Genomic DNA, 288358 nt, shown 5'->3' with positions numbered 1-288358 from the left:
TCACATAGCAGGTTAAAGGTAGAGCTGGGATTTGAACCCAGGTGAGCCTAACTCCAGACCAGACACTATCTTTATATTAGGCTATGAAGGAAATAAGACCCATGTATCATTCTAGGCTACCTGTCACTGAAAAAAAAATTATTTTGCAAGCAAACCATGGACAAAAACAATCTTGAGGACTGACTTCTCGTGGGTTCAGCTGACCTGTGGCTGTGCTGGCAACAGTTCTCTGAGACTTTGTGCCAACTCTGAATAGGTTAAAACCTCATAGGATGTGCTGGCCATGTTTTGGCCCCTCTAGCAATGCCAGAGAATTAGAAAGTGCACTGAATCTGGAGTCTGAAGGCTTGTGTTCAAGTTCTAGCTCCACCTGTCACTGGCCGCAGGAACCCTGGACGAATCACTTAAATTGTTAAGTGTGGATAAAATGGACAATAGTAACACTTCTGTCCACTTCACAGGACTGCCATATGATGAAGTGAGAACACTTCTTCGTAAATGAAGAGCTAAGAGCTCTTCCGCAGTTGACGGAGACTGAAAGAAAAAGTCCCATGGCATCGCAATTCTGAGACCTTATAAATTTTAGATTAAAGGAAGCTAGAACCCATGTCTTCCCTAGACATCTTTGGACTGAACTTAAAACTATGTTTGACTCATTGGAACTAAAGAGAAAAGTGGGCTTTGGATTGTAAGTTCCTTTTCAGTACAATCCTAGTGTTCAGAATGAGGACATTCGGACACGGGTGGTAGTGTCCAGCGCACCCCGACGTGCCTGGCAGTGCTTGCAGCTACTTGAAGTTGTGATTCTATAATCACACCTTAGCAGTGGCCGCGGTGTATTTTTATACCCCTCCTTTGCAAAACAGCATCTCAAAACATTTCCTTCTAAACACAGCTTTAGTACATCCCACAAGCTTTGATATATTGTATTTTTATTACCATCCAATGAAAATATTTTCTAATTTTCACCAATTTCTTATTTAACCCATCAGTTATTTAGAAACATAGTGTTTCAGTGCAAAACACTGAGGAATTTTCTAGTCATCTTTTTGTTATTGATTTTGGGCTAATTTCACTGTGATCAGAGAACCTATTTGGTATGATTTTAATTCTTTAAAATAGGCTGAGGCACTCTTTGTTGGCTTGAAATTAAGAATCTGCTGTTGCTTTTAATTTTGACAGTTTTACTCTATCTTTTAGTACCCCTGCTGGAAAAGTTATGGTGTACGTCGCTGACAAGTTCCTTAATCTCTTGGGGCCTCAGTTTCCTCGTCTATAAAATGGAGACACCAACCACAACAATTAGACAACACTATGTCTAATCATAGTGTCTTCCTCAAAGAGGCCTTGTGAGCATTAAATTTGGTAATATGTTAAATTTTTCAAACAGTACTTGTCACAGAGTAAGTACTTAGTAAACGTTAGCTATTATTCATTAATCAATATTACTTATTATTATTTTGGATTTAACATACATCGCCTTGCCTGTCTACTCTCATTTGCTTCTAAACTGTAAGGCATGTGTCTTTAATATCATTTCCAGGTCTCACAGCATTCCTTCCCCAGAGGTGGGCACTTTTATTCTCTGTGGCTTACAAATAAGAGGACTAAGGTACCAACTGGGTAAGAGACTTAAGTGGAAGGCTCTGTTTCTCCACATAGCAGCAATAGCATTTCCTCTAGATCCTTTTATAGCCCTAGCTCATATTTTATTCCACGCAAACACAAGAAGTGACCATTTTGCAAGCAAGCATTTTTTGTGGTTGGTGTCACTGCCAGGTGTCCCCGTGGATGTCTACATCCTCCAGGCTGGGGGAGGCCTGTCCCCCAGTGAATAGGTTAGCCTCATCTCAGCCTCTTCGTTTTCGTCTGAGAAAAGGCAGCCCCCAAAAGCTGAAAATATGTACAACTTCCCAGCCCTTCACATCCTCCAAAGACAAAATCCACCGTCGTCAGCTTGTGGGAACTCAACAAATGGTGGTTGATGGACCGTCATGGTATCAGTTCTGAAAATAAGCACAGACATTTTTGGTTACCAGCCCACCGTCCCCCAAGTCGTAAAGCAAGTGAAATAGACATTCTTTCCCACTCATTGGGCATAAATTGTTATGGCTGTTTCCAAGGATGCATGGTCCACATGGAATGGGGGGTCTTTCAGGGAAATTTGACATCAAGCTCACTGTCTTGAGAGACCAGTTTGTATTTTTAAGGAATATTAAAGACTTTAACATATTTTGTGAAGGGCATTTACAAACCCATATTGGTGCCAGTTTCTCAATGTATTATTATTATATAGAGCAGCTGTTCTCTTGCTTAGTGTGATTTCAAAGGGGCTGGTGTAATTTTTCTGAGTATCCTAAATTTTGTTGGATGCTCTGTAATGGCACAATTTTATTCCTCGACTATGTCACCTTGGTACTTTGTTTATTGGTTCTAGTGTACAACCCTTTGGGAAAGATATCATTAAGTTTCATTCATTGTTCATACTGTGGGTGAGTGAGTTTATTAGATTGGCTCTGATGAGCATGTTTTGGTTTAGGCTGAGGAGGGGCAGGGAGCGGGGGACAGTGGGCATCTGGGTGTGGAAGTGGTGGGTGCGAGAGCCCCTCAGTCTGAGACTGAGGGCGCAGGAGGCTTCACGTTTTGCCTGGGGCTCCTCTACCCATATGCTCTCTAGACACATGTCCTAAAGCCATTTAATTAGATAATTGTTGTGAGTCTTGAGCAGTAACACCACTCCGGCCATGGGACAGACTTTGGTATATTAGAAATTGTTCTTTTTCTGGGCTTTTGATTGGTTGCACACACAAATTTCTTCCTGGTCTCAGGTAGCTCCTAGGGTTGTATTTGGTGTTGATGGCAAAGCAGAGCTGAGAACAAGAAAGTAAGGTGGGATTTTAAGAATACCAGTAAGAACTCTGACAGTGGAAGATACCTAGAGCCTTTCAGCCCAGCTGTGGCTCTCTCAGCCATGACACCCCTGAGTATGCGGCCCCACGTCTCTTCCTGGCTGCCCCCCACCAAGCCCGTCTGGCAGATTAGCTGATGCTCTCCATTCTCTCTGCAAAACAAACCTGCTGGTGCCCAGCACTCCCCGAACGCTCGCAACTCTCAGACCTTCTAGCGTGCTCCCCAAGCAGCGGCTGTATTTATTTCCACACTGTCAAGGCAGTTGTACCTATTCTTGTAACTCTGTAACTTAATTAAATAACATACACATGAATAAAATATGAGCACGAAAGGGAAGATCTAATTAGAATGCTTGCAAAGACTTAATTTAGGAGAATCTCTTAGAAATGCTATCAAATTAAGTATGGCCAAGAACGGTAAGAGATTGTGAATATATTTGTGGGAATGCAGGCAGGTTCTGCACTCAGATTGCTTCTCAATGATCTTTAACATTTTGTTCTACTGTTAAAAATCTAAAACTAGAAATTGTTGACTCTACATTCAGGATATGGGGTAGGGAAGAAAGAACATGCGGAGCTCAATCAGCAGACCCCACACTCAGAAAAGGCATCCGCCCTCCACCAGGCCCCCAGAAATGCATGTGTGCTTGTATATTGTGCGTTACCAAGGTATACATAAAGTGTACACCTATTTTTTTCATTTTGGAAGTCCTTTATTATAAAGACTATCCTTTTGTGTGATGACAAATAGCAGATGCAGTGTCAGTGATTATTCCAGACCTCCACATTGGAAAAATCTGACTTCTTGAGGCACAAGTTTCCCTCTACATTTCTGAGGTTATGTTTTTACTGTTCTGCAGTGTCTTGTGGACCCCGGTGCATTAGCCAGCCTGGTGATTTACTTCCCCCTTAGAATGCTGTGAAACTGAACAAGAGTGAGCGGGTATGCCTGCTGACGTCAAAACTTTGGGTCTAGGGTTGTCTCTCCTGTTAGGGAACTGCCTTGATGGGGTATGCGGCTTGACCACCTGAACAACCCTGCTAGCCAACGCCATCTTGCTGCCCATTGTGGTCCTTCTCTCTTTATGCAATGTTTTAGTGAATCAACTCCTTTATCTCTATAGCTATGACCAAGGTTAAAAAATAGCCCTGTTGTTCTTCTTTGTGTTGAACGGAAAGGTTAGTGTTATCCTGACTATTCTTTTCTAGTTTCTCCTGAGAGTCCTGCTGCATACCCATGCTTCTAAAATTCATTAGTTTCTTTCTTAAGGCTTTTTATAGGTTTAGCTGATAGTATCAAATATGTGTATTTCCTGCTAAATGATGATAATAATGCTGCCGACATGCCAATAGCAGTGATGTTTGACGAGAGTTAACTTTGTATCTGGACACTTTAGGAAACGTTCCATGGATGTTATCTCACGGATCCTCCCAACAACCGGAAGAGTTGCCTCTGTTTACAGAGGGCTGAGGCATGGAAGGCAGAGTGGGTCGGCCTGGGACAGCCAGGTTCCAACCCCAACGGAATCCAGGCCTTGTGTTCCTAATCTTTGTGCTACTTATTTTTAAATGTCATAAGTCGTTTTAACTGCTTATTGTGTTTGTGGCTACTTTGCGGAGGCAGGGGTTCCGGGGAGCAGAGGTGACGACCTGCCAAGGCTCCTTTATGTCCAGAGGTGAGAACGCAGCACTTCCTTCAGGAGCAGCGCGATCCGCATGCACTTCCGTTCGACCCCGTGACGGGGACTGTGCGGACTGTGCAGCGTTTCCCGCTGCAGGCTCGTCATCAGCGGTGCAGGCAGACATGGCACGTGTGTGCGTGTGTGCACATGTGTGCCCATGTCTGTATCCGTCCCCGCACCCTGCTGCTCGCTAATGAGGAAGTGGCACTTTAGTGCCCTTTTGTGCCACTTGTGCTTTTAACTGCTGTTAAGATAAGGCGTCGAGGCCCCGCAGCTGTACATAATAGCGCTGTAATTCCATCAAGGGGCTTTGATAACTTCATAAACCCTGACAGGAAAGCTTGAGTGGATTTTCCTGTCACCATAACACCGAGATGGAATTACAACCTTAATTTACTGGGTGTACATGTTGGGGGGTACATTACTTAATGTTAAATCCTGTTAAAAACAAATCAGCTAATGCCATCTGGCTATGTCCATTTCACAGTGGCATCCCTGTTCCCCCTCGCCGCCCCGCCCCCCCCCCCAATTTTGGATCTTTGTTCTCCTCCTCCTCCTTCTGGTTATTATTTTCTTCATCACCGTAATGACCCATATCATCCTCAGGATGATTGTTTTGTATTCAGATAACTTTCTTTTTAGTTTGCTGAGTGTTTTCTCGTATGTGATTCTGTTAGTCTCATGAGAACTAACAGAATACCATCTTTTCTCTATCCTCTGGTACATGTGAAATTTAGTTATTTGTGTTATATGGGACAAAGGTCTGTCTGCTGTTTTGTAAGAATAGATGCAATGTATGAGCACTGAACATTTTCAGGCAGGGCAGGAAGGCATCAAGTGAAAAGTAAAGTTTCCTTTCCTTCTCTCTTCTCAAGTGCCTCTCCCCACAAGGTGATCCTGTTAATAGTTTCTTTTATATCCCTCCAGAAGTTTTTATTCCTGTCTTATGATTTATAGCGTCCCAGGATAAATTGTTATGTGCTTATTTGCCTGTTTTTTCATTTATTTCTATCCATTTCTCCTTTTTTATTTATCCACATGAAATCATCTGCCCATGTTACTTTAAAATATTTATTATGTATCCTTATTATTTATCTTTCCATATTACATCTAGTTTTCTATCATACTTTGTAATGACCACTTAACAATTTAATCATTTAGAAGTCTGTTTTCTAAATATTGTTTCAGCTCACACAAACTGTGAGGAGAGGGTACCTCAGATTGAAGACAATGGGTTTCATTAGCTGTATCTTTTCAGGGTAGACCTCAATCCAATCCATTGGTAGAAAAAGGAGATGGATTGATTTTGTTGTTGTTGTTATTTTGTAAATGATTTCCTGTATTCTGCATTTAGCAGAACAGTGGAACATTGGAAGACTGTCCAGCAATGTCACATTCCTGTGTGGCTGGTAGGAGTCGAGGCAGGAGGTGGGCATGGTGTTTAGGAAGGTTCCTGGAGGCCAGTGATGCAACTTTGACCCCATTTTGGGGGGGTTTGTGGGAGGCCCCAGTTTCTCTAGCTGCATCATAGGGCAGTTTGATATATCTAAAATAGCCTGAATGAAATGTAGGAGAGTGGGCTCGTCTTGAATTCCGACTCCATGATTCACCACATTGGGCCAGTTAACTGCTTGGAGCCCAGTTTTCTCACCTGTAAAATGGGATTAATCACCTCTACTTCATATGAGTGCTGTGGTCATTAAATGAGATGATTATTTTTGCCTTGGTACGTGGTGAGTTTTATGAGTATTCTAAGGCTGCTTCACAGTCTATAAGTGGTGAAGTAACTTCCCTCAGAGGAGGCTGAATCTTTAATGGCTACTGTCTTTTCAGAACTTAGCATTTATTGTTGTCCCACAGACTGCAAACTTCTAGTGCAATAAAATGACTTTGAAATGTGACTTACAGGAGCTGGTCCCATTGCTTTACAGGTGTGTATCATTGGTTATTTTCCCTCTCACAGCCCGGCACAGGGTGGCTGCTTTGTAATGCTATGAGCTCTGGGTGCAGTGTTACACCTGAGCTCTGGGGTGCAGGGGGCTCTCAGGGAATTTCTGACTTTGGGAGAAAAGTCTACAATCAGATGTATGTTCCAGCCCACTTTCCAAAGCTGTAACACACTCTTTTTTTAACAGAACGATACAGCCTAGGTTTCCTGGCCTGTGTGACTTTTCAATGGGACTCTTGCTCTAACAGACTTCCAGACCGTGATGGGACACAGACAACACAGAGGCTTCGGCCAGTTTGCACATTTGCATGGTACTTTGCAGTACCTTTTTCAAAAAAGCAGCAACATATTTTCCTAGGAAAACAAGTTTCTCTGGAGGATAGGTCTCCTACGATAAACTGTGCATTCTGGGGAGACATGCAGGATAATGCCCAGGCTCGCTCTGCACAGCCCTGAGCCCTCAGAACTGTCATTTGGAAGGTACACTGTCATCTGGTGAAGAGACTGACCCGCTTCCAAGCTGGAAGCAGAGGAGGAAGTGTGGGGGCGGGGCTGAAAGATCAATTGACCCCGCTGGTGTGCAGAGGCAGCAAGAGACAATATAAATCTGGGAGCTGCTCTGTGCAGTGCATGCCCCTGCAGGAGCCAGAGTAACAGACAAATTAGCATAATGTAATTGGTTGGCAGGGTCGGCCCCTCTCTGTAAGCATTAGCCACGGGGATGGTAGGAAGAGGCTGATAAAGGACTGGGGGGCAGTATTTTGTCTGCCACTGTGAAGAAGGGGTTTTCATTTCAGCACTGCATCCATCAATATTACAGTCCCAAGACAGCCCTCTTCCAGTTCTTAAAGGTTCCTTTTTTGAAAAATGTCTTCCGTCAGAAAAAAAAAATACAAAAGGTCCACTTCATTCCCCCTGCTCCTGCCAAAGCTGAAATCTGAAACAAGAAATAAAACAGTGTAAGTCTAGAAAGAATAGAAGAAGACTTTAGAAGGCTTTTCCCCCTTCTCCTCTATCTCCCGCCTCCACTGACACTTTGGGAAGTTCTCTCTGGAACTTTGATGACTGCAGTTATCTTTTGACTAGTGTGTCTCTGGGTGATTCGTTCGTACAGATTACGTCGCTCATGGCTTACTTGCTGTGCGAGCTCCACCTTACCCTTTTTCCAAATGAAGCTGAGGGGTGCTTGGTGTCCTCTGTGCTGAGCACCCCACCAGCCTACACAGAAAAGGAGGCAGAAGCACCCTGCTCTTCGTTCAGCGGTGTTGTGCCCAGTTCGTTTCTACTTCCAGAAACTCAGGCGAACGTCGTCCACTGCTGTGCTGTGTACGGGGCAGAAGTGAGGCTTGCTTGAGTGTGGTGGGTAGGATACAGGAATGTCTCCCACGTGATGAACAGCAATTTGAACATTTCAGCTAAAATGTCATACGGTGTGCTTGAATGTGATGATGTTGTGTTACAGAATTACATGCTTATGATTTTATAATAAAAAGGGGCATTATTTGTGCCAGACCCAGTATTTTTGAAAACTTCTTCCATTTTCTTTATATTTATCCCAACTTCAGGTGCTGAGTCAAGTCCATCAATGTTATGAACTAACTTCTTAGGCCAGGGTCATTGCCATCACTCGTCTGGGAAAGGCCCCGCTCTTGCTATATCCCAGGTCTCCCCTCTATCTCTATTTTCCACTCTCTTCTTCTTCCATAGTCGCCCACTCTAATATATTCATTATAGGTCCTTAAGCTGTATGTGCCCTTGTAAAAATAGAGTTGTGTGTGGGGGAGGGGCGTGCTAATTGAATAGGAATGTGCTATAAATCTTCTGCTATTGCTTTTTTTCATGCAACATTTTCGAAGATCTATTCTTGTTGCATGCTTCTGCATTGCTTCTAACTGCTATGTAGCATTTGCTAGTATGAATTCACCCATTTTATTTATCCGTCACCACAATCAATTTTAGCACATTTTCATTCCCTCTGAACGAAACCTCATGCCCATCAGCCATCACTCACCACCCTCTATCCCCCCAGTCCTAAGCAACCATAATCTATTTTCTGTCTCTACGGATTTGTCTATTCCAAACATTGGCTATAAATGGGATCATATCATATATGGTCTTTTGTGACTGCTTTCATTTAGCATAATGTTTTAAAGGCTTATCTATTTTGTAGCATATATCAATACTTTTTATGGCCAAATAATATTTCAGTGTATAGATAGATCACGTTCTGTTTGTCTGTTCGTTAGTCAATGGACATTTGGGTTGTTTCCACCTTTCAGCTATTATGAATAATGCTGGTGTGGACATCTGGGTACCCATTTTTACGTGGGCATGTGTATTTCATATCTCTTAGAAATGTATCCAGGAGTAGAATTGCTGGGTCCTATGGTAACTCTACATTTGACCTTTTGAAGAACCGTCCAACTGCACCAAAGCGGCTGCACCATTTCCCAACCCTAACAGTCCGAGGGGTTCGATGTGGGTCTATTCTTGCAAGAACAGACAGCCCCGGACATATGGGTAGCCCAGACCTGGTTATTTAGGGGGTGGGGGAACAGAGGTTGTGCCTGGAACCTGCCTCTGTGGGCTGCAATCTCTTTATGGTGATGATTTTTATCTCGGGTCATCCCGTCCCATCTTACTAAGCTTAATTTTAGGGTTATTTTACAAGCAATTCTCTGATCAACTTTTTTTCTCACTGAAAATAACTAAGCTGTGCAGGTTGGGAATCAGAAAATCTGAAGTCGAGCCCTGATTCTGCCACCCATTTTGCGATGTTGACTAAATTGTAGCTTTCTTGGTTTCCTCCTTTATCAATTCTGTGCACGCATATGGGGCCATTCTTGCTGTGGACAGAGCTGGGGATGGAAGGAAAAGAGGGACAGGTTGGGGCCCAGAGCTAGAGGTTGAGAGGCCCAAAGAGTTTAGAATTATTTATTCAAATATGAATTTACATTTTGGGTAGACATTATGAATAGGTGGTAGACATATTTGTAAGTTGATTTCTAACTTTAAATTAGTCATGTGGGATGTAGACCTCCATTTGTGCACCCCACAAAGGGAAAGGGGATAGATCATGGGCCTGATCCTTGTACCAACCTGTCTAAGGACACAACTGTACATATGTCTATGTATAGTTAGTTTCCCTGGGTTGATCCAGGTTAATTTCCAGAATGACCACAGAAATTTACACTGTGATAACAGGTGGGTCCCAGATCCCCATGTCCCTGTCAGCATCATCTCTGGTAATTATCTACCTTTGCATTTCCTGCTGTTCTTATTTTAATTTGCACTTCTCCAATTACTAATAAGTTTAAACATCTCTCCATATATGTTTTGGACATTTGAATTTTCTGTTTTAAAAATTCCTATTCATATTTTGTAGTTTGCTATCTCTTTCTTGTTAATTCTCAGAATATATGTGTGTGTGTGTATACACACACACACACACACACACACACACACATAGTGTTTATTGATGCTATGTAAGCAATTTACAGTCCCTTAATAGTGCATTCACCTCAGCATAGTGTGTGTGTGTGTGTATAGAAAAACAAGAAAAAATCAACAACTTCTAAATTGTGATGGAGCCAGAAAAAAATAGTAAGTTTCTAAAAAGGCCCGCATTACCTCAAAAAATCTACACCCATTTGTATATATATTAGAGAAACACATGGCAAATAATCTCCAACATTGATCCTCAGGAGCCTGCTCCTTATGGTCCATAGATTCAGAATGTGTCTCACTAGATTGTTAATCTTCTGTTGAGATCATATCTTTCTTCGTTTTTAGAAATAAGTTTGAGAAGGGGTTTTCTGGAAACTTGTGTGTGTGGAGAAGCTCTCCCCTACTTGCTCCCCACTTTATTCCTGCTCTTAGGAGGCAGTGTTTGCAAGAGGCAGCCAAGATACTACTGGATATGGCTGGGTGTTGCTTTGCTTGAATTTGTTGGAAGGTGTGAAGACTAAGGAAGCTGCGTGTGGCACCCGCGTCAGGAAGCTGGAGGAAGAATTTGGGCAGGGCCCTTCTCAGTGTTCGCGTGAATTCTTCTGACACTTCCAAGTTCTACGTTTGGCCAGCACAACTTCTTCAGTCTTCCTTTTTGGAATAGTATCCGTTTGAAATGTTTCTCTCAGCCATTTTATCTCCGTAGGTCAAGAGGCCACATCTTGCTTTAGATTATATTGCTTGATCTCTTACTAGTGAGTATGGCAGTGAGAAGCTCACCTTGACCCACAGCCCATATGTTCTTCAACCCCATCTTTACTTCAGCTTTCTTATTAAAAAGCTCCCTGATTGAGCCAGTCAACAATCACCTTTTTATCCTCTTGTATTAGTCAGTGTTCTCCAGAGCAGCAGAACCAATAGGAAATAATTATCTATCTATCTATCTGTCTATCTATCTATCTATCTATCTATCTATCTATCTATCTATCCATCCATTCATCCATCTATCTATCCATCCATCCAGGCTGGAAACTCAGGCAAGGTCTTATTGTTGCAGTCTTTAGATGTAGAATTGCTTCTTTAAGAAACTTCGATCTTTGTTGTTAAGGCCTTCAACTGATTGGATGAGGCTCACCATGGACTCAAATGTGAATCACATCTAAAAATCATCTTCACACAACATCAAGACCGGTCTTGTTTGATTAAAGAACCGGGCACCATTGCCTAGCCAAGCTGACATGTAAAATTAACTGTCAGACTTCTGGAGTCTTGAACCGTTAACTTGGCCTGTAATCATGTCATACTGATGGCACTTCTGGCATTGTCTTCCTTTGATGTTTAACTTTGTAAGTGTATGAGGTTCATCTTTCTAACTTTATGAAGGAAATGATCATATCTTAAGCTTCTTACAGGTTCCCTGCAGTACCTTGTGGCCTACTATACGTGCTGTGCTTAAGATATTATTGTCCAAAACCAAATGCACAGAGGTGGCCTTTTGAAAATAACATTGAAGTTAATAGTTAGAGTTAAGAGTTGAGCTTCGATATTTTGTGTTATATTCTTTTTACTCCCAAGTTACAAACCAAAAGACTTCAGCAACTTCTCCAGGTATTTTTTTAACTGAAATCTTATGAGGGTCAATTTTTGCCTATCAAACATTCCACTTCCCTTTTCAGAAATCAACTCAAGTTGAAACTCTGAAACCAGCCTATGAATTGGATGCTGTTCTCTTGGTCCTTTTCACTCCTGAAAGACCTGGCTATTAGTGGGACGTTCCGTCTCTTGAAGGTTCCTTTTGATTCATGCAGTTGCCTTCTCTAGCCCTTTTTAGCTTCCTATTCCATACCCTTGACAAATATACTGTGGCGTGATGCCACAGTGTATTTTTGGGGTGATGAATCCCAGGTTCGGTAAAATGCAATGGGCCCAAAGTCAGTGGTTTTCTTGGCCATTGGGGAAGTATCTCCTAAGGTGTTTTATACTGTCTCAGGCTTATGTAATAGGAGGGCTATTGTCGGTGACAAATGACATTCATGGTACCACCCTAAAAGTGAAGAATAATTACAGTGAGATAATTAAGTGCTATGACACTGGGGGCACCAGATGGATGCAGAATTAAACATACAGAAATTTCATATATTGGGAACTTCCCCAAGTTCTGAGCACAGACATCCCCATGATTTGAGCTGGCTCACCAGAGAGGTTCCGGAACGTCTGTCACTCTGTTGCACTTTGGGAAACACAGCAGATCCTTCTTTTAACCATGTGGCCTACTGAGGACTAATTAACCCAGACTGTGTTTTTCTTAATTACTTATTTGATAAGTATTACCACACCTTATTTTCTCTAGCAGTTTTCCCTAGGCCAGAGGCTCCCAAACTTTCTCAGATCCAGCCACTCTAGTGTTTCATGGCATGCCTTGGCCAAAAGAAATACATATCATTCTGCTTATTAAGTAGTTAGACCCAAACAATTTAGAAAGTATACAAACATCTTAGTAGCTATTTGACATAAATGATACGCTGTTATTGAAAGGAAAAAAGGGAGTATTTCCAGTTAATTCTTAAATAACCATATTACGTTCTAATGGGATGTGTGTACCTGTTGGGTCCTCTACACCTCCCCAGACTCTAGAGTCGGACTAGACACCCCCACCCTTGTTTTCTGTTCCACGTTTATTTGTGCATGGTATTCACTTTTCATCACAGCAACCACCAAAAGGCCGGCTTTGCAAAGATGTGATATAACCCAGAGGAATGCAGTATGATCTAATGTTGAAACACTGACAGCCTTGAGTTTGTGCCGTGTCCAACTGATGTCAAGTATGGCTGCATTTTCCTTGAACTTTGAAAGATCTGGAGGCAGCCCCAGGAGCCCAGTGCACCACCTTGAGGCACCTCAGCACACAGTTTGGAAACTGCAACCCTGGACATTAAACATAAACTATTAGGCCAAACATTAAAGTCTGTCAAGTCCGGGATAAGTGGGCATTTCTGATTTGTATTTAAGACCAAAATTTCTCTTGAAGGGGTCACATTCTGAAATTGAGCATCTATGTGTCTAGCTGTTTTTCGCTTCCATGGAAACTATAGGCCGATGTGCCTGAGAGCATTTCCCCCTTGTTTTATTCTCTGCTCTCTGAAAGACACACAACCTGCTGTTCAGCGTCCTAATTCCTTGTTGACAATCACACCAGCCAAAACAGAGCAGTGAACACCGTTGTTTATTTAACTGGTTGCCTGTTGATTTTTGCACGGTCAACTTCCTGTTTTATTTTGGTTATTAATTTTTATCATGTATCTTGAGCATGAGAAACCTAGTGCAGAACCTTCATGTGGGGAGAGAGAAAATGCTGTTTACTCATAGACATTACACACCCCAATACTTGTCATGTGGGGCGGTTCACTTCAAACCCTTGGCCGTTTGCGAGGCAGCAGATGTCATGCGCACTAAGACCCCAGAGCACATCAGCCACTTGGTTGGTTTCACGTGCCTGTTCTCCAGCCTTCCCAGTGGGTTTTAATGCCTTGGCCTTTGACTGCTTTTCTGAAGAAGTCTCATGACATCACCAGGCTTCAGGCTCAATGATATTTTAGCCTTATTTTATGTCTCTCTTTACTGTAATAAAGGCTTTGTTCCTGCTGCTGCTTGCTGTTGTTGCTGCTAGTGTTGTTTCTACTCCTCCTCCTTCTCCTCCTCCCTCATCTTCCTCTCCCTTCTCTACTGCCTCCTCTCCTTTCTCCTTGTTTTTTTAAAAACATGTCCACTATTTCCCTTGAAATATTCTAGCCCCAGAGAGCTGAACGCTAGGCCCACTGGTTGAGGGGCTACAACAGCTGGAGGTAAATGTGTCTCCCAGGTCCCTGGACTCAGAACATTTTTCAAAGGACAGGGAGATTGGGAATAGGGCCACTACCCAGTTGTGGAGGTGGCTTAATCAAAGTAGGAATCAAAATGGCCTGCAAAATGCTCTACACCTTAATAAATGGCTCTATCAGATGCTGACCCTGCTCCCTGCAACCCCTGCTGCCTCCCCTAACTCCCTCCCCCAGCACCCCCCCCCCCTTCCAGCTCTCTCACTGGTCTTCTACCTCTTTGACTTCTCCACTCGAATTCAGCTCTCCAGCTTTGGACTCCCGCCTGTGTGCTGGTCCTGTCGCCGTCCCCAGTCAGGTGGATGCTGCCATAACTCCGGCGTGGTATCAATAACCCACGCTAGTGAAGCCATGAGGTAATTTTCCCCGAAGCTCTAAATATAATTTAACAAGTTAAACACTGTAACGCTGAGGTGAATGCACTATTAAGGGACTGTAAATTGCTTACATAGCATCAATAAACACAGGGCCCTAAAGCGAGGGCCTGTTAAGACTTTATAATCTAAAGCAGCATTCGGAGTATCACCCCGCGGCCATAGCTTCCCGTCAGATAAAAACAAAGTGGCCGAAGCCTTCAGTTGGTGCCAAGTGTACATAAGAACACAGCAAGCTTTAGGGGGTAATTACTTTTTGAGTGCTTGATGTGGATTTGCTAAGAAACACATCTGTTACCAAATTTGCTTATGATTAATTTGATCCTTCCATTTCCACAGAAATGGGAGAAGTTGGTTACAAGTGCCAAGCCAATTGGTATACGGCCCCCACAGAGTCACATTGTATCATTTTCTTGGGATAAGGACAGAAATTTCAGAATAAGTTTCTCTCACATGTTAGGTTATACCCTGGAGAGTTACGTGCATTGAAAAAGGTTTTGTGTAATTTAACTTTGGTGTCCTTGCTGGGGTGCAGAGTTTTAAGAGTTAATGGCATCTTTTGGAAGCAAAATAATTTGTGTTTCAGGTTTTGCAGGTTCCGTACCTCCTTTCCCCTTTCATTCTCTTCCCCTGATGTCCACCCAGACCTAGTCAAACCCTTTTACAGAACATACTTCTGCAACCCCTTTCCAGGTTCGTATCCTCAGCCAACTGGTGACTAACCCCTTTTGTGTTTTAACTATTATCCAGAGTATTTGGTCCAAAGTATTTGCATTTTAGTTCTGGAAAGCTCTTAGCATTTTACAAATGTTACCTCATTAATCACCACAACCATCAGACCGACAGTGTTTGCCTTATACTAAAAGTGGTGGAAAAAAGAAAACTCCGAGTGGCTTGGAGACCTCACCAAGGATGCTTGGTGAACAGGGAGCAGGGGGAGCTTGCCATCTCAGTCACTGCTCCATCCCACAGACCTCATACTCTGTCGCCACCAAACACACAGAAAACCTGCATAGGGTGTGCGGGTCTGCAGGGTCTCAGGGTCTCCTTGAGGTTGCTGAGTATTGTGTTCTTTATTTCGGACTAGCTAGTAGCTGCATTACACTGTAAACCTGAACAAAAGCTTCTTGGTAGGATTAAAGTGTTCCTTTTCTTTAGCTACAATCAGGGCCATCCTGAGATTAAGAGGACTTTCCACCTTGTGCCTCTGGGCTCTCATACAAGATCCCAATCCCTTGATGACAGAGAGGAACTGTGAGAGAAAGATGCCTCACTGGGGATCAGAACAACAGGCAAAATGCCCTCTGTTCCTGCGCTACAGCTGCAGGCAGCAGCCCAGCTCTCAGCTGGCAGCCTTGAGTCTGCCCCTCTCTACCTTTACAGCCCCATCTGTCAGGGTGCACATCAGCTTGTCTTGGGAGTTCGTCCATCTGCTCATCAGGTTCCTGCTACCTGGGTCCATCACAGAGAGATACTAGGAAGATTATTGTAGGTGGGAGGTGAGCCAGGATTATTTCACCTGGGTCTCACAGGCCACGAGGGATGGCTTTGGTCCCTGGGGCTGGGTTGAAACTCACTGTGAAGTAGGAGCAAGACAAGATCCAGGAGATGCGTCTTGCACATGGGTTACTGAGACTGCTTCCAGCAGTCTAGGCACCTCTGCCATTCAGCCTAGCTCGCTGTTCCCGTAGGGTGGGGCAGAGGGGGTTGACAGTTGTTCGTATGGAAAAATAATACAGCAGTTAGTAAGTAACAATACAGGAGTAAACTGTGTTTCACACACTCAGAACTGTGAACGTCCATTTGCCCACCCTGTTCACATCTAACATGGAGGTTTTCTCTCCCAGTCCCTTTGCGCCAGGAGGGTGCACTCCAAGTGGGCTACTTCTGTCATGATGACGAACGATAAAACCCCCCAAATTGTCTAAACAAACAACTTCATCTTACTTCTGAGTGGCTTTAATTTCCAAATTGTATGGCACTGCTGGGCCCCCCTTCTCACCCATCCCTAATTTATTTCTTAAAACACAATCCAAATGTATCATGGGAGATGCACCATGACTCTCCTTTCTTTCACGTAATGCATTTTTGTGTAAACATGTTGTTTATGAAAGAACCTTTTACAGATGCTTTGTGTTGCCTTTGCTCAAGAAAATACATTTTAAAAGAATTCTCCCTAGCCTGGCATGTAATGTTTCATTAGCCAACATAACCTTGTTTATTTGCTTTTTAAAATTTTATTTGGGAAGGGAAATCAATTTGCACCCCTGACATGCTGCCAGGTTCCTGTTTATAAGCACACAATAGGCAGCTTGGAGGGGGCAAAAATACGTAGTTTATGATTTCAACATTAAGTGTGTCACAGTCTGCATATGACACCGTAGAGGCAGCAGGGTTTTCCTGTCCCTGCAGCCACACTCTGCAGTGTAAGCCTTTTATCGGCGCATTATCCAAGTGTGCGCAGAATAAATGGCCCTAATTGTGCTGGGCACTTAGAGTGTGAGGAAGAATGGTCAGAACAAGAGGAGCTTTTTGCTGCATTTTTTAAAAAACCTTAAGCAACTGGCTGGGACTCAGCCTGATGACTGTGCTGTGCGTCGGGGAGGATTGGAGTGCCCCTGGAATGTGATGAAGAGTGTCCTCTGGTCCTCTCCTCTCTGAGAGTCTGATGGGCTGGTGGGAGGTTGTCGGCACCTCCCAAGGACCATCTCTGTTGAAGGCCAGTGTGTCCATCATCAGAGAGTCCCTTTTCCTTCCCTCTGGACCCCTGTGGGGATGCTGATGAGGCAGTTATCCTTTGGACTTGACCATAACTCTTTGGAGTGTCTGTCTTATCCTAGCTTTTCTCATCCCCAGGAAGAAATTATTACCTTACTGGGTCAACAGTTTCAGGTCCAACATGAGATACAGTCACTCTGACCAATTCATAGAAATAAAATTCTCTGAATCCATCACAGCAGAAAGGGCACTAAATGAGGAGTCAGGAGATCTCAGTGCTGGACCCTGTCCCGCCCCACAGAGATGTGGGCTGCTGGGCTTGTCCTACCCCGCCTCTGTCTTCGATTTCTTCTCTGTAAAGTCAGGGAGTGGGATTCAAGGCTCTCCATGGTATCTTTGAAATCTTAAATTCTAGGAGCATGTACATCTCAGTTTCCTGCTAATCTTTTCCTTGGACTTGGGATTTCTTCCTCGTCTTTATGACCTGCATGCAGCCTGGGTCTCCTGTGTGGTGTTCGCCCACCTGAAGTCCTTTCTCTTTCCTGACGTGGCAGATAATTTAATGCCCGCTTTGCACTCTCCCCGTTTCCCTTTTCAGTGACTATTTTAACTTCCAGGGACCTGCTTTTTCTTTGTTTCTTCTCATGCTCCTAAGTTATCGCCCAAATGGAACCATTAAATCCTGAATATGAGAGCCAGTGCCACTCCGGTGCTAACACCTCTCTGGTGACAGACACTGTGCTTGGAGGTGGGTCAGAGCCCCATTCCACCCCACCCCTGTGCCATTCACAGGGTCCGCCTCTTCTGGAAGTCCCAAAGGGCTCTCCCAGTTTTTTTCTTTTCAAATTGACTGTTTGGCTGAGCATGCCACAAGCTCTAGATATGTTCAGTAGGTGAGTCTAGAATAGTCACATGAATGAACCAAGGAGAGAAGCCGACTTTGGGGGAAAAGTTGAATACAAGGCAAATCTTTCATTATTCACCCACTTGTAATTAGAGGGCAGGATCATGTCACAGAAATTAAGATAAAAGACCATAAGCTCTTAACCCTCCTTCTTCCTCCACTGGCTGAACTTCACCATTCCCCAGCCCCGCTTCTCCCTCAGCCTCCACTTGAATTTTGTTCATCCAGGCCAGGGCTCAGCACACTCAAGTTGTCTTAGAGTAAGTAGTGTTGTGTGTGTATGTGTGTGTGTGTGTGTGTGTGTGTGTGTAGAAAGCTTCCACAAATGTGCTAGAAAGGTAGGTTTTCTGGATTCCTTCTACATAAAGAAAAAACTAAGTCTCAAATAGGTCTTTTTCCTCTGTTGCCATTGGAACAACACTAAAAGGCCTTCAAGAAGAGCTTCTGATGGTTTTGATCCCAATAAAAGAGGTGGAGAGAGAAAAGGGAAGGAGGTATGTCCGAAACTTCTCAGAACTTTAGACACTGGTGCCCGACCACTGATCAGTGTGGGGGTGTGGAAGGATGTTCGGATGTGGAGCACCATCCAGGGAATTCGTGAGAGCCCTGAGGCTTTGGGGGTGGTCTCTTCTGATGCCAGCAGGCGAGAGACTAGATTTATTCCTCAGCATTGTCACCGTTCTGTTCAAAAGGGAATAGAGGGTTAGTTAGCTCCCCAGAGGAATCAGTATTATGTATACATGCCAAACTAACGCGTAGGCCAAGATGCTTGCAGGGTGAAGATCATACAAGAAATTCAGATTATTGTACTTTGTTTCATCTTTTGCCTTGAATATGCCTTTTATAAACCTCTAAAATGGCTTTTCAGAATAAGACTGACTTTTAAATACTTGACTTTTAAAGGCGGATTACATTTCTAAATTTATTTATAAGGGTTTGAAAACTATTTTATAAAGGGACTGTTAAGCTAATAGGTGTGGAAAGACCTTTCTTTATCCGTAGGCCTACAACTGGGTTTCTTTAAAAGTAATTGGACAGCATTCAGATATTAAAAGAGACATATCTATAGAGAAAAAGTCAACAAACACATGCATATCATCAGTTTCAGGGCGTGAGCATCTATGCCGGGGAAAGATGCCCAAGGATCCACTTCCCAAAAGTTCTGGCAACATGGGTGTGGTTCCGATGTGGGTCCCTGGCTCCCCGAAGATCTCACCGATGAGTATTTTTTAGTTTTAGAAATATTATTTCTTAGTCTATGAAACAATCAGTAACTTTTCCCCACCTGGAAGTTGTCAGTAGAGATGTGGCACCATAGGACTGAAATGAACTCAAGATAGAAAATGATAGAATGTTCATGTTGCCAGAGACCGAGGTCTGTAGATTTGGTGTCCTAACAGAAGGACAGAGAGGTTGCTGGGGAAGAGCATCTACATAAAAACATTTCATTGGCCTTGGTACTTCTACTTAGCAAGCCAACCCATAAATCCTGATTGTCAAGGTTGAAAAATGCAGCCTCTAAATGTACTTACTTTCCTCACACTCAATGACTCTAGCAGAAAGAAGAATTGAGCTCAGCCCTGTAATAGCTTTAGGGTCCACAGACACCAGGGGCCAGATTCTTTCTTCTGTGACTCCTGCATCTAAAGCCATTCTCCTTCCAGGCCCAGTTGTTTCACCAGGCAGCATGTAGATGAATGGGAAGCTGTGTCCTCAACCTGAGACCTTCCTTGTTTACAATGCATGTCGCCGGGTTCAGAGGAGCTGTGCTTGTCCGGGCTCGTCTCTCTGGGGTGGAGCCGGGTGTCTGGGGCACACCGCGGGACAGGCGTGTCTCGGCTCTGCCTCGGCTCTGCCTCGGCTCTGCCTCGGCTCTGCCTCATATTGTTTTTTATCAGACCTATTATGATTTATTACACCCATGGGTAAATGCAGAGCAAAATCAGTTGGTGACAGTTCTGCCTTTAGATGGTATAAGTGAGAGGAATGGAAATAAATATGCAGATGACATTTTTTTTTAAGTCATAGTAAGTGAGTGGAGTTAAAACTGGTCCACTGGGTCCAGAACTGGGGTTACTGATCTTTTGAGTCCCTTGGGTATGTCTGTCTGTCTGTGCACATGCACATGTTACATGTGTATATTCCATACCATTTTGTGCTGTGTGTATGTGTGTGTAGAGAATATCTGGAGAGAGATGGTAAAATATTAGTTTTTTCTGCGCATAAGGATGGTGGCAATTTAGTCTCTTTCCACCTATTTTTTTCCTCAAATAAGTTAACCCTGGTGAACAATTATGTTACAATTATAACACTTGCAGAATAAAATAATACAAGTTTAGTCAAAACATAATTGTACTGCATTTGCTCTGGTCATCTGTCCAGGCCCACCCTCCCCTGTCCCCCGACCCCCACCCCCCACCCTCTACGCTCTCTCCCCTGCAAGGCTGACCTGCACACAACGAATTACTGAGCCCCTTTAATCTGTGTGTTCCCACTGGATTTAGGCCCATGGTTACACGGGCACCAGCGCTGGGTCTCCCAGAGGAGGAGGAAAGAAAGCCTGAGCGTCTGTTTTCCCAGCTCTGTCTGCAAGCTGCCCTCTTTGCCCAGGGGTCATGGCCCCTGCCAGTTGCCCTCTCTACCCACTCTCTCCCCTCCCTTGGTCCTGCTGTCCTCCCTCGCCCCTGAATCCCCTTTTCTCTCATTTCTGTAAGCTGAGGGATGCTAACAGCTCCACTGAAACTGGCCTCAGGGTACTTACTGTACTGTGGCTTCCCTGCACTCTGCCTGCACCTTTGCAACTAGTTCCTTTATTAATCCTCCTCAAATTGCCTGTTTTGAGGGTGCCATCTGTTTCCTACTGGGACCCTAAGTGATGCAGTGGTCAAACTCTCTGATTGAAAGTGGACGTTTATCTGCAGTAGGTCTGCTCAGACTAGCTGAGGCATCCATTTCTGTTTGGCCAGAGCATTGAAACGGACATGTGTGTTGCAACAATGGAGGGAAATGAGATTTTAAATATTGAGGAATGCAAAGCTTCGAAAGATGAGTAATCATATAGGAGAATGAATTCATAAGTTTTTAAGAAGTATTTAAAAAACATGATGCCTAAGGGGAAAAAAATCATAAAAAGCACTCTTTGGTGGTGAAAACAAGCAAGCAAACAAAAAACCACAGAGCCATTAGACTTTTTTTGTATACTTTTCTTTTCTCCAATTCTTATTGTAGGAGTAGAGATCAGAAATGGCCTGGTGCTTCTGGATTGAAACATGTGAGGGAGGGATGGAGGTTATGAACGGGAAAGGGTGGGTTCAGTGAGGGACGTGTGGACTCACAGAGGCAGAGCTGTCGTTCCAAACAGAGGGGCAAGACCTCAGATGTAGGTCTCCCTGGGAGGTGATACCAGAGCAGACATTTGGAAGAGGTGAGGGAGGGAGCTGTGAGGATAATGGGTAGAAGCCATCCAGCCTGCAGGAGCAGTGAGTGCCAAGGTTAGCTAGCAGAACATCAAGGAGGTCAGCCCAAGTCTGGAGCCCAAGTGCAGGAGGTAAGGAGTAGTAGGAAACGAGGTCACAGAAATGACAGGTGATATCTGGTAGGTGGGGGAGGTACCTTGTAGGCACTGACAACATAGAAACTATCTCCCTCACCCCCAGTGCACTTTTCTGGACCCCTAAGGATGCAGAAAACCCAACTTACTGCTAGGAAAATGTTTAAAAATTTGCCCTTAATATTCAAACAAGATTTCCAGAAGCTTCTTTGGAAAATGCCCTGTGTGTTTGTGGGCAATGTCCCTCTACTACATAAAAAGTGCTGTTTGGTTTGCCATGGTCAAGTGAAAACTCTCATCTTTTTATACTAGGATTTCGTCCAGAAAGGCAGACAAACTCTCATCAATTTGCTCTGTTGCATTATAGAATTTGGTTTTTGCTCTAAGACTGAACGGATGCTGGGAGCTATGATTCAGTGTGCTTGGAAGCAATGGCCACTCAAGGGTACTGGTCCTCCAATAAACAGCCACTTCCCAGGATAGAAATATGCTGCTTAATTCATATCGATCATTAGAACAACACAGCAGTAACTCACGTTTGTGAGGTGCTGAACAATTTACAAAGGAGGGCCATTCATGCGAGCCGCCGGACGGGTTCTACCAGAAGTGGGGTGACGTGCCAGCACGCTCATTCTCCATTGTTTTAGAGAAGGAAGTCTATCTTGTAGCACATTTTCCTTCTCACTGAAGATCACATTTCTATTTTATGTTAAGAGCCTAATGTTGCCAAATATTCAGGAATGCAGATGCCTAACCAAGGCTCCAGGCAGGGGAGTTTTCAAGCAAATTCATCTTTGCGGCCAGCCCTACCCTCCAGTTTTTCTGGCCAGGAGAGAAGAGCTGAGGAAGGGAGGGCCTGGGAGAGGGAAAAGCGAAGGAAAGTCTCTTCTCAGACCTGTAGTATATCATTAGCAGCTTTTAAGAGAGTGCTATGTTTATATTTCTGGTCATTAAGTAAGTATTTGATTCTCTTTGAAATGCCGAAGAAATAGACCCTCAGCACCCCTGTGGTAGTTTTATACGCACTCTGATTTTAAGTAACTTTACATTTGCTGGTAAGGAAGGGAGAGAAATTTGTTTAGTAACCCTAGAATGGGCCATTTGCCTCTTGCACGACTATACCGGGTTCTCAGTGTGACTTCTCGGCATTGCGTTGTGTGCTTAGCCTCCCGTTCATGATATTAAAGACCGTTTTCTTCCCTGGGCAACACAGACGTGTGGTTGTGCTAATGCCGTGGGTGCCATCCACTTCCCTTCCCCATACTGGCCTCAGGACCCCAGTTCCTCGCTTGTTCTTAATCATTTTGCTTCATCTTTTCCTGTCTTGTTTTCCGGTTACTTAGGAAGTCTCATCTTTCCTCACTTCAGCCAGTGGCTCTGGTTTGAGTAGACCAAACACATGGCAACTTGAGGTGCTATATTCTAGCCTCTGTGTGTTGATACAACATAGGAAGACTTACATCAGCAAATGCTATCTCTTTGTATCTCAGGCTTTACATTTCCGTGTACCCAACTTAGACAAGAAGAAATTGTACATTGATGGTTCTTTATTCCCATGTCATCACCTCAGAAATCCTCATTCATTTATTTATTCTGTCAATGGGCATTCAGTTCCATGCCCAGCACTGAGCTAGACAGGAGTGATGGAAGATAAGACAGGCACTGTCTCCTCCTTCCTGGAATTTATAATGTAATGAATGGGAAATAATAACAATTACCTACTGGGACACAGACTGTAAAGGAAAGGATTGGGGGTGCTGAGGTAGAAAATAACATGGGGGACATCTTTAGTTTGGGAGGTGACACTGAGAAGATGAGCCTGAAATGAAGAGAAGAAGGCAGTCTTTCTGAGAGTGAGGAGATGTCAGAGAGACAGCAGGGTTGAAGGATAATACATTATGTCATCAAAGTTCTTTCCAAGCCATTACTGGGCCTTAACTCTGTGTGTCAAAGGAAGCAAGGATGTACTTTCCTGTTTTGTACTTGAACAAACACCATCCATCAACCAACAAATTTATCGCCTACAAGATAGGATTGAGCTAGGCAGAAAGGGAGAGAAGACATTCCAGGCCGAGGAAAATGTACCTGCAAAAGTGTGAAGGTGAGGATTTGAACTCCCGAGTTGTGTAGTGAGTAGAAAAGGCTGGAGGGTTTGGACAGCGGACGAGGGGAAAAGATGGGACTGAATCATAGGCCCTTCAGGCAAAGCTGTGAGTGGGCTTTAGTAAATAAAGGAGAACTCTGGGAGGTTTGGAGTTGAGGAGTGACATTAGGGCAGTGCTGATTTATAGCAATTAATTAGACAGTGGGGTCTGCAGTGGTCTGGGAGGGACCAGAAAGACTGGAATCCTGGAGAGCTGTAGGAAGCTGTTGTGTGATGGGGAAAGGAGGTGATAAAGCTCTGGAGCCTGTGGGATAGCGAAGAAAAGACAGATGTGGGAGTCATTATGAAGGCAGAATCGACAGACTGAAGACATTAAACAAGATCATGTGCTTAATGGTGGAGCTTGGGTGAAGACACCGAGCTACTGACTAGCCCTCTGCCCTTGAGACCATGGCCTAATCAGCTCTAGATGATATGTCTCTCTCTTCCTGCTTCTATCGTGTGTGTGTGTGTAAAGGTATTTTTCACATTCATTTGCTTTTCATCCCCATCTTTCCCTAAATTTCTCTATTCCGTCTGAACTGTGGGACTTATAGGAAAGCCCTTGTCTTCTTTTTCCACAACACTAGTTACACTTTCTATAGATTTACTCTGCAGACATCTGTGTGACAGGCATTGTACTAGGCCTTGAGAACAACGGCATGAAATCAAACTCTGTTCCTGTTTTCAAAGTGTTCCCAGCCAGAAAGGGAAAATTGATCTTAAAAATAGGTCAACATACCAACGTGTTGTAGGAGCTTTGAGAGCGTATGTATGAGATAGGAGGGAGGACAAAGGAGTGGTTAATTAATTCTACCTAATGGAGAGGTAGTGTTCACCTTGGTAGTAATCATGATAATAGCAATGATAATTATAATCATGACCACTAACATTTATTGGACATTTAATGTGTTCACCATTGCACTAAACTCTGTATTTATATTACTTAAGTAATCATTATAAAAATCTTACATGTTAGGGTTGTTACCATTTAAAAATAAAAAAAAAACTAGCAAAGAGAAGCTATCAGCTTGTTCAGGATCACACATTATTCACTTAAATGAATATTCACTGAATAGTTGGATTTATTGCGTATCTACGAAGTACACATCATGAAGATACTGGCTGTTCCCTGGTGAACATGGATTTTCCATGCTCCAAGTTTATTGGAGGAATCACTCATGGAAACAGGCCAGGCTCTCTGCTGAGGGGTGGGCAAGGAGTTGTGGGAACACGAGCAGGAAACAACTATGAGGAACAGAAGGAGTTGAAGGAGGCTCCACAGAGGAGGAAACCTCAGAGCTGGACCTTGATTGACTGCAGAGAAGACATATTACATGCAAAGGCCAGAAGAGGCATGAACTGGTGTGGAATAATCTACAAGCATCAAGGCCTCTATGTGTGAGCAGTGAAGGGGGTGGTGATGGGGAGAATGGGTTGCCAGAAAGTGATGTGGGAAAGATGGACTGGGGCCAGACTGTAAAAGATCGAAGTCAATGTGGAGGTATATCTAGGAGGTAATGGATGGCCAGCAAAAGTCTTCAAGTAGATTGGCTTCATGAAGGCATGCGCATTATTTTCAAAGAAGAGTCTTTTTTTCTCTCAATCATTGCTTTGTTTTTATTTTTAATTAAATCTATTGGAGTGCCATTTGTTAATAAAAGTATATGGGTTTCAAGGGAACAATCCCACAATGCATCATCTGTGTATTGCATTGTGTGTTCACCACCCAAAGTCAAATCTCCTTCCATCACCATATCTCTGCCCCTCTTTATTGTTTACCCCCACCCACCCCTCTTTCCCTTTGGTAACCACTGTACTCTCGTCTGTGTCTGTGAGTTTGTTTATTTGTTTGTCTTTATTTGTTGCTTTTAGTTTTATATCTCACATATGAGTGAAATCATATCGCTCTTGATTCTTGAGAAATGAGGAACCTTACCAGTGAGCACTGAGTGCGATATCATTTTCAGTAGCATTAGACTAGTCTCTAGTGTTCAGGACACCCACAGAAACACCAACCGCAGAGATGTGCCCAACTGCAACTCAAGTCACCTGAATGAAGTAACACCATTTCCTTCCTTTTCACTCAGATGATTATATTTAATAGAAGCAGCCAAGACAATTAAGTGATAGACAAGAGCAGAAACATGGACAGTCCAAGGCACTGAGAATCTGAACAGGAAGGAGCAGGATGTTTGAGAGACACCCAAAAATTGTTTCTCACAGTCAAGGGTGGCACCTGAGAAGACGTTTATTGTTTTGAGCATTTTACTGCAGTATTAAATGAGTAGCTATAAAATGCTTACAGGGATGGTTCCGGGCTCCACTGCTTCAAACCCAGTATTAGAAAAGATGACAGAGGTCTGGGATTGGAGGAGAGTGTAACGGCTCTGTGTCTGCAGACTCCAGTCTAGAGCACCACTGGTGTGGAGTCAGGGGCCGCTGCCTGGAAATGGGGGAGCAGGCCAAGGCCACTGAGAGTCCCATCAGTGTGTGAGCTGCCTTTCTACCCATGCAAGATAATTTGTCTTGAAAGTTGAACTTGATCCAAACATTGGAAAAATGACCTTTCTCAGGTTTTCCTTGAGCTCTTGGAACTCCTGAGGAAGGTGTACTAGCAACACAGAGTCAGCACATGAGGGTTTCTTGTTGTCTGTTTGTTTTAGCAGTTTGATAAAAAGTATTGCTTTTATCAGTGTTTGAAGTATTGCTTTCCCTCCCGATTCCTAATCTGCCCTCATTCATTGTAAACCAGTCTAGCAATGCCTATGTAGGCAACATGATCTTAAGACAAGAGTCACCAATAACTTTGAAATGAATTCACGGTGTATTCTCAGGCTTTTCTAGGCATGAAGATGGTGGTGACATTGGTCCAGATTAGTGGTATGACAGATACATTGTAATTATCAGGATCACATGCCAGCATCAATGAATAACTTCTTTCAATGTTTCTAGAAAGGATATCAGGTGCAGACATTTCTTACTATGTTACTTTCTACTAGAAAATATCTTTACAGTGAGACTACAGAGGCAGTATGGTTTAGTAGGTAAGAGCCTGCACTCTGAAGCCAAACTGCCTAGATCTGAGCTCCTCTGCTGATTGGCTGTGTGACTTTGAGCAAGTTGCTTAACCTCTCTGTTCCTCAGTTTCCACATCTTTAAAATAGGGATGATAATCATACCTCCCTCCTAGACTGATATAAAGATTAAATGTTCTGGTATATGATAATGCTGTATATGTGTTAAATATTACTAACAATATTGCTATTAATATCAGTCATGGGGAGTAGCCACCCAAAATGAACCAGTACTCTCTGAGCTTCACATTCTGAATTTTACTAAAAAAAAGTCCACATTTGCTGTCAGGCACTGTGCTGGAGCACCTGTGATCCCATGTCATGCTCGCTACAAACCTGGCTGTTAGAAGATTATCTCCACTTAAAGATAAGGAAGGTATGGCTCAGAGAACCAGCGTAACAAGCCTCAGATGATACGGAGTTAATGTGAACCTGATCCTGATTTCAGTACTCATGCTTGCTTTCTGTACCTTGGGTCCTCTTAGAATTTTCCAGGAATAATGGGAACTCTGAAAATGCAGAATTTAAATGTGTATCAAGGTTGGAGTTTTGATAGTTCCCTTCCCCTCTGGCAGGGGTTGCCTGAGGTGATTTACTATCTTATATTACCCATCTTGAGCTGTGTGACCACGCTCAGGAGAATGCTCTGGAGAGACAGGCAGCCTGCATGGCCCCTGATCTCCCCACCTGCTGTGCCTGCTCCAATACCTCACTGTCCCCTCTCTCATGGGGTGGCCTAGCCTTCATAGGATTCAAAATACCCATTCTAGTACTGCTCCAGAAAAGAGGAGTCAAAACCCTCTAGAATCCCTTCTGCACCTCCAGAGAGCCTAGTATCTCCCAAAAGGTTAGAACAGAACCTTTGTTATTCTGTGAATGTCTCAGACATCTTTTGGATGCAGTTCATGGATGTTTACATCTGAGAAGTTCTGGGAGTCTTCATAACTGCCTGGGCATCATTAAGATGCAGACAATTTCAAGATTGCACAACTCAACTTGTAAACGCGTGTTGGGATGACCCTGGGTCTTTATAGAGAAACCCATAAAGTCTCCACACCTTGGCAGTTGGATAGACCATAGATTTTAAGATAACATTTTGGGCCCTTATGGGAATCCACATCACTTTTCCTGTATGTTCCAACCTTCACGTTCATTTCTGGGCCACTTCTCTTCATCCTTCATTACCACACCCTGAAATTATAGTTATTTGTAAGAACACGGATGTATATTCATATGTATCAGGTTGTTTTTTTGCATATTGTATTCCAAGTCCATGCATGCAGAAAGACAATTACTATCTACCTCAAGCTCACTGAGTATGCAATCAAGACTCATTATTTCCCTGGTTCTCATCCCATTCACACCCTTTACGTCTCACAACAACAATGAATGGAGAGCAAGGGACATGAAGCAGGGGGAGAATTCAGAGGACATGTGGAGAAATCTGAACCAAAGCGGGAAAGACTTGGTGGGAGATAGTTTGCCTGTAGAGCTTTTACCTTTGATGCTGGAGAAGTTCTACTTTCTGCTACATCCATTTCTTGAATCCTGATCCCTTGGGTCTGGCAAAAAGCTGTAATTTTCAGAAGGTTAATTTCTGCAAAAGCTTATGGTTATGGAGGAAAAAAAATAATGTTTCTAGGCTCACAAATTAGTGTCTAAAAAGTCTCTTTGGATATGTAGTGTCTCATAAAATGTAATATAGAAAGAGACTTGTGGAGGATGAGAGCTGGAAGAGATCGTGGAGACTGTGTGGGCCACCCCCCTGTTTTGATCAGTGAGGCTATGGGGCCCGGGGAAGTTGAATGATTTATCCAGGTTACATGGCTACAGGAAGGGTAGAGCGACTGGACCAGAAGAGACCTCCTAAGGCCTAAGCCAGTATATTTTCAACATTATCACATGTTACTGATCATTTGGAAGGATTTGAGCCAGAGTATAAACCGTGTATCATAGATGAGAGAATCTTAGCAATGAAAGAGGCCTTGGAGGTCATCTGGTGCCACCTCTCCTTTGGTACAAGAATCTTCTTGGTGGCATCCTTCACAGGCTAGGCCACTAGTCTCTACTGGCTTAACTTTGATGCCAGAGGCTCAGTGCTTTACAAGGCAGCTTGTTTAGTCTTTGGACATCGCTATATATTGGTAAATTTATCCCCCCAAAAGGTCAAATTTATGTTTTTAAAGTATCAATCTGGAAGCTGTGAGGGCAGCCAGAGGTGAATAGCCTGGCATTAGTCATGGTGTGGAGTCGACTCTGTTTTATTTTTTCATCTTAAAATGAGGATAATGATGCCTACTTTGTAAGGTCATTGTAAGGATTAGAAGTGCGGTTTTTAAAGCATCTATCATAGTGGCTGCTTCAAAATAGGAACTCACATTGTAGTTATTATTGGCTTTTATCATCATGATCCCATTTTTTGAAGTTATGGCTGCTGGAGCAACAGATAGCACATTTAATCATGCAACTATTTGAAGGCATTGAGCGTGACCCTCCAAGTCTTCTCTTCTTCAGACTAAATATTCCCCAAGTCTCCTAGCATTCTTCCTGTAATGCATTTCGGATGCCTTCATTGCTTTCATTCGCTCCTATTTGTCAATTTCCCCCTTAAAATGTGGTCGCCAAATGCGGTCAGCGCCCCGTGCTCTACAGGGGAACAACTACTTCCCTTGATCTGGACAGTGCACTTCTCTTACAGCAACCTCGATTTATGTTAGCATTCTTGGAGGCCAGCTCACACAGTTGGCCCGAGTAAAGCCCTAGTCTCCTATCCAGAACATTAGCTATGCCTCCCAACATGTGTCAACTGCAGAGTTGACAAGCATGATTTTTACATCTTCATCCAAGCTGTTGATAAACATGTTGAACAAAAAGAGGCCAGAGGCTGAACTTCGAGGAACACCCCAGTCCTTCTGGGCATGTTGACATCCATCCACTGGTTTGTGACATTGTTTCACCTGCTCCAAAGCCACACACCTATACCAGAGAAATAACTCAGACAGATAGAGTCATTCTTTGTGTTTTTGAAATTGGATATTTAATTTGTCCAAAGGTAAAATGCCATTCTTTTATCAGTGAAGACAGGTTTTGTACCCATAATTGGGAAAATGTGGACTCAGAAAATAATTTCATGTTTGAGTTACTATGTAATGCTTAAAGAAAAACAATCATCTCTTCTTAATATGAAATGATAATGCTTGCCTAATTGCTTATTTTTTTTCACAATGTTTTGAAATGATCCTCTGGATATGGGGAAGGAGGCTGGAGAATTGCAGATTTCATGTGGTGGAGAAAGGACATTATTGAAGAATTGGAATAGAACTTTCAGAAGCCTTTTGTGTCTCTGGTGGAGGTCACAGACACAGAGAGATGATGTTTGTGGGGGAGTGTTAGGTATTTCCCTAGGTATCCTTTTTTATTCTTTTTAATGATTCTCAGAGAAGATTCTCAAACTATTCTTGGGGTGAAGACATACTTCTTTCTAGTATTTAATGTGCTTTACTCTGAGGAAATGAAACCCATTTATTTGTACTGCAGCGCAAACCAGCTTTTCTTGGTTTTCATGGTGGAGATAAGGAATGGTTATTTCCCTCATTTGAGCCAAAGTGCTCAGACTTGAAGCTCACCTATTGGTATTTCACTCTGAAGGCTCATTTAGTATTTTGTTAAAAGTTTACTCTCTGTGTGCTGTGTTGGTGGCTTTCTTCTTAATCCTGATAATAGCCTATTTCTCTAGCCTATAATCAAACAAGTACCTTAACATCTCAAACTGTATTATTGTGCACATACTTTGAGATTTTGAGGTAAATAGACAAGAAGTTAGCACTCTAAAAAATTACACAGGGACTAAAAGGTGGTGTTTCATCATTTTGAATGTTCTAGGAATGTTATTTTATGTTTTACTCTTTCACTCAATATTTATTAAACACTGACTGTATGCCAGGCCCTGACCAAGGCAACAGAGACACAATGGGTGGTAGAATCAGATTTAGCTCCTTCTCTCATTGTGCTTATGGTCTAGAGGAAGGAACAGATATTAATGAAATAATCAAAAACAATTGTGAAACTTATACAAGGAGAGGGAGATGGGACCCATTGTTGGAGAAGTCATGGAGAGGGTCCTCCTGAGATGCTCTTCTGATATTTGAAGTCAGGGGAAGAGCACAGGCAACGGGAAAGAGCCTCTTGCAAGGCTCTGGGATGCAATGAAGCATGGGCAGTTTGAAGGCTGGAAATTTCCAGGAAGGTGGACCAAATCACAGGAAGCAAGAGTGACAGTGGTGTGAGATGAGCTGGGAAGGGAGGATGGTCCCGCACAGCCTTTGCCGGTCATACAAAGAGTGCCATCAGTGTCTTCTAAGCCACGGGAAGCCATTGACAAAGCTGGGGTTTGGGGTGTACGGGGAGCTGTAAGAGAAATGTCGCGTTTGCACTTTGAGAAGATCACTGTGATTAAAGAATGGCGAAGAGGAAGAAGGGAAGCAAGAGTGAGCGACGGGAGGCCAGCTAGGAGACCACTGTCTGGTCCAGGAAACAAGATGGTGCTGGTCAGGTGTAGGTCAGTGGAAGGATAAACAGAAAGACAGATATAGGGTGCTTACAGTGAATTTGTAGTATTTGTGGACTGCGTGTGGGGTGACAAAAAACAGTTATCAAAGGTAACTCAAAGAGAGATTGTAGATTTTATATTCTTGTTTGTGAATTTAGACTATTACTTAAAAATTAAATCATGCAGCTTTATTGATAACCGTTGGGAGCACAGTACAACAGAAATAGTTCTAAAAACAGAGGCGGGGACCATTATAACAAAGTAGGTGACTGAGCAATCTGAACAATGGAAAAAGATAATACTTGCAATTGTTTACTTGATCAAGACCTCATTAAGACCCAGGGTAGTAAGTTTGCTAAGGTTCACTTTCAAAGCAAATAACACAGTTATTTTTTAAAATTATTTTTAGTTCAATTCTCTATATCTCTAGGTCCTGTAAAGGGAGCTCATTTGTGTCCCTGCATCGCCAGCCCCACACAAATCACCACTTCCTTTCATCTTACTTTAACCAACCACAACATTTTCCCACACCAGAAAAGCCTTCCAGTATATGAGAGGAGCTTTTGGACTCTGTGAGTGTGTGTGAGGCTGTTCGTGCCTTTGGGAGCCCACGACAACACAGTCGGCTCACAGTCTGAGCCAGGTGCCCAGTTTCCATCTGGACTCCTGACAAACTGTGTGGTCAGGAGCTGGAAATCAAACCTGGCAAAGGTGCAACGTGATGGACACAACCACCCCAAGTACCGTGTATGTTATCACCATCATTTAACACGTAGTGCAGGAAATCCTGCTCTTTACAGAAGAACTTCAAAGAACCACTTCTAGTTCTCCTGGGTAACATTTACTTTTCTCTTTGCCAACCCCAAAGTACATACAGATATATATTTTTTTCCTCCAGTAAATTACTGGTGACACTCTATTTCTTTCCTACCATCCTCAACCCAGGGTCCTGCTGACCTCTCGAATTTCTCTGCTCTCCTAGGCTGCCGCACTGTGCCTGGCCGTTCACAGAAGCCATGTGCTTCCTTTGCTGTGCCCTGCATTTCCTCTGTCTTTTCTAGGTTCTGAGTTTTTCACATTCTCACCCCACTGTGTCGATCAGCCCTCCTCAGCATCAATATGAATATTTCCTTTTCTAGAAAGAGTTGTCTTTTAAGCCAGATTTGGTTTGTGTATTTTACCTTACTTTCGAATTTTAAACAAAAAAAAGCTTCACTCAAGTCAAGGGAAATAAATAATAGGTTCCTTAAGTGACTTAGAAGTCCCATGTTTTCCCTTTACTAGTTTGTTTATGCAATACACTGTTTACTGGATGCCCAGTGCGTTCCAGTACCATGAGACGGCACCATGGGCACAGACATTCTACCTTCTAGAGGAAAAGACAGTGAACAAGCCAACAGACAGTCAGACGTTGTTCTGTATTCCATGATTTCATGAAATTATTATGGGTCGACTTTATGCAAATACAGCAGAAGCTGCCACTCCTGCTCTTGTGTCACTGGATCTCAGACACCCCTTGTCTATTCTGGTCATCCTTCCTCCGCAGGTTGCTGGGTTTGGGCCATGGGTGTACAGATTATGATTTGCAAAAGCAGCAGTTTCCTGGGGGCTGGACGGGGGGTGGGAATTAGTGGTTGGCCTCCCTTACGGGACTTAAAAAGATAAAAATAACTCAGTATGCCTGTCATTCAAAGCAACCTGCTGAATGGCTCTTCACTAACTCACAGAACTATGCACATACCACAGAAGTCATTTTCAAATGCGTATATTTCACATCGAGTCGCTAAGCATCCCTAATGTAAACCTCATATCAGGATGGCGGCAGAGTGATTAGTGAACTTTCAGGTATTTTCTTATGTGCTTTCCTCTTGGGATGAGTAGTTATTTTTCATCTTCTCATAGTTGTGTGTTATAACAAGATGAATGGTCCTATGGCTTGCCAGAAGCCATAACTCTCTATTTAGTCGACATGACTAGATCCCCAGTTTTGGCCTTTGCGAGCTTGAGGGTAGGACAAAACCTTGATTTTTTCCCCTGATCTTTCTCCTCTGTCTTCTCTGGGCAGAGTATCTCGATGCATAGCGCGGTTGGCGGGGCCATGGCAGGGCCCGGAGCTCACCAGCTCGGCGGCACCCGGATGCCCAGCCACGACACCGGCGTCGTGATTCAGCAAGCCATGCCGTCACCCCAGTCCAGCTCTGTCATCACACAGGCACCTTCCACCAATCGCCAGATCGGGTAAGGAGACCTCCTCAGCTGTCTCTGGGGCCTGACTGGAGCTCAGAGAACATTCTGGATTTTCTTCTTGTTTCTAGTGCTTGGGCTGGGTGAGACAGAAGTTGGTTTGCCTGGCTGATGTGTTATTATCGGGCTGGTGTGATGTTTCTGAGGCGAGAAGGGAGACGGAGTCTCTGCTTGGTAGATGCTGTTTGACTCTGACTTTAGGGGAATAGCAGGTCATTCGGTGTCATTGTTTCTTCAAAGAAGAGTCAGGAATAGTAAGATGACTTCAGGAAACTCCGTAAGTGTTATGGAGACTACAGCATGGTTCTCAAGACAAATACTTGAGGATGGTGGAAAGCAGTTTCTCTCCCATCTCTGCATTGGTCCATACTCATATCATGTCGTAGCTCTAGCACCTTGCTACTCAGAGTGTGGTCTGAGGACCGGCCACGTGGGCATGACTCAGGAGCTTCTCAGAAATGCAGAATTTCTGGCGCAGCTTCCTTATCTCCAGAATGAGGATGATGTCTCTTCTTTCCACTCTCACAAGAGAAGGGTGAAGAGGAAATAAAAGATTTATGAGCACACAGTTCTTAGGAAGAAAAGATGACCACATAAGCCAAAAAGCTATGATAAATTTATATTTGTTGGATGCCGAAAACTGGTTGGTCTGTGTTCCCAGAGCTCTCTGTTTAACACAGGAAAGGGGGCCTGCTGCATTTGGGATATGCACCAAAGTTTAGTCTGAATATTCAGTTAAATATTGGGTATGGTGGTTTTTAAAACATTGGAAGCTGTTCCGCGATTTGTTAGTCTGTCTTTCCCCCTTGTTTTCCATGCTTGTGAGAATTCCAGACCAGTGCGAGCCCGGGGGACAGCGCTGGCTTCCTGCTCCTTCACGTGCTCTGGAAGCGCGCCTCATCTCACATTTCTCAGCTTATCGGAAAGGGCTGTGACGTGTGAAGACCCACCTTAGCAAATGAGAGTTGAGGGTGATGACAATTTTGTGAGTTTGCTTTGGGTCCATTCGGCTTCCCATTCAAGAAACAGAAAAGTAATCTGGCCATTTGAAGGCTTGGCTTTGTTTGAAGAAGCCAACCCTAAATTACTAAGTGTCTCTGTTAAAGGTTTCTTTTCTTCTCAAATGACTCTGGGAGCAAGTGTTGCCGTCCTGTAAAGCAAGAACCTGTAATACACTAGGAGGGTGGGGTGGCCTCCTCAAGGACAGCTTCCAAATCTCAAGGGACTCCTTCACGCTAGTGGCGTGGCTTTGGGCAGACAATTCACAGTTAGGCCAGCTAATTATAATTCTTTTATTTTTCTTTCAAGGGGAAAAAAAGCATAAAATGTGCTCAAGTTTACTAGCAGTTTTACAACATTCCTTCTCCCCTGGAGTTCTCCTGCCTCTCCCTCAAGCAGCCCCCAACTACCCCCTTGCAGGCCCTTAGGATCCGGCCATTGTCAGTACAAAGCCGGTGTTTGTGCAACAGTCTCCCAAGGGTTAGCACTGAATTCTAGGATGGGTGTGGATTCTGTCAGTCATTTACCTGGTGGGCCCAGGGCTGTACAGTTGGGTGACATCTCTAGGCTGCGTCACTAGGCCTGGGTGGGTGGGGGTGTGTCTCTGGTAGTTGTGACCTCCTACCCCACTCCATTTTCCCATTTGTGCCCTGTCCTGCGGTGGTGTGTGTCTCTCCTGGTGCATTCTAGGAGATAATTGTCACTTATAGGACTCTGTCTCATTGCCAGGCTTGAGGGAGGCTTTTTATTTTCTTCCGATCCTTCCCCGTTGTGCTTACCATGTTGATTTCAACCCACACATCCTGTCATTTCCATTTTCTCCATGTGACCCATCCAAAACCTTGCCCAGACCATCATGGGGGCTCAGCAAGGAACGAGCCAACCCATCTCACCAGTGGATTCAGAATGAAACTCTAGGTGGTAACATTTGGGGATGGTTGACTCTTTTATTTCTCTCAGCAAAGAGGAAATGAGTACTTACTTTAAAACATGAGTTCCCTCTGGAGACTATGTCTTTAAATGAGCATTTGAAATTGCAGATAGTTTTTTTTTTTGAGGCTGCACAGAACCATATTGTAGTAATATTCTGATTTTTATCACAACCTCAAATATTTAAGTGTCAAAATCTGGCCAAGCCACCTGCAAATGTTTGCCATGGCAAGTGGCCAACAAAAACAGCAAACAGCAATGAAAGTCTTCATTCAGGCTCTGCACTTAAGCTGCATCCAGCCAGAGGGGCTGGGACCCACCTGTGCCCACGCACAGTGCTCTTTTGCTGTGGCCAATGGGTGTGTTCACGACTGGAACCTTGTGGAGAGGGAGGGGGCCGCCTGTCTCCCGCTCCCCGCCTTTCCTTCCCTTCTACCAGTGCTCAGCTTCTGCAGCCAACCCCACTTTGCTCTCTGTTCTGCCCCCTCCTTTCATGCCGTATTTAAGCTTAGAGGCTTGAATATATTGGGAGTGGTACTGACGGGAAGGGCTGGGAAATGGGAGCAGTGTCAGTTCTCAGAGAAGGTTTGGGGAACGGAGCATGCGTCCTTGCGAGCACTTGGTTTTCATGCTTCCTGAGCAGGCACTGAGCCGCCCTCGACTGCAATGGGTGGAAATGCAAAAATTCAAAGAAATAAGGTTAGCAGTAGAGAGATAAGCAACCCGGGCAACTTTGTTCCACTCTTTGCATGCTTTACCATGCCCTTTTCCCGGCTCTGTCAAAGTAGTGCTGTTATCCCAATAGAAACTGGATGGAGGTAAGTATAAATATCCCAAATTGCACTTGTGTGGTTAGGCAGGCTAGAAAAACACACAGCACTAGAGAGTGTGGGAGGCATCCCCAAACTAGTGACTACTTGTGCATTGTCAAACTGGCAGACGCTCTGTCGGGAAGAGTGTCTTTGGTTGATTGATGGTAGCATTTTAGGAGATACGTTTTCCAGATGGGGGAAAAAAGGAGTGAGGCATGGGCTGTGGGGGAGACAAGTGAGACAAAAACCAAGCATGTGTTAAATATAGATGAAATCGATTCAGCCTTGGACCAAATACGTGGCAGATTCCAAGATCTCTACTGTGGTCATTTTTATTAGATATCATGTAACAGGCTCATTAATTCAGGATCAAGCCTGAGGAGCCGGGGGAAGTGGTAGGTGGGCAGGCAGTGGTAGCATAAACTAATTCCCTCCCTCTCTCTCCCTTCGTATGAGGCGTTTTTGTAGGAGCCCATGATCAGTTGAGTAGGTGGCTATGATCTTGATAGGTCCCTGCTTTCCTGAAGAAGTTTATTTCTCTTTAGGAGTAAGTGCGTGGATAATTCATGATCAGGGATTCTCGAGGAGGCAGTGGAGATGACATGGAGTGTGGAGTTCTATAGGAATAGATACCAGTACTGAATTCTGACAGGTTCTGGGAGGCCCTGCCAAAGTACCCCATGCATGTTCTTCCTGTATTTAAAATGTTCTAAAAATGTAATTCTCTGGGTCGATTGAACAAATATGTAAGCTGGTTAGATTGTTGGTGAAAATTATTTGACAATAATTGTTTACATTGGGACCGCGATATGTCTAACACCAGCATATACCCATGTCCCTACTGGGACTGATATTTGGAAAGAAGAACTCTGGGCTATTGTGGAATATATTCTGGTTAATATTTCAGGAAACTTGAGAATATGATTGACAGTGTGCATATGTGAAATCGTTTATGTATGTAGCCTCCCCCTGATTTATACTAATTAGTCCTGGCACATACACGTCCATGTGATGTGTAGGCATACTAGCTATTTGGTCATAAACTCTACTTGCATGGGGCTGTAGTTAGGCCTTATAGACCTAACACGTAGCCAGAAATTTATATAAAATATCAAAGCAAATCTTATTTTGGGAATAAAAATAAAAAGGAGCTCCTGTACATCATACATTTCACCTCTCCCGCCCGTTCTGTGCTTCTCTCTCTCTTTTCTCGTCATAATCCCTGGCACTGTGTGCCATACAGAGTCTCAGGTAGGGCTCAATGGGTGTGACCAAGGACAATTGTCATAATAATGTTAATAATGAAAACCTTATTACACCTTAGAACTTGTCGATGGCAAAAACAAGGCCACCTTTCCTATCGGGGGCAGTGATGTGGCTTTGTTGTATGAGTCAGCTTTGCTTAAGGGGTCCATTGAGATGGGAATGCTCATTGATTCAAGGGTTTCTGTGTCACTGTTGCTTTGGAAAAAACAAAGCAAAACAAAACAAAAGAACAGAGAAAGCTCAGTAAATGATGCCATCACAGAAAGGCTTGGTGTAAAGAAGGCTTAAATAATAATAAGCAGTTTAGAGTTGAAGAATATGCTTGCTCTGTAAACACGCAGGTATATGAATCCATTATTAAGAGTTTTCTCCACAAACCAACTGAGCATGGTTTATAACACTGCCAACCACAGAGACCTGTCACTGCCCAGCACAAGCTAATGCAAGTAATATCCAGGCCAACCTTCTTCCTGTGGAGGCAACAGGCCAGCAGGTCCCAGGTCCTCACTGGCCCACACAGTCCTTCCCCGGGACAGCTTGAAGCCCCTTCTGAGAAATTCAGAGCAGAAGCCGTGATTTTCTGCTTTGTGTGTTGCTGAATATCATGGCTATGAACATTGCTTTGTTGTTAGAAAGTTGCTGGATCTTTCGCAGCCCTGAGAACATTTACGAGGGCCTTTCGGGGGGATACTTTCTGGGAGGGTTGATGGACTTCACCATATGGCTCCCGTTAAATCCCATGCAGAGCCTTCAGAAATTACCTCTGACACGGAGGCCAGCAGCCTTCCACTCATGGAGTTTTATGTGTGGAACGAAACATTAAGTACTGATACTTGAGGAAATATAAGGTTTCTTAACATTCAGAAGTTATAATGCCACATGGTGTTGTGGCCAGATGATGGGCAGAGCCAGAACATCAGAGCACATAGCTGTGTGTTCCAAGAAACAGAAAACGACCCCTCTCTCCTCTCTGAACCTGCCTTTCCCTCTGATTGCGCAGGTAAGCCTTGTGTGTCTGAGGGTCTCAGCTCCTCGCCCGGAACACAGCAAGGCTGGTGTCTTAGTCAGCTGAGATGGCTGTAACAAAACACCATAGGCCCCGTTGCTTTAACAACAAACATTTATTTCTCACAGCACTGAAGACTGGAAAGTCCAAGGTTAAGGTGCCGGCAGGTTCAGTTCTTGGTGAGGAGACTCTTCCTTGTAGATGGCTGCCATCTCATGTGCTCACATCACCTCTGTGTATGTGCACCTGCACGCATATGGAGAGAGAGAGAGAGAGAGAGGACATATTTGTGCTCTGGTGTCTCTTCTTCTTCTTATAAGGACACTGTGGGGGCTATACCTTCATGACCTCATCTAAACTTAATTACCTTCCAAAGTCCCCCATGTCTAATACCGTCACATGAGGTTTAGGGGCTTCAATATATGAATGAGGTGAGGCACAAGCATTCAGTCCATAAGAGCTAGTTTACTTAGGAGAGAAAGTTGAAGGTTAGTCTTCAATGGCTCAAGGTTTTGGTTTAAAAAATCCCTTGATTAGCAGGCTAATACTGAAGGAAAGGCAGGAAGCTAACATTTACCCAACATCTACTATGTGCCAGGCACTGATCCAGCTTTAGATGTTGTTTCCTGTAATTCTCCAAGAGCCCAGAGTGGTCAACATTATATACTCCAGTTCTATTGCCCAACGAGAAGTAATTTGCCTGAAGTCATTCAGCCAGGGACATGAGGTGAGTTTTGAACGTAGGTCTGTTGGACTCCAAAGCACATGTTTTCCCAGTGCTCTGCCCCTAGCAATCCCAGTGCCATGGTTCAGGGACACATGAGCCTGTCTGACCATTTGGGAGAATTATCTCCGCCCAGGAATCCGTTAATGCTCCATGTATCTGGTTACAGTGTGAAGAGCGTTTGTGCTTTCACACACCTGAGGGCTGGTCAAGGGCAGACAAGGACACTGAGTCGCCAGCAGCTGCTTCAGTCCTTCATGAGAAATGTATTGAAGTTCCCTGGCCCTCAGGGAAGGGAGATCGGGGACTGTTAGGCACATGAATATAGAGAGTGCACCTGTATGTCGGAGGTCTTCTGGCCAAATTCCCTCATTTTTAGGAAAACCAAAGTCATCACAGAGAGTGACCACCCCTTCTGCTCCACATTTAGCTTCTTGGTTTGCAGGAAGATCGTATTCCCTGCCCAGATGAAGTGTGCCTTCCAGACTAATTCTGATTCTTGCTGTGGACAAGTGACTTTGCCTGTGACCTGTTCTTGGAGGAAGATTTTATCTTACAAACATAAGCCCTGTTCACAGAATTCCAAAATCTTCCATACGCGTGTTTCTGTGCATAATCCAACCCCATTTTTAGAAGAAAGAAGCACAAATAAGGGTCTGCTTCTAGAGCAAATAGCCCATGATTATTTGCTTTGTGTCTATTGTAAATCTAGACACTAACTAAAGGCATGTGTGGAGAAATGAGCTTGATAAAGCAGAGCTGGCCCTTTGGAACCGAGAGTACGCTTTGCTCTTTTGAAGACTGAGCATGTCCAAGCAACATGCAGTGTCCAAGTGAGCATTTCTGATTATTTGTGGCTTTCATATTCTTAAATGCCACCTGTCTCATAAAGTGTAAATAACTCTCTATGGATGATTGACAAGTACAATAGGTTCTGAGTCGAGAGAAGGACTGTTTTAGAAACTTGCAGAAGGGCCATGGTGCTTATCACCCATATCCTGTATTCATGTGACGGGGTATTTTGGAAGTCAAAAGATCATTGATTCAATAGGTTTTCTCATGGGTTTTTCAATTTTATTAGGACAAATAGATTTTTGATACCATCATTTTTAATATTCTCTCTTACAAGGATTTAGTTAAAAGTTATACAAAGTCTATGGACATTTTACCTTTAGTTGGATAAGAATAGCACATACAAAACCATTTTGGTCTTGGATATTGGATATAGAGGCAATCATATTTCCATGGGGCAGTGCAAAGCCAATGACTGAGAAATGGGAAGTTATGTCTGCAGTTCTGACTCTACCACTCCAAAGCTCTAGGACTTTAAACAGGCCCCTTGACCTAACTGGGCCCTCCTATCCATCTTACAAAAAGAAAGACTCATGCTAAACTGTCTAGTAAGTACCCTTTTCTAGCTTTAGGAACAAATTAATGTTCTTATCATGACCAACATTCTACCACACACTGTAAGGTTGATCTGAATTATGGAAGAAGAAATTCCATAAAACAGATACATTCACATTTAGTGGGAAATGTAATAATCTATTTGCCAAGTATGTTGTGCTTTTGGTAAAGATCAACATAAAATTCTTGTAGAGTAATAAACATTCTTAATGGCACCAGACACATTTAAAAGAATTTGGAGTTTTATAGTTTTCCCCCCTTTGGCAAAGTGTATTTTGGCTGGTGCATAGGCCGGTAAAGTCTGTAAAATGATAGGACTCTTGTGAGTGTGGGGTAGAGACATGCCGGAATGTGCTTGGGTTGCTTTTGCAGGGGTGCAGATCTTTGCAGAGAACAGATGGCCCCACACATCTTTGAAATGCCAGAAATGACTTCCTGAATAACCATATACCCATCAGATACTGGTTCAGCTATGGCCATTCACCAGCCAAATGAACAGCACTTTACAGCTGACCTTCAATCTATTAGTTTTAGTCCACAGAACCCAGAAACATTTTCTACACAAATAATCACAGTGATGACTGCAACAACAAACACCCATCCTCAAGTCCAAGCCACTGAACGCTTGCCAAACACAAAATGTCATTCTTAGAACCCGTAGGGGCTGGAGGACAAGGCTTTGGCAGATTCTGGGATTACTGTGTAGTGTGATGTTTCCTCTGACTTTTCCCAATGTCCTGCTCAAATTGGGTACCTGGAGAGAGAAGCGATAGCGTGTTTGATTAAAGAAAAACAGAGGTGGTTTCCACTTCAGTGTTGTTTGGGCGGTGTGAGCAGAGCCATTGTGATGAACCTGCAAACGCAGTGAAACCAAGGGCTACCTCTCAAGGCCACCTTTCTATGGCCCTGTGTTGAGTCAGGCTATATTGTTAATGACAGAACTAAACAAAAATGCACATTCCAAATTATAGCCTCTCTAAAACATTGGAAGAATGAATTTTAAGAAATGATTTGAACTAAACTGTGTACTGCTAGAGGAGACTGGGGAATTTTAACATCAGCATCCAAAATGCAAATTGTCTGTGTGTGTGTGTGTACACATTTCATAATATTTTGCTTTACTAAAACATGATTTAGGTCATTTGACATATATATAATCTTATTCAAAACTCTTGAAGAGTTTTTCCAGATGTAGTCTGTGTATTCTGCATTACTTGGTTTTCATAATGCCCTGAATATCCCTTATGATCTCCCTCTTACATGACAATAAGCTGTAGCAGCACCTTGGAACCACCTCTAAAGAGCAGTCATAGTGACCAACAAACATAATAAGATTTAAAAAGAAAAACTCACGTGGATTCAGATTAGCCCCTTCCCCTAATTTTCTTAAGATTGAAACAATTCCGCATTATCTCGAAAACGGCCCTCTGGCTGATGGATGGGCCGTGTTTTCAGGAGGAGCCGCTTCATCTCCCTGGCACCTCGGCAGCACTGGTATGTGAGGAGAGATACTGAAGTGCTGATGCTGGTGTTCCTGGATCGCGGTGACAGCTCCATCCCAGAGGTGGGGAGAGAGCGTCAGCTCAGGTGGTGAGGAGGAGGGTGAACATTTCCTAGAAAATGGGCTGTGCATGGTGCTGGCCATGGGCTTGGGGCTTCACCAAGGAAGGCTTTGATCTCCTAGGAGATTTGGGTTTACAGTTGCAGTGGAATGAGGCTGGGAGGGCTCTCACCTGACTTTCCTTCCTTTGTCCCTCCTTCCCTCCCTCTTTTCTTTCCACCTCTCCTAGAAAAAAATAGTAGAGGAATGTGTCCGATTATTCATGTCTGTCATTTCGCCATGGCCGTGGCTAAAGTCTGGAATTAGAGAAAGTTAAAAATTATTAATTAAAAGGGAAATGAGATGTATGTGTGTATGTGTGTGGTGTCAATTACTAGACGAGTTCCAATCCCCCCTGGTTGTACGGATAGTTGCTATTTATTTAATTTAGCTCTGTAGTCAATCTCTTTGCAGGGAACTAGAGGGGTGAGTTTGTCCAGATTGCTTCTGGCAAGTGTGTGTGTGTGTGTGTGTGTGTGTGTGAGAGAGAGAGAGAGAGAGAGACAGGGAGAGACAGTGAGACAGAGAGAGCTTTCTTAAAAAAATGTGTGTGAAACTTTGGCCTTTCCACTGAAGCCACAGACAACCTTACATTGGGTCCACCGCATTCCATAATTATTATTGCCATTAGGAATAATTATTATTTGCTTCGTTGAGTTGGCAGTTTGGAGCCTGCCTGACACACAGGAGCCGTATCACACAAAGGACGGAGCAGTCACCCAGAAGTGCTTCAACATGTTCGGACGGCATCCTTCTCTTGGTTCACTTCTTTGGGTTTCCTACATATTGAGCTTCAAACTGAATGAAAAGTTCATCAGATACAAAACCAGCATGAATGAGCACCAGCACTTGGAAAGCTTTTTTTGATTGGATGCCGGAATTCTTGGCTTTTCTCAAGCCAGAAGATGAAAATTCTTGTTATCCTGCTGTATTCCTTTAATTACAGATAGGAACATAAATGATGAGATGGGTCTTCAGCGAGAGGCTGGGCTTGAAGTGGCAAGAGGGGGAAATGAAGAACAGGCAAAACACCCAATGGGAAAGCAGGGCGATTTTTCAGGGGGCAGAATATTTACAACCTTGACTTCATGTTTTCCTGTTTTGTCGGCCTCCCTGCACACAAACTCTCCAGGTTCCAGATTCTGCACCGTTTTCTCCTTTCTTTGTCTTGTCAATTTGAAATAACTGCCACGGGCATCCCCTGCACCCGTCTTAGAGATCGCAGGTGGAGAGGGGCCAGGTGTTTTGAACCAGTGTTGTGCTCACAGAAGAAGCTGGGCCTGGCAAAAAGGCTTCCCAAGTCAGGACAGAGGACAGAGCAGGACACAATATTCTTCCAGACATTAGTTTTCCCATAAGACTTTGTTGGTTCCTTGCCAAGATCTGTACCAGTCACTTCAAGAGAAGAGCACGCACCCTACAGTGTGGGTGTCTGTCCGCTCCCTTTAACCTCTCCCTCCCAGGGTGGCATTTGTAGCAAAAGCAGCTGAATCTGAAGAAGGAAGAAAATAAAAAAGAACAGCCTGCAGTGGGTGCATCAAACCCAAAACAACTGGGTGAATGTCAGCTTTGTCTCCACAGACACCCAAACAGTCTGTCCTCCACTGCACCCAAAGCCAACTGTGATTGCTAGACAGGGTCAGAGAAGACCAGTGTGGCGTTGCTGAGCAGAAGGGGAGGAACCATGCCTGAGTAACCAGTGTCCCTCAGTCAGTCAGGTATGGAGGCAGCTAGGTACACACCTCTTCCCAAATGTGGTGCCCGGGTGGAGTGAGGGACAAGACTCCCTGAAAAGAGACTTCTTTTATTATTACACTTTCATTAAATGGGCTCCTTGGGTGAATGCCCCTGTACAAATAAGAAGCAAATGAAAGTTTCACTGCAGTGATTTCCAGGGATTTGTGGTCCTGGGTATTATATGTAGGAACAGTTTCAAGGAAGAATGTTACAGAGCAGCCAGCCTGTCTGCGTCTGGGTTTTTAGAAAAGATGGCAACGTGGAACCATAAAGAAAAGGAACCCTGCGTTTTCTCAGTAGTAGTAAAGCCTGTCTTCAGGTTAGATTTTCGGCAGGTGTAGAATTGCTGCTTTTTTCATGTGTTCTAGGAATTTAGGGATAGAGAAAGGCCAGAGAAATGGCTCCCATTGGCATGGAGTTTAATAAAGATGGAACTTCACTTTGTTCATCTTTAGTGGTAACTCTCACAAGGAACCACATTTTTACAAAGCTGTGTGGAGTTGGTTGTTTATATCAGTCCTTAATCATCCTTGTTCCTTTTTTTATTCAGAGACTCTGTCCTACCAAGTCTTTGATAGTTCTATCCTAGGAAGCACTTGTTTCAACGGTATTTCTACAGAAAGCATTTGATCCTTCATGTTTTCATAATGGATTTCTCTGGAGAGCTGGGAGTTTTCCAAAGTCTAATTGTTATATTGGTTTTTATAGTGATGAGCCTGATGTTTCTTCTATTAAAAGCTGTCTCTCCATTAATTGACTTAATTTCAGGCCCTTTCTGATGTAAAGCAATGAAAAGAGCTTGCAAATTCTGTTAATTGTTCCAGAATGAGGAGTGTGGTGAGTTTGTGGGGGGAGCCCAGACCGAGGTAGGCAGATAGGTGGCAGGCTCTGAGGGAGAAGGCTGACCGCACCGTCTGGCATGCGACTACACTAGGAACATGGTTGTTTTCTCAGCTGCACAGAAATTTTTCCTTCAAATGAAAGCCGTGGCTGCCTGGTAGAGAAGATGAGCAGGTAACCTGATGTCCGTATGCCATGTTATAAAGACAAATTATTAGAATCAGGGTAAGTACAATCCACTAAACTGGGCTCTGCAGAGCCTGCATGGGGGCTGTCAAAAATGAGGGGACATGGAGATGGGCCAGCAGGGCCCTCCACCTCCCAGGCCACTTCCCCCAGAGCAGCTGTGTGTTTATTTCACTGAGTTTCTACATAAGCTTTAATTTGAACAAAGAGTTCTCTAGCAGGGAAAAAGTTTGGAAACTCCAGAATCAGGAGAAAAAAGTGAATTCTTGGGCAGGCTTACACAGGTACCATCCTGAAGACCAGTTTCCCGGGCAACTAGCGATACCGTTGTCACTGTGGGAGCAGACGAGATTGGAGGGACGAGATTGGAGAGATGAGCTGTGGTTTCTGAAGTGATGGGCATTTCTGGAGACTAAAACATGTCAAAAGAAGACTATACAGACGTCATGGGAATCTGTGCATTTTAATCTCCTAGGAAAAGGTAGAACAACAGCAACAAAGGGTAGTGTGTTGTTCCCATTCACTCTCTCAGACAGAACACACTGACACTGTGGTCCCCAGGTCGGAGGGTCCGAGACCCAGGTGGACCAGGGAGGCAGCACCCACAGACCGAGAACCCCGGACACCTTTGCCTTGCCCTGCGAACCTTCAGTCTGCAACCCTTCCCTCTTTCTCGGTTTCCATTCAGCTCTCCAGATTTCACTATTACCTCTTCCCCTCTTCACGACTGTACCTCTCCCTCAGCCAAGTCTGAACTGTGCCCCTCTGCACACGTACCCAGGGGAACGTACTGGCTGCTTCCTCGAAGGCCTCCTCCCCAAGGCTCAGCCCCTGGGACAACTCCTTCCTTCTTTCCTCCTCACAGGCTCAGCAGGTCCTGCCTTCTAGGTGAGACTCAGTTGTTTCCATCTCTAACTACTGTGTATGTGTTGTTGTGAATCAAATTGCACCCCCCAAGAGATATGTGGGAGTCCTAACCCCTGGTACCTCTAAATGTGACGTTGTTTGGAAATCGGATCTTGGCAGATGGCATTAAGTTAAGATGAGGTCATGCTGGATTCGAGGAGGCCTTACACCCAATGACTGGTGTCCTTACCAGAAGGCCATGTGGCGGCGGAGGCAGAGGCTGCAGTGACGCATCTTCAAGCCCAGGAGAGATGAATTTCGCCAGCCACTACCTGAAGCTAGAACAGGGTCCCCCTCAGAGCCTCCAGATGATACCAACTCTGCCTACTCCTTGATTTCAGGCTTCTAACCTCCAGAACTTTGAGAGAATAACTTTCTGTTGTTTCCCAACCACCCAGTCTATGGTAGTTAGTTACAACAGCCCCCCAAAACTAGTACATTGGGTCTTCATATAATTACGGACCTATTAGCTTTTCCAACAGAATTGTGATTTTTTAAAAATCTGTCACTTTATTCTTCTTTTATTCAACAGCAACAGTTAAGCAGATAAAAATATTAAGAGCAAAAAGCTAACTAAGAATAAAAATAAAACTACTCTCCGGAGAACCGGTGTCTTGTTGGAGTTGGGAACTGTTGGGTGGGACAGCCCTCATTTGCACAGAAAGGAAGTGAAGGGGTCTGCTCTAGATCAGCCAGTCCACCGTTAGTGCCTTCTGAGGGACGGTGTTGTAGCAGGCGCGTTTCACCTGGGCTGCACACCTGCGCTGCCATCAGAATCTTCTTCAGGTGAATGGGGGAGACTGTGGCTTTTCTCTAGCCGTGTGTACTCCGCTCCGTGGCCTCTGCTGGGTTCTGGAGTGTGCAGTTTATGTTGGTTAAGCTGCCTAACCTATAATTTACCACAAATGCAGGGTCAGCACTGCATGTAGGGGTGGGGGCTTTTAACCTCAGCCTTCCACAAGTTTTTAGCAGCTAAGGACGTTTCCTGAACATTGAAGGCTAGGGCACCAGCAACTGGTCTGAGAAAGAACAGCCCAGGATGATAGGTTTTGTTGTTTTGTTTTCCCATGCACACACATGTGTGTGTGTGTGCGTGTGTGTGTTTCTTCAGACACTGAAATTAATCACCAAGAGATTTCTTTTAGGTGGTGCCTAATTCCTTTCAACCCTACAGCCTGCGGGCTGGTGCTCATTTTCATGACTGATCAGGGTTTTAGCTGCTGTTCTCCTAATACATGTTTTTGAAAAAGGAAGGAGCTTACTTATGTGGCAGTACTGTTCTTTTGATCTGTTAACTTTTCTTAATTCTTTTTGAAGCATCCTTCTGCCTCTTTTTCTGGCTCGGAGTGATTTAAAGGGAAAATCCTGGAGTTTATATGCTCCACGAAACCTAATGCTCCAAGAAATGCAATAAAGCCCACCACCAGCATTGTGTTGGGGGGCGGGGAGCTATGAGATGACCACCCAGGGCGAGAGCCCACTCAGATGAGAGAAGCAAGGCCACCTATCCCTGCGTGAGGCTGCCACTGAACAGCGGCTTGTGGGCGGCACTTACTTGTGGAGGTGAGACTGAACTCATTGGAACATCAGAAATTTTTGCCTTTCCACTCAGGGAAGTTGGTTTGCCCCTCAGGGTAATAGATACAAAGGCTTTATACTGCCCACAACCCCACCATCTCTGCATTTTGGGGATCCATTGTGATCCCGAGGTTTTCTTGTTTTAACGAGCTCCTCAAATCATTATATTACCTTCATTCCCATCATATTTTAAATAAACCAGAGGATGGAAGCACATCCCTGGCCACATCGTTGCGTTGATGTGAGGTCATGTCTCCCGCAGCTCCTGCCATTTACGGTTTTCAGCCTTATTGGTCAGAACTCAGATTGGCTGTTCTGCATTCAGGTACCCCTCTGAGTCCTGAAGAAAGCCCCGTAGGTAAGCATGGTGGCTGCCGTGCCAGGTGGAGAGGGGAGGAAGCAGAGTTCCTCAGAACAGCTCAGAACTCGGGGAGGGAACAGAATGTTCTCATAATCTTCGTAAGATACTGAAAACTGTAAAGAATTCACCTGCTGTTCAACCCACTAAAGGCAATTAGGGTACCAGCCCTCCAACAACTCCTGCTTCTCCCCAGCTCAGACTCGATGTTGAACTTTTTACACGGCTTGCTCTACCCTGCCGTAGCTTTGCAACTTCTGGAAGAAGTGAAGAATGATGAAGACGGAGCAAAGGGGTCAGATCACCTGATCACATTTACCAACAAGCATTTTCCTTTGGTGTGATAAAACGAATCACGACTCTCAGACATTGAAACGATTAAAAAGTTCCAATCAAAATACACAACAAGTTTTAATTTAATAAGCCTTCCAAAAAGTGGCTTGTAAGCAAGTTTCAGTAATAATCACATTCTGGCTGGTAGCAACAAGTGGGAAAGAATGGGACATCCCAGGGTGGCGTCCGGGCATGTTCGTCCATCCCACAGAACTACCTTCTGGTTTGGGATCACTTTTGCCACCTGGCGACTGTCTGGCTCAGGAGGGCTGCCGGCTGGCATGCCCTGGCAGCACCCCAGGGCATTTTCAATGGCAAAAACCTGACCTGCAGTGGAGAGTGTGGTCCAGCCATTGCTTCTGGCAGTCAGCCCCTTGCTCTGGGACCAAATACCGATAACATAAGATCACCTCAAATATTGTTGTAAAAGGGGAATCGTTAAATCCACAGGAGTTGAAATAGTGCAGTTATTTATCTCTGCTTGGCTTTATTCCACAGACACACACACACACACACACACACACACACACACACACAAGGATTTTAGGAGCTGTACAGAAAGTACAATACAACAACATAAAAAAATCTACGGAAGGAAGAAAAGCCATTCTACATGAGACTGAGAGACCTGAGATGGTGCTGCTCAGGGTGTGGGTCCTTCTGCCACCTTCTTTGCAGTAAAACCCAAGTCGAGTGGCTCTTCCTGCAGGAGCTGCAGACATTTAGGGCAGACACAAAGCTTGTCTTTCGTCCTGCAGTGGATTTTTTCAGGTATATGTTCAATCTCACCTAGCCATGGACGCTGCACGTCATCAGCGGACTGTTTTGGAACATGTGTTAATGAGCACTGAAGGAGCAGGCCAATGGTACCAGGATTCTTGGGGAGTTAAAAAAATACGTTTTGTAAAACTAAGCAGGCCATTGTGGAGGTGGATTGGTGGGGGGTGGGGTGGGGGGAGAAGGGCAGACTCATATTAAAATCCTGATATAAAGTTCTAAGCGACGAATAAGAGGCTTAAATACATAAAGAGCGAGGCTAAATTTGGACCAATTTCCTGTGAAATCTCTTGTGTAATATTTTCAATTTGTGCTTGTTTAATGTGGTTTATTTTCCTAAGGTTCACAGTGTAGGTTTTAAATTCAGCCTTGACTACACACATGTGCCGAGAGGTTATAAAATGAGAGCCAGCTCAGACCAGTCTCCAACTGGGTGCCCTTCGGTGGAAAACATTACCTGCTTTTCAATACCTAACATTTCTCTGCGGGCACTGATTTAGTTATTTTCCCCATCCCGTTCCCCGACGACCTCTCTATCACCTGGTTTCCCCAGCACAAGTCCAGTGACCTGTTAGTGCGCTCAAGGGCAATACAAGGCCTCTCCACTCCAGATCAGAGCCAGGGTTCTTTTGGGCAGACCTCTGGCCCCTCTGTGAAATCTCAAGTTCGTGACCCAAGGGAATAATTCCTCCCTTCTGGTTAAAATAGAGAAACCACCTCAGGCCTTCCAGAGGGCTCCAATGGGCTGTTCAGAGTTCTAGTTATGGCCGCTGGTGTCCTGGATCTCACTGTCTCTAGGATGTGGCCATTTCCTACATATAGCACTCATGTTTCTGATGACTTGAATACAGCGTGCAAGACTTTACTATATGGTAAAGTTGGACCTTAAAACTAAAGGGAATCTCTGTCGTTCATAGCACTGACTGAATCAGACCTTGTATTATAGCTCCCAGGTGTTTGTTTCTCCCTCTAGGCTTTAAGTCCGTAAAGCGAAGATTGTGGTGGGTTCATTTGTGTGTCTCCCGCACCACTCTACACATTACATGATATGGAGGACAACATGATGAAGCTGTGCTTATATGTATGGAAATCAATGGCTCACAAAAAGAATTCATGTGTATGCAGAGTTCCTTAATTTAACCGGTAAGAGATTAATAGGAAACATAATGAGTTGCACAAGTGGTTTTTCCTTCCTTACTACCATTCGACAAAATATTCATCAATTGTTCATTCATTCATTCATTTATTCAGCAAGCATTTATCAAGGATACATTTTTTCATCCCTGAGGATACATAAGCCTTTGCAATCTAGACTGCAAAATCACAAAGGACTGTCTATGGGTCTGGCTTTTATGTTCCGTTCTGCCTGCGTGTGACACAGTATACAGTGACCTTAAAATCCCGCATCTTCTCCTTGCCTCCATTATATTTTCTTACCTGTTCTTTCAACTTTTGTTTTTTCTTAGCATGAGAGTGTATCCCAAGATGGTGGATCTGGGCTGGAAGTGGTCCAGGAGCTGCTCTTGGAACCTCTGTTTTCCCTGGAAGGGACAATGTAATTATTGGCTGGTGCTGGGTTTCTTCCGGGGGGTGTGGCTTTGCCTCATCTGCCTGCCCAGCTTTCTCATTAACTCAGTGGTCTGTCAGGAAACTAGCAGCCTAGAAATGGGAGCCTCACTTTATGGTCCCATTCCATGACCATGGTGATGTTGGTAACTCCATGATGACATTCTATGATGAAAATTTGAAAATGTTAAGAAGCTTAAAGCATTCTTTATCTACCACCTAGATCATACAGTAACCATTTTGTCTTATTTGCTTTATTGTATATTTATACATGTTTATTCCTCGGTCTATACACCAGCCCATTTTATTTTTTAGGCATTTCAAAGTTACAAAGTTAAGTTGCAGACATCAATAACTTTCCCCCCAACCACTTCAGCACTTGTATCATTAGAGCTCGTTGTTTGTTTATGGTTCTTTTTTGTTATTGAAATTTACAAGGAGTGAAATGCACGAGTTGCATCTAGATCTATGGCCACTTTTATTGTTGTTTGTTTTATTTTATTTTTTATTATTTAATTCTTGATCTATGGCCACTTTTATTGTAAGATGTCATTTCCTAGCTTTTCTTATTATCAGCAACTAATCATGATGATCAAAAAGATTTTGTAATATTCAAGGTTAGCATATTTAGGTGGTGAGTATTCACATAACTTTTTCCTCTCCCCAGTGGTATCTGTTCTACTACAGAAAGAGCAGAAAAAGGGAGAGGTGAGGCGTGCATTTGAAAAGCCTCGCTTTGCCAACAGACTATATCAAGCTCCTGCTACCCCTTCTACTCTCTCTGTATTCACCCTCTTTATCTCATTTAAAGCCCCCTGTTGCTGCAACAACAGGAGAGGCAGTATATGTGGTGGTGACGGGCCCAAGCTTTGGTGTCATAGAACCTAAAGTTAAACCCGAGTTACATTGACCTCGGGCAAGTTATACTTTTAATTGCTCAGTGCCTCTGCTTCCTTGTCTGTTAAAATGCGGATAATATCATTATCTAAGGTTGTGATGATTCAATAAGATAATGGATGAAAATTATGCAGCACATAGTACATATATAATGACATCAACCATTTTCATTAGTACCACCTAAGTACTAGGTCAATTTATGGTTAGGGGTGTGTATATGCATACAGTTAACTTATAAAAACTAATATTATTCAGATTACCAAAGTGAATCTTTCATGTGATCAGTGAGTTTTTGAGGTAAGAGTGAAAACATAATTTATTCCCACCATGTTAATGGAAATGAACACTGTTTAGTCTCAACTGAGATTTCTACTTTGACTCTGCAAGGAGAACCATTGCGCTTTCCTCACCATGTCTCTGTTATAAGTCCCTGGAGTCATGCCTTAGGAAAGGCATGGCCAAAGGACAGCACATTTCCTTTCTTTGTCAGGGGTGTCCAACCTGTGGCCCATGGGCCACACACGGCTCAGGATGGCTATGGATGAGGCCCAACAGAAGACTGTAAATGTACTTAAAACATGATGAGATTTTTTTGTGATTATGTGTTGCAATGTATTTAATGCGTGGTCCAAGACAACAATTCTTCCAATGTGCCCCAGAGACACCGAAAGCCTGGACAGCCCTGCTCCGCGTGGCCCCAGGGCTTCATTTGTAGCTTAAAATCACAGTGTAATTTCCTTTCTGCTCAAACATAACACCATTCTTCAAGTAGCCCACTTAAAATTCAAGAATCTTCTTGGTTTCTTCTGTCCATTGTCTTCCACCTCATATCAGTCGTACACTCAACTGATTTTTCTCCTTGCCTCCCTCCCAAGCCTTGTGGTTCGTAGTAGCTGATGTGATACCCTACTTCTAATACTCAGAAAATATTTTTAGATTTGCTTGGGTCACATGACTATTTCTTAGACACCTACAAGGGGGCCCTGGCCTGGTGGCTCAATTGGTTGCAGCATCATCCTATACACCAAAAGTTTATAGGTTCAATCCCCAGTCAGGACACATACCTAGGTTGCAGATTAAATCCCTGGTCAGAGTGTGTGCAGGAGGCAGCCAATTGATGTCTCTGTCTCTTCCTCTCTTTCCCTTTTCCTTCCTGTCTCTCTAAAATCAAACATGCACACAAATGTGCACGGGAACAAAACCACTGTTACCTGCCTTCAGAAATGATAAGGGGGACCGGTTTAGGAAAAGTCAGAAGCTACGGGAGCATCCCAGAAGGTGGGCTGGGTTCAAGGGAGAATGGCTACCAAGTGCTATCAAAAGACCAAAGAAGGGACCATCTGAGCCTGAAGCCTTCTTTTCTAGTGAGTCAGAAGAAGAAGGGTATTGGGCATAGTTGACCGTGGGGTGTGGGATGTAGGGAGTAGGGAAATTGGCTCCTTGGACACATTGCTAATGCCATATTAGCAGTTCCTCGCACTCTGTGCAGGGGACCGTATGCTCTGGGTGTGCCAGACACTTGTGAAAATAGCATGTGAAGAAGCCCTGAGGGACCACACTGTGATTTCCAACTGACTTGAGTTGCGATGGTCATAAATGAGATGCAGCTATAGGGTGGTCAGCGTTGGTTCTGGAAGTAGAGTTGAAGCAATCTGGGTCCCTCAGCCCCTTTAAGTTAGTCTTATCAGATCAGGCCATCACAAAGCAGATAGACAGGTAAGTCTCAGGGACCTCTGAACCCAATTAAAGTTATACCACAAAGAAATCAAACTCATGTGGTTTGCATTTCAGAAAGCTACATTTGGTGGGCTGTTCCTGTTTTAATTCGGTAACCTAATGCAGACCATGTGAACATTTGAAACGCTTTTAACAGTTAAACCAGCTCAAATAACACAAAACCAGAGCAGCAATAAAGAATGAATTAAAGCTGATTGCAACTGTGGCCAAAATAATTTTTTTTCTTGCAAAGAACTTGGGGGGAATAGAGTGCAGGACCAGTGGGGGAAAAGACAGGTACCCCACTTTCAAGTTCAAGTAAAGCAGCAGGCACTTTGACTTATTTTATTTTTTAAGCAAAGGTTTGAAACAGATTAGCCTAGAAGGTATACTTAAATCTTGAAGGGATTTTAGATGAGGAAGTAAAGGGGGTTGACATTCTTTAGAACTGATAGCTTGGTGGTTAGTAGCCCTGCATCCCCCTTGCTGTCTAAGACAGTTAGCTCGGTGGGCCAGGGCACAGTGCTAAGCCTGCAGAGGTCGAGAGTTCAATCCTGCATGGGTCACCTAGCCTCACACTGGAGGAGGTGGGGAGGTAAAACCTATCTGAGTGCCGTAGTCTGCACTTCCCATGTGTCTATAAAGGGTGACCCAGAAAAGAGAAGCTAGACAATAGTGATCAACTGAGGTGTTCTATGTACGAGGCACTGTTATAGGTGCACTCAGTGTCGCATACCTAACCTAGTCACTACATCCCTCAGTGCCTCAGTTTTCCTGTCTGTAAAAGGGGCATTCAATTATGATTCCTGTTGTATAGGTGAGGAGACTGGGACACAGAGAAGTTAACTTACTTTCCCAAGGTCCCATAGATAATAAATGGCAGAACCAGGATTCAAACCCAGGGATTCTGGTATGAATAGCTTCAGGCCCACCCCCAGATATCACTCTAGCAAGTTAAAGAATTCAAAGGCAAAAACCACTGATGATGATGAGAGCAAATACTTGGCGTATCAGTGTTTCCCTGGGCGGAACCGATTGCGGTAGCCACCAGACTTCTCACAGTCACGATGTGTGCTCCACAATGGTACCCCAGTCATGTTAGCTGCCTTGAGTTTTATACACACAGAAGATCCCTCCAGAAAAATAGTTGTTGTGCTCCACCCACAGATGCGGAAATTTCTATGAATAAAATCTCAAAGAGATGGTGAATGTGCACTCAATTTATTTCCATGTAATTCCAGCCTCTTGATGGGAGAGCCATGGGGTGTGATGATTGCAGCTTGGGCTCAGCCCCGCGAGATGTGCCATAGGCGATAACTAACCGCCTGCCACATTTCCCAGAATGTGCTGACTTTGTCAGAGATCCAAAGAAGTAAGGGAGAAAGGACCCATTAATTTCAGATCCATTAGCGACAGCAAGCCTGCCAAGTGGGAAAGGGTAAAATTACAGGGGGAAAAAAATTTTGTTTGCAAACTCCTGAAAGGTTATCAGCAGCAGCAAGGAGCTGAAGAACCAGTGGCGGGGCCCAGGGGCTCTACTGAGCCCTGACTGTGGGTTCCTTCCGGAGCCGTGGGAAGCCAGCTGGCCAGTCCCTTCGGCAAGCAATGCCAAGTTCCTCCGCCTGACTCTGGCAAAGGCTTCTCCCCAGGAGATGAAAACTCTGCCTCCTTTCTCCTTACAAAATGAAAACTATTATCAATGTTGCCTACTAGACACCCCAAAACAAAATTTAAAATGACAAAGTATAAATAAAAAGTAAAGTTTATCACTGTTTTTTTCTGAACCTCATAGATAAAGTCAAATAGTTAATTAAGTATCCTAGGCTGAGTAACTATTTTCATGGCCCCTGTTCTGGTACGAGCGGGCAGAGGCGGATTCGGGCACTTGATGAATATGGTGTCTGTTTGACTCCAAGGTAAGAGAAATTTAGTTGTCTCCTGCTGCAACTCTGGTTTCCAGGATTACAGCCCACTTAACTCTCTTTAAGGCTGGATAAACATAGGCTTCCTAGTCTCCTAAACGTTCCTTGAGTTATTGGTCTAGTCATAATGAACCTTCTAGAAAAGTCTTCAAGTTCTCCTGATTCGCCCAGGTCAACTCTGCCCTCTTTCTGGGACACGCCTGCGTGACTCTGAGCATGGCCCGTGCCTAGCTGGACGGGGCATGTCATGTGCCTGGAGCTCTGAAGCCCGTAAGTGAAGAAGTATTGAAGAGCACATGGTGAATAATACACTGACTGAGGCAGAAGGGGACCTTGGTTCACAGGAAGAATAAAAACTCATTTTCTCTCTAATAAAGGTTTTTTTCAATATCAAAGTCAATCTCAGCATCTGCTTTCACAGAGCCCAACCTCTGACAGTTTTCCTGTCAGACCCAGGTGTCCTTCAGACCCAGGCAGCCCAGGTAACCACATCCCTTGACTTCCAAGAGTTTTAAATGAATTCTTCCTCCTCATTGGTTACAATTTAAAATTTCTGTTCAGCAGCCTCTGCAAGCCACTGTGGCCACCTAGGGCCACAACACTCCCTGAGCTGCGTGTGGTTCAGGACACAGGAGCTGCCAAAGGTCCGCCTGTGCGCTACTTCAGTTCTTAAAGCTTTTCCTTGATTCTAACTCTACTCATTCAATAACCATTTCCTGGGCACCCCACCCCCCAATGTCTGTATTCTCCCTACGAAAAAATATATTGAAATATATTTTAAGTTATTCATATTTCATATATTTTATATGTAAGCAAATAATAAAATAATTGATAGTTTAATATAGCTTTGTATTATGTGCTAGGCACTGAGCTGGGCTCTGTAAAAATAATGGAGAGAAAAATAGACATAATTATGGACCATACAGTCTAGTGAGGGTGATGGACATTAATTAACTATTCATACAAATACGTATAAAATTGTAACCCTCTAAGTACAAATGTGCATTGCTGTGAAAGGAGAGGAGTTTGACTTTGTTATGAAGATCAGGGAAGATTTCCGGAGAAATTTTGGAAGCTGGGGGTATTACTATAACTTGAAGGATGGAGTTGGATGGTATTGTTATATAAATGACTTATCAATGATCTACTTTGAAATTAAAGTTTAAATAGTTCAAAATTTTTTTCCACTCATACCCCAGGTCCACCTTCCTTGGGGGGCTCCGTTTCTATCTCATACTCTATATAGCAAGCACCCAACTGTGCAAAAAGGATAGATCACTCTTAACTTTAGCCAAAGTCTGAGCAAAAAAGAGGCCCCTCTTTCTCCTTTTCAACCCTTCCCACCAACATGGTGTTAATTTCAAAGCTGGTGATGAAGATTGAACATGGAAAAGGGTCTGGCTTATGGCTCTTTCTTTTGGCAGCAGCAACTTTGGGAATAATTTAGAGATCACATTTCAGGCCCATTTTGCACACCATCAAAGTGAAGGGGATAGGAACCGGTGCTTTTGAAATTAGAGGGCCAGGCCAGTCTTCCTGTGACTCCAGCTGAAGTTCTCTGGCGTCACAAGTTCAGCAGACGGATATCATACGCCCACCTCTGGTGTGGTGTTCTGGGTTCCTCGGGAAATGTGAGCCTTGACCTCACTTTCATCATGCCCACCACAGCGCTTTAGCCCAAGACCTTCTAAATCACAACGTCATGCAACCTCCTCTACCCCAGAGACCTCAACGAGGGGATTTCAGTGACCCCTCCCAAATTCTTTCTGCCTGGAAGATTCTTCTCAGAGGTGATATGGTGCAATTTTTGTGAGATGTTGGGGTGTTTGGCAGCTTCATAGAATATGATGAGTGAATATTCCCTCACATCAAACACAGTGAGAGAGTACTCCCCAAAATCACTCTAACTAAATATTTGGGCAACCAGGCCAGTGGGGACCAAGGTAAAGGTTAATTGCTTCAAAGTCAGAGATGATGTGAATAAAACAAACTGAAATTTTACTTTTTCTAAAGGAAGATGAAAGGAGCCAACCACATGAAGACCTTAGAACCACGTTTCTTGCATTGCATATATTAGAAGGAAAGTATTGTCTATACTGCAACTTATTTCCATAACAGCACTCTGGGGTTCAAAAGAATTGAATCACCGATGCGTAGAAGCATCTCAGTTTCTCACTTGGAACAGTTCATATTAAATTATTGAAAGGAGAGTGCACTAGAATTGTCTCTTTCCATCTTTCTATACAAATAAAACAAGTTCCTTTTGCCATATGTGAACTCTTTTGAATGGGTTAAGGGCATGAACTTGTAGCCAGATAGACCTGGGTCCGAGTCCTGGCCTGACTGAGTGCTATAGCCTGGCCCAGCTGTTATGTGACCTTGGGCATGCTTACCTTCTCCATGCCTCAGCTACCTCATCCCTGAAGTGTGGATAATAATAATTGACTCGCATAGCTCTCATCAGAAGTTAGTGAGGTAATACATATGTAAAGTATAAAGCACTGTGTTCTTTATAGGGATGCAAAAGTATTAGCTATTATTATTGCTATTGTTACTAGCACATAATAGTGATTTTCAAGAGTGAAAAGAATCCCAGTTTGCCTGATGACTTGTGAGCCCTGGGGCCAAAATAGGATCATGTGATGCTGGTCTCAGCACACTCATTGCTTAACTTTGCACTGGGATGAAGCCCATGATTTAGTATAAAATTTGAAATGCGTGGTATTCTAGCGTGAACTCAAGAGTGTGGCTAATGGATAGTTAAACCTTCCCGAGACACACTCAGAAATTACTGGCTCCATTTTCTCCTTGGCAGGATTAGTGATGCAGCTCCTTTCCTTTCCCAGCTACAAAATGCATGTTGACAGGACAATCCTGGAACCCAAGGGCTGGATCACTACAAGTTGCAGGAGGCCTTCCATTTGATCCTCAGTTATTGCTTTCTGATGAAGTGTAGACATTTGGCCACCAGAAACCGGCATTCTCTCAGGAGCAATACAGGAGAAGAGCACACCTCTTTGCAAGTGGAAAGCCAATCTTTTGGTTCTGCTTACTCTGCTACAACGGTTTTCAGATGTCCACTGGAAACTTTGAATGATGTGGCATTTCCAGTGCACTCTCCACCAATAAAATGTGATGACAGTGCCCTTGGGAATGCTTAGAGAGACTTGATTCCAGATCAGGGAAGATAATTAGTGGACCTGGAATGTCTGGCCTATGTGAAAGTCACATTCCATGCAAATAATCCTTGGAAGGATCCAATGTCAGTTTGGATGCTTCTTTTAATTTAGTGTAGAACGAGATCGAAGGGGCGTGGATAACCTGTCCTCAGTGCCACCCTAGGACCTCATTAATTTCTGCCTCAACTCTGGAGCCTCCTCACTCTCCTAACTTTGGGAACCCAATGAGCCACAGCTCAGCTGAATCTCACTGGTTCTACTTGAGGGGGATTCCGGCCTGTATGAAAGTAAGAATGGTGTCTAAGTCATGTTAGTCCAATGGCCTTCCACCAGAGGGAAAAGAGATGATGCTTGTTCACTGCGTTTGAATTCTAAGAAGGTGAAAACATGGGCCTGGAATTATACATCTTTGGCTAACAAATGTTGATTTCCTATCAAGGAAAACTCAGGAAAGGAATAATTTACTTATAAGCTTAGCACTTGATATGTTATCTCATTTTAAGAGAAGAAGATGAGTGAAAAGGATAGGTCACCATTCTGAGGGCTAGAAGGATCTTTTGTATGTGGTGGAAAGTTTTAAAGCTAACCTCGAGCATCATCAGACACTTGGCCTGTGAATTATTTCTGTGATCATTAGACTTAATTGAGGAATTATAACAACTTCTCATGATGCATTTGGCCATTCCTTGTGTCTTGGGTTAATTAGCGCTGGCAAGTCCATTAAGCTAGTGTAATATCACTCACCCCTAACCCAGAACTAGTGATTGAGCATCTCGCAGGCCAAACTCCTTCTTTACCTCACTCTATCCATCATTACTTTATCTGAATACTGCTCTATTGAATTAGCATTGCTCAATCTGCGTTCTGTGTGGGTGACCTGATAATGTTAAGAAGCTCAATGTAGGTATAACTGGTGAGTTTTTCCTACAGAGTTTAAAGGGAGGGTTCGTTTAGAGTAGAGCAAGATGATTTTTGTGCTCCATGGTATATTTTAATGGAAGGAAGTTTCATTGTTTTTTATAAGTTAGGTAAGTGAGGGTACCTCAATTTTTCTTTCTTTTTTTTGTTGGTACGTTAAACAACCTAGAAAAGGCTAAATAAGACTCCTAGCTTTTCTGACTCAGTATGTCTGACACACAATCTCAACCCTCCTCCTGTTTCTTTGGCTGACAGATTTTGATGAGAATTTTCTGTAAGAAAAAGATGCTTGCTTTTGTACAGTAAATTACATGAGATTAGAAACATACCCTTTTTTTCAAATTGTGTTGGCAATTTGATCTGTGGGAAGTGATTGAAGCTCTAACTTTGAACTAAATTACTGTAGCTTAAGTCTCTCAAAGTTTCATTTTAAGTTCATTTGAAGTATGTACAGGAAAGATGACAGAGAGAGAGAGAGAGATTGAGATTGTAATGAATACACTATATTATCTCAGATCTTATTTGGGATTTTCTTTCTCAAATAATGCTAATGATAAGAGATGTGAAAATAAGCCCATAATTACATGTTGTTGGGTTTTACCCTTCCCCTTCATTAAAACTTAATCTATGAGTGTCTATAAATATTGAAATAATTTTACAAGATTATATTTGCAAGCATTTTGGTCTACTATTAATGTGAGACTGCATATTGGGGAGGGGAACGATACATACAGAAAGTCTTTTAAAGACGCCTTTAGCCAAAGTAGACACCCCATTTCACAGCATAATGTCTGCAGATGATGGATCCCAGAGTGCATAATGAAAGATGCCCGTAGCTCTGCACTATTGCAAATCAGTAAGACTCTAAAATCTATTTCTATCTTATAAATAAGGAACTTTGATTCTTACAGTTCCAGGATAGGCCCTGTTTTGTTTTGTTTTTAAAGTTATTTTAGCTGGAACTTTATTACTTGATCATCTTCTTGTCCTTACAAGGTACTAACAGGCCAAGAATATTTAGTCAAGGCCTGGATATGAGAATTACACAATGATTTTAAAGACATATCTTGTCCATTCTTCTGTAATAGGGCCTTTATAGAAATGCCACCTGTGCTTTGATTTCTACTTCTTGTGAAGTTCATGGAGGATCAATAACTGAGTTATTAAAAGGAATCATGCCACATGGAGAGGCTGGGGCCTGCGGTGTCTATGGTGTAGGGGTAGGGCTTTGGTGAAGGGTGTTGTTAGAACTTACGTTGTAGTGACTCTCAACTCCTTCCTCCCTTTCTTCCCACCTCCAGTTCCACGCCCCAACCTTTACATCCCTGAGTCCCTAGACCTGCCTCTTATCCTCTCTTTCTTAACACTCGTCTTTCCCTAACTTCTCAAATGTGTGCTGATGTTTCAGAAATAAAATGTTATTTGAATCCAAGAACAGGAAGTGGAGAAGCAGGGCAAAAACTGTCCTGTCATATCCTCAGCGTGTCTAGCCAAGCATCTGGGCACAGGACTTAACATTAATCAGAGCAGCCGTGAGGATCAGAGATGGGCCTAGTGAGTAATGTCGTATATGCAAAGTCTTTTTATGCATATATCATGGTTTTCCTGAGAATCCCTTTTGAGATAGAACTCACTGTAACAGACAAATGCCTGTGTTTGTTTAATTTAGTTATACGAGAGCCCAGAATGGTAGGGACAGGATGGAGTGGAAAAGGAGATGGCTAACGCGCGATTTATGTGAGAGAGGAAATTTTGCAGGCCGATTGCTTTTCGAAGCTTTTCGTTTGCTTCAAGATTTGGTGGGAGGCAAAGGCAAACTTTTCAGATAATTTGCATTCTACTGCAAATGAAAGGTAAAATGTGAAAGAATTGTACCACCAGCATTGTCTGTGTTGTATATAAGCCAAGGGTGTCAGGGACAGAAACGGGAGCTATCAAAAAATATTTTCCGTGTGTATCCTAGGGCCTTTAAATATGTGCTGTCCTTCTGGGGAACCACACGGAAAAATAAATAGCTCAACCCAAATTAACATGTTTCAACTAAGAGTTATCACAGGCTCTTTGCCTGCCCCTCCTACTCTTCACGCTGTCAGTTTCTGTGAAATGCTGTTTTAACCAAAATGAGTTTCATGTTCTTTCATTTTCCTCTGTCCTCTTTCTAGATGGGAGAATTCCATCCAAAGAGAGACATGTAAAGGAAGGGGATGTATAAAACTCCCAGGAATGGACTATCTCCCTTCAAATAATTGCCATGTTGGATTCAGTCTTAGGGGACCTTTGGACCCCCAAGGGTCCTTCATCTCTCTCTTTTCTAGAGGGAGAGTAAAACCTGGTGCTACACAGTATGAACTTTAATAGACACCTTCTTTGTTGGTGTATGGGGTGGATGGGTGTGTGAAATAAGAATTGTTCTGGAAACATAGAAGATAACAAGAAAAAAGCAATGAAAGTGGGAGCAATGCAAAAGAAAAGTGGGAGGATGGGGCTACAAATGAAAAGAGCATTTAGTCACCTGGACAAGTTGGGATATACTCTCTGAAGGAGGCAAAGCAGTGAGAGCACAATGTTAACAATGTTAGAGGCACAGGTGCTAGAATCAGGCCCCACAGGTTTAAATCCTGAGCACACCCTTTTCCAAATGACCAGGAAAAAGGCACCTCAACCACTCTGGGTCTCAGTTTCCTCATCTGTGAAGTGGCAGTAAGAGAGGCAATTTCGAAGTATACTTATACCATGTAGAGGAGTTAACCCCAAGCACTGGGGACATGGCAAGTACTTACCATATGTTTGCTATTAGGTATGGTGTCTTCAGAGCTTAAAATGACAGAAAAGGAAAGACTACACTTAGGACTTCTAATTGCAGTGGGAATATTTTAGTGTATGAAATGGGAGAAAAGTTAGCCAAGGCAGATCAAAATCTTTTAGCAGCCTTGTAGATTGTTAATTCTTCTGTGTGAAAAAAAAATAGATCTCACTTAAATTTTGGGGCCCTATGGAGGCCCTGGAAGCATTTACTGTAGTTAAATTACCAAATAAAAGTCTAGAACCAAAAACATATGTTTGGGCAGAAAGTTTTTGCTGGAGATTTTTTTAGTGCAATAAAATTAGGACATATTATTACAAACTTTAGATGTTTGCCAAAAGGTAAAACCTGTAAAGTGAATGTGTATTCCTGTACAATCAATTTGTGAGTGAATTATGGTATGGCATATTTTCTTCCAGTAAGGACAAATCATTTCTTTTTATACTACTAATTTTATCTGTGTCAGAATTCAAAAATTTGGACTATTCAAAAATAAGAATGTGTTTCCAAATGTATTTCAGAGGGTGAATGGTTAACCAAATTGTGGTATATCCATGGCATGAAATATTGGTCAGAAATAAAAAGTGATGAACTAGTGATATGTGAAATAACTTGGATGCATCTCAGAGGAATTATAGTTCCTGGAGAAAGCTAATCTCAAAAGATGACATACTGCAAGATCCCATTAATGTAATATTCTCGGAATGACAAAATTATAGAGAGGGAAAGCCAATTGGTGGTTGCCAGGAGTTAGGGTTGGTGGAGAAGCTTGAGGTGGCTCTGAAAAGGTGTCATGAGTAATCCCGTATGGTGATGGGATAGTTCTGTATCTTATTTGTAGTAGTAACTACACAAATCTACATGCATGTTAAATCTCATGGAACTAAACACACAAATACATATGTGCACACATACACTGAATGCATTTGGCAGTGGTGGAATAAACTCTGTGGATTGTACCAATGTCCATTTTCTGGTTTTGATAAGCTGCAGTAATGAAGCAAGATGCTGCCACTGGAGGAAACTGGGTGAAGTATACAAAGGACCTCTCTGTGCATTTTTATGCAGCTTTTTGTGAATCTATAATTATTTGAAAATGAAAAGTTGAAAAATCACAGATAGGTTTATTTCTAATTGGATTTTAAATTTGTTGATTTCCACAATCTGACCGTAACAAGATAATGTAAGTTCCTCTCAGGCACTGATGAAAATCAATGAAAAGACTGATAGACTTACTGCTCTTTGAATATGAGCAACTTCGTCTTACCCCCAAATTCATAAATGCAATATATTCCATTGCTACTAGATGAAGGTTCATTGACAGAAACCTTTATGGGTAATTTGGTGAGCTCTTAAAAACATGCAGAATAGTTTTTCCACAGCCTTTGAGAACTTAGCCAATAGGACCCAATATGCTTTTGTTTTGATAACAGCCTATCTTTGGAGGCCTTTTGATCACATTCAAAAAGGAAGCGGTATTCACTCATCAGAATCCTTGCTCCACGTGGTACCAGTGCCCTTATCGCTCGCTATTCCTGGGACCTTCCTATCCCAACCAGATGCAAACAGGGAGGCAATGCTTTCGGCATACAGCAGACTCTTCGGAACGTGGGCCCCCCACCCAGGAGGAAGCTGTTTCAAAGAAGGTCTTTGTTAGCAGTGGCTGCTAATGAGCAATGACTGCAATCTGAACGTGTGTGACATCCTGGTGTGGGAGTATTTAGCTTGTCCATCTTCCAGCAACTGTGATGTTTTTGAGGAATAATAACTAATTTGTCTGGAACCCTTTCCCAGCCATACTTTGGATTTGGATTTTTTTTTCCATTCTGGTTCAAAATCTGATAAACTTACTGAACATGCTGCTTAATGCCTTTGTGTTTCAGTTGGTTAGTTGGTTACTTAGTTGGTAAGTTACAGCCAGCTGTGCTTTTCGGTTAGGAAAGAATGTGGAAGATTCTGCTGTAGACTTAGGGGTCTTTAGAAAATTTGTAAATGTATTTGCAGAGGTCTATCCATTGTTGGTGTAAGGAAGAATGTGTCCTCGGGAGCTTTGTGGCTGAGAGGTAGATTGTTCCACAAGTTTAAGGGCAGGGACTACATAAGAACAAGAACACGTGCAGGGTACAGTATTTCATGACACGCATGAAAAGGTGGTAATCCTCCACGCCTTTGAATTGCAAAGTATTGAAGCCATTTCATATGAATCTTTTTCTTAGCTAAGTCCAGGTAGGGTGGGAACAACATGCTCCACTGACATTTTTTAAACAAATGAAAAATAAAGGAGACTAGAGGAGTCATGACTTTTGCAGGTTTTTTTCCACCACAAAAAAAGAGGAATCAAGGACTAGTTATAAAATTTCTATTTCAGTATTCTTTTTACAAGAACTCATTGCCTCTGCACACACACTAGATACCAAAGAAACATGATAAATTTTGTTTCTCCTTTGTATTGACTTTAGATATTTGAAAGAATCTATGTTTATGGTAAAATTTGGGTGTATTTTCTGCCATTAGATGCTTGTGTGGTTAGGAGATTAGCATTGAGAAATGTCAGTGAGGGGATCATTTTTATCGCCATTGATCTTTTGAATATAAGGTTTAAGAAGTTTTATTTATAAGCCCTTTTTTTCTGTAGAACTAGATAATATAAGGCAAGACTGCCTACCAAGTAATGCCTTACCACTCAGAGAAAGAAAAACTTTCTTCTCTTAAACATTCATTCTACTTTAGATGACTTCCAGTCAAGATGAAACCAGAGGCAAACATGGCTCACCTCCTTGCACCACATCATAATTACAACTAAACGATAGAACAACCATCACTGGCTAAGTGGCCCCAGGCTTGGTACTAGCATCAGTTAGCTTTGGATCACAATTTGGCTTTGCCTGGGAGCCTCCAAGCCCAGCACAAGTAGCAGCCATCTGCAGACTGCTAGGTAGCTCATGCAGGGTGGCCCTGGGTAGAACACAGGTGGTAGCTGACCTGGCCTGCACTACCAAGGAAACTCTAGGGCCTGTCCACCCTGTGAACAGCTACAGAGCACTTAGAGTACTACCCCCACGCTCCTGCACAGCTAATCCTCCATGGACAGTGGAGACTCATGGTCAGTAGTCACAGCCAGTCCTTGCAGCTGACTAGCCTGGGTAAATCCCTCCCATTGATCTGCCAACCACAACCAAGGCTCAACTACAAGAGGAAGGTATACTCAGCCTACACAGAGGGTATGCATCAAGCACCATGCTTAGATGAAAGAGGAGACTGTGCCACAGGACCCTAGAAGACACCTACTGCATTAGCCCATGCTACCAAGACAGGGAGTCATAGCAGCTCTACCTAATACATGGAAACAAGCAAAGGGAGGTTGCCAAAATGAAGAGACAAGGAAAACGGCCCAAATGAAAGAACAGATTAAAAACTCCAGAAAGAGAATGAAACAAAATGGAGATTATCAATCTATCAGATGCAAAATTCAAAACACTGGTTATAAGGATGCTCAAGAAACTTAGTGAGGATGTCAACAGCATAAAAAAGGTACAAGCAGAAATGAAGGATACACTAAAGGAGACAGAGAACAATGTACAGGGAAACAGCAGCAGAGTGGATGAAGCCAAGAATCAACTCAGTGATGTGGAGCATCAGGAAACAAAAAACAACCAGTCAGAACAACAAGAAGAAAAAAAGAATCCAAAAACATGAGGATAGTGCAAGGAGCCTCTGGGACAACTTGAAGTGTACCAACATTCACATCATAGAGGTGCTAGAAAGAGAAGAGAAAGAGCAAGAAGTCGGAAATTGATTTGAAAAAATAATGAAAGAAAATTTCCCCAATTGGGTGAAGAAAGTATATGATGTAAGTCCAGGAAGTGCAGAGAGCCCAAAATAAGATGGGTGCAAACAGGTCCACACCAAGACACATCATAATTAAAGTGCAAAAAGTTAAAGATAAAAATGGAATCTTTAAAGTAGCAAGAGAAAGGCGGTTAGTTATCTATAGGGGAGTCCCCATAAAACTGTCAGCTGATTTCTCAAAAGAAACTTCTCAGACTAAAAGAGATTGACAAGAAATATTCAAAACCATGAAAAGTGGTGGAGTACACATCTAACTACAAATTCAAAGAAGTACAGGGAAAATTGCCTACAGCCAAGATTGCTCTACCCATCAAAGCTATCATTTGGAATTGAAGGGCAGTTAAAGAGCTATATATAACCCCCCCCAAATTCTACTTTAAGTGAGAAGAATATTGGTAAATTCAGGAATAAGTAATTCATACTGTGTTGTACTTTTGTATTTTGCACAAATTCTTCTGGATATTATGAGAAAACCCCTTTCTACTGCTGATTTCATGTCCTGCATTTATCTTGCATTTATCTGTTTGGTCAAAGATATGTGTGGGAAGAGGGTCCAAAGGGTCATCTTCTTGCATTTTTGGCTTTCATGCTTGGAATTCCCTTATTCCAAAAATATCTTTTTGGGGAAACCCATACAATGTGCTAAAATTAATGCCCCAAAAGGAAATGAACTAGAATTGACCCTTGCTGCTTCCTGCTCCTTGTTTCCTGCTATTTTAGTGACTTTCCCCCAAACAGCACTTGTCCATCTCTGGTCTTGTCATCCGAGTCAAAACTGATTTCCTGGCCGTGAGTCATGGTAGTGAGGAGCACAGGGCTTTGAGCAAAATGGTGGGTTTTGCAAATGGAGATTAGAGACCCCAGATACAAAAGAACTCATTTGGTGTGATTCTACATCCATGAAATTCTAGACCAGGCAAAATGCTACATATAGAGAGCAAGTCAGTGGAGGCTCAGGAGGTAAAGGGAGAAACTTTTTGGATAATGAAAATGTCTTATATCTTGATTGAGTTGGTGGTGACATAGAAGTAGACAGTTGCCAAAACTCAATGACTACATTAGAAATTGATATTTTATGATATGTAATATATATCTTACAATTTTTAAAAAATTGCAGTTAGAATATAATTTAGAAAGCATTACTGCCAACCACCTCCTTGTCTTTTAATCTTGTCTTAAGTACAGAGGGAATGACAATGTTTGGGGATAATATTTTGATAACAACAACAACTTTTTCATTTCATCAACTTAAAATGTTCGCGCAATCCCACAGGAATATTCTTTGTCTCACAAAGCAGGTTTCTACCTAATTAGAGATGTTTACATTCTGTTCTTCAAGGTATTCTATACCTATAGGTAGAACAATTATTTTGACTTAAAAATTTATGTATTAATTTCATTATAGCCCTGCCAAGAAAGTATGAATAATTACCCTCACGTCCTCTTGTTTCAAATCCCACACACCTTTGTGTGAGCTTCCTGAGAGACACCTTTAGTGTACCTGCCTGACTTTGGTGCAAAAACAGCCACTTGCCCCCAGAAGAGGGCCCTTGGCAGGTAGAAATGACTGATATTCATTTGCCCTCTGCTTCTTGGTTACAAAATGCTCTGAATCAGAACTGGCTCCTGCTAAGCCTTTCAGACTCAGTCAGATACAGCATGGCTTTTTCTTATCTGTGTGCCCTGTTTTTCTCTTTTCTTTATAATTGGCTCAAGAATGCTATCTTATATTATTCACCTATGGTGATCAGAAACAGAGGTTTATCTGGTAACAAATTGAATGAACCTTTTGAAAAACCAGATTGTGATTTCTCAAGTTAGGCTTTAGAGACAAATATAAAAATTGTGATTTTCTGATTATCTCCTGAGGCCCACTTTGGGATGACTCCAGCTAAATGGTAGCCCTTTAACTAGTAGGTAAAATCTTTGAGCTTACAAAGGGTATCTACATCTCCCATGTTCATTGCCACATTATTTATAGTAGCCATGTGATAGAAACCACCTAAATGTCCATTGACAGATGAATGCATGAAGAAGATGTGGTCTATTCGCAAACAGTGGAATATTATTCAGCCATAGCAAGGAAGGAAATCCTGCCATTGCAACAACATGGATGAGCCTTGAGAGCATTATGCTAAGTGAGATAAGCCAGACAGAGAAAGACAAATAGTGTATGATATCACTTATACGTAGAATCGGAAAAACAAATCTTGTACATGCAGAGAATGGATTAATGACAGAGGTGGGGGTAGGGATTAGAGGGATGATGGGGGCCAAAGTGAGTAAAGGTGGTCAAAAAACATATGTACATATATCAGGGCTTTAGGATAAAAGTAATTCACAAAAGTACCAAATGTGAGGACACAAGACTAAATGTAAAGGGAAATAGGAAGAAGGAAGACCTTGCCCAGTAGGAGCAAAGTGCTGCGCACCCCATGCATGGCGGGTGGAGGGGGGCATGAGGCCTTCCAGGGACCGGGAAGTGCAAGTACGTCTCTGATGTCCTTGTTGCCAAGAGGGTCCAATCCTGCATAACAGCCTGGATTCACTTGGCTGCCAAATGAGAAAACTGTATTAGTTTCAACTGTTGCTTATGGATCTGAAAAATCTGAAACCAGGTAGGACCTCAGAGTTTTAACACAGTGCACAACTCTGAACTGGGTATAGGACCAAACTCTGGAACTAGGGTGCATTGGGAAAAAGAGGTTTGATGCCTTTTTATCGGTGAAACCATGACGTGATGAGGCCACTGAGTTACCCAAAGGAAGACCAGTGCTCATACTTTTTTTAATCATGTGCATATTTGAGAAGACATTCTAACAGAATAAAAAAGCCAGACTTGAAATTTGGCTCACTTTTAGAGCTCACAGCAGTACAAACAGTGGAATTCAGTTTAATTCAAATTAAACTGAATTTCTCTTCTTCCCTCCTGCTTCCTTTGTTTTCTTCCAGACTTTGCCCTTTGAAACAAACACTAACCAGCACAGGATGGTGTATTTCCTGGGCAGTGTCACTGGCTGTGAGCTTTGCTTATTAATCATGACATCAGGGCACCGAGAGATCTTATATGGCTTCCTCTCACACCATACAGATTTCTCCCCCACACAGACACAACACACTCACACTCAAACTCCTCTTGCCCTTAATTTTGGTTTGTGTCTTTTCTCACTCTTTAAGAGATGGCAGGGCAAGGAATGTTTTTCCTTCTTATATTTGTTCACTGATTTTATACTTTTCCATTTTCTTCGGTTGTGGTACTTTTGATAGCAGTGGGAATAGAGGAGTGTGGCTGGAAAGATAGGACTTTAGCGGTGAATTTCGAGAAAGATCCTTCTGGCAATGAAAGAAAAAAATATGCTCTTATTATTTAAAATGAACAGGGGGAAGGCAAAGGGGAAACAGTATGTGAGTAAAAGTGCCATCTAGCCTATGGTCAGAGCTGGGCAGAATTTGGTCGTTCAGGGTGCTGTGCTGCTCAGAGACTTTTGTTACATCAGTGCCAGTTGTCCTGCCTCCCGGGGCCCTGCCTGTCCTCCCTCCCTGCAGCCCAGCATGTTGAACAGGCCGACACCCAGGGAGGGTGTAAGAACTTACACTGATAACCCTAAAAGTAGTTTGGAGAATCAGAGTTCATTGTTTACTCCTTCAGAAATCATTACTACTAGTTTTTTCAAAGCCAGGGCTCTGAAATCTCTCAGAGTTAGGGCAACTTGCTGGTCTGACCTGTGTTGTATATCAACATATACGAGGAGTCTTTAAGTTAGCAAAGATTACTGATGGGGGCTGTCGATTATACGTAAGCTGAAGTATCACCTGGCTCAACCACGAGAAAAATAGGATCTCTACATTTCTTCTTAAATTGCCTACTTTAGTTTCAAAGGGAGATTTTGTAGTCATTGGCATAAAATTAATCAATAGCAATTAATCAGAGTTTATTCATAATCTATGGCCTACTTGTATTTTGTGCTGTATCTGTAGTTATAATAAGAAAAGCACATAATACCTCTTGGATTTTACCATCTACAGCAGGATGTCAGAGGTGCAGCTTGGAGCAGTCTTACAGGTACGTTTGTCTGCAAATGTGGACCTGAGATACTCACGTAGTCACTGTCATGGTAAGCAGCAATAATTTGAATCAGCACAGTAATTCTTGAGTAGTATGTTGTATGTTTGATTTTTGAGAAATGTGTGCTCTTCTGACTCACGCATTTGGGACATGGCTTTTGACTTTCTAAGCCCTGGCTGCACCTGCTTCTAGGCTCCTTAGCTCCAGGAGCACATTTTCAACAGAACTTGCTCTTGGGTGGTGGTTGAGCCTAAAGCGCTTTTTCCTTCTTTTGCATGACATTCGGGATGGACTTATGCACAGGAAGAGCCCAGGCACCCTTGTTACAGTGAGGAAGTGCCTGTTTAGAATAACATCTGCTAGGTGAATGCAGTGCCCAGGGGCATAGAAAATATGCTGCTATCCCTCAGCATAGTGAAATAGGTTGCTTTTAAATAGAACAGTCCTCTTGCATTTGACTTTGTCTTTTGGTTAGGAAGGAGTTACACAGCAGGTGACTCCATTCAGTGAGCTGGTTTTCTCCTTTTGTTTCAAATCTGTCAGGAACCACCACTGTCTCCTCGAGTTCAGTGCCTGAGGGTGTGTGGCAGGACTTGGGTCTCCTGTGGGCATCAGTGGGTGCTGAACCTCAAAGGCTGGGTGCTCATCTGCTGAAGCCTCAGGGGCCCTGCATGGCAGCTTAGGACTGACTGGGTCCTGGCACAAGTGCCAGGGAGGGAGATGACAGAGGTGGGTCGGTGGGGTCAGAGGAGGCAGGGAGAAAGGTCAGCTTGTGGACTACGGATTCTCTGAGGTTACCAGTGTGAAGGAGCCCTTGGGGGGCTGGAGTCTGTGCCCCCAGTGTCAGACAGTGTTGATTGGAATGGCTAAATGTGAACAGTGTTCTCAACCGAGGGCTGGAAAGCTTCCAAGAGCATCTTAGAGGACCTTTGCAGCTTCCTTTCCTTGGGCTGCGTCTCTTTCATTGGCCTCCCGGGGCTGTAACTCCTGCTGTCAGGTCTTCAGCTCCTTCCCCCAGACCCTGGCGTCGTCTTGTATGGTACACGTTTCAGAGCCGCAGTGGTACCTCTCGCGCATTAGTCTGGGGTTTCTTTCTGTGTCCCACTCTGCCCGCTGAGTGAACGGGGGAGCTGGCAGTGAGGGGAAGCGGCGGGGGGCCGGGAGCCCCGTGGTGAAAGGCATGCTTGGAGGTATCTGGCTTTGGGTTTTTACAGAAGTTGATAGCATTCAGCTTAGTGACCACAATTCAATTATAAGCACCACACAGCCATTCTGAGTGACTCTGTTCTTGCCAAAAACTGCCGTGTAAAGGCGGCTGCATTTTTGTTAGCCTTGCCTGATGGATTTTTAAGTATATTAACCACATAGAGTCACACGAAGGGGAAAATTTACTGCCTAAACAGAGGGACCTCAATCCCCCAGGCTAAATAAACCCAATGAAAACACAAGAACTGCATTTACAGGCCTCCCGAAGATAAGAATTCAACCTTTAAAAAGGTTCCTTCAAATGAAAAATGGATGGCTGAGCTGCTAATGGCCCAGTCACCGAGGAATTTAACTCTTCCCCAATGTGCACGGACCTCAGGTCAGCTCCAGCTTCTCGCGATGGTGGGGGTTGCATCCCAGGGTTCTGCACAGTTCTGGGCTTGCATGGTCAGCTGGGGCCTTGGAGATTTAACAGCCACCTTGGAGGACAGCCCGTCTTGGCTGTTGTTGTTGCCTGTGTCTCGTGTGTGTGTCTGCGTGTGAAAGAGAGTTGTATACATGTGTGAAGCTGTGGGCCAAGGGGGGGGACAGTGTGTCCCAGCGTTTCTCCATTAGAATTTGGTTGAGATGAGAGCCTAAAGGAAACTTAGACCTTTCCTTAAACTCACAGGGGCATATAAATCTTCCTCTTAAACTGAGAAGAGTTAGGTGGCTAAGAATTTACCTGGTAGAATCACTCTGGCATGTATTTTTCAGCAGACAAGTTCTCCATTAGGGTAAGTGTGAGGCAACGTCTCTCCCCCACCTTCTGGTGGTATTGAGGGTCCCCAAAGCTCATCACCAACAAATCCTGCCACTATATTAAGGACAAGTCATTATGAGGATGTCCATGAATCAACCTGCGTGTGAATTCATGTCTTCATTACAAATCATCAGAATATTATTTAAAAATAAATATGGTGGGTGGGGACAGGGGTTAACTATGAAGGGGTGAGGGAATTTTTTGAGGTGATGGAACTGTTCTATATCTTGGTTCCATGCCCATCCATCAGTCAGTGTTTCTTACACGTGTCCCCTTGCGGCTATGCTGGCCAGAGAGCCATTCAGACGATGTTGCCCATTCAAAGGAAGGACACCGTGCAGCCAAGCCCACCTCTGAGCTCATGATGCCAGGAAAGCTGTCCCTGAAGAAGCAGAGGTGGTGTATATTTCCTTATGGGGCAGATGATATAACCCTCAGGTAGCAATGCCCTTGTATGGTCAGCACAGGTAGGGAAATACCTGGATTTGTGCTGACTCACCAGGCAAGAAATCATTTGTCTGGATGAGTCAGAATCACAGCCATGTTCTGAACAGGCTCGTGTGTCCTGCATTGTGAAAGGCTCAAAGCACCAATCAGGCTGCCCACTTGCAGGTTTTGCTGGCCCGGTATGGCTACATTGCCCATCTGCCGCTCTCTCGTTTCCTGGCGTGACCATGTAAAATTCAAGCCCTCTAGCTCACTCCATCACATAGCCAGTTAGGTGCAGGAGAAACTTACTTAAATGTATTCTCTACTAATGTTGCCACTTATTAATTCTGGGTAAACTTACTAATGGTTGAATAAAATGCTTCAAATATTAAATGTACTCCTGGACATTGGGAGAGGAGGGGTGTGTGTGTGTGTGTGTAAGAATACAGAGTTAAAACAGACTTGGGCAATGTAAAATACCACAGAAAGTAGGGTGTTTCCAAGGAAAACATGGGGAAATGCTGTATGAGAATCTAATGTATGCCATAGCTTTTAAAAGGAAACATTAATAGTGAAACATGCCCTCAAAGGGCAAGCCAGTAATAAATTTCATGTCAGAAATTACCTGTCAGTAGGATTTTGTTAAATAATGTTGAATTGTTATTAGTTGGAGGGGAAAGAGGAGAGTAACTTTCTCAAAAATGTTCAAAGAGTGTAATGTTTCACACACAAATTCCAATATTGTTTAATGGGATTTTTGTGCTTAACCCTTCTCGTAGATGTATTGAAAAATCTGGCCATTTTAGTTCATTCCCCAAGTGCAGTCATTATGGGACAAGAATCCAGACTCTCTCTGTGCAAGAATTTGGAATTACCCAGAGGACCAGTGTATCCTGTTAGACGGCCATCGTAGAATGTCCTGACCGGTAAAATGTAGGCCTGCTCGCTGGAGCTACCAGGGAAAATACCTTCACTTCTAAGCCTTAGCAAAGCAGTGATGAAACAGTAGTGGCCCCACTGTTTTGAGCATTTTAATTGCTTTGACCAAATAACAAGAAATATAGTTTTCCCCTTGTGAAAAGGTCTTGATGCAAATGTGTAACCATCTAAGATTTTTTTAAGGTTCCTTGCACTATATTGGGTCTGAAACTGAGGACACATGTGGAGCCAGGGCCCAGAGCCCTGCCCTAGACGCAGTGAGCATGGAGGACTATCGGGAACTGAGTGGGAAACACAACTGAGGCTTAATTGTGTGCTAACACATTGTCCTGAGCCCTTTACAAAGGGCCTTTTATGACTCATAGGTGTCAAATCATCAAGCCATTACTCCCAGAATGAAAGATCATTCTGGCTTTATGTGAACTGAATGAAGAACCGTTGCTGCACAGGATTTGGGTTTTTGAAGGGCAAGGTTAGTGATAGGCAGTGGGATCCCGTCACATACTTTGATCTAACTCGTTCATTTCTGGTTATTACCTGCCATGAGTCCCTTTTGGAAATTGTTATCTTTGATGACTTATTTCATGTAATGACATTTGGCAAGATCTTGCCAGTGAGTGTCTGCACAAGCATATGAGGCATTTGCGGAAATTTTTATTTCTTTAGGTTGTCGAATCTCAATTTTAGTAATGACCCCAGCAGTCATTTACAGGTGGTCTTGGGTGGCTCAGCGTCACAAATGACCTTTCCAAAGTGCAAGTCAGCTCAGCCTTTCCGGGGCGCCTTGCAGTGCAGAGCGGCTCCTTGCCAACCCAGAGCGTTCGGATCCTCCTCAGGAATGCTACGTCTTGGGGGCAGGTGTCGTGGGATTTTAAAGCTTGTTCAGGTGCAGTCATTTTTGCTGCCCATTTGGGATTTGATCTCATGGTTATGGAATGATGTTTTCATTACATTGCAAAATATCTACTTTTACAATGTCCTGTTGTAAGTTAGTTAAAACATAGAGGCTAGGCTGTGGAGAGAGTCTTAAAATCAGCAAAAGAAAGGGAGACAGTTACCTACAAAGGAGTTCCCATTAGACAGACTGTCAGCTGATTTCTCAAAAGAAACTTCACAGGCAAGAAGGGACTGGCAAAAAGTATTCAAAGTGATGAAAAGCAAGGACCTACAGCCTAAATTACTCTCTCCGGCAAAGCTATCATTTAGGATGGAAGGGCAGATAAAGTGCTTTCTGGACAAAGTAAAGCTAAAGGACTTCTTCGTCACCCAGCTGTTATTACATGAAGTGTTAAAGGGACTTATTTAAGAAAAAGAAGATCAAAACTATGAATGTTAACATGGCAACAGATTCACAACTATCAACAACTGAATCTAAAAAAACAACCTAAGCAAACAACCAGAACCGGAACAGAATCGTAGGTATAGAGATCATTTGGAGGGTTATCAGTGTGGAGGGGGAAGGGAGAGAATGGGAAAAGGGTGCAGGCATTAAGTAGCATAAATGGCAGGCACAGAATAGACAGGGGGATGTTAAGAACAGTATAGGAAATGGAGAAGCCAAAGAACGTACATGTATGACCCATGGACGTGAACTAGGGTGGGGATTGCTGGAGGGAAGGGGGATACCAGGCAACAGGAGACAATGGGGAAAAATTGGGACAGGTGTCATAACATAATCAATAGGATATTTTTTAAAAAGAAGAGAGAAATATGGGCTCTGCTTTCTCAATTAATGAGCCTTATATTCCACTCTGAGTGCTGGTATTAAAAGTGATTCACATTGAGGGGGATGGGTAGAAGGAGGAAAACAGGAAACACAATTCCAAGTCCACCATTTGTATCACACTGGCTTACGATGGAAGCAGCATGAACATAAAGTCATCAGTTGTTGCCTCTGAAACTAGGAGCAAACGGGGGCTTCCCTCTCTCACAGTTTCACCCAGTACTTAATCAGAGACGGCACTGCTGTTCCCCTGGCACTTAATACTTTAATAATAGGAGTAGTTCCTGGCAGGAGACATTATGAGAAAACTTTAAGAGTAACAGGGGAGAAAAAGAGCAACACTCCATTCAGCAACCCCGGAGCCTTTTCTGGGGGCCATGAAATTTTATTTCTATTTAATTATCACCAGCAAGTATTTGTTTATTCACTTGATGAATATTTATTGAGTGGCTCCTTTAAGCTGCATGTGGTATATGTGTCACAGTGACACAGGTGACAAGAAGAAAGGAGTTGCTCATAAGCTGATAGGGTAGAGGCAGTTTGTACAACTCACTGTCAAAGAAGGCAAACTTCAATGGCACTACCTGCGTACCAATGAAAGCTCTGTGAGGATCTGGTAGGAAGAGATTAGTAGTGGAGGATTGGGAGGCAGCTTAGTAAAGGAGATGGCTTGGACGCTGAACATGGAAAACTGGGTGGAAACTCACCTGGGGAGAAGCCAGCAGGGAGGGGGCAATCAGAGCACGCACAGGAAAAGGCTTGGAGAACAGCTGTCCCCACTTGGCATCCATGTCTGTGTCCTCCTGAAAGATTTTAGAGTTTCAAGTCCATGTGTATGTCACCAGGTGAGACCATGATGCTAAAGAAAGATATTAAAGTTTTAATATCTGTATCAACTGTATTCCTAGTAGCATGCCATCGAAAACTCTGGAGAACTCAGTTTCATTCTGTTTCTTACACTGCATCAACACCTCTGTGTCTCCATTGAAACTCTGACTTTAAAACTGGTGTTGCCCTAGGCATCCCTGAGTAGCCAGCCACCCACACACTAAGTGGTTGTCCCAGTTTTCAGAGCTCCAGGCGGCCTGTGGCTTGGCCCAGGTAATCCTGCAGGACCGGTAGTGCTCTTCGATTCTAGATCTATCCACAGATACAGCCACATGCAGCTGGGACAGACATCTCACCCTGAGAGGTGGGGTCCCACCAGGCCTTGAGTGAGCTCCCACCCCTGGTAGGCAGAACCTCCGATCCCTCCTCTCCTGCCTAACAAGCTACCGATGGGCTGAGCATGGAAATCAGAATATAAATGATGTTCTTTCTCACTTGATTTAATGAGAAAGGAGAAATTCTTTACAATAGAAGGTGAGTACAGTGCCAACATCACAACTTTTTCTTCAAGACAATGACAGTCATTCTCTAACACATTATATGACTTATAAAGAACCTTTAAAATCAAGATCTAACTTGGCTATTTTTTATAATTTTCTTTGATTATTTTTAGAATTTCATTAAATGTATTGGAGTGACATTGTTTAATAAAAATTATATAGGTTTCATGTGTGCAATTCTATGACACATCATGTGTGTACTGCATTGGGCATTCACCACCCAAAGTCAAGTCTCCTATCACCATGTATTTGACTTCCTTTACCCTCTTCTGTCTTCCTCCACCTCCCTTCCCCTCTTGTAACCAATATGCTGTTGTCTGTCTATGAGGTTTGTTTTTTGGTTTGTTCACTTGTGGCTTTTTGTTGTGAGTGAAATTGTATGGTTCTTGTTATAGTCCATCTGCCTTATTTCACTTAGCATGATATTTTCAAGATCCATCCATGTTGTTGCAAATGACAGTATTCCATTTTTTATGGCTGAGTATTACTTTACAAAGTTTTCATGATTCCTCATAGGTAAAGAAATCGAAGGGCTCATTTATTAAGATAATACAAATAACTACTCTCATCGGTCATGTTGCCAAGTCCTCTTTTAAGCACTTTACATTTATCTTGCTAAAGCCCCTAAATTGTCCTATGAGGTAGAGCATTGTCATTACCATTTTGAAAACAGGCAAGTTATATAACTCGAGGGAGACCACAGCTAGTAAATAGTAGAGATGACATTTGAATGCAGCCAGTGTGGCTCACGGTTGCATGGGATGGCCTAGAGCTTAGGTCTGGAGGCCAAGGGCTGTCCAGATCTACCACTTACCCACCCAACAGCATGCCTAGATGAGCACAAGGAGTGTTCCCCAGTGGCAAGTGTCTCTGCTGGGCGAATGTCTTTTCTCTCCTTGGCCTACTACATCTGGGCTGGACTTTTATGAGAGGTGTTAAGGAGGAGATTTTTTTGGTGCCTGTGTATTTTCCTATCATTCTACTTTGAGAAAGACACCATCCTCTTCAGTGAGAAAACCACATATCTAGACCGGCCCATGTTACACCAGGATGACAGTGAAGCAGACTTTGGGGACAAGAGGGCTTTTCTGAGTCTTGTGGAGAGCAAAGGATCATGGGGAAATAGCACTGAACACAACAGGAAACCTGGGTTGTAGTTACGTGCTGAAGTTGTAATCTTGGGCTAGTTGCTGAACCTCTCTGAGCCTTAACTGTATTCAATAGTGACTCTTCTGCCTGAGACAGTGACTATCTCATGTTTAAAAAACCATAAAAATTACTGTGAAATGTGTAGCATGCCATACAAATGTAACGGGTGACTATCGTTCATTGCAGTTTCCAGCCAGTGGTTACTTTTGTCAAAGCTCACCTTCATGCCTCAGTACCAGAGACTTCTTAACATTGAGATTTGACAACAGTTTCTAAACTTCTGCGTAAGTTGCATACCATTATAATAAAATGGACTTGATTTAGCCAAGATTCTCAAAGCAATGCCATTTAAGATGGTATAATAATTCATTGCTTACAGTTTGAGCCAGCACTGTTATTTAATCTGTATAGAGAAGAAAAGCAATTTTGCAATATTGCTGGCTTTTCTGGAAAGAACATTATTCTTTGTTGCATACTGAAGAGCTTTCTCCCTTTTAAAGACTGAATAATATCCCATTCTATGTGTAGACTACATTTTCTTTATTCCTTCATCTGTTGATGGACATTTAGGTTGTTTCCACCTCTTAGCTACCATGAATAATGCTTCCATGAACCTAAGAGTGCTAATATCTCTTTGAGATCCTGGTTTCCATTTTAAAAAAATAGATACCCAGAAGTAGGATTCCTGAATTACATGGTAGTTTTATTTTTTTGAGGACCATCCATCCAGTTTCTATTATAACCGTATTCTGATCAGCAAAGTACAAGGTTCCGATTTCTCCACAGCCTTGCCAACACTTCTCTTCTTTTGTTTTTTTAAATAATAGCCATCCTGACAGGTGTGAAGTGACACCACACTATGGTTTTGAGTTTAATTTCTCTGATGGTTAGTGATGCTGAGATTCTTTCATACACCTGGCGGCCATGAAGACATTGTGCTAAGTGAAATAAGCCAGTCACAGGGAGATGAATACTGCTGACTCTTATGTGAAGCATCTAAAATAGTGGAATTCACAGAATCAAAGGTGGAACGATGGTTGCCAGGGGCCAGGGGAGGGAAAATGGGGAGTTACTAATCAATCAATGGGTATAAATCGCCAGATACACAAGATGAATTAGTCCTAGAGGTCTAGAGATCTGTACGACATTGCACATATAGTTGATAATAATGTGCAATAAAGTGTGATATAATAACATATACTACTGTGTAGTAAAGTATAATAATACATTTAAAATTTGTTAAGAGCACAGGCATCATGTTATGTGTTGTTATAACAATAAAATAAGGATTTTTAAAATGGTTTTGAAAATTGGGAAGGTCTGACCCTAATTCTACTTGTGTTCCAACATGGGCTATTCAGAGCTTCCTCACAGAATTGGTCAGTTCTTAAGAGTGATAGGGTACAACCCTAATAGTATATTTTTGAATTAGGTACAGCATTGGCTAATGACTTTTTGATAAGGCTTAAATAAGAGGTCATTGGGTAGGAAGATAAAAGGTATTAACATGGTAAATTATTTTACACAAATTTATCCATAAGGACCTTGGTACCTTACTAGGTCAGTTTCTATATAGTTGTTTTTCTCATATCATCTGTAGGATACAATAATCTCACTAAACCCAGACTTGGATCTCCAGGAAGACTTCATCTTAAATTAAATCCTACTCAATAACAAATAGATTATGATATAATATCCTTGAACTGATGAGTTTGCTTAAATTATTGTTTGATTTAAACAATAAATAAAAGTTGTCTCCTTCAAACATATAGTTGGAACCCAATCCATGAAAAACTTAATGATTAATAGCTCAGTGCAGTAATCAGGGCCAAATCACTGATTTATTCTTTGTGATTGAGGTAGCAGAAATAGAAGGAGACTACACTTTGGAAATGCCAAAAGTAGCTCTTCCAGAGAGCTTTATGCTGATGCTGTTGAGGTCTTTGTTTTGGAGCCGTCTGATGAGAAGGGCTGTCTTGTAAGGAATTCCTTTTATTTCCTCAGTAATTCAACCCGCTCGGAGAAGGTGGTCCCACTTATACTGAGTGCCTCAGAGAACAGTGCTCCAAGGGAATTCTGCTACGAAAGGGCACCTTACTGAGTCCCCTCTTCCTGTGAGGTCACATCTACCGGGGCCATGTCTAAGTATCTCCAGCTCTCAGCACAGGCCTTGTGCCTAATGAAAGAGCTAATTGTCTCCAGAAAGCATTTTCTTAGGTGATGAAGTTGTTCACAGGGTAATTAGTTCCTAGATACAATTTGTAGTTGACCTTAAAGAAGTACTAGGAAATGCCTCTGCCCTTCACTTTTCCATACCTGGCCCTGGCCTCCTCCCATTTTGACCATCTCATTGCCATCTAGAGCCACTGCGGTTGAGGGGAAGGAGGCTGCAGATGGACCTGCATTCAGTGATAAGCTTCTCCAGCCAACCACTTTAGGGTCAAGAGGTGTCTGTGCAGATCATCATGTCCTGTGCCCCCAAAATGCTGTTACCAAAGAGAGAAGCAAATGAAAAAAAAAAAAGCAGCCTGTGATCCAGTTGGTACAGAAGATAAAGGAATGCTTGCTGGCATTAACATTTTCCAAAACCGATGAGAAGTCCCTAAAATGAACTTCCTTTAAACCTAGTCCCAAATTTGGAATTGAATGCTGATCAAAAAAAGTTATATTAAATCTTTACTTCCAAAATAATTTAAGAGTGACACAGACATTTCCACATGCCTAATATGGCAGCATCTCCTGAGGGCCGTTGAGCTGAGGGGCCTTGGAACCATGCGGGGAGACTGGGGCAGCCCTGGAGATGTCCAGACCAGGACCAGCGTGAGGTGCAGCCTGGTCCTGGCTGGCCCCGGGGATGCCCAAGGGCCCTAGGGAACCCTCCCACTCTTAGTGGTAGAATAATATTTGCCTAGTCAGGTGCTATGTAAAATATTATTGGCATGCAGGGTTCCTGAAAAATGTGGAGAGTCAGAAAGTTTGGGTTGTAATAGTCATGAACAAAGGAAAGTATTTACAATGTCCCTTTTGTCCAAAAATAGATGTTAACCACTATACAACCACAATGGAATGTGTCCATTCATTTCTAAATGGGTCGGCTCCTACCCCCCTGGTTTAGGTCATAGCTATTTCTAGACTTTCATGTGACAGGACCTTCACAGACCAAATTCAGTAGTGTCACCTTCTGAACACAGTGGCCGCATGTGCTGTGGTTTTCCCTTGTTTATTTTGTCTTGTTTGGTTTGACCCGGCCTGTATCACTAGCCTCCTGATCAAGGTCGGTAGATTGGATCCAAACCCCATTCGCTGGACAGGGTGATAAATCCATGCCAGCCCCATGATCTCACCCCCTGAGTAGCAGAATTGTCCGTGGTGTGCTGGGAAGTCAGCCTCCCAGACGTGAGGGTCCTGTGTGACCCTGAAGCCATACCTGAAGGACAGGATAGTGTTGTCATACCAGCATACACTCTGACTGCAACTTAATGCATGAAGGACATGTATCCAGAGCTGAAAAGAAAACCAAAGGGCTGATTTATTGTTTTAACTGAAGAAGAGCCTCGTAATCTAAATAAACTGTGTCAATGGAAAAGACTCATCCAAACACCACCATGGAATTTCCTAATACTTGCTGCCATTGTGCTATCGAGTAGATGGTTGGGAAGTCTCAGGTGGATTCTAATTGTACAGGGGCCAAAAAAGATCATATTACCGTGGCAGAGGTCAGCGATCAACACTATGATGTGAAGTCATATTCCTCACAGTGCAGTCCTCGTGGTGTGCCGTGTTTGGGATCCATGTGCAGCCAGTGCTGACATGTTCGCCTGCGAGTGAAACCCGGGTGAAGAGAGTGCAAATTCCTCTTGTCACAATGTGAATTCTTATACATGCGCACACATCCCCTCTCTCTTCTCTCTCTCTCTCTCTCTTTCTCATATCTTTCTTCCCTTCGTCATATGACTCCTTAAAGATGTCTGTTATATCAGCCATGCAGGAGGGGCAAGAAAACCCTAACCAACCTGTAGCCAGACCGATAGCATCAGACTATTTACAAGGCCCTGAAATCATGCTCTAGCAATGAAGGGGCACCAAAGGGGCAGGCAACTCCTCCATCCCCCAGCTGCTGGGGCTGAGGAGAGCAGAACTGTAGCTGACGTTTCTTAAAATTTCATTTTGTGTTCTGAGTGTATACATTTTGTATACATTATCTTATTCCTCCCATCAGCCTCCTAAGGTAGGGATTCTATTTTTTCCATTATACAAATGAGGAAACTGAGGCTCAGAAATGCTAAATAACTTATTAATGGTCACACAAATCCACTCTAACCTGTGGAAATGCTCTCATCTGCTTCTTTAGAGGAGAATGCATGGAATGACAACGTGTTACTCGGCACCAAGCACAGCCCCCACTTAGCTAGGTGCACATGCATGTGGATGTGTCTGTGGTGTGTCTGGGCCTGAGCGTGCATCCTAGATGGTCACTCACACTCTCGCACTGGCTGTCCTGTCACCAAATGTTTTGACTGTATGGTAGCCTCTGGTCATAGCCTGATATTTGTAGCCAGAGTTATAATAAAAGAATCTTTATGTGTCAAAATAGCTTTACAGATCAAGTTCTGTAGGATCCGAAATGCCACTTCTGTTTGGTGAGGGTTAAATGGTTCTCTGGGGCCAGTGTTTAGTTCACATTCTATAAATGGCTCTTACTCCTTGATCTGACTCACTGTATGTATTACAGCAAAGTCACTTACAGATCAATTTATTTTTAGAATCTTAAAGAAACAGATTCTACAGGGAGTGTTTGTTTCTGACCATAAGCCAGTGTGAGTGAAAACATCTCAGCAAGGGACTTTCTTTCCATTTGATTCCTCGGGCCATGGCTCTCTGTTAGTGACAGGTCTTTGCATGTTTGTGTTAAAATGTTTTAAACTATTTATAAGTAGCCAAATTTTATGCCAATATCTTACATAGTAAAGAAGTTTTGTAGTGTGTAGGTAGGAGAGTCTATGGGCTTTTAAATAAGATAGTAATTCAGGAAAAAAATGAACACAATTAATATTCATAAATGGGAGAAAGATTATTACCTGTTGCCTACCTTGCAACTTTGCAATAGAAATTTTGTTTGAGATCAAAACCCAGCAATCTGATAAGAACAATGATGATGATAATGGTGCCGATGATGAGGATGGTGGCGGTATGTTCACCACCACGACCAGTAGTGGAGATGTTGGATCCATCCATTAAATAAATACGGCATGCTGCCCTCTACAGGTATTCCATCTCAACTAGATCGTAGTAAATTTGTCCAGTAAGATAAGGTGCTCTCAAATTGACAGACCAACACAGAAATGCAAAGTCAACACTGAGACCAATAAGAGAAGTAAAACCTTTACACTCTGCAGTCTCATTTTTATGAGTTCTGAAGCCAGAAAAGCAGTAATTTAGTAACTCACTTATTTCTATTTACTCTTCAAAAGTTCTTGAGTATGTATATTTTGAGGCCAGTGTCAGAAGTGGGGGAGAATGGCTAGGAATTTGTGGATGTTTTCTGTTTGCATTTGTAAAAGCTAATGTTCTTCAGTTTGACTAAGACCTTTTTTTTTTTTTGCTAACAGATATTTCATGAACAATTAATAAATAATGATGGGTTAAAAATCTCTAAAGTTTTATTGTTCAAAAAGATTGGCTTTTATACCAACATTTTCAGATAATAAACCAACAAGGCTTTGCCCAGAAAAGATGATCCACCCAGTTTCCTTCTCCCCCTCTACCTCTACCTTACCCCAGTCAATCTTCTTGTTATTTTAGTGCCTAAGCTAAACATTTTTCTCAATTTACTCTTTGCTCTTCCTTGCTGGGATATGAGCCATCAGAAGAAAAACCATTGGGCAAAAGTCCAAAGAACTGATACCCCGCACCCACTTTCTACCCTTGAGTCTACTGTAAATTTATTTGGCCTAATCTACTTTGGACCACTCTTAATTTTCCCCTCTCTTATGAAAGAAATGGCTGGCTCTGACGGTCTGAGAGCTCACTAGCCCTGACTCTCTGGGGTTTTGTGGCACGAGCCAACAAGTGCATATAGCAGCAGTGATGAGCATTGGCTTCAGGATGATCCTAGACCCATGTCTGGCTTCCCTTACTTACCTGCCAGGTGATGTGGCCTGTTATAGAATGGCTCTGAGCCTCAGTTTCCCATCAGCAAAATGAGTACACCAGTATCCACCTCATAGGAATTTGGGGAGGATTTAAACATACAGCGTAGCATAAGGCACTTTATAAGCACCACTGTTCTAGTCTCATGACCGCCTTATAAAGTACAGACAATTATTACCCCCATTTTTTAGATGAAGGAGAATAAGCAGCTGAACGCAAGTTATGGGGCTAGTAGGTGTGGAGCTGGATTCAGGCTCAGGCCCAGGCCATCTTTCGACCAGTGTGTCATTCTGTCAGATATCTCCAGCCATTGTCTTCACACATGTTGACATAACAGTGAAAAAGATGCATTTCACTCCACTCTTTAAGATGGCTCCTTCCCGCCCCATTCCAGTTTCTTGCCAGACTTTGGTACCTCCAATTGCACCAAAGGTACAAGAGTGTTCAACTTTGCTATCTACACTCTTGGCACTTGGTAGACATGGAAGAAACTACAAAAAAAAAACCCCACTCTTCCCTGTAGCTCTCAGAGTTGACTTATATAGTCAAAAAGGAGATCCTTGTTAGTGGCTGGAGTTAAAATCCCAAAGCACAGTCAGCCAAAACCTCATCCAGATGTGAGTGTGTGGTCACTGGTCATGCATTTCTGTTTGCTGAATTCCATACTGCCAAGGCAACTGCCTCGCCTCACTGAAGGTCCCCGGGGAAAAAAGTTATGTGCACGAGCACAGAAAAACATGCGAGCGGCGTTCTCCCTCTTCGTCAGGATCGCTCAACGCAGTGGTGTTTATTCTGTGGCCTCTGTCCATGGAAGATGTGCCATCGGTCCTCACGCAGGAAAAACAGACCCAGGGCTTCCTTATTGGCTGCTCATTTTGTTAAAGTTGACGTAGCATCACAGAGAAGAATTTATTTCAATCAGAACAATTTTGTGGAATTATGAAAGGTTATACATTCTGGGGAAATAACTACTGTTAGAATCTTTTGGGCTGTTGTCAGACTAAGAAAGTATGTAAGCTGTCATGAAGTACCATATGCTTCTTTTCTTCACCTAATTTTTATATCCTGTAGGGAAAGTTTACAATAATGATATTCTATCAGATTATATTGTATTTTTTCTTCATGGTGTGTTCATTCTTTGGGGCGCATTACCTTACATTTAAACTATATATTAGCCATTGTATGACAGTATAATTCATTATTTTCTGTAGAGTCTTGTTATAGATCACCAGAATAAGTGACCTTTGCTGTGTAGGAGAAATGACACTTGTTCTGCCTTAAAATGGCACTTCTTATTAAACCCTCCACTGGCTTTACCATTCCTGCTATTTGAGTTGTATGATTTTTAATAAAAAATACTTGGAATGGTTGAAGTATGGAAGAGTTCAAATTTCTAGTAAAAATTTCCTGCTATTCTCTGACAATAGCCCTAGCTAACACTCTGATGGCTTACCATGTGCCGGGCCTTGTTCCAGGCATTCTGTGTGTTAATCCATCAACCTCTACAACTGTCCACATGGTGCATTCTGTCATTATGCCCAGTTTTACAACCAGGAGAACCAAGGCATGAGAGAGGCTGTGTGACCCACCCACGGTGACAGAGCTACTAAGTGCTGTTTCTGGGATTCAAACCCGAGGCTGTGGGCCCAGCATCTGGTCTCTTAACCCATCCCATTTAGTGCCACTTTAAACCACTGAGGATTAAATAGGATCATTTTACTGCTTTTAAATGACATCTACTCATTTATTCGTTTAAATGAGTAAAAATAGATTGTTATCTTTAGCCAGAGAGAGAACGCAGAGCCAATTCAAGAAGTGGTCTAAATAATAAGCAAGAATCCGTACTTTCTTAGGCTCTATTGAAAGGTCCAGTGAACGGAGCCAAACATGTCTTACTCCCCCTGGTGTTCAGAAAGGGAGCCTGGGGTGGGTGGGCCTTAACCGGATCTGGGGAGAGGAGCCCCAGGAAGGCCCATTCCCTTTCTCTTCCGATGCTTGAGCATTGAAAAGCACCCAGAATGGGTTGCAGGAGTTGCTTTTTTCATCTGGGTTTGCTCTCGAGGCTTGCAATAAGTTAGAAACAACTCAGTATCCCATTGCAACCCTTGACAGTCAGAGATATTAAAATTTCTCATTTCCTAAAATTTATCCTATCCCCCTGAACTTCTATTAGTTCTGCCACGCCCCTGGCCTTCTGCCAGGGGCATCTGGTTTTCTATAATTAGCATGATGACTTGTATAATCTTTCTTACCCTGTCTTCTGCCTGGGCTGCTGGGCATTAGTTTCTAAATCTCCATCACGGTCATCTTACTATTGTCGGCTTGGAGATTCTGATAGCCAGCATTTGGTAGAGAAATGTAAGATCACCTTGAATTTTTTTAAAAATTTTATTTATTTATTTATCTTTAGAGGGGAAGGAGAGAGGGAGAGAAACATCAATGTATGGTTGCCTTTCATGCGTCCCCTGCTGGGAGTTGGCCTGCAGGGAACCGGCCTGCAACTCAGGCATGTGCCCTGACTGGGAATCGAACCGCGATCCTCTGGTTTGCAGGCCCACGCTCAATCCACTGAGCTATACCAGCCAGGGCCACCTTGAATTTTTAAGTCAGCGTGAATTTCAATTCTCCGTATTAGATAAAATATCACTCAGATCATTAGTTTCAAAAGGGATTCAATCATGATTCCCCGTGGCTCTTCCTTGAGGAGATTTAAAAGAAAAACACCAGTGCTCGGGCCCACCTCCAGATAGTGTGAATCATTTTTTCTGGGGCGGAGCCCGGGCATCAGCATTTTTTCTAGTGTGAGGTCATGGTTGAGAAACACTGGGCTAATTTAATCTGTTGGCTTGAATCTGAATACCGAGACCCTGCAAGGCCTTGGCTCAGAAATACAGAAAATTCATTGAAATGGCCAATTATAGTTCCCATACTCTTGAAACATGAAAAAAGGTTTTTTTTCTATATAGTTACAGTCATCCCCAGATTAAAGGGAAAGGATGAAGTTCAGGGTGCATTCGAAGTGCTCCCCCTCATCTCCACCCCAGGCCTTCTCTGGCCACATACTTTGCAAGTGTCCAAAGTGGTTCATAGCTGAGATGTTTCAGCTTTTCTGCAGCTCGAGACAAACCAGGGTAATCACCAGAAATCATTTTCCTGGCAGTGCCTAGCACATACTAGGGTACGAGAAATCAAAATTTGTATGTGGCTCAGCAAAATGCTACTATTACTATGTGAGTTTGGAGGTGAGTCTGGTTCCTCATCTGTAACATATAGTGATGCTTGTCTGACAGGATTGTTTACAGATTAAAGGACACCATTTATGCGGAAACTCTCACCTACCTGCTACCACACAGCAGGTACTCCTTTCCTCTCCTCTCCAGTGATCTGAAAACTCCCATTTCAGAGGAGGGAGTTTCTCTCATTCTAACTGTTATTCCTATGATTTCAGCTGACACCTTCAACTGTGTCTTTTAGAAGTGTCAGTGTGGATGGTTCTAACTTATCTCATCTGTAAGACCCTAAAGACAGGCAGTTTAGGGGACTTCTGTGGTCTACACTCATAGCACATGCAATAGGATCATACAGATTTCCTAAACTTCTCTGTTTACTTACCAAAACCTGTTACTAGCAGGACTACCACACCTGTTTCTTGTGTGTCTTTTATCTGGTCACCTCTTATATCTCTCACATGCCCCAGTAGGCTTAGTATCTGTCAATCTGTTTTGTCCTCAAAATCTTCCAGAAGATGTTTTAGCATCCAAGGAAATAAACAGGTTCCTCCTGGGGACACAGCCAGGAAATCTTCATTTCAAGGAATAAGAGAAGGAGGAGACAACTGTAGAGAAAATCTGGCAGCCAGAGGTGACTGAACTGGACAGAGGAAAGTGTGAATGAACTCAGGGAACATCTCATGCTGAAGGCTGATGGCCGGGTAGCATGAAGATCAGAGGACGCGGGCAAGGAATAGATTCATGGGGTCAAACAGTAGCACCTGAGAAATGAGATGTGATGTGCAGTATGTTAGTGCTTTTAATGTATTTCTCTAACTTTGCTAGGGAAATTCTCTTAGGCAAGGCATTTCTGCTGCTGTGTTCATTCATTCATTCAGCAAGCATTGATGCAGTGCCTGTCATTGGCCAGGCACTGAACTGATGCTCAAGGAACAGGAAGGCCAGTGGTCCTGACTCATGGCGTACAGTCTGGTTGCTGAGGAGGGAGATCATTGAACAGGCATTGGATATTGATAGATTTAACTACATTAAAACCAAACAATCAAGTTTTTTTTTAAAGCACCAAAATTAAAGCTAAACTTTCAATGCTTCTTCTTTCTCATGTCCCCTTTTTTCCTTTCCAACTAGTGAGTTGTGGTTGAGAGCCTGTACTTCTAAGTCAGACATTTTGTTTAAATGGTGCAGTCTCTACTTTACTATCTGTGTGATTTTGGCTAAATGATACCTCAGTTTACTTCTTTGAAAATTAACATAATAAAATACTTATAGATTGTTGAGTTAAGCTGAAATTGATCAATGGATGAAGGGGATTATGTATGCAAAATCCTTACAGACGTACTTAGCACATAGTAAACATTCAACAGAGGTTAGATTACCAGTATTAATCTACTAGAACAAGTAAGAAAGAGTGGCTGGGGTTGGACACACATGGGCAGGCCCTAGAGGGAAATCTAAATGACTAATTTATTGTCCCATCCTCTTTCCACCTCCTCCCTTCCCTTGGAGAGTTGTTCTGGAATCACGCACCCAGCGCACAGGTCAGCCAAGCTTTTAGAGGTTGTTGGTTCCCGAACTCTTCACTGGCCTCTATAGACAGAGCAGAGAGAATTTGGGGCAGCCAGTAAATAACTCTGCATTCACAGCTGAGCAGGCAGCTGGCAGGCAGGCAGTATCTTTGCTCCAAAAGACAGCACAACAGTCAGGGATTGAACCAACTATGCTGCTTTCAGGAAGCTCATTGGCCTTGTAGAGTTAGGAAGGGCCTGTAAACACAGGGCCACAACCTTCTCCTTTTGAGATAACCTTTGCTTCTTAGGAGTCGCAAGCCTTCTCGAAGCTTTGACCCTCCCTGGTTCAGATATCCTGAACAGCTGTCTCAGCTTTGGATGAAGGACTGACTGTGTCTAATAAATTGCAAAAGTTAATCTTTGTTTACCAGGGACTTTCCTAATGTGTAAAAGCTCTTTGCTATGCCAAGGTTCCACCTGTACTCAGAGGAGCTTCAGTATAGATTATGCTTCTGTAAACACGGAGCCTTTGATCAGCAATAGACCCAGGAGCATGGATTGGAAAAGAGGACTTCTACAGGGCACTCAGTAAAGACGAGGTCCCAAGTTAGAAGGCCCCTCAGAGGTCTCCCAGCCCACCCTTCTCAACCACTGAATAACTACCAAAATGTCCCAAGCGGTGCCTTCCCAGCTTCTGCCTGAGCCATCCTGTGATGCCTTGACCTCACTAGCTCCTACAGCATGCTGATTCTGAGATGGCTAGTTGGACATTTTGGATTGTTAGAAAGTAATACTGCCGTGGAATCAAATTTTTAAAAAATTTCTACCCATAGGACTTGGTTCTACTAATTGGCTATAACACTAAACTCAAGCATTCCTTCTCCCAAATGATATCTATCTTAGTTCTCTTTCATATTCTCTTTTTCAAGCCAAACATCACAGTTTGATCAAGTTTTTTTATTTGTCTTGATTCTCTAGCACCAGCCCATCTGTGGGAGTAACAACTGTTGCTCACTTCTAAAGCCAGCTGATTAATTACCCCTTCCTAATAGCAGCTTCAAAAAAAATGAGAATTCCACATTTCTGTTCAGTTTGTTTAAAAATCTTATTTTCAGATCTGTGTTTTTTGGAAACTCGAGAATACTTGAAACCAAGTACTGAAAAAACATGTGTTTTCCATTTTCACCTGACATATTGCATCGTAAGGCATCATGCCGGGTGTGCAGCAGCTGAAAACTCTGAAAAAATGTAGCCACTCAAAACCGTCGTGATACAGGCATACACAGAGAAGGAAAGGGTCAGTGCATAAAGCAGTTTGGTGTAGAGCTTGGGGATTGCAATCATTGGATTAAAAGATTACCATATAAGAGGACATGTATAGTATGTCTAAAAGTCTCCAAAAACTCCAAGTGTATTTTTAACCATTTTTCTCCTTGATCATCACCCTGCTAGCTAAGAGTGACTTTTTGTACACAGAAGAGATATGTCTGTAAGTTCCTTCAGTGCTGATTCAACACTTACAAAGTAGTTCCCTTGTGTTCTAGACAAAGTTTGTGTGGTATCAGCACGATGAGGTATGTATGATTATCTTCTCTACATTACAGAAGAGGAAACTAAGCACAAACATTAATAACTTACCCAAAGTTATTTGGATAGTAAGTGGTCTCACTGGGGTGAGGACCAGAGATCTGGTCCCAAATTACGTCATCTCAACTGCCACTCAGCACCAACAGTGGAGGTGAGAGATGTATGGAAATCTTTCAACTCAGTTCAGCTCCTAAGTGTATCTTGGGTAGTACTATTGGTTCTTCTTCTCTGTGATAGATTTCAGGATGCTGATTCCAAAGGTCATCTGCTTTTATCTGCCTCTAAAAATACTACACCCCAATTCCAGTGTGTGGGGTTTGCCCTCATACATCCAAAGCAAGTCTCTGACACTGGGTGAGTGCACTACAATTCAACTCGATTCTGACTCTACTTACCTGGAGGTAGCATCAGATTCCACAGGTTGAGGCTTCAGTCCCACAGGACTGCCCCTCTTCACCACTTGAGACCCTGTCAAAAGTCCAGGTTGTCACCTGTGTTTTGACCAACTGGCTATATAGATTGGAGGTTCCAAGGACCCCCACCTTGGGTTTTATTAATTTGTTATAGTGTCTCACAGATCTAAGGAAGACATTTGACTTGCTAGATTACTGGTTTATTAGGAACGGATACAATTGGGAACAACCAGGTGGAAGAGAGGCATAGGACAAGGTATAGGGAAAGCGGGCAGACCTTCCATGTTCTTTCCATGTGCATCATTCTCCTCCAATGTCCATGCATTCACTAACTGGGAAGCTCTCCAAACACCCTCCTATTAGGTTTTGTGCAGGATTCTTTACACACACTCAGTTGATTAAATCATTGGCCACTGGGGATTGATTCAACCTCCAGTACCTCTTTCCTCCCTGGACGTCAGGGGTGTGGCTGAAGTTCCAAACCTCTAGTTGAATGGTTGGTTCTCCTGGCAACCAGCTCCATCCTAGATAGGATCCAAATGTCACCTCCTCAAAATGACAAAAGACAGTTTAGGAAATACCAAGGGTTTTAGAGCTCTGCCAGAAACAAAGACAAAGATCAAATATATGTATTTCTGATTGTGACTCACGATATCTCATCCTCCCATAGGGATACTTGAAAACCTCACACCTCTCTTTAGTGCCCTTGACAGTCATTTGTGAGTTGCTTTCTATGTGCTGTGTCCTAAAACCAAGCATCAGAAGCCCTGAATTAGAGTCCCAGCCTGGAGCCAAACATTCAGCACCTCGGGATTCAGTTTCTTCATTTGTAAAGAAAGTCCACCTCCCAGATTTGTGGGAGGGATTCTTTTACTCAACAAAGGTTGAGCATCTAGTATGTGCCAAGCATTTAGTGAAGCTTTGGGTGTCTGTTGATACATACAATAGACATAAGGGCTCCCTTTTTATAGAGAGTGCAGTCAATTGGGGAAAGTGGACAAGAAATGAGGAAACACATGTATAATTGCAAGTTGGGATAACAATTCTGAAGGAAATGAAAGGTCTTGGGAAATTAAGTGGGTGGGAGCCCCTCCTTAGGTAAGGTGGACAGGGGATGGTCTGTATAAGGAGAATGTGCTCAAAAGATGAGGGAGCATCTGTCAAGTGCAGAGCAAAGAGAATTTCGTGCCTAGGAGTGGAATCTTTAGGGCTCTGAGCTAGGAAATAGGATTAAATAAAAATGTATTATACCTGTGTATAAGGGTACATTGTCAACTAGAATAGACCAAAACACAGGTTTAAAAACTTCTGTTGCAAATGAAAAATGGCATTGGCCACTCGCAAAATACAGCTTCAACCATATTCTTCCCATATGAGTCAAGATTAACATTCCAACCCAGTGAAGTTTGTTCCATTTCCACAAGATAACAGTCTTTATCCCTCCACACCAAAATTTTAGGTGCCCTGGACTGAACAAACACAAGCAGTAATGTTTTCCTTGATTTCCATCATCTACCAAGGAGCAGAACTTCCTCCCTCTCTCACTTTTCCATTTCCTCTACCCCCTGTCCTTGCAGATTGGGCAACAATTTCTAAAAATTTCCTGAAGTTGACTAATGACAGGACATGGGTGTCTGAACTGCCCAACTAGAACACAGATGAGACGTTGGAAAAGGAGCAATGAGGGTCCTTCTCTGATTCTTCACTCTCTCCTCTTGATACCTTGTTTTGGGGGTGATCATCTCCATCCTTAAATGTATCTCAGGTGTGCAAAAGACGCAGGGAACACTAAAGCAGAAAGGGCCTGTTGTGATCGTTTCTATTGCGTGCTCCTCGTGCTTGGAGAATGAGGAATGCCTCGATTTGTTTCTGCTTCATGTTTCTTACACAGGAGACATAACAGAGGGTTCACCTACAGTGTAGGGAAGTGAGAATCTTCTGCCTAACTTCCTGAGGGCTAACCAGCCCCTGACCAAAGTCACCTATGATATCACCCATTGTCATTTTTCTGACATCTTTCTTTCTCTGAAATGATGTTTATTTTTTGTTTATTACCTACCTCCCCCACTACAAGGTAAGCACCCCAAGTTCAAGGTACTCACATGCCCTGTTCACCCTGTGCCTTCAGTTTTTAGAATAATATCTATCATATGATAGGTACTCAATGGGTGAATGATGAATGTACAAATGGATCAAATTATAGTAATGAGAGTTAACACTTTCATGGCACTCATCAAGGTCTAGGCTCTTCTCCAAGAACTTTAAACATATTTGTTTAAACCTTATGATAAAATGGGAGGTAGGCATTAGGGTTATTCCTATTTGCAGATGAGTAAACTAAGGCACAGAAAAATGAAATAATTTACCCAACTAATAAGTGCAAGAACTAGGATTCAAACTCAGACTGCCTGGCTCTAGAATCTGCATTTTTATTTCCTGCAATATTCCAAAAGAAATATTGATGATACTAAGACAAAAATAAATAAAACTCTTTTATAACAAAATTGTTTCCCACAAATAAGAAACTTGATCCGTTTAACCAAAGGATTCAATTGTGTGCGCGTGTGCGCGTGCGCATGCGTGTGTGTGTATGTGAAGAAAAGAGGTGTGGAAAATTTGTCACAGTGAATAGTCTTTTAGCCTGAATGCTCCGATTATCAAGAGTTACTTATGCTTCTGTCTCCATCTCACAGCTAGAAAATTACTTTTGAGGACACCTGAAGAGAAAGTAAAGACAGAGTTCGGAACTTCCTGACATCTTTTTGGTTTGCTGGCCACTTTGTGTCTGGTTAGCTCTGGATCTAACAATGACAGTGACAATGGTGGGGACTCATGGTAGAAGGAGTAGGGAAGGAGGATTATTAATGTATGGGTTTCATGAGCTTGTCCAAAGAAATAAACATGCAGGTAGCCATATGTCTCTCTTTGGGTTCCATAACCAGGTATCCTCAAATCTAAAAGATGGGAATCTAGCTCGTCTCTGTTATTGAGCAGCACAAATCTGTGCTGACTATAAAATGAGACCAAATCTCGAAGTCACTGTTATCTGAAGCCAGGAGTCTGGCTCTTAAACAAAAGAAGTGGAAAGAAAATCGATGAGTCTGAAACTTTAGCTTGTCTTCTTGGCTGTCTGATCAGTTAAGATTCCCAGCATAAAAAGTAAAATGAAGGTAATTGATAACATTTTGAGCCTCATCATCTTGTCAGAGATTGGCAGTGTTTTATGTGTGCTGTTGGTATTTCTCATTATAACCTCATAAATGGCAGACAAATTTCCACACAGATTTTATTCGAGCTCTATCTGTCCGGCTTGCCTTGGAACGACTGGCATCTCTTGGCTCCAAAAGGAGTTTTTTTTTCTTTAAACTATTTTTACCCAAAGCTTCCATCATGTTATTTCCCTTTCAGACCTGTTAAACAGATGAAAACATACTCATGAATTAAATTAAACTGATATTTTATAATGGGAAGGGCAAAAAAATGTCCATATATCCCCATTCTATGCTTCACTCTCTTAAGAAAAAAAAATTTTGTTTTTCCTTAAGAGAGGCTTATATTGTTATATCATTTTAACTATTTTTATTTTAAAAAATATGAACTATACATCATAAAATTTTATGTGTTTCAAGTCATTCACTGCTCAGAACCCTTAGATGGCCCCCATGTCCCATGGCCTGACTTCGAAGGACCTCCTGAGCCCTCTGCGGTGCACCTTGCCTTATGGCCTCTGTTATCAAACTGTTCTCCTCAGTGACTCATGTCTAGAGCTTCAATATGAAGTTCATCTCTCTTTTTTCCACAAACCAAAATCCTACTGCTACCCATCCGTCATCAAGCTTTGCATTCTTCCATGACTTCCTAGCTCTGATCAATTTTTTTTCTCTGAAATTTTAGAGGAGTTTAGCTTTTCTGTCTAATATCCTCATTTCATTTTAGATGTTTATTATTTTTTCATGTTTATGCATATTACTACTGTATTTTCAAGAAGATATTAACAATGCAGGGTAGAACGCTGTATCAGTTAGGAATGCACTTGCATGCAAGTAAGAAAAAACACAAAAAAGGGGTTTCGTTTTCATGGAAGAAGAAATATTGAACATGTACTTGAATCAGTAGACCAATTTCAACAGAGCTTTCAGTCTTTTTTTATCATCATGAGAAGGTTACTAGAATGTTTGGCTCATCTGACAAGCTGCAGAAGCAAGACAGGTTAGCCACTTTCAAACCATAAACTCCCAATGTAGTCAACAGTATTCTATCTGTCTGTCTATCTGTCTATCCATCTATCTATCATCTATCTATCTATTTATCATCTATCTACCTGCCATCTACATTTATTTATTTTGGTTTAGGGTTGATTACTTTTGGACCCATTTATTTCAGTTTTCCATTCTACAAGGTCCCTGTTAAGTTTTTAGATTTGTTTACTCATATTGTTTTCCAGCCCTAGTCATATTCCAGAATGGCATGTGCCAGGTAACATTGTGCCCGCCTCCTGAGCTCTTGGCCACTCACCTGAGAATTTGGAATTGCTCACAAGCCACGCCATTGTTGCATGGCACTCGGACCTGTGAGCCAAGTGTTCTGAAGAGAGGAACAAAGCGTGTCCAGCCACTCCTCGGAGCGTGCCCAACGAGCCAGCTGCAACCAACAGTTATTGAGCAACAAAAACATTCAGTTGCAGAGCTGGTTGAAACCTTAGAGATCTTCCCTTCCAATTTCCTCCTTTTAACAAACTGTTTAAGGTGCTGGGTTTTTGTTTTCATATTTTAATCTTTTTAAGAGAGCAAATAAATTCATACAAAACACACCTCATTTGACAAAAGAAGAAAGTGAAGAGCTAGATCACACAGCTAGTGGCCAGATGCTATGTTTGCGATTCTATTTTTTTTTTCATGTTTGTGCTTCTAGCTCATGCCCTCTGCTCCTTGGAGGGACTATGTCTGAGGCTCTCTGCTGGGTGGGGCTGAGGGATACAGAGGAGCAATAGTAATAGCTTTCATCTGTGGAATGTGTTTAGCACATTTTCCCATGCGAGCATCATCACGTATGAAAGGATTGGCAAGGATTATGCACCACATTACTGACGATTTTCTCATCTCCCTCCGATTTGCTTTTTCTTCTGTGTTCCCTGACTCAGTGAAGGTAATACCATATACATAGTCACCTTTTTTTTAACACCTGTGTAGTACTTATTTCTGCTATGCTGAGATAATTTGTTTAGATATAATTATTTGTTTAATATCTCTTCTCCTAGACTATATGCTCCATGATGACAGGTATTATGCCTGCCTGGTATTTCCCCAAAACTAGTTTTTGAATGAATAAATCACCATAGTCCTCTTTCACTCTGTCCTTTCAACCATGACCAACAACCTGGCACTTTGTGTTTTATACATTATTTACCTACTTTGAAAGTCCCACACTGGACCGCTCATCTTCATTCCTGCTCTGTCTTCATGCAGCTCTTCATCACCTTTGCTGTAGCCTCCTAAGTCGTCTCTCCCATCTAACCCCGTAGTCCTGCAGCTACAGTTACTTTTCTCAGTGCACATTTGATCATGTGATGCTTCTTAGCCTAGACTTTCTCCAGCTTCAATGGGACCCTGTAACTTCTATTCATTCATTTACTCTAGAAATAGTTCCTGAAAGGCTATCACTTGCTAGGCACTGTATGAGGGGCCTCCTTTGTCGAGAATGGTGTAATAGTTTGCTCTCAAGGAACTTAAAGGCTGGCAGGGAAGACTGATAATAAATAAGAATAAAAAACTTAAATATATAGTTACAGTTTGTGATGACTGTCATCAAGAAGGGAACAAGTAGGGTGCCAAAACAGAGACTAATGGTGGAGGGCAAAGGAGGAGGGAGAGAAAGATGATTTAGAGGACTAGGTGGAAACACTGATCTGAAAAGCGACATTAGAATGATATCCCAAGAGGATCAGAAAGGGCTGTTCATGTGAAGATACAGAAGGAAAAGTATTTGCCCAGAAGGAACAGTGGGATTTAAGAGATTCCTTTTCTATCTTAAAGAAATATACCCAACATACATACATAAATATATGTTATTTTATATATATTATGTATGTCATACATGTGGTCTATATGCAGAGCTGGCTGTTAGGAGGGTACATATTTTTGTCTTAATCTTAAATAAGAGAGACTACACCAATGTAACTTGATATTATTACAACTTCTATTGATAATAATAATAATGTACTCCACATGACCTTTAGAATTTAGTTCATTTTAGTTATGAGTAATCCAAAACTGATCATCGACCAAGGACATTTTTGCATAGCAAATGTGAACATAGCAAATCAGAAAACAAAGCCTGAAATGGAGGCAGATCATAAGCAGAGAATGCTTTGCTCACTTTTTCCCTCCAAATTCAGAGAGGTGAAATGTCAATATCCATTTCTTTGCCCTGATTATGTACTGCGTAAGACAAAAATGAGTACATCTACTTATGTGAAGTGCATTTGGGCCACACTTTTGAAAAGCATTTTCAGTGGCAGAGATGAGACTGGGACCCTGCAGCGCCCACACTGAGCCCGGTGGCCTTCGTGCTGTGCTCCACGCCTGCTTTAGGAGTCCACGCCTCTGGCATTGAAAAACGGTAACTCAGCATAATGATTCCAGTTTCTCCTGTTGGGTTTCTTGGCCTCAGTCTTATCTCTGATTTTTTGCATTTTCTAGAATAAGTCCAACAGTCTGACACAAGCCTGGGTGTCTTCTTAAAACAAATCAGAATACAACAAAACAAAATTCCTTAAAACAAATGTGCTGGGTTAAAATATCAACAGACATTTTACTCTTGAAAAGGGGATAAGCATTTTGGTAGGTTTAGTTTTTATGTCCTGGGAGATACGAACCGAGAAAGAGAAATAATGCATTCTACCTCAACTATATACTTTAATTTCTCAAAAGATGAGCAATAAACATATACCTAAATTCAGTAAAAGAGAATCCATGTTTTAATTTTCCATAGTACATGAGTGATTTGGAAAAAAAGCATCTATCATTTCTTGCTGTCAGCTTCTGACTGGAACTTCAGTAATGCAGGCTGGACATTAAACATTAACTCAGAAATTACGCAAAACCTTATCTGATGATCACAAAAGCAGATGACAAAGAATCCTGATGTCCTGTCTTATCTGCTAGCTAGGAGAACCTAGTCCTTTACTAAGTTTGAACGCACAGGCAAGAGTTTGCGGTAAACAAGATTATTTTGACATTTGAAAGCGTTTCAACCCCGAGGCCAAGGGTTGGAACGCTCCAGCAGCAGGGCTGTGGAGTCGACATAGATGCCTCTCAATCCTGCAGGAGGCCACAGAAAGCTCACAGCTGGTCTTCCATGGCCTTCCGTGTACTCACTGCTGCAAACATTGGAGGATCCATGCACCCACATACATACACACATACATACACACTGTGAAAGCGGAATATAATCCCCCCGTATTTCCCATTCCCCTCCACTCTGGATAAAACCTGGGCCTTACAGTTCCAGCCCTGGGAAGAATTTGGTTGAAAATGTTAACCTCAGTGATTACCCACGCTCGAGCATCCCTGGCTAGCAAGCGTGCTATCCTATTTGGTCAGCTCAGCCCAAACAACGAGGATCTCAATAGTAAATTGGCAGCCTGAGCCACAGAGCCGGATTCTCCACACAGGCTGCATGCTGCACCCCACCACGCACCCCCCAACTTCACCCCCCACCGGCCAAAATGTGTTGAATGGCCTGCACCTGACTGACACCACTTACAGGTTTTCCATTTTGACCATGTGAACTCAGCGATGACACCTCTGGGGGGGTTTCTTTGATCCCATACGGAATGAGAAGAGGCCACCACACTGTGGTATGGGTGAAAAGTTTACCAGATGTCTTTCAAAACAGCAACAATTTCAGAAATAACAATTTCACCGCAACTACCTCAAACTAAAGATATTCAGCTCTTCATTTCTTCATTTAGGGAAAAATGCTCCTTTCATATTAATTCTATCAAATAACTATTTGCAACATAATTGGATTGAAAAAAATTAGACTGAGAGCATTTTAAAATTTTATGGTGATCTTAAGGGAGAATCATGAATGTAACTTTAATACGGGAAGCTCAGTAATTAAAAGAGGTTACGAAATATGAGCTGGCCACATGCTGGAAGAAAATGAGCCTTGGATCTGGGAATGTGACAGGGCAGCATTTTAAAATTATATATCTCCTGTAAATGCATGAAACTCATGTCTCCCTTTCTTTAAGTTGGTAATTCTTACCTAGCTCCCCAGAGCAAGACCCCCTTCCATGGTATTCTGAGAGGAAAGTATTTCCTCACCTTTAGTTCATTGGTCATTGTAGCAGGGTAGCCCTGAGAAGGAGTTTTAACATCTAGTTCTGTTTCCTTAGCACCTTGTTGACGATGCTTCAAAATCAAGTCTTATTCTCAGAAACATTTTGCTGCTTGGCCAGATTCTAAATCTTTGGCAGAGCTGAGATTCTTTTCAGAATGCTGGCTTTTTCTGTAGGGGTGATGAGTGCCATTCTGAAACATGTCACCCCAAACTACTACTTCACCTCTGTATCACGTTTGGGGCTGAAATTCCATTCTGAAAGAAGGTTCTTTCTGGTCTGAAAGGATCCCTAGTAGAAACGCAGTGTTCCCAGGAGCTGACAACCTTGGGTTAATGTAGGTTAATACCCTGAAGAAGATTACTTGTACCTGGTTACTCCCATAGAACTCAGGACCCAATGATGAGGAAGTTCTAAGGGAGCAACCCAACAGCTGGGTTTGTAGGACCATGGCAAACAGCCCCCATCAGGTGATGGCTAGAGAGACACTTTTTGGTATGGAAGATGGGGCTAAAATATTCAAAGAGAAGCATGGATTCCAGAAATATTGGACTCAGTCCCCTTGAAAGTTCATCGCTCAGGTAAAGAACCTGGGACTCAAAGGAGTTTAGGGATTAGCCAACGTAGCAACTTTGTGCTGGGCCAGGCCAGACCAACAAACAGATCTCTCGACTTCTACCCCTTCGTCTTTTCACTCTGCCGGAAGGGACTTACCCTCGGGCATGGCAGGGTGCAGGCGTACAGGCATTTATTTCTGGGAAGATAAAACATGTTTGGGGGCTCCCACATTCCTAGCTACATCATTTTCTTTAGAAAATGAGAGAAGATTTAAGAAATTCAGCTTAGCAAAGGGGTATTGTCACCTCCTTGTTTTTGTCCCCAGTAGCCTAAGCCTTTTAGTTCTCTCTTGTTTTTAACTGTCTGCTTCCCTGACCTCCAGTTCCTACCTCACTAGTTTTTATGGATGGATCATGGAAACCAGAAATAAAAACAGCAAACACGTCTGCCCACTAGGTAAAAAGAAAAGCACGTGTATTCATGGGTGTGTGTGTGTGTGTGTGCGTTCCTGTGTGTACAAGCCATGATGGGAAGCAAGTTTGAGAGGAGCACCCAAATTATTGAGTTGTCCCACAAATAACTGGGTGCGCGATGGCCTTTATTCAACCCAGCAATTGTGCTGGAACCCTAAATTAGAGTCTTCATTGTTCTTTGTTGCCTTTGTTTTAAGCTCAACACCAACCTTTTTTTTTTTTGCTATAAAAAATAAATCTGAAAACAATAAGTCTTGTTCATTGACATAAACCGGCTGTCGGTTCCTTGTGGGACCTAGGCTGATAAAAACCAGGGAGAAACTATTTTATTTGCAATGTAAAGAATTTTAGCCTGTGGAGGTTTTTCAGTTCAACAGCAGTAAAGGTAGGGACAGCAACCAAATAAGCCGTTAAAATCTGTATCCCCCGCCCTCACCCTTCTCCCAGTCCCGAGAGACATAATTAAAACTCCAGAAAGTGAGAAGCTATTACTAATACTAACATAACTATTTAGTGCAACAGAATCATGCATTTACCAACTTCATTTTTTTAAAATAGTTCAAGCTGAACTTTATTTTGCTATTTCACATACAAGGGCCTTTTCTCCATATAAGTGCTTTAGTATGGCTTGCCAGTCAGCCTGTTAATATTTGTCAAGGAGTAGACATGGTGGCCCACAATGGGCCACATTTATTAGGGCCACTAGGTACACTTCAGATGTGAACTTCACTCCTTCATGTGAAAATGTTCTCATTGAAGGCTCCTATGTTAGCCTCATCCCAATTCTAATAAGAAAGAGATTGGTAGTTCTAGCTGACTAAACTGTCTTTTGTGAGCATTTTGTATACAATCGGAGTAGAGATAGGTGAGTATATAATTAGCATTTTTGTTCAGGTGGATGAAAACCAGCACACCTACACCTTGGCCCAGAATATATAGAGATCTTGTTCAATACTTGCCAGGAAGAGACAGAAAAGGGTCTAGATGTTAACCCTGATTTTTCATGTTGGTGCACTATTATTGAGGGATTGACTTCTTCCTTCTTACAGGCACACACACACACACACACACACACACGGGCACATGTGCCCCCCTTGACCTGGCTGGCCCCCAGAGATCTAGACACCTTGTGAGGAAGCCCATTTTCTCATGCTTCAGTTCTCCATTGTTAGGTTCTGAGGGCTTGTGGCAGCAATGGCATTGAACTTTTAGACTTTATGAACATTTTCTCTCATTCGGTTTATGTAATATTGTGAGTGTATCATAGAATCCAGCAGTGTCACAGATCTTCTCCTGGAACCAGCTTTCCTGAGAATTTCTAAAAACACTTGCAAATCCCAAAAGGCAGTTGTTCAGCTGATTTTAGGACACATTCGTCCAGGGGCACCGAAGGGGAAAGAAATTTCAATGTGCCAGAGAAACATCCATTGGTTGCCTTTCACACGCCCCCAGCTGGGGACCTGGCTCACAACCCAGGCCTGTGCCCTGAGAGGGAGTGGAACCAGTAACCCCTGGGTTCACAAGCCAGCCATGAACCCACTGAGCTGCACCAGCTAGGGCTATTTATTCGTTTTTAAAATGAAATTTATTGGGGTGACAAAATAAGACTATTCAGGTTTCAAGTGAACAATTCTATCATACATCACCTGTATATTGCACTGTGTGCCCACCACCCATAGTCAAATCTTCTTCTGTCACCATATATCTGAGCCCCTTTACCCTTTGCTACCCTTCCACCCTCTTCCTTCTGGTAACCACTATACTCTTATCTGTGTCTATGAGTTTTTGTTTGTTTGCTTTTTAGAGTTTTTTTTTTATGTGTTGCGTTCTGTTTTATATTCCATGTATCAGTGAAATCATACCATTCTTGACTTTTTCTGTGTGACTTGTTTCACTTAGCATGATATTCTCAAGATCCATCCATGCTGTCGCAGATGGCAGTGTTTCATCTCTTCTAATGGCTGAGCAGGATTGCTTCACTGAGTGCAGTACCACATCTTCTTTATCCCGTCATCTAGCGAGGAACACTTCAGGTGTTTCCATGTCTTAAGAAGAGCATTTACTCTTATGATTGCTTAGAGAGTTTGTTTGCTAATTGTCAGAGCACTGAAATACCACACAATCGGTGTTTCTGTGATGTTGATGTGCACTGGGAAACAGGCAGATGTGCGAATGAGGCTGCTTCTGTTTGGGGAAAATATCTTTGCCAGGGACTTAGGAAAACCTGAAATTCCCTCTTGAATGAAAAACCCTTCCGACCTCATTTTCCATGAGCAACATTTCAGTCCAGAGGTCTCAAGGAAAGTGACGGGCAGTGGAAAAGGGAAACATCAGTCATACCTTGCTGTGAGGGCCCAGTGCTGTCTTCTCCTGAAGTGTTTTGAAGTCACCATTGGAGGTGACACATGCTTTACCTTTCAAAGCCATCCACGCTTGCACAGACTCTCCGTACAGCTGAGTTAACGGTGTAAAGGCCGTCCTCGAGTGCCTTTTGGACTGGGGCTACTTCGTGTGTTTTGAAGAGAGATACTGCCCATTACCATGATAGTATTAACTCAGGACCACAGAGAACAAAGCTCTTAAAGTTAAAAGAAAGAAATCTTTCAGAGAGGGAAGAATGTTTTTGACACAGAAACCTGAAGGGCAGATTGGGAATACCACTAAAAACTTGAAATGTGTTTTCTTTATGTTCTTGTCTTTTTTTGTAGGCTGAAATAACCCTTGTGCAAGATATTTTTTTAATTGGACTGCCATATTATTTATTTTACAATTAATAGGGATCATGAAATTTTTAAAGTAGCCCCTGATACAACAACAATGGTAATAATAACAATATCTTTTGCATCTGGGGTTGGGATTTTTTTGGACAAAAAGTATTAGATTAACCTGTAAAAGTTGTGTATGGAATGTGGACAGGGACATGATCTAGGTGATGTGTCAGTGGAGGTTCTTGGTGGTAAGCAGAAAAAGTTAACTCCTATTACCTTAAGCAGAAAAAGAAAGAATTTATTCAAAGGCTATTTGGCTTCTAGAATTACCCAAAGATTGTTAGGGTATCAACTTTCATATAAAGTGGGCACAAATCAGGGTAGCTTCAGATGGCTGAGAGCTGGCAGCAGAAACGGCCTGGCCAGGATTCCATAGCTGCTGGCCCTGGGCACTGCCCACCATAGCCACTGGACACCACCATAGACATGGCATGGGGGGTTCAGTTTGCCCTTTCTTGGCCTCACTTGCCCCAGAACTGCAAGCTAGGGTGGAGCATTCGACTGACCCAACCCGCATCATGTGCTCCACTAACCTCATTCAACAGGAGTTCTCAAAAAGGAGGAATGTGGGTTGGATGCTGGATCCCTCCCTAAAATAGCATATGTCGACCATAGGAGGTATGATTAGAATTACTAATTCCTAATGCTACACATGAGAGGTGGAAGGCTTAAAGAGAAAAGCATGCCAGCCTATTATTAGAGGGCAATGTTTTCTAACACATTGTTAGTGCTTATCATTAAAAAACTGTAATTTTATTCTGGGGAAATAAAGAACTAAGTTGGTCAGGATAATTCTTAGCCACTGTAAATAAATCAAGACATTGACAGCCATAACTGCTTGTCTTCCTGTTTTTTCATCTATTGCGGTCCAGTAGAACTTTTGGCAGTGATGGAAATGTGGCTGTTGAGCAATTGAAATGTGGTCCATGAGACAAAGGAACTGAATTTTTAACTTTATTTAGTATTACTCCATTTAAATTTAGAAATAAAGGGCCATGTGTAGCTAACAGATATTGGGTATATCAGATCTGGGTAAAATCTTATGAAAAAATCACATCCTCATAGAACAGAACTAGAATGGATATTTGGGATTCCTGTAGGAAGTTTGAAGTGTGTTATTTTTAACACAGAATATGTTAGATTCAAGATAACTATGTTTGTACCTGGTGAGGGGCTCAGGGGACGTGGTGAGGATCATCCTCAGGGGTGAGGTAAAAGATACGCAGGATCATGAAGAGTTCACGTTCAGAAGGGACCACAGAGTAGCACCAAAATGTGTAGTAATCTATACTTGGGTAATTAATCATATCTCGTTTGAGAAGGAGAGAGACGATGGGATATGACCTTAGAAAAGGAGTGTCTGACTCAACTCAGAAACAAACACACTGGCGTGGGGACAGTGAATAAGCCACAGTGCCCTCAAAGCTGGGCCTCTTGAATTGTAAGAGAAATAAGTGGATAGCATTGAAGAAATGCTGTTAAATATTTGGTTATCAAGAGTGACTGAAATATTGCTGTGAGTGTATATAATAAACTTGAAGACCCTTTTATTTAAAAATATAGGAACCCTGGAGATTCTTTTTTTTTTTTGCTCTCCTTTTTATTAAAACTATACCTTGAAGAATTTTTTTTAATTTTCACCCAAGGACATGGTTATTCATTCTAGAGGGAGGGGAAAGGAGGGAGAGAGAGGGAGAGAAACATTGACATGAGAGAGAAATATTGGTTGCCTCTTGCTGCCCTGCAAGCCTACAACCTTGGCCTGTGCCCTGACCGAGAATTGAACCTTTCGGTTTAGGGGACGATGCTCCAACGAACTGAGCCACACCAACCACAGCTGTACCTTGAAGATCTCTGATGTACCAAGAAAGCATTTGTGCTCTGGGAGTCTAAGTAGAACACCATTGGATGACTGGCAGCCTCCGGAAGTTGCAACCACTAGAGAGGAACGTGCTGGTTTTCAGCAGACCTGCAGAAGGCCTGCAGTGCTTTCCCCGGAAAACATGAGTGTAAGGGTGGCTTCACATAGGTGGCCAAAGGTGCACTATGTACACAGCAGGGGGCTAAAATCTCTGTGATTCTTGGCCACCAGCAAGATTTTCCAGGGAAAGGAAGCCACCAACATGCCTTCCTTTAACTTAGAACAAGGATTGGTAAAATACAGCCCCCGGGCCAAATTCAGCCTGCCACCTGTTTTTGGATGGCTCATGAGCTAAGAACAGTTTTTACATTTTTACATAATTGGAAAAGTCAAAAGAAGAATGATATATCATGATATCTATTGTAACATATCATCAAACTTACGTGAAATTCAAATTTCAGTGTCCACACACAAAGTTGTCTTGCAACATGGGCGTGTTTGCTCATCCCCACGCTGTCTGGGGCTCCAGCGAAGGGGGTTGCAGTAGAGACCGTATGGCCCTGTGCTGGTAGAGCTGTCACTTCACAGAAGAAGTCTGCCAACCCTGACCTTGGAGATGTCACAGTGCGTGGGTCAACTTCCAAGCCACCAGAGAGTATTCAACCACTTGGAATGCATTCAGCTCAACATCAGAAACGTTAGTTTAGCCTTTTCATATGAGACTTTTTTCACAATCCTATCACTGAACTATCATTTTTTGAGGAATACATGATGTCTTATCTCTTATGTTCTGTGTAGTGTCTTACAAAGAGAAGGTTGTCAATAGTTATTGGATGAATGAATGATTAAATGAAAGAATCAATAGGAAGAAAGGAGAGAAAGAAAAGAAAACAAAAGAAAAAAGAAAGGAAGAGGAGGAGAGGAGGGAAGATTTCTGAGAAAAAATTACCTATCTTTACATTATTAGCTCATATGAAAAATCAGAATTATAATGCAGTCATGAAATAATGAGTTAGCTAATTACTAGAAAACAGTGCAATATATTAAGAACAGTAAAGTGTAATAGAAGAAACTCTCTTAATGGAAAACCGCCTAACTGTTCCCTTTTAAAACATGCTGATCGCCACATTCCACAAAGTGTGCAAAGCCAGTAAGTAACTTTCTTTGGCTCCATTTCCATCTGCTTCCACCAGCTGAACTGTGCACATAGCAAGAGCCCCCAGTATCTGCCTATGGCAGTTGTTCTTGATACTGAAAATACACCACCCAAATCAAATGCTTGAACAATTCTATGACCGGAGCAGAATGGGGAGAGAAAGTGACATTTGTCAAATACCTTCTCTGAGCCAGGTGTTGACTTGGGCATTTCACATACGACTAGAGACCCAGTTTCTCTGGAGCAAGGCTCTCTGTCATACACACTCTTTGTAAGTTGTGTGTATTTGCAGCCACTGAGTGGGCCCATAGCCTGGCTGATCCGCTTGTGTTTTACTATCTTCATAAGCAGTATCGATGGCCTTGGTCAAATCAATTGTGTGGCCATTTCCATTTACATGTCATTCAGCTGTCTGGACAGATTGCTCCTGCCAGGCCCCAGATGTGCCGTTTCAATCGTGGAGATCCAGGTAGAATCAAATCCTTCAGGCGGAAAGCTAGAACATCAAAACACCAGGCTCTGAAGCATTAGCCTGGCATATTTTTTTTTTGTATAGGAAACTGATAATAAGATTAATAGGAAACATATCATCAGAAGGCTATTTTGTTCAACAATACAAAATAAATTAGAACTATCTGGAACATATATTTCTTAAAAGAAAGAAAAGAATATCACCTTGGCCCTGGCAGGGCAGCTCAGATTGTTGGAGTGCGGCCCAGATACACCAAGGTTGAGGGTTCAGTCCCCAGTAGAGGCACATACAAGAAGCAGCCACTGTGGAAACCAGTGGAACAACAAGTTAATGTTTCTCTCTCTGTCTTCCCCTCTCTCTCCCCCTCCCTCTCCCTCTCCCTTCCTCTCTTTCTCTAAAATCAACAAATAAAATCTTAGAAAGAAAAGAATATCACCAATTGTTTCCTAAACTAAGTACACATTCACCTAGAGTGATAAACACCTTTGGTAGCAGATGGCTCTTTAGATCTCAAATTCAATGGGTTTTTTTTTTTTCCAGAAAGAGAAAACAGGGTGACTTTAATCACCTCTGATTATTGGGTGCTGGCATATTTGAAGTTTTCTAATGTGTTTACTTGGTTCACATAAAGATGGCAAGGGTCTCTGGCCTAGAAAAGCCAAGTGCCATGCTGGATGGGAACAAGACCCTTCTCACAGGCTATGTCAGTGGTGGCAGGAATGCAGCATTGCCAGTGGTGGTGAAGGGAGAAAGGGGATGTAGAGACAGCTTATTGCTGGGGGACCTGGTTTTGCCTTTACTGTCTTGTGTTTTGTTTTTTCAATTAGAAGCAAAAGCAGGTTTGCACTTCCTGCAAATTAACCTGTAAAACAAACATGTTTTAAGAAATATACTTTAGCATGGGGCCAGGTAAATTTTATTGAAAATCACAGTAGTGACTAAAGGTCGATGTAGAAGAATACTACCATTGTCTTTTTAGAATGTGGTAGAAATTTTACTAAAAATAATACAACAGACAGTAACAGCATTCTTCAGGGAATAGGCAAAGGCAGAGAAAAGAGTGTTTCCCGTGAGTACATTCAAACAGTGGCCTCATTAAATGCCCTCTTAATATCATAGCAGCATATGTGTAGCCACATACAATCAGCCCTCTGTATCCATGGGTTCTGTATCCACGGATTCAAACAACCGCTGATAGAAAATATTTGGGAAAAAATGTGTTGTTGCTGATGAGTGCTATATAGTTAGGACTTGAATGGTTGTGTCTGTACTGAACATGAGCAGACTTTTTTTTCTTGTCCTTATTTCTTAAACAATACAGTACAACAATTATTTACATAGCATTTACATTGTATTGGGTATTATAAGTAATCTGGAGATGATTTAGAGTACATGGGAGAATGCACATATGTTCTATATAAATACTACACTCTTTAAAAAAGATTTTATTTACTTTTAGAGAGAGGGGAAGGGAGAGAGAAAGAGGGAGAGAAGCACTGATATGAGAGAGAAATATCTATGGGTTGCCTCCCATATGCGCTCCGACTAGAGTCTGAACCCACAACCTAGGCATGTGTCCTGACCAGGAATTGAACCAGCAACCTTCTCATTCTGCAGAATGATGCCCAACCAACTGAGCCACACTGGTCAGTGCGATACTGCAGCCCTTTGTATAAAGGACTTGCCCACTGGTGGATTTTGGTATCCTTGGATGTCCTGGAACCAATCCCCCGAGGATACCAAGGGACAACTGCATAGAATAAGCCCTAAAATAACTTGAAACGCTAGTTTGGAAGACTTCTAGCCTTTCTATTTCTGTTTCAACTTTTTCTGCTCTTCTTTCGCCCACTAGGCACTGAGTGCCAACCTGTGCCAGATGGAAGATTTTGCTGAACTTTCTTTGACCCATCAGAACTTAACCTATTCAACATGCTGTTCTCATTAGGAGCTGGGCAGGTCACATTCTGACCTGGAATCTGTTCTTCTTTTATCAGAGTGCTATACCTGTGTCTTGTGCTTTCATTCATTCAGACTTTTATAATTCACTCATCTATTTTGATTTATTTATTTAATTCAATTTTTATTGTTTGTTTTCCATTGCCATTTAGTCTCCTTACACCCCCTCCTGCCAGCAGTCACCACACTGTTGTCCATGTCCATGAGTCTTTTTTCCTTTTTGCTCATTCCTTCCATTGCCTCTCCTCTCCCTGCCCCCCTTCCCACCCTTCCCACCCTCTCTCTGGTCTGGTCCTGCTTTGTAGGGTATGGTAGAGAAAATATTGTACTACACGGGAATCCTCAGAGCTGAATTCCAATTCTGGCTCAATTCCTTATACCTGTCTGAGCCTTGCATCCTCATTTGTAAAACAGGATAAATAACATTTGACCTACTTGCTCTTTGTGGTTGAAAGGAATTGACATTATTGTTATGCAAATTGGCAAAAGTAAACAAATTATGTACTTTGGTTATGGAGTGATCTCTTGCTCCCAAAATAATTAAACAAATTTATCTTAAAAGTAAAGTTAGAGCAAACCATATTTCAAAATTTATATGACTTTCTCATATCCAATGTTTTAAATAATAATTTTTCTAATTTTATAGGGGCTATTACAGTTAGAGTAACAGGATAACATTTAATAATTCACAATTTTATTCCTCATGTGAAAGCTACCATTTTCAAATTGTTTTAAAGCTATGACATGAAGATATTTTCACATTATGATTTTTAAAGAAATTTACTCTAAACAAGGGTTTGGATTCTGTCAATGTCAGAAATACGACTGTTTATAGAAAGCGGGTATGTGAGGGAGGGTATTACTCTGTGATCTGGTCAGGACAGCATCATACTGAGTCGGGTAATTTAGTGCAGCGAGGACTAGTTACAGCTGTTCTGTCTTCTATAGTTTCCATGTGGTCCCTCTGTTTTCTTTGAGCCTTAGTTTCCCCATCTGTAAAATGGGAATAATAATATCTTGCAGTAATGTTGTAAGGGTTAGAGAGAGTGCATGCAAGGTGCCGTGTGCCCAGGCAGGATGCTCAATAAACTACCATCCCATAACTATCCACACCTCCACGTCCATCTGGGAGTGAACTCTCTTAGGCTTGGGTGCCTGTTGCTCATGGGGTGATCATGTCCGATTCCCATGAAGATGCCCAAAGATGTAGTCTCATTGTGGGCGGTCATGGATGTACATGGACAATCCAATTCAATAAAAGACGACTGGGGTCCAGCTGCTTTTGCATACATGCCCAAAGAACAAAAAATATGGTGATGAGTATTCCAAGTTCAATCTCGTTTCTTCCAGCTACGAAAATCTTTTTCAGTGAGACATGGTGCAGCATTGAGCTCTATGTACCCTCAGACATGAGTGCATCTAAAATTAGGACAGAACTAAAATTAGGAAGCAACTAAAATAGGAAAATAAGGAACCCAATGTGTTTGATTTGGCAGAGGTTGGAGTAATTATGTTGGATAATTTCCATGCAAAATGTTAACATCGAATAGAAAATATTTCTTTTAAGCGAAAGATGTGAAGGGACCACTTTCACAACAGCGCTTACACTGGGAGAGCCATCCATAAATAATCAGAGTCCCCATTGGAAAAGGAGAACGAGGTGTTTTCACGTCTGTGAACATGTGCCATTTTTCCCTTTGAGGCACTTTGGGATGATGGGATTTTTGAGGTGCCAGTGATTTTCTTGGGAACAGAAGTAATTCTGTAACTTGTCAGTGTGTTGACATGGCCTGCCCTTTCCGATTTCTAGCATGAAGACAAGTAGTGTTTTATTTAGCCTGACTGAACATGGGTGAAAACATTCATTATACATTTATTTTATTTCTTTAGAAGTAGCTATTTCCATGATAGCCGTTTCCTGATTCGATTTACCCTTTGGGAAAATAGGAGTTTCCTGCTCATCCAGGAGAATACAATAACCATCACCTCACATTTTTTTGCCGGGCAGGTAAGGAGATGTTTTCCTCTTTGTACTACCTGTGAATGAATCCGTAGGCTGTTCCAAAGACTCTTTTCAGAATGCGGTAAAAGTTACATTCCCGTGCAAACTCCACCACCCAAAGGACGTGTAGAAGCCATGGTGTGCTGGGGAACCAGCTTCCTGCTGGGGTGACTCCTGATTCGCATGGAGTTTACTCACTTTTTGTGCTCCTGCCATGGTCCATTTGGACCTACCAATGGTTTAAGAACCTGCTTCCCGGATTCCAGAATATTTAACTGTTGACTGTCACAAGGCTGTTACACTGGCTTTAGCACACCAGAGCCTTTAGAGTGAGTTTTAAAACCTCAAGCCCTGACCGTGTGAATTTCTTTAGGCTCAAAGATGAAACTGACAGATGCCTGTCACTTGAGGAGCCTGTAGATTTTTCCTATTTCCTGGTCTTTACTGTGTTGTTTAAAGCTGTCTTTCACTTTCAGTAGCCAATGTACATTACACCTGTGAAGTTTCAGACACAATAGACCTCTAATGAAAACATTGATTCACACAAATAAAAGATTCTCTCTCTATCCAAACAGTTAAAACTCTAAGATATACTATAGCTCACATTCCCTCGGCAATTAGCCAAGGCTTGCTGCTTTCAGGAGTCCATGCGACTCCCTTCTCTTCTAGCTCTCAGCCTGCTGTGGAGTTTTGCTGACACCACCTAATAGCCCGGGTTTCTAAAGGCTGCCTGCCTGTCAGTGGCTGGCGAAGTGATTTAATTCCTTTATGTATGTAATACAGTAAAGCGCTTAGAGGCTTGCAAATGGCACTGTTTCAATCAATACATAATGATTTATTACCTATTGCGGAGCGCTTATAAATATATTATGAAGCACTGGAGCACGGCAGCATCAGGGCTGGTGGGAGTCACGGGTGGGGCCGTCCGTGCTGTCTTCTTCCTCATTGTCGTGTGACTCTGGATAATTCATTTGCTTCCACTGGAGCACATTGTTTTGTACGTTTGGAGAACAAGGTTACCAGCGATAGATGGCAGGTGGTTCAGGGACACGGGGTGGTGGCTGCCATAACGCTCTTCATTTCCAGAGTCAGTACGGTCATACATGTCGAGCTCTTGATTCTTCTGAACAACTAAAGATAAGTCACTCTCAGGTATTTCCATCTAATGATGTCTTCCTTTGCTGTAAGAAAGGCAATAAGCTGAGTGAAAATCAGATGTTTTTCAGAGCAGCATGATGTATAAATGATCCAAACTCTGGATCCAAAAAACAAAATGGAGAATACTGATGTCCCGATTAAGCAAATTGGGGTTTGCACGGCAAATACCTTGCAAGGTTGTCAGGACATGCTCCTGACCTCTCCCTGGAAGAGGGGTTGGAGAGGGAAGGAACAGAGGAGACCTTTCTAAGAAGAGACATCTCTGCTCAGTCAGCGCTTCCACTCATGGGGTGGGAAGAGCTTACAGAGGGAAGTTATTGCCAGTTTATTCCGAGGCACTTCATTTGCAAGGCTTGCCTCCTTGATGATCACCAACCAGTTTTCTGACCTTCTACATTTGCATTATAAGGTGATTGTAACTCCTCTTTCAATATCCTTTTTTTTTAAAGAAGCCAACTCGTGCACGCCATGGGACTCTTGTAGAGGGAAGGAAAATAGGGGAAGAGGAGATTTCTAGAGAATTCTGAATCATGGGATGTGTAGAACATTTCCATGCAGACACGTTCCCCAGCACACCTAATTCCTCCTGAAAACACACCTGTCCCATCTGTGTGGCACCAACCCCTTTACCCGCACCTGCCATACTTACAAAGGGTCTTCGGTGTCAATGTGGTTGTAAAAAAAATTTGTGCGATGTATTGGAGCAGTAGCTGACCAATTCAAAGTTCCAACGAGATGTCTCTGGACAATTGGTTTCTAAATATAACCTGTCAGGTCAGGAGGAATTCAGAAGCAAGCCAGTGCCTGCTTTGAGAACTCTCTGCGGTGGCATTACAGCGGAGCTGATCCTTAGTCCCCTTTGTCTCCTGCAGTTCCACTCCTCACCCACCCCCACCCCACCCCTTGGCCTACACTTAAAAAAAAACATATCACTCCAAAGCCTCTATTCTAGTCCTTGTGTCTCCTTTGTAAAGTAGTGGAACCAATCAGCTATCCTGAGCCAGCTGCTTAGATATATGCCAGCACGGCTCATTAGACTGCAGTCATAAACTCATTCATAGAAGTATTCTGAAGGATGTTTTTGCTGCTTTATTGTGTGTATAAATCTCTTTGTTTGCCCACAGAGAACACTGATTAAACAAAATGATGAGCTGCTGGTTCCATGTCTTGCCCTTCTCAGTGAGCAGGCACATTATAGTCTATTTTAAGTTACTCTTGTGTAAACAATATATTAGTGACTGTGAGCATCATTCACGCCACACCTTGGTCCTACTTAATGCAGAGCGTGCAATATGAATAAATGCACTGATAAGGGTTGAGCATGACTGGCACACCAAGGATAATTCTGGCTCCAGATAAACGATAGGATGAGTTTTTAATTGCTTTTTGGAGCCATCTCTCCTTTGCAAGCCCCAGACTTTGGCTTTCCAAAGAATAAAGGTAAAATTTCCAAAGTCAAGGAATAAAATTAATTTCAGAATCAACTTCATGATTGCATAAGCCCACGAAGAGACAGAATTATGGTCAAAACAATTGGTGCTGTCTTGGCCAGGTAGGTCAGTTAGTTCAAGCATCATCCCAATACACCAAAGTTGTGGGTTTGATTCCTGGTCAGGGCACATACAAAAATCAACCAGTGAATGCATAAATAAGTAGAACAACAAATCAGTGTCTCTCTCTCCCTAAAAAAATAATTAATATATTTTTTAAATTAGCTCCTCTCTACCTCTGCCCATGACCTGATTTGAGTATTTTCTCTGCTTTAACAGCTTCTTTTGTTAGATTGACTTTTATTTGGAGTTTCACATGGAATAGAGGTGCTTAGCACTGGTGGCAGAGATAAGAGTTTCTGTTCTGTTCATACAGCAAATATCTTCATTGCAAGAGAAGCCAGTCCTTGCAGCTGCACTGGGGAGCTCAGGCATCCTCGAATAAAGCACGTCTGCACGCATGCACACAGAAACGTGAGAGACACTATCACATTGACAGCTTGCTGAGGTCTGGCCAAGTGGCCCACCAGCAGTTTGTGGTGTTCCCAGGAGGACACAGCCTGGCTTTCTCAGACTCAGAGCTGATTAAAGCAAGGGGTGATGGGAAGGCCATGTTGAGTCTTTAGTTTGGGGAGGGGGGTAAGGAAAGGGCTGACAGCTGCTGCACAACTGGAGACAAACATGGCAGAGATAGGGGCCTCCTGTTGCAGGGGAAATGAATACCACAAAGATATGCTATAGGCTATCTGCAGTAAATGAATGCTTTCTCAGTAGTCCCTCTGTTGGCAAGGTCTCTAATCTGTAAGTCTAAATATGTACTAAATATGTATACATATATACACTAAATATGATATATTTGTCCTAATCTATAATAAGGTTTCATGTCACGAGATTTCCAAAGTGAGAGTGAGCATTTTATCGGTGTTCTGCCTCTGAACGCTGACCTACAGGCTCATTCCTTTCACAAATGTGCAAGAGAGTCGGTGTTTTCAACCACCTACTCAACAGTGTAGTGGGCGGATGGGATTTTTCCTGTTTATTAGGCACGCGTGAGCAAAGCCTTTGCAGGCAATTATTTCATATCTGGAAAGTCCCCTCAACAGCTGGAATCAGTTCCTGTGGCACCTCAGAAGATGGAAATGGTGTTCAGATTTAAAAGCCTGATAGGATGTTGGCCATGTTCCGTGAAAAAGGGCAAACTGGGTTCCAAAACAGGCAACAAGGCACCTCTTCCATTAAGAAGGGAGCTGAAGGTGTCAGCTGCAGAGCCCTTTTCCTGAACGCATCTCAGAAGCTTTTTAATTCTCCCTTCAGTATGCTGTGACACCGTCCTATAGTCAGAGATGACTTGCATGCAAAGAGCCTTAAGCCTTTGACCAAACATCTTTATTGTTAATCCTTGTGGCATCCTTTGATAGAAAGTGCTAGAAACCAAGTTATATAAATACATCATTTGTGCCAACATGTTTTGCAATTATTTTTAGTTTTTAAGCTGCCTTCTAATTTAATCATGCAAGAAATCTATTTCCATATGGATTAGACTAAATCAAATTAAATTTCAGTATGGTTTTGCTATCTCTAATAAGTGATGAGTTTAAAATCCAGAGATGCAATCCAGACACAGTGGTTCAAGGTGGCAAACCAAGAGCATGTACTTATGTCCCCCTTGCAATAAGAACATATGCATATATGAATAAATGCACTCATGTATGAATAAAACTATGGCAGTTCTGAAAAATGACAAAGGGAACTATAATTAGGTCAGAAATGTTGAGGGTTTTCTAAGAGACGTGATCAGAACACAGGAGAAAATGGAGAGGAACCTGTTGCCCAGGGTCCCGTGCCCATGCTCCAAACTTCAGGTCAGCAATTCCAAAGAAAAGGGCAGCCTCGAGATTCAGAACTCATTAAAGACCTGCATTCTAGGGAATTGAGACACCAGGGCTTTGCCTTCTGTGTCAATGGCGGTTTTTGTTCTTATGATAATACCAAAAACGTATGATACATAGAGTAAAATGGCTGTTATGGCTTATAGCTTATCCACATAAGTAAAGAGAAAATTTTATGTTTTTAGGTGGAGGAGAAAAAAGTCCTGGTTATCAATGAAAGAATAAGATTTAGAATAGCCTCAAACTTCTCATCAGCAACCCTAGTTACTAAAAAAAAAAAAAAAAAGGTTTTTTTTTGTAAAAAACTGAGGGAAAATTATTTTGAACCTAAAATTCCATACCCAGCCAAACTGTCATTTATTCATTTAACAATTTTTGAGTGCCTAGTAAGTGTTAGACCTTCTGTTATTTGAAGGAGATATAATGGTGAGCAAAAACAGTCAGTCTTTGCCCTGTTGGAATTGATAATCTAATTGGGGAAGTAGAGATACTCAAATGCATAATTACAAACAGGTATAAATTCTATCATCTGCTACTACCCACACTGACTTGCATATAAAATATTATTTTTCTAAAAACTGAGAAATCTTACAGTAAGATTCATGGATAACTTTATTTAACCTAACGTTTCCTGAATGTATTTAAATGTAGAATCATGTCTCCTCCACTCCTCCCCTCCCTCCCATTCTTTCCATTCTTATTCTTCAATTAAGATTCTGTGGAACTCATGTTACCCCTCCACCCACCCACCTGACACATGCGCACACTCTGGGCAGTTCTGGGTTCCAGAGGAAAAAGCCATCCTCCTTGGCACTGCCTATGAAGCTTTTTTCCAGTCTGACCTCAACTTACTTTCCCCCATTTTTATCTCCCCGTAAAACCTTGCCCTTGGCCATTCTCCATTGCTGGCCAAGCTTTGAACATGCCAACCATTTTGGCACCTCCTTGTCTTCTTCAGAGCTGGTTTCTCGGTCTGGATGCCTTTCAACACTCATTCAGTGAGCACCAGTTGAGCCTGTGCTGTAGCCTGAGCCTGGGGTGTAGGGATAAGGGGGAGGATGGAGGTGTGAAAGATGAAAACATGGTCCTTTTTCATGGATCTTATTATCGCCTGCCTCTGGTATTTTCCTCCCTAACTTCCAAACCCCCATTCAGAGGTTGCCTCTTCAGGAAAGCCTTCTTTATTGCTTCCTTCCTCCTCAGTCCTCATTCCCGGTGGCCCTTCGAACATATCATACCGTGCTCCCATAGCATTTATTGTATCGTAACTGTGTGTGACTTACGTGTATCACTTTTACTGGGGGCTTACTGTTCCTTAAATTAATGGACTCAATAGGAATAAAGATTTTCCCATCAATATTCTCTCTTTGGTCTCCCCACCCACCTTCTCGACCCCTCTGGCTTCCATGGAACCCATGTTCTTGGAAACTGCTTCCCTCTTTCTGCATGAAAGCAAAGCTTTCTCAACTCTGTTTTCTTGGCTGTTTTCGCACCTGCTGGCATAAATTATTTGCTAGGTTTGGAGAGACAAAACTTCACAAATAAAACTAACTCCCTGTCTTTATTGAAACAGAGTCACAGAATTCATTAAAGCACTGCTATTTTCTAAATTTTATTTTCTCTTACAAAACAAGTTACTTGATTTTTCAAGTTCATTCTCTTTTTAGCTTTAAGGCAGACTCATTTATCTTCCCTTGTAGTGGGGATTCTGCTTGGGTCAGTACCTTCCCTGGCTTTTACACACATTTTGAAATCTACTGTATTATTTTTAAGGGGAAGAACGTGAGGATTTTCTATGGAAGTTGCAGACAAATGGTAAACACTATAAATGACCACTGCTTTTCCTGTAACAACAGACAAACATGCCAGGTGTGACGGAAACTGACATGCTGTACTTGGGCAGAAGCCTCATGTAACAGGGACACAGTTCCTTGTTTGGATCCATTTCCTGTGAGTGTGTTTCACATTAGGGCTGCGTGCGCCGGCCCCCAGGGACAATGTGGCTGCCCCTTACTGAACAGCAGGAGAGCATGCTGCCTTTACAGCTGCACCCGTCTCCTGATTATCTACAGAGCATAATAAAATCACTACTCTAGGAGACCCGAGGGAGCAAGCGGAAGAGAAGCCGGGTCATTCCTCTGATGACCTGCTGAGTGGATATCGTGCCTGTGGCTCCAGGTCAGCCCCTAGCCTTGATTGAAAAGGTGAGAAAAAAACCAATGTGGTTTAGACAAGATATCCAGGCACCCAGGACTTTTCTGAGGCAGTGATCTCCTGAGCACCTCAGAAGCTCTCAAGGTGAGTGACTTCACCAGGTGGCTTCGCCACTGCTCCATATCTCAGTATTTCCCGTTGCAGAGAGCAGTTCCAAACACCACGTGGGTTCAGTGTGCTCTCCTGCTTGCCTTGGCAGGAAATGGCAGTGGTTAAATTTGGCCCGCTGAAACCTTTGCTGCGCTGGGTTGTTGATTTTTGCTCCCCACAGCAAGTGTTTGGGGGCCAAATCTGAAAGCTGACTTGTCATCTCTCTGAAGTTTGATTTGAGCACTTACGTTCAAGTGATGACCCTTCCACACCCACAAACACATATATTGAATACCACCCCCCACCCCCGCCCCCACACACACACACCAGCCCTGATGGGCTGACCAAAGAGTATGCTGTGAGATGTGTTAAAAAGCTTCTCTGGAGCTTTCTGTCACAGACAGGCTCAGCTTCTGTCTCTCTTGGGAGGATGATGAAGGGATGAGAGAGTCTTTGCTTTATGATCTAGCCATTATCTGCTTACTTTGCTTAAATCTCAGGTTCACTATTTTAATCTTCCTGACCGCTGCAGGGGAAGATGTAGTGAGGGAGTCACCATTTCCTCTATTACTAAAATCCACTTCTCACATGGGACAATATAGTGGATTTGATATTTTCTGAAGGAACACCTCTCCTTGTGTGTGAAGCCTAAACCAGTCTCTAAGTCAAGACAGGCTCATAAATCTCTGGTTTAAATTTCCATTTTCACATGTCCCAGTAGGAGCCATCTCTGGCTCTTAGTCAGGGTATCCGAGACTGAAAGCCTATTGTCCAGTGTCGATTTCTCTTCCCACATATTTCTTGTATTAATTTTTCTTCTAGAAATATAATGATTCTAATCTTTTCTGTTTATGTGTGTTCACTTATTCTACCCCCTTCTCTCATTTGTTCATAATAGATGTGTTCTTCTACACTTTGTCTTGTATTCTTTTTTGTGCTTTAGACTACTGTTTCATTGAATGAGGGCTTGGTGATTTCTCTTCCTCTCCAAGTGCAGGATAAAATCTTTCAGGGGAAGAGTATTTACAGTGTTTCTCACACTTAGCCTACAGGAGAATACCCTAGAAGGCAATTACACAGATTCTTGGGCTCCACCCTCAGAGATGCTAATTTTCAGGTCTGGAGTGGGGCCCAATAATTTGCATTTCTAACAAGCTCCCAGGCGATGCTAATACCGCTGGTCCTGGGACTTCCATTAAGAGCTGTACTGCCATAGAAACCCATCATATGGGGCTTTTCTGCTTACGTAGATTCTAATATCTTTTTTTCTGAAGGCTATCAACCTAGTTATGAAAAACAAGCTGAACCAGTCATCCTATTGATAGAGGTGGAATTAACATTCTTGTTTCCCAGCTCTGCATCCAATCAAGGAGCATTTAATGAATGCAACACTTAAAGTATGATTTTATATATTTCAGATTCCAAATCTTTTCCAGTTTAAATTCCTTATAGGTCTTTTAAAAATAGTTTTTGTCTATGAAAAGATGAAACTACTACCAGTGGTTGTTTTTCCTCCTTTTCTCCCTCCCTTCTCTTTTTTTCCTTCTCCCTCCCTCCCTCCCTCCCTCCCTCCCTTTCTTCCTTCCTCTGAGGATGAAGATTTAAGTAAATGAATTTTCCAATTTTATTCTTCTGATGTCTCTTATGCCTACCACTTTTCCATCCTCCTCATTCCTGTGTTCCTAGGGAAAGAGTAGCAATTGAGCTGGAAAACATGATGCCTGTGTATTTAACATTTTCTCAAATGTGATAATTGGTGATTTTCTTGAGGCTTGCCACAGAAGGCTATTTTAGCATGCAGTTTGTTTTTGTATTCCAAAGATTCACCAAGAGGCGTAAAAGATTAGGAACAGAACTCCTTCAGTCTGCATCAATGCTTTTCCATAACAAAGTAGACAGCCCTTTCGGGTGGGTGGCACCGGGGGCAACTGATACCCTGGAAGAGCAGAAAGGAAAGGAAAAAAGTGTTAGAGATGGTGTATTCTCTCCAGAAGTTGTAGAACATGTACGATAATGAGAGTTCTGAAAGAAAGAGACCTGACTAAGTCTTATGTCAGGAAAGCCTGTGATCTCAGGCTATTAAATATTATCCAGCTCTTCCTGGCTGTCATATTTCAAAACTACAGTGACACTATAGTAACTGCAAGCGGTAATCTTGCCTTTGCCCAAAAGACTAAGAAGAGGACAAAAGCTGGGAAAGATCAGAGAACATATTGCGTTAGGTTGAGATAAAGAGGTTATGTCATTTTATTTTGGAAGTTTCATGAAATACTAGCTTGACTTCTACTGCTGGATAATGAATTTCAGGGAAGGAAAATGGGGGCGAAGTGAGGAGGTATTGGGTGGGGGGTAGTGGGGTGGAGGAGAATGGGGGCCAATGGTCAATATTTCCTGCCTCTCCTAGAGCCCAGCTGAAAGGACTAGGCAGGGTTGCATTAAACCTGATTGGAAAACTCTGCTTAATACATTAAAGAAACAACTTGCAGAAACATCTACCTCCCTTCCTTCCTCCCCCAAACAGTAATGAGTCCAAATTGCTAATAAAACGTAAAAACTCAAAGATGTTGTTCATGGGCCATTTTTCTGAGCTGGTTATTTTTTATGTCACTTTCCCCACAGCTGTGAGCATGCTATAACTCTCAACTTACCAAGCGCCCCAGTTTAAATGAAACTTAAAAGAATATATTTAGGAACTTTATAAAGAAGGTAGAGGAAAAAACAGAAAAGTAAGCTCTATCAAGTTTTTTTCTTCTGGTAAGAAAGAGAAATTTGGGAAGAATCTGGGGGCAGGGGCGCGTGTGGCTTGAATCAATGTCTTAAGAAATCATGGTTGAGATAGCAAATGGATGATTCATTCTTCTCCTTGCAAAGCCATTATTCAAAGATTTTGTTCAATATGAGTGGAAAGCAAGACAGAAATGTCTGGCGGAATTTCATGCATGTTACTGTGGGCATCATCTAACTTCCGCAGTTGACTTAGCCAAGTAGAATGAAGAGGCAAGTCTAAAGCACAAGAACGAACAAAGTGTTTCTTACACCTTAAACATATACAAAATCCCATGTAAAAGTTCTTCCATCCATGGTGGTTCGAACGTTCTAAATTGCCTAAGGAAATTTACTTTTTGGTTTTTTATTTCTCATTTCCAATCTCTCAAAAAAAATAATAAACATTTTTATTTAGAAATGTGTGAACGCTGTTACAAGGGGCGATTGCCAACACCTTAGGTAATAAAAAAGGAACGCATGCTGTGAAGATGAAACTCGAATGTTATACCCAGAATTAGAAATTGAGCTTCATCACTGGCTCAGCAGCATCATTCAAGCTACAAAACACCTTAGGGATATTTAATGTTCTGTGCCCACCCCTTATAAATGTATATGACTCAATATCCCCAGTGAGTAATATGGCTGGCGGCCATACCACCTTCAGCTAAGTTCTCATAAGCTGAACAGGGCTGGGCTTCGTCTGTGTTCTTATGGGAGACCTCCAGAGAAACCCTGGAGGCGTCATCGATGATTCACTGGGTAGTACCCTGCCTAGAGTCAGTCCCAAATCACTTTCTTTTCCTGGTGTTAACGGGTCCTTTATATATGGAGGTGCAGCTTTTTTGAGAATCAGTCCAAAGCCTGTTTGTTTAAAAAAACAAGATTTTAAAAATTTCAACTAAAAGTAGGCGGGAGAGGGGGTGGACCAAAAGAAAGGGAGGGAGAACAGGAAGGGAGCAGCAGAAACCGAAGAGTAGGGATCCGTTGCAGGCCAAATCCCATTTCAAGAAATTCTCAGTGATGCCCCCAGTTGTTGGACTCTACTGGAGCTTGGTTATCAGAAGTTTGGCTATGATTGGTCATCCTAAGATTTGGGGATCTGCTTTGAGAAGTGAAACCAGATCGATGCTCTTGGGATCCTGTAGAAAGTGCTGATTTGAATAACCCGCTCTAAACAAATCCTGAAAATGTGCCCAGACCCATCACGATGCTGTCAGATGCAGGCTCTGACTGGGGGCATCCACTCCATGGGGGGCGGGGGGGGGGCACACTGTGGCGCCTGCCACAGCATCAGAGATACCAATCCCCAGTGCGTGTTCTTGTAAACACTCGGCCTTTCTGGCCACTTGAAACTGCCATTGAATTTTGTTGGTAGCAATTGAAATGCTACTGTGCCCCTCTCTAGAAGATGCTGTTTTGAGAGTGTTAAAATTCCTTTTCTTAATTCTGTTTTGCTGTTGATGCTATTACAGTTGTCCCAATTTTTCTCCCTTTGCCTCCCTCCATAGACCCCCCTACTCCCCCAGACAGTCCCACACCGTGGTCCATGCCCATGGTCCATGCCCGAGGTCCATGCGTGTATGTACTTTGCCTATTCTATTCCCCGTGCTGTGCTTTGCATCCCCATGACTATGCGGTAACTACCAACTTGTGAGTCTTAAAATCTTAAAGATAGAGAATGTTTACAGGTTTTTGGAGTAAAAAGCACTTTTTAATATGCAAGAGGAACTGTGGACATATTTCCTTTCTTCAATGAAATATGCTTAGGCTGCTTCTATTCATATTGAACCAAGGATATGAATAAATCTGCCTAAATATTTTCTTTGGGATTGGAATTATTTTTCAAGCAAATCCCATTGGGTGATGTAAAAAAAATACAATAAAGAAAAGAAAAAAGATGAAACGGTTAATTTTAAAAAATCTCAGTGTTACATAAAAGAAAAATTTGTTCTGTTTATTTGTAAACTTGTAAAATATTTCTAAGTTTGCAAGTAAAATAAACATTTTTCCATACAATTATTTTTGAAGTTGTACCCTGCCTCTTTCCCTAAAATGACAAAGCTGGGAAACAAAAACAAACATCTCTTCAATGAACTTGAAATTAGTCCACATTCATATTTTTGTTTGAGGGATGTGTTAGACTTTTAAAAACTTACAAGTGGTAAATATTCTGCTCTTATTAATAGATTTATTTCTAAACTTTTGCTTTGCTTTTAGAAAGAAAAACAGTGACACTGTATAAGATAATTAAAGGTTTAAAAACTGCATGTCTGCCTTTTAGTCTGTTAATTATAGGTCTTCTAGAAGAATTGCCTCAGCCTCAAATATTGCACAGTCACATATAGAAATCAAACTTTTTCATAAAATTCTCTAGTCAGATGACATCACATTTTTTGTTTTTCACATTTTAATCTTTATTAAAAACTTTACTTTGTGTCAGAATGTATTGTGAGGATATGTAAATTCATGAAGTTTCCCTTCCTAGGTCTAATGCATGATCTCACTTTATACTGATCTCAGTTTTTATTAAGTTTCTTTGCTAACTGAATGCTAAAAGCTATGTAAGAAAACTAACAAAAAGCGTATCACATCTTTTCATTTGCAAAAATAAAAAAAATCAGTGTTCGGCCTTCCAATATGAGGGGTCACGTCATGCATTCCTTTCCATTATCTGGGTTTTGAAAACATCTCTGGATATCAAACTTTACTTCCCTTTTAGTAATCATTTCTCCTTCTCTCTGTAACTATATAACATTCTATTGTAATTATCAAAATATGAGCATGTAAGTATAAAAGTACAAAACAATTGCCATAGTCAGTGGTTTTGAAGAGATATATATATGTGTATATATATTTATATATGTATATGTATCTTCCCCTAAAGCATGCCCATAAAAGAAAATTTACTTATCCTAATCTTTAATATAGCAAGGAAAGGAGGAAAGAAAAAACAGAAGTCAAAACAAAAAAGTTTACAACAGTTAGGTTTTCTTTAAACAGAGTTTGGGTGAAAACAGGTTTCACTCCAGTTAAAGCAATAGAATGTTATAGCTAAGGAATAATGACCTCTTTTTATAATATTTTTATGACAGGATTTCAACCTATGTGAGAATCAGATTATATTGTGATGCCTCGAGCATTCTAAGGTGTTGGGTTTTTACCAGTGGATGAGAGTGTGAAGTTTGTTTTCAAAGTCACTACATCGGGACTCCTGTTACCTCACTTTTTCGGGGGTCAGGGACTTCTTCTGCCCAGGCTGCTCTGATGTTCACTTGCTGATATTTTCCCCAGAGTGCAACACAAAACGTTGGCGTTGCACACCAATACTGTGCAACAGAGATTCTGTGGCTAGAAAGAGCATCCTGACTTGAGGAAGTAGGAACACTTCTGCGAAGTAGAACACACTCGATCTGAGCCTGAAAGAAAGGATAGACCCGTGAGCCCTGGAAGACATTACAAGTAGCAGGAGCAGCAGGAACAGAGTTATAGACGTGGGACAGAGCAGGACATACTGAGAGAAGGCGGACGTGCCCGCGTCGGCTCAGGCCAAACCGTATCAGATTCATGTTGGTGAACAGAGACCCATGGATCGAAAAAGATCGGATGCAACCAAATAACTGAAGAACATAGACTTACATGATCTTGAAAATAAAGAAATTAGTGAAAAAACTGATGAAGTCTGTAGTTTGGTTGATACTATTACACCAGTGACAGTTTCTTAGTTCGGATAAATGTGCCAAGATGAAATTAAGATGTGAACATTAGGGGAAGCTGTGAGGGGCATATGGGAAAGGCTCTGTACTATCTTTGCAACTTTTCTGAAAATCAGAAATTATTTCAAGATAAAAAGAAACAACAACAAAACATCATGATGGGACTTTATCTGCAATGCAGGATTTTTGCCTGGGGCTGGGAGGGGTTGGGGATGGTGTGACTGGGGCTACAAACCCAGGTCTTAGAACAGAAGTAGCTGTAAGCTCTGGAATTCTGTTCCTGGTGTCGAGAATCTTTGTTTCTGTAAGTTCACCTGCTCCTGGGGTCTGCTGCTTCCTTCGCTGGCTGCAAAGACGTATCTTTTCTCTGGAAGCCGAGGGCCAGACCCGGGCATTGGGCACAATGTAGAGTCTAGCTCCCTGGGGCATTTTTTTCTTTTTTTCTCCTTTGAAATATTTTTTACTAAATGTATTGCACTGACATTGTTTAATAAAGTTTTATAGGGGTCAAGTGTACAATTCTGTAATATACCCTCTGTATATCACATTGTGCAGTCATCACCCAAAGTCAAGTCTTCTTCCATCACCATATATTTTGACCCCCTTTCCTCTTCCCTCTGGTAATCACCATACCATTGTCTGTGTCTGTGAGGTTTCTTTGTTTTTTTCTTGTTTGGATTTGGTACTTTCTGTTTTATAACCCACATATGAATGAAATCCTATGGTTCTTGACTTGCTCTGTCTGGCTTCTTTCACTTAGCATGATATCCTCAAGACCCATCCATGTTGTCACAGGTGGTAGTATTTCATCTCTTCTTCTGGCCAAGTGGTATTCTATAGTACATATGGACCACAGCTTCTTCATCCAGTCATCTCGCTTTCTATACCAGTTTTCCTGCCATCCCCTGCCACCCTGATGTCTTTCTCAATGCTCTCTGCGGCGTAGGTAGAAAGTAAGGTATTTTTTAAAACATTTGGCACATAATTTGAAAAGCACTTATTTGAGTTCACGGCCTATTAACAGGTAGGTGATTTTAAGTGTATCCCTCCATTAACCATGTATCTGAGTTTGGGATTCTAGGGGCTACTGTGTTTTAGTCACTGGAAATATTTTTTATAGTCATTAATACAGACTAAGAGGAGCTGACAGTTTATCCAAAAACTATATAAGTTTATTTTGTCCATGAATACTTGTGTACAAAGATCAGGGCATGAGGAAATATGTAGCTAATATAAGGTCATTGTCCAAAGTTTGTTTTTAATTCCCCATACCTCTCATATGCTATCTAAAAAGCCTGACGGTGCAGATCAGTACAAGTCAGAACAACAGAAGTTCACTAATGCAGAAATAACCTGTGCATCTTCACACAGTGTGCATGGATTATTTCCACCGGTCTATAGCACCATGCTTTGTTGATGAAACTGCAATTACATTTTCTACAACAATGTACTATACAAAAATGTGTATGAGATTGCTTGAGTGACATTTATTGCGAAATGAATTCAGACACTTCCTATTTGGAAATATGTTTCCTGCTCTCTGTGATCTCTTCTCAAACAACCGAGGTTCACTTACAATTTGCTTCAGCATAAGCATCAGTTGGATACCCTGGGCCAATCTTAGAGGGTGCCAGCTTCAATCAGAAAAGAGCAATCACAGTTTTTCAGATTGGCAGAGGAGAAGCAAGAAGCTTTCGGCCTTTCTCTCCATCTCAAGCACTACTTCTCACATTCCCTTAGCACGTGGATTGCTCAGGGGCCACTCAACGTGGGAGGGTTCAAACCAGAGACAGAACCGAAGAAAGAAGAATTGAGCCTTTCAGTTCTTCTTTGTTTTGTTTAGCTGCAGCCCCAGAGAAGAAGCAAGAAGGTGTGGCTGATTAGAGTTTAAATGCATCTCTCAGCAGCCCAGCTCCAATGGGTGCTGGCAGTGTGACCTTGGGCAAGTTACTTGACCTCTCTGAACTTGAGTTTCCTCACCTGCGAAAGAAGGATGAGCATTGCAGCCAGATTTGCTTTTAAAATTTAGTGAGATGCTGCAGGTTGGCTCTTAGCACATGGCTTGGCATTTAGTAAGGACTTACTAATTAGCTCTTATTTTATAATAATTATTATTACACTTCCTATTCTTTACTACCTCAAAAGTTCCACCATGTACTTCACACCACTGAACTATACACTTTAAAAAGTTAAAGTAGTAATTTTTGTTATGTATATTTTATGACAATAAACATAGTGAATGAAGAAAAAAAAAGAATTCCAACTATACCAGCCAACCAAGTACTAAAATCACTTTCCAAAATAAAATAACACATATCCAGGAGACCAAAAAAAAGTATATTATGGAAAAATCACTGGACTAAAGGGTGTCAAAAGACCTGAGACCTAGTTAATAACTCTGTATTCTTAACCAAGTCATTTCACCTTCCTGACCTCGGCGTTCTCCTTGGGAGAAGTTCTAGGAGGATTAGACGAGGCAACAGATTGCCTTGTATCGCATATAAATTGGCATAATTGTGTCCAGAGTCCCTACTGCTTTTTATCCACGTCGAAGAACAGATCCAGGATGTTGTAGGAAAAGTGTCCTGTTCATAATGCATTTATTTGGTTACAAAAACATCAGGGCATTTAATAATGTACCAGGAAATAGGTTCTGACCAGTTGTGATTGACAAGACTGGCTGGCTTGACCCCGTGAAGGGGAAGTGCCCTGGGCCCAGCTGTTGTTCAGTGGGCCATTTCCATTGCCCCTTGGCTGACATCTTGTTCAGGGCGCAGCCTCTGCCCCCGAGAGACCAAAGCCAAGGAGCAACTCAGGGAAGTCGCTGAATGAGACTCTGTCCACAATCCAGACGTCCCAGCCTCTCCAGAGTGTAGCAGAAAGGGCCCTGAAGTAGACACAAGGGGGCCTGGGGTGATTTTAAGCAAAAGACAACTTTTTGGTACCTCGGCTTACTCATCTGTAAAACAGCAAAGTTGGAATTAAAAATCTTCATGGTCTGATGTACTCTATGAGGCTGTGTTAAGAAAGTAATTTGAAAATGTCAGGACAGTTTTCTGCTTGTTCCCCCAAATTTAAAATAACCATTATGGCACTTGTGGGTAGCCTTGGCTCCTGCACCCCCTTGCCCATCCACTCCTCGTGCCTTCCCTCCCTTGCCATTTCTAAGGTCGTATGGGCCACTGGGGGTGGGGACAGGGGATGTGTTTAGACCCAATGCCACTACTGTTAAGGAAAAGTTGGATTTACCTAGAACAATGTAAGGATTTTCATAAAAACATCCACAATTTAGCCTGTAAATTTTAAAATGTATCATTTGGTGCCCTGGCTGGCGTAGCTCAGTGGACTGAGCACAGACTGGGAACCAAAGAGTCACCAGTTCAATTCCCAGTCAGGGCACAAGCCTGGGTTGCAGGCCAGTTCCGTGAGAGGACCTGTAAGGGGCACGTGAGAGGCAACCACACATTGATGTTTCCCCCTCTTTCTCCTTCCTTTCCCCACTCCCTAAAAATAAATAAATAAAATCTTTAGAAAATGTATCATTTGGTGTTTGAAATGTAAGGTAGTACATTTCACATCTCTCCATTTGTTTGTAAAATCCAGGCCCCCCTGCCCTGGTCTAATACATGGATAGAACCCCACATTCCAAAAGGACCGTCCCATTTTGAAAACTGTCCCAGAATTCCTGTTTTCTCTAGGAAACATCTGCTAGAAAACACTCTTCCAACCTCTTGAGTAGCTCACATTCCCAAACTACCCTGAGACCACCCCAAAACGGGAAGTGTCCTAGCACTATTAAAATCACATGCGTTACTAAAGATCATTGTTTGAAAACATGATTCAGGATTTCCCTTTTAATCTTCCTCCCTAGCCTTTTGAGGCAAATGAAGATCTTCAACTAATGCCCACGGATAACTTCAATTTTGTCATTTCTGCCAAATCCCCAACATGGCAATGAATACAGCAGAAGGCTTTATTGACTAGAAGTTTGTTTCTTGGTAATAAAAACTATCTATTCTTTTTTTAAAGATTTTACCTATTTATTTTTAGAGAGAAGGGGAGGTAAGGAGAAAGAGAAGTAAAGAATCATCACTGTGTGGTTGCCTCTCACGTGCCCCCCACTGGGGACCTGGCCTGCAACCCAGGCATGTGGCCTGACTGGGAATCCAACTGGTGACCCTTTGGTTCCCAGCCTGTGCTCAATCCACTGAGCTACACCAGCCAGAGCAAAACTATCTATTCTTTATAGAGACATGTTTAAACTACCCCATGAACGACAATTGTAAAAGGAAAAGGCTGCCCAGCAGAGGGTATCAAAAAGCTTTGAGGCCCAAGTAGGGTTGTTTTTAAAGTGCCTTATCTTTTGTTGCTTGAAATACAATCTTCAAACTTTCTGCATTACAGTAATTTCTTTCTTAATATTACAGCAATGGGGAGAGGGGCAGGGTGTCTGCAGGAGGGAGGTAGGAAGAAGGAGGCCTGTCCCCTCAGGCAGCCAAGTCTCCCTCACCTTTTAATCCTTTCCTAGGCAGAACACAGCTCCGGGAATGACTGAAGAGGTGATTTTGAACAAATTCGTACTTCTCGGTCATCTGAAGGGGCTGGTGTACTTTTCTGACTTCCAGGACTCTCCCTTGCCTCCTTCCAGGTTTTTCTCACACCTCATTAGCTAATCCTCCTCTACCCACTTCTTACTTAAGTGTCCTGCATGACTCAGTTCTGAGACTCCCCCAGTCTGTGGCTTTAAAGACAGTCAATCAAAATCAATTCCCAATGGAAATCCACAACTCTGACCACCCCCCCTCCCCTGCAGAGCTCACATGTCCCTACCCCTCTGCCTTTGTGATTGTTCCAACTGCATGTCACTCAGCATCTCAAAGTTAACTTCTCCAAAGCAAAAGTCTTGATCCTTCCCAAGCCATCTGCAAACCCACCTGCTTCATCACCATAAATTAAGCAACAGCATTTACCCACTTGATCTGGTCAGAAATGCAGAGTCCTCTTTGATTCCTACGCTTACTTGCTCCCGTGGCCAGCTCAGGATGTGTTGCTGGCTTTACGGCATCCTTTCCTGGTTCTGCCCTCCTCTCACCCACGTTTTCTGCTCCCAGCCCAGTGCAAGCCTCCATCACCACTCATCCAGACTGTTGCGAATCTCTTCGTTGTTCCCCAAACTTGAATTCTTACTCTCTGACAATCCATTTTCCATACAACACTTAATGCAGTGTCTTCAAAATAAAAATCAGATTATGTCAGTTCCTTCTTTAGATTTTCCTATGGTTTGTCTTTGCCTTAGAATAAAGTAGACCCTCCTTACTGTGGCCTGCAAGACCCCTACCTACTTCTCCCAGGTTTAGCTCTTCCCCGTTTCTTTCTCTTTTTGCCCATAGCTGCCTTTCCATGCAGGGAACACACGAAGTTCTTTCCTGCCGTGGGGCATTTATCCAGGTTGTCCCCTCTGCACACCTCTTCTTCCCTGTGCACACTCATGCCTCTGTGTCATTATTCAGTTCTCAGGTAGACTGTCATCTCTGTGCCCAGCAAGACTGTTGTCTCTGTACCCAGCACTTGCCTGAACACTTTATCTAGAAGACTCCGCTGCCACACCCCAAATTCCAGACTCATCCCTGTGTTTTTATCTTAGTAGCAATTATCACTATCTATGGTTATTTATTTACTTGTTTCCTTGTTCATCATCTCTTTCTACCCATTCTACATTAGAATGCTGTCTTCCTGAGGTCTTAGACCTTGTTTTGTTTTCTGCTCTTTCTCTGAAACCAAGGACCAAAAAGGGGAAACAGCACCTTTATACCAAGCCATTTCCATCCCATCTCCTGTCCTGGCATCTCCGACACCACTACCACGAGCCCGTACAACTTAGCTTTTACAATGGGGCAAATGTGCCTTCACTGGTGACAATCTTTTGGTAGATGACTTGAAACCAGCTAAGACAAAAAGGGCTTCAGGAAATGTAGAGAGAGAGATTGAAGGAGGAAAAACAAAAGGATCTCAATTGTGCTGAGGTTTGGCCAGGCCAAGAGATATTATGTAACACCAAATAGCCTTTGTTAAAATAACAGAAACTCTGGCCAATTAAAATGGAGCTGCCCCAGACAGAGTTATGGGGCCTTCTGCACTCAAACTCATGGAACCCTGCAAAGTCGTGCCACCCTATACAACCGTGCATCTCGGGTCCTGTGTCAGTCTGGGATACGGGGCACGTGCACTCCCGCACACCACAGCATCTCAGAGCTGAGACAGAGGAGACTGGTGTGTCTGTGAGAAGCCCACGAGGACGATATTTCTTTTTTCTACTCAATGAGAAAGACAATTTGCTGGCAGTTACAGATGATTTGTTTCTAAAAGTGTCCAGGGCTTTAAAGAGGATTGCTATCCCCAAACTTCCAAAAATTAGCACCATTAATAATGATCAGTATCTCTTCATTCTCCAAATCACAGAGGCTTTGTCTTCTGTGGACACAGACCTTCTGGAGTAAGTAGATGTAAAAAAAGCTTCAGTAAGTGTCACAATAAAGGGAGTATGATGGCCCCTGGCTAGAAAGGGCGAGTAAGTGACCAAAGAGATGCTTAAAGAGGCCTCTTTGCTTTTGTCATATCCATCATCATTTTTCATGTCCATTGCCTTTTATCTCTTACATCATTGCCGCCTCTTGTTGCAACATTATTCCCCCAGACATTCAGCACCTACCAAGGTTTTCCTTTTGTCTGTTCCCCGGGCTTGTGTGTGGTGTCTGTTTCAATAGCTGTTAATATGACAGAAGGTTGGTCAAACAGAAATTATACAAGGACTATCATTGTAATTCAGACACTTAATTCCCACTTAGTAGCTGCAGCCCTTGATGACTCACAGGTCAGGATCCTCATTCCCCTTCATCGGTCACTCTTGTTCTTGGGTCTGTGGATGGACTGCCACTTCCTCCTCTCAAGTGTTTATGGAACTTTACAATGTTAAGAATAGAAGACTCATGAAAAAACTTTTAGAACATTCTTTGGGGAAAGTGATGGGTAAAGAACACTAGAAGAGGGGTCCCTATGTGTAATTCTGTACCATTTGTACTACACAGAACCAAGACCACTGTCTGGTGTTTCACTAAAGTTCTAGAAGATAACCAAGTTATACCAAAGGTGTGGTGGGTTGGTCTCATGCAGTTCACTCCTTAATGACCACTGACATCCCTTTCCCCTCCCCGAAGTGCCCGCCCTGTGACTGTCACGTTGGGAGACTGGGAATATTGCAAAGTAAACATCTGGAAGCACTGATAGTAAACACAGGAGAGAAGTGCCTTGCTAAACCAGCCCTGGGTCAGGAAATCCTATCTTATCAGGGGTCCTGGAGCCCAGAATTCCACAGACCCTTTAGATGGTGTTATGTTACTTTGAACACGTATGTTTTATTTCCATCTACTCTAGACAGCTTGTTTTGGAAAAGCTACTATAGCCCATTTTTAAAGATTTGATCATTTTTAGGGCAGGTAATTTTACTTTTTACCTTAAAAAATAAGAGGTAAAAGAAAATTAAAGCTCCCTTTGAGCCTGAACAGCAGAAAAAAATATGCATGTGTCTATATTTGTTTTCTTTTTCTTGTTTAATTTGTATGTAATATTCCGATGACCACAGGGTGACCAGGTAGAATTCGGTTTCTCTTAAGGTTTGGTCTGTGGATCACGAGCATCAAAATGCCCAGGATGTGTTAGAAATACGTATCGTTTGGCCCCACTTTGACAACTGCAGCCTTTGTGGTCGTACCTGGAGATTGGCATTTTAATCTCTCCTGGAGATTCTTGGGAACGCTGAGTCTGAAAACCACCGAGCTAGAAAATAGCCTGGGGCCGCCAGGCCGGGGGTCAGCCTTTGAGGCACTGAGATTCACCTGTAAGTGCCTGCTTTCCTTGACCTGTAAAAGGCCATGGCTTGAAGTTTAATACAAAGAGAACATGTTTTTGTTGTGGTTTTTTTTTTCATCTTGAGGACTGTTAAGCTGGGGCTAGTGGTTAAAAGGAGGGTTCAGAGTTTTCATGAGACCCTCAAGGAGGAGTGTTGCTCAAGAAAGATACATTCTCACACAGTTTAGAAGCATACTTTCCGGTCGGGGCGGCTACAGAAAGGAAATGGGCCCTCAGATGGGCCCCGCTGGTGCCGGACACTCCCCTCCTTTCCTTTTCTGATAGTATCGGAGGAGCTCTAAAGTTCAGGAAAAATGAGAAATTTAGGATCCTTTACTTCCAACCATGAAGACCCCTTGGACCTCATAATACGTATTTTCCCTCATAGGGTTGGAGAGGACAAGACTAAGTTATTTATAATTCACACAGCACTACACTTCTGGAAAGGCAGAAACCTATGCCAAAGCATATGCAAGCGTCCCAACAATTGATCAGGCTTTCATGCTCCGAGCAGACTGGTAGCACGTGGCTGGATTGGCTGTGCCTTCCTATCTGGGATTCGGTGTGCGCACAGCTCTCACAGTCTTGCATGGGCCTGAGAGGGACAGTAGACTGTGGAAGTGGGTTTGGAAACCAAAATATTATGTCAGCAGTTTTCTCTTTCATTTATTCTCTCTTATCAAAACCAACTTTTTAACTCAGGGGCCTCTGTTAATAAAAACATAGATAATTTCATTTGGAAGGCCAAGAGCTTCAGGTTTGGGTTTTTGTTGTTTTGGGTTTTTTGAAATTCCTTTCATCCCCTCCAGGCAAACGTGTTGGAGGGTTCAATCTTCTTGCAGAACCCTTGAATAATCCACTGGTGAACTTGAACTTCTCTGCTCCAAGGAACGGGGGTCAGTTTTAAAAACACACAGAGCCCTCCAGCTGGACTCACTGTAAAAAGCAAAGAAACCACAAATATAAATATAGAGGAGGAGGTCAGTCTTCCTTTTCACTTCTAATGACCTCAAAACCTCTTCAGATTCATTCTTACTTTTGTTGTTCTTTTAATTTAAAAATGTTGAGCAATAAAAGCAGCCAGTAGAGTGTATGTTCAGGGCTATGGTTTAAAGATGTAAGGACTCTTTTTGTTAGAATGTCTTTTTGAGCAAGGGCGAAGCATTTGCGGGGCAAATATTCAGAAAAGAGACTTCAAATGATTTGCATGTATAATGTGCAAAGAGATAAGTAATCCAGATGTGAATTCTCAGCCAATGATCATCAGGATGTGGAAGACACACGTTTTTCCCCATGAAAGTTAGGGAGACCCATCAAGAAGGAATGGGCCCCAGAAACCAGCACCCTGAGGGCGTAAGGACAGCTGCAAGGACGGCCCCTGCACTGCTGGTTCAAGCTGTGGGCCCAGACCACATTTTGGTGTGTGATGGGAGGTGGGGCAGGCCAGGTAAGTGGCGAGAGCCAGGCAGCACCATCCCATCACCTGAGGGCGTGACCTGCCTTTCCTGTTTTTGATGTTATGCCACAAAAAGGCTCCATTCTCCTCCACTTCTACCCCGCCCCCTCTGCCTTCAAAAATCCCTCTGATCAGAACCAGGAAGCTCCTTGGACTCACGCCGCCTGTCATGGTTGGTTTGGGCCCAGAATCTTGCTCGCTTCTGACACGGATTGACCCAGGTCACCAGGAACAGCTGGGCTACAGGAGGTGTTCGTGCACTGACACAAAATAGTGAGGGGACATGGGCACATCCCTGACCTTGGCATTAGACAACTTTTAGTTCAAGTCTCAGCTCCACTCAGCTGCTCCATTTAGGCAGCTTACCAAGTCCCCCGAATCAGTTTCTTCATCCATGAAATGGGGATAAGGAAAGTACCTACTTCATAATGTTACTGAAAAGTTTAAAAGAATGTCTGTGGGACACTTACTAACATAATGCACAGCACAGAATATATGCTCAATAAATGTTGGTAATGGTGACAACTACTGGCATATATATACATGTGTCTATTCACATATGTACATATGCAAACATATGTATATGTGTGTATGCATGTATACATGTGATAGAATCGAGAAGGCCGTGACCTTGGAATTTCACATAAGCAAAAAATACACAGGGAGAAATAGAATGGCCAGCTAAAGGACGTGGCATCAAGATGGTAAGCTTGAGGAATGGTATAACTTCCAAGGAAAAATCCAATCCATTGCAGGCATCCCCTCCTTCCCCCCAGCTGGCCAGGTAGATCCAGAGCACCCCCCCATGGTTATTTTACTGGTTTTGTGAGTGCTCATGAGCACACAGCAGGTAGCAAGTCTCCACCACCCAGCTCAGGGCCTGGACTAGGGGAGACAAGGGAGGCACCCACAGCTCCACATCTAAGGAGGCAGTAGTTCTCAGGGCTGTGGAATTGCACAACCCCGAGAGTGAGCGCCTCCTTAAGTGCTGCACCTCAGGCGCCCCATTTGTTCCACCTTAGACTCTTCCAGTCACCACCCTGTGTCTAAAGGGAGGGTGGGAATTTGGTGGATTACCCCTGAGCCCCAGCTATCCATGGAGCCTGTGGTGGAGGCTCCTTCTCTCCTTCACAGTGGCCTCCCTCCCCCAAGAAGAATCGCTCCTCAGCCAGTCCTGTTCAACTTCTGCGCCATGTCCTGGCTCCACTCAACACCAAAACGCCTGTATCTACTTCTACCCAGCAATGTTTGAACCTCCTGTAGTCCATCATTTTTTGTTTTCTTTCTGCAGTCCCAACGCTGAGTTGTGGGGACCACAGCTTTTATCAGACACAGGCATGGCTTGGGGAATGAATGAGCCCGAGCGACAGTCTCCCTTTCCTTAAGATGCTTCAGCAGCCGTCCGACCAGCACCCCAACCAAGAGGAGCATGTCAGTTCTTCACACTTCAAGTTTCCATCCCCCTGACTGCCTCATGTATGAAGCTGGTGAAACTAGTCTAAGGCCAGCTGGTCTGAGAACCTCAGGTGCTCCTTCTGGAGTTGCTGCTATCTGGATCCAGAAACAGGAGAACGAGAGGAATCTAAGGCCCTTCGAGGAGAAATGACATGGGGCAGGGATGGAGAAGGCCAGCCAGATCTCCTGGGATGTTTTTGTTATTCCAACTCTCCTAGATGTTCCAGATCTTAAGGGAGCCACAGAAAAAGTGTACATAAGAATGCAAAAGGGAAAGAAAAACTCTTAGGAGGAAAAAGATTTCAAGAAGACTGAGCAGCCTGTTGCCACCACTTCAGGGTCAGCCCCATTTCTTGAGGACCCACTGTGTTTTGATCAGGTACTTACTAGGTGTGAAGGATGCAGAAAGGAATAAGTCCAGTCTGTGCCCCAAAGAAGCTAGAGACTCCTGGGAAAGAGAGGCGTGGAAATAGGTACTTCCACAGCTGGCTTCTGTCTGGGACAGAATCTGGTCCAGGTTGCCACAGGAGCCCCCAGAAATGGACACCTCCACCCCAGCCTGGCTGTCCAGCAAAGCCTCCATGGAGAAGGTAATGCCTGAGCTAAGGAATAGGTTCATTCATTCATTCATTCATTCATTCATTCATTTATTCCACAAATATTCATTGAGCGTCAGCTGCCTTTCAGACACTGTGATAGGTTCGAGTGATGCAAAGACATGCACAGTTTAAAGACAGAGAAGGTAGAGGGAAAAACACCCAAGCAGACAGAATCAGTGATATTTTAGGACCGATCAAAGGTTCTTATAACATCCCAATACCTACCCCTAAGGTTTCTTGTTGCCTCCATCATTAGAAAGTCATTCCTTTGTCTGAGTCCCGTTCTGAACACTGCCGCTTCAGAACATTACCAACAGGTTTGGACACAGGAGAGGCCAGCAAGTTGCCTGAGGGTACTTAGTGCCAGGGCTGGGTGGCAGGAGCTGCGGCAGATACACGACAGAGGTAACCAGGGGAGGCCACTCCGAGATTACACCCTGGGCGTGGCTGCTGGGAGCTGCCCTCAGCCGGCCCAGCCGTCTAAACCTGCTAATCTCCCACAGTTCAGGATGTGTGCTGCCTAGGTTCACCTAGACAGCCCTTCAGCCTCTGGCCACTGTGAAAACATGGGACACCCAAGTTGAAGGGAATGCTGAGTGACAGCACGTGGGTGTGCAGTGGTCTGTGACCGGAAGGTTCGCTGGAAGCAATTTGCAGAGGAGGCCTCAGAAAACCACCTGGCTGGTTATTGTAAATTAGGAAAGGAAGAGATGCCACTTTTTTCTGAATAATTTTTAATACTAGGTTTATGGCTGGGTCCATGTGATAGTCATTACAGCTTATTTGACTCTGAAATTATCTGGCCCCTCCAACTCCGCTGGGACTGTGGGAATCACGGGTTAAATTTTACAAACAGTGTCTGAAAGAAGATGATATGCTGTTCCTTGAGGAGAATAAATTCAAATCCAAAAGAAAAAGAAGAATCAGCTCTCTCTAGGAAGGGCGGTCATCGTGTCTCCCATTTGCCATGCGTTTCCATGTGTGCGCTCAGACTTTTGCCTCGAGCACGCAAAGTTCCCTTTAGTCGGCTTTTCCCCCGGCTGTTGAGCCCCTCAGTCCTGCAGCCCAGCTTGTGCCTTTTCTAGTGGGTCGTTTTGGAGACGGTCCAAATGCGTTCTGAGCTGTGAGCTCAAATCTCCGAGGTTTCCACTTCTTTGGAGCCGAACATTTCATCAGGAGTCAGGAGTATGTGCATGAGTTACACCGAACAGCTGCGCAGTACCCACCACCCTGTCCCCAAGGATGACACGTTCTGAAAGGAGGGTGTTGTAAGCATTCCTGAGCAAGCCAGCTAATCTGGAGGCCCAGCCTGTTGGCTGGGGGCTACTTCTAAGAAGGATCCCACTGGAATTACAGCATCTTACAACCCCTGTCTGCACAGTCCCCCTTGTTCAGAAAAACAGTTAGGAGTTGGAGGGGCCGTGGGGGAGAGGCAACGAGAGGGCCAAATGGGCGAAAGGGAAGCTCTTGAGTCCCTTTCAGTCGGAGGGGAATTTCCTTTTGGGAACAGGATATTCTCTCTCATTTGCCGCTCACAGGAAGGAAAGTGGGAAAGCAGGGTTTCTTTTCCAGTGGAGAGAAACCCAGCAGCTGGGGAGAATGCTGGATTTGGAATGGCGGGAGGGTGCTCACGCTTGGACCAGCAAGTGCGAACATAAATATGCAGACCCCTTTGAGCTCCGAAAGGGATTCTAACTCAGGCCAGAACTCCAAAAGGTTTTATTGGAATGTCCCTGTGTCCTGGCACACTGTAAGCTTAACGGCACCGTCGTCATCGGGTCCCAGGCCCTTGGAGTCTGGCTGGGTTCTAGAAACACGGGACCCATTGGCCACCTCACTCCCCAATCAGGGGCACCCTCCCCACCTTGGAACCTCATCCCGTCCTCCTCCTCTTCCTTCTCTGGGCAGGAGCTGAGATGTTGGGTATCCCCTGAGAGGTCCTGACAGCGGCCAAAGATGTCACATCTCCTTTGTTACTTTCCAAGGAAGGCACAGGAAAAATGCCTTCCCATGACCTTCACCTACACCCCTTCCTTTTACCTACTTCATAGAAAAAAGAAAGCAGCCAGGGTGGGGGTGGGGCGCACTATCTAGGGGTTTGGTCGAGCCCCTGTGCCTGGTCTAAGAAAAACCCTAGAAAGAGCGTTTTCCCACTGAGATCGCAGGACAATGTCAATGTGAAAAGCTTCACCCCATGTCCATTCTGATTTGCCTCAAATCAAACATAAAGAAAACATTTAAATATGAAAACGAAGGCAAGTGGTGGGGAGTGGAGAAGGGAAAGGGAAAGTTCTTAGCTTTCCATTAATCAACAGGGTCAATGGCTCTTAGAAAAAGGAGAAAATCGTTTCTATAAGATCCCATCAACCTGCCTGGGAGTGGAAAGGCTGGCTTGCAGGAGGGAAGGAAGACTTTGTTTTATTTATTCCCTGCATCAGAAGAAAAATCAATAGTTGCTTGGCGAGTCAGACATAAGTGAGTTATACAGGCCACTGACATGGTGGACCCAACTTTATAACAACCACATTGGCGGCTGTCAAGCCACGGGCTTCAGTGGCGCCAGCTGTAATTACGGCTGATCACCTCTAATTCAGCGCCGCCGGCCTTGATAAAGGTGTCCCTGGTGCAGCGGTGGCATCAGCATCAATTGGGGATGTCATGCTCCAGGGCAGACTGCTGGGGAAAGCTCTTCCCCACCCCAGGCCCAGGGTCAGCCAGAACCTCACTTATTTAACTCTTCACCTTGAGTGTTGATATTCCCCGAAGCTGTGATTTAAATTCCAAGGGACTCAGATGAGCTGCTCTGTCCCCTAGCAGCAGACATGTTTGATAAGCGAAGAGATTTCTCTGAAGGCAGAGTTTGGAAGTGGGGACTGTCTCTGCATCACCTCTGCTGGTCCCCGGACCCCAAAGCTATGAGATGCAACAGGCGGTGGCAATTGACCAGGATTATTTAAAAGTAAATAAATAGATTGCAACCCCATACCTTTCTTCTGCTTTTGTGGTATTTAAAAAAAATTCTAGTGAACTTCCTTTTTTTTTTTTTTACAATTCAATTTTTTTACTTTTGGAAGGAGGCCTGAAGGGCTAGGGGAAGGGGAAAGGGAGAGAAGATAGAGTTAAAATGCGGGACTGCAAAACAGCCAGGTGTCTGGACCGTTCTAGGGAAAGTCCTGAGCAGCAGAGGTGTGAAGTGAGGGGTAAAGTTCCACAATTGCAAGGACTTCACCGTCTATCGTGAAGGATACTGTGTGACTGCGCACCCCCAACGCCCCAGGCTGTTTTTCCTCACCCTGTAATTTAACTGTCCCTTCTCCCTGCCCCCTCCCAGCTCCCAGCCGGCGGCCCAGCAGCAGCACCCCCAGCAAGTGCAGGGGCAGATAGCCTGTCCTCATTTGAAGGGGGGGCATATTTTACCTCCCGCCGCTGTGGACCACTTGCTGGAGAGTGCAGTGCTAATCTCAGAAAGACAAACTTTTTGTTTGGCAGCTAGGCTCCTTTCCCCTTCCGCACCAATATGGGCCAGTGGAGAAGTGGCTGTGACTTCCCGTTCTAGGTGGCTCCAGACTCAGGCAGGCGCGAGTTTGGCCCAGCCGTGGGTTTGCCCTTGTTGTCGGGCGGTGGGGGGCAGTCAGATGCGAGAACTCTCTGGAGGCCTGGAGGTTGGCATTCAGCAACAGAAAATCCCATCTGGCTCCAGGGGGGAAAAAAAGCAGCCCTGGGCCACTGAAACCCTGTTGCCGTCAGCCTGGGCTGGTCACCTGTCTTAGTTATTCATTCCCACTGCATCTTCCCAACCTGCTGTCTCTCCCCCATCTCTCCAAGTGTCTCCATGGCTATTGCCTTTTCTCCAAACACATGGGCATTGTTTAAGCAGTAATTTTTAAAAATTTTATCGGAACCTGTGGACCCGTGCCAGCAGAACCGCTGGTCCCTGTCTGAGTGCGAGGCGGCTGCTGGGCCAACCCTGGGCGGCACTGTTTCCCCCTCTGTTTACACGTTTCTAAGGGCAATTGCACCGGGAAAGCTCTCCGAGCCTGGAACTCGGCCTGGGGCTGTTTTGGTTACATTGAAGTTTTTGCTTCAGTTCTGCCAGATTTAAATGGTGACTTCACCAGCACTGAGCTAAAAGGGAGAAGGGGGAGGAGGGTGAGCCCAGGAGAAAGAGAGCGAGCGAGTGAGCGGAGGGAGAGAGCCAGAGCTCGGCGCTAGAGAAGGGCCAGCGCATTACATCATCGCTTGGCCTGGAATCAAGTGGGAAGGATATGACTCACTCAGGCTAGTTAAGCTTTGGCTCAAATTCTACACACACTCATTCCAGAGCTCTCATGTTCTGCACCTCAGGAGGGAATTCAGCCTCAGTGATGTCCATGAGGTTTGTTTTTAATTTTATTTTCTTTTTTTCTGATTTTATACATTTTGGGGGGCCCCAGCTGCCTCCTCGTCTTGAGTCTTCATCCTCCTCCTCCTCTTCCTTCTCCTCTTTCTGCTCGTCTTTGTTTCTCCTCCTCTTCCTTCTCCTCTTTCCCCAGCCCCTCCGCTCCTCTTCTAGTCCCGAGGAGGCATTTCTTTTCACTTTGATAAGAGTTTTTGTTCTAGCGCTGCGACCTGAATGAGTTGAAGCGAGGCCGGGTTGGGAAAAACAGGCAGAGCCAGGCAGCGCGACAGGAGCAGAGAGGCCCGCAGATAAAAAAGCGAAGCGAGAAAGCGCAAACTCCGGCGAAGTTTCTTTGCTGCGGTGTCGCTCCTAATCGGAGGAGACAGGGAGAGAGTTAAAATGCAGGAACCAATCGCTTGAATGGTGATGTAATGCAAGAACCGCAGGGTAGTTAAGTAATGTGAGAGCAAGGGGGTCAGGGTTGCAAAGCATTTACCTGCTCTCAAGGGGTTTTCAGTTTATTATCAATTGCAGTGACTGTAACTGGCTTCAGACTGCAATCTCTAATTATTCACAGACGCCCCTTTTTTATCTTTTATTATTAAAAGTAAAACTATATTATGATATTTTAAAAGTGATATTATGATATTGTCACAGCTGCGCATTATTTTTCACCAGGATTTTCTCTCTCTTTTCTCTCTCTCTCTTTCTTAAATGGCTCAAAACCAGTTGTCTTTTTATAAAAAGGTCAACACGAAGTGACAGTAGGAGTTGGGGGTGGCTTTTTGAGTGTAACTGGTGAATTGCAAATGCCTGGAAAACTATTTGGTGTGTTGTGCCGAGTAGGAAGAGTTGGCTGTTGCATTTATTATTCAGAATACACTGTAGGTTTTTTAAAGTAGCAGATGGTAACCCTCAGAAGTACCTGCAGTCTTTCGCCTATCGTTTCAGCTAAAGTTAACAGCAACTGTGCAATTTGCTTGAGAATTTTAACTTTCTCTTGTTTCACGTGACAATCAACTTAATCCAGGGCTATCCCTAAAAACTTTCGAGTTCTCAAATTAATTTTAAAATGACCTGCCACTCTTGGGGCAGGGATGATGACCACTTCTTGACTGATTTGTCCAGAAAGAGTGAGTTAATACTGCGAGTAAGGAATTTACATGAAATACACGGAGAGAGAGGCAAGTGATGTTGTTCTGGATGCTGCGAAGATCTCTCTCTGCAGAGAGAGACTTTTACAGCTCGAAAATTACTACCACATTTCTGTGTGCTCCATGGAATATATTTAGTGCTGGGATGCACTGCCTGGGCCGAGTGCTATCTGAAACCACCCAGCCTTACTAGATAGTTACAAACTAATCTCTGTGCAATCAGGGAGCCAGCCCACTGAGAGCGAGACCCCTGCCTTACGGCTACTCCAAAACTCCTGGGTCTCGGCTAGTTTCGATGATCATAGAGCTGGATGCAGACTGAGGCATGGGGCACATACCAAAAGGTGCTTATGTTTTTTTTTTCTTTTAATGCATGTTTGGGATATAATTCATCATGACTTTTATGGGTCTTCTCCCTTCCTTTTGGGGGAAGAGGTAGAAGGGGAGGGAGGGTAGTCAGGGCTACTTTTTGGAAGACACAGTCTGGTGTGGTGGAGGTCAAGAGGCTTGAGAGTCAATCCTGATGACCCCGAGCAAGCCACTGAGACCTTCTGGGCCCTATTTTAAAAGGAAGGAGCAGACAAAGTGGGCTGTGGACCCCTCCCCTACCTGTGCACCAATCTGAGATGATCTCGTAGTTCGAGAGTCCTGTGCTGGAGACTGTGTCTGTACAAGTATTGCTAAAAGGTATTTGCCATGGTTTTTCAGAGAAATGTGCACTTGAAATCAAGAGGAATTAGTGCCGTAAAAGAAATGAATGGGCAGAGTGAAAAAGAGCGTGTCTTTCCCCACCTTGAAGGTTGGTTTTGGTTTTGCTTTTTGGCGTGAAGACGTCTTTTGTGGTGAAATTCTTAGTTTTCAAATGCTACCTGAAAGGGATCCTCAATGACAGTCCATGACATGGGCGAGTCTGTCAAGAGTGCCAGAATAAAGGGTCCATTTTATTTACCTACACAGTCAACTTTTCTAAAAGACCCCCTGTGTCCTCAGATGAATGGAATAGTACCAAAAATGCATGTGGGCACATATGTCTCAGTTGCTCATATGATGCAGAACTGTAATTGCAATGAATTTATTCCCCCAAAGGTTGCGTGACTCCTTGATATGTTTCTATAATTTTAACATAAACTTGACTTTTTCGATGAGATTGAAGGCGACATTGTAAAACCTTCAAAGAACATGAAAGGCAAAACTATATGGGCTTGCTAGAAAGATAATTTTTTCCAAACAGTATCCCTATTCTTCTACAGCCAAATTCCAGGGTAGTAGCCATATTGTAAAGCATGTATTTATGGACTCGGCTTAATTGTGCATAGGGAAGGACCACAGTGATGCCTCTGTGGGGGAAGGGGGCTGACCCAGAACTGAAACAAAACCAGTGATGATGGTTATTAGTCATTGGACGAAGTTTGATGAGAGCCAAGCCTGTGCTGAGGACTCTTCAGGAATCAAGAGAGCGTGATCTCTTTTTTTAGAGCATTACAATTTGTGCTGACTTGGCTCTGACTTGCTCACCCATAAGCAGAAATGTCCTGCTTGTGACGGACAGAGAGGCAGGCCAGGCAGGAGCTTGAGCCCAGGTGGGATCTTGAGGCAGACTTCTGTTGCCTCACTTCATTCCCATGGTAGCCTGGAGAGGTGAGAATCATTAGCTCCACTATTTGGTGATTGTTTTGTTTTGTTTGGAGTTTTTGTTTTGATTATTGTTGTTGTTTTTAATCCTCACTCACTGAAGATATGTTTATTGATTTTTTTTAAAAAGATTTTTTTATATTTCAAGAGGAGAAGGGAGGGAGAAAGAGGAGAGAAACATCAATGTGTGGTTGCCTCTCAAGCGCCCCCTACTGGGGACCTGGCCCACAACCCAGGCATGTGCCCTGACTGGGAATTGAACCAGCAATCTTTTGGTTTGCAGGTTGGCATTTAATCCACTGAGCTATACCAGCCAGGGCTGTTTATTGACTTTTAAGAGAGAGAGTAAGAGAGAGAGAGAAACATCAATATGAGAAGCATTGATCAGTTGCCTCTCGAATGTGCTCTAACTGGGGATCGAACTTGCAACCGAGGTATGTGCCCTGACCCACACCATTGTTGGTACACAGGATGATACTCCAACCAACTGAGCCGCACTGTCCAGGGCAATTATTGTTGCTTGTTAGTTGAATTTTTAATTGAGATAAGTGTAGTCTTATATGCAGTTTTAAGAAATGATATAGAGAGATCTTGTAAACGCTTTAAGCAGTTTCTCCTGATGGTAAGGACTTGCAAAACTACAGTACAATGTCCTAACCAGTTTACTGCCATTGACATGACCCCCTGCTCTTATTCAGCTTTTTTCAGTTTTTCTTGTATTTATTTGTGTGTGTGTGTGTGTGGTTTTTATCAATGTGAAAACTGAGGGTCAGACTTGCCCTAGTTCACACGCACTCTAACCCCTTATGTCCAGTCCACACTGGGTCTAGCTCTTTATCACTGGCCAACTGTCCACCAATGTCATGACCACCAGGGGTCTAATGGCTGTGCTCATCAGACAGGCATCTTGGTGACATTGCCAATGTTTTGTGTGCCCTTGGGCATAGCCTGAGTGGCAGCTTTGCTTTCCAAGGAGAGTCCCTGAAGCCATGCCTCACCTGTTAGCAGGTGAAGGGGCAGCAAAGCTTTGGCAGCACAACGGAAGAGGCACAGATCTACCCCCTCCATGTGCCAGGCACAAAGCAGAGGGACATCGAGTGGCCCCCGCTCCACCATACGCCAGCGCTGCACTCAGCCTGCTTCCCCGTGCCCTCCCATTGCTTTCCTGCTGGTCTGTGGCATGAAGAAGGGGGCGGGCGACACGAGGAAAGCAGGCATCTATTGGCCGGATGAGAGTGCGGGGTCTCCCGAAAAGAGCATCGTGACTTTGGGGGTGGTCAAAAGGATTGGGCTGAAATTACTCTTCCACTTACTAGTTGTGTGACTTTGGCAAGCCACTTCACCTCTCCGTGCCATCGTTTCTATCTTTGTGCCACGAGGACAGCCACGCCCCCACATGCAGCTGTGAGGGGCGGAGATGCCCACGAAGGCCCTTGGCATATAGCACGATCGCAGGGACTAAGGCTTAGCTGCTGCCACCATGAGGAAGACAGGTCAGGATCCTTCTGGCGGAAGAGTCTGCTGCAGGTGACTGACGTCAGACTCTAACAAGACCTTCTGTTCTCAGAGGCACTCCGCCTTTGGCCTTCTCCAGCCTCTCTTCTCTTATGCCTTCTTTTTACTCATCCAATCAAACAGGTCTGAGATTATGTCCAGTACTAGAAACGGAAGTAAAAGTATCATCCTGATTAAAGGTCAGGGGGCGGAGAGGGGCCAAGAGCTAGTCCTGTGAAAACCTGCCAAATTTCCAGCGACCCGAGTGGAGGGAGAGATGCAAACAATGCAGGCTGGAAAAAGGACCCTCGTGTCCCCATTCATGCTCCACTGTGGCTCTGTGAATGGGGAAATGAAATGAAATGGAGATGAGTGAGTTCCGTCGTGAGAACTGGATTCCATTCCTGGCTCGACTGAAAGTTTATATTTGGAATAGCATATGTGTGTATCTTTAGTTGGGGAAGTCTACCTTTTAAGCTTGCTGCTTCATTTCATGTATCTCTTCTGGTGGTAAAAAAAAAAAATGTGTTTTAGAGACTGAAGAGGAGGGGATTTCCAAGGTGGCAAGTGGGAAAGTGTGATGACGGTGAAGTTGGTAGAACTGTATAAGAGCAATGGGCCCAAGACCTACATCCAGTGGTCCGCTCCAGGATCACCGAGTCTGTGCTGGAAATGGCACTTGGCTGGCTCAAGGTGCGGGGGAGAAATGTTGTCTCAGATTTAACTCAGTGGGCATTGGCCAGGAAGGCCAGAGGAAGAGACAGACATTCGTGTGGACTTGACAGTGAGTGCCGTCATGTGCCTGACAGAAAGTAGGTTGGGCAAATCTGGAACTGTATCTAAAAAAAAAAAAAAAAAGAAGCAGTGGATGAAACCCAGGCTTCTCCTTTCTGTTCTCCTTTTATTTCATTTTCATGGGCCTCTGACCTTCAAAGGGGACTCCTTTTGCATTGAATTGCAGAAAGATGTATGTATAAGGACCCGAGGGAGTGGTCCTGCCTGCAAGGATGTGGGGAATATCTGGGAGGAGGAAGGGAAATGGGCGGGTGTTGATAAATGTGGGCCAGGCCAAGGAAAATTCTGTGGCCCGAATTTAAGTGTGTGATTTCTCAACAGACTTGGCCAGTCGGTTGAAAATGCAGGCTGTCAGGCTTGGCACTTTCCAGAGCATGTATTTCATGAGTTCGGGTTGCAACAATGGCAGTTTGTGACTCTTTCCATCCTCGAAACCAGAAATTGACTTGTCTTAGCACTCCAAAATCCACCGCATAATACACATTCACTTTATAACAAGCCCATACATCTTTTCTTCCTGTACCCACCTTGGCAGGAGAGCTTATTTAATGATTGATGAAGCACCACTGCACCCGAGAAGAATTAATCAATAGTTTGAATCACTGTGGAGAAGGCCACAGTAGTTATACGATAGCCAAGACTCACCGAGCTATCAGCAGTCTTCTCTCCTCCACACGATACCAAAAATTGAGTTCTACCTTATGATTTTTTTTCTTTGCTGTCTGGAATGACTGAAATAGAAGTGGATGTGTCCAAAAACAGCCAAGCCTGGAAAAAAACAATACTAAGGCTCCAAAGGAATACCAAGGTAATCTATAAATGCAGGGGTCCCCAACCTTTGGGCTGCAGGCCAGTATCATGGGGGCCTGTTGGGAACCGGGCCACACAGCAGGAGGTGAGCTTGAATGTAATGCTCCTGATTCATCCCGAAACCTGCCCCCCACCCAGGTCCACAGAAAAATTGTCTTCCACAAAACCAGTCCCTGGGGCCAAAAAGGTTGGGGACCGCTGTATTAATGCGTAGATTCAATCACTTATCTTAATGGCAGGTAGAAAATAGGGCCAAGAGACCGAGTTGTATACGCTAGAATGGCTACCATGAGTTACTGTGTGTTAGGAGCCGGTGAACATTTTGTTTCTTTTAATTCGAGGATCTTTAAGGAATTGAAGTCATGTGGAGCTGGGCACGTGTGCTGCTATGGCGAAGAGGCCTGCTGGGCCTCTTCGAGCCTCGTGGGCCTGGGCACCCACTGGGCTCTGCCGCTCTGCCCTCCGTGGGGCCCAAGTCACTGCTGCGGGAAGGTCTGCAGAGCAGGCTCCTTTGCAAAGGCGGAGCCTGCTTATTCTAAATCAGGATGGCCCATGTGATTGTGCCCTCTGAGTCATTTGGAGTGCGACACGACTGCGTTCAAACTCTGGCTTTGCCACTTGCCAGCTGCGTGATTTTTGACCATCTGTTGAAAGATCCTAAGTCTCCGCTACTGTGGAATGGGACCCCTGAGAGGAGGACTGTCTTGTATGTCACGTAGTAAATGTTCAGTAAATGTTAGGTATTTAATAATGGGACCAGTTGACTTCTGGGAGAAATTTGGGGCGTGGAAATGTAGAGAGAAATACTGTCACTTAGCAGGGCCTTCCCAGAGAGGTAAACTGAGTCACAGAAGGAGGATGCGACTGTGAGTGAGAGGAAAGGTGGGGAGGAAATCATAATGCTGGCTCTATACTGTGAGACCATGTCTTCACTGGCCAGAAAGCGAGGTTTAAGTTCTTGTTTTAAGGCAGTTTATTTCAGCACCCACAAGAGCCGGGGCTTTCCCTCCCCACCCTTCCCTGACCCCTCTCACTTAGGTGTAGATTTCTTTTTTAGATGGCAGAAGACAGTTTTTCTTTTGCCTCTGCTTCTTCTTGACCTTCTTATTTATCATGACACTTCCGTCATCTCAGCAACACTCTACAGTAAAGGGCTGATCCCCTTTAATTCCTTTGGAATTAATCATAATAATAGCAATTATAATAAGCCCATTTAGTACCAACGTAGATGTAAATTGCCCTCATGTTGCGCTTTCGCCTTTAGCTTGGCTCTCACCGGCATCCACCCTCATGTGGCTTACACAGGGGCCTCTCTGCAGCCAAATTAGTGTTCTTCATTCAGCTGTTGCCCTAGCTCAGTGCATGGCTCCTTTTTCTGCTGTTTCCTTCCATCCAGGGCAAAGAGGAAGCTCCTGTGTCCAGGCCACAAGGAACATCACTGGATTTGGCTTCACTCTCACCATCCAGCACTTCCTTAGCAGAATAATAATCCCATGATCCTAAAGGCACTGATAGGCAGGAACCTTAGAGATCCTTTAGGCTAACCTGCTCATCTTACAGTTTCAGAAATTGAGGCCACCCAAAGATGTAATGAGTTATCTGCCATCATAAAGCTATTTGGCGACAGAGCCAGGACCTGGCTTCCATGCACTGAGGAACACATTTCTGCTCTGCCCAATTATTGAATTTCCTGGTGCCAGAAACTCCATCTTCTTGCTCAGGCTTCTGCTTCTCAGTCCTCTTGAGTTCTGGCTCCCGGGCATGGTGGGGTGGGGTGAGTACAGAGAAAGACTTCGATGTCTGGGGGCTCAGAGCAGCAACCAGCGGGCTCTGAGACTCTGGAGTCATTCAAAGACTGTGCTGTGCAAAGACTCCACCCTCTGTTCTGGAGGGCGGGGTGGGCAGGCCAACCAGACAGCTTGCTTGCTGCCTTCAGCGTAAAGCTCCCTGGTGTCTAGTTAGTGGGTGGGGCGTGCTGTCCCTGGGCCATTAATGAGATGGGGTAACCGGCTAGGAGTCAGGCTCTCTCTCTTCCCCACCACTCTCCCTGTTCCTCCCTCTCCCAGCACCAGCCCTCCTTGCACTGAGTGCATGTCTGATGAGGACAGAGCTTGGAAGCCGCCCCAGAACCAGCACCCACCCACCTGCAGGATGTGACCTCTGGGCTCTGAAACTTGCTGCTTCCTCCCTCTTCCTCCCCACCTAGGGAACAGTTTTAGACCACAATTCCCAACACAGCCCTGCTTTGCACTTGAATCCCAAAGAGACTCAGGCACTTTGTGACCACAGAAAACTTGTCACTTCATTACGATTCTGAAAAGAGACGGCCAAGGGTAATTCGTAGTTGTTTTAATGACTTCGCATCCTTTCTCACAGAGGCAGCTTTCAGCTGTGAGAGCAGATGCTGATATCTCACAGTGCGTGGGGGGGGGGGGGGGGCGGCGTTTTCCTCAGGGCTTTATCGCAAGGTTCCTCACAGCCAGTTAAGCCAGTTCATCCTCCCCCAGCAATTGTCCAGGTGCTGTGCTACTCGGCTTCCCCGAAGTGTCCAAGCCGTGCTCTGTAGAGATGAACTATGGTGCCTCCCGACCTCGAAAGGATGTGTCTAACTAATTGATGATTGTTAAGTGCTTGGAGAGAATGCACTTTGGAAATGTGCCGGTGCTGGTGTGTCTGGGTCTTTTGCTGTACAATTGCACTCCATGCAAGTTGGAAATCATTCTCGCTGTTTATAAATCACATGGAGATGGCTGGGACTCTTTCTTTTCTCACCTAGGTATCTATCACCCCCACTTCCCTTCCCCAGCACACGTTTGTTTGTTTGTCCATTTACCAAAGCCGCCTCTGCTAAACAGGCCCGTGATTTGTCAGATTTCCTCCACAGTGCGAGAAGGGTCGTGTTGGGTCTTTCTATGCACGTGGTCTTTAATGAGGCAGATTGAAAACTGCTATTGGCTGAATTACCAGTAAGAGAAACACGGTTTGCTGTATGGCAAAGTGGTTTTAAAATGTTTTTGATATGAAAAACAGTAAGAAATACATTTTATATCATAGCCCCATATACTCACATGTGTATGTTTACATGTATGTATGTATGTATGTATACAGTTTGATGAAACGATACTTAACCTTTACTGTGTATAATGCCCTTGGATATCTTACATTCTATTCATTTTTCTAAAATACTAGCCAGATTAAACTGATTTCACTGATTTCTCACTGTCCTACCCACTAATGGATTGCAGCCAGAATTTGAGAAGTGTTGGCATGGTGGAAAGGCCACCAGAATGCTGGACAGGGGTCAGGATACCTGGCCAGCTCTGTCCCAACACACAGATCTCTTCCCCAGATATCAGTGTTCTCACAGAAAAGCGAGTTATTTGTTTTCCAACTGATTTTACCCTCTGAATACTTTCTCTAAAACCCTCTTTTGTATGGAAAACAGAGCCCTGACTGGCCCACAGGTCTTTCCTGAACTCATACTCCCTCCCACTCAGGAGACCTTGAAACACAGTCCAAAACTTATCAGAAATTTCACAAGTCCCCTCGAGTTCTGGCGTTCAATGATTATTTTATTTCCTAGGTATTAGATTTATCTACTGAAATGCATCAGGTCTCACTTCCATTGATTTGGGGCTAGGATTCGCAACTGGGAATCTCCAGATTTGATGGGGATGTTTGCTCTAACGCCGTAGTTCTCAGCGTCATCGCTTGTTCTTGCTCTTCACGGGATAGGTGCCTCCAGGAAAAGGAGTTCGGGAGCCTCGGGTAGGTGCCTGAGCAGGCAGACGTGTGAGGACGTTTATTTATGCCACTGTGCCTGCTGTTTTCTTCCTTCCTAAGTCCAGCAGGTTCTTGATTTTTTAACACAGCTCAAATCATTTGGCTTACAGCTGGTAAAATACAATTTTCTGGTTTTCAGAAAGAAAGGCTTTTTAGACTTATAAAAAGAGAAGCTCATAAGACTTCTTGAACATCAAATAGCTCTTACAAAACACCATTTTGATGAGTTAAGTGTAAATGAATCAGAAACATACGGATTAAATTTCCCTTGAAAGACACATGGGTTTAAGAATTAAGGGGGGAAAGTGCTTGGCAAGATGGATTTCAGGTTTTTGCCAAACCTCAAAATGTTTGAAAAATGGTTTGAGACATTTTTACTGAACACAGAATGCCACGGGGTTCACCCATCCCAGACATAATAGCGAATCTTTCTGACAACAACTGTATGACAAGAAAAAAGGTCTGTGAGGCTTAGCCATTTTCTCAATTCTCCTTCGTAACCGCCCCCCGCGCCACCCGCCCCCCCCAAAACACCATTTACAGGGCTAACAGAGTGGTCTGATTGACAAACTGGTTTCAAGTCAGGCAATTACCAGAAAATAACCCCACAACTTAAAAACACTTGGATTTTTTTCCTCCATACTACCCAAAGTCAATTATACCATTTTCTAAGTGAAATAATACACTCCGGGGATAGGCAGTATTTGCCATATTTTATTCATTGGGGTCTTGAGCAATGCATGGTTACTCTGGTCATTTGTATGATATTACAATGCCAGCTTCTTTAGAGATGGCAGAAAAATGTCCACTAAAAGCAAACATATTAGAGGGAAAGAGCCATTGGCTTGTTAAGACAGCTGCAGTGTGGAAAGGCTGTATATTATAGAGGCCAGGCATCGGTTGAGATTTTCAAGTTGCTGGGAATGGCCTTGGAATCGTGAATTCTGTTATAGCTTCTTATTTCCTAAACTCCGTTAGAACCTCTCCACACTTCAGAATTCTTGCTGGCGAGAGGGAAAATGGGGGCAACATATTAAGGACACATGGACTGATTATCTTATGAGAGTGGTGTATCTATGTACTAAGTGCCCCCCAATTATTTTTTACTACCTATTCCTGACAAAAGCCTGCTGACGCTTTTACAACCTCATTCTTCTTATGCGGAAAAGCCCAGAAGGAGTGGGTTTTGTGCTCGCAGCAAGTGAGGGGAAGAGCCTGGTGAGAAGGGTTGGGCTGGGCCATGTTCTCTGTGAAGCTACTGTGTCTCGTGGCCCTGTTTCATTTTCATAGTGAAGCCAGGGTGACCAAGGTTTGCTTGTCTGCTTCCTTCCTGCCTTCCTTCCTTCCTTTCTTTTCCTCTGAAAGAAAGAGTGCATTCTGTGACTGCCAATATTGATGTCGAAACTAGGAGACAACAATGTACACATATATTGCAAAAGATTTCAAGTCAGCGTAGACCAAAAAAGGAAGCTTTCTTTAAATCTCTGTTTCCCCTCTGTGCTGGACGTAGTAGGGAGGTCTACTTAGCATATTGATAGTGCAGCATCTCACATGCTACTTTGAGACAGGGCTTTCCAGGAACCGTAGTTAATTTCTTGTATAAGGAGTGCCCAGAGGGGAGAGGAAAAGTCACAAGAAACGCAAAAAACTCTTTCAATACTTCCAGTGAAATATACTCCCGCCCTCATCTCATGCTTATGTATATTTATTGAACTCAGTGTAAGAAATAAATAAAAACTAGAAATACCAGAGGGAAAACTCAGTTACACAACTTTCTGTCTTGGAAAAGACTTTAGAATCAGAAAAAGTAGGGGCAAATTCTGGCTTCATTTCCCCCTTTTCCAATGCAGCTTAATACAGGATAATAGGGCCAGGAAGAGTTCCTTTGATTCTTAAAAATGCTGAGCCCCTGCCCAGAGTTCCCAATGCCTCCCTCCCACTCGCCCTGAATCTCTCTCTCCCTTTGATTTCAACACCCAGTAAGCCAAAAAAGAATCGAATGTGTGCTGGAGAGTCGATCAAATGGTTCTCTTAGTTTGTAACTCAGCCTCCGACAGGAAGCACTGGAAAATGAGTTTTAGAAGCTAAATGGATGGTATCAATTTGACATCTCTAAGGGGATGGGCATGCATGAATGGATGCATGGCAGTGTGTATTTATACATAGGGAGTGTTATCATTCAAAGGGATTGTTTTCATTTCATGTTAAACTACCAACAACAGTAACAGATAGTTAACTGGGCTTGGAGCCCCTACCACCGACATGCCCTGTCCCTCACTCTCACTCACACCTGTGTGAGCACAGGCGCACACATGCAATACAGGGCTATCTTCTCATCTTTCCCCGGGGCAATTCTGAGTCTCCTCTCCCAGGACCCGTCCCCTGAAACCCTCAGGGGATTAGATGTCACTTTGTGGGGGGTGGGGTTGGGACTCTTCCTGTTCACCCTGCCCTGGCTCTTCCTTGCCTTGTCTGTTTCCCCCACACACCGTGAATTTCTCGGGGATAGGGATCGTCTTTTGACTCCAGGCTCCCAGCACAGTTCCTGAAACATAGCAGGAGCTGAGTAAATGTTTAAAAAAATAAAGTTAAAAAACAAGTTCAGTTGTGTTTCTGTTGGATCAAATTTTGACTGAGGCCACAAAAAGTAGGTGGGACCAAAATTACCCTTCCAAGGGCCCCCAGGGTCCCCGGTCCTCATGGGAAATGTGGGGAGTAAAATGCAGTGTAGTTTTTTGCTCAGAAGAGCTTCCTGCTTGATTTCAACGTTCTCCCCTAACCTATGTTTATCTTGATGGTCTTATTTATATCTAGTTCCCTTTGATAAAAATAGAAGCTCAGAAAAGTGGCTTTGCCACACAAGGGTTAGTGCTTCGACTTGTGCCTTAGCTCCCAGATGTAGTAACCTGCCGCTTTGCGTGTGGATAGCCAGCTGGGTGCTTCTTTTCTGAGTCATCTGACTTCTGAGGTTTCACTTTTTTAAGAGTACAATTAAGATAGGTTCCCAAGGATTAAAAAAAATTACTGTGAGTTAAGCAGACAGTCTATATGTCGAGACCCATATAAGGCGCTGTGTGGGCACCCGCCCAAACTGACAGAAGCACTAAGAGCTATTCAAAACCTCCTGAAATGTCAACACACTTTTGAAAAGGGTCCATTAGGGATGCAAATGTATGGTTCCCTGATTATGATAAGCACGGGAAAGAAAACAGTGAAACCCATTAGGAGGTTTTGAGAACTTGGTTTTGTGGCAAAGGCAACTCTGGTTTCTGCTGAGGGTTGGGCTCGTTTCTTTCCCTAGCCCTTCTCTGTGTTCAGAACCGACAGTTAGGATCTGAATGGCTCTAAAAATTCCTCCATTTTTGGATAAGTCAGTGAACTCATCCGTAAATGGGCCAGCTTTGAAATGCCATTCATGTCCGATAAAATTCACTTTAATAAGATTCATTCTCTGGATTACAAACTGTAACTTGTTGGTGTGTAGGTGTGATATTAGAAACTCACTTCTGCCTTCTGATGTGTTTTAGTTTCTTCTTGCTGGAGTTTTTCCTATGAAAAGCTAATTGTAACTTAAAATCTGTAATTTTTACTATATAATCTTTTACAAATCAGCTCACAGGAGGGATATATTTTTATTTAATAATCATTTAGGGCTTTTCTGTGACAATAACAGATTCATTTAATCAGAAAGACACCTTTAATTCTGGCTGTCTTGAGTTATTCACACATGATGTCAAAAGATATTCATAGTACTGAATAAACTGGGGCATAATTTTTGTGTAATCATTCTCAATGTAAAAAAAAATTAATTGATTTTTCCATTTTCCTTTATCTGGAAGGAATTGTATCAATTTCCAGGACGTCATAAAACAAAATATTTAAAGTATGTTTCAAATAATAAAAAAAAAGAAATACTTAACTTAATAAAGATGTGGAATTCATTTATGAAGAAAAACACTGGCCAGGGCCCAGGAGGCCAGAGAGGTTGCCAGGAGCCTGCAGCAGACAGTTATTCTTGTATGTCCGCTCTGCCCCATCGCCCCTGAGCCATTCCATATTAAGAAAATGAATTCTTCCAGCCAAACTGGACTTTGAAATCATTGATTTTGTTTACTTTGTTTTTGAGTAAAAAGGCAGAAGGTCTTTTTTCAGTTTTCCGCCTTATAAGGAAAGCAGTCCAAGGCACTTATAACCCTTGCTATGCAGGCCCTATTTTAACTAAAAAGGCTTGCTTGGCATATATATTTGATGCTTGGGAATCTTACATAAAAGTTATGATTTTTGACTCTTCTGAGGAGCTTCAACCATTGAAACTATTAGCAAAAATGGAAAGCACTTAAATCTCATAAGAAAAATTGAGGACTGCAGCATTCACCTGAAACAAAAATCCAAAGTCCTGAAGTGGACATTTCCATTTGGCATTTTTGCTTTTATACCATCAAGAATGAGCCTCAGGCTTGAGAAAGACAGATCTGTTGCTAATAGCATGTAGGGCAAATATGCTGGTGCTCGTATTGGATCAATCCTCTCAAATCCCAGAATCCCTTCCAGCTATGGTATGGTATTCTCGATGCTCCCCCATCCAAATGGGGTAGAATATTCCAAAAAAGTAAGCACAGATTTTTTCCCAATGGTCAAAAAAATCCAAATGACCTTACCTCTGGCAGTCAAAACACACATAGCCCTTCTCTCATCAGGGCGGTCTGAGTCTGCTGGGGGAGACTGACACTGAATAAATAATCATCCCTACAAACATATCATTAGACACAGCATGAAGGAAAAGTACATGGAGCCACACGACCCTCTCCATTAGAGACAGCTCTAATTTAGGGAGTGGAGAAAATTTTAAGAAAGTGATGTTAAACTGAGACTTGAAAGATGCATTAAGAGTCGGTCAACCCAAGAGTAGGTAGATAAGCACTTCGGGCAAAGGCAATGGCATGTATTAAGGCCCTGGGGTATGAAAGACCTTGGTGCGTTCTAGGAAATGGATGAAAGCTGGGTGGATGGAACATACCCGGCCAGGTGGGAAAGTGGGACTACAGACATGAAAGTGGGACTACAAACATTTCGAGGATGCGTTGACTACATGCTAAATATGGAGGAAAGCCATGGAAGAATGTTGAGCAGTGACCTGTCATGATTAGATTGCTGGTTTGGTAAGATCATTCTGGCTGCAATGCAGAGGTTGGGTTGGAGAGGAACAAACTGGAGATGGAAACTGTTGGAAGAACGGAGTAAGAGAAGATAATGTTTTGGACCAGGAACTTGGCAGTGGGGATAGAGCCAAGTGAATGAATTCCAGGTCTATTTTGGGATGGAGTGGATAGAACGTGGTGAATGATTGGCAGTAGAGGATGAAGGATACCAAACTCAATGCCAGAATTCCACTAATTCATTCCTACCATATATGTATAGTGAGCTTATAAGAAATTGGCTTGCTGGAATTCTGGAGGCTGAGAAGTGCCGTGGTCTGCTGTTTGCCAGCTGGAGACCCAGGAAAGCGGGTGGTGCGAATTTCAGTCCATGTCCGCAGGCCAGAGAAACAGCAGCTCTGTGATGTAAGTCCCCATCTAGGGGCAGAGGAAGACTGATATCTCAGGTGGATCAGTCAGGCAGAGAGAGAGAGAATTCAACCTTCCTCCCCCTTTGTGTTCAGTTCAGGACCTAACAGGTTAGATGAAGCCCACACACCTGGAGGAGGGCAGTCTGCTCTACTCAGTTCACCAGGTCAGGTGCTAATATCTTCCAGAAACACCCTCACAGATCTACCTAGCAATAATGTTTAACCAGATATCTGGGCACCCTTCGGCTCAGCAAGTTGACACCTGAAATTAGCCATTTGAGGTACCACAGACAGGACCATACAGAGAGCTCAGTGTAGGCATGTAGGGGATGTTATATGAGCTCGTCAGCAGGTAGGGTCAGGTGGACCTTACTCCTCAGTGGTGAAAACGTTTTTCCTGGCAGCTCACTGCTTTGGAGGAGTTCTATCATTTTCAGAACCCTCAGGCTCAATGACGCTGCTGGCACACACTAACAAAGACAGAACTGCTTATTTGGGGACCTGAACTACCTGGGCTAGAAGATGTTATTCTGTTTAATAACAAATGACTAACTCGAGAGCCCCAGAGAGGGAAACCTTTATTTCATGCTAATTAAAAGGGTCATTGTTCACATATGAGAAGAAATTGCCTTCTCCCCTACCCCTTCCGGTTCCTGCCCTGCTCTGCTAAATGCTACCTGTACTCAGGGACCTTTGGAGTCTGCCTCTGTCCAAGGAAAGGGGATGTCCAAGAGAGGCCAGTGATGAATTACCCATTTGTCTCCAGCTCTGAGGAAGCTCACAACTGACACGCTGCTTCCCTCAAGTAAATAAATAAATTCTTGGCCTTCCCATAAGTCAGGTTACTCCCTCTTGATCATATCTAATCATAGAACTTGAGGGTTGGACAGGTCCATTGAAATTTGTTGGCTCAGCCACTTTATCTGACACACGAAGCAACGAAAGCTGTGAGGTCACGAGGACACGGCTGGAGATCACCAGGCAAACCAGTGGCCGAGGCAGGGACGCCTTGTGGGGGTATTCAAATTCAAAGCCATATGGCGGAGGGCTCAGTTACTTCTCTTTTTGTGATCTTTCGATCAACACATCCTCAGAAAGTGTACTCTGGCCTTCTCTTCTGGTTTCAGGGGCCTGAGGAGAAACCAAACTCTCATCACAGACCGGGAAAGGGGTTTGTTAGGGACCAGTCGGCTCCTGTGAGCAACTCGTAATGGGCAAGTGCCCTTTAAGTGACTGCCAGTCACTCACCATTCCTGTTCTACTAGAGACTTATCATCAATAGCTAAAATTGACATTTACTGCCACCATAACCCTACCACAAATTAAAATCAGACCATAAGTCCCTCTGGGGAAGATGTTTATAAGCTGCAGGAAGACATCTGAAATGATACCAAATTGCATTTTAAACTTGAAATCCGAAATGCCACATTTGTTTGGGAGTAGCAATAGGGACTGTCTGGGGAATAATACGGGAAACTGAGCAAGTCACTCTCTTTGGCAAAATACAAGGCCACCAGGGAAGGGAAAGTGCCTCGGAAGAGATGTTTTACATATAACCCTGGTGTGGCTTTTAACTAATCACTTAAGGCTAAACAATATTTGTTTTCAGAATGAGCTTAAAGGAAAAATCAATCCTTTCAAAATTTATGCCTTCGAAGAACAGATGTAGATGCTCCAATTGTACTTGGAAATACACTGAGAAGGGGATTGAAAAATACCGTAATAAAACAGTTCTATCAAAATGCAAACCTAAGTTCCAAGGTTTGACTCAGCTAACACAGACAAAAGGATGTTTAGGACCAAAAGCCTTTATTGTATGTTTTTCTGTTACTGTGTGGATATCTGTGGGTGTCTGTGTGCAGTGGGTGTGTCTCTGCACATAGTATGACTACCATCTCAGTCTCAGAACCTAATGAAGGACCCTCCTCAGTCCACAGGGAAGCCATGTTCTGTGGCTTCACTGTGTGTCCAGCCCATGAGTTGCACTGGAAATAGCAAAGCGTGGTTGAAAAGCCCTTTGAGATCTTTGGATGCGAATTTTGTAGTAAATGCCAAGTATCATTATTATGAACTTTATTGCTATTATTTTATTAAGTGTTTCAGATAAATATCAATTTAGTTTCATGATAAGTGCTCCTGCAAAGTAGGAGAACTTGAAAAGTAGCTCCAGAAAGTTTGCCTGAGGAGGACACTCAAGTTTCCTAGAAACTCGGCCCCTCCCCCAAACCCCCTTACTCAAGTCAATTACAAGTTGAGGGTAGTGTTTCGAGTTATCACGACCCTTAAAAAGAGGCCTGTCGTGGTGCGTCATGGGTACACAGCATTTTCCTGCGCACTGCTGCCAGGAAATGAGAGACCGTGTACAGCGAGGCAACCTCATTAAGTCATCCAACAAACCTCTGTGAGTCGGGGATGAGCCTGGCTCAGAGAAATCAGAGCAGAGCAGGTTCTTCCGAGAAGATGATACACCAGGACATGGCAGGGCTCTCAGTAATGGAAAAGACACTCAGGTCCCTGAGGGGCTGGATGTTTGGGGGCTGGATGTTTGGGGCCCTTTCCCCCAAATTGCTTCTCCCTGAAATTTAGAGCAATGTAGTTTTATGTTGTATGTTAAAAGGACACTAGCAACAATTTTATTTTTCTCAAATAGAGTGTCTCCTGGATAGATCAGACACTGACCATCATCCAAGGACCCAGCACACACAAGTAATATCTCATATATGATTATCAGACCATCCTCATGCCAGACCCACCCAGTGGGTATTACATACAGCCCTGTTTTGGGTAATGAGAAATCAGAGACCTTGAATGACATGCCCCGATCACACGCTCACGGTCCACAGCAGGGCCACTGGGCAGCCCAAAGCCTACGCCTTGTCAGCCACAGGAGGCCGCTTCATCCCTTTGCTGGTTAGTGATGGCAGCCAGCATTATCTCCATCCTTTCTGTCAGCCACTGTGATTGGAATAAGTGAAAATAATAGACCTAATGTAGGACTCTGAGAGGTCTGCCAGCTTCTCCTCCTCCTCCCTGGAAACTGTACCAGACAGGGACGAATCTGTTTTTTAAGAGGCTAATAAGAGGAAATTCCAAAACCTCAGTAAGCCATTGAATTGTTTTACACTATTTGATCTTGGGAAGTATTCTTCTAACTGAAATCCCATGTGCTGCTGTTTTGTTATTGGTATTATTCTGCTTCAGTTGTGCTTGAAAGTAACTGGTCACCATTTTCTGAATATAGTAATTTAGAAACACGAAGATCACTATCACCATCTCCCAGTCTTCTTGTTCCTTTTACTTTTCCTCTTAGGTCTTGGAGCATTTTCTGCATATCTGTGGAACCTTCTCAGATTCTCTGTACATCTCCCTCACCCCCACGATGTTCAGCCCTCGCCCTTCAGCCCTTGCTGGACAAGGATTTCTTTGGGATCTCACACCCCATACAATGGTTTTTGGTGGTTTGATTGCAGCTGTGGTTTGCAGCTCTGTTAGGTTGTAACCAAATGAGGAGTCTGCCAAGCCTTATCTGTGTTCCCTTGGATTATGAGCTACCCTCTCAGCATTTCTTCTGTTTCTTTATCATTAAGAACAAAAGGTGAGAAATTGACCTTTTAGCAGCCTAAGGTTGCATAGTCTATCCATGTCGTCCCAGCCGCCCTAAGCCGCTCCTTTCTCACACTGACACGTCCCTCTTCTGCCAGTATATTCGTGGAGCTAATCATTTCTAATGCTACCTCCTAAAGAGCTGAAATAATACTGGTGAGTGGCTGGGGTGAGAGAGTCATAAATTTGGTCTCCCAGGAGAGGTATTTGAAAAGTGCCTGAGGGAGCCTGCCTGGAGATTCGAAAAGAGGTTAGATAAAGGGGTTAGTGAGGCTGACCTGGTAGGGAGCCTTGCAAAATGCACAGGATGAGTGAAGGTTGCCTGGCCCATCTGGCCATCCGTGGCCCGGACAACTCGACACATGAAATGAACCATCCCAGTCACCACAGACAGAACCGTCCATAGAGCTCAGCACAGGCACTTAGGGAATGTTATCTTAGCTCTTTAGCAGGTAGGGTCAGGTGGCATTTACTGCTCTGCAGTGAAAATGTTTTTCCTGGCAGCTCACCGATTCGGAGTTCTGTTATTCTCAGAATGCAGACCCAGTCCTAATGGAGCTGATGGCACCCTACTTAAAAGACAGAACTGCTTATTCAGGGATCTGAACTACCTCTCGTCAAAAATGTTATTCTGTTTAATAACAAATGACTAACTCTAGAGCACCAGAGAGTGAAACCTTTATTTCATGCTAATTAAAAGGATCATTGTTTATATTCGAGAGGGAACCGCCCCCTCTCCTACCCCTCTGCTGTTTGTGCTGAAGTCTTTTGCAGTTAGAGCTGCAAAATTAAGCTGTGTATTTGGGACATGGGTATTTGGAGATTGTGTTGGGTGTGGATTCCACCACAAATTACCTGTTAAAATTCGATAACTGACAAGCTCAAAATCCAGGAGAAACCCAAATGGAATTGCTGACTTAGAATTAGGGGGGTGGTGTTTGCAAGCTCAGAGAGCTCTCGGCCTCTACAGACCATCCGGGCCAGTGTGTTAGTGAATGTTTTCATGAATTATTCATCTATGGTGAATGAATGCAAGCAGCAATCACATGTAAATGACAAGGCTCATAATCAGAGGGCTACTTATTTGTCCTTATGACGCAAGGAGGAAGCTTATTAACAACTTACAAATAGGAAGATATTGGACTTAGATATATGTCTCTATAAAGAATTTTTTATACACATGTAGCCAGATGTAAATCATTTCTTTGAGCCTGGATTCAAAACCATCTTTTATTGTACGCTTTTTGATATGCATTTACTTTCCTTTTTCTAAGGGTAACTTTATGAATAATTGATGCAACTGAGAAGTTATTGGCTAATTGAAAAGCCATCTCTTCATGTCTTTAAGTCTGACCCAGGCTGAAGCCAAACTCTTGGAGCATTTAGGGTCTTTTATAAGGAGAGTCTTCGTAAAGAACCTTTAGCTCTTTACAAGAAAAATACCAGATTTTGAAAACAGATTTTTTCCCCCAACAGTAGTATACAGCAGAAATGAACCATGTTTTTGGTTAGCTTAAATGAATCAGGCTGACTGCGTGACAAATTCAGATCCAAGGTACAGAAATCAGTCATTAGAGATGAAAAAACGAGATTGATGTAATAGTCTTAACAGAATGGCCATCAATTCATGTCTCCCCTCCCCTCGCTGCGCTCTCTGTTGGAAACTCGAGGGGCAGCTCCCTGCCTGGCTAGGGGCAGCGTTTCTGCTGTCAGCCCAGCCACGGCTGCAGTGGGGTGCAGCTCTATTAGCCGTGTGACGTCTGAGTACTGCCGTTGTCTCCCTCGCAGCCCGACTTCCGTGTAAAGAAAAAGAAGTTCCGTTCCCAAGATATCAGCCACTCTATCTATACACTGAAGGCATCAGTAGTACAAAACTGATGTAAAAAGAGGCCCAAATTTATCTTGGGTGGTAAATTAAATCTCTGACCCCCCTGGTGATAATGGCTCCGAAAGCATTCTGGTCCGTATGGACGAGTCGGTGCAGAGCAAGAACGAGATGTGGAGTTGACTGCAGTGTGGATGCAACTGGTACCTCCGAGCCCAGTGCTCTGAACATGATAAAGTGCAACCTTATTGCAGGGCAAGCGTCCAATTCTTAAAACATTATATAGATTGGAGACAGATGAGCGTTCCTGAGTTATTCTTGCTTGGTCTTTTCTTATGAAATGCCTAAAACCTAATTTCAAATGGAAATTAATTTAATTGGTGCAAAAACAAACAGCTCTAGAACTTATCGAGTAAGCCTGAGTTTAATCTACAGGGCACTGATTAAAAAGTGCAAGTTAATTTGGGGGTAACCATTCATGCTTTTCAAGGGCAGAGATGGTTTACATCAGACTATTAAGGTAAATTGGAGTTTCGTATATGACTTGCAAATCAAGTAAGTTCTTCTCATTAGTTAGCAAAGATAATTTAGTAATCCCTGTTTTTGCAATGTCCATCACTAGTTGAAGAGGTTCTTGATATCTGTGTTTTCATTAATTCAAGAAATATTCATTAAACATCTATATATTATGTCCTTTCTTAAGTGTTAGAAAAACCTATATTGGCAAACAACTTAAAAACCACTTCTGGCTTCTAAAGTTTATTGTCTGGTTGGGAGCAGAGACATCTTTCAAAAATCACTGAGCAACTATAGTTGGGAAGCTGAGACAGTAAACTCCAAGGGACCATGAAACACATCTGTTTCATTTATCATAGTGTCACCAATCAGATATTTGTAAATTAGTTTGTACGCAAGTGACCCGAGTTGCCAAACCAGTTTTCCACTCTGAAATGAGAAGGTAAAGGGCCTAATCAGTACCCATATTGGGTACTTACTTGATTTCTGATTGATTTATTGATTGAATAAATGATGATAAATGTTACTGGAGAAAGGTACAGGGTGCACTGAGCTCACTCCAAAGAAGGCCCTAACCTAGAGTTGTCTCCCAGAGCAGGTGGTGAGGGTTACTTATGTTCAGGTCTCCGCTGGAAGGGAGCTGGCACTTCCGTGAGGCTGAGAGAAGTATTAAGGCACATGTATGGAGGCCAGGACCATGAGCAGGAGGGGAGGAGAGGGACAGGGAGTGGGCCAGTGAGGAGCCAGAGGGTGCAAGACCTTGAAGCAATGTCAAGTTCTATCACAGGGAGGTGGGTTTACTGGTATTTCTCAGGAGCTGCAGCGTTTGCTGTTTTTCATTGGTGGTTTCTCCAGTTTTTTGCATAGGAGGGTCCTGGGGAAGGAATCCGCAGTTAGGATAAGGCTGTTTCAGCTCACCTGAACGTCTGCATCACCAGTGGAAAAGGGGGTGGGGACAGTTCTTGCAGGAAGACTTCCAGGTCTTTAGCAGAGCTTTGAAAGGGAAAATGCACATTTTTATTGAATTCTGCTGATATTCTGGTGCTGCTTCTCAGGCTAAATATTTCTACTGCTTTGTCTTAAATTTCTCATTTGTTAAAAAGGGGCATATTGTACGTGCTGTCCAACTTCAGGAATTTGGCAGTGAAACTGTGCAGATCTGTGGGCTCATTCGGAAAAAGGTAGTGTGACGTCTTTCGAAGTTCGGGCAGGCAGCCTCCTTGTCTTCCCGATTAGTGCTTCTGCTGGAATTTCGTTACTGTGTTCAGGGAAAACAGGGTCCTCGGAACTGATCTCTGGGGAACTAGTTTGGTTCCTTTCTGAGCCAGTATTTTGTAAGGATCCTTTCTGAGAAACACTGTAAATTCATTTTGAAATTCTGTGAAATTGTGGGTGAGAAGAATCCACTTGCCTCTGTGGAAGCAAAAGTTGATGGTTTTTAAAAGAAATGCCATATATATGCAAGGAGTTTGGGACATTTTTATACAGGGTCCAGCAGAAGTAATGTCTGCTTGAGTGTGGTTGGTAGGGTCATAATATGGGTGTAATAATTTATACTTTTAATTTGAACATTTCACCTAAAATGTCATAGGGTGTGCTTGAGTGTGATATTGTTATGTTACAGAATGACATGCATATGATTTTGTAATGAAAGATTTTTGTAATAAAAAAGAGACGTTATTTGTGCTGGACTCTGTATTTGTTAGACTGTAGCTCTTTAATTAAAGCGAGGAATTTGTGTTCTGTAGGGTTACAGCCTTAAGCCAGTTTCTTGTTGAAGTTCGATGATTAATCTGCTCTTTGATCTGTGTTTAAAAATAATAACAATAACAAAAACAACTAGTTTTATTCAGCATAGTCACTATATTTAATATGTAGTAACTCATAATGCCATGAGGCAAATAGCTCTATCATCTTATTTTACAATTCAGACTAAGGCACAGAGAAGCCAAGTAACTTGCTCAAGGTCACACAGCTAGTAAGTGGCAGAGCTGAGAATCCACCTTGGCGGACTATTTCCTGAGCCCATGTTCTTCCTACTCCATTTTACAATGTAATTATGACCCCCGGAAATAACTAGCTCTCTTGTCTTTCCATTTCACATTCTACTTGATTACCCTGACAATTTGTTTTCTCTACAAAAATAGGAAGTCTTAAATTCCACTTAGGAGAAGAGTGAGTAGATAAGTACTTCTCTTTACAAACTGCCTTCTACAAGGATTTAAGAGTTCGTACCCCCTCTCTGTCTCCCCATCCCACACAGAAACTAGTCTCCCTGGATAGGCCACAGCACGTCATGTAAGAAGGTGTAAAGGACACACACAGTTCATTAGCAAATACAAATATAGTGGGTTGGGGTCTGGGGGGAGGCAATAATCTTTTGCTAATCTGTGCGTGGAATTGTGTTGTATTTAAATGAGAAAGAAGTGTGGGCCCCTTGGGATGTACTGGGTCTCTTTTCCCCAACTTCTTTCGCCCTTAAGGGACACCTGCTATTTGGGATTTATTCACATTTCAAATGTCATCTTGACATTAAGAAGTAAGTGCTGCACTGGCTGGATTTTATTTTCATATAGACACCGACCACCTTACTCTGAGCCCGGTGCTGGGTTAACCACTGTGGATGTGCCAGTGAGCAATGAAGAAAACCTTTACTAGAGAGGAACAGCTAGTCTCGCTAGATTAAGAACATCTCAGTTTCATTTCAAGGCCTAGAATCGGAATTTTAGAATTTCAAGAGATTTCCAGGTAGCCTGCAGTAGGAGCTATTCATTAAAAAGACCAGGAATCGGAGAGCCCAAAAGTTGAGGAAGTTCCTTCCCTGGCTTCAGAAACTCTAAAAGCAGAGGCACCCACCCCTCCTGCTCACTCTTCTTTCCATTTTATTGCTTTGAAGCTTTTCTTACGAAGCTCTCCAGCCTTTCCCCGACCCCTCCAGGTCCTTTTGTTGTTTTGTTTTGAAATCTGCTCAAGGTTTCTTAGATGTCTATTGTCTGATTTCAGTGCTAATATTGATCTCATTTTCTGACCTAATTATTTCATTGCTTGCTTCTTCCCTTTGCCTGTCCACGTACCTGGCGGATCTGTCTGTCTGGAGAGTTTAGCTGTCACGGATCTTGTGAAGACCAGGGGAGGGGTGAGGAAGCAGCAGTCTGCTGTGACCCTCCCAAGACCTTCCAAACAAAAGCTCTTGCCCTTAGCTCCTCAGAGATAGCTGGGCTCGTCCAAGGGCAAGGGAGACCAGCAGACACAGCCCTTGCTTTCCAGACACCCCAGACTGGAAAACATCCTTTGGAGTTGGTGGGGGGGACAAGGACATGAAATCGCTTGCTTTGGTACCTAGCCTTCTGTTAATAAGGACAGTGAAAACACAGTCTGTCATCCTTGACATTTTAATTGAAAGAAAAGCTTACATAGATTTCAGCCGTAAGCAGTATGTTTATACAAGTGTGTGAAGAGGAATAATCTGTCACGTTGGAAAACTCTTAGTGCTACAGGACGCTGTTTAGTGAGTGAACAATCCAACGTGAGCTCACACATCTTACCCTGTGCCATGCCTCAATAATTTTTAGTAGAAATACTTCACCTAGAGGCATATGGTTATTAAAAAGGAGGCTCGGCGTGCTCAAAGTCTGGAATTATTAGCTCATGGCAACAAGCCTGCACTGGAGAAAGACTGTCGGGGCTTTGTTTTCACAACTTGACTGCAATTTGCCATCTTATTTTCGGAGTCCAACTGATGTGTTGTTTGGGAAGTACTCTTTTTTCTTTTTAAAGGAAGAAAACGTAATTTCACATGGATGAGTGACTTCTCATGTTAGCAGGATTGCAGAGTTTTACTGCTTCAGTAGAAAGTCCAGAGCAGTGTGAATATCAAAGCAAATGGACTGTGGACTTACTTTAGTATAAAAAAAGTAATAATAACTTAGTTATGGGTTCCAACAAGGTGTGATGGGGGAAAGTCTCTTTTGGAAATTAGGTAACAGTCCTGCTTTTCTTCATGACCCATCTGACCTTAAGCCAATTTAAATGTTTCTGAATTCAGCTCACTCCCGAGTAAAATGAGAGTAATGGGCCCTACCTCCCACATTACATTGTTTCAAGTCACATGAAGGTGAAAATATTTTGAAAAAATATGAGGCAGTTTTTAAGTGCAATATAAAAAATGTTATGCGAGTACAAGGTATTAAGTAATAATTCTTTATATATATACAAAGGGAATTAATTAATACAATTATTCCCATCCGGCTCTGGGCTTCAGTGATCTGACTATCCTGGACAAATGATTATGTCCTGGGCCAAGCTACACTATTGCTTCAGTCTAGTCCTGTGATACCCAGGAATGGCTAGGCATTGATTTTTTTTCTTTCAGTTTTTGTAGTTTTAAAAGCCTAAGCAAGAAGCCTAGAAAACTTCATTAGTTTTGTAGGTGGGGTTGGGGGATTATTTACAGAATTTGTATAAAACAATAATTCAAAATTATTTAGAATCCAAACATCCAGGGTTCTTAAATAACCACTTCCCCCTTCAAGTATACATTGTTAATTGGTCTGATTGGCATCATTAGGTAATTATTATTATAATCCCAAGGGAACCCAGTACCTTGAAAGCCTTTCTTAATTAATGGAAGAATACTTGATATTTTAAAATCTAGTAGATTTATGCACATGTGGAAAAGACTGACCTAATAAGAACATCGAATTAAATGAAACATACCATTCCCCAATTATTCTATACCACTGGGAGTTTCCCATAGTCTTGGGAAGAATGAAAACTCGTTTCAAATTTAATTACTTTAGCATCTCCATTCACATCACCATTAGGTTGTTTAATTGATTCCTTGTGAAAAAAAAGGACCCATTGTTAAAAACTCACAACCAGATTTTTATTAATATGTCATATTGGAAAAATGTAGATGATGATGGTATGTTGCCCTTTGTTCATAAGGATGATATTGCCCATCAACATCATACAAAAATACAGCTGTCTTTCCTATAACAGTTTTTGCTTGTCCCTAACTGTCTATCATGGAAGTATTATTCCTCATGGTGTCTAGGAGAACAGACGTATGGTGGAAGGCTGTATATATGTATGAAATATGGAAGATGTATGTATCTCTATATATTATGTATGTATGCATAGATGTATACATAGTTGAATACACATCTAAATTATCTGGATGGATATATAAAGAGCTATAGAAGAAAGGGTGAATGGATGGATGAATGATGTGTAGGGATACTCTCAATGAATGTTTCTCATTGTGTAACTGCAGAGTTCAGATTATTAATATGGTCTTTAGAGGAACTGAGAATTATTAAGCACAATATAGTTTATACACAGCCATTTTATTTTCAGTAAATGTCTCAAACAAGACATTAAGACTGGAGAACAATATTAAGCACTGTCAACTGAGCCACATGGTACACCTGTGTGATGCGAGGTATCTGCCTCTGAATCGTGTGAGACTTTAAGACTCAGTGAAGTTACAACCTGCTCCAGAATTCTGGGGAGCACTTTGCAGTTCTGGTTTCCTAGAACTATAAAAAGCCAAAGGGCTTTCAAAGGGTCTACTAGTCCTTACTGTTAGTCCATACTCCAAAGGTCCCCAGACCCATGTTGAGGAATAACCGAGCACTTCATCTGCTTTTCTGAAAGCACTCAGCTCATCGGCCAGTCTCTGTGACCCCTCATCCACACATTCCATCTTTAAAAACTGGGTGCAATTTGTGTCTATCTATGTGAACTGTGTAAAGGCTCATTATTCTTTCATATTTTCATGTATACGACTTCCCAGACATAAATATTGACTAACTCACAACTCATCCTTTAACGATAGCTATGGCTCTGGTGAGCCAGCTCTATTTCCAAAGGAGTTGTCAGGCAAAAAGGGGGCAAACTTAATCTGCTTTGGGATTGTAACAGCCCTGCGGAGAAGGAGCATTTTGGCCTCCTCCCCCATTTCAGTCTCCCACTGGGGCATGAGTCACCCATGGGAGGCTAGGGAGCTCCGAAGAAGGGGCGTCTCCTGCTGCTCAGATGGGGCTCTGGACCGGGCTCTCCCAAAGCTCAGGGAGGCGTCCGCCTGCACAGACTGTCTCTGCGTGCAGCTTCACAGGAGGAGTTTTCTTTTTTTAAAAGAAAATGCACTAAGGTTGTTAGCAATAGTTTCTATCAGGGCGCCCAGAATAAGATGACTTAACACACCAGTTCAGAGGTCCCGAGGCGTGTTTGTTTACTTGTTTGTTGTTAGGTCTTTCACTGAGTGGCTTGACATTTACACAGCTCCCCAGAGCAAAAGCATCAGGAGATGGAGAATTTAGCCAAGGATGTCACTTGTTTGCAATTTTTTAATAAACACAAATAATTCCCTTTTCTCCTCAGCCCCAAATTCCCTGGCTCATTAAATCAATTTAAGGCCCTTAAAAAAATTTTCTGGCAAATTGAAGCAAAAACTCTAACTATGTACTCCCCCGAGGAACACGTGCTTACCCAAGTCCTGCAGGTCAGGCCAAAATCAGTTTCTGTCAAAAGCCTAACACCTCGAGTTATTACACAGTGAGGGATTGGAAATTGGGGGCAGGGCCCTGGACTCGCCTGGGGAAAGGCCAGCTACAGAGCCGTGCACATAACCCAGCTGCCTTCATTTTTGTCCTGGCTTTCATTTTTTTGTTTGTTTGTTTATGTTTTTTTTCTGTTCACAGTGGAAAAGAGTGAAAAAGTCTAAATAGATTTTTATTGGGAACTCATGAATGAAGCTGGCTCTGCAAATCCAGAGAGTGAGAATGTGTCCAGAGCAAAGCCAGGCGGGCTTCCAGGCAGACGTGTGGGAGAGTGTGGCTAAAACACACGTACACACATCTCAGGCTCGAAGGTCCTCCAGAGGGCAGAGACTTCACAGTCACCACGGGATTTCACTGCCACGTCTCTGCGCTAAGATGCGGGGGTTTTAGAAGATTTGTCAGCTTGTTGTCTAGTGAACATCAGTTGGGTAACAGAGGTCAGGAAATGAAGTGGAATTTGATGTATTAACTAGGAAGCAGAAAAGGAAGCCAGACTTTTGTTTTATTTGTTATTATTTCCCCAATATCCTCAATTACGTGGCTCTGATCTGAGGATCTGATCTGCTGCTCACATAATGGTTTTGTCCCGGCTGGTCTGGTCACAGGGAAACAGGCCATGAAACCCCTGCCCAGAGCTTCAGGAATAATATTTGCTTTTTTCCTCCTTTGTCCCCAGGCCTGTCCCAGGCTCTCTATCTTCTCTGCTACACATCCACAACAGACAGAGGCAGCCCATGCCAGCCTCCATGCCCGGGACCCTGCCTAACCCCACGATGCCGGGGTCTTCCGCCGTCCTGATGCCAGTAAGTGCTGCTCACTTCCTCCCAGTCTTGCCCACTTTGCAAAAGGAAAGGGAAGGCTGAGCTTTCAGCTGACTGAGAATAAGGCAGCTCCTTCTGGATGGAGTTGAGCTGGGTGCCAAGAGGCTTTCAGTGCCTGGTTGTACATCCCTGGGCATCTTGCTAGCTTCCCCTGTCCTTCAGTGCTTCCCTAGTGAGGCACAGCTCATCTTCCTGCTGGCAACGAGTGACCTTGCCACACCCAGGGAATGGAATTTGTTCAGGGACACAGTTGTGTGACTACTGCAAAGTCTACACTGGGCTGTTTACAGAGTGTCCTTACACTGACTCTGAGTGGTCCAGCCAGGACTCAGAGTACTAATAATAAAAATAACAATGGTGGCATATGTACCTTTAACATGTATTCATGCATATCATGTTCTGTTAATTATCCAAACAGCATTTGTCTGGTGCCTCTCCTGTGTTAGTCAGTCTCTAGGCACTTCTTGTTTGTTGTTAGGGGGTCCCTAACACATGAAACAATCCTAGGACGTAGGTACTGATACTACCCCCATTTAAACAAGCAAAGTAAGGCAAGGAACTTGCTGGTCTGAGAAGCAGAGCAGCTGAGATTTGAACCCAGGCATTCTGACTCTAAGCTTACTCTTTCACTCTCTCCCTGATACACACATTCCCTCCTTTTTCACAACAGTCCTAGAGGTATGTGCAGTTCGTACCCCCATTCTGCAGATGAGGAAACTGAGTAACTCGACCAAGGTCACAGAGCCAGTAGGTGACGATGTCAGTTTCAAAATGTAGGTAGGCCAACTCCCGAGTCTTCCCTCTCATCATTATATTATCCTGCCCCTCTTGGAAAACAACAGATGGCCATAGATGGGAGATACAGGTTCCAGAGTGCAGTGTGCTCTCCCTCCATGGGACCCCTTGCCTGTGCTTCTTCTTCATCTTCCCTGGCCCTGTGCATTGGTGGACATTTGGTGGCTGCTGTTATTCACAGGCCACATGAGTTCTCAACTCCAGAGGGGGCATGACAGTTCTAGTAAAACCCTCCCACGACGATATCGACAGTGCCTTGCTGAGCATTTTGGCATTTTAAAAAATTGTCTACCTTTGTTATTTCATTCTGCTATCACAGTAAACCTGTGGGAATATGAAAGTTGTAATTATTGACATACTCATCTTGCAGATGTAAAGCTGAAGAGTAAGAAGTTGAAGGGATTGTGTAATGCCACACAGCTCATGAGTGAGGAGTTGTGGCTGGAGCCCATGTCTAAACTCACTGAGCAGCTCAGATTTTGGCAGGCTGAGCAGGCTGCTCCTCTAGCCAATTGGAGGCAGGGGAGGGGAGAGGAGCGTGGTGGCCCTAGTTCAGAGAAATGGCCTTGCCCGCTGTAAATATCAGGCACTTGAAGCTAGAAACAGTCTGCAAAATCGGGCCAGATGAGCTGCCTGACTTCACCTGCCTTGCTCAACATAAACATCTTTCAGTGAAAGAAAAACAGCACCATCAATGTTGTTGCCCCAGGTTGTATTCAATCCAACTCATTGGAAGAAGACTTCTACCACCAGCTGTCTCCGTTTCGCTCTAAATTCCTCCTGTCCAAAATTAGTCCCCTCTCAGAAAGCTGATGCCTTATTCAGAGAAATATCACTGAGGTAACCTTTTTTCCTTTTGACGCAACTGTGTACCAGTCCCAGGGACAAATGTGTGACCCTTGACCCAGAGAAAGGTGACTGGCACGTGATCCCCGCCCCTCTTTGTCGCACCGCATTACTTCATCACACAACTTGACCTCCTGTTGGTGCTTCAGAACTGAAAAAGGATCAGCCGCATGGTTCAGAGCCATGTAGACAAACAGTGAGGGGTGCTTCTGGCACAGGAGTGCCTGACCCCACGTCAGTGACACGTTCTGCTGCCACATCCGCAGGGTCAGTCTAGAGCAGTGATTGTCATCCCCGGGGTGATTTGGGGCAGTACCTGGAGACGCTGTTGGTTTTCACGACGGGGGGAGTGCACCTGGCATCCAGTGAGTCAAAGAGAGGGACACTGTTAAACATTCCACAGCGCACGGGGTGGGCCCCGCAGCAAAGAATTATTTTGCCCAAACTGCCCACAGTGCCAAGGTTGAGAAACTGAGGTCCAGAGTGACACTGATGTTAACTAATGAAAATTAATATAAAATCTCAGCAATCTGGGCCTTTTCTTTCTTATGATGAAGTCTCCAGCTCCTACGCTGTCACTTTGGCATTTCAAGCATGGTCTTCTTCTAGAGTTCCTGCCCCAGGACCAGACTCCCTGGGTATGAAAGGAAGTCTGTGTCTGCAGGGGAAGATGAAATTCTTAACTGCTTGGTAGCAGGACGTGACGCCACACACTCGCGAAGCCTTAGGTCTGCAACATAATGATGGATTTGTTGATTCATGCCTTCATTCCGCACACTCTTGCTAAGCACCTTCTGTGAGCCAGCTGCTGTGCTCGGCGCTGGTACATGTTGAAGAACAAGGCAGGCATCGCCTTCACAGAGTTCACTGGGTTGTGATATCCCATCTCAAAAGTCAAATGCGTAAGTGATTTGGGAATATGAGCATCCGTTTATTACAACAAAAGCCCAGTGAAGCACAGACATTTCAGCTCCTGTTCTCCAGTGTGTTTCCAGAGAAAAGAAGAAGCTTAAAAAAAAAACAAAAACAAAAAACCGTGGACTCCGTTACCTGGAAGTTTCGCCGACGGTGCTAAGTGTTGCTTTGTGTTCAGCAAAGCCGCTGCCGTCTTCTGACCCCTGGTCCAGTCGGCTCATCAGAGCCGCAATCAAGGTGCGGAGCCTTGTTAGTGAGCAGCGCCAAACAGTTGTTTGGAAGAGGCTCTTGCTGACCCCCTATAATTATTTAGAGAGAAATGTGCAATTTTTTTAGATAGAGAAGTCAGCCTGTTTTCAATATTCTGTTTAATTTGTGACTCACGGGGTAGAAATAGTCATAGACTGTAATTTTTCCGAAAAGTGGGAAGCATGGTTGACTGCGGGTCAGGAGGCTGCAGGGAGGCCCCGCCTTCGCTACGTAGCGCACGAGGCCTGGTAGCCTGGGGCCCTCCCGACAGCCCTCGCTGCTTCCCTACGGAGGATCCTCCTCCTTCGGAAAACTGGGAACAAATGCCCACGTGGACTTGACGTCCCACCAGGAGAACATCAGCCATCAGGGAAAAAACGGGCCGGATGCCACGCCAGTGATCCTGCCCCCCAGCCTCTGGAAGTGGGAGTTAGTTATCAGTAATAGGCATTTTTCAGAGCAATCTTCTTCATGACTTAAGAATTAGAGTACACAGATGTAGTTAATGGCACTATTTTATCATGATTTTAAAAAAGAATTTAAACAATTAAAGTCCCTATGCTGCCTGGAGATTTGGGGGAGTGTGGGTGTATTTTATTTTACCGAACTGGTAAACCCTGAAAAGATTTTGCTGAAGTACTCTGAGAACGAATAGAAAATTCTTTAAGTAGTTCCTTTTGAAACAGTTTGGCATACCCATACACTGTAGATGGCAGATAAACGAGTGGAAGTCAGAGTCACGCCCTGCCCCTGGGGTGGGCCCAGCAGGAATAGCAGCCACAGACTCCCAACAATGGAAAAGACATTAAAGGGTCATTTAGTTCAACTATCACTCTCAACTCCGGTCTGTGAGCTTCCCTGCAGTGATAAAGAGCTCCGTATTTTCCAGGGCCACCTAGACCGACTTTGAGCAGAAACCTGGGTCCCTAAGATTTCCGACCATTGTGTTTATTTCCATCTTTTGACAAATGGGAAAATCTCCTGCGTTGACGAATACCCTAGAACCGGCTCGTTATTTTCTGTGTGATTTCAGTATGAAATAGAGGGCGGGGCAAAAGTGGGCTTGCACTTGTTTGTATGGAAAATCATCGAACAATTAATAAATAATAATATGAGAATAAACTTAGAGTTCTGCATACTCCCAACTGTGAACCTACTTGTGCCCCACCCAGTGTATTTGCTTTATCTTGGTTCTTTGAAAAGTGCTAATTTTCTACTAAACAGAAAATCTTCATCAAACACATTCTTCCGTGACCAAAAAAGGAGATTTTGCTGTATTTCCTTTTCAACAGGGACACTGTGGGGATAAAAAAAGCCAGAACTCGATGCAGGTATTTGAATGATGTTAGTTCTAGACACAGTGTGGGGTCAGTTGATCACGTCATACAGAAGCCTCAGCTGCTTTCTCAGCTACCGAAAGGCCTCGTCCTACTGTGGGGCCTGAAACCGCTCCTGTATAGCGTCATGACTAGGTTAACAAAGGAAGATGCGTGCTGGAGGCAGGAGATGCGACAGCTGGGTTGGAGCATTTCAAGTGTGTTCCTGAGTAAGGATGACAGACCGACCCACCGACGATACTTCTAAAATTCATTTTATTTTTCCTTATTGCTAAAATGAGTCCTGTCTCTGTATAAAACTTAAGGACGGGGGAAAAACACCACAGATAACCTGAGATAACCATTTGGTATGGTATCTATCCTTCCGGCATTTTTCTATGCATATGTTATTCTTTATAGCTATAAAAACCAGCATAATTCATGGTGCTTGAATGTTTTGCAAGAGGGGAGATATTCCACAGTTTTGTTTGGAAAGGATCTGCATGACAAGGTAGTTCTCTTTGGCTCCGGGCACCTTCTATAGAAGGCATGGCTTCTGGTGATTCTTTGATGTGGTTGGATTCAGGACCTACCCTTCCACAAACCACGGCCTTCTCCACAGTTGTTCAAAGTCATTCTAAACAATTCACTTGAAAGAGAAATGCAGCTTCGTCTATGACCTAGGCCGCCTTGCCCAGACTTCTGACCCTCTTGCTTTCCTTTCTCTCAGATGGAGAGACAAATGTCAGTCAACTCCAACCTCCTGGGAATGCAAGGTCCAACTCTCAGCAACCCCTGTGCTTCTCCTCAAGTCCAGCCGATGCATTCGGAAGCCAAAATGGTAAATAACACTTATGATTGCCCTTTTGTTATTTGCTGACTTTTCCTTTCGGTCTCTACTCTGACTTTCACATTTGGGTCACGTCGGGGAGAAGGCTCGGCTTTGTTTTGGTGAAGAGGCCTTTCTGTGGAAGGGCGGTGCATAGCCTGGCTCTGTCTTTAAGGATACTTGTTACCACTGAACCTTGCAGTAGATGACTACGGAACAGGTACTGGATCAACACGTGGCCTTAGGGCAAGGGACATGTAGACGTCTGGGGAGATCCACAGGGGTGAAGGGGGGGATACTCCCAAGAATGTGTGTATTTGCCCAGAACCTGAAATTAAAAGTAATCCAGAGTTTCTCTCCTTCAAGGGGGGTCATTGTTTCAATGCCATTCTTCCTGTCCCCATATCCTTGAGAACATATATGTGATTTTAAGCACACGTTATTAGGGAAATAATTTTGCATTTTGTAGTTGTTGGACGTGACATTGATTGGAAAGGGTCAGATCCTTGTTTTCTCTCAGAATAACCGAAACACACGACCTCAGGTGACAGCCTTCGGGGACTGTTAACATCTGAGGCTTCTGGGCAGTAAGGTCAGTCTTTCCAATCACAGGGGCGTATATTCATGCATTTATGTTCCACTAAATATTAAGGGAAAGCAATGCATGTCCAACTTTGCAGTATAAAGTATTGTGAATTTGCTGGTTCTATTTAGTGGAGTCCCTTGAAGTATGTCACTCAGTGTGTGTAGAGTTAAATTCTAGCACCAGAATTAGGCATCAGATGACAGCAAAATGCACTGCAGCAAAGGTTTTACTATCAGCTACCGAAGGATCACTTTTGCTAGAAGTTGGAGATTTATTTGGCCTGCTGACGGACTGCATTAGGGACCGTGTTTGGTGGCCGGTGTGAGGATGTTCTTGACAGTTCTGAAAATTAGCCATCAAAACCCAGTGAGTTCATTTCCAGTGGCAGCAAGTTTTTTTCCTTTTTTTTTTAAACGGCTTTGGTCACTTTTGGAAACTTCACTCATTTGACTTGCAGCTTCTTGACCCAAGGAAGCGACTGAACTCCCGGTGTTGGCTACCTCTGGCAAATACAATCTGTGGTCGAGAGAGAGCTCTCTTTGCTGTGCCACAGCCCCTGTGATGTGCCAGATGGCACCAGCATCTTCAGCAAAGCTTGTTAAATCTTCTTGGAATCGGCAAATATTTTTCAACTCAAGCCCTGCGGTGCCAAACCAAATACTTGCTGGCAGAGTAGAGTTCAAACTGGCATCTGTTTTGGAGACCAGAGCAATGCCATTTACTTTTTTTTTTTTTTAAGGAAAATAAAAAATGAACTGTGAAGGTCCTTAAAAAAAAAACAAAATGAAGTTATTCATGTGTGTGAATAAGTGCTCTGGTCTGATCATCAGATGCGAAGCCCCAGATGGATTCTTTCTGAGTCGTCTTGTTTGGTTCAGGGTCTGTGTCCTCCTTGAGGGACCTCCCAGACGCACTTGAGGTGGATTCTGCAGCACAATTCCAAAGCAGACTTCCCTGCCAATTGGTTTTCACCGGCTCTTGTGCTACCACTCGATTCACCGTGTCCTGCCCCTCTTCTTGCTGGCAAAGAAGGAAAAAGTTTTCCAAAGGGAGTACAGGCTTATAATTACTTATATGTATGAAATAAAAACATGTGGTATGGCAAATTAATAACAACTTCTATCAGCCAGCAACAAAAGGGAATTGGTCTACACTTATAAAAATAGTGTTACCCCACAAATGTTTGCTGAGTTAAATTTACTGAGCAAGCACACTACTCTGCTGATTCATGTTCTAAGTGAATAAATATTTCCAGGCAAATGAACTCTATAACGGAGTTGGGGCTTAAGGAACACAGCTATTCTGTCTACCCCGAGCTTCCACACCTAATCCCGTTATTGCCAATAGGTTTACCCAAAGGGGAAAATGGTCGTATTGGCCACTTATATTTTGGAAGAATAGCATTTACTTAGTAGCTTGCAAAAGTGTTAGGTAAGTGGCTTTTAATACGTTACTCAGCATCTCTATTCTTATTATGCTTGCACCATTCACTGGAGAAACCAGTAATTGCCCTCTACGAACTGCACAGTATTTTCTAGCAGTTTTAGGTTACTTAGACGAAAAGCTTCTATGAAATACAAAGTAGTAAAGAAAAAAAAAATCCTATGATTTTAATGTCAGCCAGAGGTTCCCCAGGTTTCTCAGAACTATGGGCTTTGTTGTTCTATGCCTAATTTTCTTCCTGTGTGAGACTGGAATGGATTCCAGATTTCAACTAAGACTCTCGTTTCACTGTTTTCAAGGACTTTTGCAGAGGTCACACATGGGCTATTGTGATGAACGCACTCTGTGGGGTGTGTTCTCGGAGCACACGAGAAACCAGAGAGGTGCCGCCCACACGCAACACTGCAGGCCCGTGCTGCTGGGGACAGTGGTGTTCATTTCACACTCCCTGTTGGCCCCTGACAAAAGGCATCGTCCTGAATCTCTGGTGAAACTGGGAGATCTGGGAGGTGGGCAAGCGCGTAAGACAGGATCGTGTTAAAGGCACAGTTTCGTTAGAAGCTGCCTGACTAGTGATTGCTTAGGAGAATATATCCTTTTTCCTTGCCCCAAAGCTGTCATTTCTGTTGTGGGAGAGAGCATTAATCTGGGACATCCTAAATCAAGAAGCATGTGTTCTTCTTTTGACTTAATAATGTACGTTAGTATCAAGCAGTGACTTCAGTGTATTGTAGCCACATCTGTCCAAGCTGGCTTTATCATGATTCTGGCAGATTATAATTTAGTTTTATGGAATGTTGTTCTGAAGAATTAAGCCAACAGACATATGGCTTCATAAACTTCCTAGTAACTGCATGCACATTGGGTTCTGTTTGGGGGTCAGAGCAGACTCAGGTTTGTGAGAGCCTTCCATCTTTCTAACCACCCCAAACCACAGCCTCTTCACCCCAGATTCCTGGGATCAGTGTCTGTCTTCCATGAGAATGGGGCCTGCTGGAGAGGAAATTCATGGGGTACCTGGTGGACATCCTGAATAGCCAAAGGGAAAAGGGAAGAAAAGAGAAGAGGGGAGTGAGCATAGAGCACGGAGAAAGGAGGAGGAGACAGAGACAGGATGGGTGGGGGATGTACCAACTGGATGGGGACACGTTCCCACGTCTGCTGGGTACAAGTGATTCTGGAATCACGTAGATTTGTGTTTACGTCTATTTGTGAGAATTAGTCCAATTTTAACCAGCCATGAAAACAGTGTTCCTTTTTTTTTTTTTAAAGAAGACCATAATAGGATAGGAAGCTAAAAGAGAAGTAGGAGGGACTTGTTCAGATACCTAATGACACATAAGCCTGTCTCATTAATGATGAGGTGACTATTGCCGTATTGAAACGGGCTAACATGGAGTCCTTCACAGAGGACTCCGGCCACTCTGCCCAAAGTTCACCTCGCGTCAGGCAGGGTCAGTTCTAGCCCAGGGAGCACTGACACTAGGCAGAAGGTATGTGCCGCAGCTGTCACCCACTTTCCTCCTCAGGGTGGCACTATGACATGGGTGTTATCCCCATTTTACAGCTGGGACGACTGAGGGTCCATGTAGTTAGAAAACGGGCCCCACAACACATCACTTAGCAAAGGCTAATGTCTCAGACTCCAAGGACAAAGCCTTTTCATCAAAGCACTTATCCTTTAGGTAATAATATCCTATAGCTCCCAGATATCAGTAACCAGCAGATTAAGTCACATTCTTTGGGTTAATTTATATTTATGTACAAAAGGAAGATAAGAATGGCAAGGATAGTGCGGACCTGTAGATAACTTGGAAAGGATGACGAGTGTTTGGTCGTATGGAACATCCCCCTGGGTCTAACCAGGGTTCTGTGGCCTTGCTGACTGGTCCAGCTTTTCTGCGTCCTTCTCCAAACACATTTTTATCTTGAGATTTCATATTTTCCACTTGACCAACTGGAAACTCCTTGAAGGTAATTCTTGCATTGTGTAAGCTCCATGCACTGAGAAAGGCCTCATGAGTGAGAACTGAGTGCGATTGAGTTGAGCTGGATTGAAAGTACGGGAAGGAACCAGACCCCAGCCATGAGAATGGGAGTGGGGTGGATGGGTGGGGAGCAAGGGTGGGGCTGAGAAGCAGAGGATAAAAGCAGGTAAATGCTAAACTGAGTAATGCTAAAGAGTAGCCGACTAAGTTAATTTGCTTTGAAAAGCATCTAGAAAAAAACCCACCATATATTTTCCTTGAGAGAAGCAATATGCCTGTTCCTTAGAAAAGAGAATTGGAATATCATTGCCCTCCTAGGAACTGAGAGCCACCAATATGCTGTTTCTTCCATTGTGATGGACTAGTTGTGCTGTATTTTGGTCATCAACTGTTAATACTTCATGCACAGTTAGGTTTACAGTTTACTGAATGCAGACATGAATATGTGTATCAATGAATGAATGAAAGACATAAAAAAGATTGGAGAGGCGGGGGTTTTTAGAGATGGAGGATACTTAGTAAAGACCTTGCCCAAATTCCTCATTTTACAAATGAGCACACCAAAGCCTGCTAAAGATTTAGGGTGATCCCGCCATCATTTATGTACATGCAAAGCTGGGCTCCCAACTCAGGCCTTCAGTCTTCTGCCCAGAATCTTGCATTTTCCAAATCAGCTGTACTGATAGATTACTAACAGCACTTTTTTTCCTTGGCTCTGGTTTTCTCCTGGCAGATTGGCAGACGAGACCTGGGGTGGTATAGTGAGCAATCATGGTTAAATCTCCACTTTGTTTTGAATGTCAACCTGGGTGTGTTTGTGTTTGCCTTTCCCCTCCCTAATTACGGAGGTGGATAACTGTTTGCCTGCAGTGCCCCTTGGCCACCCACTGTCCAACAGATAAATCACAGAGAAGCCTGGCTCCAGATGGAGGTGCCTGGAAAGTTTATTCACATGAAAAGACAGTCTCCAGGTAACATCTCTCTGGCACGCTCGAGAAATGCACTTCTGCTATTTGCCTATTTGCTTTAAGCATCCCAGCTTTACTTCCTTGAAGTACAGGAATAAAAAAAAAATTAAAAAGGTGAATGAATAGGCTGTCTGCTTCTCAGAAGCTTTGGTGAGGCAGGAAATTCTGTTGGCCTTAAAGATGCTCTCATCAACTTTTGAATAGTGCTGGCAACCTTGTGTCCCTAGAGCCAAAATGCAAGGACTGGATGAACCAAGGTAACCACTTATTTTCAGGATTTCCCTAACTTCGCTGCTGTGAAAAACCACTGTCCGATATGCAGATAAGTAGGAATTATGTAAGAGTCCATGACAATAACAACCACAAAAATCTATGTTCTCACTAATCTATATGATGGATCTCATTTTTAAAGGCAATTTGCCTTCTTAAAACACCATGGTAGAAAATAGTCATTGTTGACATTAATCAAGTACTTGTGCCTGTGGCAGAAGCTGTGTCGAGCATTTTGTGCTGTATTATCTTACTTAATCCTCCACAATCCGGTGAGCGAGGTACTTTTCTGAATCTCATTTCACACACGAGTAAGCTGAGAGGCTGGGTAACTTGTGAAGAAGATACAGGCTGCTGAAATGCAGGGCTGCGATGTGAGCTCAGACCCCGGGCCCTTGCTCCTGGCCCTAGACCATAATGTTTTGCCAGCAATGGGGATGCTGTCCTATGAGTTTATATTAGTAGAGCACTTCCCAAATCACAAAGCACTTTCATATGCATTGTCTCAGAGGAGCCTCATGGCAACCCAGTAGGGTCAACAGGGAAATATTATGATCCTCGTCTTACAGACACAGAGAGGTGGCTTTTCTGGTGTCATCCAGCAACATAACCAGGCCCTGAGCCCAAGCCTTCTTTGATTTTGCCCTGTTTCTACTATTTCACGCTGTCCCTGGTGCCCCCCTGGTGTTTCACTCTGAGTAAAAGCAAGTCCTGAGCCTCACATTAGTAGCCCAGGCCCAGCCATCGATTCGCTTGTGCCTAGTAGAGTCTCCAGTTCTCATCCACTGAACACTGGACAGAGGGCTGGCCTCGATTTCTGCGTGTCCAGGACAAGTGCTGAATTTGAGCTCAGCTATTGTTTTTGAAGCTCCGAAGCCACAACACTTGCCTAAGAACAGGTAGAGGGTCCAGCTCCTTTCTGCTGGCAGAAAGTATAACCTTCCGTATGCCATTGCCATTTCGCCCAGTGAAACCGCAGAAAGTTTGATTTGGAATTATGTTGTGCTATTTTTAAATAAAATGTAAGTGATTCACTTCTGAGATCATTAACCAGAGCTAGCAGCTGCTTGTTTGCATTTCTGTAGAACGGACTAAATTCCTACACAATTTGTATTCCATGTGTGGGTCAGAAACCTGAACACATGGAATTATACATTTAATATATTTGTTTTGAAAAATGAGAATTTAAGAGGTTATCAATTGCTGATGAATCACCAAATTCCAAAGGTGATTCATCGGCAATTCACAGGCAGGAAAGGAACTTGGGGAGTATTTTAGCAAAATCCTTTCCTTTGTGAAACAAAGGCCTAAAGAAAGCCCAATTTAATAACTTGTCCAAGGTCACATAGCTAATTAGCAAAAGAAGAGGAATTAGAACCCAGATTCTGGGTTTCAAATGGGAAGAACTTCACTCTCCCTGTGCTGGTCAGAAGTTTACAGGAAAACCATCTGTCAGTTGCTGTGACAGTGAACTTTCTAAAGAGGGTGTTTCCTGAAGCTTTTGCTGCAGAGTTTGGTTAGTGAGGCAAAGTAGCTGGGGTAGAAGTGGGTGAATAAGCTTTTTTCCCCTTTTGCATCAACAAGGAATTGAAATGAATCATCAGGTTGCCCAGAGGAATGGGCCCAATTCGCCATAATTCTGCCTGAAACTTGAGGATCTTGACATGAGACCACTAAGCTGTCCTTATTTGTCACCCAGAGCGTGGGTACAGGCAGAATATTTTATCTCTTGGCACCCGGCACAAGCTGCTTTCATTCTGCCTGCCACCAAGCAAAACTAAAGTTCCTGTGTCTCATCGCTGTGTATTTTGGGGCAGCGAGGATCTTACGTGGGCTTTGGGGGACCTGTGTTGTGCCGGTGTGGAGCTGAGACAGAGCCCGCTGCTCGCACACACGGGTATGGACATGTCCCTCATCTTCAGGTCTCTTTTCTCGGCTGTCCCCACTCCACCCGCATCTGCGGGTCCTCACACACATTCAGACATTCTCCGAGGACACATTGTCTTCCCAGTTTTATTTCTTTCTCTTTCTGCCAGTATCTGCCCTGTTTTGGTAACCATGGCAATAGGTGAAATACAATCCCAATATTTGCTCGCTGCCTCTGTCATCCAGCCCAACACACGCATTGCCTTGTCTTGTTTTGTGTTTGTTTAATGTTCCCCAGCCTGAAGTCAGATGCACTTGGGCAGGGACACCACACAGGGTCTGGTTCGGAACAGCCCCTCAGACAGCTTTCAGGCGTGTCTTCTCTGAGTGTTTATGTGCGTGTGCGCGCATGTGTGTCCCTGTCTGCTTTGGGACACTGTGCAAACAAATCCAGCTTGTGTCAGAATAGGCAGGAAGAAAAAAAAAAAGGAAATTCACAAATTGGGTTACAGGGAAGTTCTGCTTGGAAGAGATATATTTTGGTCTTTTTTTCTTGGATTTTGGTAGCTTACACTTTCCCAGACTTTTGCCAGCACAACTAATAATGAAAGTCTGCTTTGCACTTGGTGGTGATGGCTTTGCCTTGATTTGGTTTTGTATGTGGGAAATAGAGAAGATCTGTCAGGAAATTTGTGCCTTGTGGAGGATGGAAGAAGGCAGAACACTGGGGCAGATAGAGGAGGCAAAGTTTTTCTAAAGATCTGTATTGTTTTCTTAAAAAATCAGAAGGAGACTGCAATCCTCAAGTCTAAAACTAACAAAGAATGCCTTTCCCTTGGTATCCTTTTAAAATTGTCTTTTTATTAAATCCCCTGTTAGTTTGAAAAGCTAGATCGTGTGTTTGCCTTAGTGTGAATAAGATGAATCATTAGATTCTCAGAATAGTTAAGTCCCAAACATTAAAAGTAAGCATCAAGAATTTTGATTTGAAAACAATATTTGCAGTCACTAGAAATGATGTGTTTGAGAGAGATAAGATTTTCACCCAACTGTGGCCTTGGGTCCTAGAGATTAAAAGTGCAACCAAAGAGGCAAGGCAGTAACCTGATTTCAACAGAGAGCCAGGACCCGAAGTTCAAGAGCGAGCATGCCTGGGTAGAATTTCAGAGGTGGCAAGTGTTTCACTTGCACCCTTTCCTGGACTGTCCTCTTCCCTTCTGGGATCTGAATGTGCCCATGTTTCCATGGTACTCGAGGCTTCAGTCCAGTCCCGTGTCGCTTCCAGCCCCTTCTGCTCCTCTCAGCTCCGCGCACCACGGTCACTCTTTGAAAGCCCCTCACAGGAGCCTGGCACCTTCCTGGGCCTTCTTGCTCCTTGGGGCAGCCTCCGCCTATCCTGTCCTATTTCCTTTGCCTCTGCAAACTGCACTCCGCCTTTCTTTTTCAACACTCAGGTCAGATGCACCTTTCCTGTGAAGTCTTCTCAAGTTCCTTAGTGAGACAGGAGCCACGCCTTCTGCTAGTTGAGACTCCGCGTGCTCCTTTTTTATCTCTTCCCTGTAGAGCTTTATTGCATGCTGTTGTCTATGTGCCTGCCTCACCACTAGCTGTACACTCCTTGAGAACAGAAGCTGGTTTGATTCAGCTGCATGTCCCTAGATTGGTTCTCTGCCGCACATTCTATGCACCTGATCAATGTTTGTTGATAGAATGAAGGAAAGTCTAACAAACAAATTTCGATGAAGATGTTACTGTGACGCAGTATGTCACCCCGCACTGTAGTCTTTTTGTTTTGTTCTGAAGTTCCAGGGATAAGACAGAGCTTGTCAGATGATTGATTCGGCGATGGTCAATTTCAGGACTTATGACAAGTGGTTGGGAAAGAGATCTGGGCAGCCGAGAATCCTCCCCACAGTTTCCCAGAGCCCTACCTTGGTTCCTGGGGGCTGTGCAGCCACGGCCAAGTGCAGCTCTGCCAACAAGCCCTGCAGGAGACCCCTGGGCCCTGGGTGTGGCATCGCCGGAAGACAAAATGTTTTGTCTGAGGGTTTTTGGCTGCTTCAATATTGAGATCCCCCTTGGTGCCAGCCCAGGACTCTAGTACTTTTAAAAACATGCGTAAATTCGGGATTGTGGTGTAGTTTTGGTTCAGAATTAATTCACAGTTGACCCTTGGACAAGGCAGGAGTTGAGGATATGGACCCCACACATAGTTGAAAATCCACGTGTAACTTAAGTTGGCCTTCCACATAGGCAGATTCTAAACCACGACGGAGGATAACATCTTCAACCTGAGGTTTGTTGAACTTGTAGATGTGAAGCCCAGGGATATGGTGGGTTGACTGTGTATTTATTTATTGGAAAAACGTTGTGTGTAAATGGATCTGCACAATTGGAACTTGTGTCCTTCAAGGGTCAACTGTTTCCTGGCAAACTATGAGGAATACATTAAGATGAAAAAAAGTTCTTTGTCTTTTTTTTCTGTTCATATATGTAATATATCAAAATTACATAGATATTAAATATACAGTTTACATCCTGCTTTTACAAAGTTTTATGTGATATTATGAGTAGTTTCCCATATCATCAAGTATCTTTTCAAAGCATTTTGATAATTATATAATCCTTCCTAAGGTATCACATAAAAATTAACTCTTTCTTGTTTATATTTCTTGAAGTTTAGATTTTTTCTACAAGAAATAACCCATTCACTATAAAATTAAACAAAAAATTGATCTGAAGTTATTGAACTACATTTAAAAAAAGATTTTATTTATTTATCTTTAGAGGGGAAGGGAAGGAGAGAGGGAGAGAAATATCAATGTGTGGTTGCCTGTTGTGCATCCCCTGCTGGGAACTGGCCTGCAACCCAGGCATGTGCCCCAGCCGGGAATCGAACCGGTGACCCTTTGGTTCGCAGGCCTGCACTCAATCCACTGAGTTACACCAGCCAGGGCTGAATTACATTTTTTATTATTTCCTTTAGGATATATTCCCAAACTTAGAATGACCAGATCCAAAGGAACACACATTTTAAAGTCTTCACATATATGCTGCCAAGTTTCTTCAAGTGTGTCCTAACCTTAACTCCTGCCTGCAGACAGAAGGGTGTCTCTTACAGTGTTGTCAGAAGCATTAAGCATTATCATTTTTTAACAAAATCTTTGCCAGTTTTTATTTGCATCTCTTACATCGTGAGTAATGTGCAAATCTTTTTCTATATTCCGCGGCCACTTCATTTTTTTCTTTGATGCATTTCTGTACTTTAGGGCAATTTTTCTTACTTGGGGTCAGTATTGGAATCCAGGGAACGGATGATAAGAGTCAGTGGTCTCCCATCTACTGCATTTTTCAAATTCTTACTAATTAGCAGGCTTTACTACCTTTACTTTAGCAACTGTATGTTTGTTTCTAAGACAAATGCCTACCTTAAAATAACTTAGGTTTTTGGTGTATTGTTTTATTTTGTTTATTAACTTTCACTTAGAAATACAGTGTTTTGCGGATTTGGGGGGGAAAAAAACCCTCCTTAACCTTTCTGATATTTATAGTTTTTCCACTACGTATTTCAAAAATATTAGCTTCTCTAGGAATATCAATGTGGCTGCCCTACATTTTCTGTTGATCTAACCTAGCCTTTGTTTACTTAGTATCTTAAGTAAACTGCAGATACGGTTGTGTCTTTCACAATTACCTGAGGTAGGATTTACAGGGCTCCTGCTCTTATCCCATTTATGAGAAATCAGCCTCCAACTGTTTTTATGTCACCAGTCACTATGTAAGTATATGGACTTGTATTGATTAAACTTATCATTACTGGCGGTGACATGTTGCTGAGTCCATTCTCAAGCAAGGAAGTTAAACAGGAAATATAAAACAGCTTAAGTCCCACAAGGTCATATTGTTGCTGTCATATGCTGTTGAGTCGGCTCTGACTCCTGGTGACCCCGCGCAAGAGTGATGTCCACAGTGTCCTGTTTTCAGCAGCCCTGCCCAGCTCCTGTACACTCGTGCCTACAGCTTCTTTTATGGAGTCAGTCCATTTCGTATTTGGTTTCCTCTTTTCCTGCTGCCTTCTATTTCTTCCAGCTTTGTTGGCTTTCTCAAAGAACCCTACCTTCCCACGATGTAGTAGCATTTAAGGTTTAGTGAGTCTTCTGTTAACTGTAACCCCCTTACTGGTACCTAGGTTCTCTGAAGGGAGGCATCTGAATGCTAGTACACTGTTGCCACAAAATATCTCTTTGTCAAATGAATGAGGATGAGTAATTAATGATATGACACTCTCAAACATGCATTGAGTGCAGATCATGGACCACGTCACCCTGTGATCTCCATGTAGTGAAGACGCGGTGAGGAACTGCATAGACATACTTAGACTCGGCATTTACATGTATTATTATGTAATCCTCACAACTACCCTGTGAGGTCAGGATCCCTGTTTTTACAGGCGAGTGAACTGCTGTGAAGAAGATCACAAGTGATCCTCAGTGCCCAGGATCACTCAGCCTGCAAAGGCAGACAGATGATTTGGGCCCAACTCTGGGATCTGACCCTTCCATGCAGGGTCTTTGCTTTGGCACCTTAAAAACATCATGGTGACTGGATTCTAGCAGGGGTGAAAGTGTGGAAGCAGTGGCAATTACTTGGTAAATATTTATCATTAACATCAACTCTGTACTAGGCCTCCTTTCTATTTTTTAAATCCTAACTTGATATGTTTATTGATTTTAGAGAGAGAGAAAGGCAGGGAGGGGAGAGAGAGAGAGAGAAAGAAAAAAACCCATCAATCTGTTGCCTTCTGTATGCACCTTGATCAGGGATTGAACCTACAACCTAGGTATGTACCCAGACTGGGGATCAAACCCACGACCTTTTGGTGCACGGGAACAATGCTCAACCAACTGAGCCACCCGGCCAGGGCAAGGCCTCCTTTTCATTAAATGTTAGGCCTCCGATATTCCTGAGGGTTTTGCCTGGCGTTGCTGTGAATCCTCAAACCCACGTACGTGGCACATCATTTCCCTGCACCCAGCACAACAGGCAGAGAATGAGATCCAATTGCAGTCCTGACCCTGGAGGGAGGGCCAGACTCACTCTCCTGTTCCCGCCCAGAGTCCTGCAGCAACTGCAGTTCAAAAACTGCGCCCCAGCAGAAGTTCCAGCTACTGTAGATCATGAAATTTGAGGGTTATTTTCTAAAACTTGAAACCTTGAATATTAAATTGGAAAATACAAAGTCTCAATGTTAATAATGACTGCTAGCTCATATTTTAAGATATACAAAACATTCTTACACCTTTCACTAGACCATCAGGTTAACCTTTTATGGAGTCATAGCTGTCACCTGGAATTATGAATAAGGTGGGGTGTTTTTGTTTTGTTTTGTATTGTTTTACTCTTTTGAAAAACAAAATAAAGCATTGATGGAGAACAGCGGCCAGAGAAACAGACTGCCTGCCTTCAAATCCTAACTGTGTGACCTGGTTGCTTAGCCTCTCTGTTCCTCCTTTTCCCTTCTGTAGAATGGGGAGAAAGGTGGGGCCTCTCTTAAATAGTGCCTCGCAGATTGAATGAGGTAGTAACAGGGAAAGCATTTGGCATAGTATGTATCTCTCTATGAGGTCTGTCCGGAAGGAAGCCAGCCATGTGATATGAAAAATAGAGACGTTTACTGAAGAAGGTATAAGATACACAAAATATTGTACATAGGACAGTGATGCCTCAGTCCCCATCACAGTAGGCAACCTTGGGACCTCACACAGTTCTCCCAGTCACCATTAGCTGCCCCATCGTATTTTCCTGAATCTCATCAACAGTCTGAAATCTCTTCCCTTTCAAAGGTGATTTTACTTTTGGGAAAACCTAGAAGTTGCAAGGTGCTAAATCTGGGCTGTAGGGGAGCTGGGTCACCTGGGTGATTTGATGCTTCACCAAACAACTCTGCAGGAGACATGATGCATGAGTGGGCACATTGTCATGCTGAAGCTGCCAATCACCAGTTGCCCATAGCTGTGGTCTTCTGGATCATCTGAGTAGTTTCACAGTGAATGTTCAAGGTTAATGCAAAATTTGGTGCAGATCTGTTGCTGTACTAGCTCAGTCATTTTGAATGTGATGGCCACACAGGGCACATGCTCACTCAACGGCATCTACTGCCCTCACTGACTAGTGCAGTAAAGTTGTCATTGTTCACACATGCACATTCCAGTCCACTCTCTCTGGCTGCCAGGGTTCATCAGTGTTACACAATCCATTCTTGTCCTATTAACCATGGTTGGACATTTTCCAGATAGACCTTGTGTGTGTGTGTGTGTGTGTGTGTGTGTGCACGCATTTATTTTTTTCCTTGCTTTAATGTATACTTCTCTTTCTCTCCTGGGCTGTGTTCATTATGTTTAAAACATACTTGTATGGATGTAACATGCAGCATAAAGAATAGAGTAGATAATCTTGTACTAACTTTCTGTGGTGACGGATGGTTTCTAGACTTCCAGTGCTAATCATGTTGTAAGGTACTTAAAAGTCAGATCACTATGGTATGCACCTAAAACTAATGTAATCTTTTAAAAAACATTTTAAATATTTTATTTATTTATTTTTACAGAGAGGGGAAGGGAAGGAGAAAGAAAGGGAGAAAAACATCAATGTGTGGTTGCCTCTTGCACACCTGGTACTGGGGATCTGGCTGGCAACCCAGACGTGTGCCCTGACTGGGAATGGAACAGGTGACCTTTTGGTTTGCAGGTCCATGCTCAGTCCACTGAGCTACAGCAGCCAGGGCTAATGTAATCTTGTATGACAACTATACTTCAAAGTATGAAGTTCATTTATTGCACATGAAAAAGAATGCACATATATGAAGTTCATGGTCTGATAGAAGAGAAAACTGAGACTGAGAGAGACTAAGTACTGTACCTTTGATCATGCATTAAATCCCCATGCTCATTACAGAGACTTGGGTATAGAAACCTAGGAAAGTGATATGGCTGTTGCTTTGAATTCCCCAATTCATTGAAATACACAGGAATAAAAAAATGACTTAAAAAAGTTTTAAATTAAAAACTTACTTAAAAAGTAGAGTTCAGTACAGCCTATTTTAAAATTTCAAACACTTGTTATTGTTCTACAGTTGATTCACAAACATATAATATGAAAACATTTTATGACATGAAATATTTTAAAGTTAAAAGTTAGGGCTAAAATTACACAAAAGACCTAAGGCTCACCAAGGAATATATATATTAAATTCCATTGCCTAAAATAGACTTTTACTATGTCTGTACAAATTACTTTAAATTATACAAATATTTGGACTCCGTCTAGCCGTGAGACTCAACTATGTACCCTAAAATGTCACAGGCAGTGCCATGCCAACATTTGGCATTTAATTTTTTTCCCAAACATCCAGGATCATTATTCGTTTCAGTGAGAGCTTCCCTTATGCTCTGCAAGTGAGCTTGGAAGAAATGCTGGTGAAGGAGGGAGAGCGCTCCCCAGGACCGTGGGTGGAGGTGGTTGTCTCTGGGACTCGGTAAAGGAGGCTCTTTGCCAACACACCCTTCGGAACAGCCATACCCATGATAACGGGGTGTGAAGACTTGATTATTTTCAAGCCTGATGAATGAGTCCAGCTGTTCTGTAGGCCAGCATGGGGTATGTGAGAACATGGGATCAACAGCAAAAGCATGTTTATCTCACTCCATCATTGCAGTGAACTTTATCTCCTGGGAATTTCCTTCAAGAGCAAGTCTGGACAGAGTCATGGCGTAAAGACCAGGGGTCTGTAAGTGAGTTGTTCCTGAATTCCAATTATGCACAGAAAGGGCATGCATTTGTAAGGAAAGATAAGCCGAAGCGCCGTGCATGCTCCTCAGACACAGATAATTTGTCACATCACCACCATTAATCTGTTAGTTCCCACTCGCTTGGTTCCACGAGATCTGTTTTGTAGATTTATTACATAAATCTACACACGAAGAAATGTCTCTACCAGTCCACTGAGCCACCAGTTCATATGTTCATCCTTCCATTGAGAAATTCTTTACCGAGCACCTCTGAAATGCCAGGATCATACTTGGTTTCGGGGGATAAAAACTGTGCATAACTCAAGCCTTTAGGAACTCACAGTCCAAAGAGGGAATCAGATAGATAAATGGACAAATAGGTGTGTTGTGATAAATGTTATGATCAAGACAAATACAAAGTAGCCTTCATGGGGATGGTGATGAGGCCTGAGTGGCCCTCCAGGCAGGTATCTCCAGTGGATCAAGCTCTTATGTTGTTCAACACAGTAGCTACTGCCTATATGGGGCCATTTAAATGTTAAATTCATTAACATAAAATACTATTTAAAATTAAGTTCTGAGTTGCACTGGTCACATTTTGAGTGTTCAACAGGCACTTGGGGCCAGTGGCTACCATATTGGATGGCAGAGGTAGGGAACATTTCCATTATCACAGAAATTTCTGTGCAACAGCCCTGGTCTGAGCACATTGGGAGGATGAAAGGGGAGAGTTTCCAGGGAGAGTAAACAGAGTGAGCCAAAGCCTGGAGATGCTGGGGAAGAAATCTCATTTAAAAGATGGCTTTTAAATTCATTTTAAAAATATGTTTGCATGTATTGAATTGGCCAAAAAGTTCTTTGTTTTTTTTTTCTCTGTAAGGTGGCTCAAGTAGCACTCAGTTGTCCTTAACTTCATTCAAAACAATTTTGTTATATTGTATGGTGACAGTTGTCATATCAACATGCATTTAAAAAACTTATCAAAATTGGTGAATTGTTGTGTAGCCATTTTAATATTGAAGATGGAAGAAAATATGCAACAGTTTTGGCATATTATGCTTTATTATTTCAAGAAAGGTAAAAACACAACTCAAATGCAAGAAGATTTGTACAGTGTATGGAGAAGGCACTGCAATTGATCAAAAGTTTCAAAAGTGTTTTTAGAAGTTTCATGCTGGAGATGTTTGCCTGGGTGATGCTTCACGGTCAGGAAGATCAGCTGAAGTTGATAGCGGTCAAATCGGGACATTAATGGAGAACAATCAACGTTATTATCACACGAGAGAGAGCCAACATACCCAAAATATACAAATCAATAAAGTTATTGGTGAAAATAAAACATGTCTCTTTTATTTTATGGAAAAAACTGGACAGACTTTTTTGGCCAACTCAATATGTATTAAAGAAGCATTTATTGTTTATGCTGCAACTGTGGATTTTCCAAAGATGGATAAAACACAGTATCAGCCTCTATATAATGTATGTTTTTATGGGCAAGGTAGAAGCCATAAAAAAATTGCCAAGAAACTATATTTTGAGTGCGGAGGAGAGCCTGATTATTGGGTGCTGGGAAGAGAGTCGCAGGATCAGGCCAGCCTTCGGTCTTCATGGAGTTGTTGCTTTTGATCTGGGTCTTGAAGAGCTGTTAGGATTCAAGCAAGGAGGCAGAGTTAAATTTCTTACCTTGGTTAAAAAAAAACAAAAAACATTTAAGTTTCACAAAGGTCTTCCAGAGTTAAGGTCCAGCAAGCAATGGAGACGCTGAGGGCTCTCCCCACTGGCAAATTCATTAATGCCTTTCTACTGAGGCTGGCGCTTATACAATGGGGAGCTTATTTGGCTGTGCCAACTTACATGGAATAGCCTCCCTTCTAAATGGTGTTAGCATGGATTATTGGGAGAAGCTTGAGCCAGATCTTGTTTGCATTAGGTGGCAGAAAAAAGGATTGGGGAGGGGGCTATTAAGGATTATGCAAATCACTGGCTGATATGTAGGCTGGAAACTGGAGACTTTTGTAAGAGCAGCGTTTACTTGCCAATAGGTGAGGAGATTTGAAGCAGTTCTAGGCGAGTTATGGGGCTGATGACTTACGCAGATCCAATAAAAATAGCAGTAAATGATTATATACATATATGAGTTTTATTCTCTGAATTGGACCATCAGGTCTTATAAAACTTATCTCTGGCGATTTATTCCCTGAAATTACTGATAAAGATGCTTCCCTTTTCAGTTTGCTGTTTTTTCTTTGCAGGAAGTGCCTACAAAGTGCAGTTGAGGTCTTGCTTATCACAAAAGCCACTTGGGCTTCCATTTCTAGGATTATGATGTACTTTGTTGTTAGGGAAACAGCAATCACAGAAATTTGTTTGAAGGAATTCATTTTGGATGAGTATTCCAGGGAGTGATAGAGAAAGTTCTCCTTAAAAAAACTACTCTGAAGTACTCTGGGACTCAGGTTGAGATCAGGTCTTTAGAAATTGTATAAAATAGTGAGCAAAATCCAGGGGAAACCACTTTTGCAGATCAGTGTTTAAATCCTCTTTATAATGAGATAACCCAAGCTTGCTTCTTCATCCTTTCCCAATAGAAAATCCTTCCTTCTGTCTAATTCTTTGGAAAACAAAAGGCACTTGGAAAAGGCATGAATAGTTTGGGAGAAAAGGAGAAATTTTTTCCCCATTATCACTTGGAATGCAATTTCTAAAATGTAGTTTGATGTTTATTCAGGCAAAAGGAATTCCAAAGGACAATTCTATCTGTACTTTATGCTTTGAGCTTCTCAAGACCAGGAACACATTATGAACATGCTACCTAGCCACACAGTGGATTTTCTACGCATGCGTTAAATGAACTGATTTCTACCAGACCACGAGCTGTTGAGTTACTGAAAGCGCTGTGGGGTGGAGCAGGTTTCAAAGGGTTTACAGCATTGCCGGTGGGACTTCACGGTGGATCTTCTGCAAACAATCCCGTTAAAGGCAGACCTGACTCTCACACAGGACTGGTGTTCCCCAAGTGTGTTTAAAAGTCAGTCATTCAGAACTCAAAACACAGTTTTTCTCACACGGAAGGTCAGAGATGTTACTTTCCCAGGGCTGCCCACAAAAGCCTTTTATGCCACGATGTATCTGAAAGTCCCCGTACATGTGTCGAGAGGAGAATGAGCAGTATGGAACAGGACCCCCCCTACCACCATCCCTGGGGACGATGCTTTTTATTTGCTGTGGAGGCAGCCACCTGGGCTGCAGTGGGAAGAAAAGGAAATGTGTTTCTCTCTGAGGGGAGCATATCCCTGGTACAGCCTTTTGCAGCGTGAACCTTTTTATCAGTCAAGATGTATTACATTTTAAAAAGACAGCTCAATACCTCTGGAGTTAAGAATGTTTTGAACTTTCTCTTCTTTTATTACTGCGAGCTCCATTATGGCTATTCCACACCATTACTGGATTTAGAAACCAGAGGAATGGCAATCATTTGACCGTAGAAATCAATGTCCCTGGGACTCGTCATTAGTAAAGGCACGCATCTCCTATCGGCTTAAGATATTGACATTTTCATAGCCCTTAAAAATAGCCACAGCGTGGCGTTCTCACATTCGATTGATATATTGTGACTTTTTGATGTTGGAGCAATTGATTGATTCTTTTTAGCATCAGAACCAGAGACAGGAGTGATGGAGATGACCTAGAGAAAGATTAAATCTTCCCCCTGCAAGGACTGAACTAATCAAAGTGATTCTGTATGCTTACTTCATCCTAGAAAGAGAGCAAGCCGCCCTTCATCTTTGATAACAACAATGTTTTCTAACACTTTTGTCCACCTAGAAACTGCCTCCGTGATTCCTTACAACATGTTACTGCCCCTCCCACCCTCATTCACCTGTGATGATATACTTGGGAAATTTGCAGCCAATATCACAGAATATTGCTTTCTCGAGCTTTGTTTTCATTGTATGAGAATTGAGACTTGGATGACAGTGTAGACCCTAAGGTGCTATGGCTAGTTGCCCAGGCTGATCAAGGCTATTTTTTTAAATTCTCACCTGAGAATATGTTTTTATTGATTTTAAAGAGAGAGGAGAAGAGAGAGAGGAAAAGTATCAGTGTGAGAGAAACATCATTCATTTGCCTCCCATACACACCCCAACTGGGAATCGAACCCTCTCCAGGTGCATGCCCTGACCCGGGATCAAAACCATAACCTTCTGTTGTATGGCGCAATGCTCCAACCAACTGAGCCAACCAGCCAGGGCAATTAAGGCTATTTCTGAAACAACGAAACAAGACAGAGAAGTGGACAAGAGAACATTTAGAAAACTGTTTCTTCATTGGCTCCTTGGAGCTGCAGTAACAAAGCACCACAGACTTGGCAGCCTGAATAACAGAAATGTATTGTCTTACCATTCTGGGGGCTAGAAGTCCAAGGGTAAGGTGTCAGCAGGGTTAGTTCCTGTAGAGAACTGCAAGGGGAAGCTCTGTTCCCGACCTTTCTCCTTGGCTTGTTGCTGGCCTCCTTCTCCCTGTGTCTTCACATGCTCTTCCTCTGTGTGTGTGTCCTAATCTCCGATTCTTACAAGGGCAACAGTCATATTGGCTTAGAGCATATCCATATGATGTAATTACCTTGTTAAAGGCCCTTTCTCTGATTCTAAGTCACCATCAGAGGTACTAGGATTTAGGACTTGGCACTAGGGTTTAGGACTTGAACATGAATTGGCCAGAGGTGGGGTGGTGAGAACTCAGCCCGTAATAGTTTCTGAGAGTAATGTGAAAATTATTTAAATCGTAAAATCGTAACCAAAACCCTGACCAGGACCCCATGATACACCTTTGTAAAATCGTATCTTAAATTCCAGTGCCAGTTCCTGGGGAACCTGGGAGGCCTCAGAGTGCTGGGCTGGCCTCTCCAATGAAGAACTCTCCCTTGACAAGCATGGTGTCCTGCACATTGGTTCACTCATGAATCTTGAAAGCCGGGCTGAGACTAGGGTGAGACAAGAGAGGTGCCAGGGCACACATTTAATAAATCACACTCTCAGGGTTATGCAAAGGATGGCTTTTGCATTTGCATGCATCGGAGAGTAAGTGTCCTCTAAAATCATGTGCCCTGGGTACCTCTCTTCCTCGCCCTAGTCCCATCATTTCTCCAGAGGAAGATGAAAGCCGCCCATAGGTCGTATTTGCATAGCTCTTTCAACCGCCTTCTGGACAATACCCAGGATTTCAGTGTTCTCCAAAGTAGGACCGAAAGTGTGATTGTTAACAGGGGGTGTTTGCTAGGGTACTGAGCAGGCTCCTGTGTCCTTAAGTTGTTGTTCACCACAGCCACTGAACCAGGAACAGATTTTTGAGGCTCACGTGCCATATCTCTACATTCATAACCCAAGGGGACTCCTGCTTTTATTTGGCCATATTCTCAGCCACGTGCTCAGTGGCCTAGAGAACAGTGTGGAATTTGGGAAGCGGATCAGCACCCCACTGCGTGAGTCCATGCCAAGGCTGAGGTATGCTGAGGTCTTTGTATTGCGTCAGTGCTGTGACCCTGCCCAAAGGGCCCAGCTGTACCCTAAGAGCTGAGAAACAGCAGGCATACCCTCATTTCTGTCCATGGCTGTGGCCTCTGTCATGGCCTTGAACCCATTTCTGCTATGGCAGGGCAGAACCCCACGGCCCAGAGCAGAGGTATCTTTACTGCCAGAGCAAGCAGCTGTTCTAGCAATGGGCTCAGGGCTGTCGAGAGGGGAGAGAGCTTTCCTCCCTGTCCCCCTACAGAGGTTGATCTGACAAGTGGCACGATTAGTGAAGTAATGAACTCTGCTGTTTTCTATTATGCCAGCAGGGTCTGCTTTCAGGATTAACAGTGTCATGTCACACAGGATACCTTGGCTCCCCGTTTTGCCAAACAACATTCCTTCCCTCCTCTGAGAGCCCGTATGCTTGCTCTGGTGAGGGAGGGCGAGGGCCCATCTCCGCCCTAGTGCGGGGCCTTGACATGAGATAGCAGAGCCTGGTGGACTATCTCCTTGTTCTGAGGGGAAGAGAAAACCATCTCTCCCCTTCCATCTGACTCTTAAAAATGTGCTGTAGAATTTCCTTTAGAAGTTGGCCTCTAAGGAGATACAAAGCTAATTTTACAATGGGCCCCTTTTTATATATAGTGTTACATAAAAAGTTTCCCCATTAATATGAGCAAGACTAAATTCTGTAGCAACACAGAGGGAAAAGAAAGCTCAGTTACAAGGGCAGTCTTCATTCCATCACGCCACGGAGAGCAATGAGAATTACGTTCAGCGTGGCACCAGCCTGTGGCAGCCCATTTTAACACCATGAAGGCTACTTGAATTGTGTCTTGCAGCTAAATTACATAATCCAGCACCTTGCTGCTCAGAGTGGGGTCCCTGAACCTGCAGCGTCTGCATCACCTGGGGGCTCATTGGAAACACAGGGTGTCAGGCCCCCACCTGACTCCCTAAATGTAAACCTGCATTCTAGTAAGATCCTCGGGTGATTCATAGGCACGTTGAGTTGAGTTGCGAGGTGCTCTGCTCTGATCTAGGTACCATTGAACCTGTGGAGATTCTGACCCAAGACAGGGAAACTTGCAGAGCCCACTCTACTCAAAAGTTGCTAATTAGCTTAAGCAGTTGTGTTACAGAAGATATTTTTTCCCTGTCAAGTCCTTTTGTAGTTGTCCCTGACTTATCCAATCTTTTAAAAACCCCTTCAGTTTCTAATGAAGCTTAATTGATTAGCTCTATTTGTGAAAAGCTCAGGCCCTAGTAAGTACACACTCCCACTGGGTACACAACTAAATAGTTTATGAGGTAATTCGTATTTTAATGTCTTTCCTAATGAGCCCTTTCAGTAATGAAATTCCCCGGAGAAAACCCGGCCCTGGTTCACAGGCATTTCTCAGGATTCTGGGGCAGGGAGGCTGATGGACGGAGCTGGAGGCTTTAGGCTCCTGTTGAGAAGAGTTTCAGTTCTAAACAAGTCCAAATGAAAACAAACAAACAACTAAAGTAAGGCTCTTTCGTACCTTATTTTCTAAGCCCCTATCTTCTCAATCATTTTCCTTATAAAAACACAAGTTTCTTTTTCTGGAAGTCCTTGCCTTGGGTGTAAGGAAACCTGGGGGCTGTCAATATGTGTAATCTTACGTGAGAGAGAGGGACAGATGGAGAGGGACAGAGAAAGGGACACACACACACACCTGCATGTGCGTGCACACAGTTAACCTGGCCAGTGCCTCGATGGTCTTTCATCTATATTTTAAATATTCTCAGCATCATCATTTCTGCAGTAGATGATGAATGCATCAATCCCTCTTCATTAAGACTAAAGCCAAAATGAATTTCATAATGAGAAAGCAGCATTTAGAACTGCAAAGTGGCCGAGCAGCCAGGCAGTTATTTGCAGTGTGGCCGAATTCTGTCCAAAGGGAGTTCGCTACCACCAATGGCCTGCGAGTGAGGAAGCAGTGTCATGCAGGTTCACTGGCAGCTGTTGGAACCTGTCCAGGTAAAGGGACTACTCACCTTCCTGCTTCCAAGCCTGAGCAAAGAGAAGATATACACACTCTTGAACCCTAACTTGAAGCCAGACACCCAAGGCAAGGAGGACTAACCCCAGTACATTTTTTCCAGTTTCTTCCTCTGATAAGGTTCAGAGAGTTGCTGGGCTAGCCTGGCTGACAGGCTGCCTGTCGCCTGCCCTAGAAATGATGGAGAGGCAGAGCTTGACCCTGCTTTGCAGAAACAAAGATCAAAGCCTCCCAGCCCATGATGGATGGTGAAAAACAGCCTTTGTTTACCAGTTTTGCCCTTTGATTTGTTAATAGCACCCCTCCCTGCAAGAATAAGCTTTCTCAGTGGGATGTGAGAGAGAAAGATCCTGTAAGTTTTCAGAAAGACCCCTTTAGAATCATTGTTCAAATGTGGTGTGGTGTCTGCTCCATAGGAGAAATGTCATGACAGAGACAGTGAATATCCCAGTGGGGCCTGTGGCCGTGTGGCTGATTAAGAAGTTGTTTATCTGATGGCATTGGATATGCAGGATAAAAAGTAACAATTTAATAGACCATGTTTTGGTAACATGTCTGTGGGTCACCTGGAACAGGGTCAGAGAAGAGCTGTAGTGTTTTGCCTCGTTTTCCTACAGGTAAGGCCTGGTTGCCTTCATGGTAGTCTATGCAAATCCAAATCTATACAAGCCAAAGATAGTGGCAAATCCCTAGGCCCGTGGGCATCTTGGGTTTTTTATGAATGAGGCAAGTAAATAGATGTGTTGGAGGCCTTTAACATCCCAGTTATAACTCTGGTTGTCATCGTGAAAAAGAACAATGTGTGGGTACGGAAAAATCTCTTGACTCAAAGCCAGACTTGGCAATCTTAAGGCCAGAGGTTGTGTTCTGTGTTTGACTCTATTAAAACTATTAAAACGAGGGAGAAGGCATCCTAGCCAAGGAAGACAAGTTACTAGAGCTCAATGTTGTGAAACAAGAGGAATTTGAGTTCGGGAGAAGACTCTTCAAATGCCCTGAGCAGGTTTCTTGAAGGCAACTTTGTGCTTGAGAAGGGAGACTTCATTATTCACAGAACAAGTGAAGCTAGAACTTGGCATTGGAGTGCACTGCTGAGCAAAGAAGCCTCTGATCAAGGAGAAGTGACTTACTACGGGGTGCCAGCAGGGACAAGAAGCCTACTTGTGACCCAGCCTGCGAGTTTAGAGTGAAGTTTAGAGTGCCTCATGGGTCTTGGCCCTCTGGACAGTGAGCTTTTGCATCTCTGAGAATCTTCCTGGAAAGGAACTAAATGAAAGAAGGGGAAAAAAAATCTCAATGCCATTTTTTCTCTAGTGTCAGAGCTGGCTTTTGTGCAGGGACAGAGAAAGCAACCAAAGAACAGGTGGCTGTGAATTTTTTTTTGTAATTGTTTGATTTCACAATGAAGATCTAATGCTCTGGAAAGTTCACACGCTTCTACTGAACCTACCTTAAGCCAATTGCGTGTATCCTTGAGGGAGAAAAGCGGGAGGGGGACTTGTGAGCAGAAGCCAAGCCTGGCCTTGTAAGGCGTGTGTTCTAACTCCTTATTCTGTGGGCATTTTGGCATCTGTGAAAGCCAGGGCCTCAATGCAGGGTGGTAATTTCAGCAACTTTTCCAAACAGCACTCTGGGTGAGACAAGTCAGCTCCTTCCCATTTACTTCTGAGTTAATTGGCATTTAAACTCAAGTCTGCAGGCCAGTGATTTATTTTAATAATATGTTAGCCCCATGGCAGGCGCATGACTTCATAGCTGCCACAGTGGAGAAAGGGCACACCGCCCTGGTGGATGTCTCAGTGCTGCATGTGGCTGATTTACAAGGCACTCCTCTGATCTGACTCACTCTTGCCTCCTCCACTTCGAGCCCCATTGCGTGGCACCTAGCTTTTGGAGGGTCCACCTGCTTAAAGGAACAGTTAAAGAATATGTGTTGAACCCAACTAACTTGAAGGAAATTAATTGTAACCAAGAAACTGTTGGATACTGCAAATTATGAGGCAGTTTGTACACTGGCCAAAGTGGATCAGTTTCCATATGTTCGTTGTATGTTGTCTTTATTAAAACAAAAGACCACAGATGCTGGTTTCAAATTAGTCTTTACTGTTTTGCATTCTATCAAACATCATGTGCATTTTATAGGTCCCTTTACAACAATGTTCATAATGATGGGATCAGCTGATTTTTCAAGGCAATCTTTAAGGTTATTTTCTGTTTATTAGGTTGCTAGGGGCACCTAATTCATCAGTATGAGCAGAAGAAATGTCTAATGCAGTTGCCAGATTTTCGTGCAAGACAAATAGTTTTACATGTCCCAGAAGTAGAATCCAATTGGCCGAGAAGTTGGCTAAGTTGAAATTTGACATCATTCTTGGCAACTAATTTTTTAAAAATGCACAATATTAAACATATACTATATCTTTTCTAGATATAATATTAGATCCAAAATATATCTTTTAATAATAAATCAGTATTTGCAAATTATTGAGTATATTTACTTGGTCATAGCAATAGGCAGCATTTTAAGTGGAAATAAACATTTTTTCACTTAGTATTTTTAAAGTGTAAATATATGTAGCATGCATGTATGTTATAGAGCACCATGTTATAGCTAATACTTGTGAACCCACCTCCCAGCCCCATAATCAGATCACCATTTCTCTGATGACCTGTGAATATTCCATTTTACTACTATACCCTGGAGGTTACCACTATCCTAAAATTGGTGCCATCCTTCCTTAGCATTTATTTTTTATTTTATTTTTAGAGAGAGGGGAGGAGAAAGAAAAAGAGAGGGAGAGAAACATCAATGTGAGAGAGAAACATCAGTCAATTGCCTTCTGTACATGCCCTGACCATGGACTGAACCTGCAACCCAGGCATGTGCCCTGATGGGGGATTGGACGGGTGACCTTCCAGTTTGCAGAATGACACTCAATCAACTGAGCCACATTGGCCAAGGCTCTTAGCATTTAAAAAACAGTTTTATCACCTCAGCCAATGTGACTCAGTGGATTGAGCATCAGACTGCGAGATGAAAGGTCTCCAGTTAGATTCCCAGTCAGTCAGGGCACATGCCTGGATTGCAGGCCAGGTCCCCAGTTGGGGGCATGAGAGGGGCAACCTGCTTTTCTCACACATCGTGTTTCTCTGCTTCCCTTTCTCCTTTCCCCTCTCTCTAATAATAAATTTAAAATAGTTTTATCATTCATATATAAGTTTTATTTAAACTTAAAGAAAGTTTAAATTTATTTAAAGTTTAAATTTTAAGTTTTATTTAAAAAATAAAAACAATATAGTGTATAATTTTGCTTGTTTTTAAGCTTTGTGTGAAATAGTATCTTGTTTGGAGTTGGCTTGCTTTCTTTACTCCACGTTACAAATTTCTGACAAGAAAAATCACAAATTTTATTTTAAAGACATAAAGGCTACATGTTAACCATTTTAAACTGATACCATAGATATCTGATATAAAAGAAATATGAAAAATACATTTTGAACCTTAATGTGAGATATGTCATTCTTTCTTGTTAGAGTTAGAGATGCTTGCAGTTTCCATTCTCACTATATTTTAACTAGTAAAAGACAGTTAAAGCCTATGAATTGTCTTATTTTGATGTTTCTGCAATATGGCAATTAATCCCAGAGAAGATATATTTTCTGTAATACACTTACACCTAATGAGCATGTAATAATTATCAAATTAAATACTCATTTAAAATATGTAATTGAAGTGTTATGAGTTGAAATCCAATTTTTATGGAATAAATTTATCAGGTAATGAAATTTCAGGTTTCCATCAGTTTCCAGGACTCTGCTAAACTTAGGCCTAATTGTTTCTATGGAATCTTCCAATTACCCAGACAGATTTTGAAAAATTTTAGGGGTAGAAATAGAATATTTAATGACCTCATCAAGAATTAAATGATATATCCCTGGATGAATGGTTTTGGTTTAGATTCTCCAGGTGTCTCACAAATATCAAGGCAATTTTTACCTTTCTCCTTAGCAAGAGCAAACAAAGCAATTTGGTTGCCCACCAGCCTGAGAAGTGTCAGGCAGCCTCAGCTGACTGGGCCAGTGGGGGTGGGGTACAGAGGAGAGCCGTCTCTCTCCCTGTGTGTGTATTTGTTAACGAAGATGCCTTTCTCAGCGTTCTAAAACAGCCCTGCTGCTGTGCGAAGGGATAGCGTGATTATCATTTTGTCCACAGGGGTTTTCTATTGAGTTGCAGAGGTATGTGTGATCTGCAAACATCCAGAAGGATCCAGGGCCTTCCAGCTAGGACTTGTCACCTTATGTGAAATTTCAGTATCTTGCAGGTGCATTGTATTCTTATTTATTATTAACGTTTTACTTTTTGTTTTGAAATAACTTTTGACTTAGAGAAAAGTTGCAAAAATGGTACAGAGTGCCCATGTACCCTTCATCCAGACTTTCTTAATGTGAACATCTGTAACCATAGTAATTGTCAAAACCAGGACATTAATGTTGGTGCAGCTCTCAGCTCAGTGGCAGACTCTATCCTGATTTCCCCGTGTTTTTCCCACGAATGTGCAGATGTATCCGTCCCAGCATTCAACTCAGGATCTCACATTGCGTTTAGTTGTCCTGTCTCCTTGGTCATAGCATACCTTTGAGAGTTTCTCAGTCTTGCATGAGCTTGACATTTTTAAGTGTTGGTAATTTTATAGCATATTCCCCAATTTGTGTTTGTCTGATGTTTGCTCATGATTATTGGGTCACACATGTCTTGGAAGAGTGCCCCAAAGGGGGGGTGCCCTTTTCATTGTCTCATGTAGGGGATACGGGATGGTGATAAACCTTATAACTGGTGATGTTAATCTTGACTGCTTGGTTAAGGTGATGCCTGCCAGGTTTCTCCACTATGAAGTTCTGTCTTTCCCTTTCTGATTAATAAATACCTCAGGAGAGTAATTTGTCACCAAGGTACACTCTGTTTAAGAAAAATCTTTACAGAGAAATCTGAACTTGTGAAATAAATACTGATGTAACTTCTTTCATTAGCAAAGGAATTCTTCACTTTTGCAAAGAATTCACTGCAGGATTTCATTTTAAATAGCAATCTCAGTTTTAGTACACTTAAAATATTGTAAAACTCATCTAATAAATGTTGACATTTACACAACTTTTCAAGGCAATGACTACTACATTGTCTTCTTTTAGAATAACATATGGCTTCTCAAGTAACACATTTTTTAAAAAAATATTTTATTTATTTATTTTAGAGAGATGGGGAAGGGAAGGAGAAGAGGGAATGAAACATCAGTGTGTGGTTGCCTCTAGCACATCCCACACTGGGAATATGGTCTACAACCCAGGCATGTACCCTGACTAGGAATCAAACCAACGATGCTTTGGTTCTCAGGCCTGTGCTCAATCCACTGAGCTACACCAGCCAGGGCCTCAAGTAACACATTCTTGAGAATATTTTCATCCCCTATTCAGTTAGAAAAATAAGAATTCCTCATACCCGGCAGGCCATTCAAAGAAGAAACCAGAACTTATTTGTCACTTTTTGTCTTTTTCTAAAGGGATTTTATTTATTTATTGTCAGAAATAGTTAGGAGGTTAGGAAAAATATATTTTTCAGTGGAAAATGTTTTAAGAGATGCTGTCCTATAACATAGTTAACAGCAAAGTGGATACACTGAGAGGGTGTGACCTGTGTGTCAGGAACGCGATTGCACTTTCCGGAAGACGAGTCGGCAGGTTGCACTGAGCCCTTTGAGGGTGTCCTTCAGTTCCACCTAAAAGAATCAGCCTTAAGAAAATAATTGCGGACCCAGGCAGAAGTTTATGTGCAAGGACATTTACTGCCATGCAGTTATAAAGGATTGGGGATGTAATTTGGGAAATTGGAAATAAGGTAAATGCCCAACGATAAGAAAGTAGTAGAATGTTCCACAACAATGAAAATCATATTTTCCAACAACAAAGAATGTATGAGAAAGTGCTCAGGTGATCACAGTATACTACATAGAAAAAAATAGAATAATGGTGTCCCTAATCTCTACGTCTTTTTATCTGTCTCATGCACACTCATACACAATTGGTAGTAATGCATTACAAATTATCAGTAGGTGTTAGAATCATATGTATTTTTTCTTTATTTTTATTTATCTTCCAACTCTAGGCTTCTTTAACTAACATGAGAAAGATATTTTTGAGAAATTACAATTGGCAGTAGCTCCTTTGGAGCGGTGGATACTTTGAAACCTCTTTCTAATTTCTCTTGTCATCCCAGTGTGGGTTACAGCCCTCAGAGCAGCTGAAAGGTGTGCATTCATGGAGTTCAGCCTAAATATTGATGGGTATGCATATGCACACCCACATTCAGAGAGAGCCATACGCACTGTTTGGTAAATAAAATGAATAAAAAATTTAAAATTAGATCTGTGTTTTGAGAAAACATTAACATCTAGATTTTCTGTAGTTGCCTTTCTAAGAGTAAATAGAAAATCTATGGGATCTATATTCTAGGGTACAAAATAGGATGAGAGAAGAGTAACCCTACCAAGGAATTTAGTTTTTCAGAAGGAAAAGGGTAGGAGGAGACATTTTTTTCTATTATTCTTTTCAAAGTTGGTCTTCAAAATCAAATTTATTAAAAAAAATATCACATTCAGTCCCATCAAATTGCAGAAAGCCAAATATCTAGCTTTCATTTTTAATCAAACAGGCTAAATACTCATGTTTATGTGACTAAATGAAACTTTTGTATGCAGTGTTCCACTCCATCTGCATGAATAGCAGCATTGTGGCAGGGTGAGGTCACTGCAGAAGGGAAAGTGAGGTAAGAACACAGCTGAATCTACAGGCTTCTCGGCTGCAGGGTGCACCAGCTCTTTCTTAAAGCCACAGGGCTGCTATTCTGACATCAAGGGCCCTCCGTTTGCTTGCAGAGCCGTGTAGCACCAGCACTGCTTGCCTGTGTGTAGTGATGCACTGCATGTCTCAAATAATTCAAGTGTTCCAGGAGGGAGCCTGAGGTGCAAGGAGGAGCACGTGGCCAGATCTGTGGTACTGTATAGTTTCTGCTCCTTTGAACATCCACCTTGGTCCCCTGCTCTCAGCGGAAAAGATGGTACTTCCATTTCTTTGCTGTTCAGTCACCAGATCAGGTGCGAGCCCCGATGTTGTTATATGATCCCACTGTGGGGTGTCACCCTCCCAAGCAGAGCAGGCCACCATCCCTGAGCTAAGTCACCAGAAGACTGGATGAAAATACATGTCAGTTCATATTCTACCTACAGCTCCCACTGACTTAGAAGAATAAGTTGGTTGCCAAGAGCATGCTGGCAAATAGGCCCTTGACAACACAATCATTATTATAGCCATGAGAACTTGAAAAAAATAGTCCTTTTTATTTTCCCAACAAGCTCTCCAAGCTTTTTACCTCCTGCTTTACAATAGAGAGGGATCCCTCACTTTCCACTTGGCATTGAGCAGCATCCAATTTAAATAATAAGATATTTGAACAATACAGGTGCCACGCCTTTGCTTGTGTCTGCCTTGTTAGGTGCTCTGGTATCAGAATGACAACAGCTTTTAAAAGCTCTCCAGGAAAACTGTCTCACTTGACATCTGAGCTTATAAATGCCCATCACATAAAAAGGTGCCTCCCCCCACCCCCAGACCCAAACTATAGGAACAGGTAAGATCCATTCTGTAAAATGGCTGTGTCCTGTAGATTGCATTTCAGGAATCGGTTCTGGAGAATTTACAGTAGACAACTAGATTATGCTTTGGGGCACGTGTTGCATGATCCATGCCCTGGAGCAGGAAGTTTAATAATGCAAAATACTAATGACCAGTGTACCACATGTGTGCTATAAAGAGGAAGTGCTACAGGAAATCAGGAAGGGAAAATATGCTTCTGGGCTTGGTAGACTTGAAGAGAAGACCTGGTAAAGGAAGCAGAAAATGAATAGGTCATTGAAGGAGAAAAAGCCTTTGGCTCCTTCTGCTGAGGAAAGTGGTATAAAGAGAGAGGTGGCGATGCCCTGTTTATAACAGCTGCTCAAGATACAAACTCTTGAATAGATGAATCAAATGCCAGGTGACCAGCTCTGTGTCCAGGGATCACGAATGACCTGTGAGCTGAGACTAATTGTGTGAGAGATGGAAGGTCCAGTTGGCAGGGCACGCTGGGTGCTAGCCAGGCTGTGGAGGCACTAGAAGGCCAGCCCGAGGACCAGGTCATTATCCCTGGGGCAATAATGAGTCACTGAGGATCATGGGTAGGGAGGGACATGATGAAATCAGTTTGGGGGGGAGACAAATCTGGCAGTGATGTGCAAGAAGCAGATCCCAGCTAATACCAAGAAAAAAAATCCCCGCTAAATTAGGCCTGTTCCAAGTACCACTTCTGGCAGTGTTGCATGGGGATTCAACGGTGACCTCTGCTCATTTCTGCTGGAGGTTGCGGAACGCTGATCCTGACAGCTGCGCCCTACAAAAAGCATGAAATAAACGCTGCCAGCTGAAGACCCAGCTGGTACTCAGGTAGCCTCTCAGTTCCATCAGTCTCAGAGGCCAACATGTATTTCTGGTATCCCAGTGGTCTCCAAGTCCATTAATGCATTCCTTCATTCAGCAACATTCATTCAAACCTACTGTGCCCTGGGCATCATGACAGGTCTTGCGGGTATAAAAAGCATGAAACACATTCTGCCTCCTGAAAGAACATATGTCTAATTGCTATAGATAATTTTGTACAGAACATAGGCAGGTGCAGAAGCCTGGAATGTACATCATATACAGCATCACCATAAGCAAACCCTCCATCCTGGAGTGATGGACCTACCTGTTGGTGAGCGCTCACTGGCCTTGCAGCGGGTCAGTTACTCTGTGACCCTGCGTGTAAGACAGAAGCGTACTGAAAGACAAGTCATGGTCACAGGAAGGGCCTGCAGCTCGGCTCCCTTCCTCCGTTAGTGAAAGTAAATTGTGCCTCAGTAGCCCTCGTGTTTCAGTGGAATGAAAACATGCTTATTTTTACACTTAGAAAGGATTCTTTTCCAGAAATTTTAACTGAGAACCCCAAACTTCCCAACCCGCGTGACTGCCGCTGGTATTCTCCACAACGGCTCTTCCTCAGGCACTGCAGTGATTATTAGTACCTGCCATGAGCCTTAGCTAATTTCAGACACATTAGTTGTGAGTTGACAGCCGTTTTCAGAGAGCGAGCCAGAGAGAGAGAGAGGTCAATTGACTATCCTTGCATCCTGTTTGAATTGCTGGTTATGAGAATTCAATACAGAGTTTTAGAGACAATTTGTTCAGGCACTTAGCTTTTGAGGACTGTATAATCAACCATTAAGAAATACATTTTGATAATATGCAATATGTTGTTTACAAGCACCAGGTTAAATACATTTAATATCCATCGCGTCACATTATTGCCAGTTATCAATTACCCATTCTAAATTTTTTAGCATACTGTTATATAGTGTTTTTTTAAGCCAGGCATTGTTCTAAATGCCTTGTAAATGTTAGCACACTAAATTGTCCTAACAATCTCATGAGATATTTACTAATACCATCCTTATTTTACAGACAAGGAAGCTGAGATACAAAAAGGTTAAAAAGCTTATACTAAGGCTCACAGTGAGTAAGTAGCAGAACTGACATTAAACCCAAGAGGTTCACTGTAGAGTTCATGCCCTTACCTACTATGTTGCCACAACCACAGGTAGCGATATGGGGGAAGGAATACAGAGAGTAACTGTCTCAGTCGTGGACATAAGCGGTGGTGGTAGCACTAGCAGGGCTGGTTTTGCAGCCGTGGGATTATAGCAGTAGAATGGCAACAGCGTTACCATCAGCAGCAGCAGCAGCAGCAGTGGTAGTGGCGGCGGCGTAGTGGCAGTGTTGCAGTTCTGTAGTGACAGAGGCAGCAGTAGCGGTAATACCAGTAGTTGTAGCAGCTGTCGTGGTGATGGTGATGGCAGTGTTATAATATTATTGTAGTTGTAATAGTAGCAGCAGCAATAGTAACAGTGGTGGTGGAATGTGGTGTGGTATTGTAGTATTAGTGTGGTAGCAGCAGTAGTTGTAGTTTCAGCAATGGTGGTGGTATAGTGAAGTATTGTGGTATCAGTGGTAGCTGTAGTGGTAGCAGTGCTGGAGGTGGTGAATGAAGTATTGTAGCATTGGTGGTTGTAGTAGTAGCAGCAGCAGTAGTTATTGTAGTGGCAGTGGTGGTGGTAGGGGTGGTGTAGTGTGGCATTGTACTATTAGCAGTACTCGCAGTGGTAGTTGTAGTAGTAGCGGTGGTGGTGGTACGGGTAGTGTAGTGGAGTGGTGTATTATTAGCAGTAGTAGCAGTGGTAGTTGTAGTAGTAGTGGTGGTGGTGGTACAGGTGGTGTAGTGGACTGTTGTATTCTTAGCAGTACTTGCAGTGGTAGTTGTAGTAGTAGAGGTGGTGTTGGTACGGGTGATGTAGTGGACTGTTGTATTGTTAGCAGTAGTAGCGGTGGTAGTTGTAGTAGTAGCGGTGGTACAGGTGGTGTAGTGGACTGCTGTATTGTTAGCAGTAGTAGCGGTGGTAGTTGTAGTAGTAGCAGTGGTGTTGGTAGGGTGATGTAGTGGACTGTTGTATTGTTAGCAGTAGTAGCGGTGGTAGTTGTAGTAGTAGCGGTGGTACAGGTGATGTAGTGGGCTGTTGTATAATTAGCAGTAGTAGCGGTGGTAGTTGTAGTAGTAGCAGCAGCAGCAGCAGCGGTGGTAGGGTGGTGTATTGTTAGTGATAGTAGCAGTAGTAGCAGCTGTCATTGTCTCTGTCATCCTTTCAGAGATGAGGCATTTGAGGCTTGGGAAGGCCCAGTGATGAGTAAGTGTCAGGACAGGGTTTGTGCCCACAGGTATCTGAGGAGTCCGATCCCCTGAGGATGAGTCACAGGAGCACAGTTGTGTGTATAGCCTGTAGGGACCCCCGCAGACATGCGTTTGTGCCAACTCTAGTACGGTCATCGGTTTGACAGTGCTGCCTTAACTTAGGCTGTGCTTCAGTGGCTTTGTCATCGTCAGTAACCTTGGTCAAATCTAGCGTGTTCGAGCTGACAGCTTATGGGGGTGTAGCTGGGGAGAGTGAGGGCCGGTATGTGAAGAGGGGAAAAGCCAGTCAGATTAGCTGTGACCAAACTAACTTGTCAATTCAGGGAGGCAGACAACCCAGTAGCCTCATGGAGACAGCGCTGGGGCTGAGCCACCGTCTGTGGGTCCCTGCATCAGGCCCTGTGAAACGCCCAGCCCGGCCACTTAGAGCAGTAAAGACTGATTAAACATGTTTATATGTAATTTGAAAATGGTTCTTTCAGGAAATGTGTGGTTCTTTAAAGTCATTTTAAAACCTGAGATTTTACATTAGTTTATTTATATTCTAGCCCAAAAGAGCCCGAGGTGGAGCACAAAGTCCCATGATATATGGCGTCCTCCAGGAGAATTGTCAGAACTGTTTTATATAGTTTTACTCGATCAATATAGCCTTTCACAGTTCCTAATTAGTTCTGTTGGTCGACTTACAGAGAAGTGCATTTAAAGTGAGACGTCGGTAATTCTGCCGAGCACGACTGGAAGGCGTGCTCTGTCAGGAGCCCCGTGGAAGAGCAGATGGCTCCCTCCTCACACCCCGGTTTCTCCCGGGGGTGACAACTGCTTCTCTCATAGAAAAACTTCCATAGACACCTCTGGAGATTATCCAGACTGTGCATATGTGTGTTTGTGTGGGTGTGTACATACACTGGCACTCACACATACCTTTTCCTTAAACAAAGCAAGATTAGCAACAAATAAAGATTCATGGAGCTTGTGGAATACCTATCCAGTGTGCTTCTGCTAACCTACATACCACAGAGATTGTACTGGAGACTCAGCTGAGTTTGGGCTGAGATCCTGTGTATCTTGCCAAGCAGAAAGGAAATCGCTCCAAAATAAAGAGAAGAAGCAATAAAATATAAATTTACCCAATTTTGACGTTTGCTCTTGCCAGATATGCAAAATCTGACTTCGGTTATTTATACTTACATGGGATTTCTTCGAATAATATATTCGAAGAGTGCTGTCTTGGGATTCCAAAAGCCAGAGCACATGCACAGTGTACTTTTGTGGTGTTTATAGCAAAATAATGTGCCGTCTAGCAGAAATTACAGATGCACAATTAGACTCTTAACAATGTACATATTCATGCAGATCAAACTGCACTCCTTAAATGAGGGCTTAGTGTTCTTTCTTTTATGCTGAGTTCACTGAGTGGAGCCCTGGCTGCCAGCATTTCTAGCTACATACGTTTGCTGCAAACCTGTTTCTGTTCATTGGTGCTCAGGCCAGGTTGGAAGGTCACTTGCCGTTGGATAGACAGTGCAAAACAGGAGGGTCCCGTGGCATCACCCCAGCTTGTGTGGGTTGCTGCAGCCCTGGCAGTGGGAACTGCTCGGCGTGTAGATGCCACGCCACTTCTCAGAACGCAAGACGTGCTCAGGTTTATGTTTGTCTGTGGTGTGCCACGGTTGTTTATTATGTGGAAGAAGCAGAAGGCTTGCCAATCCACATCCCTAATGCGAGTTTGACTAATGACATCAGCAGTAAGCTAGAATTTAGCGTCTAACCACATACAAATAGGTCTCCAGCTGCTGGTTATGCCATGATGTCAACCCTGATGCCCACCCCCCCTTCATTAGCTGATGGGCTTTTCAGTGTAGGTGCCAAGAGAAAGAATTTGGTTTTGTTTTCCTAATGCACAAAAAATGTTTTGAACAATAGGGATATGTCTGTATCAACAGTTTTCTGGCTTTTTGATTTCCCAACTCTGTTAATTACGCCTTCTGAGTCTGTATTTCCAGGTCTTTATTAGAACACAACATTACCTACAGGAGAGTTGATTTTTAAATCAGATTGGGTTCACACACACACCTCTCTCTCCTCTCCCTGGAGACTCCATTGACATCTACATGTGGCAGCAAAACCAGACCGACCAAATTATTCTGCCCTTCTGCGGCATTACTGCAGGTTAAGACAGTAGCCTAACCAGTGCGGAAAGATGTTTACAAGGGCCTCCTAATGATACCACCTTGAAGATCCGAGGAAATGACTCAGACCTGCCAGAGGTTTTGCTTCAACCAATGCTGCCTCTGCATGTTTGTGTTCATCTGATGGGCAGTCTTGCCTTAACTTATGTAGGGCATATATTATCATTTGTGGCTGTCTCTTTGTGAATCAGCATTTACCTCGTCGGTTGATTGTTTTGCCCCGTGCAACAAACTCTTTATTAAAAAGCATTTCACTCCAAAATAGAACATTGACTTATGAGTATGCTCCCTTTGAGGACAGATCCATGTTTAGAGACAAGAAGAGGTGATAAAAGAATACACGATTTTGTAAAAAAAAAAAAAGAAGAAGAAGAAAGAAAGAAAACCTACATATGACTGGCTTTCATATTGATGCCTCTATGAGCCTACACGGCTATTTTCTTGGCACATAAACAAATACAAATGAAATTGGTGCTGAATATATATGAGAGAAATTTAATTAGGTGTAGTAATAGTGCTTTTCATTCTCAAAGCACTTTACAAATGCTAACTAATTAATCTCCCCTGGTATTTCCAAGTGGCTGGAATGTGTATTCTCCTGGTGCTTGGCATAGCACAGCCAGGTGCTCACCTCACAGGGAGACCCTTGGAGATTCCGCGTGCACATCATCCTGCTTCCCACACCGAAAACCAAGCGGAAATGTCGTTGTCAGTGACAGTGACACAGGACAGAACAGTGTGAGACTGACAGGGTTAGAAAGAGACACAAAAAATGGATTCTAGTATCCAGACATTCAAATACATCAATGTGTGTCCGATGATCCCGAGTTCAAGAGGAGAAAGAAATTAAGATGAAAGGAAATGTATTTTCATGCACAGTTGTCTACTTAAGTTTGAAGTGCACACCTCCGAGCAGGGAAGACCTCAGATGAGGCTATAGATGCTATTCCACATTTGCCCTTCACCAGTGGTGAGCCCTGGGGCAGGTTCCTAACTGCTCTGAACTGCAGCTACCTCGCCTATAAAATTGGGAGTGTTGGGCAAGGTCTCGGAGGCCCCTTTTGTTCTCAGATTCATGGGTCTCTGCTGAAGGCAGATGGGCGCATCTCCATTCTTCACAAGGGAGAAGAATGTTCTTTTTTCTTTTGAATGGGTACCTCTTTAGCTGCTGAGTGGGGGCGTGGTATAAATCTCCACACAGTACATTTACTTTATTTAATTAAATTGAAACAAACTGTAACTAAAGATCTCTATCTCGTGGTACCATACCAGTATCACCAATGTAATTAAGGAGGGGCTCTTCAACTGAGAAAACTTTATAGTTAACATTTTGTATGTCTGGACTCAAGTGCCTATTTTTTTTCCCATATATCGTCCCTTTAAACATGTAAGAGGGATGTCTGTGTGTATCATTTGTCTTATGGGGAATATTTGTGTGTGGAATTAAAGTGATCATTCAGGAAAAGAAGCCAATTATATATGCTAAGACTTGCAATGGTTAAGGTGATTCTTCGAGTATTGAAATCATTTTTTAAAATAGTGTGATTGTGGTCTTTATGGAAGCAGGATCATTTTTAGAAATGAATTTTGGACAGAAAGATAAATAGTGTGAACCACGTGAATCTAAACTATAAAATAACTGGTTGAGAATGGTACTGACCTCTTTCTCAAGTTTTTTGAGGAAGAAAGTTTGTAGTGAGGAGAAAGGTAAGCCTACCAGCCAAGTCGTTTAAATTAAAGCTTTGGAGATTTCCCAAGTATCCATGTGGCATTGCATTCATACAATACACACATTGTTATTTTTAAACTTGGGTGCCACATTTGGTGTAAACTATTATTTTTGTTGTCAGTGGGCATCAGTTAAATTAAACATCTCACATTTCACAGGAAATCCTAAGATAAAACAATTATTTTCCAAAACCAAATTTTGTATGAATAGAATTTTACAGATTTAGATGTCAAAATGATGTGCTCAAATTTTCCGGTCACATAGATTAAATTACCTTTAATTTTCAAAGAATTTTCTCTCTCTTGTGTTTAGTGGTTTGAATTTTCTGGCAGACATTTATTCACTATTTTTTGTCATGATTGATGTTGATAAGGACTTGAAATTGTATATGCAGCATTAAATGCAAATATCCAGTTGAAACGCAACTAATGCTACAGAACGAAGCTTTATAACTGTATTTCTGTATCACCGTGCACCCAGAATTGAGAGCCTTCTGTGCCTTGAACCCTCCCTCCTAATCAACAGAAAAGAAAAGAAAACAGAAACCTGATAACCCTAAGTAGACCTTTCTTTCCTTAAGCGAAGTCGTTTTCTGTCCTAAACTTAAACTCGACTGTTTTCTTTTCTCCTTGAGACGCTCAGCTGACCTCTAGACGGTCGGAAACTGAGACGGTGCATTTTTGTTCATTCAGTTATTTTTTCCCTGCAGCTTTAGTGCTTCAGTTTGTGTCAGAGCTGAGAGAGGCAATAAATTCGTTAAAGATTCTTGGCTGTAATCACTAATTGGTATAAATACAGAGTCCCAGAGGATCTTACTTATAAAATTGTTCACCGTAAATGTGGGGCTTGTTTGTTGCCATCACAGAGCTTACCTGGGGAAGAAACAGATTGTCAGGAGCTTTAAACAAAGTGGGAATTATAACAGGAAGAGGCTTGCTTTGCTTGTGTGTCTTCCTCAGCTCCAGAGCTTCTTGAGGGTGATCACATCAGAAATTATCTTTTTTTGTCCTGCGAGCTTTTCCCAGTGGTCAATTCTGCTCTTTCTTGTAAAGACATGAATGCCTTGGCCAGGTGGCTTAGTTGGTATAGTATAATCCCATACACCAAAAGGTTGCAGGTTTGATCCCTAGTCCGGGTATGCACAGGAGGCAACTAATCGATGTTTCACATCTATGTCTCTCTGTCTCTCTCTTCCTCTCTCTCTGTCTCTCTCTCTCTCTGAAGTCAATAAACATATCCTCAGGTGAGGATTAAAAAAACACAAAATCCCTAATACATGCTAGCTCTCACAACCATGAAAACCCTGTTTACATGGATCTGGGCATCCTTAGTATTTAATTGACAGGTATTCAAGTTCTGGGGTGTGCACGTATTATAGGAGCAGATCTATCCCTGTGGGAAGTGCAATAAGAGCTATTTCAAAGGGAGTCTCTTTTCTCTCTATAATTTGCTTTTTAAGGCAGGCTACTATTTCTTGGAAGCTTGGGATGGGGAGAAAGTATTAATCTTTAGGAATATGAAAATCTTGGGCTTGTCGCTTTAATATTGTCAACAAATCTGTGACGTTTCCTATTATACACCGTCTGTCCCCAACCCTCCATTATCCTCACATTTGGACCTTCAAAAGCTGGTCCTGCCACAAGGCACCATCTTTCCCCTGTGCTGGGCACATTACAGCACAGATTAATAATAAAAGGGCCCCTTGAATATATTTTCAGTGGATTCTCAATATTACTAAAATTATTTTGCTCTTATTCGGGCCTTTGGTGATTGATAACAGACATTGGAAGTGTTTCCTGAATTATTTTCTTATTCATAAGAGCATGATGTAATTATTTTAAGTGGCAAGGGTGGTCTAGAGATACAATTCATGGAGCTGAGGAAGTTTCCTTCCGTGCCCACTCAATGGGTATAAAAATTATTTTTCTAATGACCTGCATTCACCCCTAAGTTTGCTAGCATTTTCTTATGTCATTCATTATGTCATAAAAAATTTCAACCAAACTATAAATAAGATCATGTTCATAGTATAACCAATTATGCAGTGTTACCCACAACCCAGAGCTGAAATGCAGAGAAGGTCCTGAGGTTCTTTTAAGAAAACTGACCTAGAAATTTATGCTTCTCGTCGACCATTAGCCAGTTGGGTTTTGTATGGCAAACACAACACTTTGCCAAGCTGTAAAATTCATGATGTTTAAGAGAAAGATCAAAACTAAAACGAGAGGGTTTATATGTGTAAATATTAGCTTAGTGCAAATATTCCTGTTGGATGATCTTTGACCATTTGATTCCGGTGGGTTAGAAGAAAGTCTGGGCTCTAATTTATTTGTTTTCTATTTTCAGAGTGTGCTTTTCCACTTTTTAAAACTTTGCCAAACTGCCAACTTGTAAAGCTGCTATCTTCCTGAGAAATAAATGTTTTTCTTGATGGATGGACTATTAGATTTTTAAACTTAGGTTCATTTTACATGTTTTAAGAAGTAACTGAAGATTTCTTTCATTTTTCCCCTCTAATGTCTAGATGCAAGTGTTGATAGTAATTTCTGTTTCTATTTCTGCCAGTAGTTTATTTCTGAGGATAATGAGATTTAAAAGGGTCACTTACACTCTGTTGATGTCACGTAAATCATATTTAGTCACTTCAGTGTCTTATCTGACCAAACACAATTTTGCCTTTGAGTGATCTTTCATGGATGTATCTGTTATGAAGTTTATAGCCAAATTCTCTGTTTATTATAGCCATGAAATATCAAAAACATTGGTCATTAAAATGGTGACAAAGATGGGCTGATTATGGCATTGTTATTTATATGAGTGATGTTTTCATTATTTTGAATTATAAAATATTTGAAAAGGTCCCAAAACAGACTTACTTACAAATTAGCCTTTGGGCATGTCATCCATGGGAGTCGTTTGTGGCGTGATAGAAACTGTAAATAGCAGAGACAATTGTGGATATATTGACATGGCCTAGCTGGCCTGATTTTCTTGAAAGCAATCTGCATCTTTTATTAAAGGTCAGTAACAGAAGAGTGTATTTTTGAGATGTTTTATTCTTGCACAAATCCAGCACTTCAAAAGTGAGAATATTTATTCAAGATTCTTTACCATCATTTCCTTGAAAGCAACATAAATGCATTTCAGGTGTGCAGTTAAACACTTAGCTGTTGTTCCTTCTGTTGGTATTCATCTCTCAGGTAGAGCAAATGCCACAAAATCACATTTGCCCTGTTCATATCTGTGTGTAGACATGTGTATTTATCTCTCCCATGACGCCATGACATGAGTAGTCAGGGAAGGAAAGAGAAAGGAGAAACGAAAACAAAAGGAACCGAAAAACAGGGGCAGCATGAGCGATGAAGAGAGGAAAATATTGGTTGATGTGAATGGCTTATGGCTTAAGGGAACTCTCTTCTTTGCCTGTTGGTTTTACAGCAGAAAATCTATTTCTCATAAATCGCTCCAGATCTCAAACCCAGCAGCATTTGTTCTGGGTGCACAGTAAGGCCTCCAAAGAGGGTAAATGGGGTAACAATAGAGCGTGTTTCCCACCCTGGCCACCACCCTGTGTTGGGCCCTCTCTCTGCCCCGTGTGCAGATTGGCGAGGCTGGTGCCTGTGCAGGTCTGTTTGGGAATGACCTGCGAGGCTGCACTGAATCTAATCTCAGAAGTTTTCTTTGGATGGCATAGCAGGAAAAAGCAAGGGTTTGAAATCAGACTAGTGTGAGCTTAACACCTTGGATGAAATATCTAGGCTTGGAGCTACAGTGTTCCAGAGTGTAAACGGGAAGTCCTAACATACCAAATAAAAAAATAAACGGGATATTTGTATGCTCATTAGCATAGGCCTAGTGCATAATAAGAACTCATTAAATATTTTTATTAGCTTAGCAACTATGCTCTCTTTATGTTATAAACCATCTCTTTAAAGTTACTTCAAAATCATTTGACTGAATAAATGAGAAATTAAACAGTTTAATGAAAAGGAGAAAAAAATGATGCTTCACATCCAGGATTTTAAAAAATTTTCCTACTTGGTTCTCAGTAAGAGACTTAAACAAACCTCTTGAACCCAGTTTAATTGTTGTCTAGCTTCCTCCCTAAATGTCAGGAGAAGCTGAACTGGTTAGAGTGCAGCTAACATTTGAGAAAGAGGGAGTGGGAATGTCCCGGTTTGACCATAAGTCTGAAGACTGTCCGTCACACTGCGGCTGTGTGTGGAGCCAGAGACCTGGGAGGGGCCCTCAGGGGCACCTACGCCTGAAGTCGTAGCAGGGAGGACCCTCCGTGCTTCCTGGTCTCCTCGTCTACTGGTCTCCTCCAGAAAATGGAGGGACAGCCAGGCCTCTTCGCTGGTGAAAGGTTTCATTTACAACTCTGGGGGGCAGGGTGCTTGTCATGTTTTAGAACTCTGTAAAGTATGGAGAAAGTACAGGCCATTTGTGTGCCAATTTAAGCACCAGCTTGAGAGCCTGAACATTATTTCTGTACTGGTGTCCAGTTCTGCTTCTTTTGTCTGTGTATCTGTTGTAACGAAGAGTAATGCACACTCAGATTTATACTGTAGGCTAGGAGGAAAGTTCTGGAAGGACAACTGCTCAGGACCCTAGGTTTTGTCTTCACTTCATGACTTATTTTTTTATAAAATTAAAGTGACTCTTTAGGATTTATGTACCTAAGTAACTTAGCCTGTTTTTAAATTCTTCTTGCTCTCATGTATGAAATTTTAATTTATTGTGAACCATTTTAATTTATTGTGAAACCATTGTGGTTATGTGAACCAGTCTTAGCTATAAGCAGTATGTCACTGACAGACAAGTCAGAGAGCATGAGAGAGAGGGAATGGAAATTCTGAGATGGGTCAGCCAGGCTCTCTCTGGTTGCTATATTCGTAACATTGTGTTTTTTGTTTGAGCTTTGCTATATCCTTTCAGGAATCTTCTTATTAGTAAATGTCTTAAAAAACCTGGGTTCATTTTGAACTTGGCAGTGGTTCTGAACAGAGATGTTGAAAAATAACCATTCAGTGCAGCATGGCCCTAAAGACTCAGAGTTTCCCGGAGGAATCAGGACAGACACGGTATAGAGTGATAAGTGTTTCTGACCTTTAACCCCAGGGTGGGGAGAGGACAGGCACACTGCAAGTTGGTAAACAACCTTTCTACCACCATCTGTGGCTTTCTCCATGTAAAAGAAAGTTACTTTCAAAATTATGAAGCTGTAAAATATCTGTACTCACCCAGCCCTGCTTGAAAGGTCCCAAGTAAGGGATGGAAGCAGCCCATGTTGCCTAAGTCTCCTGAACCTGAAGCAGCTCCCTAAAGATCAATACTTTTATGACTCATCTAAAATTTAATCTCTGCTTAGGGGATTTTGCATCCATTCAGGTGGCCTGTAAAACTGTAAAGTGTAATCTGATTGTAAAAAAAAATTAAAATTTGAAGAAAATTCCTTTAGAAAAACAATCCAGATATCCTTGAAGCATTTGAGAGTTGGCCATTTGCAAGAGATTCTCATAAGGATTAAAAAATGCTATTATTTATACAATTTTGAGATGTTGTACACATTAGATTTATTTGAGAAAAAAGACAGAACTAAATTTGAGTTGGATACATTGTGTGGAAGAGAAGAGGGTGGGGAGAAAGAGTGCGAGGGGTATGTTCTGGAATTGGGGTGTGTGTGAAGTGCCCCTGTAGGAGGGAGGCACACTTCTTCCCTGTCCTCAGAAGGGAAAGAGGGAAAGTTAGTAAAGTAAAAGAAAGAAAGAGGGTGTGGAGATGGAGAAGTTCCAAGAAGGTGACTGGTGGAAATTGGAAACACTTAACATCTCTTGCTTTAGTCTCTCCCTTCCTGGGGGAACTTCCACGTCCCCAGAACGGGTAAAGAATCCCGACACCACACTGCATGAAGTAGGGGTAAAGGAATTCCAGCATCTAATCTGCGATGTAGCAATTACCCTTGGTATTTGAAAATGTGCAGTGTGGGAAAGGAGTTCCAGTTGCAGAAAGACGGATCTCACCTCAGGGCGAAGTAGACTGCTGTGTAGTCAGCGAGCATTTCCGGATCAGCGGGTAAAGTGAAAACCTTCTGAGGGGGCTTTGTGTGTGTTTAGGGAGAGGGATTTCTTCTTAAAATCTCCAGTTTTGGTTCTTTTGTGAATAAGTTAAGGTTCGTAAGCAGTCACTTTTGGGCTAGTGTCAACAGAATCCTACAAACACTGAAATTTGGTCGGAAGCGCCAGTCCAGTCCCACCATTTATGACATCACACAGAGAAATTCCTCCCACCCAAATGAGTTAACCATGTTGGCCTCCTTCCCAGAAGGAGACAGTTTCAACCAGTTGATAAGATCTGAGTTGAGCAGCTTTCACTGAGGATAATCTTCAGTCTCTCTCATCCCTCTCCCCCTCAGGCAAAGCAAGACCTTTCTTATTCTTCCAGACCATTCAGAAGACCCTGTCCTATAAATAAGTAAGTGTTCCCCTCTACACATAAATGTTTGGTTGTAAATTTAGTCCTCTGGTACTCTAAAAAAAAATGAAAGAAAACAAACACATCTATCTTTGTCCTCAATAGTGAAGGATTAACATGCAAAAAGTTAGGGAAGTAGTAAAAAAAGACATTTATCCTTTTTTTTCTTTTTTTCTTTTTCTTTTACTGAAACTCAGTCAGATAGATTAGTCTTGTTTGGACCAGGCCCACAGCTGTGGGGACCTGGCTAGCTTATGAACCTCTCATGCATGTGAAGGACACATCCTGGAACCTCAGTGCTGGCGTCCTGTTGCAGCTGTGACGTCATTAACTTCATGGTGTTCAGTTGTACACTCAATGAATGCAGTTAGGCCTTGGAATTAACTCCTTATTAAGGAAGACTGGGGAAGGTTCCTTGGGTAGCCAACTGAAAGATAATTTCTTATACCCCATGGGGACAATTGGAAGACCCAAAATGAAGAGATCCATTATTCGGTTCAATGGGACAATCCGGGAAGCTGGAAAATGGGATCAGATTTAAAATGTGACTAGGATCACTGAAACGTTCTTCCAGCTTCAAAATCCAGCATTTTCATGACCAGAAAAGAGGGAGATTATTGCCAACGCTGACATGAGGCCAGTCATTGACAGGAGGGCCACCGTTCTGTTCAACCGTGCCTAGAGTGAACTATGGCTGGCCAATGACAGATGTGGAACCTGCGCTCAGACTGGGGCGGGGCCCCTACAACAGCTTCTTCTAACGGCCTTTTCCTTGCCTCAGATGGAAAACTAGGTATGGGAGGTGGAAGCTGTGAAACGTGAGCTGTGAGAAAGGGCAGTTGGTGAAGAGAAGGGAAGAGGAGTAATCCCAATAGGGCTTCAGCCGCACCTTAGTTGGTGACCTTGCGGTAGGAGCAGAACTGTGGCTACTTTGGGGCACCAGCCCACCTAAGCCTTCTTGGGCATCTATGGAAACCCTTTGCCGGGTGTACTGGAGCATCTGTTTCTAGTTGCTGGTAAAATTAATCCCCACCACCAAAGTTGGGAGTAGGAAGGAGACACAACAAAACCCAGAGCATCTACCTATCCTCTTGCAGTCCTGCCTAAGAACACCTTCATCAGTCAACCTTCATTGGTCAGCAAGGAGGAATTGGGAATGAGGTATTTTGTTGGGTATTTTAGACCTTTCATTATGATATTTTTTTCATTTGTAAGTCTACTTACTGTTTTGGTTTTATAACCAGAAAAATAACTAAGAAAAGGGAGGAAAAACACAACTGTGGTGAAGACACTCACATCAATAATGACGTTATGAGTTGATAATCTACTGGTGGTTTTTTGCCAGTGGACGAAATGTAGGCAGGCTTTCAACTTTGAGTTGCAACACCACCAGTACTTTTTTCTTTCTCCCACTAACTGGCATGTTTCCTCTTACATTAGGGGAAAAAAAGTGTTTTGCATACTTGACATCCCGTGACTCTTCGGTAACTACCAATTTGACCTTCTTAATCCCTTCACCTTTTTCACCCGTAACCCCTACCCCCCTTCCATTTGGCAACCATCAAAGTGTTCTTTGAGTCTGCTTCTGTTCTGCTTCTTTGTTTATTTTGTTTTTTACATTCAAAAAAATGTTGATAGATATTTACTTATTACCATTGTATTGTTCATATTTTTCTCTTTTTCCCCCTTTCTTCTTAAAGAAGACCCTTCATATTTAATGTAATAATGGTTTAGTGGTAATGAACTCCTTTAGCTTTTTCTTGTCTGGGAAGCTCTTTATATGACCTTTGATTCTAAATGATAGTTTTGCTGGGTGGTATTATAATAACTGTATGATGTCACATGGGTATGAGATTTAGCAGAATGATCATTTAGTGTGTTGTACGATGTCTAATCTCTGGGTTGTACACTTGAAGCTGATATAATATTGTATGTCAACTGGAATTGAAAAGTAAAATATTTTAAATCAAAAAATTAAAAACTAAATTAAAATAAAAATTAAAAAATATATTATGAGATAGTAGTGGGGCCAAAAAGAAGAACTTTTGCTACAAATTAGTTTCTATCTTTGAATAAATCACTCTACTTCTCCACATCTGACTTTTTGTCTTTGCTCTGTGAGGGCATTTGGATGAATTGACCTCTAAGGCCCATTGGTTCTGTAAGCAGAAAGAAAAGGGGCACTTCCTGTAGGGGAGGAAATCAGGGCTTGACATTCCATGTTCACAACCCCCAGGATTTTTTAAGGGAAATATCCANAAGTAAAATATTTTAAATCAAAAAATTAAAAACTAAATTAAAATAAAAATTAAAAAATATATTATGAGATAGTAGTGGGGCCAAAAAGAAGAACTTTTGCTATAAATTAGTTTCTATCTTTGAATAAATCACTCTACTTCTCCACACCTGACTTTTTGTCTTTGCCCTGTGAGGGCATTTGGATGAATTGACCTCTAAGGCCCATTGATTCTGTAAGCAGAAAGAAAAGGGGCACTTCCTGTAGGGGAGGAAATCAGGGCTTGACATTCCATGTTCACAACCCCCAGGATTTTTTAAGGGAAATATCCAGTCAGTGAATGTTGACGTATTAAGGGAGCCATCCTCGAATAGGGGAATTCTACTCACAAGTGAGCCTCAGCAAGTTCTTCCCCCTATCAGAGCCCCTTTTCATCTTTAATGGGAAGATAATGGCACCTACCGCAGAGAGTTGTTGTGTGAATATATTAAATGATTTTTATCAGACTCCTAGCACACGTTAGAAGCAGGACAAGCCCTTCTCACATCCTTGTCTCTTTGTCTGTGCATTTCATCTATAGCGCTAACCATTCCAGAAACTTCCAAGTGTATTTTTTAATGGCAAGAGCCTGAAACAAAAAAGGATCTGTATTGAGGCTCAGACCTGGCACTTCATAATGTTTGAAGCATCGCCTGCCAATTTGCCATGCCGGTAATATCTGATTTACAGTTCCCTGTGGGTGGGTGGGGGAGTGCAAGGGTGGGGGCCAATCTCTCAGGAGAAGACATTTTTCTTGGTTATAAATTTCTTCTTTGCTCATTTGAAAAAAGAAAAAAAGTTTGAGTGACTGGGCTTCATGGAGTCAGAGAAGATCCGCGCCCTCCCCGGCATGGCTGGTTTGAGTCTCTACGCTTCCCTGGCAATAAATTTCTCATCAGGGGCAAGTCACTTTTTTCTTCCCCGCCTGGTAGAAACTAGACAGCCAGGGGCAGTTCTCATTCTGAAACTCCCCCACTTCCTTGGGCAACCACCTACCTTTGACTGCCCAGCCTAGACTTTCAGAGACATGGGGTAGTTTCACTTATAAAATCCACTTCCTCGGAAAGCAGACGCTGGTGGAGTTTCCTGAATTTGGCCAAATCTCTCCGGAGAGATACCCACTCCACTTTAGACAGCCAGACATTAGGACCCGTGGGCTCGGGTTTAGAAACTGCCTAAGTTGACAGCCACAGAGTGTTGGAAGTGGGGTCAAAACAGAACGGGGAGCAGGATGCTCATGAGGGGTCAGGGGAGGGGGAAGCCAAACCCACCAGCCGAGGTTATAAGCGCAGGCTCAGTGAGGCTTGACTCCTTGGGGACACGGAACATACCCCATACATAAAACTCCTGATTTGCCCTTCCAAATTCATAAAGAGAAAGGAGCAAAAATTGCTATGAACAAAGGAAACATAGGAATGTAAATTCTCTTTTAAAGACACTTTCAAACTAAATATAGTAACATTCTCAGTCACCAGTTTCATAGAGCAAAACGATAAAGCCTTTGTAGAACACTATTCTTCTTCTTTTTTTTTTGATAAATTAACTAATAGAGAGAGACTGAAAGACTTGTCCAAGCTCACTCAGGTTTAAGATAAGAGGGCTTGGCTTCCTAAGCAAGCCCTTCTTCTGTGAGTCATTACTGGGCACAGTGGAGTGTGGGAAGCATTTGGATTTAAAGGTGACTCTTGTGATTGGCTCTCATCTACTATTTTGCAAGTCAATGGCCATAGGCAGCTCTCTTAACTTCATTGATCTCAATTCCATCGTTATAAAATGGACCATGTAATATCTAATGTATGGGTTATTGTAAGGTTAAATGAGTTATTGCAAGGCAATGTTTTAAAGACTTTTAGAAATTTTTACTATTATTTTGAAGCATATTAATTCATCCTTTAAGGCCGCATTCTGGCATTCCTTTTCAATCCCGTATTAACATTTTCTCAACTCTCTTGGTTTCCAAAAAGGAACCATTTAAGACTGTTTGTGTTGAACTCTACCCTTCCTGTCATTCTTACATGCAGAAAAAAATTAGAACTTAACTTTAAATGTTATAGTCTAATCGAATATATAATATATATTCATCCTTAATTACGAAAGTAAAATAACCAAAAAGAATCCAGCAAAGTAAGTTTTCATTCTAAAGTTTAAGCACAAATGCCTAAAGGTTGTACCCAGTTACAGAGCTATTTTTATCAATCACTACTCTAGAAATTTTTTAACAACTGAAGCTATTTCAGATAACTGGTAAACTCAAGCAGAGGTGTGCAAACTTTCTACAAAATGGCCACATAATGCATATTTCTGGCTTCGTGGCCCACATGGTGTCTGTGAGTACCCAAATCTACCATTATATCTCAAAATGAGTCATAGACAATACATGACTGAATGGATATGTTTACGTTCCAATAAAACTTTATTGACAAAGACAGCTGGCCAGGTTTGGCCCAAGGGCTATTGTTTGTCAGCCTGTGTCTTAAAGAAACCTGTATCTTTCCCTGGTTTCCCCATTTAGAGTGACTTTAATTGACACTCCATTCCCCTGAGCCCAGACAATTCCATCTAGAATGGCTCCACGCAGGTGAGTGACTTGAGGGACTTAGGGAACACTTAAATTCAGAGCTAATTTTTAATGAGGAAAGTCAGCCCGTAAGAGCCTTAGTCACCTAATCTTTTCCTAGCATCTTTCATTTCAGTTCTCATGCCAGGGCTTTACAGTATAGAGGTGGATGGAGAATGTTTTCCGACATGAAGATTTAAGCTGGAATCCTGCCCAGGTCATTTATCTCGTATTTCCCTCTACTTAGAGGTTGTTCATTAACTGATAGACGTGTAGGGGAGGGTTTCATATTCTAGACTACTGAGGAATTCTTTCATCTTTTTCTTTTTTTACTAAAAATTCTTCAGTACGAGGGGTTTTTTTGTTGTTATTTTTTAAATGTTGACTTAGTGTCCATTTCATAGTTGCTGTCAAGACTTGGAGCATTTTCTGTTTTTTATCAATAAGTTGCTTTCGCACTTTCCGAATTCTAACTGATGCCAAAACCAAGGGCTCTTGCAGGTAGGTGGTAGTCGAGACTAAGCTGAAGCCATAAAGAACTCGAGTTCTATCCCTTTTTTGGCATTCACTTCGTCAGGGCCATGTCACTTCGCTCGCCCAGGCCTTCATTTCCCAGACTGTAAACAGTATTATTAGAGGGCAAATAGCATTCAAAGTTGTCTCTGGGTCCCTCTGAAAGGCAACCTTTCCCTCGGCTTCTCTTCAAAGGCCCTGCGTGTCCTTCCCAGAATTTGCATTTACAGTGCAGACATTTCTGATGCTGAGATGTACTCTTGCCATACGGTATTACATAATTGTTTTCCCTTTAGGTGTAATTACAGAATTGCCAACACCGCGACTCTGTTTTGCATTATTTCACACGTATTTTCTAGTTTTGATTTAGGTCCCTGCGTGGTATGCCATAAATCAGCCGAGCGGGGGTGGGTAATGAAAGCACATCAAAACGCAGCCCCCGCCGCTATAGAATGTTACTCAAGTGACACTCCATAATTCACATACTGTGAACCACGGGGCAGCCAACGCAGGGCACTGCGACAGTAGGAGTTGTTTTTGTTAATAGAGATGAAATTATGGGCGTAACTAGCTGGCAGTCCTCAAACAGACTTTAGCAAACTGTTTACTCAGCTGTCCTCAGGCAACAACTTAATACTTGTGGATAAAATTATTCTCCCACCATCTCCCAAGTGGTAGAGTCCAGGGATCCCAATTTGTTCTCACTGCGGAAAAAAAAAGAACAAGTCTGCAACTCTCCGAACACAGGCCGAGATTCTGTGATGTTTCATCTTTTAACATATGAGGCTTTGGGCACCGTAATTCCTGAAAGTCTCCTTGTCCTTCGTGGTCTGCGGGTCAAAAATCTATGTGAAGCTGCGGTCCAGAATGGTTTGTGTGGCTTGAAGAAGCCCTGTGGTCCCTGATGCTGAAGCCTTGTTTTGTTTTGTTTTGTTTGCCCACACTATTCCCGTCACCCACAATGCCTTCTCCTTTCTCTCTGCCTGTGGAAATTGTGCATCCTTTTAGGCCTCGCTCAGGCCACCTCCTCCTGGAAGTCTTCCCGTAACCCCCAGACTTGCTCAGGAGATACTGACCTATGAATTTTTCTCTAACCCAATTTAGAAAAGTTATAATGCAGGGCTTAACATACACAAAACTGCATAAAAATAATACAATAATCACCAATTTTCCCACCACATATAGTTCAGAAGCCCCTGAGGACTGGAAGAACCAATATCTGATTTTGGTATTTATTATTCCCATGGATATCCTCATATAAACATATAATAAGTTATATATTAATGTTTATCTCTATATATTTAAATTGAGATAAATATATAATGTACAAATATCAAGTGATATTTAATATTATGGGACATATATAGTTTTAATAATATAGAGTAATTTAGTAGATTTTAAACTTTATATGTTTTTATGCTGTATGTACTCTAAAACCTGATTATTTGCGGTGCTCACATTTATGTTTGTCAGCTTTCTCATGTTGATTCACATCGTTCACTTACTTCCATGGCTGATGGTCTTCCATCATCAAAATGTCTTTAATATTTTGTTGGTGCACATTGAAGGTGTTTTAATCTGAGCCAATCATTTTTTGAGACTTCTCTTTATTTATTTTTAGAGAGAGGAGAAGGGAGGGAGAAGCAGAGAGAGAGAAACATCCATGTGTGGTTGCCTCTTGTACCCCTCCTCTTGGTGACCTGGCCCCCAACCCAGGTGTGTGCCCTGGCTGGGAGTCAAACCAGTGACCCTTTGGTTCATAGACTGGCACTCAATCCACTGAGCCAATAAAATTTTTAAATCACTATTATGACACCACTCTCGTATCTGAAGATCATGTGCCTACGTATTTTTTACCCTCTCTGAGATTAAAGGTTTCTTGGACAGCAGCCACACTTTGTCCATCATACTTGCTGCAATGCCTGCAGGAGTCCTGCACCCTCAACAGGTGACCCGTAGATCTTCGTTCTTTTGAACTGAATCCCTACCAGGGAGACAGCAAGTGTTGTCACCTTTTCACAAGTGGGGACACTGACAGTATGCCGCTGTGTGAGCACAGCTTCAAAGTCACATCTTCTTATTTCCTTAGCTGAGAAATCAAGCAGTGCTGTCTTAAAAACCATTCCCACTTACTAGGAAATGCCAGGAGTTTTCTCCCCAATTTCTATGTTTCTATCCAAATGTAGTCATAAAACTAATATTTTAGTCCAGAAATTGAAACTTCTTAGAAAAAAAAGTCTTAAATTATATTAATTCTGCGTTTCATTTGGAGGAACTGCACCTCAGAATAAAGAAGGTCAATGATAGAATTTAAAACAATTTTTAAACAGATATAATTCATATACCACACAATTCACCTTAGAAAATGTACAATAAAGTGGTTTTTGTGTATTTACGGAGTGACGCAACCATGGACACTGTAATTTCAAGACCTTTTTGTCACCCCAGAAAGAAGTACCTTAGCAGTCTCTCCTACTTCCCCTCCTCAGTCCCTGGAGACCACTAATCTGCTTTCTGTTTCTGTAGATTTGCTTGCTTTAGATATTTCATATCAGTGAAGTCATACAATATATGGATTTTTGTGACTGGCTCCTTTCACCTACGTAATGTTTTCACAGTTCATCCAAATTGCATTTTGTCCCTTTTCATTGTTGATTAATATTCCATTCTGTGGCTATACCACATTTTATTCATCCATTCATCAACTGATAGACATTTGGCTTGTTTCATTTCTTGTTTTGAATTGAATTTATTGGGGTGACATTGGTTAATGAAATTATACAGGTTTTAGGGGTACAACTCTATTCCACATCATCTGTATGTTGTATTGTGTGTTCATCACCCCAAGTCAAGTCATTTCACTTCTTGGCTATTGTGAATGATGCTGCTTTGAAAATTTGAATGTACAAATTTTGGGGTATTTGCATGTTTTCTCTTCTTTTGGTTATATACCTAGGAGTAGAATTGCTGGTAATAGGGTAACTCTATGTTTAATTTTTTGAAGAGCTGCCAAACTATTTTCCAGAGAAGCTGTACCATTTTACATACGCAGATTCTTATAAGGACGTCTGACTCCAAAGGTATTCCTAGCTTAATTGTGATCGTTGTGGTCCCCAATTTAGTGTCCTGAATTTTCCTTTTTTATCTTTTCTTGGTTTTTACTTTTTTTCTTTTTGGCAATGTTCTGAATTTTAAAACAATGTCTGCACTCAACTGTACTACCCCCTGAACAATTTCAGACTTGCTCTTCCATTTGTGAATGAAATCATCTTATTCCAGATTGCATTTATACATTAACTTTAATCCTATATAGGTTCACTGTAGTGAAAAATTCTTATAGTAATTTACCTCCCATGTTTATTTTATTTACCAAACTTAAATGACTCTGGTAGAGAAAGAGTAGCAGGAAAATACCACCTGGTTTAAAAATAGAGAATTTTTCATGTAACGACATTGCAGTAATGGCGTAGGTGATTCATAGGTGAATGAAAGGGGAAAAAAGAGAGTGTGATGCCCTGCAAGCACCTTTGCAAATCAATCAGAACAAGGACAAATTAATCTGCCTTCCAGCTGTATGTCCATTGCAAATTCTGGGACTTATGAATCATCCCTGCTTTGGGGGCTTTTATAATTACGTGAATATGAACATGTATACTGTGTCTCTGAAAATTTTTTGATGCTTAGCTAATTTTGAAAATTAGATTTTTTCTGATTGAAAGATAATATAAATTTTTAAAAACTTTTAAAGGAAATACAGAGAAAAGACAGACAAAAATAAAAATAAATAAAAGTAAGCAGCCTGTAACCCAATTACTCAGAAGCAACTGCAGTCAACAGAATATTTTCTTTTGTTTTTTTCTCTTAGCACAAATATTCTTTGAAAACATGATTTCTCTGGTTGAATGACATGTCTTCATACAAATGTAGCGTGATTTATGGGGCCATCCCCTGAAGGAGAACGGTTTATTGATCTTCTCTGTATTGTTTGTTGATGTTTCCACACTGAATCGTGAATACCTTTAACTTGTTTTCACATTATAGTGGGAAAAACGGCCCAGGCTCAGAGAACCTACCCAGTCATGCCAGGCAAAGAATGGGAAACAAGAAAATTTCATAAGAAAATACTGAAAACTGGTAGGAACTAGAAAAACATCTTTAGGTAAACAGAATTTTCTACTTGTATTATAATTTAATGCCCAGTTAATAAAAAGTTTATCGTATTTGTTACTAAATAGTGACAAGGCAATAGGTTTTGACTTAAAAGCACAGGATTGTGGTAACTGTGCACCACAAGAGGCCAAACAACACTGTTACAGACTTTTGGCACATTGAATGTATAGGGGATAGGAAATTTCTCCTCCATCTTTTAAGATTTCATTATCAGTTATTAATAGAACTGATTATTGTTACAAACCTATGATTCCCGATCATGTTGGAGATATAACACTGGTTAGATTTTTAAAAAATCCTCCTTCTTTTCCTCATGAAATCCATGTACAGATGCTCGTAGAAGTAATAGGGCATATGAATAGAAAATAAATTCAAATTATGTTCATCATTGTCATTTTTGGAAACTACTTAAGGAAATGGAAAATGTCCTAGTATATTGCCAAACACAACAAAAATGACTGGGCGTAGAGAGTAAAGATCACTATTATAATTAACTAATATGATCCAGAATAATAAATATTATTTGAGTAATTAAATAGGACTGAAAGAGAAAGTTAACAAAATAAGCTTACTTCAAAATACTACTTTTTTCCTCCACTTCTTCCTCATGAGTCAGAGATATCAAATATATTTTGACTTTATGTTAGGATTTAATAACATTTTTATAGATTTTAAAACGTTTCATTCATTCTAACCTAGGAAACCAACCGCTTTTACCGTTGTTGTGAAATACCAGCCGTGCCAGACAGATTTCTTGCTTCTCAATGCATTTGCAATCTTATAAAGAGCGTCTGGTGACTCAGAAAATTCCATGCATCAATTTTCCAAATTGGATTTTATGTGATTAAAAATAAATTTAAATCCAACAGAGACTTTGGTGTGCTTCTGAGAATTCCCATGTCAGGAGCTGGCAAGGAGCGCCCATGTGTAGGTGTAGGTGTGCTCAGTAAATACGGCATGAGCATTTAGGGCCTCATTTGAAAAGTTCTTTCCTGGAAGAAGAGTAAAGGGTACTGTTTTGGAACACAGCCTGCCATTCCCAGCTCTGCTTCAGAGGAAAAGACAGGGGGTGGTAAACATGAAGAAAACCCATGGTTTCAAAATTAAGGAAATAGGATCAAGGGGCTTGTTATCCTGGGATATTTAGTAACTGGAGTTACTTGTTTCTGTAGAACTCTCCTTAGGTCAAGGAGAAGGGCGTGTTCTTATAGCACAAATAATGTACCTTTCTGCATTATGCTGACTCCCTCCTCCAGGCCTGCTCACTTCAATTGCCATCAGTTGGTGGCAGTGACCATGTTTTTCTTTTTATGCATGAAATTGACCAAAGGCACAAGCTGGTTTTGGTTATTGAAAGAGAAGGTAGACCTAGTGGTAACGAACATCTGGGGTCACTTGAAATATGTAAGGAGACCTGGCATGAACAGAGGAGGAGAAGAAGCTCATACTGTTACTTAAACGAGGTCTCTAACCCTTGTTCGAAACTTGGAATTTGTACCCCTGAAACTGTCTTGTAGGACCCAGCTGAATACCGCCTGGCTGTCACTCACCTTCCTGGCCACCCTTGGTGTTATCAGTCTCTGTCCCTGATACTTTCTGTCCCTTCCACTAATTTGATGCTTATGATTTTTGCCTTTAGTATGTATACTTTTTATTCCCCAAACTAGACAGCAAGTTTCTTGAGGGTAGGAGCCAGGTCTTCTGCTTCTCTTTACTCCCTGACATTTCCCCACACTCTCAGCTGATTTGATTGGTTTCTACGTCCCGGGCAAGGAAACTGCAGTCAGCAGTGTGACGCTTATGCCTTTAAGCTTACGAGATGAAGAAGCTGGATGTCAAGTAACTATCCAGACAATCGCCTGCCGAGGCTGGTGTACTCTATCTACCCCACAGGAAATGCAACCTTCCCATTCTTAACAGAGCAAATAACCTTTGCCAAGTAATAGAAAGGCATTCCACATTTCAAAGCATGATTAATGCCATATGAAAATGATTCTAAATCAAACCTATTTAGATCACCTATTTGATTGTAGTGGTTCTTTCAACTATTGTTCATTGAAATATAGTGAAGCATATATCTAACGTACAAGACTGATTTTTTTGTTTCAGCATTCAATAGCTGCAGCCTACTTTCCCCCTTTTGCACTGTAGCTTATATTTATGATGGCAGAGTAGTAAAATGTATTAAAACTCTCTTAGCCAAAATAATGTCACATTCTGAATGTGTATTAAATTAGAACTTGAGGGATAGAATTATGCTCTTTCTGTAACATTGACCTCTGAAGGGAAGGAATAGTTGTTCCTGCCAGAGTGTCTCCAAATAATATTTTACATCCTAAAGTAGGCAAAGATCAGCTTTGGGGTAGCATATGGGCGACTGGAGTGTAGTTGGGTGACCTTCTGAGGGGCAGGTGCCCTGGAGAATCCAGGGACAGTAATGAATGCAGCCATTTGGAGAGATCATGGCCTTCGGTTCTCCAGCATTCAGCAAAGCAGATGGGATGCTCGTTCTCTAGGGAAAATGAAAGAGAAATCCTGAAAAAACCCTAATTTGCCTGATTTATATGAAAACTATGTCTCATTTGCACAATGCTGTTTAATAGATTAGAATGAAAACAATGAAGAATTTCTAAAATGTTGATATGTGGTCTTAACAAACCAACATGAGTGAAATAATCTGGCAGTGTTTTCATTTCCAAAGGAATCGGGGTTGAAATGTAAAATCTGTGTTCAGGCATAAGAATCTTCTGGAAACAAACTCCAGAGGTCAATCTTAGAAATCTGACTGCAGAAGGTCAAGCTCATGGGGAAATCTTTCACAGCCTTTCCTGTCAAGTGTGAGAAGCCAGACTTTCAGCACTAAGGTGGCTTCCATGTGATAGAAGGGTATTTCCCCTCTTTTAAGAATACTTCTCTTATTTTTAAAAGTGCAATTTATTATTTGAAATAGAGAGGTTGCATAGGATAGTTAGAAAGAGAAGGTATGAATTATTTTGTGAAATTTTATGTCGATCAAGTGGTCTGTTTTTTTGCATAAGAATTGACTTTTTTCCTACAAATATGTCTTGTGCTTACACTGCTGGAGCAGAGGGTCTGGACTTTTCTAGAATTTTAAAACTAAAAAATGAATGCTAAACTCTAACTAGGGATGTTGCTGATTTCAAAAACACATTACATTTCCACAATGTGAAATTTTAAATTGAGCCATTTTTCCTACATATGAATAAACTTCCTGACCCAAAATAGATGTGTACACATACACTTTTATCTGTCTGTTCTTTTGTTGGAAACACAGTACAATGTGTTAGACACAAGATTCCTGAAGAAATTTTCTAAAGCTATGAAACATTAAAGAAATGCTAGTATATCTTCCGTCAGCCTTGCCATCTCTAGATATAATTGTCACACAACATTTGTAAAATCCCATGTCGACATATCATTCATTGGCAGCAGAAGTTGAACACATATGAAAAATGGGAGAAAACCCAAAATGAGGTAAAACATATCAGTTTTAAAATTATTCTTTTTACTTAAGTTGATCTGAAAATGAAAAGAAGAAATGAAATGAGTACTAGTGCATCGCCACGTACAACTTCCTTCCCATTTTTTTGTGAAGGCAGAAACTCCCAAACAGTTACAACTAATGAGGCCAAAGATATTAATAGGAAAGTGGGATTTAATTCCATTTGATTTTGTTCAGCTCAATAGACATTTCTGGAACTATTATTGAGGAGATAATTAAGAATTTGGTATTTCTTGGGGCATTTTAGAAATTAGCAAGTTGTTGAGGGAGAAGCAAAGTTCAACAAGCCAAAGACCAAGTGAGCCAATGGAGAAGGGAAGGGGGACAATCTAGCAGTCTCTTTCACAGGTTGTATGGGCCAGACAGACCAAAGGCATCACAGCAAGGTGGCGCCGCTGTGAGCTCTTCCACATGCATCGACCTGTGCCCCCGAGATTTGGTTTCATTCTCCAACTGGTTTCATGGTGCTGCATGCCTTGGAGAAGGAAGGAAGAAAAGGGGGATGGAAGGAGAGACAGAAGAAAGGGAAGAGAAAGACGATTTGACAGTTCCAGAAAGCGGGGGAAAACCCTTGCCCCCAGGTAATCAGTGATGGCCATGGAATAGTGAAGAAGCTCGAACTTCTAGTGTGATATAGAGAAGCTGGCCTCCTGTACTGTGGTAAGCCTCCAGAGTACTGCCATTCAATAGAACACTCAGGGGTCTCCCTCGTCTCTCTCTAGGCCCAGTCCAGGTATAAGGCTCACAAATCACATTTCCCCTCATTCTGCAACGTCCCTACTGAAGTGGCTGAATCGGTCTTATCATTGGCACCATGTGCATATCACAGTTGTTGCTTGATTAACCAGAATATTTATCGCATTCTTATTTTGTGATTTCTCTCCCTCATTTTTATCTGCAATATTACTTGTTCAAAATTACATGTGAAAATCAACATGCTGAGGTATTGATCCAAATGTTGTTTTCCTTCAAGTTCATAAAACATTTTATTTGTAAGGCTAATGAGGGAAATTTTTATGTTCTGAATAAAAACCAAATCAAATGTATGCATTATATTGTATTCTTTTGATTAGGGTATTTTGCAATAGAAGAATACAATTGTGGCCATTTCCTCTTTTTTTCCCATTTTCTACTGGCCACTGCAGATTAGCAGAAAATGTGTAGTCCGAGTCACCAGACATTCAGCCCAGGCCAGCCAAGTCAGGTTGGTGGGACAGCTGTAATGAAATAAGGGGGCCTTGGGAGACACCTGGTTTCAGAGCCTTGGGGGAGATCTTGGGGGAATCAATTAAAATCTCCACTTTGGCTGGCACATGCTAAAAAGGGTAAATCTTGTCCACCGCATCAGGATCCAGAATAACCATTCACATCAGGAAAAGCACCTCAAACAGAGCTTGGCACCAAGAGGGTTCATACCCCCTTCATGGGTTTTCTTGAGTAAACCACTTACTGAGTGAATGATTTCTCTGATTTTGGGCAACGCTGGCCTGGACAAACTGCCGATACACTGGCAGCCTTGTGCGCGAGTGACCACCAACAAATACAAAAACAACAAAAGCAAAAACCAAAATGGGTCTGGAAAGGATGCAGTATTGTCTCCGAAAGAGGTCCCTGAATGAGTGATAAACACTAATGCTTGTCATCACTCAGTTGACTTTGTTCTGTGCGGAGCATCTTCCCACCCTTGTATTTCATGACAATTGATGGGCTGTCTCCTCGAGTACCAGGCACTCAGGGTAAGTACAGTGAGCGTGGCACTCCAAGCCCTGGGGAATAAGAAGGGTGAGAATGTGTATCTCTCCTTGCCTGCAGGGCTGCTAGAGATGGCCTGACACGGGCATCCTTTGGCCTTCTCCCCACCCCTGCTCGCCGAGACCTGATAAATAAGCCAGCTAATTGAATTAATAAACAACTCTTTCTTATTTTTTTTATAGCCAGCTGGCGTGCAATCAAAACGTGTGATAAATTATCTGTCACTGCTTTAACCGCAGCAAGGGGAAAGTGGAAAAATTAGCCACTTCAACCCTTTCTCTCTGCTCCCAGCCCTCCTGCTCAGTTTGCTTAGTTATAGGACTTTTCCCCCCTCCCTGGTCTTCTCACTTTGGCAGAGGTCCAGGATGGAGTCGCTGTGGGTGGAGAAATGTATTTGGCTGCCCTGGTGATGGATCCTGAGGCCCCAGCACTGTGGTGGGATGCTAGAATCCACACTGGCCTGTGGGAAAGTGGGACTTGGGTGTTCTGCCCTGGCAGCGAAGGCTCCGTTCTGAGCCTGTGGCTTCAGCTCACAAGATTCTCATTAAGGTTGAGGGTGTGATGTGGTTCACGAATGAAGTGTTGTGATGTCTGCTTTTTTTTTTTTTTTTTGGCCCCACCTCTAATGCCAAGCAGCTTTGGGGCTTTCTGGAATGAGTGCTTACCAGAGTCTTAGGAGAGTCTTAGGAAAGATTAAGCGGCAGCCTGGTGCACTGGTCCACTTTTCACCCGTTTTTACATCTTAGTAACTTTCTTCGGTGTCTTTCCTTTGTAGCCTAAGATCAGATTTCAAGCCACTCTTGTTAAAGGTATTGACTTTGATGTGCCATTCTGCAGGGCTGTGCAGCGGAATCGTGCGACCCTATAAAAGGCCTGGACAATTTAAGAAGACTTTTCATCATTCATTTTTCTGCTTGTCCCTGGTGCACTTTCTCAAAGCCAGAAAAATAAACCGTCACTGTCAGGATAAACCCCTGGAGAGACAACATTCAGTTTTTCTGTGCCGTCTCATTCTGTCGTGGGTGGTTCACCGGAAGCTGGGAAGCGTCTGGGTCATAGATTGCAGTTTAACACTGTAATTCTCTTAGAAGTGCTTTTGTTTTAGGATGTTGTGTGGTGTGGTAAGATACAAATCACTCACAGGGAACAATCTAGAACTGGCAACAGCTGTAGGCTGGGTCAGAAATGCAGGGGTTCTTGATCTGTTTGATTCGGGGGGCTTCTGAATACTTAACACTTCGGAGTTTTTTATTGTCTATACAGAGCAAAACCTTAATCCACTACCCTTAGATGGGGCTACTGGCGAATGGGATAATAGGATGGCTATTTTTTTTAACCTTTCAGGAGAATAGAGCTCTGGTTGAACTTCATATAATTGGTAAAGCCAGACCTTGGCCATTATCAAGGCAAATATGAGGACCTCGCTTCTTATTAATGTTTGGTCATATTCTTATAGTAGAGTGTTTACTGCAGGTCTCTTTGCTGCTTTCGTTGGCATTTTCAGTCCTGGCTGTGCTAGGGCTCCCTGCGGATCCAATAGTTCCTTAATGTGGGTGGGGTAGGATGGTGGAAAGAGGAATTAAAGTCATTCTGAACCCACAATGTGAAGTATTGTGCTTGTGAAAGTCCAGGACATTCACACCTCTGCAGAATAGTGACTGGCTGCCCTGTAGAATGCACTTGAACTCCACGGGACGGAATCCAAAAATTCCAACAAGGATCCTGTTTAAAGAGCCATAGGAAAATTGCAGAGCAGCCTTCTGAATTATTTCTGGGATTAGGTCATAATGCCTTGGTACCTTCCATCCTCCTTTCCCCCTTCTTCATCCTATACACACACACACACACACAACACACACACACACTTTCTTTATCATGGGGCAGATCCAGTGGTGTAGGAGACAGATGGAGGTAGTTTCTAAGAGAATATTAATAATAGTGTCAGAAGGCAGAGGAGGTAGCCAACGTGTACAAAGCTTTACAACGGCCCATTTTAAGTGCCTTTCCCCAGGCCTTTCAAAGAAAACAAGCAACATAACATGAAACAAAAAATTCAGTCTTAAATTTTGCTTTGAAATAAACTAGTATTTATTTTACAGCCGATCTGAGAGGAGAAAGGAAGTAAGGCAAGTTATGTAGATACTTTGATTTCCGTAATTTCGGGCATCCCCTCTTGAAATTCTTTGTGGACAGAGAGGTACAGTAGGGTTGAGAGGGAAGTCCCCCTCCCCACACTTACTGACCAAATAAATGTTGAGTCTACCTACTACCCAGGTTTATGAGAATGTTAAATGGAATCTGTGGATTGGGGTTGATTATTTGAAGGTCCAAGTGTTAAATTCATGACCTAGTGCAGGCTCCACTATTATTACTTTTCTGTGGGCAATTGGAGTATGTACCTGTTCTGTCACGCATAGGCCAAATTCCATGTGCAAATCTGGTAAGTCACGGAGAAGAGAATGGCCAGGCTGAAGCTTTATGTAGTTCTCTTTAAATATCTTCAAGGACTGGGATTATTGGAAGGATAATAGGACATAATCCAATAACCATTTTAGGAAACCAGAGGAAGAAAACTGAGAGAAGTACCCCAAATACCACCAGTAAAAGACAGGATGTCCTTGATAACCCTCCCCCAAAGGTCTTGGGATTCGCCCTCCCAGGTTGGCAGACCCTCCCAGGAGCACCCATCTCCAGCTGAGCTGCCTGTGGGTTTAACACACCCTGGCCCTGGCTTCCCCATGGTGCGGTGGCTGACACTGTCCTAGTGGCTCCTGACTAGAAGTAGTCCGATTCCAGAGCACAATGACTCAGTGCCACAGAACATACATAGCACACAGGCTGTTGGCACATTCAGATGTCATCTGTGTTTCTCATATAATGTTCAAGATGCAGCTGAGTCCAAGAGTAGATTCCAGGGCAGCAGAGGAAGCCTGGAGTGGCTGTCAGGACTCGTGGATTCCAATTCACCTTCAACCTTGAACTTCTCATGTGATCACAATGGCCTTTAATTTCATTGGCCCTCAGTTTTTTATTCTGTGGAACCAATCTTAATAAACAAGTAAAATTTAACCTGTGTTTTGGTCCAGATGGGCTCCAAAACTTTTCCAGTTGTTAAGAGCTAATGTTATAGAAAATGAATTCTCAGGGTTGTTATTATTGCTGCCATTCTTGAGCCAGGGTGAGTTGATGAATTTCATCAAGGACAGGGGGAAAATGTCACACAGAAGATGCTTTGTTATTTACTAGGATTTTGAAACCAGCCCATTTCAATACCAACATCACAACAGTCTCATGGTGTCCCTTTTAAAGTAATAAAAATAAATAGTTGATTGACAAACACCGATTAGTCATGATTTAGTTAACCTGGCTGTCAGTCGGGGTAAGGCAGAGTTTTTCAACCTTGGTGTTACTGACATTCTGAGCTAGGTGATTCTTCATTGTGAGGAGCGGTTCTGTGCCTCGCGGGATATTTAGAAGCATCTCTCGGCTCTACCTCTAGAGTCCAGTGGCACACCCTCTAACTCGTGACAGTCAAAAGTGTACCCAGATATTGCCAGATGTCCCTCGGGGATTAAAATCATCCTCAGTTGAGAGCCAGTGGGCCAAACCATGACTAAAAGCCCCATGTTGAGCCACAGTTAACTACATGTATTTGATATTTTGCAATCTAAACATGCTAGTTAGCCCCAGAGCCCCAGCAGTACCTAGTTCAGGGGAGAGCCCTCTGACCTTGATCTACAGCTCTCCCTGGCAATCGCCCATTTAATCTGTAATGTCCAGCACCTCACAGGGACTGGGGTCTATGAGATCTCCAGGTTTGAGGAAATAAGGAGTGTAGTCTTTGTGCTTCTTACTGTTCACAGAGGCAATGCTCAGAAAGGACGAACAGCCTCCCCGAACACCGAGGAGTGCGGAGTAAGGGGCCGCCCGGCTCAGCCAGTCGGTTCAGATAATCTCTATCCTCCAGAAGGAAATGAAGTAAGTGTTTGCCAGTTGGAAGGGTAGAAGGAATCTTTGGGAGGGAGGCTGCCATTAGCCTGGCTGAAGTGGAGCCAGGTTAAAACTCTTCTGGTTAAAAAAAATGTCATGGAACATTTAATGACCAGCCTTAGTGCCTCGGAGCTCAAGCCGTACATCACCCACGCTCCCCAAGAGCTTGTAAGAGTAAAAGATTCAGTTACTTTAAGTCTTCTGTCTTCTTCGGCTGGCATGTATTTTGGCAACATGGGATGCGGAAATCTCAGATGTGCATCTGACATGTTAATCTCCCTAAATGATAGTCTCACTCTTTTTCCTAATGGACGTAAAGTGGATGACTTTAAATTGCATGTGAAACGTCTTGCTCTGTTGTCCTGACAACCTTATTTTTCTGGAATAAACAGAATCCACCTATATCTGTTGTGAGCAACACAGGTACTGCATTGTTTGTTTTCGTGTTTGATGTCTTATAGGTGTTCTTTGAACTGGCTCCGAAACTCAGAACAGTATTAAATCTAAATTCGCATACCATTTAATGCAGTTGGGTCTGATTCGTGAGATATGTGGATTTCAGCTGATATTATTTTGTAACCGTTAAGTTCTAGAATGATCATAATTTATTTCACATAGGGATGTTTGCCTCTTACCTGGGTAGTTATAGTCATTTAGAAGGAAATCAACATAGCTGGTGCTCTTCCAGCCCTGTCGAAGTGTCTCAGTTTAAAGTAGATTAGTTTCCCAACAGGTTCCTTTATTGTGTTTGAGTGTCAAGTGCTTTGGAAACACCACACTTATTAGCACCAGGTAAAAAGGTTCTTTCTTATGGTAGGCTTTTGATAATATACTTAATTCATGGACAACTGATGTTACAGAGATCTGAATTCTGAGATCAAAGCTGAACAAAGGGAAGTGGAATGGAAAGAGAGGGTGTTGAGAGGGCCTCTCTGCACAAGAAACCAAGGCCCAAAACTGGGACTCAGAGTGATGAGTAACTGTTGCTTCAATACGTAGATTAACATATTAATTAACCAGGGTAATCAGCATGAATCACGAATACACACTCCTGGAGTCCCTGATTTTTATCCTGTGATACAAACTCTTTCTTTAAGAGAAAAACTGAGCCCTGGTGGTGTAGCTCAGTGGATTGAGCGTGGACCTGCGAACCAAAGGATCGTGGTTCGATTCCTAGTCAGGGCACATGCCTGGGTTGCAAGCCAGTTCCCAGCAAGGGACACACCAAAGACAACCATACATTGATATTTCTCTCCCTTTCTCCCTCGCTTCTCCTCTAAAGATAAATAAATACAATCAGAAAAAAAAAGAGAAAAACTGAGGCTAGTTAAAAAATTTTTAACACCTAGGAAGAGAGAACGAAAAGATTTAAAAGAATGCGGTCCTTCCCGTTTCCATTTATTTTTCCTCTGTCCTTGTCTCCCAGTCTTCCCTCAAAGGAAACCAAGGGGACCAATGTTGTATACCCAAATCGAACTTTGGCCTTTGAATAGATTGAACAAAAGCAACCTTAGATGTATTTCCTGTTGTTGGAATCTGACTTAAAGACTTTTGTCCCCTGTAGGGAAAATAGGGTTGGTTAGTGGAGTATAATATTTCTCTCTTTTTTTTTGCATTAAATTTTAGTGTATATCCCTCCTACTTCTAGAAAGGATTTTGAGCTGCTAAATGATAGAAACCAATGCAATGCATTTAAAAGTATAGTCCTCCCTAAATAGCAAATTTTACCCAACTGTAATAAGTTGACTACTGCCAGCGTCCTCTTTGGCAAAGTGTACAATATGTGGTGTCCCACCAAGAAAGCTTAATAATGATATGCTCCCCACAAGAGATGGGTTTGGGGAAGAAATCAAAGTATACTTTTGAGAAGAAGAAAAGAAAGAAAGGGGAAAGGAGTAGCTGGCACTGAAATAGCACCAAGCAAAACAACCTGTCTCCTGCTTTCAAGAGATTCCCACTCAGTGGGCTTGGTCACATCAGTTCCTAAGACCCCAGCCGAGTGGTGAGCTCATTTAATGCAGACACGTTGGAGAAAATGCCTCAATGTGCACGCATAGCTGCAATATATGCCTCTCAGGAGGAGCTGACTGCCCTTCCCCTGGTCAGCGGGGCTTCCCCCACATGGAGTCTGCAGCCCTGAACATGCTCTTTAAACATGATGCCATTCTGAATGTCACGCTGGATGCTGGGCAGAGTGCGTCACAGAAATGGGAGAGCAACGCCCGCTGCTTGCTCTGCCATCACTATTTCCACTTGGCTGAGCAGACGACACATTTGGTTAACCATTTTGTTAGCCCCTGGTTAACCACGCATGGTTTGAAAACCTTACAGAAGCGGGACAATGTCTGTATACAAGGTTATTCATGTAAAAGAAAACAACCCTGCAGGACGAAGTTCCTTCCTTATCTGCCACACCGAATCCAGGCTTTCTCTGGCTGGCCTCTGGTGAAAGGAAGAAACCACTTAGTAATACCCTCTGGTAGTGAGTCTATCTGGAGACCAGAGTGGGGTGAGCCATTATCCAACAAAGGGAATTGTGGAAAGAAGGGGCTAGTCAAAGAGCGTGTGTGAATGACCCATGGCCATGGCCAACAGTGTGGGGATTGACTGCAGGAGCAGGGGTGGGGTGGGCAGAGGAGGGCGAAGGCAAAAAGCTGGGACAACTGTAATAGGAGAACAATACAAAATGATTTTTAAAAAGGAGCAGTTACGAGCAACAAAAAAGACAGCTTATAATTACAGTATGTGGAAATCATCATATATACATTTAAAAACTGTCTGGAGGAGTATTCCAACAGGAGTCGACAGTGAATATTGGTAATCTGCAATAATTGATGATTGTTAGATTATGGAAATTTTTCACTTTCTATGCTGTATCGTTAAGGTTTTATTAATTTAAAAATGAGCAGGTATTACTTCTGTAATGACAATAAACACCAAATTGGTTTTACAACCCACCCACCCCCCCAAAAAAGGGGGGAATTGAGGTTTTTTTGAGTTTGGAATACTTTGACTCAACCTTGTATTCACTTCTCTTTTACAATGAACCTAATCATTCATTATTAATTAATAAGTAAAAATATTTGAGCCCATGGGTAGAGCATGGTTTTCACCTACTGCTGGAGCTGACTTGCTTTTCAAACTCTGTACATCTTCTTCCCTTCCTTCTGTCTGTTGGCTTTCTTCCTTCCTTCTTGCCTTCTCCATTGTGCTCTTTATCACCCATCATCTTTCTTATAACCAGGCAAGCTGTCAGACTGCACCACAACCAACATCAAGTTCATATCCCTTCTCTGCACTGGCTCCCAAGCAGGTGACTTGACATTTCTGCGCAGGAATTTCCTGCATCTCTGAAACCTGGGAATGATCTTCAGCACTGAATTCAGCGGCTTATTATCTGCTGAGCGCTTTGCTCTCTCTGAGAGGCAGGTACTGATTTAGGGCAAGCTACCATATTCTTGTCACTTTCTGGTGAGCTGTTGCTTAAGAGAAATTTGGAGACAGAAAAGCAATTGCCTGAGCTGGAAAAGAAGACAGGTCATGAAAATGATACCTTCAGCTTGTTACAAGATAAATTCTTAGGCAGGCCATTTTCTATTAATAAATCAGCCAGAAAGCTTTCTGTTTGGCATTTTTAGAATAGTACTCAGTTTTGACAATGTGATTTAAAGACATGATTGCACATTCCCCAACCCACTGCTCCCATCACTTGTGTTGTAGGCAGTAAAATCATAGGGTTAGGCCTCCAGTTCATTGAATTGTATGCCATGGAAACAATGCAGAGAGGTTAAAAGATAGCTTAGCAAGGGCCTGTAATTCTACTCTGAAAAATTTGCCAAATACTTAATGTATTCTATTGGTCATACCTTCTGAAACAACAAAAAAAACTTTAAAGAAATCTCAGAAATGAATCAAGAGGAAAGAATACTTGATATTTTTCAATGCCCAGTTACGAGTGAAAATTTTAAAATGCCTGTGAGAACCAACATAATTTAGGTGCAGATCAACTCAAAAAGAAGTTATTACTCATTTTTCCCTTGAAAATGCTCTGCATTGTCATCTCCTTGGACATAATCCAAAGGTTCTCCTTTCTATACACAAGCTTCCCAATTCTTCACAATTCATAAATTATAAGTGGTTCCTCTTGGAAATGCCTTAAATGTAGACATGCAAGATTAAAAAAAATAAGGTTTTGATCTGGCTTCCCCAAGCATAGCTTTATTCTCCCTTCATGGTTTGCCTAAAATCCCGAAGATCGTGCTGTTAATAGAAGTTTTTATTCATGATGGTGCTCCTTCATCATGAGTCCCTCACAGATTTTCCCTGCTCAGTGAGACTGGGCAGTTCACGAGAGGCGTCAGGGAGTCTCAGTGTGTGGAGGCCCCGTGGCAACTTATAGATGTGCTATGTGTGTTGCCACGGAGCTGCTGAGTGGGACACCCGGTAATCCGGACCGTTCGAGGCAGACCTGGAACCCCACTTCAACGGGACCGTTGGACCATCACAACAGGTTGATTTGGCTACCCATCCAAGGACTTTGGGCCACTGACACCAGCAAAGCCCAAACAGGAAGTTCAGCAGCAATTAAGAATTAGAGTTTATAATAAGCGCTCTCTCTCCTGCCCTCAGCTCTCCTCCCCGCTCCCTTCCTCCTAGTCAGTGTTGATACACTCTGGGGAACTCAAGCAGGGGTCAGAAGCAGAGGCAAAGGGGACACAGGAAACCAGAATATGCCATTACCATTTTACCGAGGAGAACACCAGAACTGATCACGTACAGAGCGTGCCAGGTAGATGGGATGTGGATACCAAGGGGCCAGACAACTTACCCATCCGTCGTACAGCCCGCCACCCACAGTGAGAGAGAAACACCTGGAGATTTCTTTATACTTCAATAAGTTTAAGGCCCCCTTGGCCAGACACCTAATGTCTCTAACAGAGACAGTGGCACGTCTTGCTATCTCCCAACAGCTGGAACAAGGCTGGAAGACAGCCACGTAAAACAGCTGTGTTGGCCAGGTCTCCCAGAATGAAGCAGAGGTGTGTCCAGGAAGGCCCTTCCTATCCCCCAAGGGCCTTTTAGTCAGACTTTCAGATCCAGAGGTTAGAGCCTCTGCATTACTGAGAGGTGCCTCTTGGGATGGAGCAGGGGTTGGGGGTGGCATGTCGACTAAACACAGCTGCCCGCACGAGTGGGGAAGGACCCTCTGGTGACGTGGGTCTGGTGTCTGGCTGCTCTACCCCACCTCAGGCATTATAGTGGCATTGTCCATTGCAATGGTCACCAAGGACTGCTAAGCATTAAAAAGGGTACAATTTACATAGCTAAAGCTGACCGCTGTTCATCTGGTTTGGGATGATGGGAAATGTAGCAGTGAGGAGCAATCCTTTCCACCACTATTTATTGCACCAGTCTTTTTTTTTGCCAAATAATTAGGTCATTGACTCAGGCAGGGTCCTGGGATGTACATGAAGAGTGAGGTTTGCTATGGGAACTTGAACTCTGAATTTCCTGACTTCTGTGCAATTAAAACCCCCAACTTAATGTTGCCTCAGCATGGATTTTCCATAGTGAGTTATAAATGCGAAGTTCTATGTTTCATATATATTTTTCTAACATATGTTACTGCCTATGTTTCTGATTAAAAGCTCGTCCAAAATAAAATAACAAAGGACTACTTTTTTCCAATAGAACTTTCTTCTTCTATAAAAGCTGGAAATAAGCCCTCACCTAAAATTACCCAGGCTTGCAGGTGCTGGGTTTTGGGGGGTGAGTAGTGCTTGCTGGTTAGACAAAGGGCATTATTCTCCCTGCAACCACCACCAGAAGGTGTTCTTTCTGTGGAGAAAATTACAGGCCTGGGCTTCAAAGACATTCCAGGGCTCGGCACCACTCCTGGAGACGTGCAGGCGGCAGGCAGGCAGGCAATCAACAAATATTTATTCTAAGCCACTGTGTATTCAGCACCTTTAAAATTGCCAGGGAAACCAGCCAGAAGGATGTAATATCTGCTGGGGCCAAGTTCGTACTGAAGCCATCCCACAGAGCTTAAGGGACTCCGTGGCCAGAAAGGAACAGGGGACCGCAAAACTGTTACTGTGGCGGTATCTCATGTGGGTATGGAGATATTGATAGAATAAGAAAATGAGACCTAGTAAAAGGCTCTTTAACTGACAGCTAATGTTTGATGGGTGCCCCCCCGCTAATTCTTTGTTTTCCAATCTGCCTTAACAGAAACCCAGTTCCAATCCCTCCCACCCCACCCCCCAACACTACTACCAATACCACCATCAACATTAATCGAACCCAATGAAGGGAACAATTTATCAAAATTTTAAGAATAATGAATGCTCTTTAGAAATAGGCAAACATGCCAACATGTGTGTATATAGGATATTCATTACTGTGTGATTACAGAAGGAAAAAGTGGTAATGGTGTGTGCGTCCATCAGCCAAGAACTGGGATACTCCCCTAGAGAAAATCCAGTGCCTGTTAGACGTGATGCTGAGGTCTCTGGGCAGGGGACAGGGATGTGGGGGACATGGACTTGCGGGGCGCACACCACGGCCGGTGCGGAGGTGAGTGGGACTCTCACTCTCTTGCATTAATTTCTCCGATCCGGTTTCACGGATGCTGCTGCAGAGTTGCACCAGTTGGTTGGACATGTGCATCCGTCACGTAACGGTACTTTACAAAGTCATGTGAAACCCCTGCATCCTCTGTTAGGTGCACAACAGCCAAGCTCCGTCTCCCCTAAGCTGCCTTCGGACACACTGATGTCTGGTGTGTTGCGTTTTGTTGTTTTTGTTAATCAAGCCCAAGATGTTACCCTGATCCTTGCTCTGTTTCTCTTACCAGATTCCGTGATACTAGTCTGCCAAGGCCTTTCTGAATACCGATTCTTCACCCAGTGCGTGTAACACCCCCAACTAGCTTGGTATCATACAAGTTGAGGGCTACAGCCTCTGCATGTTTGTCTTTAGCTCTAAGCCAGCAGTAAGATGATGGAGTTGTAGGGAAAGTGGCACCTCAACAGTTCTAATGTAAGCAAGGAAAAGAGTTTGGTGTTTGATTCATTCTCCCACTGTCCACCTGTGGGTATAACTTCTAAAGTAAGGCAAAGCAGCCATATGCACTAGGTTACACATTCAACTTCCGTGGAAAACAACAAACACAAAAACAAAAGAAACCCTACAGACAAATCTTAGCAATTTTTTGGACAAACACTTCCCTATTAATATCTAAGCCATATATGAATTACAGTTCTGCAAGAGTGAGCCTTCAATTTATGTTTGTTTAATGAAGAAATTAGTGAATGTGCAGTTATAGAATTGTTTTATCTCAGACACCACTTCCCCGCATCTCTCCAACTCAGTGACTGTCGTGTATAACTCAGCAGGGTGCTGAGTGCACTGAGAGGCTGTGCGTTTTAGTGAATTTCAGAAACAACTGTTCTGAGAGCAGGAGCTAGTCTTGATTCTACTGTAGCGCAGCCTTCGGTTCCTGCGCAAGTAAACCACTTGGCCCCATGTGCCTTCATCCACCTAACAGAAACGAGGGCAGGATTCCAAGCTCCCAACCCCATCAGAGAAAAGACTTGAGTTGATGTCTGCGAAGAGGTAGGACTGTATTGGAGAAGTGAGTTGTGTGGATGTCTGAAATAAAGAAGGAAGTCATTTCAGAGAACCTCAGAAGACGAACAGGAGACTAGGGGAAGAAGTCTTGGTTTAGAAGCTTGGTTCTCCCACCTGGAACTCGATTCCTCCTCTATGAGGTGAGGAAACATAATGGGATAGGAAACTTTAGAAACCAAAAGGATACGTAGAGGAATTAGGGGGACAGAGTAGGGTAGTTTTGTAGGTGAAGGGTTGTACTAGTTCTTTATGAAAAATAAAAAACTGAGATATTAAAGCCCTTTTTCTCTTGACAAGCTCCATTCATGGTATAAACCCTAAACATATATATCATTTTTAAATCTTTTATGCCATATTTTACTGTACCTTTTTTATGCTTAGATACATAAATACTTACCATTTACACAACTGCATACAGCATTCAGTACAATAACATGCTGAACGGGTTCATAGCCTAGCATCAGTAGGCTATACCATATAACCTAAGTGTGTAGTGAATTTGTGCAAGTGCTAAGACGTTGGCACAACAATGAAGTCACCTAACAACACATTTCTCAGAGCACAGCTGCATCATTAAGCAATGCATGACTGTACTTAAATTGTGAAATCATCACAGCTGAGCTATGTCATGAAAGTTTGAAAGGAGCATATTTTATTCCAAATGAATTAGCCAGGTATGATTTTAGTTATCTTACTAATGGTCCTAAATAAATGTAGAGTTTAGGATCCACTATGCTGTCAGAGTTATACGCTTATTCTCGGTGGACATCCTAAAGCCCAGACTCTGGGCGTGAAAACTATTTTTACCTTGGCCAAATGAAGCTCCAAGTTTATGTAACTGCCCCAGAGCACCACGCAACTGTTCTCTTTCTGCCCATCTCTGTCTCTATTCAAATCTGGGGAGCATTTTGGGACCCAAACTCGTCATGCATAATTACAAAGTTCCGTGGATAAATAACAGTTATTTGTTTTACTAATTCAGAGACTTGCTTTCAAAAATCCTTGATACCTGCAGTAAGTCCATAGTCATTGGTATTGCAAATACGCCTCCAGTGAAGGCTTCCGGTCTCCCACCATGGACCCTTTGGACCATTCAGAAGCCTGTGTTTGTCACTTTGCTGACCAACTATGTTTGGGGAGAGATAGAAAGAAGTTACTTTTACAGAAGGACTTTTGGGAGGCTGCTGATAGCAATTATCTTATATTCAAAAGGAGATACAAATGCAGATTTTGTCCTATTTTCATATAGATACCCTCTGACTTGTCAATTCAACATTACTACGTTTTGATATTGACACTTTTTTTTTCTGAAACAAAAGTCAACAGCCATTTTTAATTAAAACCTTCTAGAAAGGACGTGCCAACCTCCCTTACCCCTACCCCTCCCGCACCTTCCCCCACTGCCCCACCCCCACCCAATTTCAAATAATGTTGAATCCTGCTTGGCTCCAGAGTCTGTAAAGCATAAGCAATCGGCCGCCCTGAAAGCTAGAGAAGAAATTTCTTTACAGTTCCACAAATGTTTCTCATTGGCAAGAGCGAGTTGTTAACGAAAGATAAATTGCCTGGGGTGGATGTGGGTGGGCGTGTCGTGTATGCCAGTGCTCATGCAGGCCCACATGTATGTGCCCCTGTGGCAGTAATGACGTGAGCCTGTACCTGGGCTTCCCACAACGTGCCCTGGTGCAAACTGAGCTAAACCGGAGGTTAAAAGGGGGCTGAGGCTGAGCTATCAGGGCAGCAGCCAGGCAAAGTGTGGGATGAGGTAGATGGCTGGGTTCTCACCAGGACTCAGATCCCAGGCAGCAGGCCCACCCTCCCATCAGGAACAGTGAACAAGGAGCTGGTAAAATACACAGAGAATGAAAATGACCCTTATTGACTGAAACCAGCTGTGTCCGGCTTCTCGATGTCTCTCCTGATTTGCTCTCTCAAATAAATGGATATGGTAGAGGATGATAGAAAGTAAACAGAATCATTTTTTTTCTTTCTTGCAGTCACACCTCAGTAATAGCCCTGGGGTTTATAGCTGAAAAATATATGTTTATTTGCTCATTAATTTCCCTCTCTCTCCCTTGCCTTTTCTTGGCATTGGGTAGAACAGTTATTTAAAATAAGACACAGTTCAGCTTCAAAAAGAAAAATCATTCTGCAAAATACAGCTTGAACTCATTTACCGTTCATTTATCATCTCTAAGAGAGTAGGGTACAAATATCTAAGTTTGGTGTATTTTAATGATTTACAGTGCTGTGACTCTTGTTGGCACCAGGATGGAGGGAAGCAGCGGGCTCTTTAGGACTTTGAGAAGTGCCCCAAAGTGTTTAGAAAGGACATGGAGAATATTAAATGTAGCATATGAAGAGCAGCTCATTCTCATTTATCTTCACTGCTTTCCTTCAAAGATCATGTAAGCTGGTGTTTGGAGGGTAGATTGAACCCAAAGTCCTGAGATTCCTTAAGGAGTGCTTGAATATCTTCATTTGAACACTTAATGTGTTTTTTTTTTCCTTCGCTTTGAAAAAGCTTTGGTTTTATGTGTCTCCCATTTCCTCCATGTAGTGGGCAAGGAAATAATGATATGCCTAGCTCAATGCCCAGCAAATATTTGTTGAGTGAATAGTTAAATGGAATGTTAGAAGCCTGACTAAGATTATTGTCTTGGTGTGAAACATGCAAGAATAGACTTGAAGCAATAAAGTAATTTCCCTCCACAGTATGAGCTAATTATTTGAGAGATGAAGATCTGGTACGTCGTAGCATTTATTTGTCAGGCTCCATTTGCTCCTAATTAAAGGTGGAAAAGTTGTTTGCTGCATTGAAGGGGTGACATAGTGACCCACTCCTAAACATCTTTTCAATTTTCCATGCCACTTTTTCAGGGAAAATATATCAAGATGAAGTTAACGTGCATTCCTTTTGTGTACTGGTATTTTTTCTTGTTACCATGTTTTAGAGGGCAGGCGGGGTGCAGAGTGGGGAGCTCCCTGACTGTGTACTTTCACAGCCCAGCTGCCCATGTGACTTCTGCAGTTGACTGTGCTTATCTTTGTTGACTAATAAAATCATCCTCCCGTAGGAATACCGCCTGCAGTGATTAAAGATGCAAATGTGCATGCTCATCCTGAGCCTCAGAAAATTTCATTCATTTATTCATTCATTCATTCATGCCAAAAATACAAATTCAGAGCCTAATGCATCAGGCTCTGTGCTAAAGCTGTGAATTTAACACCGAGCAAACTCCACTCTGGTTCCTGCCCTCATGAAGCTTACAGTTTTGGATGGTTGATGGATATTCATTGAAGAATCACTCTAAAAATCGTAACTACAACTTGAGTTTTAAAAGGAGGAATATGGCTGTACTGGGACCATGTAACAAGAGGGACTGATTTACACCAGGAGACCAGGGAGAATTTTACTAAGGAGGAGTCTGAGGCTGAGGGCCCTAGAATGTCTGGGGAAATGGAAAGGGCATTCTAGGTAAGAAGACTATCAAATGCAAAGGCCTGTGAGGACTGCATGGGAAGAGCAAGAGGTGATGGGAAGGCAGAGCCATGCACTGCGGGGCCTATGCAGAGGCCATATCATGGACTTTGACCTTCACCATTAGCAGTAGAAAGGTGTAGAAGGGTCATTTGTTTAAGAGTTAAAAAGTGGGGGCAGGGAGAAAGGACCTTATCAGATCTGTGTTTGGAGGGGTAACATAAATATATTTACTCATTCTTCACTGATACAACAAGGGAGATGATCATGCTAAGCCCTACATTACTCTCTGCTGCATTTGAGCCAGCTTCCTGAGAATTCTCACCATCCACCCTTCCTTCTGCCAAGTTTCAGCAAGACTGTATCTGGCTCCCCAGTTGTGTGCAGAGTAGCACACGTACAGCCTACTGCTAGACCGTGCACCAGAGGTGTCTCGTCTTGCCAACTTTTCCAGCCCTTCCTCTTATTTCTGCCTCTCCTTTTGATGACGGGGAGGTGGCATAACGCAGTTTATTCCTGTCCTTGGCAAAGTATATGTGGCATGCCTTCCAGTACCTTCTCTCCTTGCTAGTGGTGTGAACTTGGCACAGGAGCGAGCCTCTCTTTTAGCCTTGCAGGGTTGTTCTGAGGATTAGGTGAGTTAATACTTGTAAGAGATGGAATTAGGAGTGGCATGTAGTGAGTGTTCAATTAATGCCAGCCATTATTTTAGTGTTCGTTGCTCTCGATAGGTGTCAAAGGTATATTGTTAACATGAAAAAACACAAGGCACAAAGCTATCTGTCATGGGAAGGGCTTGCACAGGGGCATTCTCATAAATGCTGAGAAAAGGTCTGAGACACACATTGGTTACATGTGAGTAGTGGGACTGGGGCTTAGAGAATGGTGAGCTGGTGACTTTACTTTTTTACCTCCTATTTTTGTAATAGTTGACTTTTTAATGAGCTGTATATTTTTCTAATAAGAAAATTACAAGAAATCATTTAGAAAATCCATTAATATTATCCAATATTTCAATTTAAAAAAACATAATGATTTCATGAGAATCTCTTTTTCATAATTTTATTCACTGTTAAGTTTGGAGCTATCATTTAGAAACTTTTCTTGGGGTGAAAAAGAAATGTATAGAAATCTGAAATCCAGCAATTCATTTGATTTTTCCTTCTTTTGCTTATGTTATATTCAACCAGAGCTTTTAAAATCATGCGCTGTTAAGATTCCACTGTTATGAAATGACCTCCCTTTTCCATCTCTACGTGGGTACCCAGAGAGTTCTCAGGAATGCTGTTCTCCCACCAAATCCAAACAAGGTGTTTGGTTCACTTGTTACTCACTTCACTGTACTTTCAAGCATTGCTTAAATGTTTTATAATGAGCATTTTTATAAAAACAATGAAATCATTTCTAAAAGTCAGAGGTGAGGAGTATTGGTTCACTCAGTTCATTCACAGTAATCACAATATCTAGCATCCACTCTTTCCCAGCAGTTCCGGAAACAACTCCTTCAGGACCGTCATGATGCGGGGCAGTGGCCTTTGCTCGCGAGAAGGAGCCCAGTGGACTCATTGGTTACTGGCTCAGGATGTCAGAAGTGCTTTCAGTAATTACCTGTTACTAACAGACAGGCCTGGCAAACCTCACCTCCGCTGCCTTTTTATTTATTTTTTTACCAGCGGAGGCTCTTTTTGTTTAACTAAAGATTTTGATGACTAGAGTTGTTTGTCAATAGTTTGCCAACTAGAGTTGGTGTTTGTCAATAGTGTACTCTGACCAGTTGAGAGTCATTAATTTTGTGCAGGGCTGGAGCTTGCTTGTAGCTCTGGTCATTTAAATCCAAACTCTTCCTTTTCACAGCGATTACACAAGCAGATAAGAACACAAATCAGGAGAGAACTTTAGCTCCCTAGTAAATACTTCATGAAGCCAATTCGAGCTTGCCAACTAGACTCTCACATCGGCAGAAGACACACATCTAAGGAGGAACTGTGCGGTGCAGCACTCAGGCCACAGGGCCCTTCGGGAGATGGTGCTAAATGCCTCTGAACAAGAAGAGACAATCTCGAAGAAACTGTGATGAAGCTGATTCCCAGCTGAGTTTTTAAAGTCGGGGCCAGGAAAGGATGGGTCAGGGCCCCTGAGCACATTTGCACAACCCAGGAGCTAACAATGGTTTTTACATTTGAAAAGGAGTTTCAAACATGGAGAGTAGAATAGCATTTTAGGGCATGTGAAAATTCTTTGAAATTCAAATCTCCTGTCCCTAAGTAAAGTTGTATTGGCACCCAGCCTGATCGCTGGCTTCCACGCCGTCCGCAGGAGACCCGAGAGCACACAGTGGAGGAGATAGGTACTTCCTGGCTCTTTTCGGGATAATTTGGCGGACCCCTGCATAATCGTGGGCATGTCCATTTGCTGGCTCATAGAGAACGCTTTTGCGTGAGACGTGGCCGTCGGAGAAGCTGTGTTCCTCTCCTTTCCTCACTCGCTTCCCGAAGTGAGAAGAAAGGGATCATGTGAGAACTATTAGATCATCAGGAGGAACTATGCATACATCACAGTAGCAAATGGAAAAGACCTACCTATTCCCTCCAAAAGTTGTGGGTTATAATCTGCTTTGAAGCCCTTGAACGCCATTAGTAGTTCCTAAATTTTGGAACATGTAGTTACGTACTCTTTGTGTCAGAGAAATCTTTTTAAAGGCAAAAAGCTTTCGTTCTTGTGATTTTTACAAAACACAGCCAGAACAGATGGGCCCTTTGCTCAGTGGCATTATCGTATTCAATGGTTTTATTTGGTTTTTACTTGTATTTGGCTGTCAATAGGATATGATAAACAATTGGACAATAGGAAATAGGTTTTTGTAGAAGATCTAAATCTTAATAGGGTTCCTGCTCATTTGAGGTGACTGTTAAATTAATGAATGTTTATGCCTGGCATTGACCCTCCTACCTACCATAGTGTTTATGAGAATATGAAATTAATATAAAAGTCACACCACTACTCGTAAAACAACACGAACACCAGCACCGTAAACTATTACAGAATTGGAACTATATGTCACTTTGATTCAAAGTCCCTGCTGTGTACATGACTGACCTCAGCTGTCCCCCCTTGTTTTGTCATTTCAGAGGCTGAAGGCTGCGTTGACTCACCACCCCGCTGCCATGTCAAACGGGAATATGAACACCATGGGACACATGATGGACATGATGGGCTCCCGGCAGGACCAGACGCCGCACCACCACATGCACGCACACCCGCATCAGCACCAGACGCTGCCAGCCCACCACCCCTATCCGCACCAGCACCAGCACCCAGCACACCACCCCCATCCTCAGCCCCATCACCAGCAGAACCACCCGCACCATCATTCCCACTCCCACCTTCATGCACACCCAGCACACCACCAGACCTCGCCACACCCGCCCCTGCACTCCGGCAACCAAGCACAGGTAGACCCTTCTCATGACCCTGTTCCCCTTCCTGTTAACAGTGCAAGCTCTATGTAGGGGTGGGGGGCTGGTAGCCATTGGCAGTATTCTTGTCTGACCAGCCCAGGTGTTCTGCCTGATACTCTGGGGAGCTCTGTTCATTTCCTAGGAATCAACAGTTACCCATAAGATCCTACCTGATTGTAGTTTCTACAAGAAGTGCCGTAAATTTCAGGTCTAGGCTTTGTAGACAAATGTAAAGTTCAAGGCTTCCAAAATCTATTTTTGCAGTGTGTTACACAGTTAACCCTAAAAAAGTGTCATTGATGGGAGGAGTAGGAAGAATTTAAGCATGTGGAGAAAGATGGGAATAAAGAATGAGAAAAATAAGTTGATGCAAACTGTGATTCTAGCCACGGTACTTCGTCACCTCGTAGAGACTCAGTTTTGTCTCCTGCAAAAGGGAAGTCACATACAAAGGGCGATATTCTCAGTAACATTGAATGTTTAAAGTCTAAAGAGTAACAATTCCTGGCAGACAAAGAGGCTCGGTAATGGGTGTCAGGGCATAAGGTGCTGTGTAAATGGTGAGGAGAGGTGACTCATCCCACCCAATGTGAAACGCGTTGGAGGAGCAGACAGAGAGCCAAGCTCTGTAGATCATCAGTTCAAGAGAAAGGCCAAATCCCAGAGGTGGGGAGTCACCAGGAACGGCTAGAAAGAAAGCCAGCATTTAGACTCAACAGAAAGAGGGTCGGGGGCCAGGCAGACGCTATGTCACCCTGCCCAAGAAGAGAGGCGGGCCGTGCACCGGAGTGAGTTTTAGGAAGCGGATGAAGGGCATGTTTAGGAGCAGGGCCAGCCCTAGACACTTTGGATCTCCAAGCAGGGTGACCTTTGGTAGTCCCCCTCCACCCATTCCACACTGCCAGCTCCCAACCAGCTGGGTCAGAATGGTGTCCGAGGCTTAGGACCGCCAAATAACACTTATTCATCGTCTGCCTCCGGACCTCACACCAGGCAGCTTCTTGACCTCATGAGCCCCCTTCCCTAACACACACCAAACCTGGACCGCCATCCACAAAACAGGCCATCCACGAGCAGCTCTGAGCAGGGGAGCTCTTCAGTAGATAAGCTTATTTGCTCCATAAGCTTACTTCTGCCAAAGTGCTTGGAGGTGTTCTGTGTAATAAATAACAGTGCAGGCTTTGGAGTGAGGGAACTTTCATTCATTTCCATGCTTGCTTCCTCCTGTGTAGTCAGATGCAGCTTCCTAAGCCTCAGTCTTTCCATCTGCGAAATGGATTAATGATAGACTAAGCTCATGGAGTCTTAGGAGCATTTAGTAAGCAAATGTCAGCACAGTTTTCATTACATGGTGGCCGTGATTAATTCTAAACCCAGGGGAATGCAATAGCAAGTGTAGCAATAAAATGCTATTCGAAATACCCTTTTAGTCAAATGCCATGGTGAGACTTGTATTTAGAAGGAAGAAAAAAAACTACAAGGTCAAAGATAGGCAAGTAGATTTATGGGTGTACTCATTTTTTAAGGAGAAGGATAACATCAAGTTTTGGTTGCCTTGCTGTACAAGTTAATTCACAGACATGTGTAACAGTTCTTTGAATATAAAAACCATTCATTAACTAATTATCAGTTAGCCAATTGCTCTCTATTTCAAGTAAGCAGCCACTTGTATATGCAATTAGTTCGTTGCTATTATAATTAGCTGCAAACAGTTGCTTTTTTATCCTATAGTAAAAAAGAGCCCAGGTTGGTCTTCTTAAAATTTGAACAAGATCACATTGAAAATACCATTCTTAAACTGTATTAACTTGAGAAACATCGCGAGGTGTGGTGGGTCTGCGGCCTGGCGGGAGATGAAGCTATATGTGTGGGGGTCTCTCAAACCTTAGATGTTGCCGAGCCCCAGGCAGATCTTACCAGGAATCCACAAGCTAGTAAAACTTTGTAATAATAACGTGCTTTGCCCCTCCTAAGATCTCTTTACACTGTAAGTCAATGAGAAAGTGCAGTTCCTGTCACCACACAAGGAGTGTGACTCTGTGCTGCATTCGGTGCCAAGTGCCTCCTTCTGTAGACCCTGCTCCCCAGTCACCTAGGAAGGCCTCCTCTAACTCCCGCCACTGTCAGCAAGCCCTGAAATAGTGAAAGCAGGATTTCAACCTCATTCGGGGGTTCACCGGGTTCTTTCTTTAGTGGGGGTCACGTTGGTTACGATATCCCAGAGGTGCACCACTGGGATGGCAGGTGCTCACAACCTGCAGCAGACTCATCAACACGGTGACAATGCCCCTGACCCCTCGGTGCACACTTGCAGCCATACACGGGCACTTTAGACTTTAATACGCACCTTAAATGAAACTTTTTTAACATCTGAAGGAGGAAAAAAAATGTTTTCTCTGCTAGGATTCAGCCAGTGCCCATAGGGAAAAATCGATTTTACTCTCTTTTCACAAGTATTCCTTTATCTTGCTAAAATATCACGGAAGGTAGTTCCAAGGATGCTTCTTTTTTTTTTTCCCACAACCTCATGTGATGTCATTGTTTAGCTCATTTTTAGAGAACAGGTTCGAGGTACTTACTAAAGCAATTGGCTCTGCTGGGCATTGCATTTCAACAATGGCTTGGGTTTCTTCGCTTACCCAACATGCTCCTTCCCCACCCTGTCATCCTTCTCGTTGCCAGCAGGTTTCACCAGCGACACAACAGATGCAGCCCACCCAGACAATACAGCCACCCCAACCCACCGGGGGGCGCCGGCGAAGGGTGGTAGATGAGGATCCAGATGAGAGGAGGCGGAAATTTCTGGAACGGAACCGGGCAGCCGCCACCCGCTGCAGACAGAAGAGGAAGGTCTGGGTGATGTCACTGGAAAAGAAAGCTGAAGAACTCACCCAGACAAACATGCAGCTTCAGGTGCAGGCCCCTGTCTCTCCCCTCGGCACTCAGAGGCCCTGTGTACAGCTGGCATTTCCTGTCCCTGCAGGCGCTTGTTGACCTAAGGAGCAACACTGCACCTTAGCCAAGCTCGCTCCCCCAGTGCTATGCACTCTGGGACACCCTATAAAACAAAATAAGCCACTCAGTTTTAGATCCATCTGCCTACAAAGCTCTGAGGAGGGAGAACCTGCCTAAATAAGTTACAGAGCTTGGAATGCAGGGCCACTCTCTGGGTCAGAGATTACTTGCTGTGTTCCCCCTCTCTGGCTCTCATTTTCCTCACCTGTAAAGTTGGAATAATAACCCCATAGAGTTGTTGGGAGGAGCAAGTGAACTAATGATGCAGAGCAGTTTGCCCAGTGTCTGACGTATAAGTTTTCAACGGAAAGGCGGCTCTTTAAATTCACTGTGTGAGGGGGTTGCTTCCGCCTACACGAGATTATGTATATTTTTGTTTCGTGAAGAAAAGGAAGGTTCATGTTTATTGCTTTGCTCTGTACACAGGGGTATCCAACCTGTGGCCCATACGCACAAGCGGCCCAGGATGGCTATGAATGCAGCCCAACATAAAACTGTAAATTTACTTAAAACCTTTTTTTTTTTTGCTCATCAGTTTTCATTAGTGCTTGTGTATTTCATGTGTGGCCTAAAACAACTCTTCTTCTTCCAGTGTGACCCAGACACGCCAAAAGGTTGGACATCCCTGCTAGGAAAAGGCATGCTTCTATTTCATTTTCAAACTTAAAATTTGAATCTTTCATGGCTTGTGCTTTAACATGGGCAGCTCCATTGGGGACATTTTATAAAAGGCCACTTTGAGGAGTGTTTTAAGAGAAGCGGAGAAAACTCCAGGACCCAGGGCTTCTGCAGCAGACTTCACGCTGGGGAAATGAGGCAGTTCAGGGCATTCGTTCTAGCACAAAAAGGAGAGGGCACTGTCCACCAGCAGGGAAAGAAAGCACCGAGCCAATACGCGATAAGCAGTCCACAGAGCCATGCGTTACGGCCCAGTGCTCCCAGGAGCAGAGAGAGTGGCTAAAGACGACTGAAGGGGAGAAAGACTGCCCCAAAGAGGGACTGGCTGTTTCTCAGTTGTTCACTGGTCACCTTCATCTGACTCTCTGTCATTCCTAGAAAGGACCAGTGAGGATGCCAAACCCCCAAAGCCTTTCTTTGCATGTTCAATTCCATTAATGGAAATGACCTTGGGGCATCCAGTGTACAAATTGAAAATACACAAAGAAAGTCTGAGTGATTCATGAGCTGAACATCATAGTTTATGGATGTTCACTTTCCCCCTCAATTTATTATTCTTTTAGTCTATTTATAATTATTTATTTTTATTTATTTATTATTTATTATTCTATTAGTCTATTACAAATAGACATAAGAAAGAAACTGAGAAACGTATAGTAGGTACGAGGGAACTAAGATACTAATTCCTCCCACTAACTTATATGCAGCTCGAGGGCGCGGGCTGTGTCTCATTACCTTCTCTTCCCACCACCTACCCCCGACTTCTTGTGTAGTGTCTAGTCAGCATGGTGAGTTGATGCACTCAGTGTCTGTTGAATAAGTGAGTGAGTTCCCCTCTCTGGAGTGTCCCAAGAACTGGCCGCCTGACCACTTGGCAAGAATGTGTTTGAAGGGAGTCAAGCCGCAGTGGGATGGCTGGGCTTACACACCTCGAAATTCACTCCAATGTGAAAGGCTGCAATTCTGGAGTCTGGCAGGCACAATAGCGCTTGAGGAGCTTTTAGGTAGAATGTGGGTAAATACTTTTAATATTCGTAGTACTCGTTTTTATTTTTATGTGTGTTGAAAAATATCATTAGAACCTCAAACCTTCAATTTCACAAATCCTATTAGGATGAGGCTAAATCATTACAAAATGAGTTAATTTGAACAAACAATGTTAAGTACATAAAAGTTCTGGTGCGTGCAGACCTGGCAAATACTAGAGCAATGGTTCGCCCTGAGGGATGGCGGGGAATCCCTCAAATGTGCTGCCCATTCTGAGGTCTGCAGGAGGAGCGTGAAAACGTCCCGGTTTTCTCAGTCTTAGCACTGTTGACTTTGGGGCTCCGTATTTCTTTGTTGTGTCCTGTTCGTTGCACACAGTTAGCAGTATCCTTGATCTCTACCCGCTAGATAGCAGTGGCACCCTCTACTCCACCCCCCATTTGGGAGAACCAAAAAGTCTCTAGATATTGCCAAACGTCCTCTGTGCGGGCAAAATCATCCCTGGTTGAAAACCACTTCCTTAGATGCAGGAGCCAGCTGGCAGGCACCCGGTGCCAACAACCGTTTAAATCAGTTTCAGCTAAAACGAGTCCTTGCAGAACGACTCCGGCGCATTGCCCGTGGCCCTAGAGCATGAAAACATGGAGGGGTCGCAGCAGTGAGCCAGGAAAGTAAAGATGCTGGTTGACCTTGAGGTCAGATGTGTCCATGGCTTGGCAATATGCGGGGCACTGTATTCTTTTGGACTATAAGACGCACCCCCCATTTGGGAAGGAAAAGGGGTGCATCTTGTAGTCCAAATATAGCTTACCTGGCTTGCTGTGGGGGTGGGGGCCAGCAGTGGAGTAGGGTCTAGGAGTCAGGAGTAGGTTCACTACTACATTTTCCTCCCCAATTTGGGGGGAAGTGCTTCTTATAGCCCCCCAAATATGGCATATTATTGATTTTACACAACAGATAAGAGACCCCAATCTATGAATTTTTCATTGTTGCTTCTCATATGCTCCCTGACCGAGCTGGGGACTGAACCCACAACCCAGGCATGAGCCCTGACTGGGAACTGAACTGGCAACTTTGCAGGACGATGCCCAACCAACTGTGCCACCCCCATCAGGGTCTGATCTGTGAATGTTTACTTTTCTTTAGGGTCAGAATGACTAGCAAAAAGAAATACTAGAATTCGAGCCCCTGGGGGAAAAAAGAGTCGCATTAGAGCCATTCAACGGGCACCAATATTTCTGGTTGCTAAAGCAGGGCCCAAAGAAGGGACCATCTCCAAAAAGACTAAATTGTTGGTGTTTTCCAACCTGTGCTTTGCTTCAGAGGGACAGAAACCCCGGTCTCATGTTCTCTGTCATCGTGAGCACTCTGCATCCCACCCCGTGATACTGGACAGGGCTGGGATTCCGCTCCCTCCGAGTGACCCTTTCCCTCTCACTGGACTTTTGTCCAAAGAAAAAGGTGTCTCTCTTGATGCTGGCTCACTGAGCCAAGTTTAGAGTAAATAGAAATGGAAGGTGCTAAGCAAACAGACTGCAGCCAAATGGAATATCCAAGGTCTGGATGGCCAGTTGCCACTTTTGAGTTGTTTTCCAGCATAGAACCTTTTAGTTAGGTTGCAGAGTTTCACATTGGAAAAATCAGGCCTAAGAAAACAAAGCCAAACTCCCAGACTTCATTTCCTTGTCTCATAACACATCTCTACCCAGGAGGCCAGTGCAGGTATAGGAATTGGGGGACAGAGTAGAAACCGCCCAATCTGACATTTGATAGAAGGAGAGGTTCAGGGGACCTGAGGTGTCTTCTCAAAAGTCACACAACCAGCACATAGCAGGATTAGGACCCAAGCAAGTCTTCTCATGACCTAACTCTCTTGCTCTGTGACCTTTTATTCCAGAAAGTTCTTAAACTAAAGAAATCCACATTCTTTTCTCTGGCAAAGTAGATCAGGTCAGCTCTAAATTCATCAACTGCTGATGTGGGGCTCAGTGACTGGATTGTTTGTGTTCGATAGATGATATGGAAATCATCTGGTCACCCACAGAAATAATTGCTTTTCTTTTTCAGTACAAAGACACATGGCTTAAGTCGCTGCTGAAATTTTAGACACATGAGCCCAGGTTTGGGAATTGGCAAGAGAATAGTCCAGATGGGAACTGTTGCTTGACAAATTCAAAGTCCTTTGTTTTGGAATGAACCAAACCTGGCCTCTTGCTAATCTACAAAAAGAAGTAGGGGAGGGGCTACATTGCAGCCCCCCTTTTTGGCACAGACTATTGTTTGCATCAAAAAAAAAACCATCCTGGGTTTATCATATTAACAAAATGACATCCCCAAACCCAAAACTGCAAGTGCAGCTTTGAGGGACGTCTCCGAGTGCTTGTTTAAAGTGTGTTATTGTAGTATTGAGTTTCTCTGCATGGGGCGCTACTTCAACCCAAGGCAACCGTAGGGGTTTAAGAACAGACTAATCCAAGTGCATCTCATCTACCCTCTTACAGCCTCCATTTAAATGGCTAGCTGTTTTAGTTAGTAGCAAACCCAATCCAGCTTGGAAAATCAAAGGGCTGCTTTCAGCAAGAAAATCAACACTGATTATTACTACTTTGTTTTCTCAAAGTACCTTTATATGAAGAGCTCAAGCTATTATAACCCACACAGGGGAGTAAAAATATTGGTGGTTTGCCTCCATTTATAAAGCAAGGTAATTCAGAGTAAGAAAACGCCTCCAGAAGTCCTGGTTCTTATTTCCCTCGCAGAGCTGCAGGCCACATTTGATGTCTTTCGTGCATTTTGCAGCATTTGCTATCTGGTTGTTCTCTTCCAAAATGAATTCAAGGTGATTCTACTTATGTTACCTTGAAGAGGACTTTTATTTAAAATATAGTCTGGTATCTGCGCACTTCCTGCATCAGTCAGTCCGTCAGTGTGGAATCTTTAGGGCGATGATGCGTGTGCGCCCCACACGGCTGCCCCCGCGTTCTCCAGGGCAGTCGATCTCGCCATTTCCTAGCCCAGAGGCTCCGTCCTGGGGTCTGATGAAGGCTCCACACACTCTCAGCAATACGGATGCACACATGGACACCAAATTTTGCTTGAAATGAAACTATAAATGTTGCTTTGGAATCTGCCCTGATGTGACTTGGAAGCACAGGAAGTGCTAGGACTGACTCCCTTAGAAAACATGAGACTTAAAATGTAAGCATATTTGAGAGTACCCGAGGTGGTTAACTAAGGAAAAGAAATCAGGATCAAGCCCTTCGTTCGATTATTAGGTAATTAATGTTGTCGATAGAAAGTGACATGGAAACACTCATAGAATAAAGAACCGTCTTGCTGAAACAGACTAGAGAACTAGTCCAACCATATTGTTTTACACCTGGTTGGCGAGGCAGCCTGAGAAACCAAACCCCGTTATGCTCACCTCTCAGTTCAGCGTTCCTTTTCTGCTGGAAATTTTGCCCAATGAATGTGTTGTTTCCACGGCCATTAGACTTTTATTTAGCCCTTACCAGCATCATAGTTATGTGTATATGAGCTAAAGAAGAGACTGGGTGTTTTTCTCCACTGATAATAGTAGTTGGCATTCATTTTCCAACCATAGCACAGCTAAATAACATAATTACTAACACACTACATTAAGAAATATGTTCGCCCTGGCTGGTGTAGCTCAGTGGATTGAGCGCAGGCCTGCGAATCAGAGGATCGCGGTTCAATTCCCAGTCAGGGCACATGCCTGGGTTGCAGGCCAGTTCCCTGCAGGCCAACTCCCAGCAGGGGACGCACGAAAGGCAACCATACATTGATGTTTCTCTCCCTCTTTCCTTCCCTTCCCCTGTAAAGATAAATAAATAAAATCTTTATTAAAAAAAGAAATATGTTCATAAGCACACATATCTTTAAATGATGGTCAGTTGTCACGGTACTTTTCAGGCTCCCATGTTTTTACAGACCCTCACGACTCTTAGGGCCTCAGTTCCTATACTTACAACGTATTGATTTATTGATGAAGTGCTTTGCTCCCCATAGACAAAAATGCCACTCAAGTCATCTGTTCTGTGTATGGACTTTGGTTATGCACCAGGACACCATATATGCCATTCATAGTGGCGATTGGTCCTGTTTTACTGTGGCCTCCATGGAAGCAAAAGGTTTATTGTAAAATGGTTTGGGGTGTGACAAGTATTGTGGGCAGTTAGCTCCCTGCAAGTGCAGAAATCCAAAGAACGGAATTCAAAGTGTTTTCTTAAGGAAGGGGCAGAGAACATTTTGTGCCTGAAAGTCGAACACTGCCTAGTAAAGGTGGCTGCCCAGGACATCGTGGGGGAAGAAATGGAGACCAAAACCAGCCTTTGCAAGATGGTCACAAAGTGGGGTTTTTATTTTCTTCCAGAAGCATAAGAAAGCAAGGGAATTCTGTTGTTTTGTTTGAAATACATTCCTTATTTGCTGTTTCCTAGGTCACAAAAAAAAACTGTGGCTGGACTCACTAAACATTGGAACTTGACTCCTTTTTCTAAGCACTATTATTGCATTATCTGCAGCTGAGAGTTGCTTCTTCGGGGCAGGTGTCCAGTAGTTGGGGTTGCAGAAAGGTGTCACTTCTGCCAACCAGACGCAAACAACGTGACACTTCCTTTGCAGCCAGCCTCTGTAGTCACACATCCAGCTTTCTTTTTCTCCTTTTCAATTTTGTTTTTGTTTGTTTGTTTAACTTTTAACCTGGAGTTGCCTTCTGTGTAATGGTCAAAAAGTAACTTTCTTAACACATGCTATTTTAAGCAGAGGAGGAGCTGGGAAAATCAGAGAGGAAAGAATTTATGTTTAAGGCTAAAATAATTTATTCTGTAAATAAAGTTGTCCCACTGACCTCAGAATTGACAAGGGTCACTTTTGGCTTTGACAGCGTTTTTATTTTGTAAAGTTTGGAAGAGAAAGAGAAAAGCTCTGGGGATGCGATTTTTCTTACTTTGCTATTTATGTTGCTCAACATTTGATTGCTTGTAATGTATTTTGCAAAAGAATGTGGAAATGGAAGCTATTATGTAAAAAAAAGTTTCAAAAAATTTTTAATTCACTTCTAGAATCCCAAACTTACTTTTCTAGGTGATAAATACATGCCTGAAAAGCCAAGTTCATATTGCAAGTGTAGATACAACTTAACGACAGCCATGTTCAAACACCCTTTTCTGTGTGCATGTTTCTTTAAGGTCACCTACAAGTGTAATAATGCCTGGCAGGCAGTCGCACGTGGGCACAGGCCAGAGAGGGGGTGTTATGTATCACAACTCTAAAATGGCTTATTTGAGATAGGGCTATGTTTATGGCTTACTTTTATCAAGTGGAAGCACCTTGGAACCAACCATCTATTCTAAGTTTATATTTGTAGACAACGGTGCCAAGTACATTATTCTACAAAGCCATGAACTTGTCTTTGTGAATTACTACATTAAGTGGAGACTTGAGGCACTTTTTCCAGGGAATATGAAAAATGCACATGCACATAATCCACAACAGGGATTGCTGTGCTGCTCAGGGTGGAAATGTCTCTAGACTGAAAATAACCAACCCAGTTCATGAGTCCATGAAATTAGTTCTATCATGGCCCAAGACTCCATTGCCCATGCCTCATCTCCCCAGCAGAGGGCCAATAGTTATGCCATGTTGCTTCCAGGCCTCCGGCTAAGTGGGCGCCAGACCGGGGGACGTACTTGAGCTACACCCCATATAGAGTTTTTGGGAACTAGGGCAGTAGATTAGTTGGTTTATTGTGAGGGCATTTTTGTTTGAAGCCCCACAGTTCTTTTCATTGACTCACATTCGTCTTCTCATATTGAACATTGACCTAAGCTTGTCAGACAGTGTCAAGATGATGATTGCCATAACTAACTTCTATTGAGTGCTTAGTATGTGCTAGGCATTGTTCTGAGTGTTTTGCATGCATTACCTCATTGGAGCCTCCCAGCTCAAAGCACCTTGGGCTGTTTTCATCCCCATCTCGTAAGCAACGGTGCTGCAGCTCGGCTGGGTCATGCTACCTGCCGAGAGCCACTCAGTGAGTGGAGATCCCCACCCCAGGAGCCTGGCCCCAGAGTCTTCCACCCGCATGCCAGGCTCTGCACTTTTAATAGGATCCAGATCTTGAGTTACAACCTAGTCTCTTCAGAAAGCCCCTGGTGAATGGGAGGGGCCAAACTGAAAGCAAGCCACACATTTTCAGGTGAATCCTATTACATAATATCCTTCACGCCATTCAGACTTAATGGAAACGTTTGCCGATTTCATTGTCAAAAGTGCACCAGGCCTTGGGTTTGTATTCACCAGTCTTCTCAACATGGCTTGTACACATCTCTTTCCAGAATGAAGTGTCCATGTTGAAAAACGAGGTGGCGCAGCTGAAACAGTTGTTGCTAACGCATAAAGACTGCCCAATAACAGCCATGCAGAAAGAGTCCCAAGGATATCTAAGTAAGTCGTTGACTTTTTTTGCTTTTTTTAGTGTTCAATTTTTTGCCTCTGATTTTGTATTGGATTTTATTGAAAGAGCACAAGTAACGGGTAGATTGTGCACGCGAGCAGACAGCATACAGAACTCTGGATGGCAGCCAGACTCCCCCACCCGGGGGAAAGCTGCTTTTCTGGCCCCTATCCTTCACCACGCCCACCGCCTCCTGGTAATTTCTGGCTAAAAAATTACCTCCTGGTAATTTTTTCTCTGGCACTTCACATTGTAAAATCCTACCAAATCCCAATTCTGCAGCCCACTGCTGGAACCTAGTACGCAGTGGGTTAGCTAGCAGTCTACCAGAGAAATCCATGGGCTGGGAAACAGGCATTGGGTGAATCACAACCAATTGCTCGGCCGTACTGCACGTTATTCACTGGGCTAAAAAACTAGAGACCTCGTCTCAGTTTATAAATGCACAAAGTGGATTTAGACCCCAATTGCTGCTCCTGGAATGTCTACAGGTTGGTTAAATGTTAGTTGAGTAAAGGTTAGTGGGAGGAGTGGGGACTCATGACTCAATTTATTTTCAAATAATTTTTTAGATTGAGCAACCCAGATTCTCCCAGCACATGTGAGTATTTCTGCACATTTGATCTATGGATGGCTATTTAAAAATACACGATGGGGAAGTTGACATCCCAAGACTCCAACACATCAAATCATTTGGGGGATGTAGAAAGCATGGCTTTGCTTGTAGCTATACAGTGGGAAGGCATAGCTTTGTGACTACAGTATAAAGGTTTCAAATTAACCCCCAGGAGAAAATGTGAGAAAACTCTTCTATTTCTAGTAAATGTCTAATAGTCTTTTTCTGAGCAGTCCGCACTTCCACCCAAGGAAGAGCTATATTGGTGTGTGTGTGTATGTGTTTTTCCTTAGGTCCAGAGAGCAGCCCTCCTGCAAGCCCCGCCCCCGCCTGCTCGCAGCAGCAGGTCATCCAGCATAACACCATCACGACATCCTCCGCTGTCAGCGAGGTGGTGGGAAGCTCCACCCTCAGCCAGCTCACCACTCACAGAACAGACCTGAATCCGATTCTCTAAAAATCAGGGGTCACCCCTCGCCTCCAAGAAGAGCTGCCGCATACCATGCGTCCTTTCTTTTAAGGGCATTTTTCGAATTAACTCAGACCTGGAAGACTCCTCCATTCTTCAAAGACTGGCGTTCATTTTTATAGTTATTATGGAAATGTTGTCTTTTATACTTAGTTATGTAAGAAAAAGGGAGTTATGCAATTAATATCTATCAGCTTGGGAAATGCTTTGGTGCTTTTCTCCAGTTCTCTGGTACCAGTTACTTGTTTGTAAACTGAACCCTTTCTGTAAATAGTCATGGTTTCATGCTTATCAGTCCGACCCTTTGCCTGAGACATTGAGTCTTGTTAAACTGCAGCTTTCAGCCAAACGAGGCATACTTAGTTGTCAGGAGAAGCAAGGTAACTGGGTGAGAAGTGTGATGACATCATAATGCATGTTGAGTCTGTGCTGTGACATCACCAGAATCCCAGATAAACACAGAGCCTTTCCACAACTCTGTTTCTCTAACTATAAAAAAACGCTAAGGTCCACTTTTGTCCAAATAAAATCACCAGGCATCTCCCTGACTCATACACCTCGTGGTCCACTTCCTCAAATGCCCAATCCCCCTCTCCATGTTCCCACTCTTTCCCAGGCTCCCTGTTTACACTTCATTTTTACCACCTTCTTTTTTATATTCCCCCTTTAGCATTGCATGTAAAGAAGAAAATAATATTTAAAGAAAAAATAAAAGCAAACCTCAGAAATGTGGGCCTGGCCATTGCTTCCTTGCCCTTGATGCACAGCTGGAGTTCATTCAACCGTGCATTTTACGAAATAGTAACCAGGAGACATTCTATGTGCCTGAATTCATGTTTTTAATAATCAGAGCAAAGAAAAGGTGGCTTAGCCATAGGTGAAGTGCTGTTGAATGCCAGCTGTGGAGACACCAGGGAAGGGGCTGTGTAAGCCTCCATTGTGATTGTGCAAATTAGGATGCAAGCCTAAAGCATCACATGCTCAAATTACAATTGGTTTGATATGGCCTGTCCGTAATGTCAAAAATCCATGTACTACATCATAGTTCAGAAGGGCTCTATTCACCACACCGATTACATTGTTCAATCATCAACTGCTAATAGCCCACGATTTATTGTCATTTCTTTTTCCTTAAGCCTATGGAAACACAGCTTTGCTGTTCTGGTGGGTGGAAAGTAGATGGACTGCTGGAGGAACAAAGAGAAAGAAAGCCTAATGTTCCAGGGGGGCTGCTCTCAGCCCTCCAGCAGCAGTTAAAGAAAGGACTCCATGGATATGGCTGCTCCACTCTCCTGAACGATTCTGATTTACATGTTCAACAACTTTCGCAGACTTGCCCATTATAAAAAGCAGATAGTTCCAAACCACGGTCGTGCCTCCTTGAAACAAGCCATTCTACTGTGCTAATGTTTTAATATCACATCTCACAAATAACCAGGCTAATGTTTCTCTGTAGCAGTCTAGACAGGTGCTGGTGTTTCATCTCCATTTGAATGCTTGACCTCCTAACATGAGTGTGTGTGTGTGTGTGTGTGTGTGTGTGTGTATGTGTGTGTTCAGGGGATTTAAAGGAATAGTATTTTACAAAAGGTGTAGCTTTTATAAGAGTTCAGAAAAGGGAAGGATGTGGTTTTGTTTTGTTTTTTCTCTCACTATAGTGTAAGAATCTATTTTGGAGAAAAAAGAGAATATGAGAGTCGTGAAGCATGATTTTTATAACTAGTTTCAGTTTTATCTACTAACTTACTTTTTAAATCAATATTTATCAACAATCTTTTCATGTATGCAGTGCTTTCAAAAGAAAGTTTTGAGTACCCACTGAAAGTCATGACTTGGATATATGGTCTAAAAATCAAAACAAAAAAAAAGAAAAGAGAAAAAAAGAAAAAAATGCAAACAAAAAGGATTTTTCTATTATATTTTAGACAAACCTATCATTTTTAAGTATTTTAAATACTGAATTCGAAGTTGTCTTGTTTTGTTTTGTTCTTTGTTTTGAATCCCAGTAGTGGCAGCTGAACGGTTAAACCTAACCAGCTTCCTAAGAAACATGTAACATTTAGCTAAAAAATGAGGTAACATTCTTATTTCTATATTGAAGTGAAAAATAATTTTTCATAACTCCCGCCTAGGACTATCTACGTGTCCCCCTATAAAAGAAAAAGAGCTCATTGAGATGTTTGTTCGAGTTTTTTAATTTTATTTTTTGCTTTAAGTAAACAAAAACTTTTCTTTCTTTCCTGCATGCATAGCACTTAATGAAATGGATTTTTAAAAAATCCACTGGTAATACCCGACTGTCCAGGGAGTGGGCTGACACGAAGACTATGGTTTACTTTACTGCTGTTCCACCTCCCGACTGAAATATTTAGTTGTTAAACCCAAAGCCTCTGCAGTTAAGAACTTGCCTGAGTTTTCTTAATTCAGCAGCTTGACAGTTTGACTGATGTGCATTATATATAGCTCAATTATGTCTGTTCTTTATGCTAAGTAGGCAAACCAACCACACACGTTAGCAGTTAGCAAAGGGGCCTCAACGTATAATTAGAATAAACTGTCTTCTTGTTATACTCGGGGCCTTTAGGTATGTTCATTAGCAGTGTGGAAATACAGTCAAAGGAAGATGCCAGCTAGTTCTCAGAGCTTGAAATCCCAAGCAGAAAGGCTCATTGGTCAGATCCAAAACATGGTTATCAATATTAAGTTATTTCCCCTGAAGGCCCCACTTTTCCCAAACTGTGGAATAATCAGTCCCCGCTCTTGCCCTATCCTTTTGGCCAATCTGGGAAAACATCGCTGCAGCCCACTGTTCTCTCCCACTGCATTGCTGCGTCGCCATGCAGAGTTCCATGACTGCGTCCCGACCTGGAGGGCTCTGCAGCGCCGCCCCCCTTGTCCTTGTGGGGCATTTTTACCCCAGCATCTGCCTCTGAAGTCACCGCCGGCCTACCTGGAAATCTACCTGATAGTGTTTTTACCAGTTAGAATACTCCCCTAAACTGAAGCATCCACACCTCAATTGTTTTCTCCTAAAGACATTTCCCAGTGTTGGCGGGGACAGGCATGGTGAAAATCCTAGCCGTGGATGGGTGCACTCATTTCAAAGCCAGGCCTTAGACTGGAAGTCTTCCCTCTACCCTCCCTCTCACCCTCTCCCACCTCCACGTCCATGCACGCATGTCTGGGTCTAAACGCAGCCTGTGGGCGCTGGTCTGGGCTGCCCCTGCGTGCGTTGTTAGAATGAGAGTGATGTGACTTGGAGCAAACGCTCTTTGGAGCCTATCCAGTCAGTGAAATCAAACGCAGTGCAAGTTCTGAATGGAGAGGTGTCGAGGGCGAATGTTCAGGTGGTCGTTGCCTGTTAGCGAAGTAACTTTAAGCGTGTTGCTTGAGTTTGTCATTGAAATCTTAAACCAGCTGCGGTAACAGACCAGCCCTTTGGCTGAGGAGTCGGCGTGGGTTAAGCTCCAGTAACTGCTATGAAACTAGCCATCCAGTTAGGATAGAATGTGCTTCTTTCTGGTTAATAAAAATCATCTAAGAAAATATATATGTATGTATGTGTGTATACAGTGGAATTCAAGGACCAAAGCAAAAATTGAACAGGAATCTATTAATTTAGAATTTTATAAGATATTTATTAATAAATGTTATTTTTAAACATTCCATTTGAACAGTATTCTTCTGTAGGATCTACTTGTTTTTAAAGTGTTAGTTCCTAATAAACTATTCTAGTCGTGTGTATCCACATTTTTCAGGGTTCCAAATGGCTGTTCTCTATGATTTGATGGAAATGTTTGCTTAGATCTCTTTGCATAGAAATTTCAAGGACTTTTGTTGCTTGGTGAGTTATTTTTTAATCTGTGTTCTGAACAGCTTTTTTAAAAAAAACATTGATTTCTTTTTTCATGTTTAAAATAAGCCCTTCCCATTAGGGAGCAGAGTTCAGCTGAAGGGAATCAGTAGCTATAACTGGAACACTTTCTTGTAAAAGTATAAGAACAACTTCATCTCTGCATCTCCACACCCACCCCAGGCTCCTAGAATGCTTTGCACTATTCAGCCCTTTGGCGTTCTTTTTGTCCCTTCTCACACAATGCGCAGTAGCGTTAAGCCATTCAAGCTCCATTATGCAGTCTATCTGAGAAGGAAAAGGAAACAACCCATTTAAATTTGAATAAAACGTGCCTATGCGAACAGTAGCAGTTTAGAACCCCTCTTCTGCTTCAAATAATTTATATTTTAAAATTGCACTTTAGCTTTTTTGGCCCCTTTCTCTTGTTCTTTCTAACCTTCTCCCTGTCCTCAAACTTGCTGTTCCCCTGTATGGACCCTCCCTCCTTTGAAGCTCTGAGCTGCATCTTTTGAAATACTTTACAGAATATTTGCACCAGGTACATTTGTGTGCGGTCCTTAGTAGCCTAACGAAGACGTGTTCTCACATCAGCCTAGATGAAGCCTGCTATGAGAATGCCCAGGAAAAGAGCCAGTTTATACTCTATCTCTTTCTTCATAGCATGTTTTTTTTAAAAAAATATTATTATTATGCAACAGATTGTCAGGCAGCACCTACGCTACACTTAAGAGTTTTCTATCTCATTCTCCGAACCAAAGTATCCTGATTGAGCCAGGAGACTTATTTTTTTGTGCATCGTGGCGCATGATGGACTCTTGTCCTTGCCATGGTCTCTCTAGGGCTGTGGAAATAACAATGGTCCTTCCCAGTTCATTCCTAAGTCTCAAAAATGCAATGTTGCCTTGTAACATAATTAAGGACAGCACCTGTATTTCACAATTATAATGTGAGAAAGGACAAGAAGACACTGAAGCAATAAACTTACAAGTGAACTCCAATACCAAAACATATGAAAAAAAAAACCCTAGCTCCTCATGTTGTGAAGATAAAAAAAGTGTGTGTCCATTCAAAATATTTTACTATTTCTTGTGGAGTTTTTCAGTGATGTAATGCTTATAGCCAAATTGCTTAAAGAGTGTTTATATATTTTTTCCTTATAAATTGTCTATTTTTAAATAAAAACTATTTAACCACAAATTGAAGAGAGGGGTAAGGCCTCATTTGTTAAAAAGATGAATATTCCCAAGTGGCACTCTGATACCTTTCCAAGTTTATTATCAGAGGGGAATCAATAATTACCAACTATTAGACCAACTGACGGAGTTTAACTCATTAGAAGCCAGGATTTAGAAAGCTCTTCTTAAGCCATTTAAGATTTTCTTACATTGAGTTTCATATTACAGAACTTTGTAGAATTTTTTTTTAAAGAATCGCATTAGCCTCAGGACAGAGAATGGTAACCTGAATAAAGTAGCTTTAAATGCATCATTAAAATCTTACGCACACCAAGCCCACGAGACTAGTTCGCTCCTTTAGAATACCAATGCTGTAGACACTAGTCATGAAAGGTATCACCGTGCCAATGTGGAGGAGGGTTCGGAGAAAGGACCCTTCCTACCAACCAGCCAGTAAAAAAAAAAGAAAGAAAGAAAAGAAAAAAGAAAAAGACCTACCTACCCTCTTCTACCCTCTTTCCTTCTATGTTCTGCTAAATCACACCTGCCTCATAGAGAGAGGAGTCCTCTGCCTTTGAGGTTTGTCTTGAAGAAAAGATATGCTTTGAAATGTTCTCCCTGGAGAACACATGGGGTTTGGGATCTTCTAAAAAGGCCCAGAAGAATGGCCCAGTTCAAACACAATATTCCAGGACAATTGGAATATAAATGTTGTCCAAAAAATAGAACTAAAAAAAATTTAGCATTGTACAAAAGAAGTGTTAACTAATGAAGTCCCCAAAAAAGGTGCTGTCACTTTAAGTTCTGGACTGGGGGGTTGTTTGTAATTGTAAACAGCAAAGCATTTGTGTTTGTTTGTCTATTTGTAAAGCAACCACCTTCCTTACTGGAAGGGGAAAAAATCTTGGGGTACATACCTGTAAATATTTGCTGCAGCATTTAATATGTTTAATTTTATGTTAAGCTTTTTGTTGCATAGTGAACACGTTATCATTACCAATGGACAATGAGTTCATTAAGACTGTTCCACGAGGTCAAATTTTTACATCTCTTTCTAGCAAGAAGAGACAGATTTTGTGCATTTGTACAAATGTTAATACTATCACTGCAATTCCAGTATAATAAAGCACTCAAATGCAAATGACATACGTCACTTTGTATGATGAAATGTGGGCTTCGGGATGATGACATCTACTCTACCCATGGTCTCATTCACGCCCTGTAAGCTGAGGCTTAGTCTCTCAGGGTCACCATGATGTAGGGACCAAAGAAGGTAAGATATCCTTTTTCCCAGGTCATCATGACACTCCCGCTTCTTCTTCCTACTTCTAACTTCCTACCTGCGGCTGCTAGCCTGACCCACTCACAGTGGGTTGGCCATACAACTAAGCTTCACTTTGGGGCTAGTAGATTTAAGACTCAAAAAAAGCAGCCAGCATAAATTCATGTTCAAGTTATATTTAGGAATTGAGAATCACAGGCTGCCTGCTCAGGCAATCAAATCTGTGAGTTCTTGGCTTGACTACCAGAGAAGAAGCACTCCAGAGAAGTCCTAAGGATGGTGTTAGCCCCTGTATATGTGTGTTTCTAGATATTTTCCTTCCTTCCTTCCACTTCCTTTCTTCCTTCCTCTTTTTGTCCTCATATAATTTTTTGGTCACTCTCCTCTTTCTCTTACACTAGGTATCATCTCCTCTTTCTCTTACATCATCATCACAGCCAGAATCCAGGGACCATTGCATTAATTTTACTCTTATAGCTCCATCCAAACTACCAGCATCTCTCACCTGAATTATTGCGCTATTCTCCTAACTGGCAGCCAGAGGAAGCCTTTGAAAATGAATGTCAGACCATGTCCCTCCACTGCTAAAACCCTACAAGGACTTCTCATTCAAAACAAGAGCAAATTCTTTATTACCAAGTTCCATAAACACTGTACCTGGCCACCTCCCCATGTTATTTCCCATAGCTTATCTTCTATCATTTTCCTTTCCCCTCACACCTCTCCAGCTCCATTAATATCTCTGAGGGTCCTCAAACATCCCTCGACCATCCACCTGAATGCCTTTTCACATGCTGTCTGTTACCCAGAATATTCCCCCTCCAAATGACAGTATAGCTCATCTGCCTCCCGCTCAGTTAAACCTTTTCTGATCACTCTGTATGAAATTACAGGACCCTCAGTCTTTCTCATCTGCCTTGCCCAGCCTATGTTTTCTACAGCATCCATCTAACATTTATATTTAGGTGCTGTGTTTTTGTGTGTGCGTTTCCCCCATGTAGAATGTAAGCTCCACAAGAGCAAGAGCATCCTCTGTTTTGTTCACCCTCGTGACCCAAGAACCAGAACAGTGGACACCCCATGGGCACACAATAAACATTTGTGGATGGATGACCTGTCATACCCTTTCTGTTTTCTTCTTTGTTCCTGGAACACTCCAACGCATCCCCTTGGTCCTGTGGCCAAAGCAGTCATATTTTAGAACGAAGTACCAGGACATGTCCTTGGACACGTAGCCTGACGGGGAGACAAGATATCTGAAACTGAGACACGTGGTGGGAGGCTGACTGGAGGGGAGGGCAAAGAGGGGGAAAATGGGGGACATCTGTAATAGTGTCAACAGTTAAATAAATAAGTAAATAATTATAAAAAAGAAATTGGGACAGAACAATTTGGGGTGGAGGCGGAAAATGATTGCTGTTCTAATGGCAACCCCATCTGTTACATTTACAATTAGACCACTCAGTATACTCACAGTCCCCAAGAGAGTCTTCCTAATGACCATCCCACACTCATGTGCAATTTCAAAGCCATTACTATTGGTTAAAAAAATTATGAGCCTGCACTTGCAGTTTGAAGATAGACAACTCTAACCCTTACCCTACCCTCATCCCTGTGCGTCTCTGGAGCTGCACAATGTCCTTTTATCTTACGCTTGCTATTGTGGTTGGTTATGGGCTGCTAACAGGAGCACATTTTAATTTTGCATTACATATTTGCTTATCCAATAAAAATAGTTTTTATCAAGATAACCTGCTTTGTGGTTTGACATTTAAGTGCCTTCACTCTGAGATCACAAAACTCTGGAGCACGATGGGCCCCCTTTTTAAGGTAATTGGATACAAGGTACTGAGTGAGACCTGTTCCTGTGGCAGTAATGCTGACCTCACCGAAACAAGCATGAAAATTAGGCTGCAAAAGAAAAAAACGACTGATTTTAAAAACATAAAGAGCATGAGCCCGAGTTTAGAGTTTTGCACTTCAGAAACTACTGCTTTTTGGCAATTGTAGATGATTGGATGAATTATAACATTTGAAAAGTAGCCTTTTAGCCAGTTAGACCTAGCAAAACACCATCATCATCATCACCGTCATCATCATTATTATTAAAGATGTTAAACTTGGAAAGGAAGCATTTTGTAACCACGAAGTTTCTTCTTCGATGTTGTCAGATGCCACCTCTGCTCATGTTGTACTCCTGTACGCCAGTGGGAGGCTGAATCATAGTAGCTGTGGGGAGTCTTGCACACACCTCTTGAAACCAACATTAGTGCAATAGACTCAAAGGGTTATAAAAGGTCTCCTCTAAGCACTTGTACTTTCTCAGAAAAAGATATGCCTACATGTTTCTTTAAATGAATAAAAAGAGAAAGATCCTGCATTTGCAACATATTCTAATTTCTCAATACCCTTTTATAACATTAACAAATTTATTCTTAAGCTTTTATTGAATTTACTAGGGTGACATTGGTTAATAATACAGGTCTCAAGTATGCAAGTCTATAGTGCATCGTCTAGCAAGACAATGTTCTGAATGAGTAAATGTGATTGTTTATATTGTATTTACACAGGAAAAGTGCTTGATCACCTGAAGTTTTGTATTATCTATGGCTCCCCTTTCCCCTTACTTTTCTGTCTTTGATTTAATTTGTCAAGCATTTATTTTATTTTTTAAAGATTTTATTTTTTTATTTTTAGAAAGAGAGGAAGGCAGTGAGAAAGAGAGAGAGAGAAACATCAATGTGTGGTTGCCTCTCATACGGCCCCTACAACGGACCTGGCCTGCAACCCAGGCATGCGCCCTGACTGGGAACTGAACCAACATCTCTTTGATTTGCAGGCCGGTGCTCAATCCACTGGGCCACACTGGCCAGGGCGGTAATTTTCAAGCATTTATTGAGCACCTGCTGGGTGCTCGTACTCTAGAGGGCACAAAGCTGATTTAACCTACAGCCAGCTTAGGATGCAGGACAATGATGTGCCGAGACTGGGTGGACAAAAGACCAGGGGTATTTGGGCACATTCTGGGAAGGGGATGTATCTAGTGTATCAGGGCATGAAGAGGAGCAAAGGAAACTAAAGCAAGACAACAGAGGTCCAAGGAATTTAAATCTTAAGCTGTAGACAACAGGAAACCATCAAGGCTTTGAGGCATAGAATGGTTGGAGAACAGTCATGTTATAATGTTTTCCATTTTGCCAAGTGCTTTCACACATTCCCATTTAGGTGTCCCTAGTTTTCAGCAAGTTAATTATGAATTGGTACCAAGAATAATTCAATTAGAGGAACTTCTCCTCTGCTCACAGTAGCAGGACAGAATGAGGGCTCTGGAATCAAACTGCTGGAGGCCTCGCTTGGCTCAGCTGCTCTCTAGCTGCTTGATGCTGAGCAAGCCTTTTACTTCTCTGTGCCTCAGTTTCCTCGTATGCAAAGTGGGGCTAATAACAGCATCTACTTCATAAGGTTACTGCAGGGATTAAATGAAAAAAAAACATGACTATATATATATATCTTGAAATTGATACTCGATGTTTAAGTTTTCAAAGTATTATTATTGCCTGGTGATATTATTTTTAATCTCAGAATTACTATTACTAATGGATATTCCACATATATATTGCATGTATACATATTTTGCTTACACATACATGCATGCATATATAATTTCCCCCACTAGAATTAAGAGCCATAAGAAAAAGATAGTCTATCATGCCCCAGTGTCAACTATAATACTTGACATACAGTGGTCTCTTCATAAATTCTAGTTGAATGAATGAACTGTGGATGAGCTGATGCTATGAATTCATCAGGCATTTGCAGTTTCCCCTGGGCAATCACAGGGGACCACATTTCCTAGCCCACTATAACTTGGTGGAACCATTCGACATGTTACAGCTGAGGGAAAGTGCTCTGGCCCCTAAAACCTCTGCAAGACCCCCCAGACTCTCTCTTCACTCCCCTGACAAAGCCTTGCAGAGGATGCTAAGACCCTAGAGGATGAGGAAGCACCAGTTGAAAGTTGCCTGGATCCCTGAGTCACTGCGTGTAGGATAGACAGATGCCCAGGAGAGACTAGAAATAGCCATGTTGGAGTTTCTAAAAATAAGAAGTAAGCTTGAATTTTGTTAACTCACTGAGATTTTTTTCTAGTAGCAGCTAACCTAGTTTGACTAATGCAAATGGAAGGGTGGAAAAAGGGAAGTAGGAAGGGAGGAAGTAGGCAGGCAGGCACATTTGCTTTCATGCTTTCGTTTAATAGGAATTAGAAGTAATAGCAAAGTAAGACTTAGAAATGAAGGAGTTCTCTCATTCAACAGTACGATTTCAGAGGCCCGATATGGTTAGATGATTCGTTCAAGGTCACACAGCTGAAACCAGACACCAGGTATCCTGATTTCTAGGCCAGTGTTTTGTTTTATTTTGTTTTGTCTCACCTTGGCCCTATTGGTTTCCTGTTTTGTTTTCCCTAGAAAGTGAATATATTACTGTTTTCCAAATTGAGATAATAAGAACAGCAAAATAAGGAAATTCTCTTTTGTATAAAATTCTCTTTTATAATAAAACAGAAAAGGAAGAGGACATTTAACTACATCTCAGAGGTAAATTGAAACTGATTACACGTCGATATTTTTTTAGTGCATTCAAATGAAAATCTTCCAACCTTGTCCCAGTTACGTGGCCTAATTTGTGTGTCTGGGTAGGCAACCTGACTCTCAAATCCCAGGCACTTTGGATCAGGAGGTCCAGTTACTACAACAGTTGTCTCTAAGTCCAAACACTGTGTTTTGAACATTAATGATGGAATAATAAGATGCACTCAACTGTACCTGCGCAACTTCTTAATGAAACCAAAATAGGATTAACTAAAAAGAGACTGAAATATTCAGGGTTGTAAGAAAGTGCAGCCAGGGGCTTCCCCAAAGAAGGATTTGTAATGGGGTCCAGAAATCAGGGCATCCAGAAAATATTAAAAATGTGGGATATCCTCATCCCCACAAGTCTGAATAGGGGATGGGTCACATGGATCAGGGCCATGGAGAGCTGTTTCGCATAGCAACAATTTTGCAGCTAACCTCTGGCATGGTCATTTAACATATTTATAACTTTTGATTGGTTTTATGGATGTGTTAAACAGCTGTGGCCATACTTTGAGCCAGAAGGACGGGAGTGACTTCCACCCAGGATGTAATTGGGAGGCAACTCCCCCTGGTTACAGAGCCTGTACAAGAGCTTAGAGATGATTGGCTCCACACCACAGGGCCACACCTGCCCGGACTTACTATGGCAGCACAGAAAAGGTGGAAAAATAAGGGATGCTGGCAAGTGTAGCCGATTGTGGGACGAGTAGGAAATGGGGCTGCAGAGGAAGATTGGCGCTGGGATTTAAACCCAAGCACAGCAGCCTTGTCAAGGAGAACCACGCAGCCATGACAAGAAGAATCACACGGCTTTAGGTCTCCCTTTGCCATGCATTTTAGGAAGCTGGAAAGTAAAATGTAGCAGTGATGCAGAGCTCTCTCTCAGCAGTTTGGAGGAATGCAGGAGAGACGCTGCAGGAAGGAAAGGGGTGAAAGCACTCTTGTTGGTAGGCCGTGAGAAGGCACAATGTGGTTTTAGATTAAGAACTGGAGATCCCAGCAATACAGCTGATGGTGCTGGGAACCAAGGGAGGCCTGACAGCCAAACATGGATTACTGGGAAGAACCGGGGGCTACCTGAGTCATGCACTATTATTTATTTTCCTGAGATATGGTCCCTCAGACCAAGCAGAGGGGGGAAGGAAGGACTGTGTGTGTTTGTGGGTGTTTTAAGGGACTTTGGGATTTTAATGAAGACATTAAGTTATTCGTCTTAACCCTGTATACCTTTTGAGTACATAATTCCTTTCCTTTTCTACCAATCTCTGATATGGAGAGCTATAAATTCTTGGCAGCAGGCAAGGTGAACCTAGTACAGGGGGACCTCAGGAGAAGGGGGGTCCATTTGGTAACATTGTACTGCTCCTTTGCTGGTGGCCAATCAAGGAAAGTCATGGGAGACCACATGAGCAGTAGCTTTACAGTAATACAACTACTTGTGCATGCGCAGTAAAAGCCTGCCAGAACTAGCCAGGAAGGATTCACCTTATGAGAATAGAATCCCTCCAGCCCATGAGGCCAATCTCTGCGTGGAGTTGGCCTGCTCCCATGTTCTCTCCTATAAACTCTGTGTGTTCGGTTCAATTCTTTGTCCCAGTCACCAAGAACCCGGTTACCTGTGCCCACCTGTGACAGAGTCACACGAGAGAGTTTCCAAAATCAATCCCCCAAAGTCACTTAGTTTTATTAAATTGTTTAACAGTGTTAAAGCTCTTCTGAACAGTAACATATAGAGCAAAGTCATCAGGAACAATAAAAATAAAACCTGTAAATGAACAAAGTATGAAGAATGTTTATCTTAGCTGCACAAGTCCCATGAATCTGTACAATAAACTCGACATCTGCATTTCTAGGCCCTAAATACAGCTATTTTTGACTGTTTCACCTGGAAAATTAACTTCTTGAGGCCTCAGTTGTGCATCTGCAAAGCCAGAAGGTCAACGTATATCTCCTGAGGTGATATGAAGTGTTACAGTCCACAGTGCTGAGGAAATGTTCATTTTTTGAAAGCAAGGACTTCAGACTAAGAAACTTGAACTTTCCCTGTGCTAGTTACAGAACACAATCACTGAATATGTTGACTGTGGGAAAAGGTCACAAAAGTTGTAAGTCCCATGGAAGTAGCTAGAACTGTGTTTGCCTAATGTGGATGCTGAAAACCTGAGAGCTGGGATTCTGAAAGGAAATGAAGTGAGAAACCTTACCTGGTAATTCCAATTCTGGCAATGCCATTTCCCCTTCCATCCAAGTTTTTTCTCCTGGGTTACAAGCTGAGAACCCAGACTGGTATCCTTATCGGCACCTTAACTACATAAGGTGGTCAATAAAGATGTATTTGGCTGCCCTGACCAGCAGCTCATGGGGGTCGGAGATACCTCAGGCATTGAAAAGGATTGAAATAGTGCAAATAAATAAAGCTGGCATATCCTGTAAAAAGAATCACTAGCTCTCATTCATTTCCTAGGCTGGGGGCAACAAGTGATTCAAAGACATCCATGGGAGTCAGCCCCTGCTTTGTCCTTATCCATCTTTGTGGCCCAGGATCAAGGAGAAGGTCCAGAAAACTAGAGTTGACCACCAGAAACCAGGTAATAAAATCCATTTGAAAAATGAAGGCAGACTAACACTTTAGCACAGGAAAATGTAGCCTATCTTAGAGAGAGATCTGAAAAGTAAGAAAGGAGAGCATTTGCTAAATGATCTCCAGACACAAACGAGACAGTATCAACATCACTTAAACAAAGGGAGAGAAACACTACCCCCCAGGCTTCGCCTGAGGCAGTAGCTATGCAAGCCAAGCACACAGGTGATGGTGTGGCTGTAAGATAAGAGGATCAATCAGGAGAAAGCAATGTGATACTTTAAGGCTTCACCCTGTCTGTCTGCACCAGTGCTGGCCTGTCCTTGAAGCCAGCCCTGGTGATCACGGACCGGGGAGCTGGTTAGAAATGCAGATTCTCAGGCCCTGCCCCAGAACTAATGAACTAGAATCTGCATTTTAATAAGAACCTTAGATTACCGCCAAGCAGTTGAAGTTGGAAAAACACTCCTTTAGGTAGACTTTCTCCATCAGGTGACCTTGGTTTGGAGAAGTTGGTCGTGAAAAGAAAGTAATACAAAGAGAACCCAAGCATCTAAGAAGCCAGATGTACTTACTGGTGTAGGTACACATTTCATTCAGTACGGCACAGCCTCCACTGCTTATTTCTGATTCAGTCTTGTTCTCCTTTATTTTCGACTCCCCACCCCCACACTTGCCTCAAGCCTTCCTGTTATCCAGTAACACTGCTTGGCTCTAACTCAGGCCTTCAGTCTACGTCCAGGGGCAATAGTACCTGCATCGAATGCCTACTTCCAATTTCTGGTAAAGCAGCGAACTCACTCTGCTTGGTAACAAAATTCACAAATAAGAATTTCAATAGTCGATGAGTCCTTCTCATGGGAATGGAATCCAACTTTAAGGCTACATCACTCTACCTTTTTTTTAACATTTATTTATTTATTTAAAGTGAATTATATTTGACTCATAACACTGTAAATTAAAGGTAGATAACATGTTGATTTGACTCCTTTATATATTGTAATATGATTGCCATTGTAGACATAGTATTATGCCACATAATTATATTTGGTGTGTATGTGTGGTGAGAATAATTAAGATCCAGTCTCTTAGCAAGTTTGATGATTATAGGAGTGTTGTTTATATTCACTATACTGTGCATTACGTCTCCAGGACTTATTTATCTACAAGATGCAAGTTTGTGCCTTTAAACAACATCTTTCATATGTTCCCCGCTTCCCAGTCCCTGGTAACTACTATTTTATTCTCTGTTTTTATCTTTTTGGTTTTCATCAGATTTCAGACACAAGTGATATCATGTTCTCACTTAGCATAATGTTTCAAGGTCCATCCATGTTGTCACAAATACTCTGCCACTTACTCTGCATGAATGCACGTGGAAAACTCTTCTTTCTAGTAGAGACCAGGTTGTTTTCTGAGTAATAGAAAATGGAAGGAGGTTTTGTTCTTTTGAGCTGATCAGCTATCATGAGAGAAAGTCCTCCCTTAGATCCATTGCGCTGTTTCAAGCTGCCAAAGGCTCTCAGACATCACCGAATTCGGCAGTTCTCAGAGTGCCGCATCGTACTCCTAGGGCCCATGGCGCCACCTGGGAACAGGTAGGAAATGCAAAATCTCAGGCCCCACCTTCTGCTTTTTAAACCAGAGACTCTGGCATTGAGAACCAGTGATCTGTGACTTTGCAAGCCCTCCCAGTGATTCTGACTCCCGCTCAAATTTTAAAATTACTGATTTAATTTAAGACCAGATTGATTCATCAGGAAAGACAAATCAGGCCAAGGGACCCATGAGGTTTTCACAGAAAAAACCTGAAGTGTAGGCACAGCAAGAATTTCCAACTAAAATCATGTCTCTCATCCTCAGAGCCAGTTTAGTCGAAGGGAAAACTTGAGGAATTCCATTGTTCAATGAGTGGGTAGAAATACCTGTTTCCTATGGTGATTTGAGTTGGCCGGAAATATTGATATACTCATTTATATGAGAACATTTTCAAAGCAGACACTGTTTTATAACCAGCCAGCAGCCTAGGAAAGACCTAAAAGCACCCTGGCCAATTCGCTGATGGTGTTGTTTCTCTCCTTTTACGGTTTAAGACAACGTTCTGCTCCTGGGTCATTTCATTTTATTCTTGTTAACGTAGAGTTCCGGATTAAAAAACACTTAATAATCAAATAGAGTGGCTTTTCTGCACGTTCTAGTGCATCCAGCTCTTTCAGCTAATGGATAGATTTCCACTCGCCTTCCAAGTGTTCACTTATCATGAGAAGCCTTTGAACTCCATTTTGGTATACAAACAGCCGAATCGTGCCCTACACCCGTGCCTGGCTCTCCAGAGCCAGGGGGCGGCAGAGACACAGGTCAGGACTCCCGGTTTTAATATCCAGGAGTCTGTTACACCAGCGAAGGGAGAGGCACTTAAGTAAAGTGCACTGTGCTTTAATAGATGTCTTTACGATGCAGGGAAAGCCGACATCTTAATACCTGCAGTCTTGTTACCAAGTTAATCAAATTGTTAATATCAGAATGTATATTAAACCTATGTCACTTAGTACCGGCCAAGACCCTTCTTCCTTCCCCTTGTCTATTCTGCAGGTCATACAATGCCATGTTATAAAAACTACCCTTTAGACCTAATAAAATATTTAAGACATGTGTCCTGATAGTGTTATGTAAGCAAATCCCAAGAAAAGTCCAACCATTAGCGAACCTGATCGGGCCGATCACCAAGGACTCGGGAGAACAATCCAGCCACGGCTGCAGTGCAGATATGCAAGGAGAGGGTCCGAAGGTGTGGACTCCGCAAGCACAGTCTAGGCCCCCATAAACTTCTTGAAAAGCAATTCTGTAATTTAATTGTCTCTTATTAGTTTATGTTCAAGAGGCACTGAACCTGGGTGACTTTACTTCACGATTAAATATTTGTGCCCATAGTATTGAAATCATAGGAAAAGCAGGTGATGTTGAATGCAGGACAAAGGTGATATATAACATATGTATGTGTGTGTATATATCTACACACACACACACAGCTGTGCTTACTTTTGTATTTCTCCTTCCTAGGGAAAACCCTGAAACAATTAGTTGAGTGTTCTTTTTCTCAGCAAAAGAACTATAAGTCGCGCTAAAGGGAACTTTGAGGATTGGAGGATCATTCTATGAGGGCTTCTTCCCACTGACGCGCTTCCTCCTTCATGAGCCATTTAACTCCCTAGATTCACTGATCACTTGGAGAAGGACAACTCCCACATCCACCACATAAACCCTCATTCCTCTTAGGACCGCCGACCCCCATTCCCCAGTACTACTGGCACTCCATGTTTGTCTGCGCCCTCTGTTGTACCCCAGTCCCCAGCTCAGTCCCTGCTCAGTAATAACTTGCTGTGGGCATTAATAAATGGATATGCAAACTTCTTCCTTTTTCTCGTTACCCATCTCAGGCAGGCTTGGTGCCCTGGAGCCTATGCACATCTTGTCCATGCCTTCACCCCCTCTAACCCCGGGTTCTAATTACCTGGCAAACCCTGGCAATTTTGACTTCGTGATAAAACTTGAATTGGGCCTGCCCCCTCTTAACACCTCCCCTTCCTTTTCACAGACCCTCATTGTCTCCAACTGGATTACTGCAATTTCCTGCTTCCTGGTCTCCCTGCTTCCACTTCTGTCCTGTGTCTCCCCAGCTGCCAAAGCAATTCTTTTTTAAAAATTGTTTTAAGGATTTTATTGATTTATTTTAGACAGAGGGGAAGGGAGGAAGAAAGAGAGGGAGAGAAACATCAAAGTGTGGTTGCCTTCCTTGATTCCCCTACTGGGGACCTGGCCCCAAACCCCGGTATGTGCCCTGACTGGGAATCGAACCCGTGACCCTTTGGTCACAGGCTGGCGCTTAACCCAGTGAGCCACACCAGCCAGGGCCGAACCAGTTCCTTTTTAAAGCACAGACCTTTTCTCCCTCTCTCCCCACCTTCTTCTCTCCCTCTCCCCTACACCATGCACATACATACACACACTCTCACACAGGTACACACTACTGCCTCATCTCCTGCACCCTCAGTGGCTCTTCACTGTGCACCCAGCACAGCCCAGGTGTAGGAACTCAAAGCCTCCAGATGAGGTCCCACGGCGCCACTGCAAACTGCCTTTCCCTTCCACGCTTCTGCATCCCCTATCTTCTGCCCCGCCCACACATGCTCCCCACCAGCTGCATGAGGCCTTACCCCACACGTGGTCTGTGCCTCCTCCCTGGATGACCCCTACATGGTCCCTCTGCCAGAAGTCTTTCCACGGGCCCCTCCACCGCGAGTGAGCCTGGGAAGCCCACTTGCCCTCCAAGCCTAGGCCCACAGCCTGCTCCTCCACATAGCCTTTCCAAGATACGGCCAACTAAAATGCACCCATCATCTACTCTCCCCTCACGGCGCTCTAACCGTATGCCACCGGAGCGCATCCCGACATGCCTCGAACCAACGTGCATATATGTGATCAGATTATCACTAGATTGTGGTGTCTGTGGTGCTTCATGTCAGTGCTCATGTGTTTGTCCCTCCCCCGCTGGGTAATGGCATCCGTGGGGCTGGTATTGCAGCTTACTCATTTCTCACGTCTACAATAATATCAGATATTCACATTCCCCCACACCCTACACACAATTAGTCCCAATTCAAAATAAAAATCCGACCTAGGAGCTCTGATACCCACATGCAAGAATATTTTGTTAAAGGATGTGCAGCCTGTGGTCTTACCTTTTCTCATATAACTTCTTCCGGCAATTGGTGAAACAGTCACGTGAGGAACACGTAACTTACAAGGTCCCTGAAAAGCAAGCCTACACTGAAACGTACGGCACAGCTCCCAGCCATTTTTAGGGCGGTGTGCACCGACCCTGCGCTGGAAGAGCCACTCCTCCGGGACCCCAGCAGAGCTCGCTAACCCCAGGCCACATGGATGTGCCCCTGCAGCAGTCAGACTGGGCTCCTGCTGTGCATTCAACCCTAGAGGTGCTGCTATTGGTGCTACTACCAGCCCTTTGATTCGGTAGGTCGCGTCCTCCCAAATCAGCCATTTCTGGCAGCTGGCCTTGTGCTAACAGTCTTTACCAGGTAAGCCTGGGACGGGTGCTGAGGTCGGCAGGAGCTTCCTAAATCTCCTATCAGATTAGACACCCCTGGGATCCCACAGGTGCTGGGTGCAGGGCACCCTCCTCAGAGCGGATTACCAACTTGCCCTTTGTGACCTGGGCATTCTCCTCTGTTTCCCATCTGTGAGCACCAACGTTTGTCTACATTTCCCTCAATTTAAACTCTTCATTCTAGACAGCTGGCAGATCTCCAAGGTGATAAACTGCCGAAATGTGATTAGAACACCAAAAAAATTACATTCAAGTCCTCTGAGCAAAAAATGACATTCAGCCAAAAGGAAAGAAATGGACACTGGAGAACTGAATACAAAAGTTAAAAATTACTGATTATAGGAACCCAAATATTTTGTTTCCATATTTTCCCAACTCCTATCTTGAGGTGGAGAAAATTATTTTTCTTCCAGATCATTTCCTCCTGGGAGCTTGTACTTGGCAGCCAGAACAGTACCAACCCTCTGATTGGTAAGCGTTCTTGAAGGGAAAGTTTAATTAAATTATATTTTCTGGAAATAAATGGGCTGGTTAGTTATTTACTGCTACTCTACTCTCCTAGCAGAGGTGTTATCGGTTGGAGAAGGCGTGGGTTCGGTTCACTCCCAATTCCAAGTAAGAAAAAGTCTTCCTGGCCCATCCTCAGGGTTTTCTTTTGTTGGTAAAATGTATTTAGAAAAAAATTATAATAAAAATGCTATATAATACAACCTAGACTTGAGAAGTATTGGAGTAAGTCTGTGTTTTAAGCAGCTCTTCTCCCTCTCCATGTATGTATTTATTTAGATTTATAGCTAAGCACACACATCTCTTTATATGCATGTCTGTGTATCTGTGTGTGTGTGTGTGTGTGTGTGTGTGTGTACACATATATCACTACCTTTAAGTCTCCTAGATGCTGCAGAAGCAGCAAATGTTCAGCCCAACTCAGGAGGAGTTGGGAGCCTTATGTGCGTGTGGCCTGATTCATAATAAGAGGAGCCCATGTGGGTCCCTTTTGAACTACAGCCACATCCATGTGGGAGCTGTCGCCAGGGCCAGTGTCGTGAGAAGGGTGGTAAAGCAGGGACAGCTGGATGTGCTCCTCGCTGCTTCATCCCCACGGCTGCTCCAAAAACACGACTCTCCTCGCTGGTCCCACAGAACACACACCCTCCCCCACCCAGGGAGACCGCAAACTCACTTCTAGGCTGTGCTCTCTGATCTCAGTCAACGTGAAGGAACACACAAGGCCAAACTCCTGGTATCAGGGTGACATTTATTAAGTTTGTCAACACAATTCAACTGAGTTAAAATTACAAAAAGAACACTCAGTTAAAAATCAGAGATAAATGAGACACAGCTCCTGCCTCCACTCACTGTCCCTCCGTGAGATGGACAGGTAGGACCAAACAGGCTGACAGGCAATCCGACAGAAGGAAGCCCAGGGCTGGAGCTGAGAAGAGGCATGACCTGACCAACGTGCCTGGTGGGCTTCTCAGAGAAGGGGATGCATGAATGGAGGTGGCCTGCATGGAGATTCCCAGTAGGAACAGACCCCAAAGAAGCAGGATTTATGACAGAAATGCAACTTTGGATATTACAATGGAAAATAAAGGCTTTATAGGTTATGTTTAATACCAACAAAAACAGTCTTAAGCATAGCTTTTAGGCTGTTTCTTACTGTAGCAGATTATATCCTAAACATGCTAACAGTACCTCCCATCTTGCGCACCCTTCTCCAATGTCACCTGGGCCATCTCCCAGTAAGAGGAGGAGGAGTCTGTATCCCTTGAATGTGGGCAGACTCTGTCACCAGGGGAATTCCCTGGAAGTAATACCGAGATTATTCTGTGTATAAGGCTCCACTGGCCTGGCTGTCCAACCCACAAAATTGTGACCTAAATAAAATGGCTGGTTTCAGCCATTAAGTTTTGGGTTTGCTTGTGCAGTAAAACAGGTACCAAAACAGGGGGTTCTGTGGAGGGGAGTTGACGCTAAGAGAGACAGAATCCTAACAGGACTTTGGGTGTCATCTCGGGAGCCCATCGATGCCGAGATGAAAGAGAAACCTAAGTCCTTTTATGTTTGTTTCTCCTCTGTGTGTCCTTCCATTTCATTTCTGGAACCAATCTCCTCCCTTTCAGTAGGTCAAAGGTAACCAATACAGCAATTCACAATATTTCCTCCTAATACTTAAAAGATTTTTTGTGGAAACTATGGAAGCTACCAGGCTGTTACCTTCCAGGTACCCAACCTGTAAAGAAGGAGCTGTGTGTGTTAGCCTGTCAGAGAATGGAAAGGACATTTCAGTCTGTTTCTTGTCTTTGCTGGGAACTCCAAAGGCACGCTCACACCGGATTGACAGTGACTGCGGTCTTCATCGCTCATGCGACCGCAGGAACATGACTACCTGCTCAGGGGGCTTTTCCTGCCTCCCAGAGAACAATCTAGTATTTCCGCGCGCTGTAGGGAAAGAGGCATTCAACTTCTTATGCACAGTTAATATGAACGAGGGAAAAATCTGCTAAGGGCCTTGTGTTGTACATGAGAGAGGAAATATTTTAGTTATAGAAACAGCCCAGTTGGCTAGAATCACTTACTATGTGACTATGGGCCCCCCCACCTGAAAACTGAGGTGGCCCCCCAGAGCTTTCCCAAATGCAATGAACACCCCCAGTACATTAGGAACGTGGTAAGGAATAGTGAATAGTTCTGCTCTGTTTCTTTCTTCCCTGCCCCCACCCGGCCCCGGCCCCAGCTCAGAGTTCTGGATTCGTGGAGTCTGATTTCATTCCACTTGGTAATTAGCAAATGGCCAGGCTGATCAAGAAACTTGTCATCAGGCAGGGCCTTTGTGGAATGGCTCTCTAATTAGCCATTTCATATTTTTGTTATTTCTTTCACATTTCATGTGAAAAATATGTTCTGTGGATGCCAGCCTGCTAGAATGCAAGGAGCCCTGTCACTCAGCAGTAATCCGGTGCAATAATAAATAATTCCACCAGTCCTGAGGTCACGCGGCTGGCTCCCCACAACAGTCACCATGTGGGGGGCGCAGAGTGGTCTCCATGAGCGAAAAAGTCACCTTGACCTTCCAGGAGCCTTCTCCTTGCCAAGAGAGGAGGACTGTGGGTATGTCTCCTGCATCCGAGGTCACCCAAGGACTGGGCGTAAAAAGCTGTCCTCTCGGACATGCTGTTATCACCAGCAGCACATCTCTTGAGTGAAATTTCAGGAATGGAGATTCCTAAGGGAAAGATGCCATTTCATCCCCTATGCCAGATCCGCTGGAACTGGGAGGCAACGGCTTCCATCTGTGAACAGCTTGGGCCAGGCCCTTGTGTTCTGTCCGCTTTTAGGTGGGGTCCACTCTCGGGCCCTCGCCAAGATTTCCGCCGGGTCCCAGCTCCACCCTGGCCCCCATTCATCGTCCTGACCGAGCATCTCAGGAAAGAAACAGCAACTTCCCCTAAGAGGCTCACCCTTCCTCATCTGTGTTAGAAAAACACTAGAGAACCATCAAAAAATGACAGAGAAAGTCATTGTTCGGGCCCCCCTGGGCTGCAGTCATATTGCTCGTGATAGTCAGCCAAACGTGACTTAGGTACCAGGCGGCTTGTTGGGGGGGAGAAGGTGGGAGAGAGAAGCAGCAGGGTGAAGAGCGTTCCCTAACCCTAATCCAGGACTCGGAAGGCTGGCTGGGTTTTCATTTAGGACCAAGAGTTCTGATTCAGCCTATCACCAAAGATATCAAAGAAATGTTAGAAAATTCCTTGGCAGCATTAGCGTGTTCACTCAGGGACACTCAGAAGCATTTCTGCTCTTTCCAGAACCTTCTGTACTCAATGAACAGAGCTGTGATGAGAGATTCCCACGTGCCTTTTGTGTAACCTCCTTAGCTAAGGATCTCCAGGGAGAGGGCCTTGGACGCTCTAGACTTCACAGATGTTTAGATAACGTCAGTCTCTGGGTCTAGCGGCCATCGGTGAGTGGCAATGGAGACTGCCACTGAAGAATCACATGTGTGACAGGTAGTGGCAGAAAGGACAGAGGCCAGGAAGGCAGTCCTGTTTTTCCTACAGGGCCCTGGGGGATAAGACAAAGAATATAGGCAGGCAGAGAAATGTTGAGCCATTTATTTTTCCGTGTGCTTTCTTGCTTTTTTAAGCAGTAGTTTTGTGATTGGGACTTTTACAAACATCGATCCTTCTTGAAACTCTGTTATATGGGTCACAGATCGCTTCTATGAACGTAGGTCTCTCACCTATGAACACAGAGTACAGCATAGATTTTTCATAACGTTTCTTGAACTTGGTCCGCACTTCCTGTGATTGGTTTTAGAAAGAGATTTTTTTCCTTATAGCCACGTGAGGTTTCCTGGAAATCTCGAACGCTCAGTGTTTTCTGATTGTTCCCTGTAAATGTATGCTTCCCATGCGGGTGGGGCGGCTTATTCCCAGACTGGTGTGGAACGCAAGCAGAACCCAGGTGCCCCAGGCCCCCTTCTCCTGGCCCTCTGTGCCTTAGCTAAAGAACCCAACTTCCCAAAAGAACTATTCCTCTTGGGGAGAAGATCGTCGGCACAACGTGGGAAGGCAGAATCATGATGTGATCGCCCATGACCTCTGGGTTGTTTGTGTGGAGGGTTTTAACCTGGTCCTTTCCGGGGAGAGATGAAGCACAAAGTCAGTCTTTAAATTGTGTTTCTTCACACCAAACAAACAAACACTGAAAATGACATCAGGGTTACTTATAGAAAGTTAACAAAGTTAAGGTTGATATATTAATATGGGTTAATATTCTAAAGTCTTTAAAATAATGATGGCTTCTGTATTCACCCACATCAAAAGGTGCTCATCATATGTTGCTAAGTGAAGGTGTAGGTCAGACTACATAATATAAGGGCACGCTTGGGTCTTTGAAAGGCCCATGTGTATCCATAGAAAAATATCTGGATAAACGTGTCAAAATAGACTATGGCAGCAGTGTGCATCTCTGGATGTCGGGCAGAATTATGAGGCATATTTTTCTTCTTTACACTTTTTTATGGTATGGCTTTTTCAGACTATTACTTTGTATTAAAATAATGGCATTGCCAATTAGGTATTTTTTCAGATATGGATTTTTAGCCCATTTTAAACTGTGTTAGTGCATTCTGTCATTCCACATTGCTGACCTTGAGGTAGCTAGAAGGATGTCTGTCCTCGGAGACACTTGTACAGGAGAAGACAGAGCAAAACAAGTTAATGTAAGTGATAAAGAGGTGTTCCAGATACAAAGTGGGCGTCAAGGGTGAAGAGAACACACACCCAAACATACTCAACCTAAAGAGTTTTTGAAAATGTTCTGGAAACATTTTATTTATTCAAATCCCACAAGTTCAGAATTTGTAAAAAGTGTTTTGGAGTTGAGTGGAAGTTATTTTTGAAAGTCATCTTTTGAAAGTCATTTATTAAGAAACAATAAGTAGACTGGATGACAGGGAAACTGGTTGAACTTTCCTAAAAGTCCCACTAAACTGCCTTTTATAGGCCAAACTGCATTTTTCTTATTCCTCAAGTGAGCCCACTCTGTGCAGTGTCAGACACATCATAGGTGCTTAATAAGAAGGGTTTTTTTAATTATTGTTATATTATATATTATATTATATTGCTATAATGCATATAATAGTGCATTCCTCATACGCAAATAAGTGATTGCCTACAAATGGAAGTCATCAGTGACCATTCAGACAAACCCACTTAGAAGCACACAGTGAAAAGGGTTCTTTTAAGGAGAAAGGTAGTACAACTTCCTACTACCCAGGCTTCGAATGAATTATCTTTCTTTGATTAACCCACAAGAATAACAGGTTTTATCATTTGGATTTGATTACCAAAATTTAAACTGCTGGTAAAACATTAAATGAGTAGTAATCAAACACATTTCTTCCGAAAATTGAGATTCCTTTACATAGTTTGCTTCTTTTGACTGCTTACTATTTGATTAGACTACATGAACATTTTCTTTTCCACCATAATCACACCAAACAATTCTAACATGAAGTGTCATTTTTTTCACAAAGTATTCCTTCCTATAGCATAATGTTCTTTTTATGCACACCATTGTAATTAGCATTGTTTGCCGTTGCCATTGACTTGTACTCATTAGATAGAGCTATCAACTTTGCAAAGAAAAAACATTTGGGATGCCACAAAGAACGAGCTGGTATTTACAATTTCATTGCTGGCCCACAGTGATGATATTCAACGAGAAAGAAAAAGCCAAGTGTGTGTCTCATGCGCACAGGACCAGCCAGAGAACAGGAGCATCATGTCAGAAAGATAAGGAAGCAGAATGGAGAGGGTCCTAGGACTGTAACGCATCTTGAGTAAGTAAGGAGGGGGCATTTACTTCCCCAAATAATATTTCATTGTGAATTCTTTTTAAAAGTCATAGTAAATAAGACAGTGGAAAAGGAAAACAGGTAATAGTCTAAAGCAGAGGCTTTCTGCACCCCCAAATCTTCCCTCTCTCCCTTGTGGCCCGGTCTTGTTGTGCACCCTTCCCATCTCACACAAGCACACGCACACCCATGTGTGCGAACACACACAGCATTATGGGTAGCTGAGAATTTATCAGAATACAACAAGAGTCAAAGGTGAAGATATGCATGGCAGTTCATTCTAAGAATAGGCTGAGATCACGTGCTAGGGGTGTCTAGATTCAGACCCCTGTCTCCAGTTCACAAAGCAACGTCAGAGCTCTGTCCCCTGTGACACAGGACCGACTTGTCACTTAGAAAACAGCCCGTGGCGTAACTGCTCCCAGCTTGATTCCAGGTTTAAACATCAACAATCGACGGAAACTGTAGCCCTTCTTGAATTAAAGAACCATAAATGGGAAAGGAGAAACAGAAGTCCCTTTCAAAGCTGAGTCTTATTTTTACTTTTCTCGTTAGCTGATGATGTCCAAATGAATAGCTAAATATTGGATGACGATTAATCCAGAAATCCTGAGAACTGAACGTTTTTTACATTTTGATTTTGTTTAAATGTCTTTATATTTTTGTGTGTCTCTTTCATTTATTTTTAAATCTTTCACACAATCAAGTAGGGAATTCCAGGATAAACTCTCATGTCACTGAAACATTTCATTAGGGTAAAACACCCTTTCTTTGTATTTGAGTTCACTTTTTTTTTGGATTGGGGAAAGAAAGGGTAAGATTCTGACCCAGGAGAATGGCAGTGTTTCACAAACGCTTTCTGCCATGCTTTAGGGCAGTTTTCTTTAAAATGGACATGGATTAGTTTTTAAAAATAAAGAATATTCTTTCTGACCATTAAAAAAAATGTATGTGGAGGAGGTTTTTCAGACTCCACCTTTCCACACCTAATAACTCACCCTTCAAGCCTCCGCGCCTGTACTTATCAAGGTTGGGACTGGGGTTTTTTTCGATTATTTAAAAGTCTTCATTGTAGTTACTTCCTCTGAAACAGACCACCTCTTTCATGAGGAATATTTATGGGAAATAATATATTTGTACAGTTGAAAGCATCACGTGTTTTGCTAAGTCAGTTCTTGTCTGAATGCAAACAGACTGTTAGAGGGTTTACGTGAGAACATTTGCTAATGGAAAGTACTAATCAAAACTTTTCTACAGCAGTAAATGTTTATATTTTTTAACCACTGGATTCCAATTAAATGTATTCAATATAGCATAGCTTTGATTAAAAAAAATTTTTAAAGAGATTATGTATACAGCCCTGTGGGAAACAAGGCAGGTTAGGTATGCAGGCACTTGTACGTTCTTAATAGAAGTCTTTACCTGAAGGTAAAACCCAATAAAGTGTGCCCTATAATGTGCTACGGACTCTGTTGATTTACCTGGGTTACCCCGTCA

At 42.9% G+C, this 288358-nt stretch overlaps 1 protein-coding gene and 1 pseudogene across 1 annotated transcript; one reads left to right on the top strand and one right to left on the bottom strand.

The window, feature by feature from the left end:
• Positions 1–3678: 3678 nt before the first annotated feature.
• LOC118983580 (28S ribosomal protein S36, mitochondrial-like) lies at positions 3679–3976 on the bottom strand (annotated as a pseudogene).
• A 134986-nt stretch (positions 3977–138962) lies between these two features.
• CREB5 (cAMP responsive element binding protein 5) lies at positions 138963–263729 on the top strand. Its single transcript, XM_037041235.1, has 7 exons — positions 138963–139019; positions 167440–167566; positions 172436–172546; positions 249266–249589; positions 252281–252508; positions 260635–260743; positions 261663–263729. The coding sequence occupies exons 1-7, from the start codon at positions 138973–138975 to the stop codon at positions 261824–261826; spliced, it is 1110 nt and encodes a 369-aa protein (XP_036897130.1). The 5' UTR covers positions 138963–138972; the 3' UTR covers positions 261827–263729.
• Positions 263730–288358: the final 24629 nt, after the last annotated feature.

The sequence above is a fragment of the Sturnira hondurensis genome, unplaced genomic scaffold (genome assembly GCF_014824575.4).
Source record: "Sturnira hondurensis isolate 20B ecotype Veracruz unplaced genomic scaffold, ASM1482457v3 Scaffold0002840, whole genome shotgun sequence".
NCBI lineage: Eukaryota > Metazoa > Chordata > Mammalia > Chiroptera > Phyllostomidae > Sturnira > Sturnira hondurensis.
Note: the sequence above shows the minus strand (reverse complement) of the source record. Positions and strands in the feature narration are given on the sequence as shown.

Coding starts and splice junctions, on each gene's coding strand:
- CREB5 (XM_037041235.1), top strand. CDS start 138,973: ATGTTCTGCACCTCAGGAGGGAATTCAGCCTCAGTGATGTCCATGAG. Junction 172,547..249,265: donor TGCATTCGGAAGCCAAAATG/GTAAATAACACT, acceptor TTGTCATTTCAG/AGGCTGAAGGCTGCGTTGAC. Junction 249,590..252,280: donor ACTCCGGCAACCAAGCACAG/GTAGACCCTTCT, acceptor CGTTGCCAGCAG/GTTTCACCAGCGACACAACA.